We start from the raw sequence: 288,358 nt of genomic DNA, 5'->3' as shown, positions 1-288,358 counted from the left end.
CATCCTGGTCTTTGGTTATCAAACTGAAAGTGAATAGAAGGGAAAGCTAGTGAGACTGGTCAGTTCACCAGCTGGATTATATTACAACTGTTTCTAAAAAGCTGAAATAGGGACAGGCAAGAAAGCAGTGTCAGGGATATTAAGTAGATGCTAAAGAACCAGTTAGGCATATCCAGACTAGATATGCAGAGACTGTGAGACTATCCAATAGCAGGGACAGAAGCAGAGAAGAGGGGAAGACTAGACAGAGATGGGAAAACAGCTGTTTAAATTACTGTTCATTGCCAGTAAGAGGAGACATGTCATCTGGGCTACTGAAACTGCACCACAGTTAACAGCCAGCCAGATAACATGAAGAGATATTGACAGTTCCTGGACAGGTATGCTTGGAGAAAAATCTGTGCATATCTTAAAAAGAAAATTAATAAAACTTATGATGAAAAGATTCACTGGTCTAGTTTCATTAATAAACAGTGAGAAAAAAACATTTTGTGTGAGTGTACAGAATAACAGAACTAAGTGGAACAACAACTTGAACAAGAGAATATGAGAAAACGTAAGTTAAGGCAAATTGCACAAAATCCTTATAGAGAGGGTTATTTCCTCCACTGCTACTGCCCACCTCCCTACATCACTAACCACTACAAATGCCATCATCAAGCTACAAGCACGTGTGTAATATATTACCTACCCCCAGTCTGAGCATGTGTGTCCAGCCAAAGCTATTCTAGAATACATGAGGAGGGCAAATACTGAGAAGGACTACTGTGTAGAAACCAGGATTAAAAACTGTGTGTTCCTGCCTCAGTTGCCATGCTCAGTCCACTCTACTATGCTGCCTCCTTCTGAGTTATTACATCACTCTATGCATCCTTGAGGCAAGTTATATCATTGAATTAACATTTGTATATTTATACCTCTTCTAAAAATACCTGTAAACATATGTGTATAAATACTGTATCCCACCTGCCCATCAGCCCCAGTCACCTCCCACCTCCTGCTCACTAATAGCACAGTCCTGCATCACCTCCCACTCAGCTAAGCAATCCTGTGCTAGCTGCTTTCGACATACCCACAGCTATATATATATTTATGAGCACGATAAAACCCTTGTTCAAAGTAAAGATATCATCTTTTTTGCAAGAGTTACAATGCATTTTAGAGTCACTGTGATGCTCTGGGTTTTTTACACTGTTTTGTGCTACATTTACATATACGTGTAGGTCTTTGCAATTCATCTAGTTTGAAAAAGTATATACAACTCAGACTAAAAAACCCCCACAACCAGCCATGTTTATGTAGGCAAAAGTATTTTTTCTAGCACAACAATTAAATCTTGATAGTGCTGAATTACCAACAGATATTAAAAAAAAAGCAAACACAAGTACATTTTATTGTATAAAGATAGACTTCATAGAACAACTCTATTCTTCTGTAAAAGACAGTTTTTTGATTACTTGTATTCTATACATTCTGTATCCGTGGCTAAATGCAACCCTGGTTAGGAATTCCTAGTGTTACTATGCCATCTATCCATTCTTGGTACAGTGCAGATGATACATTCCAAAATCTATCATAGCATGATTTCCACATGATGGAAATTTTCAGTTTTCTTTTGCTTTTCTTGTGAGACTCTTCAGTTGTGCAGTATTTCATCTCACTGCAAAGAGTATTTCATGTTTCAAGGTGATTTTCATTGCTCAATTTCATCCAACCATTCTAAAATAAAAATTTCCCTATCTTGGTATTTGCCCTTTTCAAATATGCTAACAAATATCATAACCTTTTTGCTCCATTCTTTCTATTTGGCCAAGTTATACATAGCAATTTCTTTTCATGGTCAGTCAATTGCCTTAATCTCTAACTTGTCTCTAGGGGATTGAATTCAGGCTTAATGTGGGGTCTGGGGTATTCCTTCAATTCAGAGATTTAAGCGTTCCTATTCTTGTGGATTTAAAAGGTGGTTCATGGGGTATATCTGCAAATATGAGTTTATAAAACTCTCAATGTGGGTTAGCCTTGAGATGCTCTTAGAAAAGTTTGCAAATGTATGTGGGCTACAACTTTTATTACATGGATTTACTTGGTGCAAAATTGTGCTCTTTATAAGGAGTTTAATGAACTCCCTATGACTGATGGACTGGCAATTGCTGCTAGCCTGACCATGACGTGAATGCTCTGATCAAGAGGTCTTACTCCCACTCGTCTAGACCACCTTTTTAGTGTCCCCACAGTACATGAGAAGTACCCAGAATATTTCTGGAGGGTCAAAATTCAAGCTGAGGACCGAAATTTTCAGAGAATCAGACACTGATGTATACCTGCTAAGTTGCACTTTTTGGGTTTTGACAGGGGCAGGGGGGAACTTCACCGTGAAGTTCCATGGCCTGAAGTGGCCATTCCCCTTTAGCAGTCTTACTGGCAGCGTATGATGTGACATGCAGTATATTCTAGGCAGGAACGACTCCTTACAAGAGCAACTTCTCTTGGCATGCAAAAGAAAAGTATACCTCAACTTTTAACACTCTATACCTAATAACCTTAAAATATCTAAATGTTTGTTTTCTGAGAACAAGACCGGGGTTATACCAGTATCTCTCCACCCCGGAAAAGTCAGCAGGAGTGTTCAGCTGAACATTAGACAGCTAGACATTAAAAACAGCAACTAGTATCATATTACTCACCAAAAACTTGTTTCCAAATAAGGAGTTTCCAATAAATTTCCTGTTTCATTGTGATTTTTAGGTGTCAAGCTTCCAGGTATCAGAAATTGCAGAGAAAGCAAATGAAAATATTATCTGACTCAAACCCCATCATAACTATCTCCAGTAAAAGCAGGAAAAAATATCCATTCAGGTCCTTATTTTAATCTTCTTTCCTGCCTGTCCTTAGAGCTCAACTAATTAACTTCCATAAGTAGGGGTCCAAGTGCAGACCTACAGGATACCACATCTGATAAAACCAATGTATATTCAGAAGATCTGAGCCTGAATTTTAATACAGACTCTTATGAAGTGGCATGAAAACAAAGTACACATTCCAACGTAGGAGGCAAAAAAGTCTAGGAAAGCATTTTAATTATGTTTACGCTTTCAGTGAGCATAATAATAAGTACAGACAAGCAAGTAGGCAGCAACAAAACTCATGGGGATTATTTGTAAACTGCTGTAAAGTTAAACTAATTAATTAAGTGCAATTGATATTCAGTTGCATTATCCTCACTAGGGTAAAAGCAAGTTTTATTTAACATGGATGTTTTATGGAACTATATTTCTGCATCACAGGAACAAGACCTGTCCGAAAAATTAAAAGAAGTAGTTTGTCCAAACAAAGGAATTATTGCAATGTGAAGAGTAAATAATGACCCTTTGGTAATTTTTAGGGAAGAAAATAAAAACCAAATTTGTTCAGTTTTAGGCAGTATTCCCTCAGATTTAAACAAATTTCTGTATCTGGTTCTAACTGTCAAAGGCAGAAACGGTGGGTTTCACAAATTAGAGGCCAAGACAAAGCCAAGGAAGCCATTCTGTTACAGGGGAGACTTCTTTTTGCCACACTGCAAACCAGGCAATTTTCTGTTTACAGCATTTTGCATTTTCTCTTGGCATCACAAAGTTCTCATATGTCCCAGAACATCTTCACTGCTTAGAAACAATCCCAGGAAATGACCAGAAATGCTGATTGCATTGCACAGCAGCCCTTCCCCTAAAACTATTACAGAACGCTGCAGAACACAGTGTACCAGACTACTATGAGAACATACATAACCTTTGTCCATGTTAACATTAACTAATTCCCCTAGTTCAGGAAGAGAACCATAATCACCACCTCAGTTTGCAAGAGACAAAAGTGCCATACTTGTACTCAGGAGTCAGTCACTGGAAATTAATGGAAGCCTATGGGTACCAACTGACAAAACATTTGCAGTCATCCTCATTTCTTTGTTATACCTGCTGCCTGAACGCCATACTATGCCCACTTCTGCATTTCTTGGTTGTCTTCCTTTAAAAGATGCACTGAATGCCAAGCTTAAGCTTAGACATACCAAGAAGTTCTGTCTGTCCGTAAAGGATAGTGGGAGTTCCATCTGTAAGCCTTCGCAGACTACTGTCGTAATCATTGCTAATCACCCATGTTTCCAATGTAGTCAATATAAATAATTCCACAAACAACATTTGCGAAGTTCTGACATGTGGAAAAAGCTCGGTAACTATGTTTAGCACATGCTGGATAATCCAAGCTCTTCATACACACTAAATTAGCAATTTTGACTCATGATAAAAGGGAAATTAAAAAAAAAAAAGTTGGAGACTTTTATAATCTATTTCAACCATAAGAGGAAAAATGTGTGTCATGCAAGAGTGATAAAAACTTACAGGAAGAGGTGCTTCCTTAATATAACAAGCAGTACTAGTTTTGTACTACCAGTGGTATTACTAAAGGTTTTCTGTTGTTGAGCACAGATGAATCCTTGGGTAGAGTATCATTGCTACAGTTGTTCTTACATCATCCTCTCCTCAGCCAATATTCTGAGTACTGAAGCTGTTGATATATAACTGTCAGAATAGTCCCTTGAGGAAAGAGCAGACCTGCTTAATTTTATTCCTTATGAAGACTTCCATACTTTCTCCAAACTTCTGCAGCTTTTATTAGAGAAATTCTGATATTTACTCCCTTTGGGAGGAAATGCTCAGCTGTTTCTCTTAGAGAAAGTATCAAGGTCATATTTACCTTCTTTGGAGAAAGTAGAGTGACTAAAAAATGGAATAAATTCCTACTAAAACCTCATAGGTTTTGTTGCATAAGTATGAATATTTAATTTGCTAATGCTACTACAGTGACTTATGCTTCCCAGCTCAGATGTTCTCTCCTCTTAGACAATACAGACACTCCTAAACATTAGATGAACAGTGTATGAGGAGACTGTTCACCTGCCAAGGATCATGGGAACTGTAGTCCAAGGCAAACTTAGCCACAGGCAGCAGATTAATCTCCTTGGAGGCACTACAGCAGAAGACTCATAGAAACGTAGAAATAGAAGTGCAGAAATGGCCACAACTGAAGTATTTGGCTGAAATGCTGTAGGTATTCAGCCATGATTTTCTTTTGCAAAAGGAAACTAAAAATCACAGATGGAAGTATGGAACTTTCTGTGAAAAGCTAAGAGATGAAAACAGCTTTAGGATTTTAAGATCCAGGTGAATAATAGTCATGTTATTTGACAAAGGAAGAAACTGAGTCACTAAGGAGAGGGTCAGGGTCAGCCACTAAAATGGTGACTAAAAGGAAATCTGAACCAAGCACTCAGAAGTGTTAGTGAGGGACAGAAGGTTGGGGAGAGGAAAGGACTCTACCAGCTGCAATTCTCATCAACCTTAACAGCTATGGAACCACATCATAAACTTTGCCTCTTGAAACAGCCACCTTAACTCTGCTCACCATGGCAACTTCTGCTGCTGTGTTGCCACATCCTCGCCCCTTCCCTAAATACTCTACTTCTACTCAATGAGGAAGAAGCACTATCCCAAAATGGTCTTTGCCTTTCTTCCCCTGACAAGCTTTTGGCTTGATCTTTCGTTTGTTGAGCTTCTAGGCAGCTATTTAGATGAACACAAATGCTCAGGAGAAATGCAAACCACACGAGATTAGCATTCCTCATTAGTATACGCAGACATATTATCACTAGATTCTTACCAGATGGCAACAAGCAAGCAGTATCATGGCTGGGTAACACTTTATCAAGGTAACTTTTTGTTCTGCAGTATGGAAACTTAAATGTTCTATAAAAGATCTGCTTTCATTTGCATGTTTATTTGGACACCCTTTTAGTTCCTTCTGTCTATCAGAAAATGCAGATTCATTCCAGGGGTATTCAGCCATGGCAGAAATTCCACAGATTCCCCTCTCTTGCAGGATCTCAGAGTGTTAGTAAACATAACAGGCAACCAATCAGTCAGGCTACAGGAACACACACATCTCCAGAAGGCAGCGAGAAAGCCTTAAATAAAACATAGTACCAGCCTTCAGTAGAGTGCATTGAGACAAATGCCAGGGCTGTGAAAGGTGTCACTGGGATTACCAATGACGTGCTAATGGCTGTTCAAGCAATCTCTGTGCCTCCTTCTCTCTGACTCACTGCCTCCCTTTGGAGGCTCCTCTCACGTCATTGAGGGACAGAGGGTTATTCACAGATCACTGACTAAACACAAGCTTTAACTTCCCGCCTGCATTACCCTGGTCTTTTGAACAGGACTGAGGTCACTGCCAAGCAGCCTTTGAGCTTTTTATCAACAGACCCAATGAAAAAAACATACAAAACAAACAACAAAACCTTGAGCACCTTCTGCTTTCCTACTTCTATCTCCCATCACCCCGCACTCCGGCAAAATCAGGACTTGCCTTTCTGATTTGTGCTGTTTTCTCCAAAGGGTTAAATATTCCCCTGATCACAGTAGAATTTGTTTTATGGTTTCTGATTCTTTGCAGAGGCTTCTGACTAATAACACAAGATGAAACATATACATATATATAAAGCTCCCAAGTTTCAGATGAGAATCCAGCTTCAGGACAATTACTAGAGAAACCTTTTGTTACTACTAGAAACAAAAGAGCCACAAGTCAACTTATACACCTGTTTCTAATTACATTTTACAGTGTGCTGTGATGCTCTCGCATGCTTTTTATACCAGCACTTTAGTAGGAAGAGCTGCAGGCACTACCAGTGCAAAGTCTTTGACTCAAGCGCCTTCCAAGTCACTATTATCACTCACCCAAGTTCTACACTGTTGTTGATCGTTTAAATTGTATTCCATGAGTTAGTCATCGTTTTTACTGTAACTGTTAGGTTAAGGTATTACATCCCCAAATAATACAGGCACACAGAACTACAGCCCCAGTGGAGATAATGTATTGCTTTCATGGTGCCTTTGACCAATCACAGTGGGTTTCTTCCCCTTTCCATGTGGAAATAATCTGTACTGCAAAAAGTGTATTCGTACTAAGATAGCTGCAACAATACTATGGGAATATAATGAGAACAGTTAGGATCTACACAGCAAAGTAGTATAATATTTTTCTGCAGAAAAAAAAAACAAACCCCAAATAACCTCAATAAGAGAAGATTAGTTAATAAAGGATGACAAAAATAAGACTCAAATCATATGTCTTCAAAGAACACCACATGCCATCAAACTGGCTTCAGCACATATGAGCAAACACTGCAAGTGCATGAGTGTAACCCATCCATAGGGCTTTTACACATCATCTTCGCCACCACCTCATGTGTAGCTGTTGTTTCTGTAGTGCCTTCTCCCCATCTTACTCATTCTCCTTATTGGTTTTATCCAGGTACCAGTTTTTCACCTGTAATCCTCACTACTTGTTGCAATATTCCAACAATCAAGACGGCACTTTTTTCCACCTACAGCCCTCTTAAAGCAAAGCAGCAGATTCACTTCATTATCCCTGGTATTCCCAGATTGCGCAGCCAATTCATCACAAAAGCCTTTTCCATCACACTTAGTATAACAAAACAAGATTATTATTTTTCTTCAGAAATCACATTTTCTGTTGCTTGCCAGGAACCTTTGTTTCGGGAGGCTCAAGCCTCTATTGTGCGTAAGCACTTCGGGTAACAATAGTAAAAGGGGTTGTTATGACACTATATAGACTCAAAGATCAGGGAGAGCCTGGAAAATAGGAAGGGTAAGGATAGTAACAGACTTAATCTGCTTAAGCCTTTTTGTCTCCTAACACTGACATGGAGATGGTAACCTAGAGATGAGAGAGTCAGCAGAAAAAACTCTCAGGACTTTAACATGTTAAATCACTACAGCAAAAAATTTCCAGATTGTATTTCTTAGCACCTCAGCACAGCCCATTAAATGTAGTTGTGGCAATGAAGCAGACTGGGGAGGATTCTATTTTTCATCTCCTCCCAAGCACTCTGCAGAAGGAAAATACCATGCCAAGTTCTCAGTTTACATTTTGTGACAGGGTGATGCTCTTAAAAATTAGTTGTACCCTCCACTGAAAGTATAGTTTTCTACTGTCATGACTAAATCTCCTGAAATAACAAGTCAGTTTATTTTCACACCCTACAGCTCTCTGTGGTAAAGAAATTCCAATTTATTTTTGTCTTTCTTCTTCCTATTTTCAACATTTGTGACACTTCTACTTTATAAGATAAACATTTGAGAAAGAAGACGTCTTAGCACTACAGAAACACACTTTTATCACGCTGCCTTTTAAAAGAAAAGTTCAGTTCTGAAAGGGGGGAGAAATCACATCATCAGAAAATGACTCTGGATAGTCCTGTATATGAATTATTCATGTTCTATTTTATAGTCCCCTTTATTCTCCAAGAAATACCAAATGATTCAGCAAGCCTATGATTTTCTGTGTTAATCAGATGTCTGACACTATACTCAGGCCTGATGATGGGCCAAAACAGAAAGAACTTCTTTATGTGAGCTAACTGCAACGACTTGACAAATCCCACTCAGCTGCATGTCTTCATGTAATAAGATGTTCAAATGCAACTTAATTATGTTAGTAGGAATGGAAAATTCCATCTAATGATTTACAGCCCAACCACTAAGACATCAAGAAAGTAGCCTGACTGATATTTCCATCAGAACTATTACATATAAAATGAACTACAGCTTTCAATGCTTTTTGAAAAAAAATAGAAACTCTCCCTTTTTCTTTATTTCTTTCAAATCCATTACTATGGCACCATAGCCTATGGTTTCTTTTCCCAACACATTTCACACATCACCACCCTTTGTAGTCAAGGACAAGGATATACACACACATGTAACAGATGCATATTTAAACATATGATGTCCAGGTTATCTTTCTAATAATTCAGAAAAACAGTCCAAACAACTATTTTGTTTGATTAGTATCATCTCACCTGCTGAACATCTCGTTATGTGATGTTTTACAAATTCATCAGTTACATAGAAAGACAGAAAAATACAGCATGTTTGTCCAGAACAACACAGAAAATCAGTAGTATGACCTATTGTCGTGGTTTAAACCCAGCCAGACAGCTCGTTCACTCACTCACTCCCTTTTCCTCCCTCTTTCTTTCCTGCCCCCTCTACCCCCCCACTCCCTGAGGGAAGGGGAAGAAAATCAAAAGAAAGCAACTCCCACAGGTTGAGACAAGAACAGTCCAGCAACCAATGTACAACACAAATCACCACCGCTACCACCAATGACAACAATAAGAGAAAATAACAAGGGAAGAGAATATGATACCACCCACCGAAAAACGAGTTCGACCCAGAAGACCCCCGTGTCCTTCCGGGTAACTCCCAGTTACCCCCCGGGGCATGACATGCTGTGGTATGGAATACCTCTTTGGTTAGTTTGGGTCAAGTGTCCTGTCTCTGCTTCCTCCCGGCTTCCCCTCCTCCCTGGCAGAGCATGAGACTCACAAAGTCCTTGGTCAGGGTAAACATTACTTAGCAATAACTAAAAACATCATTGTTATCAGCACTGTTCCCAGGCTGAAAGTCAAAACACAATGCTGCACCAGCTACCAAGAAGGAGAAAAATCGACTGCTACTGCTAAACCCAGGACACCTATATAGAACTGTATATGGTCCGTATAGAATCCGTGAATGGCTTTGGTTGGAAGGGACCTTAAACCTCATCTAATTCCAAACCCCCTGTCATAGGCAGGGACACCTTCCACTAGACCAGGTTGCTCCAAGTCCCATCTGACCTGGCCTTGGACGCTGCCAGGGATGGGTCAGCCACAGCTTCTCTGGGCAACCTGTGCCAGGACCTCATCACCCGCACAGTAAAAACCAACCAAATAGCCAACATGAGTCAGGTTCTTCCAAACCCCCTGTTTTTGGATCATTCCTTCTCTCCCATTTTGCTGGTTAAAAGAACCCTTATTACCACATCTGCCAGTACTTGGTACAAATTCTTTACTTCTGTTAGCATAAGTTATAAGTTAGTACAAGTTGTAAGAAATAGAAGGGCTTAACCACCTGAGGAAGAATTGTTATTCTTACCAATGGAGGCATAAAATCAGCTATAAACTTTATTTTTTTCAATAGATTTTTTTCCCCAAGAGTTTTGAACAACAAAATAAAATAAAAACAGCAACCCCATACCAGAATAAGGAATTTCAAAGGTACAGCTCAGTTAATCTAAAACTCACCCTAGTCAAGGAAGGACCTTCTTCTGCCCCAGCCCAGCTCACACTACACACTTCTGTCTGTATTCCGTGCACCTGATTAAGCAGCAGACAGTTGAACCCAATCACCAGTTTGATAACAGCATGATTTTGCATTGGCTCAGCTATAACACGATGCTGTAAACTCAAGCATGTCTACATAGCAAGTCAGGCTAGTAAACCTGTAAAATCAGCTGAAACTTCATGGTCTAGGTGCTATGAAAAGAAATGGTAAATGCTCCATCCCTGACAGTGTTCAATGCCAGTTTCGACAGAGCCTTGGGCAACATGGTCTAGGGTGAGGTGTCGCTGCCCATGGCAGGGGGTTGGAACTAGATGATCTTAATGTCCTATCCAACACCAACCATTCTATAATTCTATGAAAATAAAAATATGTCCTCAAGAAAGCAGGGTGCTTTTCAAATGCTGATGTTCAAATGAATATTTTGATATGGTATAACTTCTGACATTGGTATGACAGACCACACATACTTTGAAATCTCATTGAAGAAAAACCCAAAAGCTATACCTCCCTTTGATCCTTTGATCTAACTTTAAGCCATGTTACAATATTTGGTATTTCCTGTATCCTATATAAGATAAAACAGTAACATAAGGACCTAGCTATATCTGAAAAATAGTAAAAATGACTACAATGACAGGTTACTGCAAGGAAAAAAAGTGTCCAGTAAGATTCTCAACTAGGGTTTCATTGCTGCTGCAGCATCTTCTGCCTGCTGAAAATAACTGCTTTGATTAGGTAATTTTTTCATGTTAGAATAAAAAAAAAATAGGTTATAAAATACAAGATTAAAAAAAGAAGACTTTTTTTTACATTATTTTTAATAACACAGAGTACTCAGCAATTCAAGGCCCCAGTGCAGATTCAATTCCATTATGGCCTTTATGCACGAGCAACATGCTTAGGAAAATAAAAAAGAATCAAAGTCAGTTAACACTGAATTTCTAACTAACCCTTAAAATCCAACTAACCCACAAAGCAGGCAGGATCATGGGGGCAGCATACGATAGATATATGGACTGACTGAACTAAGCAGATTATACATACACCCACCCACAAGGGCTACAAGAGGAAGACATTGAATGCAAAGTGGAAAGAGTATGCTTCCATACGCTAGACTCAACTGTGCATATCTCAACTGCAGCTTTCTTGTTTTGCATCTGAGGCACTACTCCAGGACTGAGAAGAGCAGAACACAGCACTCTAGTACAAAAGCCAACCCATACATATAATAAATACTGTATGTTCATTTTTTACTCTCTACCATTTTCCCTTTCAGTAGCTGAGCTGCACACAGCAGCTACTCTAGGACCATCCTAAATTGTAAAGCCTTAACTGCAGGCAGGGTAAAAAGTATAAAGAACTAAAATACAGCCTAAAGCAATCAATTCTTGCCTAACTTGCACAGCCGGTACAACAGTTGTGTTTTGTTAGTTACTGATTCATTGTTGGCTGGAGGGCATCATGGTCTTGGATAAAGCTGACTAAACAACAAACAAGTATGATGGAGGGTAAGTTTGCATCTGCACCTCGTAAGTGTGCCTGACAGCACTAATTGCCTTTCACTATCATGTTATAGATTAAGAGGATGCACAGCATATCATCATTACAGCATCAGTTTGGAGCAAAATAAACAAATGATTAAATGAGTTAGTATTGGCAATTATGAAGAACAATAATGAAAACTTAACAGTGTATGAGAAAGAACACTAAATAAACATACAACATGTATTGTCTTTAATCTTTGAAAGCAGTCACTTCAATACTAGCTATATAATGTTAATTAATGATACCAGAGCTCACAGCTATGGCATTTCTTGGCAAATTGTACAAAACAGATGCCTGAGCCTGAAGACTCTGGCTTCTATTTTTCCCCAAAATAGTGAGCTGTTAGCATTCTTTCGGCTGCTAACATATTGAAATCTGCTGCCATTTTCTCTCCTGTTGTCTCAGTGTTAAATCAGAAAATACATTGTTGGTCTGGTGAGAGGGGGAAGATGAATTAGGCCAAACTGAGAAAAGAAAAAAATTAATAGAGACATGAAAAATCTCCCTTTCACAGCATCACTGCCCCCCAGGGAATATTAGACTGGGGGAGAGACTGCTGAAAGTATTTTCAGCAACAGAGGGAAAAGGATAGTCCGTGGAAGGAGCGTGTATTAGCATTATGAATACCTCAGAAGGGACGTTCTATTCCATGTTTTGTTAGTTTCTTTTGTTACTGCTAAAGCTACTTGAAAATTGAAAGCCTCTACTCCGAAATATTGATACAGCAAAGATTTCACTTGGGAATATTCTAAAGAAAACTTCTGACTTCCTTTCAATATAACCACAATATATTTTCCATATAACCAAATAATTCTGGTTTCTTCCTCACATTTTTAATTCTGAAAATACATAAGAAAATTGATTTTCTAGAAATTGATTCTGTTTATTGAGAATTGGTAAATGTGAAAAGGCAAAATATGACAGCTGTAATTTGGTTATCAGATCTAATAATGATAAAGCCTTGATTGTATTCTGAAGATTTAGGTTCCGTGAAAAAGGATTTGCAAAATGCTTTGAAATAAAAGGTAAGAGTAAGTATAGATGAGCTGAAAATTAAAAGATTTGGGTAGTATACAAGAAAACCATCAGTTACCACAAAAAGAGCATGCATAACACTGCCTTTTTGTTACTGAAATGATATTTTAAATGCATTTAAAGCGGAACTTTTCAGGTGTATCTCAAAATCCACTATTAGACAAATGAGATACAAACACGATCGCCAGGAATACATCATCCTGCTAGAAAAGCCTAATAAACAAAATACATCAGCAAAACAAGACTTATCTGTGAGTATTGAAGAGATGCTCTCAAATATGTTGGCCAAAAATAAACAAGTTTGTGTGCTGATTTTGGCTGGGATAGAGTTTATTTCCTTCATAGTAGCTGTTACAGGGCTGTGTTTTGGATTTGCGCAGGAAACAGTGTTAACTGAGGGACGTTTCAGTTCCTGCTGAGCAGTGCTTACACAGAGCCAAGGCCATTTTTGCTTCTCACCCACCCCACCAGCGAGCAGGTGGGGAGTGCACAAGTGGTTGGGAGGGGGCACAGGCAGGACAGTTGATCCCAACTGACCCAAGGGATGTCCCAGACCATATGGTGTCATTCTCAGCATATAGTGCTGGGGGAAGAAGGAGGAAAGTGGGAACATGGGGAGTGATGGCATTTGCCTTCCTAAGAAACAGTTACACATCATGGAGACCTTCTCTCCTGGAAATGGCTGAACACCTGCCTGTTCACGAGAAGCAGGGAATGAAGTCCTTGATTGGCTTTGCTCATAGGTGTGGCTTTTGTTTTACCTATTAAACTGCCTTCATCTCAAGCCATGAGCTTTCTCACTTTTACCCTACTGATTCTCAGCCTCACCCCATCAGGATAGAGTGAGTGAGAGACTGTGTGGGGCTTAGTTGCCATATGGGGTTAGTTTGTTTTTAAAAATCTGCAAAGTTGACATGCCAGCTTTGTAACACAGAGCTGTATAGAACCATGCTGTATTGTTTTAGCTTAGATTTGCCTTACTGATCTTTACAAGGCAGAGAAATATTTGCAAGGAGAAATATTTCCAGTTATAGAATATGCCAGGCAGTGATAATGTGGAAAAAATAATGCCAAATTCTCTGTTTTATAGAACTTCGGCAAAACCGCTTATTGATACTGCATTCAATTCTGGGAATTTTGAATATGAAAGCTAAAGAAAGATATAATGAACTCAGAGAAGAGTAAGAAAGGAACTGGCTGAGAAAGGGGAAAAAAATAAGGACCTCAACAAGATGTCTGGTGAACCATGGAGGGAGTTCTGAAAAAGCAGGGTGTCTGATAAGTTTCTTCAGATGTTTGAGTGGTATTTTTACTGAACAGGGCTATTTAACATTTGAAATTGCACAGTTTTGAGTAATATGGTGAACTTTATAAATCCAAAAAGAGGCAGGAGATTACAGAATTAAAAAGCCATAATATTTAGTAGTCAAATCCTCTAAGAACAGCTGAGTTCAATCGCAAACCTTGCTTCTAGGTGCACGAGGCCAGAGCGCAGCAGCTCTGGACTTGCTTATCAGGTCTGTTATCACATATCATCAGCAAGCCCAGGTGCAGCTCATTTTTTTTTACTGCAGTTGTGCTTTACTAGAATGGGGATGTTGGTATCGCCTCTTCCTCAACCTTTGTTTTATCTATTTAAACTGTAAACCCTTAAGGGGAAAAACTACTCCATGCTCTGTGTTCACGGAGTACCTTGCACAGTGGGATCCTAACGTCAGTTGAGTTCTCCAATTGCTGCCATAATACAAATAATAAATGATAATGTATTAAGACCACCAAAGAACAGCCCTCCACTTTAATAAACATAAATCCTCACTTGAGATAGTTAAATCTACTCTGGACTTAGAAATAGAAAACCTATTTCAGGGAATAATCCTGTACCAGTAGGGGCATAGCTGACCTTTTTTTATCTCTAGTTCCATGAATCACAGAAGTTAAAATGGACACATTACAGTATCAAATGTCTATTTTGAATGATATAATAGGGAGAGAAACCTTTTGAAATCCCTTTTCTTTCAGGCACAGCACTCTACATATTAAGCCCAATGTAAGGTGCTTATCTTTGAAATATGAAATAAAAGCTGTTGACCTTTTAAACACAAAATCTTGGTGAGCTTTGGTATGGCTTGGTCTAATTATATTATAATGGATAGAAGGTAATCTCTTATGTATGCTGTCTAGGCACATCATCTCTTATCAGAAATCTCAGGGAAAGAATTGGCCCTACAGCAAATCAGTGATGTAGCAATCTTTGTTAAAAGACCAGGATACCATGGCTTCACAACAGACAACAAGAGATGCGTGACATTGCTAAGCAACGCTATGAGCTAGTGAGGTTTTCTCTGGCTTCATATGGTGTGGTAGTTAAGGAAGTAAGAGCAAGAAGAGAAAGACAAAAACAATCAAATGAACTGTAGAGTGCAAGAAAGAAAGCAAAAGAAGAAATGGAAAAGCAGGAAAAATAAGTGGAATAAAGCAACTGTAGCATATAAAACCCTCTCTTCTAGGAAAGCCACAATATTATTATTTTCTAAGCAGGAAGTAATAAAAATCAAAATGTTTACCAATGGATTTCTCCAGCTAAACTTTCATCATCTCATTTTTCTTTAAATTGCCTAATCACATATGGATTGGAAAATGCTTCTTAAAGTAAGCTATGCTTTAAAGGAAATCACCATGTATTAAAGCTCTTCTGCAGGTAGCCTAGAGAATGTTTGAAATCTTAAAGAAGTAGGCTTAAATGTGATTGACAGAAGTTTAAGCATTGAAATCGGAGCTGTTAATTTGTCTCCATCTTTTCCCTTGATAAAGTTAATTCTCAGGTGATAACAGGTTTGTGTATGATTAGACACTCCCATGTTTTCTTTTTTTAATATAAATTTTCACTACTGCTCATCTAATGACCATGCAGCCAGTGCTGTTAAAAGTCTTCTCACAAAAAAAAAAAAACAACCAACCAACCAACCAAAGCCAGCCCAGCAGATAACTTTTGAAAGTATGGCTTGAATTGTCCCTCAGTATAACCAAATCCATGCTCATGTGCAAGACAATCTAGTCTAGAACAAAGGTATCATAAAAGCATGCTTTCAATCTAGTTGTAAAAGGGTTGTAAAAGGATTGCACTTTCTAAACAAAGTCCTTTGATTCTTTTCGTCCACTAAGGTTATTCTTCAGTTCTTTCTAAAGTCTCTAACTCTCTGACTCTCTTGTGTAACTTCTGTATTCTGCCAGAGAAATTACATTTGGTGAAAGACTAATGAACAATCCCAATTCATTTCTCATTCAACCCTGAGGAGGTGCATTGTCACCTTGTCTAAGTATACCCTCTGCCAGGGAAATACCTTCTGACCTTATTTTTCCTGGAGTACTTCCCAGACAAAATAAAGCTGTTGCACAGGCTGCAACATAATTGCTATCTCTTAACGCCTTGAGGAGAGTACGAGAGATCTTTTGCAACACCTTGATTATATGATGCAAAAGCTGATATTTGGTATTTATCATTGAGATCTAAAATAGTTAAAAGGACCATCCAAAATAAACCATTTGTCTTTATAACCTTTAGGTGTTCATAATCATTGCACTAGTCAAACAGAACAAGTCTCACTATTGGTCTCCTGGATGACAAATATTTGTCTCAAAATAAACAACTCAGCTATTTAAAAATAAAAATCATTTAGTTTCTAACAATCTGATTAGAAAACAAAGTAGATTACTTGATACAGAATACGAGTCTCTGACTTGGTATGCTATTTTAATTCAAGTAAGTCCAAGTTTCTAGTTTCCTACTGTTTTGTAAACATACAGCAAGAACCACGTGACATCAAGTCCCTCAAGAAAGAGCATCAACTACAAATGAAATAAGCCACAATTTCAGTACCATTACACTGTTTTCCGATTCATTAACAGAAGCAAAGTTATTCTTGGTAAACAAGCAACAATTACAAGCAGACTCTGGGCTGCAGAGCTGTAAAATAGTACTACTGATGAAGTTGTCACTTCCTGAATATTATTTTTGTGTGGGAAGACTGTTTTTCTCCAGTTTTCTAAGAATTTTCAGCCTTTAAGTGCCTACAATGAGCAGCTTATTTGCAGTGTCTGTCAGCCCAGAAGCTGTTTAATTATTCTTTCCATCTTAATGAAAACATGCTTCTTATCTCGATGTTAATAGCTAAAAAATATGTTCTGTTAGACTAAGAACTCTCTAGTTGCATGATTATTCAGGATTTTAAATACAATGTGTTTAGAAAAGCTTTTACTTTCTCATTTAAAATGACTACGAGCCCTATCCTTCTTTGTGCCATGCTTTTAAACTGAGGGACATCAGGGAGTTATCCTTTAATGAGGTCCAGGAATTACACAACAAACTTTGGAAATATTTCAGCCTCTTTGTTAAAGGCACTATTAATTCATTTTGGGGAATGAGAAGCAGTTTTCGACCACAAGAGGGAGCTCATATTGTTCTGTTACATACAACAGCAACATGTGGAGGCACACAGGGTACTTAAATCCATTTGGTATAGAAATGAGAAAGATCATCAAATATACTTTAATAAGCAAGATAAGTACAGATGAAAGTTTGAATTGAAATCAATCTTAATTAAAGACTTTTTCAATTAAACCAGAATTGTTCCATATTTTGTTCATGAAAATAAAATGCCACATTTTTAACTATGCTTTTGATAGATTTAAAATTTTTGCCTGCTACTGTTCTATGAGTAACTGCATAGTTTCAGTGAGAGCATTTATGGGATGACAGGTCTTTACCATGATGATCGATGGCTGCAAAATTCAGCCTAGCTCTATACATAATAACAATATACAAATGGTAAAGGTCCTAGAGCCAATCTCAGATTCCCCATCAAGCTCTGTCAAGTATAAACTGCAGTAGCAGCAACGAAGTTATTTGAAGGTTTAGAATACTCTTGAGCTTGTTAACATCAAAATGGAATAACTAACAAATGAGCAATGTGAAGAAAGGAAATGAGCTTGGTCTGAAGACAGAAAGCATCAGTTGCTGTGTCTGCAGCCAGTGAAGACCTGCTCCAGTGCAGCCCAAAGAAGGATGTTCCAGAGAGCAGTGAAGGATGCTGGAAATACATGGGAAATAAATTACATGACCAAACTGTGCCCTCCTCCATGGTTGAACTGTTTTCTGAAGACTGTTTTCTAATCTTTAGACCTGTAGAGTTCTAAACGTCTTGAACTATAAGGCTTTTATTAGTTTCCATGTTCTCCAAACTCCATAGTTAATAATATTTTAAATATTTTCTGGCACCCAATCTTTTCTTTTTTGCTTCTGTTTTCATCTCACCACTTACAGGCCTACACATCTTGACAAACCAATTCTGCTCCTTCCTTCTTGCTTACCTCTTTGAGATAGTCAGGTCTTGTTCAATAATCCATAACATTCACACACACACACACACATTTGAATGGCCCTGTAGAATGATACAAGCTGGATATTATAACTGTGAAGCACCAAGAAACTGATTCAAGCACAAAATTAAGTAGGGAGGGGTTGGGGATTTTTTTTTTCCCTTTTTCTTTTTTTTTTTATGAAAGTATTTCATGAGCGGTTTGAGATAAGAACTTCAAAATCTTATCTGGGCTCTCAAGCAATATTCCCCCATGCATTCTAACCAACTACATATATGTCCAGAACAAAAGTGCAAATGTGCATCTATTTAGATCAATGTATTTCAGATATTTGCCTGTAAGTGCTCCTTTTCATGGCACTTCAATCATTATTAGAGTTTTCAACAGGGATAATCTGTAAAGAAGAAAAAAGTCTGAGCATTGTTTTCTGTGAAGATGCTTCAATGTTATTTAAGCATTTATATATTGGCATATGATCTAATTTGAAAATCAGAAAAATAACAAGACTGTGGTCTACTGTGCTGAAAGACTTAGCCACAAGTTGTTTCAATATCTCTCTAAAACATAGAAACATAGCATCATAGAATAGTTAGGGTTGGAAAAGACCTTGAGATCATCTAGTTCCAACCTCTCTGCTGTGGGCAGGGACACCTCCCACTAAACCATGTCACCTAAGGCTCTGTCCAACCTGGCCTTGAACACTGCCAGGGATGGAGCATTCACAACCTCCCTGGGCAACCTATTCCAGTGCCTCACCACCCTAACAGGAAAGAATTTCCTCCTTATATCCAATCTAAATTTCCCCTGTTTAAGTTTTAACCCGTTACCCCTTGTCCTATCACTACAGTCCCTAATGAAGAGTCCATCCCCAGCATCCCTATAGGCCCCCTTCAGATACTGGAAGGCTGCTATGTGGTCTCCACGCAGCCTTCTCTTCTCCAGGCTCAACAGCTCCAACTTCCTCAGCCTGTCTTCATACGGGAGGTGCTCCAGTCCCCTGATCATCCTCGTGGCCCCCCCCTTGACTTGTTCCAACAGTTCCATGTCTTTTTCATGTTGAGGACACCAGAACTGCACACAATACTCCAGGTGAGGTCTCAGGAGAGCAGAGTAGAGGGGCAGGATCACCTCCTTCGACCTGCTGGTCACGCTCCTTTTGATGCAGCCCAGGATACGGTTGGCTTTCTGGGCTGCAAGCACACACTGAAGCCGACTCATGTTCATTTTCTCATCAACCAACACCCCCAAGTCCTTCTCTGCAGGGCTGCTCTGAATCTTTTCTCTGCCCAACCTGTAGCTGTGCCTGGGATTGCTCTGACCCAGGTGTAGGACTTTGCACTTGGCATGGTTAAACTTCATAAGGTTGCATCAGCCCAACTCACAAGCATGTCAAGGTCCCCCTGAATGGCATTCCTTCCCTCCAGCGTATGAACTGAACCACACAACTTGGTGTCATCGGCAAACTTGCTGAAGGCGCACTCAATTCCACTGGCCATGTCAGCGATGAAGATGTTAAACAAGACTGGTCCCAACACCGGGACATAACACAAACATAACAAACCTGTAATTCCCCAAACATGTATGTAGATCATTAGTGGTTTAAACTAAGTTTAAGTTTATTGATTCTAAAATAATACTCCTTTCTGCACATAACATTTGGCATGTTGACCTACAATCCATTTTACCCTCGGTAACTACCCTGAAGTAAAGTGTACCACCTCCAAATTCATACTATTATCATTACTAAATTAAAAAAAAATTATAGGTTTGTAGATAAGTAAATCTATGCAGATGGCATTGAATGCATCTTGCTTGTGCAGAATGCTTTGCTACATTGCAAATCTATACATGCTATTTGATTTTATTGTGATAGAAATACCATTAAGCTCCTCAGCATATTTTTCAGTGTTGTGTGCTAATTTATATTTCAATTCTATTCACGTGTCTTCTCAGTAAATCAGATTTGCCTTTTATTACAATGTAAAATACCATTTGTAGCTTCATAAAAGTGACACATACAATTTAAAAAAAAAAGAAAACCCAAAGAATTAAAATAGCATAAAAGTCTCCATTCTCTCCTCGCTGCAAATTAAAATAGCAGTTGAGGAGGAAAAAGAAAAGAGAAAAAATTTATTAAGGGTAACGTTATACACATTTATGCAATAAAAGTATATCTGACCTTTTTGCATTCCCCAAAATTGCCAGCTACTGTAAGGCTTTCCATGAACTGCCTGCCAAACTGACACAAAAATTGGCCACTTTCCTACACCTCACATCTGTGTTCAGTTTGTACACAGCGAGAAAGTAAGACGTCAGGAATATTTGTTTTGTTCCAATCTGTAATGTTACTTCCAATGAGAAAGCCACTTTAGCATGGGAAAGCAATGAAACAGGTGACTGGCACTCTTGATAAGGAAAATAGTTTATTAATAATAGATCACCTGAATACAGAGCTCACTTCTCAATATTCAAGTCAGTTTAGTCACTTCACAATGTCTGACACAAACTTTTCCACTGCAGCTTATAGAGAAAGCACCATCTCTAGTTTTGTATTGTTCAGAGTTTTGAAACCCAGTCCAAATGTGGAAAACACTTGCAAGGCTTGATTTCACTATTAGTGAGTACTTAATGACACCAGCAAACCACAACAGCAGCTGGCAAAAGAAGCCTTTTATAAGAAGCCTTTTCCTTTTATAAGGAAAGGAACAATACTAGACTAGTCTACTTTGGAGCCTGAACTTCACAATTTGTATACGTGCGAGATCTTCATTACATGACACGATTATGGAGAAATCTTGATTGGTTAATGAATGCAATGGTGGTAGCTCACCAGACCTTTTTCTCCAGCTGCATTGCAGTAAAACAGCAGCTCTACTCATCCTCTGCAGCTACCATGATATTCCTCAATTTCTCTGGGACACAGCTGCTTAAAACAACTGCCTTCACAGCCTTCTGTGCCTTCTCAGAGTTCTCAATTCAAATCTAACTATTTGAGCAGTCTCATGACTCCCTAATCCTCAGCACATCTAGCATTAAATGTGAGCTTACGATCTTGTGCAAGTAAAAATGCTTACTGAATTTAGGTAACTGCTGACTCAGAACTAAGAAGTCATGTCATGAGTGTTACAAAGATGTAAACTGCACACAGTCCAAAAACTTCCATATAGTCAAAAGAGCCATTTAAAAATGTTTGAAACATTTCTTTAAAGTTTTACCTCATTACCTTAACCATTGCTATCTCTATAAACACCATATTTAGTCAAAAATCTTTTCCAAATCTAATGCATTGCTCAAAGCTTGACTGGTAATAAACATTTACAGTGCAAAGCTGCACCACAAAGTCCTGGCTCTTGGTTGTTCTGCATAGCAAAATGCTACCTGGTATTTACTAAGGTCAAAGAATTGGCAATTACATTTAACATATAAAGAATTGGCAATTACATTTAACATATAAAAGAATAAATTAGGTAGAAAACCCCCTGGATGTGAACCCTTACCTTCCCTGTTCTAGAGATGCGCCACTCAACCTCCTGCGAGGTCAAGCCTCTACTTCCAGATCTCTTTGGCAAAGCCAAGAAACTTGGATTCCTCCTCTTAGGTCTCTTCTGCCACCCACAGAGGTGAATGTAAACTAAAAAACATATTTGTGATTGTGGTCATTCCACTTGGGCATCCCAAACAAAACTTCCTATTACAATGCAGGAAATCACCGCTTACTGAAAAATGAATGTCTTTTCCCATTTACTAAACTGAGTAACTTACTGCATCCATTTCGAGGCTGGCCACCACGACCAAGGTTAGTATTTAAATACCAATACCAAACTTAAAGGCTTATTGCAAGAATTATTTGTTTCACTTTTAGCAGCGTGTTTGAAATATAGAAGCTGAAACTGTATTAAACATACAAACATGAAATTAAAAGTACACAAGTCTATCTTGAGAGCAGCCTTGAAAACTGAAATCTTGAAAGATTTACTCCAGTGATAATTCCTAGCCCTTTATTCACAAAACTAAAAGATAAAAAAAAAAACAAACACCAAAGCACAGAATTACAAATAAATACCCCCTTGAAAAATGTGGGGTTTCTTCATCAAAAATAAACTAAGGGTAGCTCTTTTCTATGGAAAGCATTTTTCCTAATTTTCACCAGTAAATAATGCAAACCTAAACATGACTATAAACAAAGGCTTTCATTAAATACTATTTTTTAAAAAATCCTATTTCTTTCTATAATATTTTGAGTGTTCTCAAACTTTGGCAGAGAACAAAGGGAATGTCCACATCTATCCTTAATTCAAACAATACCTGTGTATTCTCTTTCTCATTTTATTGATTTCCAGACTACTGTTTTATCTAGGAGAGAGTATCTCATACATGAACATAATCAGGATATCACTAAAAGATATGCAAGGTTTTCTGTGTGTCTTTAATGGAGAAAATATAAGAAACATAGTTAGAATTTACAGTTGAATGATTTTACGCTCAACATGAACACTAGGCCACAAATATTTTCATACCCATTTAAATATTCCAAGGTAGGATTAATTTCCATGCCTTGTTTATTTTCCATATAGTTAGTCTCCAGTGTTACTGTGTTGACAAAAGATTTTTTTTTTCCCTTCCTCTCTGATAGAAGAAAAAACAACAACCAACATCTCCAAAAGAGACACAGGAATATCCATTTGTCTTTGTGGACTCACAATTAGGCAGAGGACAGAACCAAAGCATGTTAGTGACAGCAAACTTACTGCAGCACACCAAGAAGCCAGACATGAAGAATCTGTCATAAACTACAGAAAAGGAAGCGAACAACTACAGATATTCCACCAGTAAAGCAAATACAGATACTTTCCAACCTGTATTTCTCCAATAGAATGGTCTTGTTCCCACAACAGACCTAATGAACTACCTGAGAAATATGAATCAACTCACATTTTCTGTGAGCCTCAAAGAGATTGCAACATGAAACTGAACGTCAACTTTTTTCCTCTTGTGGCGAGTATCTCTATATATCCTCATTCTGTTCCAGTGCTGAAGTACAAGTGGTGTGAAAACAAACCAAACAAGTTCAGTTCTGGCTCTGTAGTTTTGGTCTGCACTTCGGAAAAGTTGGAGGCTTTTTGCTTTGCCTGGTTAAGGGAGCTTACCCTCTATACAGAAAAAGCTGTTGCCAATTAATAGCCAGGGCAAACTTAACAGAAGTCGATGGATCAAAAAAATTCTTTCATTTCATGTCATTTATTCTCATCTCCTTCAGCTAACTGTATGATCTTAGAGGGCACTCGAGACTCAAATATTTGGCATGGAAGGACAAAGAATTGAATTTGACCTACCAATGTTTTCCAAACTCACTCCTGTCCTCACTCTTGACTCATTGTTCTCCCTATATCACAGTATTCTCATCTAGTTTTCACATAAACTGTTGCATATAACTGCACCTGCAAGGTGGTCAGAGAGGAATTTAGGTAGCCACAGAAAAGGAGACTACTGTCAACATTTGTGACGGTTTTTAAATGCCATAGTAATATAAGGCAAGAGGGGCATATTGCCATCTTAGGCAAGAAAGGGAGTAAGTCTCAAGGGAACATTTGACAGAAATTGATCTTGGTGAACTGGGCTACTGAAATGTACTTTTGAAGATGCTATTAGTTGTTTCTTTCACTGGAGATGTGCATGTATAATATGGGTATTATACTTGACTTAGTCCATACCTATAACAGCAAAAAAGAATTAGCAAGATTACAACCAACAAATAAAAATACAAATTAAGATAAAAGTGACTCCTGGCATGTGAAACAAACAATGCAAAAAGAGTAGGCTTTCTAGGCTGGTATAGTAGAAACAGCAGCACTGGCTTCCCAGCCCAGCCAGCAAAGTGCTCTGGAGTTTTATGTTCTTAGTATGGGACAGGATCTGTCTCTGTTTTCGCCAATGCTGTGGTCCTGTCTAGTGACATAAACCTGCAAGGTGAATGTCAGTAGACATTCCTGAACTAAAGAAAAAATAATAAAGATGTTTTGAAAAGGTTTTCCTGCATGAAGTTGGCTCAGTGGCACACACTCGGGGCTCTTCACAAAAGAACCACTTGCAAAAAGTTAATCTGAAATTTCTCTTTTAAATATCTGCCATGTCAGCTAAACTGTCCAAATTTAAGCTTATATTAATGAGAATAACAAGACTTTCTGGCTTAGGCTAATGAACACAGTGCAAACATAAATACTTTCAAAGTGGAAAGTCATCCTTAACTGTAAATAAATAAAATACAGCATTCCCCTCACACATATTCAATTGACAAACTTAGAAGCAATGTCGATTTATGTTCAAGATTACTTTATTAGTAATCACCATGCATACTTGTTAGGATCTGTTATTTTTTGCTGCTTAGTAAACCTCAGCTGAACTTCACATTTCAGATGTTGCCTTATCTGTCCCTTAAAATAACTTCTAAAGAATTAGAGACAGTTGCCATCAGCCTGTCTAGTCTATTGTCCCTAAGCCTGTTTCAGGTCCATACTGACAAACATTACACTCATTTCTCCTGGTCCTCAATTGGTTTATTTTGATCTAATACAAATCAGAGAAAGCTTCACAAAATCCTCTTAATTTTCCAATTTTTCCATTTTCTTGTGTACACTATAGTACACAAAATTTGGATTGCAAAGACATCTGCTCAATGAATGGAATGCTTCTCTTATGATCACTTGAAGGATTGCTTGTAAAGCATCCTCATTTCACCCTCTTCTGCTAGGGATAACTTGATTCTTACATTGGGTAAAATACCTAGCTGCATAAAAATAGCAGTCATCTTGATTTTCTACCTCACATTCATTTCACATTTTGTATTCAACCTCATGTGGGCATAGAATTTTTTTTCTTAGGCATCATTAAAGATATACATATAAAAATACATGCATACAAGAACATATACATATTAAAATAATCACGTGTCAGGAGAACACTATACCAGTAGTTACTTTTCTCTGGTTCAATTTCTTCAAACACATACAAGAAACAGATCCTACTACGCATTAATTAGATCCAGTCTCTTCACCTTTTTTCACATGTTCACAGGCATGTAGCTCTTCAGATTTTTATCCCAAGAAAATGCACTGCACTCAACATGCTGAGATCAAAATGCGATATTCAGAATTTGTATCAAGAGGTGTAACATGGGTATTTTTCCTGTGACCTGTGGTCAGTCCAGTCAGCTACTCCCAATCCACATTCAGCCTACAGCAGGGCAAAATCTTAGTCTCAAAAGGTCATGACTTCAAGGGAAAAAAGACTACTACTGTCTACCTTCTGCCAAATTTGTACTGCCTAAATAAACTAAGAAAGTCTGTTTCTCTAGCACAGAAAAGTTTAATTCCAGAAGAGAGAAGAGGTCATACAGACAGCAAAAAAAAATTTATTGCTCTGCAGAGCCTTGTTTGGTTTTTGTGTTTCGGTTTTTGGTGTTGTTTTTTTTTTGTTTGTTTTTTTTTTTCTCTTAAGAAGAAGATCATTGTTGCCTGATAGGAGAGTCTTTGTGCTGGTGAGATTTAAAAGACATCTCCCAAACTCAGCTCACTCTAGATGTTATACCTGCAGATTCATGCAACATGAACGCTTCAGCTTCTCCATGCCAGGTCTCTGCAACATTGATTATAGGATGGAGCACTAGGCTCTGGAGTAAATTCACTCAGATCAATAGACCTATATAACATGAAAGTAGTGTGGAGATAAGTGACAAAAGGAGCAAATCTCATGCTCTCACTAAGTCAACTTTTGTATTTATTTTAATCTAGGCACATATAGAATATAGCATTTGCTCTGTAAGTATATATGAGGTTTGATGTCAGCTGCCATATTTTTAAGGAAGATGTTTAAATATGATATTAGCGTCAGATGAAGACTAAGAAATTTCATATTCCCACAGTCTTCACCACACCGAACTTGTATCAAATTACTTTACTGCAAAGCTTTCAAAGAGTACTGTGTTCTAATTCATAATTAGTAAAACCCTACACCCACACTTCCTCACCATAATCACCAAGCAAGGTCCAGAAAAATGACCAAAATAAAACAGAACAAAAAGTTTAAAAAATGTAAAATGAAGCCTTGTAACGTTAAAATCTTATGTCTCAATCATCTAAAATACATATAATAAACTATCTAAACATACTGCTTTCAGTGTCTCTCGTGTTTTTCATATAATGGGTTGTTAAATGAGACCTTATATTAGCATTAGTTTAGGAAGAGGAATTATAGTTCAAACGTGTATGTTTGGGAGCAACTAGCTTTCATAGAAAAGCAGTGGGCAGACACTTTGGTCCTTTGGTAAACGGAGACAATTAGGTAGTTTCCATTAGGCTGCATTATAAGCAGATGCAGGTGGTGTTGCTTAGGAGGAAGCCACTGTTGTCATTGGAAGTGTGTATTAATGAAAGTTGTATCCATTTTGGAAGCACTGTGCATCTTCACATAGCCCAAGACTAGACACTGAAAAGACTGCCAGGTAGACTGAGCCTCACTGACTGTGACACAAATCCAAGAATGGGTATAAAACAAATTATTCCATTCACAAAAACTCACTTTAAAAACCTGAATTCTGAATAATTAGGGTAGAAACTGAAGGTTAAAAGTCTCAACACACTTTCTTTGTGCTTCTTTACCCTTCTTGCTAATAAGCTCAAGGAAGAGTACACAGGAGAATAAATACTACGTTAAAGTGAAGTGACTGAATGAAGATTCTGGAGACCTCGAGTCATTTCCCAGGTATGCCACAAAATGCTTGTGTGTACCTAAGTCAGTCACTTTGTTTCCACTGACTTCAGGTAAAAGCTGTTATCTCATTTTGTCTCACTACTTATACATAAAACTGAAGTACACCTGCTTTTATTTCTCTGGGGTTTTTCTCTGGTTTGCTTTATATATATCCATATAAAATTATGGAAAGATCCAATATTGTCCTTTAGGATGCTCTCTAGTAATACAGTATTTTGTCCAATCCTTAGTGGTATCATTGACTATGGGTGTCACAGTATAACCAAAGACCTCAGCTGCCACAAAATCCTGTTACAGTAAGCTCTGTACACACCCGCAAATGGTGTTTAACACCCTGTAAAAAGTCAGCAATACGGCTATAAATAGCTCAAAGGATTGACACAGGTTTCTCATAATAACCACTGATACATTCAAAAAAAGCATTATATGATGCATGTCTTACACAGGGAGTGGCACATCAGGAAGTGACTGCTCATCTTTATCACTTTCAGAGATACTGCTGACAGACTTGGCACTAAGTTGACTAGAATTTTCCTTGGAAAACTAACTATCCATCCTTTCTGGATACATTGTAGAACGTTTCCAAGGCTCTGGTCGTTTCAATCTGTGACTTTACTCCTGTCCATATTCCATAAGCACGTTCATCAGCTGGAGACCATACTTGAAACAAGTCATGTTCTTGTCATGACATCTCATGATCTTTACTCACTTGCATCACATTTATGTTCTTAGCCTTATCCTAACACACCCATTTTAAATCAACTGCAATCTTTTCAAACAATGTTATTCATGTGCATAATCATTTAAAGGATCAGGTGCCTGGAGTCCTCAATATATTTCCCAGCAACTTCCATAGAGTTTGGGTTGCTATTTTGTAAATGATTATATTTTATGCGTACTTAAAAGCACAGAGAACATTTTGGAAGAAATCAAACTTTTAAAAATGAATATTCTTTACTCTTATACTAAATAATGCCTCTTACTGGAGAAATTCTCACTTAGCCAAACTCATTGTATGCCAATTAAATTATCGTAAGAAAGCGCTTCATTTTCTGTGTTTACATACATATTGGTCAGAAAGCTTAGAAAAATGAACAATTCTGTATGTATAAGACTAATACTTAACATATGATTAAATTGGCCTATTTACTATGAATTACCATAGAAGAAATACACAAACACATTTAGATGGACTGAAATCTGTAGTGCTACCAAAATGGATAAATGAATGCCTAGGTCATTATTTTAACAATCTAGCATAAGCATTTATCAGAAAAAGTTCAACAGGTCATTTCATTCTATGAAAGCTTAGTGTAATAGCTACTGACAGAAGGTAAGTGGAAGGTGGCTTAAGGGAAATCATAGTAGGTCCAAGACTAATCTTAGACAAAAGTCTCTGCAAAAGTTATTCTCTATGAATAAATGTGAAGCACTATGAGGTTTCTAGGGGATTACAAACTCTTTCTGTTTGTGGGAATCACCAGCAATTTCAAGCCAGCTGAAACTGGATGTTGCACAGGAGGTCTGGATTGTAACTACCTGCTTTACTTCTCTGTACAAATGATGTGCTACCTGACTTGTGATCCCCTGGTCACCTCAAAGCAATCTATCTCTTTTGGTCACTCTGAAGTTTTATAAAACCTTTTGATGTAAATATTAATGGGAGGCAGGGGAAGTATTTTTGAAGTGTCATATATTTCAGCAGGCCTGTTGGCAATTTCAAAAGGTGTCTGCACTTAAACAGTTTGCTATGTTAGTGCCTGTATCAGAAGCATGCTTCTATTTACTCCACAAACAATTCTGTCACAAAACCAGCAGAGCAAGAATTGCCATCAGTCTATTAATCTACCCGTTACCATAGCATCTTTGTGCAATACTGAGGTAGAATTTATATCTAGAGATGAGTCCGGTCTAGTTCCCTCATCATTTTAAGATTTAGCTTTACAGATACCTGTCAGGAGAGCTGTTGCTTAGACAGCAAGGTATACCCATCCTGCAAAACTATGACATGTATTGCTCAGTGAGGTCTTTGCCAAGACTCATTCTTTTTTCTCTTAATTCAAATAGTTATCACTAGATATGCAGGATGCACCCACATGAGTACAAACAGAAGCCAGACACAGAAGATTATTTTTGTGATAAACCACTGAATGTTTAGCTAGGTCCTTGGTTCCATGTAACCCTAGATGCAGAGCTTGAGCAACTCGTGTAAAACAGAACGATACATCCCTGTCTCAGCACATAGTGCATGCACATTCACTTCAAAGAAGGAACTGTCTTCTGTTCAAAGCTCTCTTCTCCCTGCATTCATACTGAACTAACAGTCTTAAAGAAAGCATGTCAACAACACTCACTTGGTATATTGCATTACACAGCACTACAGTGAGGTTCAAACCTCAATCACTAATGCGTGTATGGCTTTAAATGAGCTTTTCTTTGGTAGGTCAGAATTATTATCCTCATGTCATAAATGGAAAACCAAGAAGAGGAAAAGGAATTTCATCTCCTTTGTAAGGTCACTCAACGTGTCGCTGACAAACTTGGGTGCAAACTTGGGAGCTTTGTGGGTAGCACTCACTATTTTATTGCGGACAGCACTGATTCTGATCTCGTGAAGAACAGCCTTAACAAAACTTACCAAAACCAAGACTCAGTGCTTCCACAACACAGAATTCTAGCTAGGGCCACTTAACGTCACAGAGTAAGTGACTAATAATGAAAATACTGAAATGACAAAAATAGACTTTGTAGTAGTAGAGAAAGTCAATCTATATTTTAACATTCATGCATTCTACTCGAGACATTTCTAAAAATAATCTCCTTACTGTTGTCATTGCTTTTCTTGACTCATGGGATGCCAAGATAAAGATAACTACTGAAGCACCAGCTGTGATGGTGCCTTTAATTATTGACGCATGGTTGTTACTTCTGAAAGCTCACACCCAAAATTAACTACAACAGGATACATCTTTAATGACAGATAAAGTTCAGGAAGGCACTGGCACACTGGTATTGCCTTATACCCAGAAGAGTCAAACTCAAAATGCTTAAAATTACGGACTTCACAGTCACAATATTTGTTTGTTTCCTGATATTCCTCATTCCTCTTACAAAGACACAAACAGATCAGAACACTCAGGATATCCCAATTCTAGCATCAAATGCTTTGCAGAGACCTTTGGTTATAAGCTTGTGTGGGAGTAAACTGAAGAGTTACTTAAATAGCAATACTGAACTTAACAGCTCAGCAACGTGTGAACATTCTTTAATCTTCATCCAATAGTCAAATCATGGCCAAGATAATAGGACCACAGGTTTATTTTGTATTCATTTAAGGTTTTACGCCAGTAGCGGAACAAAGTCACTTACTGTACTCTACCATTCTTTCTTTCTCCCTTAATATCCACCTCTCCCAGCTCTCTAAATTTCCGGTCAGAAAGGCAGAACCTTCATAGGATGCCAAGGATAAAGGACCCACGAATCTATCTTGTCCAATGTGAAAGACAGAATTATGCTGTCATTGTAAATAGCAATGCTAAAGGAGCTGATCCACAGAAAATGATGTATTGGGAAGAAAAGCAAGGAAAAAAGAAAAAAAAAAAGAAGAAAAATGGAAAGCAAAGCCCTCATCTTTACTCAGGTTCATGAGTGCCCACTAGATTGGTATGCAAACAGTAAACACAGCTTTCCTCTGAAGTCAAGGCTGCTGCTTCATGGTGGTGGTCTGTGAACTGTCATTTCATAGCAGGATGCCAGGGACATAGCCATTGAGCACATGCCATGCAGTAAACTAGAAATACATATGCATGGATTTGGAGCACAGCATCATTAAATAAATTCAGCTTAACACTGATAATCTACTTGGGGGAGGCAGGAAAGTAAAAAGGAAAAAAGGAAATTTTAGAGAAGCCCTGAGGAAAACTATTTGCCAAACAGCCTTCATGTTGTCGTGGTTTAAACCCTAGCCAGACAGATTGTTCACTCACTCCCAGTGAGTGGTGCTGGGCTGAGAGCAACAGAGGCCCCACCCCCCCCCCGCCATCCCCCGGGCTCTCCCCTTCCCTGCTCCCAGAGGAACGGGGAGGAGGATCGAAAGAGTGTAACTCCCATAGGTTGAGACAAGAACAGTCCAGCAACCAATGTACAACACAAATCACCACCACTACTACCAACAGCAACGATAAGAGAAAATAACAAGGGAAGAGAATACAATACCACCGGCCAAGAAACGAGTCCCAGCCGGAAGCCCGTGTCCTTCCGGGTAACTCCCAGTTACCCCCCACCCCGGGCATGACGTGCTGTGGTATGGAATACCTCTTTGGCTAGCCTGGGTCAGGCGCCCTGTCTCTGCTTCCTCACGGCTTCCCCTCCCCCCTGGCAGAGCATGAGCCTCACAAAGTCCTTGGTCAGGGTAAACATCACTTAGCAACAACCGAAAACATTGGTATCACCAGCACTGTTCCCAGGCTGGAAGTCAAAACACAGCACTGCACCAGCTACCAAGAAGGAGAAACGTGACTGCTACTGCTGAACCCAGGAGAATGTGAATCAATTATAACATTAGTATGCTTTTTCTCATTCTACTACAGACCTACAGACCTGATGTACAGTAACAAGTTAACTACCTTTCTCATGAGAAAATGGTGAAAATATTAAGCTTTAAAAAATTCAGAATTGTGTTAAGTGTTTTGCACTCATAACTCAGCACATTCACGTACTTTTCTGGTACACAACAGTTTCTTTCAATAACATCTGTGTGTCCAGACTTATGCAAAAGAAAATACCTTCCTTTATAGCACAATGGAATGCCAGTGATTAATTCATAGCATACCCAAAAACTCTATTAGAAAAAACCATCTGTAATTATTTTTGTTATGCATATGCGCAAGAGTGCAACAGAAGTAAAAAAAAATAAAAAAAGGCTTAATTTGTTAAGTGTACTACTCTAGCTGTATTTATTGAATTAAAAATTCAAAATTCTTAGCAAAAGTGTGTTATGTTTTACTGTTTCAGACTGACTAATCAATATTTCAGAGTAATATCACAATATTTCAAAATAATATTACAATGTTTCAGTGTAATTTTACAACACAAACATCTTGAACATATGTGAATATTAAACAGGAAATACATATTCATTTCTACATTATTAGTTCCCATTCATTCACATGCTTGTCTCCCCATTTTGGAATAATATCCGATCAATGTTCAACTTTTTCCTACACAGAAGATATTCATTTATGGGATCACAATTCTTTCCACGGCAACCAACCTTCATGTGGGAGATTCAGGATGTGTGAGCTTAATGACAGGTGAACACGCACAAAAAACGTTAATGGTGTTGAGACGGAGAGGATGATATAGACCTGTGTAGTTCTCTAAGTGAAAACTACTGTGAAATTCCGTAAAATAGCAGCTTTGGTAAACAGAAATAAAAGATACTTCTCTCATGTTTGTTATTCATATAAGAGCAAGTCAAAGCACAAAACATGAAAAAACAAAACATCTCCCGGTTTATACAAAGAATGAAAAGTAACCTGACATCTCATATACTTTTGCGTGGTTTCAGCATTAACAATCAGGCCCCTGTAAAACCACTTTGACACGAGTGGAAGCCACAGGAGCATTTGAGGTGAAGCCACCTCCAGCTGCGCAGCACCCTGGGCAGCACACGACACCCTCACCTCACACAGGGCACACCAACACAGGGAACACTGGGGTATTCCAGCTACTTCCAAAATCCACGCTTCTCATCTGGTCACGTTCGTTTACCCAGACCCTGCTGGGGCATGTAAACACTAGAAGCCAAGAGCAAACCCTGGGCAGCACTGAGGACACTTCCAGTGCAAAGAAGCTCCTCTGGAAAAAAAAGTTATGCTACAAACTAAAATAAACATAGAGAAAAGCTTCTAAACCAGTACCTCTGATGAGACAGATGTGTAAGATCTATCAGTGCTAAAAGAGACAATCCACAGAAAATAATGTATTGAGGGAAAAAAACACACAAAAAATCTATTTTTTTTTCTTTTTTGTTAATGTTGATATTAAGAGTAAATAAATAGAAAGTTAGGTACAAAACTGTTAAATATCTAGAGGAATTCACTTCCCCTTAACACGCCTACCATGGTACAGGACTGTGGCTCCACACAGCACTAACCCTCTCTGAAGAAGAAAAACCAAACCAAACCAAGGAATTAAAATAACTAAAAATCATACCTCGAAGTCTTCTCACCGTGAAGTGCTGTAACTGGTCTTCACCATGAGTCCTCCTCAGGGGCAGCGGCACTGTTTCACTGTGGGCAGCCCAGGACACACAAAATGGCGGCAGCCAGCTGCCCCCTCAGTGCTGAGCATTGCTCTAGCCACAGTCCCGGCAGCACCACTGCTCCTGGACATCCCCTTCCCTGGCACCACCCTCTGTCCTGCAGCTCTCAGGCACCCGGGTGTGTTCCATGCTGCCCCTTTTGACCCATCCCCTCATGCCTAACTAAATCTAACTCTAAGCCTGGAACATGGGGGCTAACACACAGGAAAGTCCCTCACCTCCACCCAGTGTCAACCACTGTGTTTGGGATGGAGTATTCCCCAGAATTCCAGAAAACAGGTGTTAAGTATGCAAATAAGGCAAAACTAAAATCAGCTCAGAAGGTAAATGACTGTTGCCAATTCCTTTGCTTTGGTTTTAGCAGCAACAGAAGTACACATCCAGCACGGGTCAGCGCATCAGAGGAGGGGTGCAGCACCTCAGCAAACCAGCCCATCACAAAACACAACCAACGAGCAGTTAACAGCAGTTTTTAGGTGATACATGTGTCAAGGACTTCAAATCAGGAGATGGAGGAAGAAAAGGGTGCTGTCCAAAAACAATACATGATTTTAAAAATGAGCAAAATGTTTTAGGGGTTTCTTAAGTTTTTGTATCGGTGAAGAGTGTATTTACCTGTAGGAGCCCCTAGCTCTTTAAGAGAAATACTATTTTAACCATTTTTTCATGTCTTCAGAACCAGAAGCCTGGGATAAGCACCACAAAACAGGAAAACTCCTTCAAGGGCTAAATGTTGAACTGAATGATTATACTTTCAATACTCTGTAATGGACTGAAAACCAAACAAACCCAGAAACAAACAGCCTGCGTCTCAGTTCAATTGCTGACAGCACCCTATTACAAGACTAGGTCCTATATACTGAACTGCCTTATGAGAAGCTGAGAGAAGTTGAGCTCAGTTTATAGCACCTTGGTTTAATATAGATTAAGTGTTCAAAAGCCTGGGTTGACATAATCCTTGGTTCAAGCTGAACAGTATCAACTGCTAAGGAAAGTGAAAGTTGTGCCACAAATCTGTTGCCAAATATTCATGTAAGTTTTTCAAGCATACAAACACAATTTATATTCCAGTAGCACAAACCAAAAGCATTCAGTAATACACAAATGTGAAAGAAGTCCTTATAATCATTCCCTTTAAATAAGCAACTGTATTCTAAAACAAAACTGCTGTTTTCCTTCAGCATTTTCCATCCAGCCATAAGCATAGCTACAAATGCATTTGATTAAACAGGAGGTGAAGAGCATAAAGAGGCAGATGAATTGTTTACAGTTTAAAAAAAAATTTTGCTCATCTCATGCCCATAGAAGGTGAAAATAAAATGCAGGAAGAAAGCAGCAGTTCCCAGCAATATGGGGAAATTGCATGTTTCTTCTGGAAGAGGTATTTTAGCACAGTAGGATGTTCTTATGTTGTGACAAGATAATGTGTGTGTAAAGCACTCCTATAATTTAGCTGTCAGAGATGCGCCTACTCAAGTGCATGTGTGTCAATGGAGAATTAGCTTTGATCTGTAAAATACATCAGATGGTTTCCATTCCTTACGCTGAATCAACTCAGTTTGATAAGAAATTAATCTGACCATCTTTCTTATTGCCATTTTCAGAGTGTCTAATCTCTGAAAATTTTAATCTTTTTTAGCACTTCCCCTTTAGAGGATCCTAGGTATTTCAGGGTCATCAGGGTAACACACCATCCATCAAATTTTCCTGGGAAGTAAAAAAAAAAAATAAAGCAGTAATTAATCCTGAATAGACCCTAAACTTTGGAACTCAGAAATACATATTCTCTACTTTTGTAATTTCAGCATTAGCAATACAGATGTGAAAACACAATTATTTTTACAACAGCTTGTCACCCATCCTTCACCCACAGATCAGCTCTTCTCTGGCGTTCCCAAGGCAGCTCACCTCTATTTTCCCAGTGATACCAGCTTCTGCTAACTGCTTATGTGCTTTCCCTCAAGCACCTCTGTACGTTTTTTCTCACTTTGCAGTAGGAACACTTTCCCTTCCTGCAGAAAACAAACTACCACCTCCTAGGCCTTTTTCAAAGTACCCCTTCACCACTGAGTCCCACTTTAAAACCAGTAGTGTCAGCTCATGATGACCACAGCCTTCTCAAATTAGTCTTCTGAGATCTTGAACTTCAGGCACATCCTGTGATTTTACTACAACAGTAGATGGAATTTGATCTTGAATCTGGATCAAATGGACTGCAAAAGATCTAGTAGTAACAGGTGTATGCGGAATTAAAATTGAGTAGGATGAGATTTCTTGTGAGAAAGTACCAAAGTAGAATGCAAACATGAACACAAAGAAGAAAAAAAAAAAAAAAAGAGATGGCCAAAAATGTGTGCATGAGCTGTTGAGTCCATTGAAAATGTAGCATTTATACCACAAAAATTTATCAAGCTATAGGTCTGTTTCTGGCTTGAAAAATAGAAATTTCTGAAGCCAGAACCTGAGTAGGCAGAATAACTTAATACATCTGTGCTCAGAATACATTCAGAAAGAAACCTGTATACCTTGTTGTCTGAAGAGTTTAATGGCTTTCAGATACACAGTGGTGCCCAATAATCAAATGGAATTAAAGTTCAATTAATTACACAGTTTGAAATTAATATATTAGTTACTTGATGGTACCATTTTTCTCCCTCATCGACTTCAAGCTGTATAACCAAAATAGAAATTGTAACCACAGCACAGCACTTTTTATAGACACAGATAACAGGCAGCGGCCATTAACTTCCTTTAAGTTTACACACCAAGAACTCAACAAAGGGTTACCAAAAGCATGCAAATAATACATTATAGTGAAGGTGAAAATAGGCACTCCCTACACCCTGATGGAAAGATAACTGCAGTAGTTGAAAAAGTAACTCCTCATAGGGCAGGAAAACCTGAGCTAGCTACCAAATTATAGAAAACATCAAATAATCAGTGTTTATTTGATGAAGGTTTGAAGTGACCAGACAGAAAAGAGCCAGTCTTTTTTTTTTTTTTGCTCCAGATTGCAAAGACTGTTAATTTATTTTTGTTAAGCAAAGTAACACACACACACGGTCATTTTAGAATCAGTAGTGACTAAAGAATTGTGTTGAAATTTGCAAATGTGTCACAGCATCTGAAGTGTAGAGAAATGATGCAGTGTCACCCTCCAGCTTCCTTCAAGTAACACATACAGACTACACAGAAAAGCTTTGCAGTACAAGTGAAAGGAATAAACTTCTGGCGACCACTTGAGAACCTTTCAATAGGCTGCCACCTCTTCTGTGCAACCAGGAAGCAACCTTCTGTTACTCATCAATCGATTTATTTATAACTGTCATAAACCAGGATTTGACAGGTTTAGAGTTTGATGGAGATACATACCAGAAATCGTTTACAAGCAGAAATGTGGTCTATAAATTTGCTTTTCTTCTACAGCTCTTCTAAAAATAACACAGAAACACCATTTCAATACAACTTTTTGAGCTTGCCACTTGTCTTTGCCTTCAAAATAAGGTTTTGCAGACAGTAAGTGCACTAGAAATACTAATTCACTGTTTAGTAAAAGAGTATCCAGTGAGCAAAATGTGAATCAATTACATCAATGTGTATTTCCAAAATTCACATAGACAACAGTATCACATGTAAATGAGTGACAACACAACCATCCCTCCCCAAATACCTGGAACGATACCTAGAAATGCACAAAAAAATCTTCCATAATCTTCTAGGCAAATTACTGAGGAATCACTTAAGCAGTCTGAAGCCATTCTTCATTAAGCACAATTAACTGCAAACTCTATGGTACTCATAAGCAATATTAACTAGTAAGATAAAACTGCTATGAAAGGAACTTCATTGTCTACTGTTATACTAGACATACCTACAGTGACCTTAATAATCATAACCTGACCTTAAGTCATCACATCATTACAGATGTTAGCTCTAAAAGCTAGAAGCTTCCTTCTGAGATTACCTTAATGAAATTAGTTACATATTCTTTTTATCCACTATATACAAACACTGTATCATACGCGTGGCCTGTACTCATGACTTTAGTTATGGCAGTTATCACTCGTTAAACCTGCTCTTAGATTAAAAAAAAAACAAGCAACAAATCAGTCAACAGTCAAGCTGACGGAAAACACAAGACAGAGACCCAAGGACTGCCATTCTTGCCACTAAGTCTTTGCTTGGCATCAGTGTACACCGTCCTGTTGGAGCTACTGCTTGGAATTTATTATACGAGCAACAAAAATTGCAACTAATTTAGATTTAAGATTTATGATTTTAAGACAGAGGCCCACCTTGGTAAGATCTGCCATTTCTGTGTATGCTTCTCTGCGGCAAATGCAGCTGACTTGCCTCTCCCCCTCAGCATGAAAATAGAGGACTGACTCAGCAGGGCTGCTCTCTGGATAAGAGCAATGCTACTTGCTTCATTATGAAGGGAATTCCTAAATGACCTTTGTGGCAACCTTGGTTTGAAGGCAGACCTATGGAAAGTAAAATGTTGAGGTACTTGAAGGCCCTCTGGTAACTCAACACAAAATACTCTCCATATGGACACAATGAGCTCTTCACATGGCACTTTAGCTCTTAGCTCTTCCCTAGGAGCCTTATCTAAAATTCAGCCATAAATTCAACACTGTTAGCATTTTTCATGCTACAGCTGTGTATTAGCTATTGAGTTAAAAGCTGAAGCAACAAAGTACTTTTGAAACAAATTTTGAAACAACAAAGCATTTTCAATTTCACTTGAAAGCAAAAATTATAATTAGAGTGAAATGTATCTGCATGATCTGTATGTATGTATGCATCCAGAAGAAAACATATGCTTATAGAGGATGATTAAAAGACCCTCTCAATATTACCATAGAATCATGGAAAGGTTTGGGTTGGAAGGGACCTTAAGGCTCATCCAGTTCCAATGAACTGCCATGGCCAGGGACACCTTCCACTAGACCAGGTTGCTCCAAGCTCCATCTAACCTGGCCTTGAACACTTCCAGGGGTAAGCATATAGATTCTAAAGTTCTTAGCCCTGAGAACTAAACTTTGTGTGCAGAATGGTGTGTTGTTGTAAAGCCCTAGTGAATCAATATTGACACATCAATATAATAATTTGAATTTACCACAATTATTCTCTCTAAGGCATAAAATCAGACTGAAAGAAGAAAAGATTCAGTTCAGCCACACACAAACAGGACAGACCTGAAGGGATAAATACAGATTCAAACATAGCAGCAGAATTGTGTTTTAGTAATTTAAAGCTGAAGCCCTAAGAAAGAATGACTTTGAAGCAAAACAGAGGCATGAATAGTCAGTGTCCCCCTTACCACCTTAAGATCTACTGAAGTCAGCCACAGCATGTCCTTGGATTTCAGCTGGCATGAATAGGTTCTTCACAACTTCATGACTTTGTTCCCAGATGGTGAGTCTTCGTTAATTTTTAATAAAACAGTAAGATACAATAAAATGAATCACAGTGACAGTGAGATGCAAGAAATAAGTAGCTCTCCAGTTCAAATGTACGATGAAAGCAATGAAATATAAATTTATAACGAATTCTATTACTGAACTTCTGTTGTCATCAGCAACAGGCTTTAATAGTTGAAAATATTTCTTTTATTCATTGTCTTATTTTAAATTGTTCTTACCTTCCCTGGAGTACCTGGACTTCAGAAGGTTCATATTTTATCAACGTCTTTATTGTGACTCAGTGAATAGCAAGATTCCCAGCTGGGCTCTGGCTTCTGCTCTTCAGCTGGATTTGATCTGACTCTCATGAGCTCAGTCTTACGTCATCCAGAAAAATTATTCAAATAACTCTAGCCTTGAAGTTGTTCACTGAGAAGTTGATTTTTTCCTGCTCTTTACACCAAGAACAAGCTTTGTTCTTATTAGCACAGTGTTCAGTCAGCTTCCCACCCCCCTTTTAGATTCTGGGCCAAGGTCATTTTTACACTATCTGCTACAGACAGACTTTAAACATACCAGACAGATGTTATTTCCATTTTAAAAACATAGCTATGGAAAGTGTTTTGAGTCATAACAAAAGAAATCTGAGGATTCTGAAACAGTTTTAAAATAACTCAAACTAGGAAGGGAGTCCATATGATGTTGCAAAGAAGCAGTAAACTATCGGTCATGTTGAAAGTAGACAGCGCTAGAGAGACCAGTAACCCTGAAAAGTCTGCAAAAGCATATTAAAATCTTGGGAATAAAAGAAATACAATGACTCCTATATTAGCAGTGTTATTAATAACACTCTAAAATGCCTGTCCAAACAATTACTTCAGAAGCAGCACTTGCACTTCTTACTTCCAAGAAAAATTCTACCACAGGTTTGTAGTAAAACCTGTCTCAGGACAGCAAAATTATTCTACTGCTCAAAACGACAGGCTGTAGAATCACAGAATAGTTAGGGTTGGAAAGGACCTTAAGATCATCTAGTTCCAAACCCCCTGCTGTGGGCAGGGACACCTCCCACTAAACCATGTCACCTAAGGCTCTGCCCAACCTGGCCTTGAACACTGCCAGGGATGGAGCATTCACAGCTTCCTTGGGCAACAGTGCCTCACCACCCTAACAGGAAAGAATTTCCTCCTTATATCCAATCTAAACTTCCCCTGTTTAAGTTTTAACCTGTTACCCCTTGTCCTGTCACTACAGTCCCTAATGAAGAGTCCCTCCCCAGCATCCCTATAGGCCCCCTTCAGATACTGGAAGGCTGCTAGGAGGTCTCCACGCAGCCTTCTCTTCTCCAAGCTGAACAGCCCCAACTTTCTCAGCCTGTCTTCATATGGGAGGTGCTCCAGTCCCCTGATCATCCTCATGGCCCTCCTCTGGACTTGTGCCAGAAGTTCCATGTCTTTTTCATGTTGAGGACACCACAACTGTATACAATACTCCAAGTGAGGTCTCACGAGAGCAGAGTAGAGGGGCAGGATCACCTTCTTCGACCTGCTGGTCACGCTCCTTTTGATGCAGCCCAGGATATGGTTGGCTTTCTGGGCTGCGAGCACACACTGAAGCTGGCTCATGTTCATTTTCTCATCGACCAGCACCCCCAAGTCCTTCTCTACAGGGCTGCTCTGAATCTCTTCTCTGCCCAACCTGTAGCTGTGCCTGGGATTGCTCCGACCCAGGTGTAGGACCTTGCACTTGGCATGGTTAAACTTCATGAGGTTGGCATCAGCCCACCTCACAAGCTGCTCAAGGTCCCTCTGGATGGCATTCCTTCCCTCCAGCGTATCAACTGAACCACACAGCTTGGTGTCATTGGCAAACTTGCTGAGGGTACACTCAATCCCACTGTCCATGTCAGCGACAAAGATGGACAAGACTGGTCCCAACACTAATCCCTGAGGGACACCACTCGTTACTGGTCTCCAGCTGGACATTGAGCCGTTGACCACAACTCTTTGCATGCGGCCATCCAGCCAGTTCTTTATCCTCTGAGTGGTCCATCCGTCAAAATGATGCCTCTCCAATTTAGAGACAAGGATGTCATGTGGGACAGTGTCGAACGCTTTGCACAAGTCCAGGTAGATGACGTCAGCTGCTCTAACCCTGTCCATCAGTTCTGTAGCCCCATCATAGAAGGCCACCAAATTGGTCAGGCAGGATTTCTTAGTGAAGCCATGCTGGCTGTCACCAAGCACCTTGTTGTTTTTCATGTGCCTTAGCATGCCTTCCAGGAGAATCTGCTCCAAGATTTTGCCAGGCAGAGGTGAGACTGACTGGTCTGTAGTTCCCTGGGTCATCCATTTTCCCCTTCTTGAAAATGGGGGTTATATTTCCCTTTTTCCAGTCATCGGGAACTTCACCTGACTGCCATGATTTTTCAAATATGATGGACAGCCTATCCCTAACATAAAGGGCAACTCCCCCTCCCCGCCTGCCAGGCCTGTCTTTTCTAAAGAGCCTGCAACCTTCCATTCCAACACTCCAGTCATAGGAGCCATCCCACCATGCCTATTATCATACCCCCGTAGACGTACACACATCTCTAATTCCTCTTGTTTGGTCCGCATGCTATGAACGTTTGTATAGAGGCATCTGAGCCGAGCTCCAACTGAAGCTGGCTCATTGGCTGGAGCAGCTGGAATATCTCTACATTGCTCCAGGCATTTATTATAGGTGCTGGCAACTGACTGGGTGTGTTGGGATGGAATGATGCCCCCCTCCCCCAACACATCCAGGTTAAAGCTTTCTTGACCAGCCTGGCAAGCCGCCTACCAAAACTGCTCTTTCCCTTAGACCAGCTCCACCAGCCCCCAGCAGACCTGGCCTCCCAAATCGAGTCCCGTGTTCTAGATACCTAAACCCCTGACTATGGCACCACTGTTCTAACCATTTATTAACCTGGCCAATCCTCCTAGCCTTTTTGGGGTCCTCCCCTGTATCCTGGAGAATTGATGAAAAGCCAGTCTGAGCTCCAGAGCCCCTAAGCACCTCTCCCAGGGCTCTGTAGTCCTTCTTTATGTTCTCCGGGCTACTGCTATCTATATCCCTAGCACCCACGTGGATCACTAAAAGTGGGTAATAGTCAGTGGGACTTACTAGAGCAGGCAGCCTCCCTGCCACATCCCTGATCCGTGCCCCTGGTAGGCAACAGACCTCTCTTGAGACCGGGTTAGGCTGACAGACGAGTGCTTCTGTGCCTTTCAGAGTCCTCTGCTACTACAACCCACTGCTTTTTCCTGGCAGCACCAGTAGAGATCTTCTTTACCAGTGCATCAGCCGGTTGTTCATGTGGTGAGGTGTGCGTTTCCTCATCAGCCCCCTGCAGGACAACAAAGCGGCTCTGGGTGGGGACAACAGATTTAGGAGGAAACCCCTTGCTTTTGATTGTCCTTTTCCTCCTTTTTTTTTGTTTTTTTTTTGTTTGCTTGTTTGTTTGTTTTGTTTGTTTTGTTGTTGTTGCTGTTTCCCAGCTTCCCGGGTTAACGGCCTCCTTCTTTCCTCCATGAACTACAGGGGACGCTTGAGGCCCCTGCACAGTTTGGGCCAGGAGCAAACACTGCTGCTTCCTCTCAGCTTCCACCTGACAGCTTGCAGCCTATTGACAGCATCCCGCAGCTCAGCCCCTGCTGCAGGAGGACCTCCACCAGGGAGCACCGAGTGCAGCCCTGCCCATTGTGCACCCTCCCCTCACCAGACCAGTGCAGGCACTCTCTACACCCCGAGCTCTGCACTGCAGCCTCCCCTCTCACCGGCTCTGTCTGGGTGCCTACGCTGGCCACCGCCGGGGCAGCCCGAGCAGAGCTCCCGGACCGGGCCCTGGTCATGAGGCGAGTGCTCACCGCCCCGCTCGCCTGCCCGCACAAGTCGCCCCGCCTGGCTCCCGCTCGCCCGCGCTCCCTGGGGCAGATTTTACCCGGTCAGGGCTGGTGCCGCCCCTCCTGGCTGCGCCCCCTTGTGCGTCCCTGCTCGCTCTCGTCAGCTGAGCTGCCGGCTCCTGGGCACGGCCTGGCTAGGGGTTGAGGCTCCCTCGGGGTCTCTCGCCGCTCTGAGTTGAGGCTCCTGGACGCTGAACTTCCCCCGCTCCGGTGTTGAAGGCGCCCTCTCTCGAGATACTCACCTCAGGAACTGACCCACAATTATGTTCACCTGCAAGATCACTAATGAACATTATGTATTGACAGCTTATTTGAACTATCCTAGGGAATTCTGGGAAGCTAATCACATATTCCATGCATCTCATACTTATTTAACCAACTATTTTGTAAGGAATGGAGTTAACTTTTTAATTTTCTGCCATAGGCAGCCCATGTCAGTGGTGCCCTGGTGAAACCATCTACATGTCAGGCCACTGAGTAGGAACGGTTCATGCTTTCCCGTACTATGCAGACTCAGCCTCACATAAATCATTTCTGAATCTCACGTTTTGACTTTAAAAAGCCCACCCCTAAAGAATCAGGCTGTGGTGTGACCTGGTTGTTCAAATTACAAAGGACCTAAGAATTTTTATTCCTTTTTCCTCTGCTGTTTTCAGAGGCTCCAGAATGCTAATAGCTCAGCATCTTGGAAAGCTTTGTTTTTCTCACCAATCTAGAAGGACTGATTTGCTAATTTCTTCCTTCCTACCACTTATCTTCCCTCCCTCGTTGATAAAATCCTGTTGGTTTGGCTTTTTTTTATTTATTTTTCATTTAATCTTAGCATTCTTTCCATGGTATAGTCAGGAAAACTTCAGCTCTTTGTAAATGGTGCCAATTCTAATACTCTTGCATTTCCTATTTGACAGAATTGCCCAATCCTAGGAAGTGCTGAGGGCTTCTAACTCTACTTAAAAAGGGGATTTAAACAAAAGATATCCATAGCTAAAAAAATTATCAGGGTTTATCTGCCACATCACTGCTGAAAAACTCTTTCTGCTTTTCTAAGATTAAATTATCTTTTTCTAAAAAATTGATTGCTTCCAACTGTTGGTTGGGAGAGATCCCTGGCCCATGCCAGCTACTTTGTGTCCAAGAAACTATCAGGGAAAACACTGTCTGACCAGGCCAAACAAAAGAGGCAAGGAGTCTTCTAACAGGAAACAGCATAGACAATTAAGTTTCAGTGCTGGGAAATATTCCCTGTTACTGTTGGACAGGATTTACATCTTGGCACTGCCTATAAAACATAAAACCCTACTTTGTGCAACACTAGCTATACACTAAATATTTGAGGCCCAGATAAAAGCTCTTATAAAAAGGCTTCATGTAATGCTCTCTCCTTTCATTAACATGACAATAAACAAATATACAGGAAAAATATTATTACCTTCTTTTAAATTGACTTTTCTCCGGAGTCCCAAGCTCATAACAGATCTGAAATAACTGCAGTTCTGTTGGCAGCCTTACATGATTCTCTCAGCAGGGCAAGGTGTACCAGCTCATTCTTCAGTTCAAATTCTCTAAGACTAGTAACACTGGATTTCACGATGAAGCCACTGGGGACTGAATGGCAACTCTACCAGATCCTTCAGTACAGGAACAGAGTGTTAGTTTCTTTCACTTAAAGAAATAAGAGACATATATAAAAGATATAAATACACCATGCAAAGTCATATCTTAGCACCAGTAATTTTTTCTTAACACACTGAGCAGGCATGCACCTGGCTGTGGGGCCCACATTGCATGTTCAACATTTGGGATTTCCATTATTCCAGCATACAGCCTAACTCCTATTTCATCTATGAAAGCCCTAATAAAAAGTCATGAGGCTGTTCTTCTGAGTCAGCTGTTCTACCTTTTATCCTTCCATTTTTCCTTTCGCTGTAATCCAAAAAAAGAGCTGTGATTTCATACGTGTCTGTCCCTGGTGAGTTACCACCTGTTTTGCAGCTGGTGAGGCTCTTCCTCTGCATAAAACAGTTTCCGAACAAGACCTTCATTCTGGCACCATGGAGCAAATTGGGGTCCCACTAAAACTTACCGTCCAATTGCCTTCACGCACTCATAGCCACAACCCCAAGCACTGCTGTCATGATTCCAAAAAGAAAAAAAATCTGTAGCAGTTTGAAAACATGCTTCATTCATCCAAGATTTAATAGTCTGTTTGCTTTTTACGGGAGACTACATATTGTGACATTTTGCTCAGTCTAACAGATACTACAAACAACTCTACTTAAAGCTGTGACCCTTATTTTTGTTTGCTGGTTTCACATAATGTGAAAAGACATATTAACAGTCTCTCCAGTAACAGAGAATTACTGCAATGGATTTATTCCTTGCCTAAGTATTGCTTCCACATACATGAATTTCCAATGAATCTCTGCTCTATTTTAATAAAAACTCAGACTTATGCCCTCATATTTCTCCTGATCAGGCTTTGATTTCACTTTTATTTTTATTCCTGTCCTCTAAGAACAAATGTATTTTATTGAAGAACCTGGGAAGGAAACGATGATAAGGGCATTTCAGAGATGATTTTTGTGGAATAACTGTTGTTACCATGATTTAACCTTCTTTTAACAATTAACTGGCATGCCAGCAGGCCAAATTGAGCTACGATGACATATACTGAGACATTAACTTTCATTGTATTAAGGGAATGTGTGCAAAACAGGTTTGGAGGTCTGTTGTCCAGCTAAGTATGGAGGTCATATGTTTCTGTTTTTATACATGATTTCTAAAGTTTCCTTTTAAGATTTTCTTCTTTGAAACAAAACACAGTATTAGTATCTTTTGGATTTCCCCACTAAAGGTATTTTTGCCTAGGATGGCAAATACTGATCCTTGCATGGATGCAATATATTATGAAGTGCAAGTTGTACTTTTTTAAAGTGCTTTGTAACAATGATATATTCTGCCACCTTCACCATATTTCATACTTACCTGTTAAAGCGCTTAAGTTGCCACTTCTTCAGAGTTCCATTGCTACAGCCTGTTGATGAATGAAGAGATGCTCACACAATCTGTGACTGAATGGAGCTGGCCCTCTTCCTCTCCATTGCCTTCCACATGCACCACATAGCAATCACACTAACTGCCTGCGTATTTCTGTGATGAGAAACAGGGGTCTGGATAGATGCACTAAAATGAAAGAAGTTTTAATTCTACATTGAGGGAGCAGAGGAAACAGCAAAACCCAACATCAGTGAGTGCTCTTCCTAAAGATGTGTGTTCTCTCTACAACTATAAATGTATTTCTCCCCCTCTTTATCTCTGAGTTTCTTTTTTCTGATGCTGCTATTTCTAAAAAGCATTGTTTTGGAGTGCAGTCTGTATGAAAAGTCACATTGTGCTAACAGGGACAGATCACTGACCCACAAAAGCTTTTGTACAGTTACCAAGCTGCCTCCTGCGCACACTTATGGATTCTCCAAAGTTATCTAGGCTGAAGAAATCTTATCAAAGTCTTTTGTACTATACCAACTGCAGAAGCTTTGAGGGGAATTTTATGCTAATGATTCTCTTTAATCTCCATATAATTCAGGCCAACTAAAAATAGATCTTTTACAAACAATGAATCATCATGACTTTAAGTGGATGCAGACTGCCACAATAAAGTTGCAATCTGTGTTCCACAGCACCGTTCTTTCCTCTCTCCATGTAACAACCACCCAATGAGCCACTGACAAAAAATTAACACAATCGGTTTTCTTCTCCCCTTTTACTTCAGCTATCAGTAGTATGACCAGAGTCCAATAAAGAAACTATTCCATCTACCATATTTATTTGAAGGACAATTCCAGAGAGAATTAGAATTTAACAATTTTTACTTTTTAATTAAGAAAATTTGACAGGAAATTGTTAAATCTCATGACAGTAGCAAAAGCCAAGGTAATTTCTCTTCTGAAAGAGGAAAAAAAAAAAAAAAAGAGTGCCTAGTCCCAGGGCAGGCTGCAGTCCTGCTTTTACTGCTGTTCCACCCTCCTGGAATGTGTGAGAAACCAGAGATACATGCAGTGATTGAGCTGATTTGTATGATTAATTAGCATCCATGTTACCTTGCAGATCAGATATGTTTCACAAGACTTCACACAGTGGCATTCTACATGTAAAGGTTTCTCCTGGCATGTCACTACCAGGAGACAAATAGCTTTGCAAAAGTATCTCTATGATAAAGCAGGTCTGTGTGCAGCAAGGAGCCAGCTTTGTATCTCTCCTTAGCCCATTTTACTCAAAGCTACCCTCACTGAAGGGAAGCAGAAACAGTCATGTTGAAAACCTAAACAGTAATTCATCTGGCAATTGAAAAACTGCTCATGTCTCAGTGACAGTCTTACTGGTTTCCTAACACAATTCTTGTGGATTCCTTGAATTTTAGCAAACACCCTTCTGGAATTCTCTTAAGACTGGTACGTATGATAAAGGTTTGTATGCATTTTTTTTAGACAGCAGGTGGAATAAATGAACAACTAGAGAGCAAAGGCCAACTATTAATACCATAGAGGTTTATGGATAAGGGAGATCCAGGTGTTGGCTGATGAAAAGTAACCGTAAGACAAGCTGAAAGATTGTTTCCTGGACTTTTAAAAGCCTTCATGCTTGAACTTCTCTGACATTTGCTTTTGGATCTCATTACATTTCATTTTATCCTTTTTCAATGGAAGTTAGCGGTATGGTTCCAGGCTTAAGTAATGCACCTTACAGACTGCGAGACATCTCTCTCAATTTAGCCAACTTTCAACCCATGGAACTTCATGGCTCTGATATGGTAGGGTCCTATAAGTGAATGTGGATGTTAGTACTGGGTAGCACACTGGAAGCAAGTCCCCAGAAGGACCAATACCCCAGCTGCTGTGCAATGCTAGGAGAACTCTTTTACCCAGCACACAATCACCAATTACAGACATTTTTAAGACTACTCCATTTTACAAAGCTCTGTTTAAAATCATTAAAATATATGAACCAATAAAATCAATGGGTAGAGAGGCAAAATGCCAACCAGGAGACAATGAAAAGCCATCATGATGTCTGCAACTAAGCAGACAGCCCAGGCATAGACACACACCCTGCAGGCCACCTGGAAGATGGACCCCTGCCAAAACAGCGGGCTTTGCTGAGTTCTCCATGATTCTTATAGAATCACAGAATGGTTTGGGTTGGAAGGGACCTCAAAACTTATCCAGTTCCAAGCCTCTGCCATGGGCAGGGACACCTTCGACTAGAGCAGGTTGCTCCAAGCCCCGTCCAACCTGGCCTTGAACACTTCCAGGGATGGGGCAGCCATAGCTTCTCTGAGCAACCCATTCCAGTGCCTCACCACCCGCACAGTAAAGAATTTCTTCCTTGCATCTAAGCTAAATTTCCCCTGTTTAAGTTTGAACCCATTACCCCTTGTCCTATCACTGCAGTCCCTGATGAAGTTCCTCTCTGGCATACTTGTAGGCCCCCTTCAAATACTGAAAGGCTCCTGTGAGATCCCCACGCAGCCTTCTCTTCTCCAGGCTGAACAGCCCCAATGTTCTTAGCCTGGGCAGCAGGAGAGGCAGCTGTCTGAGAACAGCCATTCTCTGGTCTGCTGCCTTTCCCAGCACGAAGAGTTTAGTGAGATTGTCGGCACTTTATAAGAGGGTGATGAGTGTTTTTTCAGAGACTGCAGTATTGCTCTAGGATTCTGAATTAGACCTGAGCAATGCTTAAATTTAACATTTTAATATGTACCACTCAAGTGAATGTCTAAATCTCTAGGACTTGGTGATTTTTACAACTATGAGTAAGAAAATTGCTTTCTCCTCTAGAAACATATTTATCAGTTCACAGGTGATCTGAATGCTTGAGGTGTAAGCTAAATTGGAATTGTGCATTTATTAGGATTCAGGTTTTTATATTTTCTGCAGGAAAGCATTGGCTATTCCTTCTGGGCCAGGAGTAAAAAATCAGTACAGTGCTTTTAGATCTGAAGGAACATTTCCTATGAAAGCAAATAGACAGACATTTCCAGGAGAGAGAAATTAAGATATGAATAGTAATACATACTGATACAGTAATTCATTATTGTGGTCACAGATGACAGTGATAAAAGTTGGAGAGAATTCAGCTGCAAGGAGACCGTTAAATTCAAAGTTTCCTACCATCAATAAAAAGAAAGGATAACAAAGAGTTAAGCAAAGTCAGGACTCTGAGAAAGCATTAAATATAAGCCAAAATAACATTCACTGGTATTTGACAGACTGTGGTCAAAATAAGAGGTTGGCAATGAAGCTGAGAGAAATCATCATCAAAAATTCAAATACAAAACATCCTCCAAGAGGTGATAGGACCACACAAGCAGAAATATGTGAAGACGTAATACAGACCTAGGGCCATCTTTTCATGTCTTGAGTACTACCTTGCCCCACAAATAAGCATTTCAAGTTTTCTATTATTTCCACTGTACCTGGGGGAACAGCAAACTCCTAAGAAAGTGTACTGGAATCTACTTATTCTACAGCTCAGAAGACTGGTAACAAGATTTTCTTTAAGTATCTGTTATTTTTCACCTAACTGCTGATTTTTTAATCTCTTCCAGACTACAATCTAGGCTTTGACCTATACTAGGGAAAAAAAGACTTCATGTTCCTTATGCATTCATACTGTTATTCCTTGGAGTTTTCTTTCTCAGCAATATAACAGACAAATTATCCCTTTAAATTACTTAAACTTGCATACAAACTTAAATTTATGCCAGGAAAGTCTTTCCTAAGTCTTTGCTGAAAACTTTCCAGATTTGCATATTTCATCACATTCATACCACAATGTCCATTGTGAATGCCCACAGAGCATGTTTGTAAAGACAAGGGTTGCAAAACTTCAAAATGTTATATTTACTGATCAGTTTCTAAGAAAATGAACACTATCTTCACCATAGCCCTTAAGCAAATGATGTTCCATGGGTTTTTTTTCAGATACTAAACACAAAAGCCATCGATTTGTTTCTCTTCTTGCTTCACTTTTTTCTTCTTTCATAGCCTTTTTACTGTGCTTTAGAAAATAGGATGTATTTTTCAGATTAAAAACTGTTTTTCAAGTTCTGTTTTCACATAATGTCCCATTGTGCAACAAGCTACACACAGTCTTCCTGCTACCCAAAGAAAGAAAAGTGGGGAGGAAATCCTACAGTACCTTTGTCTCCTAACTTGATTATTTACAATCATGAAATCTGAACAAACTCCCTCTAGAAATATTAAAAATTGATCCACTTTGGTAAATTACTATTAATGCTTTCAACTAAACTAAACAGTCGTACATTGCTTGTCTGACAGGCAAGTAATAACAACAACATCATTACCCTTACTTTGTTGTCCTCTTCATTTTGCACTCTGAATCGAAATACACACTGAAAAAAAGACAAGAAAAAGAATTAGCCTGCCCCATAGTTCTCTGATTCTTCTCTGCTTTGCTTTATTGTTCTCTACCATTGCATATACTGGATAAACATTCTTAAATTGAAGAAACAGCAGGTTCCTTTCACTCCCTCTACAGAGGGATAACACAATACCTGTGCAGAATAAGGGACCATCTTATGTGTTCCAGCATTCCCGCACAAGTTGTATTTAACTTTCTTTGAAATGGCTCAGGTACCCACAGGAGTTTCTTGGGCTTTATGTTTTTAAGCAAAAGGCCCTAGCACATAGTATTTTGGGAATTATTTATCAATACATTCCTCAATCCATACATTCTTAGGCTAAAAATGTTACTAAAGTGAAACCAGATTTCCCCATAGAATTTTTTTTGCCAGACACTGGCATTGAATCCAAATTTTGTAGAATACTATGTTGCCAAAATAAATTGTATCAGATCTGCTACTAAGGCATTTTCAGTATGAATGCTGTGAATCAGTCGGCCCATGGGCTTTAAAGAATATGCTCATTTCCTAGGCCTCACCAGAAACGAGGACATAACCTCTTGTGACAAGTCTTCATCAGTACAATTACACCAATACAACAGACACATGAAATCTGTGCTTCTACCGTTATCGCCAGCATGCAAATATTTCTATAGCTGGTATCCTTGTGAGGTTATCAAGTTTAGAGTTTTTTTACTTTTTCCCTCAAAAGCCTAGTCCCAATTTTTTGTTACTGAGGAATAACGCATTATCGAACAATCAGCTATCAATCTTTAAAATGCTAGGCTTTAGAAATCTGTAGTATAAAACCAGCTTAGATGACTTTAATGGAGTTTTAAAGCACTTGACCAAAGCTGAGTAACTCCATTCTCCTTTGGAGATGTCCTTACTACGTCAAAACAGTGCACAAACTAGTATCACCCTTCTGATTAAAAATCAGAATCATTTCTTTTCTGAGAATTCTGATTTTAGCAACCCAGGGTGTGTAGAGCAGTGTATTCCTTGAGAAGACAGTAGAAAAGCTACCTTCTTCCTTCTCTCCACTCCCCCAGATAGTAAATTTATCTTGTCCATTGTCAGTTTATTTTAGTAACAATTATATCAGTGTGGGGATCAGAGGTACACCACTTACTAGTATTATTTCATATCAAGATGCTAACAAGGCCAGGTTGGACAGGGCTTGGAGCAACCTGGTACACTGGAAGGTGTCCCCGCCTGTGGCAGGGGGGTTGGAACCAGGTGATCTTAAGGTCCTTTCTAACTCAACCCATTCTAGGATTCTACGATTCTCTGTTTCAGATGGTCCCATTACAACGAGTTCTAGACATCTCACCGGCCTGCTAGAACAATGGGTTTTCTGGGTAAAAAAAAAAAGCAATCTATTTTTCAAGTAACAGATGGATAAACAGATGGATGGAAAAGTCCATTGAATAGTGTGTTGGCTGCCTGTCACTGCCTGTATGACAGCCAATAAATATCATATGGATTAAACCTGCAAACTAACATGTCCCTATTTAATGAATTCTTTCAGAATGGTACATGTTTGCTTGCCAATACCCATATAAAGGAAATGCCACTTTGGATAAGGTAAGGCAAGGAAACCAAACACCTAAGCACAGCTTGTGCTGGGATTAATAACCAAAAGCAAACAGTGAAGGAAGCTCTATGGTAAAGTGTGGACATTTTTACAGATTGCCTATGAGAAAGCACCTCTTGAACACCTGAAACCAATTCCTGGAAAGGACTTAACCTTTAGTATGGTTACACTTTTAAGCAGTGTGAAAATGCTGTTTTCACCCTGCTTACATCTCTTCTTGAAAGGCTTTAGTATTTCTGGTTTTCAGACTTGCATAAAGGAAAAGTGCTTAATCCAGTAGCCAGTCATGAGATACCTACCCACATCACACCAACAGTATTGATCCTCTTCTCAGAGATTCTATTTCGGGCTAAGGAAAAAAAAAAAACACCAAAAAACTACTGACATGACATGGAATTCCATAATTGCTAAGGCATTTCCTTGTCACCTGCATCCTGCATTACAAATAACCACAATGTGCCTGCCAAAGCCAGAACGGTTGTGAGGAATGGGAGGCTTTAGCTCGCTTCAGGGTGTTCATCAGAACAGAAATCATCCTGTGTAAAAGGGTAGTTCATTTACTTTTCCTGCAGCTTACTGTCTTAATATTCGCTGAGTAATTATTTCTAGCTCTTCTACCGAGACACAGTAGATAGATAGTTCTTCCCTTATTCAGCAAACTGTTACTGGTTTTACAGAGTTGCAAATCTTACAGGCTTGGTTTCACAGGCTGCAAAGTAAGATGGAGAGAGATTAAACAATTTTCCCACACTGCATTGAAAAAAGTCTTCCTCGAAAAAGGAGTTCAGCTCTCCACAGCAATGCTCCAATGCCTTCACCACAAGGGAACCTCATTCCTGAATTCTGAAAGAAATACCAGAGCAAATATTCAGGCTGAATAATGACACATGAATTTAACCATTAAAAATATATCACTTTGAATAATTTTTGGCAGGTAATAGAAACAGATTTGCTGACTTGAAAAAAAAAAATCCTTAAAAAAAGTATTCCTGAAAAGAAAACGCAGCACTTGATGATGCCATAAAGTGTAAAAAATTTAGTTGTGCCAAGATGGAACACAATGGAAAAAGAAAATATGAAATAATTTCATTACAAAATGATAATTTATTAGCTCAATATAAATAGAGGGGTTAATTTCTGAACACATACAGACAGTTTCAAAACTCTTTTCAGACATACAAATACGGGTGTATCCAGCAGATTGGTGTATGACAACAAGGAACTGATTATAATTTGAAAAAGAAATAAAGCTGAGTAGAAAAACCCTGAATTGGTTCAAAAAAAGGTCTGACTATGGAAGACATGGCAAAGACTAACTTTCAAAGTTAGTCTGGCATATGAAAGTATTAGTATGAAGAGATTTTTGGCTTTACATAACACCTTTTCCCTGAGGAGCTCCAAGCCCTGTAAAGAGGTTAACAGCTTCATGACATTAATTAGTTTAATATTATTCCATTTATATCAAATGGGGCCAGTGTAACATAATAGGAAGAAAAACTTCTTTAAGAGCATCACAAAAGCCTGTGAATATCCCTTTTATCTTCAGAGTTCCTCACAAGGCTCTAGTACAGCGAGCAAGACCTTCCTGCTGAGCATCCATCAGTCCATGTCAGCATACCCAGAAACAGGTAACTTCGGGTTTTTAAATAACAGCTGTCATTTTTCAAGCCTCTTTGCACATATGAGGCATGTGTTTGTGAAGACATTACTTGGATCCAGTCTTGCCTAGGGCTGGAGAGTTCCTGCATGGTTGGTTCAATTTTCTTATGCACTACAGCTGCCTCTTGAGTGACTGCACACCTCAAGAGCTGACTGAAGGGGTGAATTAAAGGTGGAATATTCTTTTTTAGTGTAGTATTACATGTCTATGCATCTTGCTGTACACTTAGTCATCCCTCCATGTGTGAATAAGCCCTCCTGTGAAAGAGCTGCTCTACTCTGGGCATATTACTAGGATAGACAGAATCTGTTAGAAACCATAGTGAGGTTTTTGCCCTCTTTTCCTTAACTTACTTATAGCAGAGAGTAAAATTTTTAAAGTACTAGAAAATGTAATAAAACCACTACAAATATAATTGACATGAAGACCAGGCATTTTATTTTTGTCCCTTCAAAACTGAAGTTTCAAATTCTGCCAAGTGAAATCTCGTCCAAACTTTTTCCTCCTTTTTTTTTTTTTTTTTTAAGCAGAGGAGCCTTACATTCCCAAAATAACTAAATAATTCCATGGAAGCTTAGATTAAAATTAAATGAGGCTCAGATGTGTAGCTGAACTAATTTTTACTCCTTGGCTTGTTAGTCTGTGGAGCCTTAGGAATGCCTGTGTCCCAGTTATTTAAGGCAATTCCAAGTCCCCAAATTCTGATAGCATCCAAGATTTCAAAATAACATCAGAGACTACACATTTACTCTACTGAATAAGAGCAATACAAAACAACCAAGTGTTCTCAGCCTTCTGGTTACACACAGATTGGAAGCTACTGATGACTTAGATATTTTCACATCCCAGCAGGGATGGGTTATTCCATGGAACATCAGCCAAAGGAATGCATGAAGTACTTGTTCACAGAACAGCAAGTACAAACAGTGCAGATTATTGCTGGCTATTCCAAACATTTCTCCTCCTGTTCTCCTTTTTGACTGATTTGTTCTCAACATCCCTCTTATAATCAGACTTGGTTTTCTCTAGCATCTAGAGGATTTTAGTCACTACGTACTTGACTACTTCATCCTTGCTTTTTCAACATGCAGTCCACACATAGGTGCATGTTTTCTTCACCTCTTTAGCTTTCAGGCTTACGCACCTACCTCCAGCAAATTAGACCCAGATTCCTAGGAACTCCAGACATATTTCAGTGACAGTTAATATTGGATTATTATACAGGTTGATGCCACCTTCAGCTGACATGACCTTTGAAATGATTTAAGCAGCTACATGGGGAATTCCCCCTGAAACACAGCCATAGAAAACACAGTAAAGACAGTTCCCACCATTCTGCCAACAGAGGATCATCACCAGGAGTTCCAGATACATCATGACTCCTCAGGTGGATACTCTTCATACAAACCTATTGCCCCCAGACTACAGCTGACTAGTTCTGGAAGTAGTCTGGAGGACACAACTTGTCTGTGGAGACAAGTCCAGGCAGGTACAAGGCAGCAGCTAGGTGATGTACAGCCTCATCATAGACATACTGTCACTTCAAAAGTGTACTTACTCATGTTTGACCCTGAAACATCAAAGCTGAGTTACTGCAGAGAAGGGCTTGACAGTAAGCCAGGTGACAAACTCTGGAAAAACAGGAAAATCTGGCTTTTAAGGTCTACTTTAAATACAAGATAGTGCTAGCTATATAACCTCCTTGCAAAGATGCAAGAGGCTCATGATTTGAATAATCATGATAAACCCTTAGTACAAGCATGTTATCATCATTTGGAAATATTAAAACACCACAGACACAGAAGGGTGAGGCTGTGTGCATTTTATTACTGAAGTTGCAACCCTAATGCTGGTTTTAGACCCTGAAGCTTTGAGGTTTTTGAGGGACCACCTCCCGTATGAAGATAGGCTGAGGAAGTTGGGGCTGTTCAGCCTGGAGAAGAGAAGGCTGCGTGGAGACTTCACAGCAGTCCTCCAGTATCTGAAGGGGGCCTATAAGGATGCTGGGGAGGGACTCTTCATTAGGGACTGTAGTGACAGGACAACAGGTAATGGGTTAAAACAAACAGGGGAAGTTTAGATTGGATATAAGGAGGAAATTTTTAACTGTTAGGGTGGTGAGGCACTGGAATGGGTTGCCCAAGGAAGTTGTGAATGCTCCATCCCTGGCAGTGTTCAAGGCCAGGTTGGACAGAGCCTTGGGTGGCATGGTCTAGTGGTAGGTGTCCCTGCTCATGGCAGGGGGGTTGGAACTAGATGATCTTAAGGTCCTTTCCAACCCTAACTATTCTATGATTCTATGACTCTTTAAACAGCAATATTCACACTGAATACAAAAACCTGATCAATATCCTTCTTTGTAAACCCCTAAAGGGTTCAGCATCTAAAGTAACAGTAACCCCCACTACTGCTGGTTTCCTTTCCTTTGTCTTTCTTTTCTTTCCCTCTCCTTATGTTAAGTCATTAAATCCATCTTTTTACGACAAGACAACAAAAAACTGCAGGGAAAGAGTTTGTAGTATATAAGCAATGTAGGCTTATACAAATTTCTACCTCTTATTTAAAAGCCGTGGTAATCTACCTTAAATTACTTACTTTTTTTTTTTCTGATAGAAGAAAAACAAAAGAAATGCCAAACTCTGCTATTCAAGCACCTAAAAATTAAGAGCACATGGGGATCATCAGGGTGTTTAATTCCTACTATTTTTTAACTTATGTAAAGAAATAAATAAGTAAAGCAACATAAAAAATCCAGCTCCTCCTTTTGTTCTCTTCAACTTATTAGTTCTAATTAGAAATGCTGAGAAATCAGGAATGGAAGGCTTAATACATAGTATTTCTGGATTCATTCAAATTAACTAAGAAGAAAAGGACCCCTATAATTCTCAAACTTATTTTGGGGTTCCAAGAGGTTTAATGGAAAATTTGAATTTCGGTATGTTGAGCTGAATCCTTCATGGTTTCCAGATTAACCTTTCCATGTATTAATAACAAAGCTGTTTAAACAAAACTGCCATTTTAAGAATTGAACCTAATATTACAAGTACCGTGCAATCTGGTCTTCCCAAACACCTCCCTTAATAAATCCCCTCCAAGGCTCCAAGCTGTGATTCAGACAGAGAAGAATAGTTCAGGGGTAACAGCACGGTGAAGCCTTGAGTCATGCACACTTTGTAGAAAAAGTTGGTGTATCATTAAGTAATACAGGAGGAAAGAATAATTGATATGAGCCTAGTCAGACAAGAGGGGACAAAGCCTGCATTTGTGATGTGTGACTCAGTGCAGTCTTCAGCCACAGCCTTGCAGACAAACAGCTCTCTGCAGGTTCAAAAGAAGTGGGGTCTTGCAAGATGTGAATCTGGAACTTTTCTTTGTCAATTTGCTGCAGCCCAGAATGTGTCTCTGCAGTATCACTTACATGTAAATATGAGTTATGTGTTATGGGAGAGAATTCAAAACCAACTGAGGCCTCCTTGTTACTTCTGCTATGATATATATACTACAAAGATGACAGACTGGTTTGGGTTGGAAGGGACCTTCAAGCTCATCCAGTTCCAACCCCCTGCCATGGGCAGGGACACCTTCCACTAGACCAAGTTGCTCCAAGCCCTGTCCAACCTGGCCTTAGCACTGTATAAACTAAAACAACCTCACAAAGATGAAAGAAATACATTTTAAGCATCACATATGAAGAAACTGGAGTTCAGTAACATTATTTGCCATCTCAATTGTCATTTTAATTGCAGAAGACCATCTGTTTCTCTACATTCCTGTTCATACACTGGCTGTTTCAACCAATGACCATATCACACAGCAATAGAAAATACTGATATTAGGTAATGTTGTTTTTAGTTAAATATGAACATAGCTGGGAAACACAGTGTAAGTCCTTCAGCAGAAACAAATTCATAGCCTTCGGGAGTAATTTGTCATTGTAGCACTCTTCATACAATCATTAATACCTCTGTAAAATGGAAATTTAATCTAAACCCAAATTTTAAAGAAAAATAAAAATGAGATGAAAAAATGTCCAAAACCTCACTCCCTTGAATCTGTATCTTCATTTTGTGGTCAGAATTTTCTTTGCTTCTATTCTAAAATGGGGGGGGGGAGGAGATGTTTGTTTTCAGAAACAAAAACTATTCAACTTCCTTCAGCATTTTGACTGAAAATGCTTTGCATTTTCCAGTGGTCATCATTTTGAAGAGGTGTCATGTTCTCACTAGGAGTAAAGTGGCTTTCAAGAAGCTGTACATTATTTCAGTAACATGAAGAGAAGAGAGGTATAGGATGCACAAAGGACAAAGAGAACTTGAGAATAAATACTTTGGCTCTTGGTAAACAGCAACTGAAAGGTACTACCACGTGAAAGCTGATCTGTGTAACATGAGGTGTTTATCCCTTCAGTCTACATCTAAAGACTTCAGCATCAATAAAGACCTTAACAGTGGCAATTAGCACTATTTCAAACAAATTACACAAGTTTGCAATTCATTGCTTAATTGATACATCACTCAACAGAAGGTATTTAATACTCACATAAACCAGGGTTTTATTAGAAATGTGGTGGATTTTTTATTTTATAGGCAAAGCAGCATGCTAATAAAGACCGTTAGAACTCTGATCCCATTCTGAGACTACACTGGTGTAATGACAATTTTATAGCAGGAACTATACTGGAATTATACTAATGAAAGCTTTCTTGTCAGTCAGTTCTCTATATGCATGCCATTTATAAATAACTACATAAATATGTAAACCTATACATATTTATGAGCCACTTTTTCCCGATCAGAAATAACTCAAAACTATGACTATCATTTAATTAAGAAGCTGAAGGGCCAACAGAAGCCTTCTCTTCCCCCTGACAAACACTGGGAGGCAAGGGAATTTCAAAATACTGTATGTGCAGTCTCAAATTAGTTGAAGCTTTGTTGTGCAGTATTTCCACAAACCAAGTGGCTTCTGAAATGTAGGCATCTAACTTGTTCCATTCCTAGCAGAACATCCTGGCCTACCCGACTTGCTGCCAACCAGCCAGAGAACAGACCCTGAGCCCTGCCCTGACACTATCCTACCCTCTGACCACTGCAGTCTGGTGAGTACCAACCTTCCTTTCATAGTAATCAATACACAATTTACTAACAACGTCACTGTATTCTACAATACTGTATTCCCAATTTAGGTATTTTGTAATGCCAGATAACCGGTGAACTGAACAGCACAGCAAATAACTTCTCAAACTTCAGCTCCATGGAATAAGCTACTGCTCTGAGTAATGGTTTGCATTCCTCAATTTGGGAACTTAACTTCCCTTTTGATAAGAGGAAAAGCCTTGTTATAGCATATTCTAAACACCTACAGCAGATGGATTGTTATTAATGGGAAGACAAAAAAATGCTTACCTAGGCAGGGGAACCACGACTCTGTTTTTAAATACAAACTTAATTCCTTTGAATAAGGATACCTGGAACTTTACAGAAAGCAGACTACTGAAACAGATGATAACACTGATATTTTTAAGCCGTGGAAAAGCTTAAAGAAAGAAAACAAGATATAATTGATGAAACTCTGCCAAGATTATAAAAGAAACCAATAATATATTTCCGCAAGAACATACTAAACCCACTCATGAACTAATCTTCAAGGAAAGGAATCTTTCCCAAAACAACCACTTAGGTTAAACGGAAGGAAATTATGAAACTGAATCACAAAGCTGTAGGGCTTATGTTCATATTACAAAGAAAAATAATAGGAACCAATCACCCACTGCATCTTTTGTGGTTGCTACTGCTTCTTATTTGTTTATTTTTTAAGAAACTGATCAGGCAAAATGACTCTTCTACTACTGAGTATGTGTTGACTCTTGTGAAAAATCAGTGACAACTTCTCCACAACTGTTCACATTAGCTATTTTGAATTCATTGCACAGGCTTAAACAGCCTGAATGGCCAACGAAAACATTTAGTAGGTAAGTACTGGAAATAAGTTTAAGCTCTCTGGTGTTTTTAATTATTCAGTGGGTGCCACTTGCTGAGAAATAAGCATTCTTCCCTTCTCTAACTTATTGTTCCCCAAATTCTGTGATTTGTGAAGATGGCTGCAGCCAGCTGTGTACTGACAGCAATTTGTTTGTTGCAAACAATTTATTGCATTAAAGCCATCTACATGTTGTCTGCACTTGAACATGAGCCCCTATTGATGGACCCTCCTGGCTCTGAACAGCACCAAATGGAACAAAAACACACCTGGAGATATCAGTGAAGTGTCTGACTTCATTCTAGATGAGCTTCAAGGTCCCTTTCAATATAAAACCCAACACTGTACATGGTAAAATGCATTAAGAATTTGTTAAAATATTTAATAATAAGCTCATTTCTGCATGCAGACATACACTCCCTCCCACTTCATAAACTCCTGGTTGAACATCAGAAAGAATTTCCTATGTGCATTTAATTAGATTCTGAATATTTTTTCATACACATCCTGATGATGTGGAACATTTCCAAAATATGAGGATTATCATTAAAAATATAGATGAAATTTTTGGCATTTTTGTAAATAAGATTTCCATCTTACTTTTTCTGCACAGTGGGTCTTGTCGTGGCCCACTACCCAAACAACTTCTGCTGTGGAGCCATAGTGTTAGCTTCCCATGGCACCCACTGTGACCATAAACCTCCATGGTCACTGGGGGCTTTCAGCCATCCACAACCCCTGCATTTTTTTTAAGCCAGTGGCTAAATCTTTTACTGAGATTTTGGTAGATCTTAAGGATCTGTGCTTTGTCCCTTAGAAACAGCTTTTTAATTAGCTTATTTACTTACTGATGCGTGTAGCTGATAGGAAAGAAAAGAAGAAAGGAGAATAAGGAAAGCATATGTTCCTAACCTATGAACCTCTGCTATTCAATAATGTTCCAAACCCCCCTTAACTTCAATTTTTCCTCTGTAGATGGATAAAGCAACATGTTTTACGTCCAGCATGGAGGAGAAATAAACAACTTTGCCTGCTACATTTCTGCAGAAAATGAGCCGTAGATCAATAGATTTGTGTATTTACATACTTCTGCCACAGATGATGAATCCTCCAGTAGATTAAACTCAGAAGAAATGACAAATAGTTGTTGCCACACTGCTGGAGGTTTGCTACATTGCCATTTCCCATTAAGGAGTATGGGCTTGTAACAGTTTTTAAATTCTTTGGGCAAAACCTCAAACCAACCCAAACTATACTATCTGCCAAAGCTGTCCTTGTGAACCATTTTCTGAATTGATTTAATATTGCTTTACTGGTGGGCTCCACTGCTGCTCATCTTATACTACTTTAAATAGGTCTAGAAAGGACAGCTTTAAAAAAAGCAGAGCTCAGGTGGTCTTTTCATCAATTCTCCAGGATACAGGGGAGGACCTAAAAAAAGCTAGGAGGATTAGACAGGTTAATAACTGGTTAAAAGGGTGGTGTCATAGTCAGAGGTTTGGGTGTCTTGAACATGGGACCCAAGCTTGTAGGCCAGGTCTAGTGGGGGCTGGTGGAGCTGGTCTGATGATAAAGAAGGGAAAGAGCAGTTTTGGTAGGAGGCTTGCCAGGCTGGTCAAGGATGCTTTAAACTAGATGTGTTGGGGGAGGGGGCATCATTCCATCCCAACACACCCAGTCAGTTGCCAGAACCTATAATAAATGCCTGGAGCAATGTAGAGATATCCCAGCTGCTCCAGCCCATGAGCCAGCTTCAGTTGGAGCTCGGCTCAGATGCCTCTATACAAACACCCGTAGCATGGGGAACAAACAAGAGGAATTAGAGATGTGTGCACGTCTATGGGGGTATGATATAATAGGCATCACAGAAACATGGTGGGATGGCTCCTATGACTGGAGTGTTGGAATGGAAGGTTGCAGGCTCTTTAGAAAAGACAGGCCTGGCAGGCAGGGAGGGGGAGTTGCCCTTTATGTTAGGGATAGGCTGGAGAGTATGGAACTCTGTCTGGGGACATGTGAGCAGTCCACAGAAAGTTTGTGGGTCAGGGTTAAAGGGAGAACAGCAATGGGAGACATTACTGTGGGGATCTGTTACAGACTGCCTGATCAAGGAGAACCTGCGGATGAAGCACTCCATAGACAGATAGGAAAAGCCTCACACTCGCAGGCCCTTGTTCTCATGGGAGACTTCAACCACCCTGACATCTGTTGGAATGACGGTACAGCCCGGCACAAGCAATCCAGGAGGTTCCTCGACTGTGTGGAAGACAACTTCCTTCTGCAAGTAATAGAGAAGCCGACAAGGAGAGGTGCCGTGCTTGACCTTGTGCTCACCAACAGGGAAGGGCTCGTTGGAAATGTGACGCTCCAGGGCAGCCTTGGATGCAGCGATCATAAGATGGTTGAGTTTGAGATCCTCAGGACAGTGAGAAGAGTGTGCAGCAAGCTCACTGCCCTGGACTTCAAAAGAGCAGACTTCGGCCTCTTCAGGAACCTGCTTAGTAAGGTTCCATGGGATACAGCCCTAGAGGGCAGAGGGGCCCAAGACTTGGTTGATATTCAAGGATCACCTGCTACAAGCTCAGGAGTGTTGCATCCCAACCAGAAGGAAGTGCAGCAGGAGGGCCAGGAGACCTCCTTGGATGGATAGGGAGCTCCTGAGGAAAATTCAATTGAAAAAAGAGGCTTATAATGAGTGTAAGCAAGGACAGGTGGCATGGGAAGAGTACAGGGATGTTGTCCAGGAAGCTAGGGACCAGGTTAGGAAAGCTAAGGCCCAGTTAGAATTAAATTTGGCTAGAGGTATTAAAGATAACAGGAAGGGATTCTACAGGTACATAGCAAATAAAAAACAGACTAGGGACAATGTAGGCCCCCTCTGGATGCTCTCGTGAGAACTGGCTACACAGGATTTGGAGAAGGCTGAGGTTCTGAATAACTTCTTTGCCTTGGTCTTCACTGGCAAAGGCTCTGACTGCACCACCCAAGTCTTGGAAGGCAGATGTAGGGACTGTGAGAATGAAGACCTTGCGCCCACTGTAGGAGAGGATCTGGTTCAAGACCATCTTAAGAACCTGAACGTGCACAAGTCCATGGGTCCTGATGAGATCCATCCGCGGGTCCTGAAGGAGCTGGGAAATGAAGTTGCGAAGCCGCTGGCCACCATATTACAGTATCACAGTATCACAGTATGCTAGAGATTGGAAGGGACCTCAAAAGATCATCTAGTCCAATCCCTCTACCGGAGCAGGAACACCTAGATAGTGTTACACAGGAATGTGTCCAGGCGAGTTTTGAATGTCTCCAGGGAAGGAGACTCCACAACCTCCCTGGGCAGCCTGTTCCAGTGCTCTGTCACCCTCACTGAGAAGAAGTTTCTTCTCAAGTTTAAGTGGAACCTCTTGTGTTCCAGTTTGTACCCATTACCCCTTGTCCTATCATTGTTTGCCACTGAGTAGAGCCTGGCTCCATCCTCGTGACACTCCCCCTTTATATGTTTATATACACTAATAAGGTCACCCCTCAGTCTCCTCTTCTCTAAACTATAGAGACCCAGCTCCCTCAGTCTTTCCTCATAAGGGAGATGCTCCACTCCCTTAATCATCTTAGTTGCCCTATTTGAGAAATCATGGCAGTCAGGTGAAGCTTCCGATGACTGGAAAAAGGGAAATATAACCCCCATTTTCAAGAAGGGGAAAATGGATGACCCAGGGAACTGCAGACCAGTCAGTCTCACCTCTGTGCCTGGCAAAATCTTGGAGCAGATTCTCCTGGAAGGCATGCTAAGGCACATGAAAAACAACAAGGTGCTTGGTGACAGCCAGCATGGCTTCACTAAGAGGAAATCCTGCCTGACCAATTTGGTGGCCTTCTCTGATGGGGCTACAGAACTGATGGACGGGGGTGGAGCAGTTGATGTCATCTACCTGGACTTGTGCAAAGCATTCGACACTGTCCCACATGACATCCTTGTCTCTAAATTGGAGAGACATCAATTTGACGAATGGACCACTCGGTGGATAAAGAACTGGCTGGATGGCCGCACGCAAAGAGTTGTGGTCAATGGCTCAATGTCCAGCTGGAGACCAGTAACGAGTGGTGTCCCTCAGGGATTGGTGTTGGGATCGGTCTTGTTCAACATCTTCATTGCTGACATGGACAGTGGGATTGAGTGTGCCCTCAGCAAGTTTGCCGATGACACCAAGCTGTGTGGTTCAGTTGATACCCTGGAGGGAAGGAATGCCATCCAGAGGGACCTTGACACCCTTGTGAGGTGGGCTGATGCCAACCTGATGAAGTTTAACCATGCCAAGTGCAAGGTCCTACACCTGGGTCGGAGCAATCCCAGGCACAGCTACAGGTTGGGCAGAGAAGAGATTCAGAGCAGCCCTGCGGAGAAGGACTTGGGGGTGTTGGTTGATGAGAAAATGAACATGAGCCAGCTTTTGTGTGTGCTTGCAGCCCAGAAAGCCAACCGTATCCTGGGCTGCATCAAAAGGAGCGTGACCAGCAGGTCGAAGGAGGTGATCCTGCCCCTCTACTCTGCTCTTGTGAGACCTCACCTGGAGTATTGTGTGCAGTTCTGGTGTCCTCAACATAAAAAGGACATGGAACTGTTGGAACAAGTCCAGGGAAGGGCCACGAGGATGATCAGGGGACTGGAGCACCTCCCGTATGAAGACAGGCTGAGGAAGTTGGAGCTGTTGAGCCTGGAGAAGAGAAGGCTGCGTGGAGACCTCCTAGCAGCCTTCCAGTATCTGAAGGGGGCCTATAGGGATGCTGGAGAGGGACTCTTCATTAGCGACTGTAGTGATAGGACAAGGGGTAACGGGTTAAAACTTAAACAGGAGAAGTTTAGATTGGATATAAGAAGGAAATTCTTTCCTGTTAGGGTGGTGAGGCACTGGAATGGGTTGTCCAGGGAGGTTGTGAATGCTCCATCCCTGGCAGTGTTCAAGGCCAGGTTGGACGAGGCCTTGGGTGGCATGGTTTAGCGTAAGGTGTCCCTGCCCACGGCAGGGGGTTTGGAACTAGATGTTCTTAAGGTCCTTTCTAACCCTAACGATTCTATGATTCTATGAAAAATGCTATAAAGACACTTGCATTGCAAAGAAAAGCGTTAAAGAAGCAGCATGAGTTGGCATGCAATGATAATTTAACATGCTTGCAAGTCAGCTGAGATGCTGTTAAGTAGAATATCGCTGATAAACCCCCAAGCTACTACGGTTAGTATGTTCGAGGATAGTGTGGTAGACATGTTTGCTCTGTCCCAAATGCAGCAAAACCATTTTAACACTGTCAAGCTAATGCATTTTGCTCAACAAGGATTAATAACTCTGATTTAACTAAACTGCTTTCATTTCCAGGACTAACATGTCATCTGCACAGTTATTAAAACAAATTCATCTCGAGTAGTTACAGATTGCATGCATTTAAGTTAATTCATCTTAAGTGAAATCACAGCAAAGTCACAATTCCCTTTCGATGCAAATTATGTGCTTTTCATGAAACATTCAGACACATAACGACTCCTCATGCTGCACAGACCGTCCCCAGGCCCTTTGCCAAGATAAGGAAAATGACATTTTGATGCCCCTTCTTGCCATTACAAGCTGTCAGGGCATGCACTGCCCAGGCAGGCAGGCAGCTACAACTCCCTTCTCCTTGGATTCTGAAAAAAAAGCAGTGGCTGAGGTGAATGCAAATAGCGCTAATAACAACTGTTAAAGGGAGCAAGTGGGTACTAGTCACACATTCTAATGCTTCTCAAGTTTTCTCACAATGACACTTTAAAGCCTTAGAGCATTTCAAGCTGCTGGATTTAACATTGGGTCAGACCCCATATAAATGCTAGCTGCCCACTAGTGTAGCATAATTTGGACAAAAAATGGAAGCGTGACTCAGGTGATCTGAATTATTTCTTGACATTAACCACTGACAGTGATACTCCCAAAGAACTATCTTTCAAATTAAACACTTCTCCCCATTGCAGAAGATACACCCCTCCAATTTAATCTGCCCAAGAAAAGTCATGTGCAGTATTCTTTTTGTGAATGATAAAAATTATTCTCCTTCTCCAGTAATAACCTTCAATCTCTATCATTACCCAAGGGAACTTTGAATTACTCATTCGCCAATAATACCCTGTACTGTCAAAGGTATCCCTCAGTCTCTTCACTGAGTAATCCTTGCAGACTTCAGACAACAGCCAGACCAAGCCACATTCAAACATCCTACTGCTTTGTCACACAGGGTTGCTTTAGGACAGGATGAGGAGCTAGCAAGCCATGGACCCCAAATCTCCTGCCCCCTGAAGCACTGGCAGTCTCCATCCAGCGAGGTACCTCCCACTGCTCAGGAAGCTCTTTTGGAATTCTGTCTGTTGACTCTTACTATCAAGACTAAGGAAATTGCCCACTGGGGAAGTCTGTATTTACAAACCTGTATCTATTAATATTTTCAGTCATTAATTTAAATCAGTAATCTATCCCCTTACAGGGATATAAAGCATATGAAATACTTTTAAAGATCCATTTGTAAATGTTCGATTTTGAGAGGCTTTTATGCTTCAGAGTGTAAAAATTAGTGGGTTAAAGATGACCTGCTCAGCTAATTAATCACACAAGCAGGTAGCAGCAACAAGCCTCCTTTCCTTCCACTTCAAACCCCTGCCATTACATGTTCTTAACTGTATCATGATTGGATCCATAGATACTAAAGATATATGCAAACTAATACAAATGATTTGGCTCAGATTTCAGTTTGTAATACACTTAGGAGAAGCCCTAAAATTATATTATGTTCTCAAATTCTAGGTATTAATTTAAAAACAAAGATATCTGATCCCTATCTATTGTACTCCTGAGACAGTAACTAGAATCGTAGCTTTTCAGCAGGCAGTGCTCAACAAGAGATAATTATGCTAAGAAAATCAAAACCAAGAGCATCTCAAATGGATCACAGGCAGTAATCTATGCAGGGAACGTGAATTCCCACAGCAGCGAGGTGTGCAATGGCATACCTGGATGTGTTCTGTGCATTTATTTCATTATATAGTTCCATAACAATTCCTTGTAAACTGCTAATTCATAGAATCACAGCACAGTTAGGGTTGGAAAGACAGTAATTGAGATGGTACATGTGGGTACCACGAAAGAACGACAGCACCCAAGCAAGGTGACAAGCACAGAGCCTATCCTGGAGGCTCTGCCACGTTCTGCTGGGCATACACCTTCTAGAGTGGCAAATGGAAGGCAGCAGGAGTAGCAAAAGGACTGAAAACATTCAAAAATCAGAAGTAAGATTCCAAAAATGACATGTATTTCCTTAAAAGTACCCACAAACATTACATTTGGTTATCACACAGACTTGTGGAAAAGATAAGGGGCCCCAATTTGTTCTTGGAAGTTGGTTTTGTCTGCAGCCCTGCAGGCTGGAAATCAACTTCGACATTTCAGGAAAGGTGAGACTCTCATGCCCATGGGAAAACATGGAACAACATTAATTACAAAGATGTTGTTAATTACAATGAGTGTTGTCAGTGCTGAATCAGATGCAGTGACTTGAACATGGAAATACTTTTTATATGCAAAACCAAGTAAAATTACAAGAGTGGGTTTCACTTAGAGAAGAGAAAACCTTAAGCAAAGTTATTCTATAGCCTTGTTATTAAATTAAGAAAAACAAAGGGTGAATGTCTGCTGAGAAACATTGCCTATTCTGTAGGATAGAAGAAGGGATTGGGAGTAAGGCCAGTTCAGGTGACACTGTAAATATTCAGTAGCCAATGTTACTTCTGTACCCATAATACATACAGTAAATTACTTCAATAGAAAAATGACGCAGAAGTGACTATATCTGTATTTCCTCATCAAAGTTAAAAACAACAACAAAAAAGGGCAAAAATATCAGTTTTCTTTGCACAAGCATGTATTTGAAGAAAGGAATCCATTGCCTTTCCTCAGGAAAACTTAGTGCTTCATTAACTCTTTGTTATACAAAGGCTTCTGAAACAAAACAGGATCCTGAAAACTAAGCTATGACTTGAATAGGCTGAGTAAAATATTTGCCAACTATAACTTATAACTATGGAAGTGGCTGAACTGCAAAAGAGTATTTTCAATATGTGGCTGTATTACTGAACTACTAGGAAATGTGGTATTTACAGAGGACTGTGCCCCCATTGGGATATAACTGGGTCAATGGTCACTGCAAATAAATTTAGTCATTACTTTTTGTCTCAAAGAAAAATGTTAACTGCTGCTGCAGGATTCCAGGAATATTTCCCTTCATTTTAAAAGAACAATAGTTAGCTTGCCCCAAGAGAAAACCAAAGTTCCCCAGATCAAGCAGCAACCAGAAAACACCCTCTGCACTCAGCCTGTTTTCCAAACAACTAGAGCTCTATCAATAAAGCATTGGCTAATAAATCTAAACCCCAAGATATTGTAACATTTAAGGGGAGGCTCAGATTTTAATCTCCTTGTCAGTCATCACACTATCAGGTACAGCCGTGCTCCCACCCAGGTATGCAGGGTGCAGCGCAGCACTGCACTGGTTACTTAAGACATACACAAGCAAAATTGGCAGGGTCCCGGTCTGAAAGTTATTGTGACACATCCCTAATTGTTCCTTAATTACCTTAGGTCTAGAATACTATTATGTGCAGGACAACTATATGGCAGGGTATTTGCCAAGCTCATTTAATTAATCCACTGTTTTTTAATTTCACATCACCTGCTCATTTTTAATAGACAGGATAATTACAGCATGTGTGAGATTTAGGTCTTGAGCCCATGTTTTTTAAACCGATGGAAGCTTTTTATTACCTTTAATAGGGGCAGCAACATATAAAAATACAAATAATGCCCCATTGCTGGCAGTGTTCAAGGCCAGGTTGGACGGGGCTTGGAGCAACCTGGTCTAGTGAAAAGTGTCCCTGCCTGTGGCAAGGGACTGGAACTGGATGAACTTTAAGGTCCCTTCCAGCTCAAACCAGTCTGGGATTCTATCTATTTATATTACATATAAATAGCTTTTTCTGTCACCCTCGTGCCACCCAAGAGAAGTAGTAAAAAAACATATATCAGCTCCAATTCAAAGGATTTTTTAACTTACTATTATTTTTCTACCTTTGGTATTCTGAAACCCACTGCCATCATGGTTAAGCCACTGGGAAATGCAGTATAACATACACCAGTGGACTTGCCTCCACATCAAGATGTTTGTTAATTCAGCACCATTGTACGTAGTCACTACTGTAGGAGCCTAGGCAGTAAGCCTGGACTGCCCAATCTCAGTGGAGCTTCTTCTGCAGAGTGTTAAAGCTTTTCTGTTTTCCCCTACCAACCTATGGGACTTGCCTCTGTTCCCTCAGCCCTCATTGCCCCCCAAGATTTCAGCTCCCATTTCTATGTCACAACTTTGAGACATATTGGAAGTAAAATGAGAGTGCAACAACACTGTACCTATAAGTAAAGGTTGCAAAATCAGGCTCTCAGGTTGCACATGTACTAACTAACAGGAACGCACACATCATTACTCTTGAGAACAGAAGTTTTGCACAAAACACTTTTTCTGCTATTTTAATTTTCAGATACTTACCACTCAGGACCATCAACACTACTTATTTCAGTTCCTCACAAAGTCTATGAGAAATGTTCTTTAGCATGAAACTACTTCTGATTAAGAAAAAATAAATATACCATTTACAGGAAAGGTGTGTAGAAATGAGCTTAAAATACAGTTTGAATTTAAGAAGATTTTCTAGCCTGAATTGCTGATGACTAAGTTATTACTAAGCTTCCACACATTTTAGTGTACAAGTTACACCACAATGGTTTGAGAGAGGGTTTTTTTTATGCTAACTTGTGATATAACCTTGCTCATGTTATGTTGCTATGTTAATGTTATAAGCATAATTAGAGAAAACACTAAACGCTAATATCATCATTAGCCTAGTAGAGACCTTTTCTGAGCTCTAGTATACACTCAGTGCAAATATAAACCGCGGCCAATCTCAAAGTGAAAAGCAGATTACATTCTACCAGGATCACATCCAGGCTCTGACGTGGCACATGAACAAATGACAATGGAGTACACTAAACTCTACGTTTTTTGTCGGGTATTCTGGCATGTATGAACTCTAAAATGTGACTTATGTAGCATCATTTATTTTCATTGTGTATCTGTTGTATCCACATTACTGTTTATCGACATTTTTCCACCAGCATAAACATTTCTTTTTAATGAATGTAAACAAAATATGAAAAACATTTGCCAATGTTATGCCTGTCAAAATTCCATATGCACTAAATAATAACTAGAACTTTTATACATATATATTTTATTCTAATAAATTACATGTGTGAGAAGCGTACTGTGCAAGTTTGGGGTTGTCGTTTGAATTAGCTATCTTGATTGAAGGGTTTTCAGATAAGAAGATGAATCACTCTTTATTCATCTAAAATTCCAGATAGCATAATTAAAACAACTGCTGACCTGTAAGTTACCCACCTGTTTTTATCTTGTATCTTCGTGTTGACAATAAACACGCTGTTAGTATAATCATTTGCAGGTGCACTACAAATAGAACAAAGCAGAAGTATTCCCAGGACAGATAGAGGGAGCTGTATCTCCAGTTTTACTGTTTAAAGAGACAGATATAACCCAGCTGTCACGTTTAAATTTGCAAACATACATTTCAGAAAACTCCAGCTTGTTTTTTTCAGTGTTACAACCAATCGAAGTAGGTTTTAAAAGCATCAGGAAAGGTGTAATTTGCCTAAAGATCGAGGTACAATGAAAAGGGTTTAGTTTTTATAAACATAGCTATGTCAGCAAGACATTCGGGCAACTGATCACCTGCTCCGTTTTTTTAGCTCAGATTTCACATTAACAAATATTTGCTCCTTTCCCTGTCTTAGTGGTGTGACAGCAGTATTGAAAACCATGGCATTTCATCACTAAAATATATGAAGATGACAAGTATTCAACAGCTTTAATTTTAATAAAGTTGGACGACACGTATTACAGCTTTCTGAAAAAGGAAAGCCCTTCCCTCTCATTCACCCGGGGATAAGCTTACAGAGGACTCAGAAAGATAAACACAATCCTAACTGCAAAGGAGACAGAGGGGAAAAAATATACAGAGATGGATTTAGAACTGTATATACCTTCCCACTAGAAACCCTGCTCTGCATCCATGGACGGAGACTGAACTATTGCACTGCTGCTGCTTAGCCCCAAACAGGTAAAATCAGGCAATGAACAGAAAAGGAACAGAATACTGCATATATGAAAATGTGTTAAAATTGGATGACAACCTCATAACTTTTTTCCTAAGGTGTTCAAATGTTACTGCTTTATTCTTTTTAATTAAACGTGTTTTTCTCTTCTGTCTTCTACAGTGGCTGGGAGAAAGGGGAGGGAAGAAGTTGTTCTACATTCATTTAAATTAGTTGCAAGATTCACTGTAGCACTGCAGTCTTAATTAATCCAGCTTTAATTTCAGCATACTTTAGGCGTAAAACGACCTCCACATTTGGGTATACTTCAGAGAGACTTAGAAATAATAACATTGCATATTATTCTAAATTACAGATTAGTTTTAAGCAACTGCTACAGGAAAATATAAATGTATGGACATAGAGACCACCAGACAGTGCTTGCAATCCAGGTGTAAATGGTCCTAATACTACTGAAGGCCCTTTCCTGGAGAGATTTTGGGGCATAAGTGAAGTAGGCCCCTTCATTACTCTTGCTAGAGGTAAAGATGTTAAATAAGATGGACAGCAACAAATTTGCTTATGAGTTTATTACTTCTGTTTGCTCAAATTTGTCTGTTTTTTCACCTGTACTTTTGTACAGTGATACTCCAATGAGTCAAGACTGATATCTAAGTTATTCAAAATTTAAATTAATCAAATAAAATCCCCAGCAAGCTGTATCTAAGACTGCTTATTGCAATCATCCCACCACTGCAAGTCACCTTTCCTCAGGGCACAGTTCCTCATGTTTTCCCTCGTTGTGCTGTTACACTATTAAGCAGTATAAACTCTCCAATTAATACCATGTCTTCTCCAATACAAAGAGTAATATTAGAGCAATTATATGAATCATTAGCAATCACAGAATTGCAACCCTGGAAAGCAGCATGCAAAAAGTCTTATCCAATACTTGCTACTAGAAGGCTCACTTGCCAACAGCATTTACTGAAGTATTTTCCCTGTTCACACTACGTTAGGAATCTCTCTCCTTCCAACTTCCATTCATCAAATACCAATTCATCTGTACAAAAGTTGATGTTTCAGACTGGGATTTTTCCAAGTCAAGTGGCAATCTCAGCAGGTGTGACTGTAAAAGACTACTGAGAAATTAACCACCTGTAATATTAGAAAAAAAAAATAGATAAAAGAACCTGAAAAGATATTAAACCCTGGTATTACTTGAAAACAGCGTGATTAAGCCCTTGCATTCTGAAACAACGGAACACCCTTTCTCTTTAGGAAGCAATAGGTAAGTAGTAGTTTTTGGTAGGCCCCCGTGGGCTATAAATGTAGCTGATTGTGCTTATACTTTATATTTTTCTAAAGTACTATGTCTTTACTATAAAAACTTTCTTCATAGGTAGCTGAGTCTAGTTGTCAAACAATTACTCTGTGGAAATCCCTACAACAGGTAGGCACTTTCAACAGCATATCAAGTCTTTATGTTAGAATCATAGAATAGTTAGGGCTGGAAAGGACCTTAAGATCATCAAGTTCCAACCCCCCATAGCCATCCACGGGTCCTGAAGGAGCTGGCAAATGAAGTTAAGCCTCTGGTCATCCTATTTGAAAAATCATAGCAGTCAGGTGAAGTTCCCAACGACTGGAAAAAGGGAAATATAACCCCCATTTTCAAGAAGGGGAAAATGGATGACCCAGGGAACTACAGACCAGTCAGTCTCACCTCTGTGCCTGGCAAAATCTTGGAGCAGATTCTCCTGGAAGGCATGCTAAGGCACATGAGAAACAACAAGGTGCTCGGTGACAGCCAGCATGGCTTCACTAAGGGGAAATCCTGCCTGACCAATTTGGTGGCCTTCTATGATGGGGCTACAGAACTGATGGATAGGGATAGAGCAGTTGATGTCATCTACCTGGACTTGGATTAACTAATTAAATCATGTTTTCTAATCATTTTAATGGACAGTATGTTGACAATGCATATGAGTAGGCTCATAGCTGGTTTTTGATCCTTTTGAAAGTTTTCCCACACCCTTTGAAGTACTAACATGAAAAGATACATACTTCAGCAATATGCTCTGCATGCATGTATTGCTTGGCAACACCATTGTCTCTCTACAAATACCACTTGATATTCTCTACAAATATTACCCATATTGTATGTCTCTACTCATTAGATGTTTCTATATTCCTCATAAACATGGTCTACAGTATTTTTTCTTGTTGATAGATAATCTTGCATTCCACTGTATGGAAATGTAGATTGCTCAGGTAGAATAGCAAATTTCAGGAATGATACACAGTTTGTACCTTTACAGCATGACCTGGTTTTCAGCGAGACTAATTCTTCACCAGACACCATCTCCTTCATAAATACCATACTTGATGGTGGTAAAAAAAAAAAAAAAGTTTAGTTTTGCTAACATGTCACATATATTATGCTAGGGTAATTTAAGTTATGCTATGTACACGTGTCCTGGTAAGAACATGAAGACCTAATAGCCTTCACATAACTTCACCTACTAAATTAAATGTTTAAAGATACAAGAATACTTTGACAGATTATTCAGGTAAGCAGAAGTTACAATTCCAGGACTCTCCATACCATAGGTTTAAAGTGAGATGACCCTGAGAAAAACAGATCCACTAAAGAGCTCAGTGACTGATGCAGTGCCATGACCACACAACTCCAACCCAGAGATAACGAAACATCTCTTACTGTCCTTAACCGAGGGAGTATATTTACAAAACCTGACCTACACTAGGTTCAACAATCATAAGAAACTGCTTTTGAAATCAGATCTGAGAGTGGATGGACTTGAATCATTGTTTTAAACAAGGAATTGTAATGTTTTCATATAATTTATGGGCTACTGATACTTCTGTTGTAATTGGATGGTCTTTTCCTGAAGGGTGTTCCAGAAGAATGCACAGCATGGCATTACAACTCTTCCAAGCCTGTGTTGGACATACAATTTTTCCAGCTTACATTTGGAGTACATTTCAGTATTGAATTTTAACTAAAAATAACGTTAGCTGTGTATACTTAATGTTTGCATGAAAAAATGTCTATTTAAGGTACAGTCTCTTGTCTCTAAGATGTCAACAGTAAGTAATATTATTTGAAGTGGAATGTTTTATTTAATATTTAACAGCAGGTAGAATGAAACTAGCTGAAAAATTCTGAAATTTCAGAAAATAATGAAATGCCCATCACCACCCAACTTCATCTCAGATTAGTGACAGATATTATCATGTATACCTAAGAACACATTACATGACCAACGAATTAAACAATACTGAGTCTTTTCTTCCTGAAGAGATGGATCAGGGGTCAAAGAAATTGAAATTTACACTATTTTCCGATCCTTTATAACATGCAAAGACAGCAAAACAATGGTCTTTTATTAAAATATCCAATTCATATTGACTTACTAAAAAAATAAATTGTTACATGTCCTATTACCTAGTATAGCATCCAAATAGGAAAATGGGGGCTACAATGGGCCTTTGATAAAATACTTCAATACTTACCTAAGTAGCACCTCTTCATAAATGATCACCAGCAAAGGAGGACACTTCATAAGACCCACAACACCTTTTCTGGATGGGTTAATTAGAATTTCGTACACACCTAAAGGTTGTACTGGATCTATGCACAGAAGTTAGGGTCACAGGAACAGGCCAAGTACAAATGTGACTGCTTGTTTGTAGTGTTCAATTGCAAACAGTGCTCTTATAAGTATCTTTTCCCCCCAGTATACGTTTATTATTTAGATTCCATAACTAATAAATAACCAAGTGATCACTCCAAAAAGTAAATATTTATTTAGAAGAAAACATAAAGAGTCAATTTACAAATTCCTGGATAGAACATAACATACAGATACCAGTTTATTTTTGTAAGAACTAGCACTTGCCCCACAAGCATCCATGCAAAAAGTCATGTAAGAAACAGAGACTTGAGTATCATGAATTCTTAGGTTAGTTTAAACTTACCCTAGACTAAACCAGCCATCTGACTGAGGTGCGTGAAACCCCATAAAAATGGATCTGTCTCAATCAGCTACTGAGTTGAGATTGTTAATGTCAGGGATTTGAATTAAATCTAAAGGAAACACTATAAATACATCAAACCTGTAATTTCTATAAACTTTTTGTTTGATGCTCTTTTTCAAAAATGTCGTTTTTGCATAATTAGTGACACCCACCTATCTGCATTTAATTTATTTATTTTACCTTCTGATGCTCTGCACTACATCCTAATTTGAAAGAAACACAAAGGTAAGAAAGAAATGTTTTCTAACAGCCTTAAATTTTTTTTTTTTTAGTTTGATACTATCCCAGTTAGCCTTCTGGAAAACAAAATGTAAGGAAATGATACAATTATACAATCATCTGTTTTGTTTTAGAGTTTAACAGCAGCTCTTAGCTTGGCTGACCTTCCTCTTGGGTTTGTTTGAATATCCTTGGCCTGGGGTGTGAGAACTTTTCTCTGTATAGAAATCCACTTTGAATTGGAATTTCCAGGGGATATTTCTTCTGTATCTTCTTCTTTGGAGCAGCTCCTCAGAGCCTGCCTTATCTTCTGTTTTGCACCAAGACTGTACTTCTCTGTCATGTCTATTCCATGAAAAAAACGTTTGATAATACGATCTTCTAGTGAATGAAAGGAGATGGCTACGAGGCGACCTCCAGGTTTTAGAAACTTCTCAGCTGTCTTCAGCCCCATAAGGAGTTCATGGAGTTCATTATTTACAAATATTCGCAGAGCTTGGAAAGTTTTGGTAGCAATATGTGTAGGTCTCTGCAGCAAATCCTTCCGTGCATACAGTGCTGATGCCGGAAAAGCACCTGTTGGAGATTTTGAAAGGTATATGTTAATATCTTGTTATTTCTACTATCCTGACATGAGCCCACGCATATCTGATGACTTTAAGGGAAAGCATACTTACAACTGAACCCTGACTGGTGAGCTTCCTTCTTTATAATGTATCTTTATTTCCTGCTTTGAATTCACATTGCTGAAATTAAAATCTATTGAACTGAGCTGGCTGGTGGTTGAGAGTTGGGGCTTTTTCCTAGAATCTTTCATAGTAATTCCTTCCTCAAACATGTCACAAAGTTAAAATACAAAATGATGGTTTGATGTTTGAAACCAAGATGAGAAAATGAACATGAGCCAGCAGTGTGTGCTTGCAGCCCAGACAGGCAACCATATCCTGGGCTGCATCAAAATGAGCGTGACCAGCAGGTCGAAGGAGGTGATCCTGCCCCTCTACTCTGCTCTTGTGAGACCTCACCTGGAGTATTGTGTGCAGTTCTGGTGTCCTCAGCATAAAAAGGACATGGAACTGTTGGAACAAGTCCAGGGAAGGGCCACGAGGATGATCAGGGGACTGGAGCACCTCCCATATGAAGATGGGCTGAGAAAGTTGGGGCTGTTGAGCCTGGAGAAGAGAAGGCTGCGTGGAGACCCCCTAGCAGCCTTCCAGTATCTGAAGGGGGCCTACAGGGATGCTGGGGAGGGACTCTTCATTAGGGACTGTAGTGATAGGACAAGGGGTAATGGGTTAAAACTTAAACAGGAGAAGTTTAGATTGGATATAAGGAGGAAGTTCTTTCCTGTAAGGGTGGTGAGGCACTGGAATGGGTTGCCCAGGGCGGTTGTGAATGCTCCATCCCTGGCAGTGTTCAAGACCAGGCTGGACGAGGCCTTGGGTGACATGGTTTAGTGTGAGGTGTCCCTGCCCATGGCAGGGGAGTTGGAACTTGATGATCTTAAGGTCCTTTCCAACCCTAACTATTCTATGATTCTATGATTCGAAGATAGGGAAAAAATGAAGATGCGCTAGATAAACTTCACTTTACAGCTCAGTGTAGTCAGTGTCAGTTCAGTATTGATGGTGGTTGGTTCTATGCTCTCAAGGAAATAAAGTAAAAAATAAAATATATGATGGGAACAATTTTAATTGTTGCCTTCTAAATATCTCTATCTGCGAAGAAAGCGTAGTTAAGATGAAAACAGCATCTATCTGGTGATAAGTATCTTTCAATGAATTACTTAAAGTTTAAAAGAGACATCCTTGTTTGGGACTAAAAATTGTTGACCTCTACACCTGTGTGTTCTCAAATGTTCACAAAAATATCTTGACAAATTCAGAAAACACAGCTGATGCTGTCGCTTTTTTAGCTTGAATCTTCAATATCTGAGTATAGATCTGATGCACCAAAAGGACTGAAGTGCAAGAGTCTTACAACATCTCTGAAACCTGAGTAAACTTATAAACTATTATGTGAGTGAGCAAAGGAGCCTGGTAAAGATAAACTGAATGAATAATGCTAGTGCATAACTGAAAAGAACTAATTTTTCAAACAAGAGGGCCCATTAAAGATAAGGCAATACAGCTGGTATGGATGCAGCAGAATGCCTTAATTGCATGCCAGTGCTAAACTAAAACAATGCAATGAGTTTAAAGTTAATGCAGTTCATAATCAAGTAATTGATATTCCACATAGTGGAGTACAAGAACATGATACCTCTTAAACAAGCTGACTGAACTTACATCTACACAGGTGACTGAAAAAAAAGATTGAATAGAGACATCATAATCCAGTACGTTGGCACAAAATATTTTATTAGTGGAACTCTCAAGAGTTCTAAACGTAAGAAAACTTAGAAACTTTTAACTTTAAAAAAAACTTAAACTTTTAAAGGTAAGAAAATAAATACTTAGGTAAGAAAACCTAAGTATTTGGCATCACAAACACAGAAGCAATCACCAGTGTTCAGCTAAGGTAGAGGCCAATAATCCAATAACTATTAACAACGCTGTTATCATGTATGCAATGTATCTAATATGCATTTCTGCATCCTTGATTTTCTCAACTACATTCCCTACCTCTTCTGATTCTAATGCCAACAGTTCCTCAATTCACTGAAGAGACCAATCGTAGCTATGGCTGTTTCCTAGTTCCACACTCTTGCAATAAAGAAAGTGGCAAAAGGATCAACTTCTCCCAGTAGAAACTACTGCACAGGAACTTTAAACTCTGTTTTACAAAATTTACAAATAAATAAATAATATAATGTTTTACAATAAATAAATAGATAAATAAATAAATAAATACTTTTTTACAAATAAATTTAACATGCAGGTGCTACACTCCTCCATCACTTACAAACTCCAAAACCAGGTACACTGGGTAGCTAACAGAATTTCTGACTTTGGGAACACCAAGCTCTATGCTTTTCTATAAAGCATTAAAAGCATCTATGCCCTCATTTTAAGAGTCATGAAGACTGCTTTGATTAAAGAGCTGAACTAAAAGGAGAACTCAGAATCACAGAAGGCAAGATGTCCCAAGAAGCCAACTGACACTAAGCTTCTACTGCCTGGGACAGTATCTGTTTATGTAATTCTTTACATACCTAAAACTTGATTATTTGGAAATGGAATCATTGAAACTGCCACTGATGGCTACTTGTGTGTGAAGAAAACTGTCTCTTGAAGCCTAATATAAGGGAATGTTTTGCTGAGAAAAATAAACAATTTTCTTTAAATGGTCACCTAACAGTTTATCTACACTAGCCGTATGCTCAGAACTTTCGAATAATTATTAAATGAAGCAGCAATGTTTAAAATCATCATGTAATGTATCCAAAACCACCAAAGGATATGCACTACGTGACTAAATAGCTTCAGATTCTCCATAAGACCATAAGCATTTTGCTTCAATGGAATTTGAAGTTGAAACATCAGATACTCAGGTATCTTTTGAATTCAGTTGCAGCATCCTTGAAGAAAATACTTATAGAAGATCCCTCCCAGATCTCTCTCTAACAAATCTCTTTTTCTAAGCCTATTTTAAAAAACATTAAAAGCACACCTCACTCTTCCCCTCCTCCCTTCCAAATCCAAGCTCACTGTTATCATGCTCACTTTAGGAAAACAGTTGTAATTGGAATGAAAAAGCACCACTCCATTAGAAAATATTAGGTATGATAAATTATGTTAGGGTTAGAAAACATGCTACGTTTTTTCAGTTCAACCTCTAATGTTCCTGCCCCTTGCTGAACAATTTACAGCTGTGATGAGAAAAGCATCAGTTTTATACATAATTTTGGGTTGTTACTACCTGCCCAGAGCTGGGGTTGACCCCTCAAAGCAGATCCAGAATTGTTAACTATCATATTTTAGCAGACTAAGGATTTCCTAAAAATACGGCCAGTTTCTGGGGAATGATCCATTTCTGATATTCTAAGAGTATGTCAGCTTCCCAAAGTATCACAGATAAAAATGAAGCCAACCCGCAAGAGTACAGAATGTAATTTACGTACAAAACTGACTGTGCTACTTGACTGGAACCTAACCATAAAAACAGAAGCCTAGGATGAGATCCTTGGTTTCAATTCCCACAGCCAATCTCACTGGAATTTTAGTAAAATATTGCAAGTTTCATCTCCTGCTATTTTCCAGTTGGAATGCTGAATAGGTAAGCAAAAGAAAGGAAATACTCAGGCTAGCAGCATGAATGGGGCACTACCATGTCTTTTGGAAGGATCTCCATTTGTCCTGCCAGGGTTGTTGGGTTCTTCCTACAATAATCCTCTCTGATGATTAACAATTACATGAAGAAAAATAAATTCAAACCCAGCTATATTCTGGATGTATAACAGAACCTTACTGGTCACAGCTGAACGTGTATAAACAGCACTGTGGGTCATACATAATGGTACAGAACACTGATATTCAGGAAACTGGTAAAAAAAAAAATGCAGCCAATTTGCAGCATTCTTCAAATAACCCCTCCAAACTAAAGCCAAAATCTAACCATTTCCAAGTTCAAAGGCTTACGGGTCTGTCTTCAGAGACTGGGATTAACTAATAAATCTGTAGTAGTGATTTCTGTCACACTGGCCTTCACCTTTTTAGTAAAAACAGTAGATGTATGATCAAGAGGTGAAAAATTTTCCTACCCCACTCTTAGTCCTTTGGTATAGTTAAATAAAAACCTACTTGTGCTTTCTGCTAAGGCATAAAATCTCTCACCCAGCCCCCTCCAATTACCATGACACTAGAAGAAAATCCTTCCTGGTAACAGGCTGTACAATGTACAGAAATATAAAAAACTGCATGGGAAGCTTGTAAAATGAATTTCATTCATAAAAACACCACGCTTCTGGCTAGATGACTTGTTTGAAATCCCAGGGAGAAAAATTATCATTCTTAGGTGTAGGATGCCATGATGTTACTCAGACTTGTAAAAACCTAATAGATTCACGTGTTGAAATGTATTGGAATTTTAAAGCTTGTGAATGAAATGAACAATGTGCTGTGCCTGTCAATAGAAATTATTAAAGTCCCCAGAGTGTTTGAGGGTGGGGGAGTTTAAAAATTAATTCAGATCGTGCACTTGTTTGCAGGAATCTGTCTGTTGAATTAGCATGGCGTTTAATAAGTTTCTGTGACGCAAGGAATGTCCTTTTGTCTAGGCTCCCTCAGTACAGTGCTCATCCTCACCCATCTGAAATTCAGGCAACATTACAAATTCCAAACTGATAATTAAAGTCTATAAATGTGAAGCAGTTTGAGACCAACTTTACCCGTTAAAGTTCCTTTTAAACTTTTCAAATGTCTTTAATATCTCCTCATCAATTCTTTTCAAGTCCAAGTGATTACATGACCCTAAAATGATCTGTTAATAGATTACATATGTAAATATCACTGAGAAAAAATGAATTCTGTTACATAATATATTACCCACAAAAAGAGTAAAAATAGCTCATAGGTTGTATAGAAAAAGCATTATTAAAATTACATTCTAAAAGATTCCCTATTTTAACTGGTTTTCCAGCACAGTGAGTTAAACCCACTGTTTCAAAACAACTCCATGAGCTACAGCAAAAGCCATCAGAAGCACTTAATTGACTTCCACACATCTATTCACAGACCTGCAGCTGAGAACTACTGATCTTTAGCATATACAGGGCGTTCACAGCTGCAGATAGCTGTGTAAAAACTATAAACAGCAACTAAAGTCCAGCTGTGATGCAGGAAGAGATGATGCTCGCCTGACTGAACAAAAAACTACTCCTTTTTCCCCATGTGAACTGCAGACTGCATGCTCACAGGCATCTCCTTAGATAAACAGGTCAGAAGCCTTTTTGATAACAAGAAAAAAAACACCACACACACACGCACACACACAAAAAAAAAAAAAGAGCACCAAACTTCCTGTAGATTTCTTTCTTGTAGGACCTTCTTCATTGTCACGGTTTGCAGAGAGAGATCTTTCAGGCTCTATTTTTAGAAGGAATTATTTTCTTGAATTGGAACAAAGGAGAGCAAGAAATCCCTTGGATATCTGAGTTAGCTTCAAGCTGTTGTTGACGATCTTGTCTTAAAATTCTATTTATATATTTTTTCCATCTATACCTTAAAATTACAATTCTTGCTAATACATGCTTTAGACATGGCTGATTGTTCTGTATCTGGTTTGTTTGCTTTGTAAATACATCCTTCACTCTTACCTCCAAATCAGTTAGCAACAGCAGTACACGTTCTAACCTACTGGTAAGAAAGACCAGAAGTCTAGGATTTTATATATAGAAATTATTTTTTCCAGTCCAAATCTAGCTGTCTTGGGAGTCTGGTTATCGGCTGGACCGTAACACCAAACTTTTAAGTTCTAGAAAATCTACATAGTAATCTATAAAGAAATATGGACTATACATAAATTCTCAGATACTGATACTAGCAGAGAAAGAGACAAATACCCAGCCTTATTGGCTAGATTTTTTGCTTGTTTTCTTGCTCCTATACTAGACAAAATAAAATCCTGCTCTGGAGAGATCCTCATGCTTTTATAGAGTCTGCAAAATCTAAAGTACAAGATTTGATTGTTCTAATTAATATTTTATTTTTTAAAGGACTTGACATTTAACTACAGGACATCACAGATTTTACTCTATGACCTGTTAGTGAGGAGCTTTCTTTGTGCTGTGCCACCAAGAGGATCCTGTAGCTGTGGTCTCTGGCACTCAAGCTCTGGCTTACCTCAATAACTTCACAGGTATTTTACATAAGAATACATATTGATGAAAAATTGTAAGTTAAATAAATATAGTTACCAGAAATTTTCTTAAGGTATAATCAGTTCAAAAACTAGTACGATCCATCACTGTGCTCCTTTACTGGAAGATTAAAGATTGGAAATTAAGATTGGAAGAAGTTCTACCCAAACAGATCAGTGTAACAGTCCTAAAATCATCCACTTCAAAAATTTGCATATACTTCAAAAAAAACCCCCACAAAACATACATATTTACTGTGTTGGCTGCTATGTGCTGGATTCATTGACTCTGGCATGTGCACTATCTAATGCATACCTGGTTCATGTATCAAGGTGGTCTTCAAATATAGCACAGTTTAAAGTGAGAACAAAAAACTCTTCTCATTGTCACGGAAAGTAACCCCTAAGTGATGACCCACATGCAACACATTAAACATGAAGGGATCGTCAATCCCTGTATTTGATGCACTAGTATTTTGCTTTTCTTAGTTTAAGCTAGTGCACACCATCATTTCAGAAATTATTGAGTTGCTTGTTCATAGCCTACAACACATGACATGTTTAGCATAGCGATGTCATTACTTCAATCTCAGTAACAGTACTACTATTAATCAGCAGTTTTTCAACTTACATGTTGAGATGTGTCAAAACCCTACATTATTTGTTCATAATGTTGATGACAATGACTACATTAAAAATATAACTCTTCAAGTTTCACAAAAGACTCACAATATTTAATCTCTTTGTTTCAGATTGTTCCTCACATTCACTATATTTACACCAGGAACTTATAACAGCAACCAATGTTTCCAGGTCTTTAACTATATCATCTAAAAATTGGGCCTTGCTTGACTGGACATTTTGCTAAAGCATCATGACTTACACAAATTCAAACCTTTTGATTTGTTTGTTGGTCATTAAACGTAAGTCCTGTGAACTTCCAGTTTAAGTAACACAATTTTTTTAAGAATACAATCTATTTTTAAAAAGTCTTCAGGATAATGATACAACATTTAACACTATTCTTCAGTAAATATTAAATCTGGACAGCCATTTTAAAAGTCTGTACTCAAAGGAATCAGCAGCTTGGACTTGTCTGTGACAAGACCCAGTAATTTTAATTTCTTGGTTATAAAAAGAAATTAACATTACATATTATAATGTTAATGAATAGGGTTTGTGTCTTCAATTTTTTCCTTGAACATTTGCACTTGAGAACACAAACAGGAAGGTTCTTGATGTGAGCACAGTTCCCACGTAACTGCATTTTGTTCAAGTTGTTTACAGTGAAGAGCAAGTAAGATGAAGTGTTTCAATATTCGCTTCAGGCTGATCTAGTTGGCGTTCACAAGATGAAGCAAGCTAGGTATTGCTTTACTTTTTGCTTCCTGGTTCTTTAAGCAGACAGAAAGGAACTGATTTCATTCATAATTGGAAACTTCCTTCAAAATATTAAAATGTAGAAATCTAAAACTGAGAGGTATATGATGCGTTGATATTTGAAAGCTTATCAATAGTGGGGATAAAGGATTCCCTAGGCTGCTGTCAATCTGTGTTTCAACTTGGTTGGCAAAATGATAAATCACTTCATGCAAAATCTATCATTAGGCTAATCATCAAACTATAATACAAAAAGCGGGAGCTGAAAAAAGAAAGACAGAGTGCATGCTGACATCAGAGCAGAATAGGCAGGATTAGATCCTGATTTCAAGTACAAATAGATCCCTCTGGGAGTTTGGGGATTAATATCTTTTTCTTCTCAGCCACTGTGAAGAATTAATGAGGGTACCTGCAACAATGCTTGCAAGCTGCTGAGTCCTGGTGATGGGGTATATGCTGCGTGCCTGAACGATAGCTGAAGCGATTTTCTTGGCGTGTCTCTCCTCCCCATATGTTCTCAGGATGGACGCAAGCGCCTGTTGATCTAAAGCATTCACAACATCAGCAGCAGTGGGCATGTCAGGGTACCTACGCACAAGAAGAGCCAATTAGTTCACTGACGTCAGTTTTCATTGACAAGAGGTGAAGCTTCATAGCATTGAGACATAAAGTCAAACACACACACTGCATACAAGTGCCTTTGAGGTTTTCAAATAAGAGACAGCAACCCTATGAAAACAGAGATAGCTTCCACCTTTTCAATCTTTTCTCTTGCCAGTTTAAATGGGGTTTGCTCCTTAACACCAATTAGAACACCCAAAACTTTCATATCATAAACTATGCTTAATGAGTTGACAAGAAAAAACACATTTCAATACGATGGAAATGCTGTGTGACTTTTTATTTAGCCAGCTTCAAAATATAAACCTGACCCTTACTGGTTCCTTTTAGTCACCTTGCATTACATGTTCGTTTCTAGTCAGAAATGATCTCAAGGATCTTTTCTTTCACATCTACTGCTACAAAAACAATTGCTCATGAAAATTATTTAACTTTACTTTTCAGTAAAAGCCATAAGCATTTATATTCAAATACTGTTTTGAGAGAATAGAAATTACCTAATATTACAAATGACAGGAATTATTACAGTACCAACAGTATAAGCCACACATTTATTGTTTTTTAAACGTCTGCCCCTTTGCTATTGAAAAAGTTCCAGGTGCTTTATGACCATCATATGTTGGTTTACCAATCAGAAAAAAACCTACAACCTACTTAATAAATTCTCTTCTACAAAGACATGAATGTGCAGAATATTTCTCAGGCATTTATTACCCTCCTGCAGTATCTTACAAAAGATAACAAAACTTGGAGGCAAGCAGTATCATAGCAACAACCGTCAGGTAAGGCTTTTGTTATGCCACAGGTATCCTTTGTTCTGATGCTCCTGTTCCATGTACGTATTCTCATGATGCAAATACAAGCCTGGAGTTCAGATTCTTGCAGTCAGAGGGCTGAATCCCAGGAGGAACACGTGAGCTTTTCACACAGAACCAGAGAAAGCAACTATCATGAAATTTGCTGTGTTAAGACTTAACATGAATGTGGTAATTCCTTAGAAGCTGAGGCTTCCCTTCGGCTCTGTGTGAGCAATGAAAGATCAAATGACATTTCTTGAGACTACAGGTTCATCAAAACACAATGCAAGAAATAATGCATTAGGCAATTACTGCATCATCTATACAGCAGAGGTCTCTGGTTGGTCAAGTGAAAAGCAGAGGGCTACAGAAATATATTGGGTTGTCTGAAGATGAAAACTGCTACATAAAGAAGAAATTATCGTTCCATCATTGATTTTCATTCTAGACACCAATTCTAGCAATTTAAATAGAGGTAATTTATTTAGTAACTGTTAATTTGATAAGTAAGCAAGCCTGATGTGACTCCTCCACACAGAATGTGAAAGGAAGCTTATAATATTGCTAAAGAAAGCCTGCAATAAATATAGGGGCATGGAAGACAACAGTAGACTGGTGTGTTAAAAGCAGCGCTGCTATTTGATTTCAATTGGCAGATATCATGGATGGGATTGATTTTATTTATTTTCCATTACCTTCCTTTTAGAGAGCAGTAACTGGGTCAGATGGCCATTGCAGAAAAAGAGGAAGGCTGCTCCTTTCCTGAGGGAGCAACTGAACGTGCTCAAGTGAAGGTTCCACAAATAGTAAGTGTAGCAGAAAAGGAAAGGGACTGCACTAAGGGGTTGTGAGCCTACAGACCACATACAGTCTGAGAAACTGCAGGAATAACAGGGAGAAGACATGGCTCTGAAAGTGAGATCCCCTGTAACTCCAAACACACTGAAACTGTAAAATTTTAATGGCATAGTTAACAAAAATGTTACTGGTTTAAGTACTCATCAACATTCCTCTTATTTCAAAGAAGGGAAAGATGATAACCAGGGTTCTAAGTATTGAGACTGAAAAAAACTCTGTGGCAAAAGAAAGGAGGCATTCTCCTGTTAAATTAAATGTGTTTTGATGATGAAAATTCTTCATTTTAAGTAGAAATTAAATGAATGGGGGATCCTGAGCATACAGTTCTTGAGTTTCAAGGAGAACTATTTTATTAGTGGGTACCTGTCCCAATCCATCCTCATGTCCAAAGGTCCATCCTTCTGCAAGGAAAATCCTCTTTCAGGTGTATCAAATTGCATAGAAGAACAGCCAGCATCCAAGAGAACTCCATCTAGAGTCCCTGGCTCTAATCCAGCAGAGATTAACAAAGCCTCTGACTGGCTAAACTGTCCTAGAAGAGCTCGAATCTGTTTCCTGTGAGAAAGCAACAAATAAATAGGCTTAATTTTAACACTGCAGTGTCCTTTTGTACAGCAGGAATTAGTAGCACTTGCTTGTCTCAGAAGCAACAGGACTATTCCCAAAGTAATAGCTTAAGTACTTTTCGTAAGTCAACACTGAAAACTGGTCCAACCCACCCATCAGCAGCTACTTAAGCTTCTTTAACTCTTTACTCCCTTCCTTCTTGATTTCAAGAAATGGAAACCTGACATCTTTTCAGCACACAGGAACTCTAAGGGATGCCTTTCACATTCATCAGGATTGCCACAACCACCAAGGTGCCTGCTGTGCTGAGCAGGGCCCTCAGTCAAGTGAGGCCATAGTGCAAAAACAAGTAACATTTCTTGGACCTAGAGGAGGAGCAGACAAAATGGAACATGACTGCACAGCCTTGGGGCTAATAGCACCTACCAGGAAAAAAAAAATCCTGGGCTCCTGCGATGGGACAAGCACCTTTGCTTTTAGTGGTATTTGCTGTTTCAAAAATCATCGAGCAGATGAGGCACACTGTATCATAAACAAATACTTTAGTGTAGTTTCAAGTCAGGCACCTAGTCACTGGAGTGAGTAGAGTTTTAGATGCAATTTTCTGCTTAGCATTTTTTTTTTCATAAATTTAAGGTGGTTCTTGCTTAATATTCTCATACTGGCAGGGAAAGTGGCATGGCAAGGATGAAGATGACGTCTCTGAGGTGCCAAATGCTTTCTTGGGCATCTAAACCTGGACTTTAGGTTCTTGCTTATATATGAAGTGACTTACAATTTAATAATTTACTTTATCTACCTCTCAAACTGTCAAGGAATTTCACAGATTTGAAAAGATTAACCATCATGTTGCCACATTTTTAAGCAGTACCTGTAAAATAACATATTTGTGCCCCTAACAAGCAGCCAAGTGCTGATTACAGCTTGGATGACTGCTCTTCAGGCCCACTGACTGGCTTTGAATTATTACAAGCTTCACTAAATTAACTCATAGGATTTTATCTAAATTACATGGGTAGCAGCGAATGGATGGGGAGCAACTCCTTTAACTGTGTCAGCTACAAAAGGACAACTGCCCATATATCCTTTCACACTTCAACTGTAGCAATTTAAACACAATTTTGTCAACTCCAGTGGCTATGGTTTTAAAATAGTGTATGAACCTATTTTGCACCCATCCAATTGGGAGTGAGAAAATGGTACCAAGATTTTATAGGGAACAGAGAGAGAGCACACAAAAAAAAAAAAAAAGGAAGAAGTTATGAACATAAGCATACGGAAGAACATTTAAGCCACACAACAGCATCCTCATTACAGCAGAATGAATCAACCTATTTAGCAGAGCACAAAACCCGGGAAATACCTTGGATGAACAGATTTCATGAGGGATATGACCATCACACATAATGCATTTTTTAATCGATTACTGTCCAGCACATAATTAAATACAACTATTCAGCTTAATGACAACTGACAGTTCCTGAAAAGCACAACGACCCACTTAACATATTTAAACCAATTTAAGCTATTTAGTTATAGCTTTGAGGCTCTATTTCTCCTTAACATAATGAGAGTAATTTTCTTGAAGATCTGTACCACTCTGTCCAACTGGGCAGTGTTTCTGACTTTAAAGTACATTCATTTGCACAAGTTGTAAAATCCAGTATGAGGCAGATCAAAATAAATGAGATCTGGAAAAAAAAATTACTAATTGCAATTGTCCAGTTCCCCCAGCAGACGGTAATGCACGAACTAGTGCAGTATTATGCTACCAACTCAAGTGAAAAATTACTCTGAACTATATTTGCAACTTGCTAGAATTTTTATTAGGTTCCTTTAAACGAGTCATTAAGTAGATGGCTGTTTGGGACAGCACCTTTGATTTTGTGGTCTGCCAACACTTTGTGATTAGAAGATAATTAGCAGAGAAACATATTTAAAGTAGAGTTAAAATTTACTCTTTGGTCAAGAGACACTTCAGCTAGGAAGTGTTTTGGAGTTTGCAACTAAAAAATATATTGAAAAAGAACGAGATGGACATTTTGATACCAGTCTTTCAGTGGTGAAATTCTAGCTTCTGTTTATAACCTGTTTGTTAGACACTGCATTTTTGCATCAGTAGCAAATGTAGGTGTCTCAATGAACCGAGCTCTTTACTAAAACCAGATGCTGCTCATGAGATGATAATGACATTATATTAGAAGGTTCAGGACAGTTCTCTGAATTCCTGTTTCTTTGTGGACTAGAGGAAACAATTTTAACCATCTTTGGTACCTCATGCATTTGAACTAATCAAACCAAGCACACAGCTATGAAAGATTTATTACCTCATGAAAGGATACAAATATCAGCCCCTTTTTGATAGGATAGTAATAAAGATTATAGTGATGGCAAGGACTAATCTATTAAATTATGGGCACAGCACAGTTTTCTATAGAAAAATATTTTACCAAGCAATCAGAAGAATTTATTAGAAAATAATAAAACACTTCCCTGTTTACTATACTTTATGCCTACGTTCAAATAATAACTGTTACACATAATTTTCTCTAAAAATACTTAATTTAGCCTCAATTCCTTTTGCCTTCAGATTTTTGATTTCAACATCTGTAAATCCTGTTTCCAGAATAACCTAAAATAAATAATAAAATCTGTGTACCCTATACTAAAAATGCTTATTTCCTACAGTCACACACCTTCTGCTCTCACTAGGTACATAGAAATGCTTCTTGCTTTCTTTTTCAGTGTTCCAATGTTTCCTTCCTTTGGGCATGACAGGATTTATATTCCATGACCCCACTTAACTATTGGGAAAATCTGCTTATTACCTTCTCTGTCTTAATATATTAGAGAACCAGTGCACAGTAGATAAAGGTGGAAAGGTAAACCAGGAAACATCCTTAAATACCAAATAAACCAGCCAAGCTTATAGTTAGAAAACCCCTGAGAAGAGAGAGCACATTGAAACATTACAGACCGAGACTGAAGAGGGGTGGGTCTATCAAAAGCTGTTAAGATGAAAAAGGGCCACATAGAGACTATTTTAGGTGATCTTTGAAGATTACAATCTAACTAAATCCGATTAACCTACTGAAGAGAAAATAGTTAAACTCAACACTTGAACAGTACTTCACAGATTCAGAATATTCTAGAAACAAAACAACCGTGAAGAGCTTTTAGCCCCTGTCATATATGAGGAAATAAGATTTGCAGGATTTATTACTGAATGACTTGAAGATTCCTATGTAGAAAGCTGTAAAAAAAAAAAAGCAGACAATACCTGTCATATGTTTAGCTCTCATTTGGCTTATGTTTGTGTGCGCAGCAACAGCATGGTCATTTTTTATAAACTCCCAACTGCTACAGTCAAACAAACTCTAACGTTGCAAAATATTCAATGTGCTTACTCTCTCTTTATTAATTGTGACATTCTCCAAGAAAAAATATCTTAAAAACACTGGGACCATGGATTTTAAAAAATAGTAAGTTCTTTCAGCTGCTACATGTTGGGGCCTTAATAGATTTCACTGTGCTACAACCTCTAGAGTTCTTGTACTGTTTGCTACTGTTGGAAAAATAACACAGAAACTTGGGTTCAGAACCCTTTGTTCAGGTCATAACACAGCATATTATATTATACTATGACACACAGCATAGTAATTCTGATAGATGGCACTGGATCCACACTTCTCAATTATATGAAAGAACTGAATGAGAAAAAGTTTGAAGTCTCCTAACGCATTTCAGGCTCTTCTGCTTCCAGTTAACCTCTGGTATTCTACAACACTTTATAAAAATATTTCTTTTTTATTTTACTTGGCTAAGAGGGATGAGCACAGGAACAAAGTAAAGCACGAACACAGCTTCTTCAAAATAAACAGAAAAAGTCTTTCCCCTATCTAGTTGCTCTCTGTTGTCGCAGAGGTTGCTGTGACACCAATCATCCAACTAATTCCCCAGACAAGTACGATTATGCTTTCATGGGTCAGCATTTTTTATGCGTATATACCCATACTCGATCTTTCACCACTGCTCCCCTTACAAAGTCTATGTATGAATACACAGAAAGTCAGAGAGCAACGATCCCTTGTCAACACCTTCCACTCAACCAGAATAAATAGTTTCTTTGAGAGAACTGGGAAAAAGAAGTTTTCCAACTAACTCTGCTAATGCACATCAAACAAGGAGACCAATCTGGTGCTTTGGTTCATTCAGTAAACCCTCTGAGACTGCCATGAGGAGTGCCAATTAGCACCAGACTTAATGGGGACATTGGTACAGACGTGGTGTGATGTCACTGCCTCACTTCACCTTGGTCAATCAGCTGCTGTCAGATAGCTGGGACTATCCTTCATGGCTGCACTGGGCCAGGAACACCAGGAACAAAGTATTTCAGTCATAAATCCCAGAACTTTCAGCATCTTAACTGGAAATTGTTGTGCTTATTACTCTGTAACACCTGTCATCTTACTCTACCTCTAAGAAATGGTTAGGATGGTTCAAAACAGTTTGATCATTATTTTAATGTTCATTTTTACTTTTTATAAAGCATGCATTCCACGATTTCATCCACAAGCGCAATTTCAGAAAAAAAAACTATTGTTCTAAATTGAAGGAACCATAAATACTCTTTCAATTAAAGGAAAATATCATTATTTAATCAAAAGCACAAACAGCAATGATAATTTCCATAGAGTACATCAGAAATCTGACCACATTAGACTTCTTTCATAGTACTTATGTCTAATCCTGACAAAAATATATATGAAAAATTACACATTAAGGAGGCAATTTCTCATTGAGCAAATAAAAGAGTGATAGAATAAAACTTGTGATTATTAAGGCAAATTTCTAAATTATATGCCTCACCAAAATTTGAGAAAATGTATTTTTGAGCTTCCTAAGTAACACAAATTTTTGCTGAGTAATAAGAGCAAATTATATTATTTTATGCAATTTGCAGCTAGTGAGAGCTAAAACTTTTGTTATAAAGCACATAACATAGTTTGGCACCTTTATTACATGATACACGTAAGGTACATAATATTCTGCGCCCGTAAAAACAGGCCATTAGAATGTTTTGCTTTTCACCTTGAGGCCTCACACCTCAAAGGGTAAGAATACCACCCATCAGAAGAACCATAAATATTTCTCTACATTTACATTGCCCCATCTGGGGATTTAGTTTGAGGCATGTGTTAGTTGAGCCTTCGCAGCAATAGGACAGTCTAGTTTGACAAGGTTCAGTGGACATAATGCAAGAACAGGTGAATACCTCTCAGGTCTACCAAACACTCATTGTGACCCTTAGCTTTATTAGCAATGATTTTAACTTTCAAGCCGACCAGCTTTCTTTACACTCCTGGCTCTTCTACTGGTGTGCATTCTCTCCCATGTTCCCACACAATCTCCAAGGAACACAAAGTACTTCCCCATCTAAATAATTACAGAAATACATAAAAATCTGTTCCTAAACAAAGGATTATAAAGAAAGTGCAAAATAATCTTGCAGTCAGCTCCCAAGATTAGAATATAGCTATCCAGCTGCCAAGGGTATTCATTCATTAGCTGAATAAAAGGTTTACTTTCTTGACATATTTATCTGCACATAAAACATGACATTGAGAAAACCTACACTGATGATTTACAAAGCAGGATGCAATGAACTGCCAAAAGGCTACTCTTACCTATAGCACACACATTCCATTGCTTTAAAATTAATCCTATTACAATTTGATTTACACTTTGTAAGACTCGTATAAAAACCCAGACATACAGCATGTAAAAAAGCATCTCTCTTTCCTCCCTGCAGAAGAGTGTAGCAAATGAAGCTATTGTTCAATTTTCTAATTTAGCTAACAACGCAAATTTACACAATACTTTTCCACATCACAAATTCTGGCATTCTTAAGTGGTCTATTCATGCAGAGAGCTCGCTCAAGAGCGCCTTAATTGCTGCTTGGACAGACCTGCTGCTACACATACTAGGAAATATATAAGCATAACCTTTTCCTGATTAACAAAATATGAGCCTGAACCTGAAGGCTTAGAGGCAATACTAGTACATAAGAAATGGACCCACAGAAGGTCTTTTTTCCTTCAGCAGCTGACAGTATTGGAGTGGCCTGATAAAGCCTTAGAGGATTTTTATTTCCTTTGACAAACTATTTCTTTGTTTGACATGGTAGTTAAACCTTAGGACATTAAGGATGAATACACCTGGAATCAGGAATTTATTACAAATGAAACAAGATTTTCTTCCCTCCTGTCATTCTTACCTAAGCTATCTCATAATTGACTCCCATCTTAAGCATTAAGCTGCCTGCCCATCAATTGGACAGTGTCACATCTCCCAGCTATATGCTCCTAATAGCGGGAAGAAGAAATGAGAAGCAGAACACAAAAGGAATGCAAATGAGGTCAGAAGTGGAAGTAGGGACATCACTCAGTTGGAAATTACAGAAGCCACAAAAATCTGCTCTTCAAGGCTCCTTTGCTTCTACTACCCATTCTTGACACAATATGGTTACTTTACCGTGTTAAATTGTACTTGTTACTTTGGAATTTACAAACTCTGAAAATTTGTTCCAAATTACAAAGCACTTGAAAATTAAATCAATATTTGCCTCTCATAACATTGACAGAAATACACGGAAATTCCATTCATAGAAAGAAAATAATGTACTCAATTCTATCAAAGTTTCTAAGTTTTACATGCATGTTTTCATAGAATTGTAGAATGGTTTGGGTTGGAAGGGACTTCAAAGCTCATCCATTTCCAACCCCCTGCCACAGGTAGGGACACCTTCCACTAGGCCAGGTTGCTCCAAGCCCTGTCCAACACTGCCAGGGATGGGTCAGCCCCAGCTTCTCTGGGCAATCTCTGCCAGTGCTTTACCACCCTCACAGGAAAGAAGTTCCTGAAAAGGAGCATTTTACTAGCTCATCAGATTGAAACCTTGAAGTCAGAATTTTCAAATACTGTATCTGAAAATACATTTACTAAAATAACAAATTTTTAGTTACACTGTAAAACATGAAGTTCTGAAAACCTACTAAAGTTAGACAAACAAATGGAATTTAAACAATTAAGAATGCTTTTAACTTAAAAAGCTGTCTTAAAGCAATTCACTTTCCCAGCTACCTTGAACATTTTCTAGTTTCAATTTCAGAGTGCAATCATAAAATTGGTTTGTTTATGAACCATTAATATCTTGATGCTCTGTGGACACCACGTCGTTAGCATCCCTGTAGAAGCCTACAGGCAATTCTGTACTAAATTCTGTTATCTCCTTGATAAAATATCTTGTAATAACATCTGGAAAATATAGCTGCATTTCACCTGTGACAGTCTTTCCTGACAATCAGTGTTTTGTCTATTGACGTTCCTACTTTATATAAGTCATGAGTTGCTGCCTTCAGATGGGACTTTCCTCCTACACAGCAATCATCCAGAATCTATGCAAATTATTTCTTAAATAAATAGGAATAAATAGGAAACAAAAATAGTTACTGGGTTTGGTGAAACACCCTAATTTTAACCACCTTTGTGGGTTTTTATGTACATAGATCACATGCATGGCCTAGTCACTTGCCCCTGCAGGCGACAACAAAGTCTCAAGTTGTAAGTATCTGAAGTAAGAGAATATTTAATAGATTAATGTTTAGTCCTGAAAGTATACACACAATTTTAAATTACTGCTGTTTCTCTCTACTGGGAAAATAAATATATCCAATTGAGATTAAAAAATAAAGTCCCCCCACTTGTGCAACAAGACAACATCCAGACGTAAAACAATAGTGAGTCACCTCCGCCAGGTGTCAAAGGCAACTGAGCAGTTACAGAATCAACACTGATTTTCTTTCAAGCAGCCAAAATGAACAGCTTAAGTTAAAAAGGCACCATATAGATGAAATGACATGGAAGTATACAAATGTGACTGCCAGACTATCAGAACAGAAGCTGCTGCATAAGTCCATTTAAACTACCATGAAGTATGAGCCATAAAAACCCATAGTCAAAAAGCATTTGTAGTCAAGTTTCTATTAACCTAGAAGAGGCAATGTCACAATCTAGTTACATTCATTTTGAATATCCCAGTAAAGGACTACGAAGTTCATAAAGAAATGGCCAAGGAGAAACGTGAGGAGCTGAAAAGCATCACATGTGAAACTATGAAGTGCCAGAAAAAAAAATGTTGCATGAGCTGAAAGCTCATCATCTGGCCTTAGCCGTGAGGAAAAGGAACATGAAGTTTTATTTGGCCATAGAATGAACAGTAAACCGCAGCATGAACACAGCCATATAAAAGGAAACAAAATCCTTGGAAGTACAAGTCAGAAATCTTTTCATCAGGAATAGAAAAGTATTAGTGGTAAGACTTCATCCGGAGTATCATAAGCCATTACGGGAGCCTTACCTAAATAGAGCAACTCAAAGTGGAACTGGCACAGAGAAGCTCTAATAGGATGACTAGAAGAAATGAGAGCTATTCTTATGAGATGAAAGTATAAAAAAAAAAAAAAAAGGCCTAGACTTGTTGTGCATACAAAAAGAAGGTCAAGAATAGATGTTAATATTCTCCACAGAGTATTTTAAATGCCAGGGAGAAAAAAGGGCTAACAGACATTAATCAACTATTAGTTAATTTTATTCAACTAAAATTAAATTAGGTAACTACCCGGAAATTTAAAGAAAGTTTCATATAATGAAAAATGAGACTCTGGAATAGCTGGAGCACTGCATATAGAACTCCTAATTACTTTTAAGATAGAGCACAGTGAATGAGATTAAATTATGCAGTGGCTTCTAATACCAGGCAATTGGATTCAATGATCTACAGGTCTCTTACAGGAGATTTATGTTTGGGCAGCTATTGCAATTCTCCATTGTAAAGCTCACCCCTAAAATGTTTACTTAAAATTATCATGACATATACATATTATACTTGCTACACACGTATAACATGCTACACACGTATAAACATACTCCAACCTAAGAATAACACGCCTTAGGTATAAGCAGGTCATTTTATTTTTAGAAAAACCTAAACTGAATATATAACGTTAGCAGTGAAAAGTCTTCTTGCTCTTCATTTTCCTCAAAGTGATAACCAGAGATTTTTGAATCAAACAGAACACCAGTATTGACTGCAAACTGCTATTTTCTGGTACCAAACTGAAAAAAGACACTGCACTCAGATAAAATGATTTGTACCCTTTTGAAATTCAGAAGAAAAAGCAACTCCCAAACCCAAGGTCGACAACTTTTGATTACTACTGAAGGAGAAGTCCAGTATCTGTTCTTCTATAGAGAGTGACAAGATAGTCTAAAGTCATTAACTTAATGTGAGATAAAAGGAGAGTTCTGCAATATTAAAAAAACAAACCAAACACACACCAAAAAAAGAAAAAAAAAAGGCAAAAAAAACACCAAAACCACCCTCAACAAACCCACAAACAAACAAACAAAAACCCAACAAAAACCTAAACCACCCACCCAACCAACCAAAACCAAAAGAAACCTCCCCACCATACTGGAACTGTCTTTCTTCCCAACCAGAACAAAGGAGAACTGGCTTACCTGAAAAGAACATTTTAACATTCTACTCCATGACTTGGGACTTTGTAGGCTCTATTTCTCTACATTTATGAGCAGTTTTCCATCTGTTTCACATAGTAGCTGATTCCTCAGACTAGTATTTTCTTTTGTCCTATCTAGGTCACTCAAGGCCAGGTCCAGCTGAGCCTTCAACACCTCCAAAGATAAAGATTCAACAAGCTCTCCAGGCAACTTCTCCCAGTACTACCACCCTTATGGCTATTTCCCCTCCCCTAATATCTAATCAAATTTCTTGCCTTTTAACTTGTGTCCCAGAAATTCCAAAGGACTCCAGCTATATGGCAGCCCTTCAGGCAGGTAAAAAGCTTTAGTGTAAATTGCTCATAAAGATGGTAAAGGGTTTTAAACAAGTTAAGTCTTCTAGAACACTACGGATCACTCATCTTGTTTTGTATGTCCCTCCCCCCCCCCCCCCCGAATTATAAAGATAAGTTTGACATTAAGATGAAGCAACTGTGTATTTAGTTCGATCATAGAACCACAGAATGGTTTAAGCTGGAAAGGACCTTAAGATCATGTAGTTCCAACCTCCCTGCATGTACAGGGACACCTCACATTAGACCAGGTTGCTCCAAGCCCATTCAACCTGGCCATGAACGCTGACAGGGATAGAGCATTTACCACTTCTTTGGGCAACCTGTTCCAGGGCCTCACCACCCTCACAGTAAACAATTTCTTCCTTATATCCAACCTAAATCTCTTTGTTTAAGTCTGAACACATAAAGCCAGCACAGTTTAACGCACCTCTGGAACACTGATCCTTGGTTGTGTTTTGTCACACAAAGCGAAACAATTAGTCCTGAACCATTTATGGATTTACTTCATACTTCATACAGATTACTCCATCTTTCACATCAGAGCGCAAATATAAGACTCAAAGTTCTTAAGGTTGGATTCTTGGCAGGATATAAAGTAACCATTCATCATGAAGACTTGAAAAATTAAAGAAGCTGGTTCACAGCTTGGTATTTTTGTACATTCTCAAAATAAATGATTTTTCAGTTCAGATTCAGGTTTCTCTTTGGAAGCGTCAGTAAACAACAATTTCATTGCTCTCTATTTGCTACAATGCTTTTTTAGTAGAAAGAATTTGTTATGGAGTAAAATAACCTTCACTGGAAGAAAGTTTCATTTTTGTTCCTATACAAAAACATTTGCATTCGTTTTCACAAGCTGGACTACTGACATCAGTATAAATACCAAGCACTTCAAGCAAAAAAAAATTACCCTTGTGTTGTTAACAGATTTCTCTTTGCTGTGGCAAAAATATGGAAAATCCTTAAATTCCTCAAAAGTCACTAGATGGCTCCACTGGTGTTCCTACAACTTGCACTGTTAACATTTCAAATCTTTCATAGGAAATACTAAATACCTTACTATTCCGTTTCAACAATATAATGTATTAGCTAGAGTGTATTCTTTCCTATGGTGGCATACTGTAATATTAAGTGCAACTCCATTTGAAAGACTTCTGTAAAAGAAACTTAAAAGACACAACATTTCTAATGAGGAAATATCAACTACAATCAAAGCAGAACTCACTATCATTAGGAGAAGCAAACCTCTAGTTTTACTCTGCAAAACACTGCCATGAACTTGGCACAGCAAATTCCATGCCCACCACATATCTCCTGCAATACAAGTGACTTCTGTGTTATACTCACAGTATGGTTATTAGACTTGCTACAAACTGTGTAGCTGGAGTTGAATTACAAAATTAACCCTCAAGTGATCCCAGAGCTATTGTTCTGTCTTACAAAATAATCCAGAAACTACTGTCCAGAGTAGCTCCTCTGTGAGTCCAACATCCATCCATTTGGACAGACATGTAAAGCATGTAAAGGAGTTTGGACTCCATGTAAAGCAGTTCTGATATCATACTGCTTTTGTCCATAAAACCAGTGAGTTACTTGATAAACAGATCAATGAATAAAGCATGATGGAAGATGCTGTATGCTCAAAAGATAATCAGAGAGTTCTGGTTTTATTAGATGTTAGATATAGATAAGACAATTTATTACAGTTATTTTGCATCATTCTTCTTACAAAGAAGCAGCTAAGCAAAATCATTTCAGGCAAAGGCTTAAATCACGTAAAAAATATTTTGGGGTCTTCTCAATATATGGTCCTAACCATTTATCTTTACTGCTTGTTTATCTGATCCCACCTATGTGTGGATCACTGACAAACACGAAGGTCCTGTCTAAAGTGTAGAGTGACATTCTGTACAATAAAGGCCTAGCACATCTTATACATACATATATATACGTATGTATGTATAGAAGCTATGAGAAGCTTACATACATATATACATATGAGAAGTTATGAGCTTCTCTCATAGATATGAGGCTGGTCTTCCAAGACACAGCCAGAAGCATGTGTGTACACCAGTGATACACAAGCATTTTAGACAAAAGTGGCCCCTCTGATCAATCTTGCTTAGTGCACTTTGGTTTGCATCAGAGTGGCTTCAGTGCACATAATCTGAATTCCTGTCCAAAGAATCTAAATATGAAGCGTTTAATGTACTCAGCATGCTAAGGGGCACTCAGTCCTAAGGATGAGAGTATTCCATTCCAAAACAAAGTGTATATCTCAGGTCAAAAGCACAACTTCTCCTGTTGTCTTACACTACATGTTAATGCAGGCATTGTGGATTTCAGAAATTCAGATGAAAGATTCCATTACAGAAAAGTTTGGGTTGGAAGGGACCTTAAAGCTCATCCAGTTCCAACCCCCTGCCAGGGAAAAGGATACCTTCCACTAGACCAGGTTGCTCCAAGCCCCATCCAACCTGGTATTGAACACTGCCAGGGATGAGGCAGCCACAGCTTCTCTGGGCAACCTGCTCCAGGGTCTCAACACCCTCACAGCAAAGGATTTCTTCGTAACATCTTATCTAAATGTACTTTCATCATATAGGCCCACGTTTCCAGGCAGTACCTGGCTCACTTTACAAAACACCTTGAAAACCAAAGATTGGAAAACCAGAATAGAACAATTTGCAGTTTGAAGGGACCTACAATAACCACCTAAATCGAACAGCCTGACAACTTCAGAGTTGATCAAAAGCTAAAGCATGTTATTAAGGGCATTTTCCAAATGCCTCTTAAACACTGACAGGTTTGGGGCATCAACCCCCTCTTTTTTGAGGCTACTGACAAACCAGTACATAAGGACAAAAAAACCCCCAAACAACAGAACAAAAAACAACAAAAAACCAAACCAAAACCACAAAACCCACAAAAGCATTTGGTTTAAGAAAAATAAAAAATCCAAAGCATAGATTGTGGGTAGTGAATATTGAATGCAGACAGTTATAGATCATGAGTGTTCTACATAACACTGTAGCACACTAGGAAGTCAGAGTGTATATTTATGTAGTTTAAAAGACACCAAACCAGTAATTATAAACAATGTGTAGCCAAGCTGGCAGGTAACCCAACAGGATTTTTACTTGCACTAACGTGGGACTGGTACAAGTCATTCTTTTTATATGCTTATAGAACTGTAAAGCTTCAGAGAACTGGAGAATTACACCTTTCAACAAAATACCTTACATTAGAAGATGCAGGAAAAAAAGCAATATTTCACATTATAACTAATAAAAGTCTGATAAATAAAATTAAGAGTCAAGTATTTTACACAACAGAACTAATTGGGTATCACCTGGAGTACTGGACCAAGTTTTCCAGTCACTGCTTTAAAAATAAGTCCAAAATCTGAAAGAGACCCAGGGACCAATGTAAGAAGTGGCTAAAAAACATGACTCATATGGAAACACTGTCGTGCTCTGTTTTGTTTTTTTTTCTGAATCAAAGAAGGCTGGAGGGGATCTGGATGGTTTTCACTATAAGAAGTTGTGAAAGACATCAGTATTCAGTCATTCTGTATGTCAAGCAAAATCAAGTCAAGGAATACTGGGCTAACGTGGAAGCAAAGCAGCTCTGCGCTAGACATTAGGAAAATTCTTCATGTATAAACCACACGAAATCACCAAGACAGATTATCTATGCAATTCATGTTACTTAAGAAGGTTCTAAGAACAGGGAAGGAAAACACAATGTAGGAATTCAAGAAGCATATTTGATTTCATTTCAGATCAAGAAAAAAAAAAAATCAACCAGGTAATTCCTTAACATCATTTAAACCCCATGCTTCTGACATCCATGATTTTTTTTTTTTTTAATTTCTCTGGAAATCATTCGGGGTTGAAATTATTTCATTCCTATGTTTGATCCAGAATTCTTCAGTAAAATTTCAAGTTCATAACATCTGATCCATTTCTTAGAAAAAGTGACTGATCAGTATTTTGTCTGTGTCGTTCCATTCTCTCTTCCATCTTATTTCCTGAAACTTCTAAGACTACAGCAGGAGGTTCTTTCTTTTATCACAGATTTATTTCTTTGTGCTAGAAATACAGGCAGAATACCCCAGTTCATGCCTTTATCTCCTATCCCTGCAGTCAACAGTCTCCCAGGTATTATTTCTGAAAGGCAGAGAATATAGTACCTACTCTTTTCTGCCTGTTCATTAGTAAGGTGATATTCTACATCAATAAACCAGATTTTGTATATACAGAAAACTTTCTACTTCAGTCTGCAAAAGTAATCTTTGACTCTCCTTCCTTCATATCATGAATGCCAAAGTATCTTTTGGTCCTCCAATAAACTTCAGTTTATCTAAAACCTATCAAAAAAAAAAAACAAAACTCAGAAAAAATACAATATGTAGATAACTACTTGCTTTATCTTTCAAAGGAGTGTAACATACAGAACCCACATTTCTTTTTTTTGCATGTTATACATATTGTTAGACTGCTTCCTGAGAACCAGAAGGCATTACCCACAGGACTTAAATCATCCTTGCTTCCTTTCCTGCATGCACAAAAATTGCATGGATTTTTTTTTCAGATTATCTTGGCTGGCCAAATATGACAAGAAACATTACACAAGTCCCTGTCAATTAAAATCATGGTAAGAAAATATGTAACGTAATTAGACATAGGCAAGTCTTGCCCATTTTACATGAGGAATTGAAAATGTTATCTCCAAGCTGAACGCAGATGTCACAAGAAAAAGAAGAAACCAAAAATCAAATAGTGGGTGATTTCCAGGAGGGTCCATACTGTGCAGAAGAGCTGAGTGTGAAGGGACCAGCGCAGACGTAGAAGTGTTTTCACTGACTGATTTCATGCTTAAGTGGACAGACAAGTGTAAAGCCACAGGACTTCCCATGGCAACTGTAAAAGATGGCATTATATGCTTTTGATGTAAAGCAAAAAATGAAGCAAGACAGCAATGCACAACCATGCATAGTCCAGGGTTTTTCCCTCTAAACAACAAAACCCAATATGTATCTTTTACCCAATACTTCCACCTAGAGCTAGATACCCTGAAGCATACCCTGAGGACTTCTCTAAAGCTTCTTCTTGCCTTCTCTGCAAATTTTAACTACTGCAGTTGAATGGTCAACCAATATTTAACTTCTGTTCTTTGCTATTTTGCCTGTCACATTCCACCTTTACATCTTCTCCACTTATTTCACTGCTGAGTTATTATTCCTCTTAAAAATGTCCTACCCTGAATTATTCAATTCACGTGGCCTTTGGTATTTTTCTGATGCTCCGTTTTTTCTCATAAAAAATTACATATAGTTCTTGTCTTCTAGACTTGCTTTTTATCCTTCTATTGCTATATTTTTTCAATTGTCCTCATGTTCCTGAATTTCCTGCTTTCTTCCATATTCTTCCCCACTGTTTCTCCACAAAGGACCAATGAAAGCCTACAGGTATTCTCAAGACTTAATTTCCATGCTCTCTGAACAATGAGTGGATATTCACCACAGCAAATACCCCTTAAAAAGCTTTTCCTATTTACTAGAGGAAAGAAGTCTTGTCTGTTCTCAGGATGCTTATTTCTTGCTCTTATTTCTCATTTATCAAAGTATAACCAAAAAGTTATAAGGCATGCTTCTTTTTACAGTACATCAATACAGATAGAGATGAAATTAAATATAGCCATGCTCATTACAAACAAATCCCATATAAGTGATAGGAAATCACTGAATTTTCACAGTTCTGAACAAATAAAGATCAACCTCTGAAGCTGTTTATGCTTATGTCATCATTTTCCTACACTGCAACTGAAGTTAGAGAGCTGGAACACTGAGTTGTAGTTATGACTTGCGTCTGCACAAGAAGCATGCCATTACAATACCTCACCAATTGGGCTTCAAGTAAGTACTCACTCGTGTACTTTGCAATTCCTGTTAAATCTCATTCCCAATAAAACAGCGGATGTTAAGAAAATTAAAAAAAATCTGAAATTAATTTGTGGACTTTCACTATTCTTCTGACATACACTGCTCATTTCTGTGACAATGAGAAGAATATTCAGTGTCTGAATTACAGTTATTCAGTTACAAAAGTTAATGTAGCATATTAAAGGTGATAAAAATTCTTGAGCAGATTCTTCTAAAAGGCTAGCATTTGATTTGAGGGGAGGAAATGCTGAGGGGAAAAAAGGAATTAAAACTACAGTGAAACTGTGCAACTATCACCTGTATTATTATTTCAACACATGAGCAAGGAAATCACTGGTTTAAGTCTTTCACAAATACATACTCTACTTCAGGGCAATTCATGCATTGGTAGTTCCTTCATTCAAGAACCTTATCTCAGGATTAACAAGCACTTATAGATATCAGAGTTACAGACATTGTAGGTATCTAGATTTTGCAGGCTGCAACAGCCTAAAAATTAATTCATTTTGAACATTCAGAACTTTTCAAAATGTGACTACTTTCCTTTTTCATAGGAAGTTCGCCAACAGATGATCTTTACCCTGATTCTTGCATGAGCTGTATTGAGAGAAAGCCTACAATCACTGTTCAAATTTCCAAAATGACTGTTCCAAGTATTGCTTAAGTATCTGTAGATCATCAGCACTTAGAAAAGGGCAGGAAAAATACTTTGGTATCATTTTAAAGCTGGATTAACATTATAGTATAATTATTACATTTAAGATTGCAAGTAGCCAGCTTTTTACTCACATTCAGTTAGGTGTATATACGGAAACAACAAGCTAATAACTTCAAAATGTGCATATTCCAATGAGCAGAAGACTGTTAATGACTTCTGTCATGAAGCACAAAAGCATAAACAAGCCATCTGTCCACTAGAAAACTTCTTTAAAAAGAATATTGGAAGGATCATGCAGGAAAACAACCATGGGTTTTGATGTTTCAGACTTCAAAGTGTGTATTTTCTTATGTGATGGCAGTGTGTACGCAGTTCAGACTGAACATTCAGACAGATGCAAACAGAATGTGTGCACAGGATAATCAACAAGGCCACTGTGGCTTTCTGAAAAGCTTGATGTTGCCTTCATACAGTTGCTTAAGCAATAAAATCCTTTCTCCCTCTAATTGCCTACTTGCCTTTCCCAGTATAACTGGAAACATCTCACGCAGTTTGCCGGCTCCTCAAGATAAGTGTAACTATTCTCCTTTGTGTTTTAATGGTCTCCAAATCCTTTCACCTCTTAGGCAGTCTTTCCATTCAGTCCCTTCAGTTCAGCTGGGCAAACCAACTCCTTCTTTGTCAGTCCTCACAACTACTTTTTCTATCCCATATGTTTCAATAACTTTCTCAGTCATTACCCTGCAATAGTCACAGAATGGTGTGGGTTGGAAGAGACCTTCAAAGGTCTGCAATGAGCAGGGACATCTTCTACTAGATCAGGTTGCTCAGAACCAAAAAAGAAAATGTTTGTCTCTATTAACTTTGTTTTTCTCAAGCCCAAGCCCACTCCCACCACCCCATTTTCCTCTACACCTCTTACACCTCCCCAGTTCTCTCTACTTTAAGTCTTCAGCCCCTTTGCAGCCTACTGAAGCTACTGGACTGACCTGTGAGCATGACTCAGCTGTAATGACATTAAATCCTAATAAAGGCTCATGCATTTGACAAGGCAGCCCAAGTTAAACCCTGCTGCTCTGATACATATATACAGCAAACAGTCAACCTGCTTAAAGGTGTGTAGCTAAATAGCAGGTCATGTGAACTCTGAGTGCAGTAATTCATATTTTTGTTCTGCTGCTTTTGGAAAGCTACATTTAGCAAGTTATAAAAAAGATCTCTTCCCTTACTTCTATATCGAGAAAGAATCCTAATTGGCCAAAACCAGTCATAAAAATTTAACCATGTTTCTGAAAACACGAGTGCCAAAGGGTAATGCATTGCTAATGGTTGCCAGTGGAATAAATAGCAGTTCTGACGTCAAAACTTTGTTACACTCCAATAACTGGCTCACTTGGGGTTTCAGGTACAGCAAGTTACATGTGAGTTTTAAATAAAGTTATAAAAATAGAATACATGGTGAACCATATTGTCACTATGCAACCTGAAACCACATGATTTATGTCTAATAAAATGTTAATAAAGGCGAAAGATGGTATAAAAATAGTATTTTCTACCTCCTAATATCCTCTTACTTGTATTTGAGAGGGCAAAACAAGGCAGATATTATTCCTCTTCCATTTTTCAAAACACATGGCCAAAACCAGAGTAAGCAATTCCAGATGAAAGTGACATTTCTTAAACATTTCTAGTACCTTTACCCAAAAGATAGTCTAGTAAAACACAAGTAAAAATCTGCATTACAACAGGTCTTTGATTCCCTCTCTCATGAACACATTGCATTTCCTTGCCTTTCAATTCCCTCTAAAGAGCAACTGTTTCGCAAAATACTCTCTTCACATTCAATTTTGTAAAAGATGCAAACCATGGGCCATGCTTGTTTAACAGCTCACAGGCTCAGTGATGCACACACCCAGACGATGGACAGAACTATGGTGCAAATATGGAGTGTGGAGCTTAACACTTGAATCCTTCCAGTTATGCCTACACACAAATAGAGATTTAGCTGTGCAAGCTGTGGCTGCATCCACAGGGAATGGGCAATGCTATTAAAGTAACACACAAGGCTAGAGATAGAAAGATTGAGAGCAGGTTCCCCAAACTGTTATCTGAGGTCCCACATAAATAAAACTACACTATCATGTAGTGATACCAGCATTAGAAATTAATGGTGACACACCTGCACAGGTTGCCTGAGAAGCTGTGGCTGCTCCATCCCTGAAAGTGTTCAAGGTCAGGTTGAATGAGGCTTGGAGCAACCTGGTCTAGTGGAAGGTGTCCCCGCAGGGGGTTGGAACTGGATAAGCTTTAAGGTCCTTCCAACCCAAACCATTTTATGATTCTATTATACGATTTTATGTTTAAGTATTAGTTATCTTTTCCTTCCTACATCTGATCATACAATCTTGCCAAAATATAAATATAAATGACATTTCCCATTTCGGGACAGCTGAAATCCTGAGGACTTATATAAAAGAGGTCATAGCACATCCAAAAATGAAGCTGAAGAAATACGCAGTTTTACCAAAATTTTACGATCGCTTAATTGAGTACATCCAGCAGCTCACTATTCTAGAGCTGGAACTTGACATGAGATTACAGTGTGAGATACAGCTATGATGATGACTTGGAAGGAGATAAAAGCCATCCAGCAATTAAACCTTCTACCCTGTCACTTGGGTATCAAATGTACATTATCCTGAAGATTGCTAACGAGGAGACTGCAGGTCCCCTAAGCCTCACCCTGAGATTTATCTCTGGAGAGATGCTTTTCAAAGATTGCCACATGGGGTCATCCTTTTTTGGTCAGGTTATAAATCTCTGAAAACTGCTGTCTCCTCATTGCATAGATGGTTTAGTTGGGGCTTACAAAGGGCTTAAACCAGGAGAGGAGGCGAGAGGACTGATCCTCCTTGAGCATACTCTGAATTTGAAGTGGAAAGGGTTTTTCCTGCCATTACTCCTCACAGAGGTCAGGGTCCATGGGGCCACCGACATGGAGCGAGAAGGTTGGTCCTTTTAAGAAGAAACTCCCCTGAGACGGTGGGTGCACCTCCTCTTTCTTCCAGCTTGGGCAGAGCTTGTCAATTGTTCATGTAGTCACTAATAAATCTCTTTCACTTGAACAGCAAGTCTTGTTCATCTCAAATCATTTCTGTCTCAAGCACCTTTTTAAGTATTCCTGGGAGAACAGGCATTATTTCCATTTCAGGGATCAGAATGTGAGCTGATTTAAATATTTGTACCATGTTCTGCCTATCTGAAAATACTCACAAAAATTTCTGTTCACAATTAAAAAATGCACAAGATGTTGGTTCAAAAAAGTATGCAGCCAAAATGAACCCAGTTTGTCTGTGGCCCCTGGTGAATATTTTGTTATCAAGTGTAAGAAACTGAGTTTTAGATGTAGAATATGTGATAATTTAAACACCGGTGATACTAAATAATTAAAAATTGTAATGGTGGTAGCATCTAACATCTGTTCCTTTCAAGAAGCAGCAGGATTAGGACAGCACCAGTCCAAAGGAAAAAAAAAAGTAACTGGGGAAAAAACCTGCCAAAAGAAATTCTTACCTGTTGATTACCATGAGTACCTAATGTGTGGCAAAAACAAAGCTTACTACATATACTTCAACCTTTTCACTGCTGAGTTGACTACTGCATTTTCTGTACTTGATCCTGAGTGCAAGAAAGGTAGTGGCAGCAAAAACTGTCTGCAAGTACCTTTTAAATAGGAAATTATACCCTATTATATATTGCAAGCATTTTTTTTTTGCAGCCACAGAACAACCCTAATTTTCAAGTAGATTTTTCCCTCCAGTGAGCGGCAGCAAATATTAATAAGAAAAAAGGAATAAAAAACAACAAACTGCCCTTTCAAAATACAATTCACTGTGAACTATTAATTTCTTCTCTCGAAATAGGGCAGCTGTTGATCCTTTCAATCAAGGTGAGTGTTTTGCTTGCCATATTCATTTAAATTACAGCACACAACCTTCTAATGTAATTTTGTTTCTGATATTGCAGAAAAAGTTACCTTTTAAACACATTATTGTGTTTAAAAACACAGACCTAGTTTTGTTTGTTTTGCTCTGGTGTCAGGTGCATTGCCTCCCCCCTCACTATGAGCTCGTGGGCTTGTCTAGGCTGGCAGAAATTCATCTCAAGAGGGAACAAGTGTTTCAGCCATAGGTTTTCATGAAGAACAAACAGCTGGACCATTGACAGGACCATCTAGGACTGAGCTTGCCAGGAGCAATAGTGAAGCAATGCGTATTTCCTGCCTTGACTATATCCGTTTTTATCTGCATCTCTAATCTTATGCTGTATTGGGATTTCTATCTTCTGTCTTCCCACTGGGGAAATACAAGTTTAAATCCTTTCTTATATGACAGAAGCAGCAAAGTATCTCATCACTATGAGTAACACTCCAAAATCTTCATTTGTTTATAAGCCATTAAACAATTACCATTAAGAGGGGAGAGGAAAGAGCTCCAGGGCAGAATGTGGGCAGGAACAGCACTGATCCCTGCAGCCTTGGTGGCACCCCTCCTTGCCAAGGACTGAGTGGGCAGGTCTACATGGTACACATCCTTCCACTGCCTAACTACTTGCATCTTCTATGTCATCGTGTGATGTCCTCTTGCCATCACCTGATGTAGCCCAGCAAAGCACCTATACTTTCACTGCTTGCAAACAACATGTGGTTCCAGAGTCCAAGTTTGGCAAGTACAATTAATTCTTTCAAATGTGCCAGAGTACTTTCCAATAATACCCAACAAAAGTCTGTAACAACCCAGGACAATCCATAGAAACATAGAATCATAGAATAGTTAGGTTTGGAAAGGACCTTAAGGTCATCTAGTTCCAACCACTCTTCCATGGGCAGGGATTCATTAGTGTAAGGCAAACACAGATCATCCAAAAAATGTATCTAGGTGACTCCATGAATCACACTATAAAACAAAATAAGCATTAGAAAAGTTGACACAACACCAACTTTCCTCTCTCAGCTGCTCCACTTTGGTCCAAGTTCAAGCAAAGACCTTAGGCAATTAGTCCATTTTCAGGTCAACACATAAACTTCTTCAAAATAAGGCAGGTTTATTTTAAATATATTAAATAAGAAAATCTTCCCAGTGCTGTCTGCAGGTGGTGGCAAAATTCTGCCTACAGCCTGAAGACTTTTTCAACTTTTCCACATGATACAGTCACAGGCCGTGGTCGTCGTGGGGGATTTTAACTTCCCTGATGTTTGCTGGAAGGACCACTCGGCAACCCAGCCGCAGTCCAGGAGGTTCCTCCAGTGTATGGATGATAACTTCCTCCTGCAAATGGTGGATGAGCCGACCAGGAGAGGAGCGCTGCTGGATCTCATCCTCACTAACAAGGAGGATCTGGTTGAAGCAGTAAGGGTTGAGGGCTGCCTTGGTTGCAGCGACCACGAGATGGTGGAGTTCAGGATCTTGTGTGGCAGGACTAGTAGAATACCAAGTAGAATTGCAACCCTGGACTTTAGCAGGGCAAACTTTGGCCTTTTCAAGCAATTGCTAGGGGAAATCCCATGGGCAGGGCTGCTTGAAGGTAAAGGGGCCCAAGATAGTTGGTTGACATTCAAGGACTACTTTTTCCGTGCTCAAGATCGGAGCATCCCGACACGTAGGAAGTCAAGGAAGAGGGCCAAGAGACCTGCGTGGCTAAATAGGGAATTGCTGGGTATGCTCAAGTGGAAGAGGAGAGTTTACAGGTCATGGAAGGAGGGGCTGGCCACTTGGGAGGAATATAAGGCTGCTGCTAGAGGATGTAGGAAGGCAGCTAGGAGGACTAAGGCATCCTTAGAATTAAACCTGGCAAGAAGGGTCAAGGACAGCAAAAAGAGCTTTTTTAAATACATGGCAGACAAAACTAACACCAGAGGCAATGTAGGCCCACTGATGAACGGGATGGGTGCCCTGGTGACAGAAGATAAAGAGATGGCAGAGTTACTGAATGCCTTCTTTGTCTCTGTCTACTCTGCTGCGGGCAGTCCTGAAGAGCCCTGTACCCCTGAGACCTTAGATGAAGTCAGGTCGACGGAGCGGTTTGCCTTAGTCGATGAGGAATGGGTTAGAGACCAGTTGAGCAATCTGGACATCCATAAATCCATGGGTCCAGATGGGATGCACCCGCGGGTGCTGAGGGAACTGGCGGAAGTCATTGCTAGACCACTCTCCATCATCTTTACCAAGTCTTGGGAAACGGGACAGGTGCCTGAGGACTGGAGGAAAGCAAATGTCACTCCAGTCTTCAAAAAGGGCAAGAAGGAGGACCCGGGTAACTATAGGCCGGTCAGCCTCACCTCCATCCCTGGGAAAGTGATGGAACACCTTATCCTTGGTACCATCTTAAGGCATATCAAGGATAAGAAGGTTATGAGGGGCAGTCAACATGGCTTCACCAGGGGGAAATCATGTTTGACCAATCTCTTAGCCTTTTATGAGGAAATAACACAGTGGATGGATGATGGCAGAGCGGTGGATGTGGTCTACCTTGACTTCAGCAAAGCATTTGACACAGTCTCCCACAGCATCCTCACGGCTAAAATGAGGAAGTGTGGACTGGATGATCAGGTAGTGAGGTGGACTGCGAACTGGCTGAAGGAGAGAAGCCAGAGAGTTGTAGTCTATGGGGCTGAGTCTAGTTGGAGGCCTGTAACTAGTGGAGTGCCTCAAGGGTCAGTACTGGGACCGGTATTATTTAATATATTCATCAATGATTTAGATGAGGGAATTGAGTGTACTATCAGCAAGTTTGCTGATGACACTAAGCTGGGAGGAGTGGCTGACACGCCAGAAGGCTGTGCTGCCATCCAGCGAGACCTGGATAGGCTGGAGAGTTGGGCAGGGAGTAACTTGATGAAATATAACAAGGGAAAGTGTAGAGTCCTGCATCTGGGCAGGAACAACCCCAGGTTCCAGTATAGGTTGGGGAATGACCTGTTAGAGAGCAGTGTAGGGGAGAGGGACCTGGGGGTCCTAGTGGACGACAGGATGACCATGAGCCAACACTGTGCCCTTGTGGCTAAGAAGGCCAATGGCATCCTGGGGTGTATTAGAAGGGCGGTGGTTAGTAGGTCGAGAGAGGTCCTCCTTCCCCTCTACTCTGCCCTGGTGAGACCGCATCTGGAGTATTGTGTCCAGTTCTGGGCCCCTCAGTTCAAGAAGGACAGGGAGCTGCTGGAGAGAGTCCAGCGCAGGGCAACTAAGATGATTAAGGGAGTGGAGCATCTCCCTTATGAGGAAAGACTGAGGGAGCTGGGTCTCTATAGTTTGGAGAAGAGGAGACTGAGGGGTGACCTTATCAGTGTCTATAAATATATAAAGGGGGAGTGTCACGAGGACGGAGCCAGGCTCTACTCAGTGGCAAACAATGATAGGACAAGGGGTAATGGGTACAAACTGGAACACAAGAGGTTCCACTTAAACTTGAGAAGAAACTTCTTCTCAGTGAGGGTGACGGAACACTGGAACAGGCTGCCCAGGGAGGTTGTGGAGTCTCCTTCCCTGGAGACATTCAAAACCCGCCTGGACGCATTCCTGTGTAACATTATCTAGGTGTTCCTGCTCGGCAGGGGGATTGGACTAGATGATCTTTCGAGGTCCCTTCCAATCTCTAACATACTGTGATACTGTGATACTGTGATACATGCTTAGCCTTCTACCAGAACCATGAGAGTTCTTTCACTTAGGAGACTGGGCTGTCCCACCTATATAACCTGTTTTAAATACAATTAGCAACTATGGTACCATTTGTATGGATGGGAGGCATTCTTCTTATCATTTCCTTTCTATTTAATGGAAGTCAAAATTTAAGTGAACATCATAGGTGCCAATGAAACAAAAAATGCCATCTCTCAGTTCTGAGACCTTCATTTTGCTTTTGAAGTTCTTTACTTTTGTTGATCCCTACAATTATTAGGAATTTTGATTATATCTAAGCAAATTTTCCCTAAATAAGGAAAAAACATATATAAAACGCCTTTTTAATAAGGCACAGATACTTCACTATGCTATTTTATCACATTATCTTTAAGACAAAAGTCCTTATATCTTACCAAGTACATCCTCCATCAAAAACTCTCTTCTTGGTTCCAGTGTTATTTTTTTTAGGCAAAAGAAAATACCCTTTAAAGAAAAGACTGACCAAGTTTTTGATGCATCAACCCATTCTCTCTATTAATGCAGACATTTAATTATCAATGTATTCTAACCTTGCAAGTGAAACAGAATGGATATGTACAAACCCTCAGATGCATTCTGGAGCCCCAACTTTCAGGGTGGAATAAGAAAAAACACAGTTGTATACTCACAAATATCAGAGCTCTGACAATATATGAAGACAGCAATATATACCAAGCTTATATGCTTGATACCAGCAGCTTGCTGAAGTGGGCTTTTTTTTTTCAAATAAGGGGGAAAAAAAATAAAAATAGAACCTTTTTGTCTTTAACGACTTCTAATGCTATACAGAGGAAGGGAGAAAGAGATCTGACCCAATTATAAGTAGGATACAGGCAAGACAGTACCAAACCTGAAGGGTAATTTCCCTGATCTCTTGCTTCCTCAACAGGGAGGAAACATTTAAGGAGATGAGATGTAAAAAGATAATACGAAGAGTTTTATAAGATTGCTTCCAAAATTAACCATCCAAGCCAATCCTTGGCTGTCCAGACATCCTATTCCATGTTTTGATGCTTCAGTTTTTATTTCGATTGATCTTTATGTGATGCTCTGAGCAAAAAACATCATTATAATCTTATTTAAATGGTTATAAGGTAATTTATAGTTTTAGCACTTCAGAAGACTTTAAAGGGGGGCAAGGGAGAATGAAGACAGTATCTACAGCAAGCAAAGTGTTCTTAAAATCTAGAAACTTCAGGGAAAACAGTTACTTTTTTCTGCTTTACGGCTTAATGCCAGTACCCAGGCACAAAGAATAATGAACAATTTCTTATAATGTAAACTAGAGGAGAGATCAGATCAGAACTTGGTGAAGAAATGGAGATCCAGTAGCACCTTCTCTCTTTGCACTGTTTTCATGGCTTATACAAAAAGGACAGAAAACTTGGAGCAACAAATTGAAAGATCAAGTTTAAAGAAAACTGAGAAAGGTTAATTCAGATTCAGGTGAAGGAATGAAGTAGCCAGATTCAAAAGACAGAGGTAAGTACTCAGGCAATGAAGGAAAATCTTGATTAGTAAGCTTAATATAAAATTCATCAGTTTTCCACATCCTGCTTTTCTTCTGTAATTGCTTGTGTTGTTGGAAATCTTGATTATACCCTCATTTTCTCAGGAGTAATTTTCTGCTACAGGTGAAGAACTCTAGCCGTTCCACCTCTCAGTGGCAACCCTTGGTGTCTTGTGGTTATTGTCAAAGCAACACACACTCCCCAGATAAGTCAAGGACCTCAAGGTCTGAAAGTCTGATTCAAGTCTGCTAATCTGAGCACTGGGTTTGTGGATAGAATGCTTTCTTAGCAGGCAAGAGGAAAATAAGGAAGATGTTCTTGATTTCTTGAACTTAAGACTCTTGAACAAAAAACGTTTGACAACAGTATTTATCTTTGGCAAAACAGGCTAAAAAAAGGTATGATTCTGTTTGTGCTGAAAATCAGTTCCTGATCATAGTGTAAATTCATTCAGGTTCACTAAAACCATATAAATACACAATAATCACCCCACATTTAGTACTCCTTTCCTAACATACAATAAACATGAAGCGCAAGAGTATACGCTTACACAAGTTGATCTCTCAGGGATAAAAACAATGCAACAATGAAAGCTCCTAGAGCCAACTGTTGGAAAGCATTCATTTCATAATTATAAGCTATAGCATAAGAAAAGGCTAGAACAAACCATACGATCAAAACTCCTGTTGACTTCTCTCAAACAGAAACAGGGAGAGCTTATACAGCCAAGAGAAACCCTTTTTACTTCTAGCAGCATTTTGCATAACACTAGGAGAACATAGCTTTATTTTGCTACACATTCATTTCATAAAAATTATTAAACATATTGAAAATAGTATTTAAATGTATTTTTACCAATCACATCACATATCATAATGATCTTTCAGAAGATGGTGTGACATCATTATATAAACTGCATATTCTTAGCTCCTAACTGTAGCATGTAAACTTTAATAGACATTTCCAATTTATTTAGTAAACTGCATAACATGTCACATTAACAATTTATTTACCTTCTGTCTGAGACACAAGAACAATTTCAGAAAAAACAATGACTGCAATCAGAGGACATTTAACTGCTGTAGTTTCAACTTCTTTCCTTCCGTAACTAAAAATGAAACCAAAATGCCTACTGTTTTAACATTCAAATCATACAGTATTGCAGTAAATGTACAATCTTCAAGGTCCTTTAAAATCAAACAGGAAAAAATGTGAAGAAATCACACTAACTTCAGTTTAGTTTAGGGATAACAATAGCTGTCATTTTGACCCATAGATTCTTCAATGTTTAGTTCAAGAATATTAATACATACATATCATTACATTTATCTCCCAAAACTAAGGAAATGCAGCTAGCTTGCAGCACTGTGGATCAAAGCTCACATACATGAAATCCCACCCTTATTAAAGGCTGGTAATGGACTTACAAGTTACCTACACTAAGTCTAAACTTTCAGCAGAAAAGACTTAAAGCTTGTAAGAACCTGGAGAAGCAGGGAAGTGAACTCAGAACTGGTTTTGCTGCTTTTCTAGTTCTGTAATATTTGAAGACATAACTTTCTGCTGCAATGACAACCTCCAGAGACTTAAGAATAACAGAAAATAAATATATATATACACATGTATTAAGACTGATATCCACTTGAGAGAATGCACTTGAGAAAAAGCCCGATGGCAACATATGATAAATTTAATAATCACTCCTTTAAAGGATAAAATTTAGGTACAATTACAGCAGAAAAAAATATCATTTGAATTGGTTCTTTGTATTCCTAACAATAAACCAAATTGTTATAGTATCAAGTGCAACCAATAAAATAATACTTATTTTGACTTCTATAATTTATTTTCTTTGTTCATCAGAATCAATTGCACCACAGGCTCCTGCTGTTTACTGTCCTGGTCGATTTTAAGCCCTTAGGTGACTTGTTAGCAAATGACTTGGAAATAAAAAGTGACGCAATAAGCTGCGTAAATCCTTATTAATTGTTAACTCACTCTACCTCCAAGCCACCTGCAGTACCTCTTAAAGTTGATTATGGGACAGAAAGACGTCAGAAAGCCAAAGCACTGAGAACATTCTGGTTCTAGTTAAAAGGTCCATTTTTTTTTCATATATAGCTCTATTGAGATTGTGATTCAAGCTTAGAACAGTCCAAGAGTTTGACTAAAGCACTTTAGCGACGTGTTAAACCTGTAACAGGTAGTGACTGGATTGAGCATTGCAGCAGGAAAGAAGAAACAAATTATCTTACAGAAGTTTTTTTTCATCAAAAACTGAAGAAAACACCACAAGAACTGCGTCCCTGTTGACTTAGGATATGACCTAAACTGATCAAGATATACTTCACTTTTTTCTCTCAGTCATGCAATTCTAAAATCAAGTGTCAATATCCAGTCGCCCTCTTACCTGGCACAGAAAACCTTCCAAGATCACATGCTGCTTGAGAGAGTGGCTTCACTTCTGAATACAGCAGCACTTAATAAGAAGCACTGAACCTTGAATCACAATTCTTTTTCTCCTAATTTTACCATAGGTAGTAAAGAAACAAAGAACCAAGCTGTCATTCACTTGCAATTTTATTTGTACATAGGAACCTTAAAAAATTCGCCCCAAAACCCAAAGAAAAACACCTCTCTGAATTTGCTGTATGAAAAAATAAGTCAGTCATAATGATTTGAGGATTTGCTGGCATTTAAGATCACAATACCGCTGATAGTTTTTGAAGAACTAGAAGAATGCAGCTGAGTGCAGCTCCACCTCTGACAAGTATAATGCTCTCTGCTGAGTCAGCAAAGTTGTCAATGACACTCCTGAGGTAACCTAATCTTAAGGGTTCTTTTCAGTAAGTGATGTGTTACGATGTGTTATGCATAGTGTTTATCCTCTGCAATGGCTTTCAAAGGTAAAAATATAATCCTATTTCTCAAAGGCAATTTAAACTTTTCAGTACTAAGAGTATTAGAAACCACATTCATTATATAAATAGAAAATGGAATTGAACTCTTCATGAAATTTAGCAGAAATGGCCTTCCAGATTTTTAGTATCATACAATCTCCATTCTCACATATTACTGCTTTCCAGGAATCAATAAACTTTCCTGTAAGGAAGAAAAAAAAAAAAAAAAATAGACTACAACAAACGTGGAAGCACATGAAAACTGACAAAGGCTGTATGGCTATGAAGGAAGAAGGTTCTAAGCCAGTTTCATACAGTGTCAAGGGGAATACTTGTAGTAAACTACACAATACCCATACTAACAAAGATAGGGAATTGGTAAAAACCTTTTGGTATCAAAAGAAAGCATCCCAACAATATTTGACTTATGTTTCTCAGCTCCTGAGATGGCCTCAAAGAGGTTTTGGAGGAATGACAGTAAATATTGCAATAACAGCTTGTTCTTCACAGAAGGAATAAATCTTTTTAACATTGACACCCTAGATCCTGGGATCCCTGGCTGCATTCAAGGCCAGGCTGGATGAGGCTTGGAGCAACCTGGTCTAGTAGGAGGTGTCCCTGCTCATGGCAGGGGGTTGGAACTAGATGAGCTTTAAGGTCCCTTCCAAACCAAACCATTTTGTAACTGTGTGATTCTGCAGGCTAAGGCTTCAGGCAAAATTGCTGATGATCCTGCTGGTAAGTGAGGATAACAAGCAGCAGACGAGAACTCCCAGGATTCAGGAACACCTCAGCCTTTTTAGGCAATGGGTAAACAGGAGGCCTTGGGAGGCTCTCCTGATACACAAAGGAACTAAAACTGGGAAGGGATATGTCATGAAGACATGGCAGACTGGAGAACGGCACAGGTTATACTTAGGAATAAATTTCACTGAAAAGGCTGAGTTAATAAAAGACTTTGCCTAAGTATTTACTGGACAAAATCTGCTACGTGCCCACTATCAAAGACGAGGGGGAAACATGCTAAAACCACAGTATAGGGGGACTAAGCAAGATGGTCACATAGAGCAGCTGGACATGTACAAGCTAAGGAATCAGATGACACAGTCAAAAGTGTCAAGAGAGATGCCTGACACTATCATGAAGCCACTCCATCAGCTTTCATGGCATCATGGTGAGCAGGTTCCTGATGACTGGAGAAAGGTCAGTGCCATGATAGCTTCAAAACACTGTCAGGAAGGATTGCCCAGAGAACCACAGGATGGGAGAGCTCACCTTAATCAGTGTGGAAATCATACATTAAGTCCTTGTGGAAGCTACTACCCAGCACATGAAGAGCAAGAGAACAGCCAACACAGATGTACTGAAGGCAAAACACTCCTGACCAACCTAGTTCCTTTCTAAGACTAACTGGCTCTGTGGCTAACAGGTAAACAGTAGATGTCATTTGATTTCAACACAGCTTTGGATTTTTTTTTTCTCCTCTATTACTCTGGTAACCAACATGAAAGGCACAAACTGCATGTATGGGCGAAAAGCTGGATTCAAAGGCTATCTGTACAATGGATCAATGTGGGACTTGTACCTGGAAGCCTAACAGGAGAGAAGAGCTTTCTTCCAGAGCAAAAACCCTGCCAGACCTCCCAGGGGAAATGTAATTTTGAGTTGAAAGCTTAAGTAAAGTTCAGTAGTAAAGTGTGAACACTACCTATGTGGCTGCAGAATAAAGGGATAAATGCATGTTTGTATGCCATAACTTTATTACGTATTAGTCTAGTTCTAGTAGTCTTGCTACACTGACTCACTGAGAAGCTTCCAGACTGGCACCCAAATACTGACTTTTCTTTCTGTAGTAAAGAGAGGAGAGGACAATACATTTTTAGTTCTGCATGCTTCTATACCTCCATAATCAATATCTTATTAACCGTGAGAATTAAAATGGAAACGCATCCCTTTGAAAACAAGGAATTCCCCTGATTATATAAAGAGATTGAGTTGTTGTTTCTAACCTTGGTAATATAAAGGTTTTTGAGCCATGAAACTATTGCACAGAAAAGGACTACAAAATATTAAAGTTTTTAAAATTCTGTAGAATTTAATTTTATTGATATTTCTTACTGCAATATATCTGAATTTATAATAAACTACTGTCTCAAGAAAACAGCTATTAAAAAGGACATCAAATTAATATCAAAAGCCTACAGCAGCTCCCTTTTCAGTCCATTTGTTACCTGAAAAATATCCAGAGAAACAGAATTCAAGGTTTACTTCAGACACAATTTTGATGCCCAGTCCATCAGGTATGGCACCATATAAAACAATGGAACAGATGAGACCAAGAATATCAGCATCTTCCATGCCTGCTCCTTATTCTGATAAATTTCTCTCAAACATCAAATATTCTAAATATTTGGGACCAGCAATATGGAAAATCTCTATCATAAGAATGATGTGAGAGGTCTTATCTGGTTTATAGTATGAAGCAAATATTAATAACTCAAAGACTTGTCAAAAGTTTCATGATTGCTCATATAATTTCTCATTATTGCCAGCCACTTTAGTTAATAATATTGCTAATCCATTTGAATGTTGATAGAAAGATTATTTTGAAGGCAAAAAAAAATTGGAATGATCCATTTCATTATCAGAAATCAATTTTTTTCACAGCACAGTGTGCCAAAAGGTTGCATTTTAACATTGAGATCATCAAGTGCCAACATCCAATTATTTTGACAAAGGCAGACTGTGGGAAGAGTCGAATTCAGGCAAGTGCACTCTTTGTTCCGCACTTGGGTACTCACATGTTGCTCCACCTTAACCTAGACTATATTGCAGGGAATCAAAATTATTCTGATGCTCCATCAACTGAATGACATTTTTGCCTTGTCTTTTGTGGTAAATCACTCTGTTCTTCAAGAACAGCCAGTAGTCATGAATGAGATGAAAGAGGACGAAACACCACCCTAAACTGATGGAAAATATGATGCAGCACATCTCTTTGGAAAGGGTGGGAAGAATCCAGAAGTGGATTAAGCTGCTCCTGGTAATAGAAAAGCTGGGGGTTTTAACAGGTCTTTGCCCAGTTTCATGGGAAATTATTCCTAGAGTTTCTTTTGAGGGGCAAAGGTACAGGTTTTCAGGTCCCCATAAAATAACTGGAATAAAAAAAAAATAATGGTGCTTTCCCAGAGATAAAGATGCAATGGCTTGGGGGCACTTGTTCATGTCCTCCATTTTCCTTTCACAGCCTAGCTGGTGGCACAGATCACCTCGAAGATGAATGGCCAATCTAGATATTATCAGGAAGAATTTGGTGCTGTTTTCCCGACTTATATTTAAAAATTTAAGTTTCAGCAGCAACCTCTAACTTCCCATGATCAGTGCGAGACTACAGTAAGCAATACCAGCATTACAGATTGTTTCTGCTGTTGAGACATGGCATATGTGTTATTTCTTATAATGTTGCGTGTCAAGACACACACATTAAGACCGCTTACTTTCAACATTTATCAAACATTTGTGCCATTCTGTAGTGACAAGGCAACAGGTAACTTCCATTCCAAGTTACAAGTCAAAGGTTTGACACAGAAGTTCTCTGAAATCTCCTAACCTCTTTGCTAATTGAGCAAAGTAAGTTACTGTATTTTTCAGGCATCCAAATACAAAGCCAGCAATTAACTGATTTTTACTTTCAGTTTTTTAAGTAACCTGCACAACACTTGGCACAGCTGAGTCACAAAGGTCAAAATCAAATTAAAATGCAATTAATGTTTATTATTATGACAAGAAAAAAAATAGAATTATGTAGTCAAACTCCAAATAATTAATTTTTATGGTCTATGTCAACCACATGCATAATCCTAATGTATCTAAGATAAGTATTTGAAGTACAATAACTCAATCAGAAAAATAACCTGAACTCCAAACAACTTACATTTACATTTGTGTCTTTCATACTTGAGCGTAAAGCTCAATACTGACATAAACATGTGTTAACATATTTTTGTTTAGTTTCCTGTTTCCTTTTTATCAAATTTGAAGAAATAAAATTAAGAATCCAAAGCCATAAGGTTCTGGTTTAGCTACTTAGTAAACTATATGCTTAGCTTAAATACCACCAAGTCATATACCAACAACTTCTCCTAGTGACAAGCACCTTTTTGACCACATATTTTTATCAGCTCCATCCTCCTATGAAATGCTGGAATCTTCTACTCAAAAATTATGACCTATGTACTGATAAAATGAATTTTTGCCTTCATGGTCTGAAACAGGGAGGAGTATTCAACACAGTTTATGTCCTCTCATTTTGCACAGAGCTCCTCAATGCCTCCTGTTGTATATGTGAACAAAAATGAGCTAAATATACAGCTCTTGACAGATAGCAAGCTAAAATACTAATTGTTGCTGAGGAATATGGACATACCATCTCCACAACAGGACAAAAAGATTTGTAGACAACTAGCTACCAGGTGCAAAAAACTTCAGATGAGAATCTATGTTCACTTCCCCTTCTCTCTCTCATTGAAAAAGCAGAACCTTGAGTTTCACTGTCATGAAAAAATAAAACAAACAAAAAACTGAAAGGACTACTCCATCAGTTTGATAGAAAACGGTAACTAAATGGTTATAAAACTAATACAAAAGTACCCAAGTTACCTAAACAGCTATAAGAAACTTTCTTATCAGAACCGAGATTGAAAACTGGCTGAAAAGGCAATGTCTCCTCTCTGGATCATGTAAGTTCAAAAATTATTTCAGCATCCTGGTTATTTACTTTAAAAAATGACATTTGTTCCTTTTAGAAAAAGCCTACAACCCAAATTAAGCTTCACAGAAGTGTCCTCAGAAACACTGCATTTAAGAGCTAAAGCATTAAACTTTAAAATGTTCTGCTTATACCACACTGATACAGATGAATTTAAAAAATCCAAAACATGGACATGTCTGAAAATGTCAAATAACCCACATTCAGCTCCACTTCCTCAATTTACACCTAGAGGTTTTTTGTCCATTTTAAATTATTTTAGAGGCTTCTCATTCATCTTCATCTACTTAAGTAATAAAGGTCCTCTCATTCTGCAAGGACAGTTCGCATTTCATAGTTTTCCTAGAAATACTGATGAAAACCTGCGATGGAAGAAAACATACATTCAACAGAATGTTTCTTTGTTTCTTGATCACTATCTGTGGTCTAAAATGTGTAGTTTCTCAAGCTAGAAAGTAATTAAACTTCTTGGCCTGTATTGGTGTTATCTAAAGTCGTCTGAGTCAGATACAGGTGTAGATGATCATACTGATTGCCCTGATCTAGCAGCATCTCAAACAGAAAGTAAGAAAAGGAACAGAGGGAAGTAGGAACAACTCGGAGAAGCAGAATCACTTCCTGCGCACTTTGCGTGATGATTCACTCAACAGAAAGTCTGAAGGAAATGACAATGTGATACATGTCTCAATTTAAATTCTATGGACAATATGAACAAATCCAAAACACTATCACATGGCATATAACTCCAGGGGCCACCTTCAGATGCTCACTACCGCCTGCTAGAGACCAGCACTGCACAAATGTACCACCTGCGCACAGTAAGATCAGAAAGTAAATGTATTTAGAATCCTACTGTGCCTTGGAAAAATCCTAGGCCACCCTCTCATAACAGGTTACTACCTACAGCCTAAAACTGTTCCTATTGAACCTGCCTGAAGCATGAGGCTGGAGTAGATGACATCCTAAGATTTCTTCCCGTGGGAATGATTTTGATGGTGGGAGAAATTGCCTCAGCCAAAACTCCCATCCAAATTGATAAATACCAATTATTCACAAAACTCTAATTTCCACATAATACTGAAATGTAAAATGACTCTCTAATGGTAAAGAAAAAAATCTGGAAGTAGAACGGTTCATTGTTTTAAACCTGATGCTTGCAAACCTTCCTTCAGAGCTTCAAATTGGCCAACACCTAAGATTTTCCTATTAAAATAACATGACATTGCAGGTTCTCTCAAGACCACTCAGATAAAAATGGCAGCAATTTGTTTTGCTAAACCACTAACATAAAACTGACTCATTTGACTGAAAATTACATTAAATCCAGCATTGGCACATGAGATGTTATGTACGAAAACAGACAAAACCCCAGATTTATGACATGAAATTGAAAATAATTTTAATAATTATTCTAACTATCAGATCATTTTGCCAAAATAAATATATATAGCATTAAAACGACTAACTGAACCTTGTAAACAGAATGAGTTGATAGACTGATTAGTATTTAATCAGTCTCCAAATGTTTCTATTACTAAATAAAAGCTTTATTGGGAATATCAACATAACCACACACCTTGAAACTAGAGCCATTGTATATACAGAGGCAATATTTAGGCATAGCTATGTTCTTAAGACACCTTATTTCTTTAATATGTAAATAAGGTGCAGATAAGGACTTCTCTTATGTAAAGAGTATATGAAATTTAAACTTGGAAATAGTCTGTAGCCATCCCACCTCAATGCAAGAGCCAGACATATCTTGCTAGTTAAGCAAGAGTCAGGTCAGGACAGCATTTGGCTGCAACTGAGGCAGAAAAAATTAGAGCTCTGAAGTGATTTGATAAATTTATGTATTTAAATTCAGCAGATAGAGTGCTTTTCCTTGTCATTCAGCCTTAAAATTCTGCTATGATACAGTGCTAAAAGAATCCTGTGATGGAGAGATAAGAGATGTTGATACTGCATTCATCAATTCATCAATCCTTAACATCCTATGCCTTAAGCATAAAAAAGCTCTGCTCCAGCTTTCCAAATACACATTTTAACATGCTCCAGTGAATATAAATGCAATCTTTCTTGCCCTTACTGACTACAATGTAAGTAAGAGCTGTATTCTGGCTTGCCAAGCATACAACAGTTAACAACTCCTGCCACTGGAAGTAAACACTAGTTTTAAGACCCACTGCATGGACAAGATTGGCACTGAGTTTAGGACCCCATTCAGCCTTTCCCATACATAAGGATGCAGTGGCAACTCACACTTTCACACACATGCCCACCCTGCGAGGTGCAGTGTATGAGCTTTTTCATATCTACCTCTGAGGAAAAGAATAAACATGCTGGAAACTGAACCCTATCAAAGGGACACAGTCAAATACCACCATGTCAAACGTGGGCTCAGTACAGCCTGCGGGACAATTTCTTCTAGAAACATTTCTCCCTTACTCCAGGTAACTCACAAACTTGCTTTCCTGCAGACTTCCCCACCCCTCATTAAAAAGTAGCATAGGACTCTATATCTGAAAGATATAAATAAACTTTCAGCTGAGTAACAGACTACTGAAATTGCAAGGGTAAAATCTTAAGATATTTAGACTAACTGTTGCATTCAATCTCTTCAAGTTTCAGGTTGACACCTGGCTGTCTGCTCAACCACAACAGCCAGATTTGTCATCCTTTTTGGCTTTCTACTAGCAATGTCTTCCCAAACTTACTTCTATTACTGAGTTACACACTGTTTTAAAGAAACATTTGGATTTGTGCACCATTTCTCTTCTATCTCCTATTCTAAGAAGGTACAGGTTTAGTCTACCTCATCTTAGATTATGCTACATTTTGAAGATGCTTAGGTTTTCATGTATCTATGACTAGTTCTGAATGAAATGTGCTCTGTTTAAGCCAAACAAAAGCATTCTGCCCATATGAACAGACATACAGATTGAACAGATGTAAGGTACATGTAAGTCACTCCATTGCAGCTCGCTGATCTAAAATCCCTAATGAAAACAATAACTGGTCTTTCCCAACTGCTTGGCAGAGATGTGTTATTGGTAACTGGGAGTAAATGACTGAAATAACAATTCAGAGTACTAGCATAGGACTGTTAAGAAAATTAAGAAAACAGTCCAGAAACATTTAGTTCAGCTAATGAACATGGTCAGTTATTTAAGAATGATGCTGAGCTGTATTGGGATCGCATGGCCTAAGAAGGGGGGCTTCTGTGAGACAGGAGGGGTGAGGGGAAGGTGGCTTAAGATTTGGGTTTGTTTCTCACTGTTCTACACTGGTTTAGTTTGGTAATAAATTAAACTAATTTCCCAGAGTTGAGTCTTGTTTGCCCATGACAGTAACTGGTGAATGATCTCTCCCAGTCCTTATCTTAATGTACAAGCCTCTTGTTGAATCTCCTGTCCTCATCCTACTGTGAATGAGAGTGATAGCGCAGCTTTGGTGGGCACCTGGCACACAGAAACATAGATGGTGAAGAACATTTTAAACAAAGAAACAAAAGCATCTACATATATAACACACGCAGCTAGAATTCACAAGCACTTCAAATAAGCTTACTGCAACTGAAAGTAGTTCTGTTTCTCCTAGAACTGGACAAAATGCATTCGTTATATTTTCCCTATAACATACAACACAGAGCTGACGGTTCTATCCCACTTTTCTTGTAAACTTAGTGCAACACTAAAAGCTAAACCCACAAGCACCATTACACCTCAAAATCACTTTAGAACTACAATAAAAAGGTAGTTAAATCACATAAGAAATTTTAGACTATTCATCCTTATTTTTAGGGCTCACTTTCTTATTCTGCTCAGAGAATTACAAAGAACATACTGTCTCCTCTGTGTAGGCTTTGCATAGGTTTCTCATACTTAAAAGCCTGTAGTGATATTGGTTAATTGCCATATTTCAGCCACATCTCTAACCTTTCCCTTTCAGTGGGCGTGAAAAGGTTTACTTGTAATATATCTTGCTGCTGACTGAATTTTATCTTGTTCTCCTGGATTCTCAGCAGCAATTCCCAAGTTAAAGGCTTCCCCAGAAAGCACGTCAAAGGATTCCCACCCACACACTGAATATCTAACAAGCCCTGACCCATTTTCTCCTTATTAAAGCAGCACTACATAGTTTAAAAAAATAATAAACAGAGAGCCTAAATGAATGTGAGATTTGCAGTTGGAACTCTGCCCTCTTCAGATTTCAGTTCTGACAAAATCACTACCGAGAAGCAGAGACATTTAAAATACAAACATCAAATGTATTTTCCCTCAGTATTCTCCTTCAGTGACTTATTACTCCAGCTGTCTTTCAGCTAAGCACAAGGAGGACTTAATTTATTAGTTCTGGATATAGAAAAATTCCCTAATTTAGCCATACTTATCTCACCTTCCAACCATATCTTTGGGCATATTTCTACAACTTGAGCTTTAATAATCTTGTAACTCAGTGCCTTGTGATATAGGAGTCTTAAAAAAATGAAGTCTCACAGTGAGTAACAGTTGGAGCTGCAAGATTTTACTACTATTAAAAATGCTACCTAACCAGAAGAAATAATAGCAATTAACACTGAATATTTTGAAGTTTTTTATGTAGGATGGACTACTTCAAATACTACTGCAAAACTCAAAACCTATCATGAAGTTGGTATGCTGAAATTTACTAAGATCCCCAATTAAATGGGTATGATATCCTGTTTTAAGTAGAAACAAAATGGGAACAGAAGATTCAGCTTATGTATGACTTCCAATTTGCCCACTGCATTCACAATTTCAGACATAGCGGGAATCAGATTTTACTGGTTACAATTGCAGAACAGCCTTTCCCAGCTCTTGTGCCATCAGCTCCAAAGGAAGCGAAGCCCTTCAGCCAGTCAAATAACCTCTCCCAAAACAGGAATGTTGAACAGAAGAGGTAAAAAAAAAATAAATAATCAACTGGATGAATTCCCTGAGCTTTCAATGCCGATACAAATTTAAATTAAACTGATAAAATCATGATAAAAGATTTATTTCACACAGTGCAGAAAATAGACAATAAACCCCATAATATTAGATCAACCATCTTTAATGAGTACTGAAAGAAAAAAATCCATTTAGAAAAGCTACATGTCTCTTAACAAGTAAATCCCTTATGCTTAAAACTGATTTGTAAGCAAACCCCAGCTTCACGTGTTAAGTTATAAATGATACACTTTTTCTTTCCCCCTTTTAATTAAACCATGTTTTATACAACTGACTTTCCAGGTAAAGCAGATTGATAATAAGCACATATACCACATATGAACATTCTTTTACCTTAACTTTCAACAGAAGCTATTATGAAAAAGATACATTTTTCTTCTGAAAAAAGGCCCACTAGTTCTTTTCAATAGGAAAGTTGGGAGATGAGTGAAACCACCGAAACAAGACAGACTACTGTTTATCTTACAATAGTACTCAAGTGATATGTGTTCATCTTTCAGTGATGAAGACTTTTCACTAACAACACTATGTTATCTAATAATCTGCTTCATTCTAACGATAACTTGTGACTGGAGAGGCAGACAACACAAAATCTGGAGTCCAAGTAACCAAGTTTATATGATTTTACAACCAAAAAGAGGAACCACGAGACCTCCTTTGTTTATAAAGCCATAGTAACTTACATCAACTGTAATACTATATTGACTAAAGCTCATCTTTTCCCAAACATACGCAAGCAGAAAATTAACAATGGCAGTCACTGCAGAACAGTATCAAGCCTGTAAAATCTCTTCATCTACTTAGAAAACAAACTTGCTTAACACCCAGGTTTGCATAGGATACTTTAAAGATAAATACATGTTGAGTTAGAGGACTCTTCACAGTCTTACATTGTGTGAATGGTTCTGAAAAATTCCGTTAAGTATAAGATTAGCTTCAATTTGAACAACAGTTTTTTGGTTTGGTTTTGGGGTGTTTTGTTTTTTTTTGCTATGACACAAGAACAGAAGACTCTACAACTCCCATGACATCGAGTAGAATGTGTTTGCAGGCTTAGTTTAAAATAAAATGGATTTTCCTTGACAATTATTCTCTCAACAAGATCATTCCCTGGAGAAATAACAGTTGAGATTGGAATTCCAAAAATTTACAAGCATACACTGCATGCCACTTCAGCCCGCAGAGAACTGGAAATTTTGAGAAATATATTTAAGTGGTCTTACTGAGTTGGATAACTAGAAACTGAGCCTGATTTCTTCTCACATGCTTACATTTTTCCCACTGGGCCTCTGACACTGGCACTTGAAGAAGGGAATGCACACTTTAGAGTTTTCTTTTAGGAAGGGTAAGAAATACCTTCTGCATTGCTTGAAGAGTACTGCTATCTCAGAATTTCTTTTTACGTGGGGAAAAAAAAAAGGATTAAAGAATCATGTGTTTCTCTATCCACCTCTACAAGTTTTATTCTTACTGGAAAGATTTGTTTTTCCTCATGTAAATGCTCTTTGAAATAAATAATCATAGAACCAGACACTGTTTTGGGTTGGAAGGGACCTTAAAGCTCATCCAGTTCCAACACCTTCCACTAGACCAGGTTGCTTCAAGCCCCGTCCAACCTGGCCTTGAACACTGCCAGGGATGAGGCAGCCATGGCTTCTCCGGGCAACAATGTTTTTCTGGGCAATGTTTTCAACCTGACAGTTTAAATTTCTTTAAGTATTATTTCATATTATTTAATTTTATATCTATATATTTCTACTTTCTGGTCAAATCTGAAGAAGCAGTTTCTCAAAGTTCATATTCTATTTTACATATTGCACATTTCTGCATGAATGTTCTCTGACTGGGCTGTTTCTTGAATAAAGGAACTTGTTTGACTAGAGAAAACTAAAAATTTGCGTTTAGCAATTGTTCATTTAGCAATTGTTCATTTAGCAAATTCAGCACTCTACTTTAAAAGAAAGTTGAAGCATGAGCTTTACACAAAAACAGTAGCTTATTCAAATGTTTAGCAGTTTCTGAAGCCAGTGGCAAAATATTTAGAAAGCCTAAGACTGAATTAAAATTTGTTTTTAAAAAATTAAAATATTCATAAGCAATATTTAAATAACCTTATTATTTAAAAGTATATTATTTCATCCTTTTTGATGAAATATTTACCACAAAGTGTATGTTTTGTACAATCCCATCATCAGATTAATATCAAAGGAAACATAAAACATGAAACTTTCTTAAAACAATTGTTAAATATGAAATTGGTCACTCGGCACATACTCAACTGTTTAGACAAAAAAAATGCATTTAACTCCAAAAACCTCAGAAGGACTTGCATCCAAATATTCCTAAAACGAACTGGATGTCCTATTTAATGGGGTATATACAGCATACAGTACTATTCTACAATAAGCCATTAAAAACTATTTATCAAAACCATAAAGATATATTCAATTGTGGATATAATACCAAAGTATCAATCTTATCTTGACCCTATTTAAGACAGGAGAAGACAACTTACGGGTACAATTCTGAAAGCTGCTGAGCTATGTTATAAGCTGTGGGGTCCCTGTCCAGTGCATATATCGTGATGTTGCTTGCTTTCTCTAGAAGAGCTGTAGTGTGACCGCCGGCTCCAAACGTCATGTCAAGGAAATGCTGCTGAATGAAAGAGACAACACCTTTACCTTTCAACCACAATAATAATAATAAAAAATGTTTGTTGATTTAAAGCTTCTTTTGCTGATTTCCTCACATGGAAGAAAATATACCATTCAATATAGTCACACTGCAGGAAGTCTCAACAGAAGGAAAGGATAAGCAGAAGGAAAGCTGAGATAAAAACTCTGGAAAGGTGAACACTACTCTTCTGGCTATGTGCTTTCTGTAGGTTCATTCTAAGGGTTTCTGTGGTCAGAGTCCATATGACCAAGAGGCTTTGTTCCTGAAACTTTCCTAAGAAACAATGACTTGGGAAACAGTCATCCCCCTTGAACCAAGGCACTTTGACTCCATAAACAGGAGAAACAAGAAAATTAGGTAGAACTTAATGCTGGTTTAAGTCTTTATCTGCAAAACAGCAGGACTGTTTCTAGAAGCTGTCCCATGCACCTTTCTCCTTTGGCCTTTGTTAAGTATGACAACACTCAACAGCTTAAAAGGCAAGAACTATATTGTTAACAGAAATAACGGGCTCTTCACTTAGCAATGAAGAGGTTGCATGACTGCAGTTCCACTTATAAAATATTTCCTTTCAAATTACTAAAAAAGTATCTATAATTCTATACCACAGGGAAAACATACTGAAGTTTAGAAAGCGACAGAATTTTACTGGTTTATAACTGCATTTAAAACCAAAGTAGGAATGTGACTAAACAGCATTTTCTCTAGTTTCTGCATCTCTGAATTGCCATAAATCTTTCCTCTAGGTTCATTTAACTGACCTCCCTTGATTAGGGGAAACAGCAGACACCATGCAAGCTAGACTGGAACAACAAAATTCTCCACACCCTTCAGTACCCATTTCTGGTTGGGCTTTTTCCAAATCCTCAAATTACTTTTTGTGTGTGAAACAGTTTTTGAAGACCACTTAACAAGTGCAATCATATTAGATAGAAATTAATGTGAACTAAACTTACTGACAAAGTCTACACACCCTAAGTTAAGCACCTACACACCTAAAGGTAAGCACCTTTTAAGGGAAATTTTGTTACTTATCTCTTGAAAGAATTAAGACTCAACCATAAAATCCCTTTGGATAAAAACAGAAATTCAAAGGCAGTGAAGACAGACACAAACATTATTCAAGAAACAGGTTTTAGGATTTCCATTAAAAAGCCTTTATTTATGTTCTCTATCATAAAAAACCTGAATATTTATGAAAAGAATAATAATACAACTCTAATGTGGTTATGAGTGCAAGTTATGATCCTAAACCTATGCTCTAAAAGCAGACCTCTCCTATAATATTTCACAAAGAAAAAAAACTGAGTTGGCTCATCATCCAATATTAAATTGTACCACTCATAGAAAGAAATAAAGAATGACACATTATTTTTTTTAAGCAGAAGACAAAATTACATTACAGAGGATATGATATTCATATTATATAAATGCTCCCACTATTTAATTAAGGATTCTGATTTATCTTCTGCCATAAACCCAAAGTATATTCACAGAAACCAATTTATAAGCACAAAACTGAAACAGTCAAAAAAGTATGGGTATTTTTAAAAGACAACTAACCACAAGAATGTAACTAGGTTCTGAAAATACATACATTAAAAATTCCAAGTACTGATAACATACTTTGTCTGTAAGCTCTGACATTATCACTGTTGATCAGATTCAGAGAACCTCTCTCATGACAGAGGCTCCATTCAGTACGGGATTTTTCTGCACTGTACTGTTACTTCCGATAACCTTGTAAAAATCCAGTACTGGCTATTAAGTGGGCTATTAATTACAAAAATTTGTATTCTCTCTCCTAAATGAAAATTACTAACATAAAAGTGTAGTTGTTAACTCTGAAACTAGCAAAAATTAACATAAAATCTACAAAACATGCAAATCCTCTTAAATTACTCTTAAAATTTCCAAGAAATGTCTGATATTCTATGATTTCTACTCAAGTTATTTCCACTTTATCCTTACTAGAAGTAAAGTACGTGAGCCATAAACAGACATTTCACTTTAATCTGCCATTTCTGTAGATAAAGCCCTTCAGGAAAATGTGAAACAACAGCAGAAAATTAAAACAACCTTTTTGTTTCTTGCATAGGATTAACCCACTTGGAAATGTGGTCACACCAGTCTCAAGTGTCAATTAGGATTGCACTTATTCTGCAACAACATGAAACAATCAAAACCAAAATTACATCATAATTCCTCTTGCAAAAAGTGAGTTTAATCAATGTGAGTAACATCTTCTTTGTTGGGTTTGGTTGTCTCACCTGTCCTCACACACATCTATCTGCCTCTACTTCCACTAATTTCAACTTTGATAAATTTTAAGCTTGGTAAACCCCTTATAAATAATGGATATTAATGAACCATATAGCAGATCTTAAAAATAAATGCTAGTAGTGCAATAAGTGCTAGTAGAAAGAAGAATAGAAAGGATAAAGCTCACTGTACTATGATATAGTTACAAGCTCTCAATATTGTGACAGCATCAAAAAGTTTCAGTTAAGAATTAATGCAAGCATTCACTGTGAATAATCACATGCTCATCAAATTATTCTGCCCTTTCTGGAAGAACCAACACAAACCAACCAAACTTTTAAGCAACAGTAGAAAATTGTAATGTGATCTTTAAACTGGAAGCACTACACAGAAGAGGATACAGCTTTGATTTGAGCACAAGTGGCTGAAGGAGTGAATACATAGCACTGGATCAAATACTGTATCACCAGCATTAACAGAATAGGCTGAAGCGGTTTTGGCCTCCTAGCAAACCTAATTAAGGCTACATTAAGTATATTTTGATATATTCCTGTAAGGTAGTCCTTCCATGGAAAATCTCTGAACTGAACAGATATACATGCCTGAACTAGCAAGCAAGTACTCATACAGATGCCTCACAATCTACCTGTTCCACTCAAAAGCAACACTTTGCACCAAGAACCTAAATAAATAAATAAATAAATAAATAAATAAATAAATAAAAACACCTTAAGCTATCAAATAATTTTATTATTAACAACTATTTTGGAGCATTGATCACATTTTCAATAACCCACTTTACTATACTGTTTCGTAATACGGTTTTTATACATTCCATTCGTCTTTCATGTCTTAAATAAAAGATGCTTCAGTTTTTCTTCCTTTTTCTCTTTTGTCTAGTAGTTTTCAATCAAATAAAATTAAATGACATTTTATCCTCCTGGTCCTATAAATACCGGAAAAGATTATTACATGAATTCCTCCTGCAGTGACTCACTGTTCCATTGTTAAGTTATGATAGCCCCAGCAGAGTTCCCCTTGAGAATTTTCTAATCAGTTTGTGACTCTGCATTTTAGAACCATTTCACTCCTTCACGACATATAGATAGAAACAAACAAAAACTTTATAGTCTTCATTTACAACTAGCTCTAAGATCAAGATACAAAAGTTCATCTTCCTCATTTTTGTATATGAGACTTTTCACTGACAAGCTGCTAATAAATACCTTTTAGGCACTTCATTTTTCTATGACTTAAGTAATCTGTAATTCTGCCTGTGATTATGTTCCACAGCTAAAAAGGTTACTCCACCATACCTGGTAGCCTTTGCAATTATTTTTCCTTTACTATGTAGCAAAAAGAGATTGCAGAACTTATACAAAATCGTAACTCAAACATGACACAAACTGAAACTACAGGAGACTTACTTTAAAAACATGTAAATCACCAGTTTGTCATTAGCTCCAGTAATTTCTAGTCTCTGCTTGCTTTCTTTATTAAATACAAGAACTTTGCCATGTTCTTGAAGTAATTTGATCCTTTAATGCGCAACTTTATTTTCTGCTACTAATCGTAATTCTTTCAAGCACTTGATGGTAGTCAGCTGATCTGTCACTAAACATTTTTTCTTTCTCTTGCAACCCTGACATAGCCTCAAACAGGTCCGTGACAAACTGTACAAAACTCTCAATATTCAAGACATACTGAGTTGGAATATAGTACATGAAGGAGCATGCAAAACAGTCTTCTATCACAGGCCTTTTCCACCATTGCCCATATGACAGACTTCTGTTCACCTTTTGGTCTAGGCAACCTTTGTCTCAGCTTCTTCATGCTTATACAACATCCAAAGATCATTATTATGCTGTGATTAACTAATACACACAAAGCATTCCCCATGGCTCTTTCCAACAGACAACATTAATTCCTTCTAAAAACCAAGAGCCTGTTCTGCCCTAAAAATGACCTTGGACTGCATTATTTTTAACTCAACCTCCACTTCTTCTATTAAAAACCCCCAAACTATATTGTTAATGACCATCCTCTTGGCCTTCAGCAAGTACTATCACCTGAAACACCTTAACCCCAAATTCACTAAAGGAGAAAAAAAAAAAAACAAACCAAAAAACCACCAAAACTTATCAATCCCAAATCAATCTTCCTGGGAAAATGCAGTTCCTTTCTCCAGCCCCATTTCCCACTTCCTCCAAATACTTAACAGACACTCACAGAAGGGACAACTGTACAGTTATTCCCCTCGGATGCTCCTGAATCACATTGTTGGTGGTTTTCTCTTCTTGTGTAAAGAAATCTGTCTTTAAGTGGCAATCATTCAAGTACAGCAGGATAAGGTACTGAGCACATTTTGCAGTACCCTTCAGAGTGCATTTGTTGGAGTATCCTCTTCACAAATTAAATGTTCATCAGACCCATCAAACACACCATGAGGTAATCACTTAGAATGCAACGAAGACAGCTATCATGCCAGTCAAACAGAACAGCAAGCGGCCATGGGAAGAAAAACTGGTGCTACATATATTACAATGCATGATCTCTATACAATATAGAAGCAACTCACCTTCTAATTTGCAATATATGTATCAAAAATTGTTCAAATTTACTTTTAAGAGGAAAATGTTACTCAATAGTAACCCAAAATAAGGGAGAATCGTACTTAGTCACCTCTTTCAGCTATCAGAAGGACATACTCACTGACTTGCAAAAAAGCAAGTCAAGAGTTGTGCTGATCCTGGAATAGAAAACAATGTGAATGTAAATTTTAAAATATGAGCAGAAGAAAAAATTAGCTTGGAGAAACCACAAACTTGGACAGTACCTTACCAATACTATACATGAATACTATTTTAAGTGATACATGCCCAATGGAGGGCTTCCCACACAAAACTGAGCTTCACAAATGATAAACTAGAATCACAGAACTTTCCCGTGGGAGTTAAACGAAAGAAATATATCCAAAATCCCTGCTGCCATGGCAGAGAACACAACTTGTCCCAACAGCTCCTCACCCTCCATGTTCAGTCTTCCGGAATAAAAGTCAGGAGTTAGAAAGAATAACAATTATGAAATCAGCACCTTTTCAGTGCCATCATAATATATTTGCTTTGAAAGTAAATGGTACTCTCCGCAATTTTTTACAGGCTTGAAAAAAAAAAATCACCAGAATGCCAGTTTATTTGAAACAAACTTTGTAAAGAAAAAAGGGAAGAACAACTATCCAGCACCCAAACTATGCTTTCTACCTTTTCAACTCATTAGAAGAGCAGAAAATGCCTGGTATCTACTGATGAAGACAGATAAATAATACAGAGAAAGACTCATGCAACTGAGGCATCAAACATCAAAATAACAATCCTTCTTGACCTACTGTTATACTGGATATTCTAACAATAAGTTCACAGAAATAAATGGCTATGGAATTAGAGCAATAGCATATTTTGACGTTACTAAAGCCACCATCCACAAGCGTATTCCAAGCCAATCACGACTAGGTCATGGCACTTCTCTTTGCTTTCACTGATCTTTCTTAGTGGGATGACAAGCCAGTATTTGTCACAATAATGTAGTTTCTATATTTGAAATACGTGCTAGTGTTTTCTTGTAAATGCAGAGAAGGTCAAACTACTAGTACGCTTTTATTTTGAGCAGAGATGTTTGTTAAGGCTAACAATATTTCATCACTGCATCACCAGGCACTGTTGGTAGGTATCAAAGTACTTTTATTTCTATCTATTCCATTGCTTGGTGGGAAAAAAAAATCCCAAGAGCAAAAAAGCAGTATCATAAACAAAATAATCAACACATTGCTAGATGCTTTTTGTTTCTTCATCCTCCTGGTGTTTCTATGATGATTCATGCTCTTTAAACTTGTCTGAATTTCCTTATCACACAACTTATCTTCCACTCTGCTGTATTTTTAAAATATCAGCTCTAAGTGCATTGAAGCATAAATATACCTGACCTCTTGTTCAAACATCTTGACTTTGCCACAGCTTACCATTTGAATACACTATAATACAACTATTTCATATACATGTAAGGAGAATAACAAACTGAGCTGAAGTGAGGAGCAGTGACAAGGAATTCTATAGGAATCATTTGCTAGCAATGTTTTTTGTTTGTTTTTTTTTTTTTAAAGGAATAGTTTATCTGCTGTGTGCTTTTATTTCCACATTTTTCACAACTAATCACTGCAAAGCTAGGAATTAATATATACATTTAAAAAATAACTACTGGAGTACATACAGGCTATTTTTTGGGTACATATTTTAAGGTCCACAATTCTTTAGACTTTTCTTTCCCTTCTGCAAAGCTCAAAACTCACCAGCTCAAAACTGAAAATTAATGCTGACTGATGGCCTTTATTAATACCAACCTCACTGAAGCTATAGTTTCAATAAACAAACAGAAAATTAATCAGAAGTACAAAAGAGATGCTAAGGAGGAAAACTATATATGTATTTCCTTCCAGCTTCTAAATGTATTTCCTTCCAGCTTCTAAAAGTAGGGACTCTGTTCTACCACAATACAACACAGAACTTAAACTTCCTACAGAAGAGGATGGTGATTCACCGCAGAGACTGCAAATCCTATTCCAGCCAATAGGCTTAACCAGGAATGCCCAAAATCCTAAATGGGCTTCTCTTAGGAGACAGCAAGAAACACGAGGAGGCAACCTTCCCAAAACCACGTCCATCCTCTATAGAGAATTACAACACGTTAAGGTTGGTATGCATGGAATGAATGGAAACCTCAGGTGCAAATAGATCTATTCTGACCCCCACAGACTATCACTAAGAACACCACCAGTAAATACTGATATATATATATATACATTTCTAGCTGCATGAAGAACTATGATTTGAAAAATTTAACAAAACTTACTAATTTTAGAACTGTTCTGCTTTGCAGTCTCCTTCCCAGATAGTAGTAGTAATTGATGAGAACAAATAAATATGGTTCATCATCTTCCAACTCATTTTCTGAATTTCAATAAAAGACCAATTACTACTTCAGTGTATGAACAAGTATTTTTCCTCCAAAAATACATTTGATCAATATGACACAAGACAGGAGAAAAGGTTCTTTTGCTCTCAAATCTGTGATACTCACCAGAATTAAATTACAAACATTTCATACAGGCCTTTCTAACAGCAGTTCTGACATTCTTTGGTACACAGTAAAAAACTATCAGCACAGTAAAAAAGTATCAGTACATTGTTGAGGTTTCTCTTCAATTACACTTTTTAATTCAACAAAATGTTTTACAGTAAGAGATTACTGTGATGGTCCTCATAAACCCCAGAAATTTATGGTCATATTCAAGTGCCTTAATTTTAAGGTAATTGTAAAAGTGTCAAGAAACAGAAATCTATTCAGAAAAGAAAAAACAATTCTATCCTACTTGAAATAAGCTTCCCGTGTTGCAACATGCAGCAACATAGTACATACTATTTTTCTGTTCCTAAATTATAATTAATTTCTTTTTGAATACTCTTTTTAATGCACAGGAGAAACAGAGAGCCTTTATAGATTACCCTTCCCAGTAGTACATGAATACCAATGAACAGTAAAAAATACATATATATTCAGTAATTTTACATAATGCATAGTCCTAGCTTTCTGATCAATAAAGATTACACTAATCCATTTTGTCCAAATTAATTTAAAACTTACGTTAAACCCCTTTTGTTCTGCAAATATTAAACTATGTATGTACATGCATTTCTGCATAACGAAAATTAACTCAGGTGGCAGAAGCTGGACAAGCACCTGCCATGGAGTTCTAAAGGTCAGCTTGCCCTCGTACCTTAACGTGGCAAGGAGATAGTTCCCTATAAATCAGTTAAGCTATTACTGGGACCAACACAGTGTATTCCCACACTACCAAAACCTCATTATATATATATACCCCATGTTATGGAATGTAATTTTTAATTAAAGAAAAGATAATTATCCTGAGATAAAATTATGTTCCAACTCTGATGCTCTCATAAGAAACTGAATGGATGGAAACAAAATCTGTTCTGTGCAGCTATTCTAGATGAATATAGAAAAGTCTTGGTTTGGCTGTTTTTCTTCACACCAGTATCTGATCCAAACCTTATTTGCTGCTGAAATTGTTCACCAAAAGAAGGACATAAACAGTACATTTCTCCTACCTTCCTCCTCCATGTCACCTTCTTATCATGCATAACTCAAGCCTATGAGCATCATTTCGACAAACTGCTGATTTTTAATCAAATTATGGTAGTGCAGATATTATCCCATACAATTCTCAAAACACAATGATGTTAAAAATACTGGTTTGGTATGCCAAATACAGTAATGGAAAAGGCAAACTTACCATATTTTTGTATTTCTTTGGAATTTTTACATTACAGGAAAAAAAAACCAAACAACCAAAACAAACCATTTCATCTGAACACTTACATATTTAACATTTGTACTTCTCATAGCACTTGCTTTAATCCACTAAATATATTCTGTCAATATTTTTTTATGCTAAAGCAAACAACCATTGTGTCATCTTCCTTCACACATGGACTGTGACCCTTCTCAAAGAAATTTTAAGATAAGCATCTGCAAAGAACAGCAAAACTTCTAATATGAGCCTACAAGATATTATTTGAGGTACACACAGAAAACTGTTCTGCAGCTCATCATGTTCAAAGCCACATGTCAACATCTCCTCGAGTTGTTTTGACAGATCATGTTTATGATCAAGTATAATGAAAAAATTAAATTTAGGACTGTCTTTCCTAAACACATGTGCTGAACAACACAGTCCAGAAAATGGTAACAACCAGCAGGAAGCAAAACTTTCATTTTGTAAGAATTCAGAAGGCACGGTTGAGGTATAACTTTGCCAGAGTCAAAAAGGAAGTAATTTCACATCTCTTACATAGAGTTCATTTCAATTTCAGGTATTACTTTGCATTTTAACCTATTCTTACAATTACTTATGAACAAATTACAATGATCACTGCATGCAGTAAATAAAAGAATATAGTTTAAAAGGAGCTTTGAACTGTTTGCCTTAGGTTACTGTGAACATATTTACATAATAAAAAAATGAAAAGTGTTTCTTTAAAAACTTATTTACAAAGAAACAAAGTTATTAATTGCAATGCCATTGTAAATTCGCAGAAGGATAAAGTCAGTTACACCATCTCAGTTCCACAGAACAATCCAAAATGTCGGCATTGACTTTGGAACTTCTTATTATGGTAACAAACAATCTATTCAAAAGACACTAATGGAAGTGGGATCACTTTTCATCTGAAAGACATATGGAGTGTTTTTCCTGTCAAATGAAGTTCATGGCTGCACTCAGTTTACAACTCTGATCAGACTAACATGCTTAAAGTCCTACAACGTGTAATAATCTCACAAATGCTCTCCCATCATTAGATAATAATTATGTAGCTTTGTAACATTACAAATAATAATCTCATAACTGTTTTTCTGTAATTGCGCCATTATATGAAAATAACCCCATGCGAATATATGCTCAATTTTGTTTTGAGCTTAACACAGGGAAAAAAAATTTAAAAGAGAAAACACGCAAACAAACTCTAATAAAACCGCATGGAATTCTCCAGCAGAAAACAAAATCTCCTTGAAAAATTATGTATTTTTATTATTCACCTTTGGTTGAAGTGTAACCACAAGACCATAAGTTACGTGTAGCTAGTAATTCAACTGCATTATGAATGGAAGTTGTTGCTGTTAAGAAGAGTAACTTACCTTCAACATCAAAAAATATACTCATCCAAACTCTATCTCTACTTTTCTCTTTGTAGTATTTTTCCATATAATATTCCCTACTGGTTAATTCATGGAGTTACATGTTATCCAATACATTATTATTCTAGAAAAGAAGGTCAAAAGATAGTGATCTGAGAAGAATCTCCCATTTGGTTTTGACATTATTCATACAATAAGCTTATTAACATTTTTTCCAGTAACTAACTCAGCAAGTTCTCTCCTTCTCTGAGCTAGTCCTTAATTTCACTCTTCATCACTCAGATCTGAACACATTAAAATAAGGTTTCTGAAACTCACCATCCAAAGGTTAACGTTTTAATTATACATGCAGAAACCCGAAGTAACATGGCATTTGTGATCTGTTAGGAAACATTAGCTTCCAAACATCATGAAGCATGACATTTTCTACAAACTATGTAAACAGAAGTTCAATTTCATAAGAAAGGTATGAGAAAAGAAAAACAAAGCAAAAAAAAACCCAACCATAAAACCCCAACCATAATTTTTTGCATGCTCCCTCCCAAGACAAATCCACACTATTATCCTATTGGATAGAACTGGAAACACATGATGCTTATTTACATAATCTGAACAATTTACAGAATCATAGAGTGGTTTGGGTAGGAAGGGACCCTTCCAACTAGACCACACTGCTCTTAGCCCCATCCATCCTGGCCTTGAACACTCACAGAATTGAAGTCTTCATCATAGTATGCAAAGGCCACAGTGTCATCCTTTGGTCCCTTCATCTGTCATTACCAGTTATTTCAATTGTTTGAAACTGACGTGTGCTCTGGGGTGTTTTTTTTTTTTTTAGCACTCCCCATGGAACTGGGCAGAAGCAAGTCAATATGATTAACAGAACTGATTTTGTTCTTTAGGACACTGAAGCTCAGCTGACTTGCAAATTAAACATATTCTATAGCTATTTCTCTAGAAGTTTCAAGTCTCAAGAAAAAAGTTTATAAAGCAAAATCAGGTTATTTATATTTCCATATTTCACCAGGATTAATAGACAACATTGTCCTCCACCTGCACTATGCTACATGTTTTTTCTCAAAGACAGCAGTACTTAAGAACTGTGGGCTCGGGGCATGTTCAGTAAAACATGACATATTACCAGCTTTCCTTCTAATACTAGTGAACCCAGGCTCTGTTACTTCAGCTCTAGGATCAGCATATTTCTTTGAAAAGGTCATGCCTGCCAACTATCTGCTTCCTGCTCAGGATATGAACAGTTCAGGACAAAGCTCGAAAGGAATGCAATGCAGAGTTGCCAAAAGTACCCTGCAATTTAGATTCTTTTCTATTGGCAGATTGTTGGGTTGATGAGCAGAATAAATCATTAGAAGCAGAGTTTGAACAACTGTGCAAAGGTATATACCCTTATCACACCAGTTCACCTTAACCTATGAAGCACCATTTGCTTCCATAACACAGGCAAGTCAAACACCATGCTGATAATGCCTCATTTAGATACTGCAAGAATGTAGGCTAAGTGTTATCAAAAGGTATGTTCCACTTAAAGCACAGACCGCTGCAGAGGATGCACTGTCAAGGGACTGTCTGTAGCAACAAACCACTGTGCTGAAGGCTAGCATACCCTGAAAGGCACATGAATCCAGGCATCTCCAGACCTTGGCTGATGCTATATACCTTGACCGGACACTAATTAGGTAGGCTACTATTACGATGTATTAAAAGATTTTGCATGCCATGATATAATACTATTTTTGCATATGTCATTTTTGTATTGTGTTGATCAACCAAACCTTGTTCCAGTCATTTCAAGATTTACTAGTATCCAAACAAATCACATAAAAGGCTATATGAATAGAGACTCACCAGAAATCAGGTTCAGGGATTAGACCATCAGCCTTGTTTACAATGCTTTTTAGAAAGAGAAATGTGCTGGCTCAAATTCCTACTTTATATTACAGCAATACTGCAGTATGGCAACAACAATATTAGTAAAGTTTATCCTTGCAATTCATGAAAACAGTCATTGCTAAACAGACGTAAGCTTCTGCTCGCTTCAGTCTTACAACTGACAGCCTAAAGCCAATATAAATATTTTCTGTAAATCACTTGGTTCCAACACATTTCAGTGTCCTTTCTAGAAATCTTACATTACTTTTTAGCAGAAATAATTTCGGCCTGAAGAGGGAAAAGGTCAAATGTGAAGTGGCAAGGGAAGATGAGACACTGCTACTGAGAATGCAGGTTACATTAGTCATCTTTTCATGAAATTAGTACAGTATTTTGGGAACAGGGTAAAATTCAGCCATGTTTTTATGAAATGCTAAAAAATATTCACAAATAGTTGATTCAGTTTTTTATTTTACATTCAAATATCTCAGAGTTACTTACAATAAGAGATTTCTTTAAAAATACTTTTGTAATTTTGTAGCATGTTTTACAGCAATTGTTTTCCATACTGTGAAAAATCCCTATGGAGTTACTTACCAAGTGAGTGACTATCTTACTGTAGCTAAACACAGCTACTCTAAACCAAGCAACAAACACCGAACATTTTTCAGTAATTAGAAACACAGTGCTACTAAACTTTATAGAGCAGAGAAGATTTAATGACCTCCAACACACTGTAACTGGAGATGCTCATATTCTCATTTAGTATGCAGGTACAATACACTAATACATAATTAAAGAACAGGCAGTTACTGATTTATATTTATGTGAGATCAGCTTTACAAAAAGGAACATCTGAAGTAGACTCACAGGCAATTAAAACCAGATTAATTTCCTAACACATATATAAGTGCAAACTCCTAGTGAGAACAATAAGACTTATCATTTACTTTAATACTCTTTATTACATTAATACAGCAATCAAAACAAAATACAGAAAAATCCTGTCACTCACCACCAGCAAAAATAATTAGCATAAAAACCTTGTAGAACTATACAGTTTTCACATAATTCATTTATTACAGAAGGCACCCACTCTGCCCTTCAAAGCATATAATCAAACATCAGGAACTTCCAACCACCTGTAGAAGCTCTTCATGCACCTGATTCAATAGTAGTGCAAGAAATCTTAATCAGCAACATATAATTATAGTAATAAAACATTTTTCAAGTGTTGACATAAGTGACTGAAAAAACATGTATCCACAATGTAGTCTGAACAAGTGTCTCTTTACTTCCTTTTTAAGGCAAAAAACATTCTCAATTGTGTATTTTAATATAACATGCCATGCTGGAAATGACTGAATACAATGTCATGACTAAATAAAGCAAATTCTCTTTTTGGGGAGGTATTATTTTTAAAGACAAGATGTTCAACTGTCAATTCCAAAAAGAATAGAGGAGTGCTAAGAACATAATAAACTATATTTTACATTGAAGTTGTTAAACTAACTGTGTGCATTTCAACATAACAGTGTAGCCAGACAAAAGCTGGAAGATGCAACACACCAAATTCTTCCCTTTCTGACAACACTCTCTGTTTACAAAGTAAGTACTACCTGTGGCAGCCTATTACAAAATGAAGAGCTGGTTTGGCTTACCTCTCAGCTCTCACTGGCTAAAAAAAAGAAGCACAGATAGATCACGTTTAACTTTACCTAGATTACTGTATGTAACAGTAGCCACTTCTAATACAGCATTAGTTTGAAACACAAACGGGAGCAATGCTACTCAAAATGCTACTCTCCATGTAAAAAAAAATGTTTTATGAATCCCTGCAAATACACAGAAAATAAGAGAGCTTTTATCACGAGAAGACAGACTGTAAATACAGGAAGCTTTCTTGCTCCCCTTTGTCTATTATTTATTGCCTGCAAACAATTTGGTTTACTCACTTTTGCTATAATCACGCTTGCATGCCATGATCATTTATTAGAGGCCAAAGGAATTACCATTAGCACAGCTCATTTGCTTTATGAACTGTACACACATACAATACAGTTCCTTTGAAAAGAACTTCTTATCTAACAAGACAAGATCAAATGAGTGTGACAACAGTAAGAAAGGCCATACAGATAACAGTAACAATTCCATGTAATTACATAGATTAGTAGTCATCTCCCTCTGAGCAAAGCAATTAAACACATGTTTATCTTGAGACATAGTTTCATTTACCTCCAAGGGACTATTTATGGATTTAATGTTATGAGCATTGCCTAGAGTGCTTAACTGGCTCCACATCAACATGCACAACTAGATGGGGCTGTTAGTTTCACAATTGCTAGCTTCATCCTGCATTTCCATCCAAAAGTTAGTTGCACAAGAAAAAAGAAGCTTAAAAAGCAAGTATAACTTTGAATCCTCTCTTTCCCAAGCAGAACCTAAGCCACCAAAACTCTCCTTGGATCTAGCTCTCTACACATTCCAGCCTGTTGAGCTCCTCAAGACATCATCATCATGGCTCGACTTCGTGAATGAAGATTTGGGAAGGGCTTTACCCACACTTACTACAAGCACACTGATGACTAAAAAGGGCAATGTGGGATAGGCAAATCCGGTTGCAAAAGCACAGCAAAAGGTCTCCTTGGGTGGTATAGGCGGGGCGCAATTCTTTCTACGTTGTCCTTTCTCCTCGAGACTAGTTCTGTGTGAGTTCTCAAAGGAGACAATGGCATTATGTATGGTGTGTCTCCAAGTCTCCCGATTTGAGGCCAAGGTGGACCACTGATGGCAGTCAGTATGACCAAGGCTAAGGTATTGTTTCAGGGAGTCCTTATATCTCTTCTTTGGGGCACTTCTCTTGCGGCAACCAGTGGCAAGTTCACCGTAAAACACAATCTTAGGGAAGCGATGATCCTTCATCCTAGAGACGTGCCCTGCCCAGCACAGCTGCAATTTCAGCAATATGGCCTTGATACTGGTGACCCCTGCCTGTTCAAGGACAGTAACACTTGACACATAGTCAGTCCAATGAATGTTTAGAATTGTACAGAGGCAGCGCTGATGAAAGCGTTCAAGGAGTCGCAGGTAATGGCGGTAGATAACCCATGATTCAGACCCATATAAGAGTAGACAGCACAATGGCTCTATAGACACTAATCTTTGTACTTTTCTTCAGGTGTTTATTGCACCAGACTCTTTTATAGAGTTTTCCGAAGGCTCTATATGCCTTTGCTACTCTGTTGTCTATCTCTTTGTCAATCATGGCATCCAAGGAAACAATGCTTCCCAGGTAGCTGAACTGCTGAACTGACTTAAGCTCTGACTCACCAGTGGTAATGTGGAGATGATGATAATCTTCTTGTGGTGCAGGTTGGTAGAGAGCTACTGTCTTCTTCAAGCTGACTTCCAGCCCAAAAAGCTCAGCCACCTCTGCAAAGCAAGATGTTAAATGCTGCAGAGCTGCTTCTGTGTGGGCAACAAGGGTGGCATTGTCAGCAAAAAGCAGTTCATGGACAAGATGATTTAGGGTCTTGTGTGGGCCTTCAGTCACCTTAGATTGAATAGGCTCCCATAAGTACAATATCGAATATAAATGCAGTTTTGTTCGTCAAGGTCTACAGTAGCCCTTTGGAGCATCACACTGAAGAAGACTGTGAATAAAGTTGGTGTGAGAACACAACCTTGTTTCAAACCACTGGTTGTTGGGAAGGGCTCAGAGAGTGCATCGCCATACCTGACTTGCCCTTGCTGATCCTCAGGTAACAGAATAATCATTTGAGGGGACAACCTAATTGTTCCAAGATCAGCCACAGGCCTTTTCTGCTCACAGTGTCAAAAACTTTGGTGAGGTCAGCAAAAGTTACATAGAGCCCCTTATTCTGTTCTCTACACTTTTCTTGCAGTTGTCTGAGAACAAATACCATGTCTGTGGTAATTCTATTAGCTCTGAAACTACACTGACTTTCAGGTAAAAGTTCTTCTGTGGTAGTGGGTACTAGTCTGTTCAACAGTATTCTGGCAAGAATTTTTCCAGCAATGGAGAGCAGAGTTATACCTCAGTAGCTTGAGCAGTCTGACTTTACACCTTTTTTCTTATATAGAGTGATGATGACTGCATCATGAAAATCTGATGGTAATTTACCTTGTCCCCAACAGCACACAACTAGCTCATGAAATTTAGCATGAAGTGCTTGGCCTCCGTGCTTCCAGATTTTGGGTGGGATTCCGTCGACGCCAGCTGCCTTGCCAGTTTTCACCTGCTGTACAGCCTTAAGAGTCTCTCCCGTGGTAGGGGCTAAATCCAATTCATTTTTCACCGGATGTTGTAAAATGTGCTGGATTCCTTCACCTTGGATTATACCGTTAGCACTAAAGAGTGTTTGAAAATGTTCAGACCAATGATTCAGGATGGAGATTTTACCTGTAAGAAGCATTTGGCCACCTACACTAAGTAAGGGGCTTTGAACCTGAAATGTGGGTCCATACACTGCTTTGAGAGCCTCATAGAATCATCTGTGGTCACCCAAATCTGCCCATAATTGAGTCTTTTCTGCTAGGCTGAGTCACCACTTGTTCTGGATGTCTCAAAGCTTCTGTTGGAGTTTGCTACATGCAAGACGAAAGGCTGCTTTTCTTACATGGCAAGGTGGCTGAGCGAGGTGTGCTTGATAGCAGATCTCTTCTTTGTCAGCAATTCCTGGACTTCCTGGTTGTTATTGTCAAACCAGTCTTTGTTTTTCTTTAAGGAAAACCCAAAGGATTCTACGGAGGACTGCAGGATGCTATTTTTAATATGTTGCCAAAGCGCTTCAGGAGAAGAAGCTATAAGATAGTCTCCAAGCCTAGTTTGAAGGCTAGCCTGACAGCTGTCCCTCACTGCAGCTACTTGGAGATTATTAACATTGAGCCTTCTCCTTGGAAGGCCATCTCTCTTAGGTTTGGGCTTGAAGCAGAAGTTAAGTTTGCAATGCACAAGGCAGTGGTCTGTCTGACATTCTGCACTAGGCATCACTCAGGTGTGACAGACATCACAAACATTTCTCTGGCGCACTAAGACATAATCAATAAGGTGCCAATGTTTAGATCAAGGATGCATCCAGGTTGTCTTCCAACTGTCTTTCTGCTGAAAAATAGTGTTGGTGATGGTAAGCTGCTGCTCTGCACAAAACTCTAGCAAGAGGCGACCGTTATCATTGCAGCTACCAACACCGTGCTTGCCTAGTAACAACACACAGTTAACTAACCTTTTCCTACTGCTGGCTGTTGCATACACACACTTGCACTGTCCTGTATATAGCCAATCTGACAATAAGGTGCCAATACACCAGAGCAGCAGAGTTACAGAGGAGGGTGGCAGCACAAATTGGAACTACCAACATCTCAGAAATTGCACCAAAATTCACCAAAAAAAAAGGCAAATTCAAGTACTATTGGTAAAATAGGAATGGGTCACAAAAGTCACACAGGTACAGTTGAACAACAGTAAAGTCAGATTAGAACTTTAATGAAGATTTATTAAACCCCATCCAACTCCTAATATCTCAGCTGTTTGAGTTTTTCTAAGAGCAATGAAAAAGACAGACATGTTTGTCACTACAGCACACAATCATGACTGCCAATTTATATATGAAACTCATTTCCATAAGAAGAATGCATAGGTCCACTTTTCCTAGCAGGATAATATTTTATACCCATTTTGGGGAATAGTTCCTTTAAGGAAGCTGGAAAATAATCTCATCCTGAAACACTGAGGAGTGGTATTACATCCACAAGAATCTGAAGTATACACTTCACTGAGTCCATTTTGACAAAGTCTTACATTTCTGACACTTCAGATAACCCTATTAATCAGCATTTTCTGTTATAAGTAAAAATTTGACAAAAATGTCTCTGCAGGATTTTAAAATACCACTAACCTATTTCAATAGGTTAATTTTAAAAATAACCTATTTCAAAAAAGAAAGCAAGGTGGTTTTTTTTCTATTCTCCAATCCCATTCTGCTTCCTACAAGAAATCTGAAGTATCCATTTCACAACAGAAAACAGTTTTAAGGTTGATTTTAATATGATGCCTGCCTTATTGACATTTTCTGCAGAAAACATTAAAATGTTTAATTTATAATGTGGAATAAAGACTGGAGGACCTACTTCCTGTTGCTATATTAAGGAGTCCTCAAGTTTCGAATGGCATCAACTGGTGAATAACAGGTAAGAAAACTGGACCAAGTCTCATTATCAGCATTCTTTACAGGACACATCATGGAAGGGAGGCAGTCAGTCAGTGTCACAGGTATGTCTACACTACAAAGAATTATTGGTAATTCTGCTCAAGAAGTCATGTCACACTATCAAAAAATTCTTACCCCATATCACCCCAAACTCTTAAGGCTACTTTCTACAGCATTAGTGATCAGAAATTTCATTCTTAAGTAGCTGCACAATAGCTGCTCAAGTGAGAAAAGAACAGACAGATTTCATCCTACTTTATCTATCTGCTATACTCTATCTGCTTCTATTCTATCTGGTAAAAAAAGCGTGTCACAACACAGGATAAGAAACTACAAATTTCCTCTAGAAAATCCAATCAATTTGGTACACCTTCTATTGAAAACAAACAAACAAAAAAAAACAGGGAAAATAACTAATTTTGAAACTTCTGTAAGAGTAAAGACTGTAAATCTCCACACTCCAGTAACACAGAAAAAGTGCCTCACTTAGATGAAGAGAAGGCACTTACAGACACTGCAAACTGAAGTATCCTGTGTGGGACATGAAGTAAGAGGTAAGCACAAATACATTCTCCCAGCTAAGAATATAAAAGGTCAAAACACGACACTCTAAACATGACTATAACGTAAGCCTGTTGAACTCCTAAAATATCACTGGATACAGAATCTTCACACAAACAGGTTAACACACATACAAAAAAAACCCTCACACCAGACAACTTGCAATTGCCACCAAAGTAAAATATTAACAAAATTGAGATACTGAAAGCAGTGAATGCTGTCCTGGGTTCAACAGTAGCAGTTGTTTTCCTCCTTCTTAGTAGCTGGTGCACTGCTGTGGTTTTGACTTTCAGCCTGAGAACAACGCTGGTAACACCAGTGTTTTCAGTTGCTGCCCAGTAATGTTTACTCTGACCAAGGACTTTTCTGTCTCATGCTCTGCCAGGGAGGAGGGGAAGCCAGGAGGAAGCAGAGACAGGACACCTGACCCAAACTAACCAAAGGGGTATTCCATACCACAGCACATCATGCCCACTATATAAACTGGAGGCAGCTACACAGAGGGGCTGGACTGCTGCTCAGGTCAGGCTGGGTATCGGTCAGCGGGTGGCAAGGGGTTGCATTCTCTTCCCTTGTTATTTCCTTTATCATTATTATTATTGGTGGTAGCAGTAGTGGTTTTGTGTTATACCTTAGTTACTGGACAGCTCTTATCTCAACCCATGGGATTTACATTCTTTCCATTCTCCCCTCAGTCCCTTCGGGAGGGGCAGGGAGGAAGAACAGGGGAGCAACTGAGCGGCTGCGTGGTTCTGAGTTACCGGCTAGGCTTAAACCACGACAAATGCAATGGGTATTTACATCAAAAGTTGTCAACAGAGGAATGTTGTGTTGAATGTCACCAAGAAAAGTAAGAAACAAAAGACAAAGACATTTACCACGTAAATCTCTTCGAAAAGTAACATAATTTTTAGCCTTCCTGCTCTTTCAGCACTATGAAATTCATCATGACCCAGCAGCGTGCACTTGCAGGCCAAAAATGAACCATGTGCTCGACTGCATCCCCAGAGCATGAGTGGCAGGTTGAGGGAGAGGATCTGCCCCTCTACTGTGCTCTGGGGAGACTCCCCCTGCAGTCCTGCATCCAGCTCTGGGGCAACAACACAAGAGGGACATGGAGCTGTTGGAGCGAGTCCAGAGGAGGGCACGGAGATGCCCCAAGGGCTGGAGCAGCTCTGCTCTGGATACAAGCTAAGAGAGCTGGGCTTGTTCAGCCTGGAGAAGGCTCCAGGGAGACCTTAGAGCAGCTTCCAGTGACTAAAGGGGCTACAAGAAACCTGGAGAGGGATTTTTACAAGGGCCTGTAGGGATAGGAAAAGGGGCAACGGCTTTAATCTGACAGAGAGGAGATTTAAATTAAGACATTAGGAAGAAGTTCTTTACTGTCAGGGTCATGAGGCTCTGTCACAGGTTGCACAGAGAAGCACTATTCAAGGCCAGGTTGGATGGGGCTTGGAGCAACCTGGTCTAGTGCAAGGTATCCCTGCCCATGCCAGGCGGTTGGGATTAGATGAGCTTTTAGGTCCCTTCCAATCCAAGCCATTCTATGCTTCTATGAACATTTGCTCCAATTTAACCACAGCCATGAAAACCTAGGTTTCAAAACTGTGATTTAGTGACTGCTTCCAGAAAGAACAGGAAAGGACAACGGGTTCCACCTTCCACATAGGCCAGCAGTACTGCAAACAAACAAACAAACAAACAAGTAACCCACTACACATAACACTCCATTTTCATGTTCACTGATGTAGACAGAAGAATATGAACCCATGACAGGAGGTGATCAGCAATTTTCTAGAACATACATTATACGAATCCAGTAGCAACGGAAAAAACTGAGTGACATTTATCCCCAGCTGCTCTGATTAAAGCAGAGGGAAACAAAAAACAGAAGAGCTGATGAAAACTTATTCAGTATGAAAGTCAATGCACAACATAATTCAGCCTGTCACATCAACTGAGTGTATTCACTACTGTGATCCTTCAACCCTACAACCTCCTTAACCAGTGTCGTGGTTTAAACCCAGTCAGGTAACTTGTTCACTCACTCCCAGTGAGTGGTGCCGAGCTGACAACAATTGAGGTCCGTGTCCCCCCCCCACCAGGGTTCTCCCCCACTCCCGGAGGAACGGGGAGGAGGATCGAAAGAGTGCAACTCCCACGGGTTGAGACAAGAACAGTCCAGCAACCAATGTACACAAATCACCACCGCTACGATCAACTACAACAATGATAAGGGAAAATAACAAGGGAAGAGAATACGATACCACCGGCCAAGAAGACGAGTTCCATCCGGAAGCCCTTGTCCTTCCGGGTAACTCCCAGTCACCCCCCACCCCGGCCATGACGTGCTGTGGTATGGAATGGCTAGCCCGAGTCAGGCGCCCCATCTCTGCTTCCTCCCGGCTTCCCCTCCTCCCTGGCAGAGCATGAGCCTCACAAAGTCCTTGGCCAGGGTAAACATCACTTAGCAACAACTGAAAACATCAACTTCACCAACACTGTTCTCAGGCTGGAAGTCAAAACACAGCACTGCACCAGCTACCACAAAGGAAAAAAAAAAAAAACAAAAAAAACATGACTGCTACTGCTGAACCCAGGACATTATCCACCCCTTATTCCATACCATTCACGTCGTGCTCAGATCCCACATTTTCAATACACCATCGCTCTCCCATATATATACATCCATATACATACAGACCAAGAGGAAAAGATCATTTTCTTAGTGCATGGACCAATCCCTATAATGCTGCCGAGTCCATTCGGTCCATGATGTTCAAAGTTCATTCTCTGTTGGGATGATGGCTGGAGGGAAGTCAGGGCCAGTCGCTGGTGACCTGGAGACATCTAGTTGATGGGCTATAAAAGCATTACACAGCAGGCAACAGCATACAATTGAGTTCACTGGCTGTTTTCCCCTAAAATCAAATCCCCTTAAGGTATACATCGGACTTCCCCATCTTCCCGCATTACCCACCAAGTATATCCAGGTCCCTGAGCAAAAGCAATCCCACGAGTGGGTTTGCCTTTACCTGAAGCAGGAATAACCCAGACTGTCTTCCCCAGCAAATTCTTCATATGCACCACGGGAACTTTGTCCCCCTCTACAATATGTAAAGGTTCTGACTGGGCTGGGCCAGCCCTGTTAGCAGATCCTCTGGTGTTGACCAACCAGGTGGCCTTTGGTAAGTGTGTATCCCAATGCTTGAAAGTTCCCCCACCCATTGCTCTCAATGTAGTTTTAAACAGCCCATTGTACCGTTCAATTTTCCCAGAGGCTGGTGCATGGTAGGGGATGTGATATACCCACTCAATGCCATGCTCTTTGGCCCAAATATCTATAAGGTTATTCCGGAAATGAGTCCCGTTGTCTGACTCAATTCTCTCTGGGGTGCCGTGTCGCCACAAAATCTGTTTCTCAAGGCCCAGGATGGTGTTCCGGGCAGTGGCATGGGGCACAGCGTATGTTTCCAGCCACCCGGTGGTTGCTTCCACCATGGTAAGCACATGGCGCTTGCCTTGGCGGGTTGGTGGCAGTGTGATATAGTCAATCTGCCAGGCCTCCCCATATTTATACTTCAACCATCGTCCTCCATACCAAAGAGGCTTTAACCGCTTGGCTTGTTTAATTGCAGCACATGTTTCACACTCATGAATAACCTGGGCAATAGTGTCCATTGTTAAGTCCACCCCTCGGTCACGGGCCCATCTATATGTTGCATCTCTGCCCTGATGGCCTGAAGTGTCATGGGCCCACCGGGCCAAAAATTATTCACCTTTATGTTGCCAATCTAAGTCCATCTGAGCCACTTCAATCTTAGCCGCTTTATCCACTTGTTGCTTGTTCTGGTGTTCCTCAGTGGCCCGACTCTTGGGTACATGGCCATCTACATGACGTACCTTCACCACCAGGTTCTGCACCCTGGCAGCAATATCTTTCCACAGTGCAGCAGCCCAGATGGGTTTACCTCTGCGTTGCCAGTTGCTCTGCTTCCATTGCTTCAACCACCCCCACAGGGCATTTGCCACCATCCATGAGTCAGTATAGAGATAAAGTACTGGCCACTTTTCTCGTTCAGCAATGTCCAGGGCCAGCTGGATGGCTTTCACCTCGGCAAACTGACTTGATTCACCCTCTCCTTCAGCAGTTTCTGCAACCTGTCGTCCAGGACTCCATACAGCTGCCTTCCATCTCCGATGCTTTCCCACAATACAGCAAGAGCCATCAGTAAACAAGGCATACTGCTTTTCACTTTCTGACAGTTTATTATATGGTGGGGCCTCTTCAGCGCGCACCACCTCCTCCTCTGCTGACATTCCAAAATCTTTGCCCTCTGGCCAGTCCATGATGACTTCTAGAATGCCTGGACGACTGGGATTTCCTATTCGAGTTCGTTGTGTTAATTAGTGCAGCCCATTTACTCCATGTAGCATCAGTTGCATGATGTGTAGAGGAGACCCTGCCTTTGAACATCCAGCCCAGCACGGGCAGCCGGGGTGCCAGGAGGAGCTGTGCTTCAGTGCCAATCACTTCCGAAGCAGCTCGAACCCCTTCATAGGCTGCCAGTATCTCTTTCTCAGTTGGGGTATAGCTGGCCTCAGATCCTTTATATCCCCGACTCCAGAAGCCGAGGGGTCGACCTCGAGTCTCCCCTGGAGCTTTCTGCCAGAGGCTCCAGGTAGGACCGTTCTCCCCAGCTGCAGTGTACAGTACATTTTTTACATCTGGTCCGGTCCGGACTGGTCCAAGGGCTACTGCATGAACTATCTCACGTTTAATTTGCTCAAAGGCTTGTTTCTGCTCAGGGCCCCATTTAAAATCATTTTTCTTCCAGGTCACATGATAGAGAGGGCTTACAATCAAACTGTAATTCGGGATGTGCATTCTCCAGAACCCCACTGCACCCAAGAAAGCTTGCGTTTCTTTCTTATTAGTTGGTGGAGACACTGCTGTTATCTTGTTGATCACATCTGTGGGGATCTGTCTACGTCCATCTTGCCATTTTATTCCCAAAAATTGAATCTCCTGTGCAGGTCCCTTGACCTTACTCCGTTTTATGGCAAAACCGGCTTTCAGCAGGATTTGGATTATTTTCCTCCCTTTCTCAAAGACTTCTTCCGCTGTATCGCCCCACACAATAATGTCATCAATGTATTGCAGGTGTTCTGGAGCTTGCCCCTGTTCCAGTGCAGTCTGGATCAGTCCGTGGCAAATGGTAGGGCTGTGTTTCCACCCCTGGGGCAGTCGGTTCCAAGTGAACTGGACACCTCTCCAAGTAAAAGCAAACTGTGGCCTGCACTCTGCTGCCAAAGGAATGGAGAAAAATGCATTGGCAATATCAATCGTGGCATACCACTTGGCTGCCTTTGACTCTAGTTCATACTGAAGTTCTAGCATGTCCGGTACGGCAGCACTCAATGGTGGTGTGACTTCATTCAGGCCACGATAGTCTACTGTTAGTCTCCATTCTCCATTAGACTTTCGCACTGGCCATATGGGGCTATTAAAGGGTGAGCGGGTCCTGCTGATCACCCCCTGACTCTCCAGTCTACGGATCAACTGATGGATGGGAATCAGGGAGTCTCGGTCGGTGCGATATTGCCGCCGGTGCACTGTTGTGGTCGCAATTGGCACTTGTTGTTCTTCAACTTTCAGCAACCCCACAGCAGAGGGATCTTCTGAGAGACCACGCAAGGTGGACAGCTGCTCAATTTCCTCAGTCTCCAAAGCAGCAATACCAAAAGCCCACCGGTACCCTTTTGGGTCTTTGAAGTACCCTCTCTTGAGGTAGTCTATGCCGAGGATGCATGGAGCCTCTGGACCAGTCACAATAGGGTGCTTTTGCCACTCCCTCCCAGTCAGGCTGATTTCAGCCTCAGGCACAGTCAACTCTTGGGATCCTCCTGTTACTCCAGAAATATAGATGCGTTCCACCCCTTGACAGCTTGATGGCATCAGGGTACACTGTGCACCGGTATCTACTAGAGCCTTATACTTCTGTGGGACTGATGTGCCAGGCCATCTGATCCACACAGTCCAGTAAATCCGATTGTCCCCTACCTCCACCTGGCTGGAGGCAGGGCCCCTCTAATGGTCGTCACAGCTTTGGACACTTAAGTCGTGGTGAAAGGGATTATTCTTCGTTATCACAGGAGCTGGAGTAAAATCAGCTCTTCCACTCCATCTGGGAAACTGCTCACCAGAGACTGAAGCCGTAGCTCTCATGGGATGATCAGTCTTGGCCCTTGCTCCCCTCTTCAGTTCACTCACCCGTTCCTCCAAAGCTGAAGTAGGTTTTCCATCCCACTTTGTCATGTCTTCTCCGTGATCCAGCAGGTAAAACCATAGGGTACCCTGTGGCGTATACCTCCTGTATCTCCTCTCTTGAACAACAGGACGCCTTTTGTTAATAGCTGAGACGTGTGTTGGTACACGTGAGGAGCTGGATAAATCAGATAGATCATCCCTCAATTGTTTGAGGTCCTGGGACAGTTTTTCCACAGCTGAGATGATGGAAGGGGTGAGGTTGTCTCCGAACTCTCGGAATGGTTTATGAACCATTTCATCCACTGTTAGTGGTACTATGTCATTCCAGGTTACTGTTGCCAATGAATGGGCACATGATGACGGTGCATTCCATGTAAGTTTTCGCCACATGGGTTGTGTACATTCAACTTCATCTGGATCTATAGGTGTATCCCCGTTATTCGGCTTGATGTGATAGAGCATCTCTACGATGGCCGATTCCCTCAGAGACTGGATGCCTTTGTCTATAGTAGTCCACTTGGCCGAACGACTCGTAACATCGTCCTTGTATGGAAACCTTTCTTTCACAGCTGCCAAGAGCCTCCTCCAAAGGCTGAGGGACGTTTTCTCTCTTGCGATTGCTTTGTCAATTCCCCCTTCTCTAGCAAGTGATCCCAGCTGCTTGGCTTCTGTACCTTCTAGTTCGTGACCATCGGCCCCATTGTCCCAGCATCGGAGTAACCAGGTGATGATGTGCTCCCCTGGTTGACAGGTAAAATCTTTTCGCATATTCCGCAGCTCGGTTGAGGTCCGAGGTCGAGAAGTTACCTCTTCTTCTTCTTCTTCGTCGTGTGATGATGACTCCTGATCAGATTCTGGACCGGGTGGTGAATTCATTGGTTCTTCATCTTGCTTCACCCTTTTTGCCTCCTTTTTGCTTGTTCTCTTGCGTACAGGGGCAACCGATATTGGTACGAATTGGTCCTCTGGTTTGGCTGCAGTAATTATCACTGTGGTTTGAGTAGCAACTGTACTTGTTGCTGGGGGTGGTGCAGCTGCTGTGCTTGGAGCTGGGGTAACCGCGCTGTCTGTTGCAGTTGAAGTTTGAGCAGCTGCTGTACTTGCCGCTGGGGTAGCTGCGCAGTTCATTGTAGCCAAAGTTTGAGTAGCAACTGTTGCTTTGCCCTCAGATCCGCCGACATTCTTTTCCTTTTGAAGGTGCTGGATAGTGTTGAACAAGGCCCTGTAAGCATAGGCCAAGCCCCAGCACGTTGCTGTGATTTGTCCATCTCTGGTATGGCCAGAATGACCACACACCTCATTTAAGTGTTTTACTAATTCTTCTGGATTTTGCAGTTGTTCGGTAGAGAAATTCCAAAGTACTGGAGGGGCCCACTGACCTAGATACTTGCCCATACTATCCCACACACCCTGCCACTCATGGCTGTCCAGCCTCAGGGAAAATCTCTCGGTCCTCCTACGTTGTCGTTTGACCCCAGACAAGACCCAAACCTGACTCTGCTTAACTCTTGAAATCAGTCGTGGGCAAAACACACTCTGTATGCGTGTTAGCATGGTGATTCCCATCACCATCAGCAAACAAGTCTCAACAGCATTAAAATGCCATTCAAAAAATTCAAAACTCTCAAATGTAAATGGTCTGGGGGGACGACTGGGAGGGTAAAAGAATGTCTCCTTCACAGGTTGAGCAACTGAGAAGGAGAAAAAAGATGTGTAATTGCTAAGCACCTCCATCATATACCTCCCAAAGTATAAAGGTGGTGACCACACTGGGAACATAAGCCAGATCAGTTTCATGATCAATGATTCTATTGTATTACAAGTCATTACCATAAAGTACAATGGGACAAAAACCTTAGCCCAAGCCCCACACTTGAAAAACACTAATACAGCAAATACTGGATGGACGTAAGATACGATATACTGAAACTGTGAGATCAAGAGGAACAACCTTGAGAGCCAATAAATCAGCATTGTGACGAGTGACTACCAATCCAGTCAGATCTGTTCTTATCTCAACCCCTCGTGCCCCATGTTGGGCGCCAAAAAGAACTGTCGTGGTTTAAACCCAGTCAGGTAACTTGTTCACTCACTCCCAGTGAGTGGTGCCGAGCTGACAACAATCGAGGTCCGTGTCCCCCCCCCACCGGGGTTCTCCCCCACTCCCGGAGGAACGGGGAGGAGGATCGAAAGAGTGCAACTCCCACAGGTTGAGACAAGAACAGTCCAGCAACCAATGTACACAAATCACCGCCACTACTATCAACTACAACAATGATAAGGGAAAATAACAAGGGAAGAGAATACGATACCACCGGCCAAGAAGACGAGTTCCACCCGGAAGCCCGTGTCCTTCCGGGTAACTCCCAGTCACCCCCCACCCCGGCCATGACGTGCTGTGGTATGGAATACCTCCCCGGCTAGCCCGAGTCAGGCGCCCCATCTCTGCTTCCTCCCGGCTTCCCCTCCTCCCTGGCAGAGCATGAGCCTCACAAAGTCCTTGGCCAGGGTAAACATCACTTAGCAACAACTGAAAACATAGACTTCACCAACACTGTTCTCAGGCTGGAAGTCAAAACACAGCACTGCACCAGCTACCACAAAGGAAAAAAAAAAAAAAAAAACAAACATGACTGCTACTGCTGAACCCAGGACAACCAGTATATGACTGTATATGCAACCATCTCTATAATAAAAAAGGGTTGTGAAGCATGACCGGTACATAGATAGGTACATCTTTGTCGCTGACATGGACAGTAGGATTGAGTGCGCCCTCATCTAGTTTGCCGATGACACCAAGCTGCGTGGTTCGGTTGATACCCTGGAGGGAAGGGATGCCATCCAGAGGGACCTTGACACACTTGTGAGGAGGGCTGATGCCAACCTCATGAGGTTTAACCATGACAAGTGCAAGGTGCTACACCTGCGTCAGAGCAATCCCAGGCACAGCTACAGGCTGGGCAGAGAAAAGATTCAGAGCAGCCCTGTGGAGAAGGACTTGGGGGTGTTGGTTGATGAGAAAATGAACATGAGCCAGCAGTGTGCACCTGCAGCCCAGAAAGCCAACCGTATCCTGGGCTGCATCAAAAGGAGCGTGACCAGCAGGTCGAAGGAGGTGATCCTGCCCCTCTACTCTGCTCCTGTGAGACCTTACCTGGAGTATTGTGTGCAGTTCTGGTGTCCTCAACATGAAAAGGACATGGAACTGTTGGAACAAGTCCAGAGAAGGGCCACGAGGATGATCAGGGGACTGGAGCACCTCCCGTATGAAGACAGGCTGAGGAAGTTGGGGCTGTTCAGCCTGGAGAAGAGAAGGCTGCGTGGAGACCTCCTAGCAGCCTTCCAGTATCTGAAGGGGGCCTATAGGGATGCTGGAGAGGGACTCTTCATTAGCGACATTAGTGACATGACAAGGGGTAACGGGTTAAAACTTAAACAGGTTGGATATAAGAAGGAAATTCTTTCCTGTTAGGGTGGTGAGGCACTGGAATAGGTTGCCCAGGAAGGTTGTGAATGCTCCAACCCTGGCAGTGTTCAAGGCCAGATTGGACGAGGCCTTGGGTGATACGATTTAGTGTGAGGTGTCCCTGCCCATGGCAGGGGAGTTGGAACTAGATGATCTTAAGATCCTTTCCAACCCTAACGATTCTATGGTTTTATGATTCTATAGACATGGCATGTTCTTACCAGTGTTTGCTGATAGGCATGGCTGGCCATGACGTTCAAGGCTCAGGCGCTTTACTGAGCATTAGTAATGCAGAATGCCCGACCAAAAATAATGGCATTACCATTATTTGTAATTATTTACATCCTTTCACTTATAGTGTATTTCATCAAAATTATCATTCAGACATTTCTAAACATAGTTTGATAAGGTAACTAGCAACTATGAGCTCTATCTCCTAAAACAATTGTATGGATACATTTTCTTCTGATTAAGAACCACTGTTCTACACAGCTTTTAGGACTTGCTTAGAATAATTGCATGTGCCCCTTGTATTCCACTCTTTTGATTTTAATATTTATATATTTTCATATACAACTGAAATGGAAAAACCCTAATGTAAGCAACCTGACTTGCTGAGAAAAAATACTTATCCTAAACCATGCAAGAAAATTCTTTACAAAACCATAAAAAAAACCCACACATGGCTAAGAGTAACATTCCAAGTGTCCTTCTTGCACTGTTTGTGAATTTAATTATTATAGCCTCCAAAATTATTCTAAAATTTGGTATCTTAATTGTTTCATGCCCACTAGGTGTCAAAATTTATCTTCTGGATTTTTTAAATGCCAGCTCCATCAGGTTCTAAGCACTTACTCTTGCCCGCTCAGAGTCAAGTCAACAAGACAGAATTTTTGCATAACATTTGCTGAAATCAAGTCTTAAAACCATTATGCTCTCTACCAGCAGCCAAGAGACTAACAAATGCTTCCAAGACTGGTGTTTCTGACACCACTGGCTTTGGGTTGTTTTTTTTTAACCTTACCTGCCTGGAAGAATGACCTACTCTGATAGAAATTTTGTACAACATTTGTAAAAATAGTCCATGTACCAGAGCAAAGCAAAACTATTGGCTGTAACATGCAATATGTCAATGCTCACAGAAAACAACCTCTAAATATTTTAATGAGATGTCCGATGAAATCAGAGGAAAAATAACAGATACCACAATTAATTGTTTGCTTGTTATAAAGAAAGCGTTGTCCCACACAACTAGAAAAGGCATGACTTCTTAGTATCATATTTCCTCTACCTAAATATTTCCTCTACCTAATGCAAATGAAAATCCTCCTACTTGTGGGATATTCCAGACTTCTGTACCGAGATGCAGAAATCCCATTAAGAGGTCAGAAATTTCACTGCTGCTTCTTCAGTACTCCAACTTACAACTGACCAATTCTGCCCAGCAATAACCTAAGCAAAATAAGTTTGAAGTGTTAAAAACCAAAAAATGTAGGTACAAATGGTGTGGGGGAAACAGGATGAGAGCAAATAGGAATCTATCACCACTTCTAACTCTGTAACCAAGATTACATGAGCAACAATGTACTTGTTGGTCATGCGATCTTCCTCTTCCAAGGAAAAGCCGTTAATACTTTACAAAGGAATCACTTCACACGACTTTATCATTGAAGATACTACTACTACTGTTACTGTACAAACCACAATATGACAATTTCCATATTACTGAGTTCAAAATCCAAGCTACAAGTCTCCACCACAGAAAACTTCACTTAAATCTTCTGCAAAGAAAAAGAAATGTTTAGCTGAAACAGAAGATTTTTATATGACTTCATTGTACCTAGAAATTAGATACCTCCAAGTAGAGTTTTTTTTCTCCTCAGCGACTATTTAGGCAGGTGGAAGCTTTGCTTTAAATCTTTATTGCTTTTTTTTCAAATGGAAAAGATGCTCTGAAATATGCTGAATTAATGATTATATTGCTTGTTGCTAAGACAAATATTTTGGGGACCATAGTCAAAATATCTAAACATATCTAAATATGTTCACAAAGCAAAGTAATAGAATAAATACCTACATGAAAAAGTTAGAACCATAAACCTATTTTAAAATGGAGGCTTTTAAAACACTTGACATTATATGCAAAACCAAATTAATAGGTATCTTGACAGAGAGTAAGTACAATTTGGGAAAAAGGAAGAACAGCTAGAAAAGTAACTGGATAAAATCAGGGTAAAGATGACAGGAAAACTACATGTAGAAAATCTCACAGAAAGGAAGAAGGTTCAGTAAGTCTTGCATCCTAACAGAAAGTTGGTATAAGGGAAACCAACAATCCAGAAAACCAAGAAAGTCACATTCAAAGAACAAATTTCAGAGATAAGTCAATGATTGTTTCAGGAGAGAAGAGAAACCCTTCCGTCATCGCTGCTTTACATGAAACTGGGCTTAGAAGAAGGCAAGAACAGAAGAAATGAGGAAATGTGGAAAAGGAGTCCCTTAGGACACATCCCTCTGGTCCAATACAACATCTGAAGGCTCCAGCAGTTTTCTGCGGAGGACGATTAACATTGCTTTTATACAGCTGTAGCAGATGGTATGATTCACTTATCTCAAAATACAAGAGGTCAGGGAACTTGATGATATTATCAGGCATCAAGTTAGAACAAATAAAAAAAAAGTCCCTTTCATGCAAATATTAAATCTATGGATATCACTTTGAAGGGAGAGGGGTAATATTTAACATCTTTCTTAGAGATATTAAACTGGGAAAAAAGACTATGCTAGTGAGATCACACAAATACAACCCTTTTTCCTTACAGGTTGCTCCAAGTCCCATCCAACTCAGCCTTGAACACTTCCAAGGACGGGGCAGCCACAGCTTTCTCTGGCAACCTGTGCCAGTGTCTCATCACTCTCATAACGAAGAATTCCTTCCCAATGTCTAATCTAAACTTCCCCTCTTTCAGTTTAAAGCCATTCCCCCATGTTGTGGCACTACAGACCCTCGTCAAAAGTCCTTCCCCAGACTTTCTGTGGACTTCTGATGTGAACCAGACGTGTATTATGATGGTCTCGTGATTTAGCAACATCTTTGTTGCTTATGATGGTCTCTTGATTTAGCAACATCTGTAGATGTTGCTAAAGAGTTTACAAGAGAAGAAAAACTGTTCAACAGAAAAAGCATACATAATCAGAACATCTTGCCTCTCCTTAAGTCTCTAGGAAGACATTTCTTCACCATCCCAGCTTCAGTACTTATCACGTACAGAAGTAGCAGACACAAATTCTGAAAGTTCGAAAATATTGTCTCAAAGGTTTTAAAAATAAAAAACTGACTTGACAAGACAGCCACCATCCACCCAAGTTTTCCCTCCTCAATTCTCAGCTGTAGCAAGTAAGAGTCCTACAAAAAGCCAGCAAGGGTTTTTTACCCAATGCAAATGATTTAAAAAAAAAAAATAAAATTAAATAAAGCCCTGGAGGGTTGGTTCCCCCCCCCCCCACAATGAAAGGCAGATCACTTCAAGACATGTCCTGTTCCTTCCTGCCCCATATAGCTCTTTGCCTCCTCAAGCTGCATCATGCAAACAAGCACACACACAAAGGCACTGAAGAAGAGGAAGGAGAAAGGCTCCAATGATATTGGAAACCACTGCCATCATCTGGGGATGCCATGCAGGCACTGGGACAAAGAAAAGCCACTTGTTATTATAAAACAGGGAACAACCCAAGAGGAACACTGGAAATTAAAACTAACAAAACTGAAGATGTAATCTGTAAATCAACACACAAAATACCAATTCTTTAAATTTTCATTTTTAATACTGCATTATACTTTAAAAAGTTGAGGATAAGTGCAAAACTATTCATCAGTGCTAACAGGACAGTTCTTAATGAAGAAAACTTAAAAAAAAAAAAATCCTCAAAGGAATCTAAACATCTGTAAATCCAGAGGCATGGTAAAGAGCATAATTACCGAATATTTAACCTAACATGGGAAAAAAAAAAAAGATTCAAAGTACTATAAAAAAATATCACAAAGAGGATAGATAGTAAAAGATAATGGCAATGGCAAGTCTACTCAACAGAAAGAAAATCTTAAACCACACAAATTTTAACAGCAACAAACAATTAATGCAAGTTGCTAAAACAAAAATACTTCAGTGGGATGTCAATCAGTAACACTGAGCTGACAACTGTGCTTTAATTAAATTTGAGACTGTTACCAATTAGTTAGTCTAGAGCACTACAGGCTTCATGCTGTGTATGACTCAGTGCACTGACTCATCCAGTCAAACTTTTCTTACAGAAGAACTAGCCAGGCACCCACAAGGATGCGAGATCAAAAAGGAAAGTAGTTTCATTGACCTTCTTAGCAAAAATCTTGTTTTAAATTTAGATGACCAAAAGTACATACTGACACAACTGCTCAAACAGTTTTATGAAGGACAGAATTTCAGGAGCACTGTTTTAACTCCATTTCAGGTAAACATCTCAAAAAATCAAATACAAATAATGCTTTGTATAATTTGAAGCTGAAGCAGCAGATTTTAAGTCTGCTTTTTTATAAGCTGCTCAAGTAGCACTAATTATTATTTATCTATCATATCTATCATACTATATATCTATCATATCTATCATTTTTCATTGAAAGATCCTGTCTTGTGCCACTTGAAAGTCCTGAGTAATTTTAACAATTGGCAGCTGAAATTTTTTTATGCCAGCAGTCAGGTCTTCAGCTGATTGGGGGAGGATTGGAAAGAGTGACAAAAAGCCTTCAGCCATTTTCCTGTTCAGGTTAAAAAAACATGTTTGCTTAGATTTTACAATCATCATCATGCTAAGCATTAATAGCATTTTCAAGTTCTGAAAGACAAATAACGGGAGGATAAGCCCGGGTGAAAAACTCTTCTATTGATATTCTCATGGACCTCCAGACTTCTCTCCCAGTTGTTTGTGATGGATGCTCAGGCTATGATGTCTAAGCTGCCAAGCTCAGGATCTTGGGAAAGAAAAGCTGTCTCTCTTGCTCTCCCAGATTCCACTGATAGTCCCAATACAGAGGGAACCATTAGAGGGGGTGAGAGGTGTCCAGGCCCAAGATGAGCAACCTGTTGAGGAGAATCCCTACAGTCCCTATGTACAAATGGATGGAAACAAATCACTGTTTCTCCAAACAACTGGCTGCTCACTACCATCTTCAGCTCTAGATGCACACAGGCCCTGTTGTCACAGGTTGGATCAGCTTCCTTATTGATCTGAAGACAATTACAAGTAAACTGACAGTTCTGTGAGCTCACTCCATGTCTGCACCATCAGCAGAGCAAGGGAGGAAGAAAAAAATGTACATCCAAATAGCAGCATGGGCAGTGCATCTGAGATATCTTGAGCCCTATGGCAAGACAGCAACAGACAAACTTGAAATAGAACTTAGAATTGTATTTTTGGCTTAGAGCAAAGAGTGGAACAAGTAACGGTCCTGAGAGTTAAAATGAGCATGAATGTTGCAATTAAGAGAGATTCTTAAATTAATGCATGTTTTTCGCAGAACCTACAATAGGATCTACAAATCTCAGTAACATTAATTTTTACCCATTGAAAAAGCTGTAACTTCACTGGGAACAGGTGTATTTCATCTCCTTCTCACAGCAGTTGGAGAACAACCTGCCACTGAACTAAAGCTACAGTTTCACAAGTACTGGGGGGAGGATATGAACAAAAAGGGAGTAATTCTGAAGTATATTCTCATGTGCAAGTCTTCCCTCTTCTAGTTAATTTCTCCAAGCACTGGTGCTTACTAGGTTCTTAGAATCACAGAATCATATAATAGTTAGGGTTGGAAAGGACCTTAAGATCATCTAGTTCCAACCCCCCTGCCATGGACGGGGCAATCACACACTAAGCTTCCAATTTAACTTAGCAGCATGGCATAGAAAACTCAAACAGAAGGAAAAAGCTGTATTGTTTTCGCCCATATTAGCATGTTTAGTTGATTTGCAGAATAGTCAGGGAGGGACAGGAGCATAAGGCACAGGTAACATACAGCTTGGGGCACAGGTAAACTGGACTTGACACGTCAGTGGCAGCAGGACATCTCCCTGGCTTAGCTGTTCAGCCTGGCTCTTTGAGCAAACCTTGCAGGAATGAATCAACCACTTAAATCCAAATTTCTTTTGAAAAGAGAAGCAACATCAGAAATTGCAATATACAACATAGTAATTAAAAAATGCATTCAGCTGATAGATGAACACAGGGAACCTCCACCACATGGTTCTCATGTGATTCTCAGGAGCTCACTAAATCAAGCAGGTAGGTCACATTACTGGTTCTCATTTTTCTGGCTGCAAAGCTCAGGAACTCAGATCTGCTTCGCTATGACCTCAGCAACTGCGAGTGGATGTCACTCCAGTGTGTGCTTTCGATCAAGTATTTAACTCAAAACATTAACCTCTTAGGAAAAGGGGCATTTCCACTTGGGCACCTAAAGCATTATTTTCGTATACCTCTAAGTTCTCCAAAAGAGAGACCCTACATGCATGCCAGTGGGATTGAATTCACTCAATTTCTACTTTGGTTCTTCAGGCTGAATATTTATCAACAGTTGGAGCTCAAGGTGCATTCTCAGAATCCATCTCCTGGCTCAGTCTGAAGAAATCCAGTTTGTGCACTGCAATGTGAACCATCTGCTTCAAGCACGGACAATCACTACATTTTCTCAAAAGCAGATTCTTTACTCAAGAACAGAAATCCTAATGCAGATGAACCCTATATTGTGTTAAAAGCAAAGTGGTTTGGGATTTTTAATGTATTTTTTTAAATATAACTTTAAAATGCAATCATGCTGTAAAAAGTATTTTTTAAATATTATCTAAAAGCATTTGCCAAAGGAAGCTCACAAAACACAGAAACAATTAATGCAATCTGGGAAACCTTTCAGTGCCAGAACTGTAAGTGACAATTAAACCATTCAGCTGTCTTCTACTGCATTATTAACCCCCTACAAATACCACAAATACAAACTGGAAAACAGAGGATATAAATGTGCCTGTCAAGCCAAGATGCATGCTTTGTGTGTTTAATTTAGTCTTTTGCAATACTTTTATTACAAAATACTCCAGTCTACTTTCTTGTGGCAGAATTAAGACTGAATATAAAATACAGACCACTGTGATGGTTAGACTGGTAGTTGTGTAAATACAGTCTGGAGTTGAACCGCAAAAAGAAAAGAAAAGCAAATGTTCCTCAAGTGCTACCTTACATTCCATAGGCCAGGAAAGCTGTTAAATGTATGTTATAAAAATCTACTGTCTAAGTGCTTCTTCATGTTTTTACTGTACCAGATGAAAATTCTAAGCCATGCTCAGATCATCTGCAGAAATTCATATACCAGATTATTTACAAAAAATGAAGGTAAACTTTTTAATGCTTCACCAAGAATTCAAGAAGTACAGCAAATCTTATTACTTAACAGTGTCTGCAACATTCTTCACAAAGGAAACCCAACCAGATCATATCACCATAATAAAACAATCGAGATAAGGCTGCAAATATAACTCCTTAAAACACAACAATGAATCATATCTTGGATATTGTCCCAAATGATGCAATTCGTAGGATTCCTATTAGAGTTATAAAATCTGTGTATACTAGAAAGCTTTCTAAAGACAAAAGTACTACAATATTGCAGGAAAAAGAACCCCAATTAAGTGCTAGTTCTGGCTAAATAAGAGGTTACTACTACAGAAGCGCTTTACATTCTACCAATAATAGCTTTTCAACAGGATACAATTTCCCAAGATCATTTTGTCATTTTTATACCTCATAAATTCAAGGCCTTGATCAAAAGATTTATCAGAGTCCTTGGTTCCTCCATGACATCAGCATTTCAATCACCAAAACACTAGCACATAATTATCCATGAGATGACAAAGGTTTTGTGAATCTTTCTCCTCTTCTGCTCTGTCATAGGGTGCACCTACTGCGCTCTGCTACAAGTAAGAGCATGTACCTCATTAAGCTGAAAGATGCTCAGCTTCTCAAAGCCATTTAACAAGGACTAATCTTGAAAAGCGAAGTCTAACTACCTACTCTAGGTTATTTGCAAAGCATGTATCTATAAGTTTTAATGAAATTTCTCAGTTCTAAGCACTGCTTCCTTAGTTGACTCAAGATGTGGCTTACGATGGATAAGGCTCCTGCATCCTTTGCACTTATGCCAAATCCGTTTATCGCAGCTACCACTATACCCTATCTAACGCACATGTAGGTCAACCATGTACCATGTAGAGAAAAGGTATCTCTGTTTTCACACTTACCTAAGAATTTGTCTTTGATCGCTGTTAAATATACAGGCATTAACAAGGCATACTTCTTGTGTGTGCCTGCCAAAAGGCAGGGGTTTTGAAACGATTTTAAATAAACCGGATTGTTAAACATTTTGGCACAGTGAGACAGGCTATAAAAGTTGGTTACTCACGGGATTGCAACAAAGATTTGTTAGTACAGAAACCTACTTTTAGAGAAATGCTGGAAGGGTTTTAGTATTTATCTAAATAAATTATGACCGTACACGGTCATAGCTGAAAAAAGAATACTAAAACATACATTTTGCTGTTATTCACACGCAAATAAGAAAAATTACCCTCAAACCAACAAAGACGATCCAAGATATTCTTGCATTTTTATCAGGATATATTTATACCATTGCAATTTAGCAAAAAACATTATTTAGCCTTTACCATACTAACCACCTTTCCTCCCTTTTATGATAATTTAAAATATTTTGCAAAGATGTTGTTTCATAAGGTAAGTCAGACATATCTGTTTTTAAACTAGAGAGATTTTTTACAACAAAAAATAGTGCCATGTTATAAAATTAATTAACAATGAAAAAGGAATAAAAAAAAAAGGAACTTCTGGAAAGTTCCTTTTACGGAAAAATAAAAGCATTTGTAGCGAAAAAGTGGTCAAGGTTCCCCTGCAGAGCAATCATTCCAAGCTTCCTTAGAGCAAACTCCAAAGTGTTGAAAACATACGCATTTCCAAAACCTACCTATCTGCACCCACCACCAAAAAGGTGATGGTGGTGATACTACAATGAAATGCATGAGCAGGTACATAGTACAGATTATATATTATATTAGTCACAATTCCCATCCAAACCTTTATCAAGCATACAAGAGCTGAACTTGACAGTGAAAATAACATGAAGAATTAAAAGGTCTTATGCCTTATGTCATCACCTGCCAGAAAATAAAGATGACCAAAAAAGAATACAAATCTTAACACTTCTCTATTTTTGCCAATTGCAATATACTACACCATACAAGCCATTTATTCTGGTATCTACTAGAGAAGAGAAAGCAGCATATAAAGGACACAGCAAAAAAGAATTTTAGTTGCAAGCAAAAAATACTTCCTACCAGCTCTATAGAGTACGTGTTGTTCATCTACATGAAAGATTATAATTTAAGAAAACAAGGATTGATAAGTGGAACACAACTGTACTGTAATTTTTTCCAAAAGCACCTTTCAGAGAATATGAAATGATGAAAAAGTTATTTACACTCCAAGTCTAACAATCTACGTTACAAAGACAACTAGATAAACATTTGGCATCTGGGAAACAACCTTGTCACATAATGCATTTAATACAATATAAAATTATTTTCCAGTACTGGGCTACTCAACAACCATTATTACCCATTTTTCACATTCATGTCATCAGCACTCTAACAGAGGAAGCTACTAAATTATACTAGGATTCAGCTGAAACATCTGTAACATCACTGACTAGGTCTGCACATTCAAATATTTCAACCACCTCTACATCATTCCACACAGAGGGGAAATAAGGTTATGAATATATTTTGAAGCACCCATCAATCCTAATCACTCAACAGCCTCAAAATTAATTTCAAAAGTATCTCTTCACAAGGGTTCTATTTTCTGATTACAGCTGAAGATGAAATAGGGAAGATACCCCCATCTTCACTTCTGAAGATTTTTTTCTATAAAGACATGAAAAAAACAAAAGGCATTTTACCTCTTCTCTGTTATTGTTTTTCCGCCTTCACTTATTTTCTAATACTTCATACCTTAATGCTTACTCCACACTGTAAGCGTGAGCAATTTATCTTTAAATACATGACAGCTTTCTCAGTCATCAAGTGTAGGTCCATTGTAGGTCCAAAAAGTCTATTTGCTGGTAAACCACATCATTCCTCACACATCCAGAAGCAAAGCGAGCTGCATCCCGGACACTCTAATGTATACCCAAGTGGCATTCCTTGCATAGTGTGAAACCTGCCAGCCAAACACTGCTTTTCAGGCGAGTGAAAAGTTCACAAATACGACCAAGAGTAAATTACTTCAAAGCAATGGAACACATGAGCCCTTTCTCCCTTTCCTCTCAGATCAGAGGTAAGAGAAGCAAACAAAAACCACCACCACCTGCCTTTGTCACCTTTCTTCAGACAGCTCTGGCAGACCTCACTTCAGTATGCATTATTTACTTTACTCATTTCCCTACGAGTAATGTTGTCTGGAATTAGATTTAATGACATTATGACTCAAGCACGACATTAGTAAGATCTCCATAGGAAATTAAAATTTCAATGTCTGAATGACTTCAGCTATCACCAGACTTAGCAAGACAGAGCCGATTTGCTCAACTACCTCAGAAGAAACTTTGTTCCCCAATTATAACTGAGGAAATACTTAAGATGCAATAAAAATTTTACAAAGGCTCAACTGAACATATAATCCAATCCTTAATATTTATGGTTAGCAAACCCCAAAAAGCCATGGACACGTTTTTGATAAGTCTTAGCTGCCAGGTGTCTGCAGCAATTTGACATTAGATAATACAACTTTCTATAAAGTGGGAGCTGGGAACAATATTAGTTCATTTCAGTGTTTAAAACTGAAACTATGATTACAGCAGTATTTTTCCAAGCTGCTGACTATCAACACACACCACTGGAATGAAGATGTGCTCAGAAACTCTGGGAAGAAGTAAAAAATATTAAAATAAAATCAGACCACACATTTGGATGATTTTAGATACCTGTTAATTTTAAACATCAAATTTGGTAGTTCAACCTTTTAATTATCTTTATGCAGAACAAACCTGTTCAAAGTTACTCACTACATGATTATCTTAAACTGAAAGACAAGAAAGTAAGAAAAAAACCCTGCAGATATTTCCATATTCCAATTGTGATCTTAAACTCCCGGTAATATTTTGTGTGGTAGAAAAAGTCTGTATTCCTGTTTGCAAACTTGAATTCAAATATTTAACAAGAAAGCTTAGCCAAAAGGCTGACTAAATAAGACACACAGTACTAGATGGGGAGGAAATGAGTAGCTACATATATTAATTATCACCCTTTCTGCAATCACAGGCTCACTCAAGTTAAAATTTAAAGGGCTTACTTTCTGGTGAATTTTATTAGTTTTCCCCAAGAGGTGCAAAGACTAATGCTGTCACAACAGAAGAGCATATACAGCGTCAATACAAGCTGAGTCACCCAAAAGCACTGAATCTTGCTTTATTATCACACAGCATCTTAAATAGTCTCCTGAAGCACCATCATTTGTTATGCGATAGAGTGGTAACGGCGAGCTAACCCAGTATTACAATAAAGTGAAATCTGGCGCATCTGTGGAGCTGCTCTCAGTAGGCAGACCAAGTCCCTTGCTGATCTCTTTGGAGAGAGCAGCTGCAGGCTTCCCTTCCTTTACTGCAATCAAGAAAGATGCAGAACAAACTTGGTGAGTGCTGTCGTCTTCTTGTTGCTGATGGTAACATTTAGCTATGCCTGCTGAAAGACATGCTGCAGGTGGGAAGAAGAGGTGGTTAGGCACATGTCCAAAAATTACAACCAAAAAGATGCTTCCCTGTGCAGTTGTTGCCATCAACTTATTCTTCCTACTTGCACAGACTTTTTAGTTACTTTCTCTCTAAAGAACAAAATCTTGGAAGTATTAAAGAAGTAAAATTGGAACAGACTTCTTCACCATATTCGTATCTTACCACCGTTCAGATCCAGTATGTCACAGTTTTTATTTCCTGATATTTCAATCTAATCACATAGCAGTACCGGGTCCAAAACAGAAAACAATTGTGCAGTACTCTCAAATATATAGTGTATGTTTCATCTGTTATTAAAGAATTCGCAATCCCTGTATTTTTGGGGAACCCCCTACAGAAGACAGCAAAGCAAGAGACTTCTGACAACTAAACAGCATGACTGGACCTGAGAAACCTAAGGTAGTGGAAGGTGTCCCTGCCCATAGCAAGGGGGTTGAAACTAAATGAGTTTTAAGGTCCCTTTCAAACCAAACCATTCTGTGATTCTACGGCTTTCTCCATCCCCTGAACTGACATTCATGAAAACCATCTCCTGTCTTGTTTTTTTTTTCCTGTCCCCTTCTCTCCTATCTTGTGATGGAACTCACCCAGATGCAGATACTGCAAAACTTGTATGACATTTGCTGGCATTACACAGTTACATAATACTCCTCTTTTGTTACTTTTGATGAAACACCACAGCAAAGAGCCATTGGTTATACATCAAGGAATTCACGCAAAACAGGTCTGGTTTTCCAAATCCCCATGGAGACACTACAATCATAAAAACAGGTATTTGAGGGACTATTTTGTGCATATTAATCAAAACCTTTTTGAAAAGGTTTTCTATTTTCATGCACTGCCTTCGAATGCTAACTTGACCCCAAAAAATCCCTTCTGAAATACAATTTTAGCAAACAGTTTAAACAGTGCTCGCTATCACGAGATTCAATTTAACAAGTTTCCTATTACACACTGCAGGAACTGAATACACTTTGCATACATATGCATGCTACACACATTTCATTACAGATCTCCATACAAAGCTGTGATCTGAAACCTGGCTCATCCCTTTCCCAAATTCACAATATATACAACCAGAAAAAAAGGCAAGAGAATAGTGACTAAAAGGCTACACAGGAACTACATCATCAGCTGAAATAACTCTCAATACCTCCCAGAAACACTAATGTATCATGAATAAAAGTGTGCTCTGTAAATCCCAGATTATCTTCAGAATTTCTCTATATTAATTTATTGCCTCTTGCACATTCCAGTATATTTTCTTCTACTTTTACAACAGCTTATCTTTATCAATCACCACATAAATCACTGTGGTGCTGACACAGAAAGATTGACCATACAATTTGCATAGGGAAAGACATTTTCAGCATGCTTCCCACAAGAAAAAAAACAAACACAGAGTTATCTCTACAACAAAGAATACTACATAAACCATTTGCTTTATACCACCTACTTGAATTTTACAAATCCAGTGGAAAACAGGCTAAAATGATAAAACTAATTATTATGTCCGTGGAATGCCGTGTTTTTCCAAAACAACTATTTCAGCATTTATCTCATGACGTAATCAATACTCCATGCCAACCCTGGCATTTCGGTTGCACTCTACAAAATACCTTGTACAAGTTGGGAACTCAGAATTAATTTTTCCAGGTCCTTTTTCAATTCCTGTTTATCTTGGACACCCTGCAGAAAACTTCAATTCTGCTAGCCTTTAGTGTAAATGGGCTGTTCCAATTACAAATTATTTGCAGATGGCTTTGGAAGTACTACAATAAGTACACTGGTCACCAGCACAGCCATGTAACTATTTATACATCATGATATTTGGAAACCCTTCTCACAAAACAGAAGTCCACTCTGCGGGGTGCTACACAGAAAAAGGTTATTTTTGTCCTTAAGAGCTTACACTCAGTGTAAAGCAGAAAAAGAAAAGGAATACTGACATACAGACATGGGTACAAAGAAACTAACATGACAATTTCAAAACAACAGACTTGGCTTTAGCACACCAGCAGTCTACCTCACCTTCCTCTGAGTGTCATCTAACTAACATCCTGACATCTTGACTAACTAGCTCTGTGGAATAGGAAGGAGACAATTATGCTCCAGATCAACAACATCCAACAGTGGCAACAGAATTTCAGGAGGCGAAAGGCTACTGTCTTCAAAATAATTGCACAGCTCAAGCAGCACTTCAGTAACAAAAGACCAGTATCTGACTGTCAGCAATGTCTTATGCTTCCTCTTGTTATTTGGGAAGTCCATGCTCATAGTCTTCATCAGCTGAAAAAGAATCATTTGACATTTAGATGCATGAAAACAGTAGCTGTTCTGAGAACTACAAAATACGTACCTGGAAGACTGGAAAGCTCATAGCAAAACTTGATGATTTTAAGAAATACATGTCTCTTTCTAGAAGATTATTTCCAAGACAAAGAGGATATCCCATTCAATGAAAGCTGGGTAGTAAAAATAATCTGAATAATTTTATAAAGAATCTAAGACAATACTTCTGCAAGAAGTCCTAGCTAACTCAAGATGATGCCAGCCAAAATCTGGGGAAAATTAACTGCCTTATTTTTCTAGACACAAGTTCACATAATGAGATAAAAAGATCATATGATATTAACTCTGTTTCTGATGAATCACTGTAACACTGGAGAAAAGGGAATGGTTCCATTCTTTGTTTCTCATCTCAAGTTTGACCACCTACCATTTAATTTACAGGTATTGAAAAACACTTCCAGAACTACCATAAACCATATAGTACTCCTAGAGCTGAATGCATCTCCATTTTAGTCTATTCTAGATTATATTCGAAGCAAAACCACAGATACATCAGATTACAGGCTTCCCCATACAATCTGAGTAGGGTATAACATTTATCATAGAATAGTTAGGGTTGGAAAGGACCTTAAGATCATCTATTTCCACCCCCCTCCCATGGGCAGGGATATCTCACACTAAGCCATGTCACCCAAGGTTCTGTCCAATCTGGCCTTGAACACCGCCAGGTAAGTTTCTTCTTGTTCTAGTTGGAATTTAAATATTATACCCAGAAGTGTCCTGTTTGTGCTTGAGCACTATTAAAATAGTTTCCTAGAGCTCTGCAACCTGTAAGAAGCTTTGTTATTAGACCCCCATAAGAATAATTAAAATCACAAAGTTTCATCCTCTCTTACTCATACTAGAATACACAGTTAACAAAATTTTTTTTCATATGACTATAGTCATATGAAGTGGAAGAGATCCACACCTCTAGTTAAAAAAAAAAAGTGACTATTGCAAAGGAAAAAATACGAAAAAGCAGGGTGAAAATTGGGATAACATGCTTCTGGTTGTGCAGACATTCACTCAGAAAATATGCTCGGTTCTTTAAGAGAACAGAGAAAACTCAAGCTGCCCTGACAACTGCAGAAACACTGGTCAAGTACACATAAAGAACACTAGTGGACTGATAAGACTGAAGTGTTGTTTAGTCAATACAGTAAACTTAAAGAGAAAATTACTTGTGCATGGATTTATTGCAAAAGACTTTCCATTGAGGAGTGAGGTACACTGGTAAAAAACAATTTGTACACATGCTTCAAAGACAGGACTTCTACAGGGACTGTGCAGCAACAAGCTCCAAAGCAGTAAAAGATTCAAAGATAAGTGGAAATGCTATTGCTTAAATCCCTGACAAACATATTCCACAAAGGAAAAGACAGTCAACAAGAATATTCATTAGGAGGGTATTAACATCTTCATCTCAGCTGTGTCTCATTCTGAATTAACATTTATTTTCTTAGGGCCCCCTATATGTAAAATGAAAACCCCATCGACTGACAAAAACCAAAGGGAGAATATTGTCCATATAATTTGATTTTCTTTATATTGGCAATTCTTTGTCTTAGGACACAAAAGAAGAGAGGCCAAAATCAGCTTTTTTACAACAAAGAATATAACTGTGTTAAAACCAAGTAAAGGAAACCTTGGTGTGCATAGAAGAAAGCCGACAAAATCCACGATCAGAATATTACCTTCCCTGCCCACAAAATAAAGTGCTCACAGACTTCCAAGTTATGACTATAACCTCAAAAATGTGAACTGATACAACAGTCCCTGTTGATATGCATTTTAACAGAAACTGGTATCACCACTGTCAGGGAGAAACAGTCTTAACTTTTGTTCAAAATTTCACTGGTGCTTACTCTATCAAAACTCAGTTAACACACCGCACCCTTAGGTAGACTACTTATTTTCAAAACTTGAAGCTTCAGAAAGTGCTTCTAATAGACAATTTACTCTGCCTTTAAAAAAAAAAATGGAAGTGCTGCTTCAGTTAAGCTGAACAGGTTAGCGATATTATAAACACTTCTGTTCAAGGTAACAAACTTGTGCTGTCTTGTATGCATCATTAGTGGTTCACCACTACCTCAGGAATCTGTAAAACCATGTATACAGAGAACTGAAAAAACCTTACCCCAACAGTAAGCTATTTTACATTCATAAATATTTAAATTATCAAAAAGCCTTCAGGGACAACAACAGTTACTCTCCACAGTTTACAATCATAAATAGTTTCTTTTGGAAATTCTGTTGCCAAACAAGTTAGCAGTTTTTTAGGTCAACAGTTTATTAAAAGAGTCAGCTTCTTAATTCCTATTTAAGTAGAAACTTAGGCTGCAAAAATAGCTTCAAATACAGCATCACAACTTGTATGTTCATTTAATGTGTGAAAATTTCATCATAGTTGTAAGATTTGTGAACTCAAAGTTCCTAGGATATTTCACTAGTTCAGGTATTTTCAGCAGTAGGACACATGCTAGAGCAATGTCTATGTGTCAATATTTACACTATTATGATTCTCTTTCATTTTCAAAACACTTAAAATGATCCAATCTTCCAAACGGAAGTTCTCACAAAGCAACACACAAGATCTGACCACAATTTTTTGCTCACTGAATGCACTTCAGACTTGCTATATCCCTTTGCCACTGTTGGACAATGCTGATTTTGAGTAAAAACAGACACATACTTTGAACTTTCTACTTCTTTATGGATCATTTCAGTCTTTATAGTGAAACTATTTATTGATAAGCCTAAATAAGATTCTATGAAGTTAACATATAAAGTGACAAAATCAGAGTAAAGCATCTGAAATGTGAAAATTATTTAAGCATTTAAGTTGTGTAAGAAATCCTTTCTATTTACTATTGTATTTAAGATACCTCAGATGAAAAACATTTCACTGTGTATCATTTTTGCAAAGGCAATGTGTAACAGTATACTTACCTTACACCAGTAGAACACAGATATATCAAAACTGCAGTGTAGGGAGACTTGAGTTAACCCAAATACCAAAAGGAATTTACAGACAGTACCATAGTGAAATAAGATGACTTGTAGTACTCCCACATTACTGATGCTAAACCGTTTCTCGTACCATACACAGTCATTTTCTAACTACTACACCTCTACTGTGTACCATATTATGCAGTGTAAGCAGATGCTACGGAAACGCAGTGCCTCAAACCCGGTAAAACCATAGAAGTAACTATCTCCAAACAAAGTATGATGATGATTATGATGATTTTAAAAACCTATATAGTTATTACCTCTTATACAAAAGAGAAGAGCATGTCACAAACTGATGACGCCACACAAGAGAACTCCCTCCTACTATTACTAATTAACACAACCCTAGAAATACACAAGAGCAATCCAGAAAGACAAGCACAAAAGCAAGACATTATTCAAATACTTACTACAGCTTTAACAAATACTGCTTATTTGGGGATTCAGGAATACAGACACCAGATTTCTATTATTATGAATACAGAACCTTGATTTGAAGTGCAAAAAAAAATTAGAACTTTTAAAACATGCAACTGATTCTTAAAGAGCACCTCTTCATTACTCTAAACAAAAGTTATCCCTATACTGTACTAATTTTTCTGCTGGACTGTTACTGAATCACAAATGTTAATTAATCATTTAACTCACCTGGCCTGGCTTGGGGGATAAACAATTAACAACCTCCTCCAGCATCACTGGTATGTGCAATCTTCCACAGTCATTGTTTTCCATACTTTGAGGCAACTCTTCAGTTTCACATTTCTGGATGGTTTGTTCCTTTAACTCACAGTCCAACAGCTTTTTTGCTGAAGAATGAATCCTCCTGGCCAAAACAGCCACATCTGTTGAAGTCAGCCTTAAGCTGCGCAAAACCAAAGATTTGTAAACTTGGCACAGACACTGAGATAACATTTTGGAGTTGATCAACCTAGAGAAACAGTAGATGTCAGGAATTACTCCAAAACAGATACTTAAAAACTAGTAGGTTTGTTTAAAAAAAAAAGTGGATATGTAAGTAAAGCATTACACAGTCCTATATGGGCAGTTCTAAACGAGAATGTCTTACTTTAACTTATTTCATAATTTTCTGTTATTCTACCAATAAATCATATTCAAGTAAAAATGGTTTTTCTTACATAAGGAACGCCTTCTTTTCCTTTACACTGGCAGGACTCTATCCATGTCCCAGAGACTTCAACATTAAATGACTAACAGCATCTGAGCAAACCAGAATAGTAACTTCACTTTCAGGTTGCACCCCTCCATTTTGCCAAAACGAGATATTTGCTCTGAACAGTAGCACTCTGGTTGCCAAGTTCTCCATATTTCTAGTCTACAGTGGGAATGAATAAATCAAATACTACAATCATTTTAGGTTACACATATAGTAAATATGTGGGTTTTGTTATCATAGAATGGTTTGGGTTGGAAAGGACCTTAAGATCATCTAGTTCCAACCTCCCTGCCATGGGCAGGGACACCTCACAGTAGACTATGTCACCCAAGGCTCTGTCCAACCTGGCACTGAACACTGCCAGAGATGGAGCATTCACCATTTCTCTGGGCAACCTGTGCCAGGGCCTCACCACCCTCACTGTAAAGAACTTCTTCCTTATATCTAACCTGAACTTTCCCTGTTTAAGTTTGAACCCATTACCCCTTGTCTTACTGCTACAATCCCTGTATTACGCCTCAATATTTTAAAGACAGCCAGAGCTAAGAATGCTCCAGAGTAAAACTAACTGAAATAATACTCAAAACCCTGGGAAAACTCAAGTGTTTAGCTACAGCTTACCTACACAGAGAACTGCAGATTTTTTTCACTCTGTCTTAACCACCCCAGAACCAAGCCAGTAACCAACCAGTAGAAGGCTGCATAATTTCATTTCCATTAAAAAAAAAAAAAAAGGTAAGTTTAACACAGGTGACTACATAGTCATGGAGCTGAGACCTATAATACTGCATTGCATACCCTCTCCCACCAGACAGCAAACTTGCAAAACTTTGACATAAAAGCATCTGAAGAAGTGCCATCCTACATTTATACTATTAGCCAAAGGGCAATCTTATGTTAACTAACAGATGGTTATTATGTGCTTTGATTTACCAAACCAGAGGCTTCACGTTATTTTGCCTGTGTAAATAAGATCACGGAAAGTTACATCAATTTAAGTCCCAGCTTTTAGATTCAGGAGAAAACACTAAGGTGAGGAAAACCCTGACCCTTCACCTTAAATCTGAAAGCATGTGTCACTCTACATAACCTCTCACAGACGTAACACAGGTCCAAGGTTCTGCAAGGAACTGCAATACCTCCACAGAAAATATGAGCAGAGTGAACACCAACAACCACCCAACTCCCACTGCCCTACATTGCTGGTTAGGAGCACCTAAGAAGCGGTGTTAACACGAGGGGGACACTGCTTTCAACCAACCTATCTACACAACCGAGGGATTTGTTTCTCCTGACAAGTTAGGAAAACCGTGTTACTTTCTTACAGCACTTAAGTTACTTTCTTAAGGGGCATTCGGGCAGTTTGAGGCAGGACTTGCATCGAGCGTGACTAACAAAAACTGGACTCTGCAGGGATTCTTCCTCAGAGAAGACTGAAGAAGCGGCAGTCCGCCCGCACCCCGGCCAGCGCACGCCGGGTCCCCGGCACCACACGGCGGGAACAAGCCAGGACACAAAAGGGAACTTGCGTACGGCACAAGAACCGCCCGCCCTACCGGGGCTGGAAAAACTCCCTCACAGCGCGCTGGGCCGCTGCCCCTCCACACTCCTCGCAGCAGCCCTCTCCGTTCCTCACAGAGCTCTCGCCCTCCCTTAAGGCTCAAAAAGGCGGGAAACTGAGCAATTTCACTTCGCCTTCACGCCACTGCCAACAGTAACCACCCGCAGCCCCTACGGGAAAGCGCTGAGCCCCCAGGGTCCGCACACCCACGAGGAGCCACCGCGCCACAAACAACTAGGCCCCAACACAGACCAACCAACTGGCTTACCATCAACGCCGTCGCGCTGCGAGCGTCACGAGAGCGACGGCCAATGAGAAGGCGGAGGGGGCGGGGCGCTTGTGTTTGAATTAGGCGGGCGCCGGGAGCGGCGGTTGCTGCGCTGCGGACTTGAGGTGAGTGGTGGCCCAGTGCGGGGGTCAGGGACCATCCGCTCCGTCTTTGGCTAAGATGTGGGGCTGATCTGGTGGCGTGGTCCACGGGAGGGCTGTTGGCGGTGGGTTGAGAGCCTCTGGTGGGGCTGTGTCGCGCTTGCCTGTTTCTGGGTATTCTGTCCGGTTTATGGCTTTGCTTTGCTGCTGTGTTCCAGTTAACCCAGTGCTTGTGAGGTGACTCGTCTGAGGGGGGGGGGGTGTCTTGTTCTGAAGCTGTAAAACCGTTACCAAGACTCTACTACAGAGTCGCTATATGGTGTTAGGAGTGACTAACTTTCAGCTGTCAGTTATGATGGCCCGTTAAAAAGAAGCTCTAATTTGACTTATGTGAATAAGTGGTTTTGTACCCTTTGTGAATTATGTTAACATGAATCCCACTTTAACTGTCCCTTTAAACCCACATCCAACTCGATTAAACCAATAGCCTAGAGAAAGTAGCTAGGCAGCTACTGACATTTATTAAAGGACCAAAAAAAAAAAAAAAACCAAAAACAAAACAGCACAACACTTCCTTTAGCGTATGGAAACCTGATGGTATATCTGCAACCTTGCTCTCAAGTGAAGGAAAGCCAGTAGATGTTTTATGAGTTCAGACTGTTGAAATAAGCTTAAGAATTTGGACAGAGCCTTGGGTGACATAGTTTAGTGTGAGGTGTCCCTGCCCATGGCAGGGAGGTTGGAACTAGATGATCTTAAGGTCCTTTCCCATCCTAGCCTAAAATGATAATTCATTTTCTTAAAGCGGTGCTGAATTGGGTCATCTTTTCAGGCCAGTTACGGTGCTTACCAAAGGGCTAGCTAACAGAGGGAAGGGGAGATGTAGCACAAGTGCAAGATGCTAGTCCTACTTAAAAGCATGAGCCATTCAAAAGATTATATTTGAAATATAAGGTCTTTCAAGCTTTGTTTTTTTGTGTTTTTTTTCTTTTGTTTGTGGTGGTTTTTTTTCGGGGGGGTGGGGTGGGTGTTTTTTCTTGTTTATTGCAGGAAAGATTCAGCTGCTTGAATCTGAAAGAGTCCTGGAAACAAAGAAGGGGGACTAAGGGGATGTTATGTCTGCTACTAAGGAAGAAGATGTCTGTAATCATATCAAAGTGGTGGTCCGTGTCCGTCCAGAGTCTCAAAAGGAAAAAGACAGCAGCTTTACCAAGGTTGTTCATGTTGTTGACCAGCATATATTGGTCTTTGATCCAAAGGAAGAAGAAGTTAGTTTTTTTCACAGAAAGAAAATGACTCATAGGGATATTAATAAAAGACAAAACAAAGACCTGAAATTTGTATTTGATACTGTTTTTGCTGAAAGCTCAACCCAGCTGGAAGTTTTTGAGCATACTACCAAAAGCGTGATCGATGGCTTCTTAAATGGATATAACTGCACAGGTAACTTTACTATTTATCATCTGCAGTTCAAAGAACTTTACAGAATCCCTCCAAGTTTCTACCATTGTATCCGATGGCTGCAGGGGCCTTAAGAGAAGCTGAGATGTAAATAATAGAAAGTTTTTCATTTTAATTTATGGGTATGAGAGGCTGACTTTTTTGCCTGTGGAAGCTCTATTTGGAAAATTACTTCATGTTAGGGCTGTAATACACTTTAGAATTTTATTGGATATATGCATGCTTATGAAGGGAGCTCTCTAAAAAGAGTTACTCAACCAGAAGCAGCTGTGTCACTGCCTGCTTTCTTAATTCTCTTAAAGAGCTTGGTTCTTTTAATTGGCAAATGGAGTGTGGTGGGGAAATGAAATAACCTACCTGCAATAAGTTGATGAATTAGGATTCAGGGAGAAAGCAAAGTTTCATGGTAAATTGACAGTGAGTAAATTTTGAACTGAAAGTTGAAAAGTAAATGCAATTTTATTATTTTTTTAATAGCTTTCTAATTATATCTGTGAAAGGTAAAGCCTAAGTAAGAAACTTGATCAGTTTATGCAGACAGCTCTGCAGAATAACAGAGGTCTGAGGATGTCCATTTGGTTTGTGTTCCTGAGTAGCTTACTGATATAAAGTGTGTCTCTTTGTATCGTTCTCTGAAACTTCAGTGCTTGCATATGGTGCAACGGGAGCTGGAAAGACTCATACAATGCTGGGTTCCCCTGAAGATCCTGGTGTGATGTATTTAACTATGATGGCACTTTATAATTCCATCGATGAAATAAAAGAAGATAAAATATGCAATATTGCTGTCTCGTATTTAGAGGTGAGTTCTTGTACTTGGTATGTTTCTTTTAAGAAGGCATATTTTAAGGAAAAAAGCTGGTTTTGCCTTTCTTCAGCCCTTTCTGGGACTTCACAAAATGTGTCCCTGATGGGAATGAAACTAAACTGTGCTCCACCAAATTTGGTGTTACTCCTGGGCACCTGTTGCTGGTTTACAGAAGGCTGTCCAAAAAGGACTATCTCTTCTGATGTCTTCACTGAGCATTCTAATGACTTTTGTTTTTTGCTGATCAGTTACATCCCTCTGAACTTCTGTTGATGTGTAAAAGAAGAATCTTTTCAGGGTTATAGTTAACAATATAACTTAACAGTAAAATCCTGTAAGCCTTGTGAGATCACACAACAAAGTATCTAATCCCTTTTTGATGATGTTTTTCAAAGTTTTTTGTTTATTCATCCGAGATACAGAGCAACTGCTTGGATTAGAGCTGATATGTCAATGGTTAGCTCTTTACAAATATTCTGCTTGTTCTTTGTCATCTCTCCTCTCTCCACTTTTTTGCATCACAGTTCTCTTTTTACAAGTAGCTTTCTTGGCACTGCTGTCAAGTAGTAGTAGTGAAATTGTACTTCTAGCCCCCTCAAAGGCTTAATGGGCAGGTGGGGAGGGAGAGAAGGAGGGAACAGTTTGCTTTGCCATGTGCTATTTCAAGTGGTTCCACAGACCAAGTAATAAAGTATTTAAGAAGTTTAACAGATTTATGTAGGTATTAGGTTTCTGCACAAGTTGGGGGCATTTGTAAGTTAAAATTTCTTTTATTTTTTTTTTTTAATAAAGATCAATTATTTACTAGGAAAGAATGGCTCCCACTTCAATGGCTAAAAAAAAAATCACACCATTTAAATTAATTGACTATTTCAAGCTCAGTATAGGAGAGCTCTTTGGCAAAATTGCTAGAGAATGAATTTGTTATTTTGTCTTAAAGAAGTGTTAAAAAGACTGTGTTGATTTCTGGTTAGTTAAATTTAATCCTTTCAAGTAGGACAGGACAATTATATTAAAAGATTTTCAATTCCCTGTCAAAGGTCTACAATGAACAGATCCGTGATCTGCTGGTGAACTCAGGACCTCTGGCTGTTTGTGAAGATGCCCAGAAAGGGGTGGTAGTTCAAGGGCTAACGCTACATCAGGTATGTAAATAGGTGTTGAAATTCAGGATGCTTCACAGTGCATTTCAGAAAATGGGTAGGATCCCATTGCTCTGTGGAAGTTGTCCAACTAAGTGATTTCCTTCCTGGCCATAATTGCCAATACCTTAGTAACTTGCAAACATAAATAATGATTCAAAAGCATGTTGTGGGGAAAAAAAAGTGCTGATATTGAATACAGATAGATAAAAGTATTCATTACTCATTATCAAATGGGTACCATTGGTTGGATGCTTACTTTCAAGATATGGGTTTTTTGCTAAAACATCTTGGCATTTGTTCAATAAATTCATGGCCTTCAGTGCCATCTTCAAGTGTTCTACACCCTTACAATGTCTTACTGTTGGTTTTGTTTTTAAATAGCCTTGTTTGAGAAGTTTCATGTTAAATTGCCTTTCCAGGCCAGTGTAGCAATTCTTTGGCTAAGTCAGTGACAGAACCTGAAAATAACTCTGATGGACCTATTTTCCTGCAGCCTTTTAGCGTGTGTTACATGCTCTGTAGCTTCCAGCTTTTGTGTACAGGGAATAATGATTCAAGAGGAAACTGTTATTAGGTTGTCTCACTCTGTAAACACGGTCCTTCTCAAAACTTGCGTCTCCTGGGGAAAAATTGAGTATACTGGTTTTTAATACATTAGTACAATAAAAATTAAGTCAATCATTCATAAGTAAGGCTTCTTATAACGATGGAGAACTTTAGCAGATTTGTTTAAATTCTTCACTAAAAAAATTCTCTGATTTTAAAGTGCTTGCTTTTCTCAGTTAAATAGCAGTAAGGTACAAATGGTGAAGTACTTCAAATTCAAAACAGGAAATTTTTCTTAGTTTTTAGATAACCAAAATTTGAAGTTCTTCTATTTTTCTGTAGGTGAATATTAATGTCTTTTAGATCAGTGTAGAATTTCCTACAGTTGACTAAAAGTGCATTTATCTTGTACTCTACCCATAAAGCCTAAATCAGCAGAGGAAATCCTTCAAATGCTGGATTATGGAAATAATAATAGAACACAGCACCCCACAGATGTAAATGCCTCCTCTTCCCGGTCCCATGCTGTCTTTCAGGTAAGATGAGACAGTAGATGTACAGTGGTCATTACTGTGAGTTGTAGCTTTTAATTAAAGCTGAATGCAATGGAAGCATTTTGGTCTTAGTTAGGGCTAGAGAATAAAGTTTTCCAGTATCTTGTTCTTTTTGACTTATTCCTTGTAAATATGTAAAGATTCATAGTGATTTCACTGAATTAATCTGTTCTAGTGTAAATATCTCTAGTTCCAATCATTTGAACTAATATTGCTTGGAAGAAATAGCTTTTCTGAAAAGCTGTAATCTTGAACTTTGAATGTACTTCCATATTGCAATCTTATAAACTGAAAGTTGATGGAGTTTTGGTCTTAGTTTGGGGTTTTTTTTTTAATGCTTTCTGGTTAATGAAACCATGAATGCTTATTAGTTTCATTCCATTGCTCAGCATTTTTCTAGGAAAAATATTTTACAGACTGAAGTTATATGTCTGACTATGAAATGAGAATCTCAAGTAGTACTTTCTCATTCCACTTACTTTGGAGAATGTTGATTTTTATACTAAAATAATTTCTTACTGTTCCTGTATGTACCAAATTTTAGAACTATTAAAGCAGTATATGTTCTCTGAAAATATCTCCATATACATGCTTGTGTCATCAAAATGAAATGCTGATTTTTAGTTTCCGTTTTTAAACCTGTTGCAGCAATCTGCTAAAACTTAAGACTTCTCCAGAGCTAACCACCATCTTATCCGACTCCTCTTACATGCAACCTGTGATGCTTTCCAAAAATAATATTTAAAAAGCAGTTTTGTTAATTAAAATTCCTTTATTTCTGTTTCTAGTGCATACTGCAAAGCACATGATCTTGAATAATTAAATGTTACCATTCTGGGTTGCAAAATAATAAAATAAATTTGTATTCCTTTAATTACAGGTAAACTGTTTCACTTTTAGGCAGTTTTTAACTGTACCTGCAGACTTAGACAATGCTTAATAACTATGGGCAAAAGTTTGTATTTTGACATAGATGATGGCAGTGCAATTAGCTGTAAAGTTACCATGCCAGAGCTCTACTGTCAAGATTAATGAGAAATGGTTAATAACAGGCAGTATATGTCTTGAATTGATATCATGGTAGATACATCTACTTGTTAGCAAATGTTACACGTGCACCAAAAAAACCATACTGACAAAATTACTATACCTATTATCTTACTACAATTTTGTTTGAATGTTTGACAAAATAAAATGCATGGTATTTATGCTTTTTTTTTTTAATTATCATTTGAAACTATTTCCAGCTTGCAGACAAGAAAATTAAACCAAATATGAATGCTTGCAGGTGAAAGGATTGTTTTCTTTCTGGCAATATAAGTAAAAACGCAATGAAAAGAAACATCCTATTGTATTTACATATTGTAGGAATAGCAAATACGTAATCTGTGTGTGTATAGATATATATGAATATATTTGGGATGCAGCCTTGTTTGCCATGCACTGAATGGAAGTTGTTATGCTCAATGGTTTTGTAAATTCTTTTCATTTTATGTTCTAAAATGAACAAGCTTTCGGTTTTTTATTTGTGTGCATATTATATACACACTGTGAACTGGTGTGTTGCATGACAACGTACTAATAACAATCATTTGGTAATGAAATACTGTTACAGTAAGCGTCTGACTTTAAAGAGCAAGAAGGATATGCTTTTGTAGATCATAATATTAAGTCCTGAATGATTTTTTTCTGGTTTCATTGTTGTTGATACTAGAATTTTTAAGATTATTTACGCTAGTGTGAACATTTCTGTATTTGAGCTTGAGATGAGAGACAAAGTTATTCTTGGACTAATCTCTTCATGTTCTTTGTTATTCTGTGCCCCTGTAACAGTAGTGGCCAGCAAAGTACCCTTGAGTGTGTAAAGAGCACTGGCTGCCTTTTAGGCAATCTCCATACACAGCTGCAGTCAGTTAAATGGCATGCTTGACTGAACTTGATTTTATGGACAAATATCTAATGTTTACAACCTGCTCATGAAGCAAAGGACCTTTCAATGTAAAGGACAGGCATTGCCATGTCATGGTTAGAAACATGTTCTTCTCTGTACTCAGCATTCAGTCTCAGTGTTCATTCACCAAAACTGTCAGACTGATTCTGTTGAAGGATACTGGAGTTGGTAAAACCTTTCTCTGGTGTGCTTTGGAGTATTCCTAATTCAGTTATTCCTGTCATCAAGTAATCCTGAATGTCTGTTGTGTTCATCTTTTGAGATGGTCTAGCTGTCAATCAAGATATTTAATTGCTTTTGCTTAAGTTGCATTTTCTGCCAAGTGCACAAAGTATTAGTAAAAGTAATGATTAGTTTTGTTAAACAGTTGTATTTTGAACATGTGATTTGTCCAAATATCTACTAATATGTTGTGTTCTCAGAGATAAACAAGTGCAGCCCTTGAATAATAGCACACTTCAGAGGGAATGGGTTTTAAGCCTTTTTCACAAAAGTGACTTTATGCTTGAGAGGAGGAGAGGATTAATCATTTATCTAGAAAAATGTACATAAATGTTTAATAGAAATGCTGCATCTGCATGTGGCACTTGAAAGGAATATTACTGTTGCTAACTAGGTAGGTCCCTTGAATGCACTGGAAGCTTAACAGATGTTAATTAGTGTGTACTCATTTAAGCAAATTCACAACCATACACTTTTAAAGTGGGTTCTTAAATACTTCATCTGCAATTAGTGGTGGCATCTGTAAGAAGTAATTACAAACTAGTCAATTAGTGTTAAAAATGACCACTTGTGTCAGTTTCTATTTCCACGAATTTGTGGCATTTAGCAAAACATGTCTTACCTGCTTATTATTTATTTTATTGCCTCTTTGCTTCCACAGGTACAAGTTATGAGAAATACCTATTGCTGTCTTGATTCCTCTTCATTTTTAAGTTTTCTCTTATTTTCAGAGTTGCTTTTTGTAGAGGTGTGTTCATTTGTTTTATGCTGGAGATGATTTTTGTTGCTCACTTTATTGGAGCAGGGTTTTTTTCTGGGACTGACTCAAAATAGTAAAAGTCTGTCCCAGGACATTCTGAGCTGATTTTTGCCTTACTGTACCATCTGTCTTAGGCTTGAAACATCTATCTAGGTCAGGCAATTACTGCATTCGACAGTAAAATCCCAATTGCCACACTGTTTTATTGAAAATGTTTTGCTGACGGACAGAGAAGTAGGAAAGATCCTGCTTTGGGGCATCTCCTGTATCTTTTGAATTTTTATAAAAGATGTGTTGTACAGCATAGTTTGGCTGTCACTTCACTTTTCCCTACTTCACTAATGATAATTACTGGGTTCTGGTAGAATGTTACTTAGCTTGAAATAGGTACCATACCAAGGTAAGTACTGGGGAATGGTGTGTTTTGTGTGTGTGTGTGTGTGTTGTACTAGAAATAGAACCTACTTGTACTGTTTGATAGAGAAACATATCTATTTGATATAGGTATTTAGTGGCAAGGTATGATAATTTTATTCACTCCCACTATTTGTAAATTTTTTGGATGTTATAAATTCCTGTGAAGATTTCGCTGCTCATGTGCAATGCTTAAAACTGCAGAACTGGTGAGACGTTGTCTTTATTTGTCAATTCCTTTACATGTGAGGCAACTCTTTCCCAATTCACTGTCTTAAAGTGCGTTCATGAAACTGTCAGTAACCATTAGCCTTGCAAATGGCAAGGCAGTCAATACTGAAGGGGGAATTTCTAGAGAATCCTGAACAAGTAAAAGCCATCTAAGGATAACAGTAATTCTTCTTATTGACTATGTTATCATGCTTTGCCTACTTGTTCATAAACGCAAGGAAAGAATATCTTCACTAGCAGAAGGAAGCAAAAGCATTTACTTTATATATGTCCTGTACCATGAAAATTTCAGGAAAGAAGGAAGGGGGAACAGCTTTCCAGAAGAACCTGGAGTAATATATCTGTTCACAGCAGTAAAGGAGTATTGTTTCCTTATTAGTGGTAGTTACAGTTAAGTCTAAATCACTGAAAGTTCAGCCTTTTTCCTGGACTGTCCCTACGTATATAGTTACGGTATACTCTTAAAGGTGCTTTGAAGAAATTAAGACCTTTTTCAGTTTGAAGTGAAATAGTGTGTTATACATCTTGACTGCTGAGGAATTTAGGGCTATTTTAGCTATGAAATTCATTTGAAACCCTCCAGTCTTTGCTAGTTTGGTAAGACCTGGCCTAGTTGCTTGCTTAATCCTCTGCAGCTAAAGAGAGGAAAGAGAAATAACCTGTTTTACTTAAGTGAAGGGGCTAGAGGGGGAAGCAATTACTTGCCACTGGCAGACTGATATCCAGCCAGTCCTCAAGCAATGAATACTGTGGAGAAACCAAAAAAGCTAGAGCAAAAGCTAAACACTGATGTGCCACCAGCACTGTTGGGTTCACAAATATGGAAGCACTATACAGGCTGCTATGCTGAAAATTAACCAAATCCAGTGCAGCCACAACCACCTTCTTTTTCCTTACTAATAGCTGAAGCTGGCAAGTTCTAAGGGGTCAGTGTCAGAAAGATTCAGTATTTCCCATTAGGCCAAACTGCCTATTGGTGTTAGAGGCATACTGAAAGGATTCTGAGAAGGATGCCAGTATTTCTGAAAACAGTTATTACACCATGAAATAAAGTTATTACTTAGAGTAACAAGACTCATTAGTTGTTACTTTTTAAATATGTTCTTTTTTTTTATTGTAGATTTATCTAAGGCAGCAAGATAAACCAGCCAGTATCAATCAAAATGTTCGCATCGCCAAAATGACTCTCATTGACCTGGCAGGATCTGAACGTGCCAGTGTGACAAATGCCAAGGGGGCCCGTTTTAGAGAAGGAGCAAATATTAACCGCTCCCTGCTAGCTCTGGGAAATGTCATTAATGCCTTGGCAGATCCAAAGGTATGTGCTTCTTTTCCATGCAGTTCTCACCTCATCGTGTTCTGAAAATACTTTGAAAAATGGTAAGCTTTCATTGACTTTAGTTCACAGTCCCAATGGGAAAGTTCTCAAAAGTAACGTAAGCCACCTAAGGATAGTGTCAAAGGTAAACGTACCTCCTTTTCTTAACCACATTTTTCAAAATCAAGCATGTGTAGAGAAAATCTCATGAGTGAATATATAGCCTTGTTAAGACAAAGACTTTTCTGGACGCTTATGCCCTTTAATCTTAGGGGAGGAAGCTCTTATAAGAGAAAACGCCTATCCAAACTTGGATAGGTGGTGCACGCATCCATACGCCCACACTCACAGCCTTTTAGCCCCCATTCCATTCACAGTAGTGAATTAGTCTTGTCAACTAGCTCACTAACTTAAGGGAAGGAGTGGGGACAGTTGTGCGGAAGAAGGACAAAACCTCCTGAACTTTAGCCAAGGACAAGTCCATTGCCTTACAGCTACACTGTTTTTGGTCTATCATCGTCATCTTGAAGTGGGAGGCAGAATTTGAAATCTGTACATGGACCAAAAGTGAGATTCTTGATGTTGACTTACTTGGTGGAGGACTGGGGTAGTAGTGATCTAACTGGGGTACTGTGAGATGAAGATTCTGTATACAGGATTGGAGGAAAAAAAAAAACCAACCTTTACAAACCCTGCTTTGGATTGCCTGGAAAAATTGTGTTATCTCTATCCTTTAAAATAGCTGAAACCTGAGCTGTCATAGACCTTGGCAGCTTACAGTAGGTAACCATGCTTTGAGCAGAGGGATTGGGCTAAATGGATCTTGAGAGGTCCTTCCCAACCTCTGTTATTCTGTGAACTGTAAGTGGTTTAATGTAGTCTGCCATTCCTGTTAGTTGCCCACGTCACAAAAATAGTTACATACCTGGGCATCAGAAAGAAACCTGGCTAACACAGCTGACTAACCCAGAAATTGCATATCAACTTTCTTTCTAGAGTAAGAAACAGCACATTCCTTATCGAAACAGCAAGCTCACTCGCTTATTGAAAGATTCTCTTGGAGGAAACTGCCGAACAATAATGATAGCTGCCATTAGTCCATCATCTATGTTCTATGATGATACATATAATACTCTTAAGTATGCAAACAGAGCAAAGGATATCAAGTCTTCGGTGAGTATGTTGGTATTTATTGATCTATCAAAGTACAACAAAAGAGTATTGAGAGAGTTATTTTAGAAGACTGTAATTACCTTCATTTCTGCCCTAAAATTTTGTTCAGTTAGCTCGTGTTTCTTAACTTACTCAGATAAGTGAAAAATGGAGGTACTAGTTCTGGCCTAAAAGCAACATAGCTTCATTAGTGGGATGATGCTACCAGTTTGGAAGTTTGTTTTGTGAGCATCAATTTTAGAAATAATTCTTAGCTGGTAGAATGTGCACTCAGTTTTAGTATCTTACTACTTTATCAGAGTGTTTCTCCTAATTTTTTCCATGTAATACAGGTTGACTGTAGTTTCCACATGTTGCAAATGTAAAGATAGCCTTTATAAGAAAAGGCAGAAGATAGACATAAAATAGTAAAACTAATCTGAACAAGTGCAAAATGTGTGTACATATATAAATAATTTTTTATTGTTCTGTTGAGGGAAATGGTTATAGGAGTGCAACGGGTGACTCCAGAAGTTGGGGGTCAGTTTTGTTGTGCAAGTCGGGATTTTATTCACCCCTTTCTTCATAATACAGTACAAGTATAGATAGGTAGTACTTACAGACAATGTATTTATTATGCAGGAAACCATGAAGGAGTCCTCTTAAATTCTAACTTGTTCCTTTTCTTTAGCAGTTGAAGAGCAATGTTGTTAGCTTGGACAGTCACATAAGCCAGTATGTTAAAATTTGCAATGAACAAAAGAAAGAGGTATGTTTAAAAAAAAAACAACCAAACCCTATTGTTAAAAGTCTGAGAGATTAATTGTTACAACTTTGAATAAAAAACATGAATATGTATTTATGGGATTAAACCTGTATGTCAGTATTGTCCTAATTCTGCCTTATAGTCTGCAGAAGCAAGATGTTTTGTCCTCTAAGAATATCGCTTACTGACGTTTGTGAAGTTTTTCAAGATGTAAGCTCAGAACAATAGGTTTAAAAAAAACATAACCATTATATTCCAACTAAAAGGTATCTTTTTTGGTTTAGATCCTAATGTTAAAAGAGAAACTGAGAGAATATGAAGAAAAGCAAGGAAGCATTCCTGGAAATCCTGATGCTGCAGTACTTTCAAACAACCAACAAGTGATAACACAAAGGTAAGTGAATCAGATAACAATCTTGCTTCAAAATTGGGGTTTGCATAACTTGTAAAAGCTTTCATAAAACAACTCTTTCTAATATAAGTTTCCTCATTTTTAGCATTGCTTTACTTAGGCTAGGTGTGGCTTTGCATAATTTATCACTTCTTTACAGAACAGCTTGGTGGTGGATTTAAAACAAAGCAAATAATATATACTTGAAATATCCTGATATTAACCTTCTAGGAAAATGCAGTAAAACACTGCAGGGTAACTGTAGTCCTCAAGAAGCTGACATAACTCGTTCTGACATCACAATTGAGATCAGTGTTGAAGGGTCTTGTATCAATTAGGTACTTTCTTATGAAGTATTTCCTAGATAGATTTTTTTTTTTAAGCTTATCAATAGCCTTGTTATTGTAATGAAGAAATCTCATGTCAGATTGGGGTATTTTTTTAAGGCTACCGATATTATTCTGTATTAAAATGCAGATGGAATTCTACCGCTAATAATACAAAAGATGTTGGAAAAAGTGTTTTCATAGGAAGCGCTAGATCTTTGTAGGGCTAAGAAGTTCTTTTCTACCACAAAAGCTAACAATTTTGGAGAAAACTGACAATATTCTTTAATCTTGGTTGTGTAAAGTACTTTTTTTCAGAATAACATCAAATATAAATTTTATCAATTTCTTATCCTATTTTGAGCAAAAAAATATAGTAAAGAACGCAAAGCAAACAAACCAAACTACTAAATAGCCATGACACTGGTCTGTATATATGGGCTGAGCCATAACCTAACAACAGAAATGGAATGATCAATGTAGCAAAAGTTGAGTTCTATGTAATACAGAAGTACAATGCATTTAAGAAAGGGGAAAATGAGTTGAACTTAATAGCAATAAAAGCTTCCTGATAGATCTGTCTATAGAGCAATCTTACTTAGGGGATAATAAGTCTATCTCACAGTTTTTTTTAAAACCAGGCAAAGTCCTCTAATAACAGGAAAAAATCCTTTTTCTGGTAAGAAGCTTATCTTCATGACACAAAAAATGTGCAAATGTCTCACAAGTAAGAGTAATTTATTATAGTTTTGAAGGTATTAATAAAGTGGTCAATCTAGACTTCTAAAATCAATGTAATAGGTTTTGAGGAGAGGCACAGTATTATTTACAAGGCTCTTTATCAATAACTCTAGGAACATGTTACCAAATGGAACTTAATTTGAAATTCCAAAACTATACTTTAAGTTCTAATGGTGGTGTTTCTCCTCACAGTCTACTTTAGTTTAAGTAATTGGGCAGACAACACATATAAGCAGCAGGAAAGAGCATATGAATGCTAGCTTTCAGCAAAGCTACTTAGCAGGTCTTTTTTGTGGGTGGGCAGAATGTAGTTTGCATAAATGATAGCTGCTGCTGCCAGATAGTATTTTGGTAATAAGTTTTGTGCTAGGTTTAAGAGAGGCAAGAACTTAAAGCTCTTCTTTCCACACAGTTAATTTATGTTTGTAGGTTCCTCACTTTCTATTGCTTTTAGATTTCTTGGTCTCTTTTTATTCTTGGTGATGTTCCTGTCAATCTTTTCTGATGTGACAGTCTCTCATGAGTGCACACAAAAAATAACAGACTAAGACATGATATATGAATTTGTTGCAGAAGTCAATCTATTCCATAAGAAGGTTAGGTTTTTGTGTGAAAGTCTTTCTGGATCTATCTCTGCATATTTCACCACGTATTTCTGAGAATTACTTAGATTTATTCAGTTAACTTCTTATTGGCCTTTTGAATGTGGTATTTTTTAACCTGAAAAACTTTGGTAAAAGCCCATTCAAAGCAAAATTCTATCTGAGCTTCGTCCAGAGGTTTCAATAAACCTCTCATTCAGGTTTATTTTTATTTAAGTTTCAAAAGAAGTGTAGGCTTCCAAGCCATATTGAGAGTTCTGACAGTTTTCCTGCATATTTTTGCACTGTAAATCTTTAAGGTTAATTTAATTTCTTGTGATTTGCCCTTTATTTCATTCTGTGTGTGGGAAGAGTCAGTCAAAGGCAAGGTCTCCAAAATGTCTTTTCAAAATTCTGGACACATTCCATGCCAAGATTTCTTGGTTAGAGAATGTTAGGGTGTTAATCTTCCGAAATATCTGTACACACACACATGTAAGCTTATCCAAATCCCTCTAGATACAGGCAATGAAGTGGATGTTTCATTGTGTTCTTCCTCACAAGGATCCTGTCAGGTTCATCCTACTGATGGTATGGGTGATGAGTTCATTTCCCCCATGTTTGTTTACAGGTTTTGAAGATATTCTTCTGTCCTTTCCCTTCCATTTGGGACAGGGTAGAGAGCCTTATTCAGAGTCTTATATTTCAGTCCAACTACCTATTATTTTTGCTTTACTTTTACCTGGAAGAGACTTTCTGATTACACCACTTGCTTCTTCAAAACCATAGGTTATTCCTGCTCCCTCTGTCTAAAGCTTGGTCATACACTGCCTGCCAATCCGTAGTCTTGAGCCTGTTGAGGTAGCAGTGGACACTGGAACTGCCACTGAGAGGTCCACAAGCTCTTTGAGACTAGGCAGCACAGAGTTCATAGCCTGGATATGCCTACAGGATCACTGTCATTTTTAAGTGAAGAAGAGAGGGTGGAGATAAGAATAGAAGTGTGCTTACTCAAGGAATGAATCCAGTTCAAGGCAAGAGCTTTGCAACGGCTTCTTGATGCTATATCTGGGACACTGATCATTATATGTACACAGAGTTGTTTTACCTGTAATGGTTCCTCACACTGACTGTACACAGAATCTTACCTTATGACCAGGGTTTTACTGTGAAGTAAATTGAGGGAGAGGATTCACCTTCATTCTGTATTGCTGTGTTTCCCAGACAGCTGGGAGGAACCACGTTTCTATGGATACTATAGTAGTGCAGACTGTATAGATAGTAACAGTGTAGGGTAAGAAATCTGATATTCTGCAGCTGACTATGTTATACCTTAAAGAAATATTATGTCTAAATTCTGTGTGGGTTTTAGTACATAATTTACCTAGATATGTGGACGCTTAAGTAAAACCCTAAAACTGTAGAATTTCTAAAACTGTACATAAGAATTCATTTGTTAATTCTGTTCACTTTTAAAATGACAGTAATAAAACACTAAAATGAAAGACTTGCCATTATCCAGTCTTAGACTATGTAATGGAATTGCTACTTCTGAAACAGTGGTAAGAAGTCAACTACATGGCAAGAATGTCTTTTCAACTTGCTCTCTGGTTGCACCTATGTGTTAATTTATAATATTTGTGTGGTATTTAATATTGTTACTGTTTATACTCAACACTGTATAGTAACTTCAAACATTGCATGTCTTTAGAACGTTTGCATGCTACCGGCTCAGTTTAAACCACTACAGCATGTTAGACTGTGCCTTGATTCTTATGGCAAGTTCTAACATGTCAGTAGGATGTTGTGACATGGCTTGTGTACAAGGTTGGTCATTATTGAAATATGCAGTATCTTTTTGGGCTCTTCTGTACTGCATTTTGAGTATTTGGGAGTTGAAGTGAGAAAGTACCATCACTGAAACTTATATTGCAATATGGTAATACTTCTAGGCTTTCTTCTTATTCTCATTTACATCGCAGACTAGGAATAAGCAGATTTTGAGGCTACTTAAACATTGGTCTCCTTAGAATAAGTTTTAAGTACCTTCTATCATTAGTTTGTGTTTTTCCCCACCTGTTAGTATGTGTTAAAACATGATGCATGTTCTGATTTGTCATCCATTGGTGATTCAAATTCTACAGCAAAACTTCAGAGAAAGGGAGCAATTGAAGACTTCTGGTTTTTGAAGGAGACCTTGTGTGTCTGTGGCTACAGTAGTCGGATATGTTTAATAAATTAGTATAAGGAGAAAACATGGCTATTTAGTTTGTTTTGAAGGTAGAGATAAGGCCTGTGTGAATAAGTTAGATATCTTTTCTTTGAATCCCAGTGTCATCTTCATAAATACAACAAGGCTTATTTCTAGTGTCCCCCTTCAAAATTCACATCCCATTTCTAGTTCAAGTACATAAAATCATTACTGATGTGCTGACACTTTATTTAGTCCTCATCTAGAACAGGCTTTATACGTTTTTTCCCTCTAAATTTTTGTATGTTTATTTCATTAACCTCAAATTGAAAGTTCCCCTTTCAAAGGAGATGGTCATTAAAAAAGTCTTCAATAAGTAATCCATTATTTATTATTATCTTTTGGTTCTAATAGATACAAAGAAATCCTTAAAAGTGTGTTTGCCAACCGTGAAGAAATCAGAAAAGAATACCTCAAGTTAGAAATGCAAATAAAGGAAAATGCACTGAAGACACATTACCAGAAACAATGTCATGAACAAATTCAGCTGATGTGCTCTGAAGAAAGAATAGAAAAGGTGAGTTTTCTGTAACGTATTACAAGGTATCATCTTAGTTTTGCTGTACTAATGTATGTTTTTTTGCTCAAGTAATTATATAATCACTTAATGCTTAGAGATCAAAATGAGACCATTTGTCACTTCTCTATGACAAACTGTGTTAGTGTCCTAATTTTTAGAATGTATTGCAAAATACATGTCCTCTGAAAAGGAGTCTCTTTTGCCTTGCTAGGATACTGCCTCATTCCACTTGCTGGTGCTGGTTTTGTGCCTTTTTCCTTGTCAAATTTCAGAGAAGCATCAGAATTTTGATGCTTGAACATAGAGGGTTTTCCTTTTGTGAGATATTTTATCCTTTAGTGAGTTAGGACATATTGCTTTAGGAAAACAAAGCAGGTTAAATTCCTTCTTCATATTCATGCTTGAGTAGAAATCATTAGGTTATTGTATCCAGAAGTGTGCCTGTCTGTATGCACACAAGTAGTTTTTCAGTCTTTCCAACTTAAGATAATTGTGTCCTGGAACAGAAATTGATCAAATCAAAGGTATTATTCTTCAAAGGTATAACAAAATGACACTGCTGTCTGTTATAAGGGTTTCCAGGAAAAGGACGCGGGTGGGGGTGTGGAATGAGGAAGGGAGGAATGAAAACGTTTTAAAGTAATGTCTGTGAAGAGACTGTGCTACTAACTTTTAATTAAACTGAAAAGAAATGCAGAAAGTTTGTTATTCCCAGTTAAGTATAACAGTATGGAAAAAGATTTTTATATATATATATAAATAAAAGTATTTGTGAACATCATTTGAAAGTTTTCACTTTAAATGCTGATTTTTAGGCCACTTGCAAGAGGGACCAAAAGCTTGCAATGCTTAGAACTCACTGTGTGCACATACAGCAGAAAAGAGGGGAGGAGGCTGAACGTTTTGAGGAAAATACCAGTTGGCTGCATCGTGTTGAGAATGAAATGCGTCTACTGGGTCAAGATGGGTGCATTCCAAAGGTAAAATGCCTTTCATTTCAAGTACAGGTTTCATGCATTATAGGCAACATCTGACTATAGTTAAGAATAGATTTTAATTACTGCCCCCCCATCTCTGTCTCACTTCTGTTCATGGCTTCTGCCATTCTTTCAGTGTGATTTCCAATTCCAGCGTTAATTGTTTCTGTTCTTTTGTCCTAAAATGTTTCCTTATTTGTGCAAGTGTTCCTTGGTCATGAAAGTAGATGGTGATGTGCAAAACTGCATGCTAAAGGGGAGTAAGTATGCTATTGCTGGGCAGTTCAGATAAATGCCAGTATTGATGCTGCTCCTGGGCATTCACTTCTTGTCTTGCCTTTACAGTAGCTCCTGATGCTTGTCAAACCATGTAACAACCTAATTCTTAGCCTGGCCAAAAAAGCATTTGAGGGTGCTAGGAGAAGAGTGGGAAGGGGAAAAGAAGTGGAAAGTTAAGTTCTCTGCCAAGTTTTAGCAAGTAGAGTCAGCTCTGTGTGGCCTCAGGCAAGCACCAGAGCTGGGAGAAGAGATGACAGTCTGTACAGGAACAAGAAGACAAGACAGCTGGGGTGTTGCTCCTCTGTGCCTTTCGGTTTCAGCCAGCAAGTGGAGTGGCTTAAATGATACTGCAGTGAGCACTGATCTGACTCATATATTGGAATATATTTCAATACCTGTATTCTTATTGGGATGACTAAAATGTGTTGATACCTTAAAATAAATTATCTTTAGGATATTTCAAACAGGATACTGGTATCTCAAGAAACTGGAACCTCAGAAAGATGGCTAAGTACAATAAGGTTTTGTCCCAGATAATGTCACTGAAAAACTCTGATATGGAGCAAGAGCACAGGAAAAGACAAGTGTATTTTTGGGCATGCATAGATGTGTGCCTCTTGGATTCTTAATGCTAATTACAGCACATTCACTGTTGGTCAAATGACTCTAGAAAGCATTATTTATGCATGTAAATTAAAATTGAAAAAATCATACTACTTCACCATAAAACTTGAACAATATAGATTTATTTCCATCTTTACTTTTCAAGGTAGGATCAATTAATATTACTTTCAGTTTAAATTTTAGTTTCTCACTGTCAGTCTGATGTGCAGTACTTTGGTTTTGGGTTATTTTGGGCTTTTTTCCTCCTTTTGCCTAAGGAACTCTGTGAAGATCTGCGGCATTGCCATTTAAACCTAGAAGTTAAGGACCTGAAAGCTCAGATTAAGCATATGTTATCTCTGGCGTCCCTTCAAGATCAGCATTATAAGCAGACAGAAAAGTAAGTATGGTTTGCATATCAGGTCTGATAAGATTTATATGCTGGTATTGGTAACTTCAGAAGACATACCTATAGAACTTAGTTTTACTTGAAACTGAAGCAAAATGTTTATCAAGCTTCAATGTTACAATTGTGTTTCAGGTAGGATGGAAAATAATAATAACTTATTAAATCTTGGCTTGTATCCACAGTTGTTTAACAGAAACTGCAGGTATACTCTAGTGCTTCTTATTTTTATTTAATTTTCTTATTTTCATAGATTTTCCAAATTGTTCACTAGGTCCAGGTGTCTTTCTTCTGTGTTGAACAGCAATACTGATGTTTTTTTTTAAGTGTTTGTGTTCTCCTTTAATTTCTTGCATTGTAGATGTTAATAAATTTACCTGTATAAAAAATAGTAACTATTAAACTGTAATATAGCTGGTCAGAACAGGTCGGGGGGGGGTGGAAGCTGAATTTGCAGGTAAGCCCCAGTTCTTTATTAGCAGTCTCTTGAAAATGTTACTTTTCCTCCCTTGGAGAAGAGGGTGTTACCATAAACATGATAAAAAGTAATACATAAGCAAGCTTTTTTAAGCTACATAGCTAATAATTACAAAGTTGCCTCTTTGGCTGGGGCTTTTTTTTATGTATATACGTGTATATAATATACTCCTTCCCATATTGCATGAACCTACTGTTTAGTCTTGCAACTGAATCCACAGCTAATGAATTCCTGTGTTCACAAGGAATTCCTAAGCTTTTGTCACTTCAATTTGACTTGCAGGTATGTGTGGATCTTAATGTATTCCATTCTTTAATTAAAGATTGTCGTATCTTAATTTGAGCTAGGCTTCTAATAAGGTTCTATGCACATATAATTAAGATCTCATTGGTTTAATCCACATTATTTGTTTTATACTCTTTTTCAATTACCTGATACTTAATTTTAGAAAGTCATAATTCATTTGAGAGATGCTGACTTTCTGTTGTGTATAAGGGACTGCAGATCTTAGGCACACTTCATAAATGCTTAGAGTGTACTACAAGACTTTTCCAAAGTGAAAAATCGCTCTACTTAGTAATGAATATTTCCTATTAGTGTCATGGTATTCCCTTAAAACAAAAATTAAATACATAGCAGAACCTGCAGGGAGGGAGGGGGGTAAGTGTGTGGAGAAGGGCAAAACCTTGTTGCGTTTGTAATAGTAGCAGTGCTAGTAAAGAATGAATTAGTTACGATGTAGTTATATTTGTCTTTGTCTTGCCTGTTATTTTACAGAGTGCTAAATACTTTGCTTCCAGTTCTTCGCAAGCAGTACCTGACTTTGAAAGAAGCTGGCTTGACAGATAATGTATCTGAGACTGAATTTGGAGAGGTTGAGCAGCTGATACAAAGACAAAAATCAGTAGTTTGGGCTGACCAGGCTGAAGAAAAGGAACAAAATCAAAACCATGAACTAGCATTGTCTTCTATCTTTACATTCCCACAGCTTGTGAACAGACCAAACACTCCATGCCGTAAGTATATCATTTATTTATTCTCTCTTAGAAATAGATTATGTCTCTTGCAAAAGCTATGTCACCCACAAACACAGTGAATGCACACTTCTAGAAACACCAAAGCCAAAGGTAAAACTGAGCCTTGGACCCACTTTGTATAAATTATGTACCATTCTCAATTACATATAGAAAAGTTTACTTCTTCAATGGCTAGACACTCTGCCAACAGATAACTCCCTCTTTATTTTGTTGTAACTTATCCCATGTATCAATATTCCTAGATTCTGTGTTTTTAATTTCATTTGAATCTTTCGTGTGACATTGATGAAAAAAGAATCTTAGTAACAAGAAGTATAATAATTCTGTTATTGATTGGAAATCTTAAGCAGCTAGTACAGTTTGCACAGTATAGTAATAGCCTTGAGGGAGTTGAGATTTCCTATTAATTACAGGATGAATTGGAATCAATTTGGAACAATATTTTATAGGCTTATATTTCCAAAAATCAAAGGATTCACCATTTCTACCATGGAATTGACTGCTTTACTGTATTACGATGGCCCCATTTTTTCACCATAACTCTATGTAGGTGGCTTTTCTTCAGCTGTAAAGTGAGTTGCTCCTGAGTGTAGCCGGGGTAAAAAGGGATGAAGAATCCTTGCAGAAGGTGCTGTTACAAGAGATGACAAGCAAAAATCTCTGCCTGATAGTGCAGCTGCTGGGGGCCAGTGCTTGTATCTTGTGCTCATAGCCAATGCTTAGTATACAGTGGCTTTGGAAGACATCTGTAGGTAACAGGGGAACATAAACAGTAGCAGCTCTGCTCAGAAAAAAATATTCAGAGTATTTGTAGAGTACAATTTTAATCTTAATGTATCCTTACCTACCACTACTGGTGTTGACATGGTCATTTCCATACATCTTGGGTGGTGAGGTGGGAAAAAGTACTCGTTTACCAGTATTTTAGAAAAATTTCTGAGCACGAAATAAATAAAATAACTCCTGAATTGTTTGAAATCACATTTAAAATATTTTGAACTATTGGCTGACACTATGGTGTGGAAATATACAGAATGCACATAACAAACTATTCAGGGGAAAAAAAATTGAAAATTAAAAAAAACCCACCAAACAAATGAGGAAAAAAAAAAAACAAAAAAAAAACCCAAAAAAAACCCGCAGAAACTGGGAAAAAAACCTCTGCATGAGAACATGTGAAATAGTATAAGACCAACATACTGATCAGAAATAGGAAGGTTGTAGTAATTTCTTTTTTCATTTAAAGATGAAGAAAATTATTCAAGAATCCAATTCCTTCTCCCTGAAGTCACCTTTGAAATATGCTTTGCAAATGTTAGCAGGAGCTGACCTAAGAACTTGGTGAACCAGTACAAAAGAAGATTTATACATATTTCCTTACGTGTTGTGAAGCTTTGATATTTTATTCTTTATAATTTGTCCAAGAGGTTGGGAAGCAAGTAGTGTTTGAAGAAAGAAAAAGTAAAGTGAAATTAATTAATGTTCTACACAGTGGTCATTATTGCTTATATAGAAATCCATATTTTACCTATAACATAATTGTGTGGACTTCAACTTAACAGCAGGAAAGAGAAATGCACTTCATTTCTTGTGATTTGATTCTTACTTCTCCTGCTATCATTTAAAAGCAGTAATATTTTTAAAATCTCATTTAATAGAAATATATGTAGCTTTGTATTAGTGACTCAGAAGTTTCTTTCTGAAATTATCTGGAGGAAAGGATAGAAAAGTTAACTGGTGGCGATGCAATGTTTCATATGAAACCTGAATCTAGAGCATCTTTGAGGAGGAGTATTGAATCTGCTGGTATCAAATGTGATGTATTGCTTTTGAACCTATGTTAACACATACTGGAAAGAATTAGTATTTTTTTTTTAATACAAATCCCTCTATAAAAACAAGATGCTGCTCATTTAGAACACAGTAAGACCTATGATAAAATATAAATTCCTCCTCATTGTAAGCTTATGAAGTTAATAATTATGTATGTTTTGTTGAACTCAAAAGTATCTAAGTATGTATGCAATATCCATGCATTATCTGTATTTAGAAATTCCAAATTAATGAAAGAACAACTCACTGTGTTTAAAATGGTAGTGATGCAGAGAAACATCTGTACTTAAAGAAATCATTGATTTCTGCATGTCATAAAACATGAGACACTAATCATTGCAGATTGCAATTTCTTTCATGACAAGTAACCTTTTGCCAGCAGTGTTTTTAGAGAGACTCGTGACATGGTTCAGTTGCAAATTAATTGTTATTGTGTGTGTATATAATTCTATGATATTACAAAAATGAAAATATGTTAAGCCACTTTTCTGATTATAAGCACTGTTCCCAAAAGGCCAAAGCAGCTAGATCATTTCTGTAGAACAGGAAAAACTGTGAAAGCAGGACCTTGACTTCTCATGGGTTTCTTTGGAATTAACTACATTCTACTAGTTGATTCTGAAGAGGGAAGTCAAACTAGTAATTGATGTGGGGGAAAAAGAACTTTAAAAGTGTGAAGAGAAGGATAGCAAAAGTGAAAGGGTAGGGATTTTTATCCCAGGTTTTCTTAAAAGTCTCTCACAGAAAGTAGCTTTCAAATATCTATTCCTAATGGGCTTTACTTTATTGTATGAATTGGTTTTGGTATTACCTTGTTTTAAGATGTCTATGAGGAGTTTCAAAATGCTAAAGAATTTCACCTGAGTTCCAGGAATGAATAAACCTTTTTTTCTAATTAAGGTTTCTCCCTTGGAAAGTTTTTTTTGTGTTAAATGATATCAAGTCATAGTGGGAGGGGAAAAGATCAGAAGGGAGATTAAGATTAGGTATTAAGAAAAAAATCCAAACTTGGCTATGAGGGTGGTGAGGCCCTGGCACAGGTTGCCCAGAGAAGCAGTGGCAGCCCCATCCCTGGCAGTGTTCCAGGACAAGTTGGATGGGGCTTGGAGCAATCTGGTCTAGTGGAAGGTGTCTCTGCCTGTGACCGGGGGTTAGAAGAGTATGAGCTCTGAGGTTCCTTCCAACCCAAACCATTTTATGATACTCCAGGTGTGTATTCAACATGTGTTTCTGTGGTCAAGTTAACAAGTTTGTCAGTTCTTGTGCTTAGAAACTGATCTTTAGCAAAAGTTGATTAAAGCTCATCAGCTTTGCCAGAGCATATGTAGCACTTAACTACAGTAATTAACATCTTTCTATCTTGTTCTTTTCTTTAACCTTTGAAACTTTTAAACACCTTCTGTAAAGTATCTTGCTCTGAGAATCATATATGTGCTACTACCTGACTGTTATTCAGCAATCTTGTCCAACCAACTAATGTTGCTTAGTCATCTGTATCTGCATGCTGTAGCACTACCATGGGTCATAGAAATAACTCTCAGAAAATTCACTATTTGTCTTAAGCAAATGCTCCTTGCTCTCTTGGTTTGCTTGCACTGTGCCATGCAAGTAACTTCCTCTAACAAATTGGCTTGCAGTGTATGCTAACTCACTCTACGTGTACTGATTGAAGGAGTGTTTAGTAAAGAGCTTAAATTTCTGATTGCACTTAGTTGAGGTGAGCTTTCTTCTGCCAGTTCAGGAATTTTTAAAATGAAGCTCAAAATACCCTCAAATACCTGTCCTGTGAGGAAAAGCTGAGAGAGCTGGGATTTTTCAGCCTGGAGAAGAGAAGGCTCTAGGATGACCTTATTGTGGCCTTTAAGTCCTTAAAAAGGGCCTATAAGAAAGATGGGGAGAGACTTTTTGGCAGGGCCTGCTGTGATAGGAAAAAGAGTGATGGTTTTAAACTAAAAGAGGGAGATGCAAGCGGGAAAAGAAATCTTTACAACGAGGGTGGTAAAACACTGACACAGGTTGCCCAGAGAGGTGGTGAATGCATCATCCCTGGAGATGTTCAAGTCCAGGCTGGATGTGGTTCTGGGCAATCTGATCTGGTTGAAGATGTCCCTGCTCATTGCAGGGGGGTTGGACTAGATGTCTTTAGAAGGTTCCTTCCAACCCAAACTATTCTAGCATTCCATTAAATTTAAAATGCAGCATTTGAATTGTCTTATAATTTCAAGTAAAAATAATGTTACAGTATTTGCACAACATTAGTTTATCCCACTGTGTTCATATTATACTTAATACTGATTTTTCTTGGTAATTTAATTTTGATTTCTTAAAACAAGACTGAAAACACATTTTCAGAACTTCTACTCTCGCTGTCTTCTGCTATGAAGCCTTAAGGTGGGGTTTCTGTGACATGTCTTAACCATCTTTCTACTCTGTCTTGATATGGCTGATTTTTTTTTTTTTTAACAGCTTTCATCAACGTATACTCCTATTTTTAAATGTCCACCCATACTATTCATTCTGACCTTAATCATAAGTTCAAGTTGTAGTTTTGTATAGGACACGCTGATTTTTCCACTACCCTTTTGGTTTTCAAATACACAAAAATTTGATTGTTTGTGTTTGCTTCATGAAACTATAAATGCGATCTCTCCGTATCAAGGTATTGCGCAAGCAATGAAAACAATGTTAAATTCATTTTAAAATATATTTGGGCCCCCATTCTTGAGTGCTGGTTAATGGAGGCCATACAGTATTCATAGACTATGGACTGATGGGTGGAGAGCTCTGACTGGTATTTGCAAGTATTTCTGTGAATAGGAAAGTTGTTGGCATTGTTTCAGGCATCCCATTTCCGGAAGCCTTACTGTACATTACCATTGAGAGAATGGAATTGATTTACAGGAAAAAAAAAAAAAAAAAAGGCAGGCATCCATTACCTCCCCTTGTCACAAACATCCAAAAGGAAAGTCTATTTATTGTTTTGCATGGCAGGAAAAATTGGGGTATAGTTGTATGCAGTAGAAAATTGATTAAAAGTAGGAAAAGCGTGTGTCTTGTATATAGGAAAGATTTGTCTTATGTTGACCAGCTTTTTCTCATTATCTTATAACTTTTTTTTTTTGTCATGCTGTGTAAAATAGTGCACCTGAACACAAGGACTCACAAGGATGCAGCCAGGATTTTAGCTTTTTACAGTTCCCAGCTGCTGTTTTCAAAGCAGTTTGTGACCAAACAAACCATTGGTGGTCACAAAGATGCATTTGGGTTACATGAATACTCAAGAATTGAAATGTATTCACTAGATCTCACTTGTAATTTGGAATTCTGTGAGTCAGTTGTTAAAACGATGAAAATGAATGATTAGTATTGTAATTGGATCAATCATTGGTAGCCCAGAAATATTTATTGAAATGAATACATTAATATTTTATTTCACTTAAGCAGAACTACCTGGTAGACTTGATTTAGCACAATTTCCAGAAATAATCCTCATGCATGTATTAACATGAGTTTCAGAAGAGAAGTTTAGGCCATTATTTTGTCTCAAATGTCAATTAAAAATAATCCAATTCATCAGAGTTGTTTGTCATGAACTCTACTCACTTTTGCTGTGACTCATGTTTCACAAATACTGTCTTCTGCTTTTCATTTTAACTCACAGGGCTGTAAATATCTACTATCACTGTGTTTCTCTCCTGATAAATCAGTTCTTAGTAGTCTTTTGGGACAGATAATGCAACAAGCTTTATGACCAAAACCACCTTGTACTGTTTGGAGGGTGGTTAGTCAGTGGAGTGTGACTTTGGTTTTTAATTTGTGAGACTCAAGAAAAATAATATTTAGAAACTCCAACAACTACGTTTCATAATCCTCAGCCTGAAGCGAAAGATCAGCAAATACATGATCTATTCTTTGAAATACATTTGGAATAATACTTATTTTTAAAAAGAAGTGTTGCAGCTGAAAGCACTAGCTAAGGAAATACACCTTCTAAACTTTTCTTTCAAGCTCCTCCATCAGGATGTAGGTTAACTGCAGATGTTTTGGTAAAGTACAAAGGGATTCATTTTTGTATATAAAATAAAAAGTAAACTTACCATCACTGAGTCATGGTGGTCATTCTGATGCAAATGATTGAACTGGCCACAAAACATGAAGCAAATACAAACTGTAAACACTATAATTTCCCTACCTTTTTATGGAACAGGTTTGGCGATTTTTTTCAGAGTTGGAAAGTGTTTATGTCTTTCAGTAGATGAGTAATGACGATTAATGGTGAGCATTAAACATCCATTCTAGAACTATTTACAGTTGTTCCAGAAAATAGGCTGTCTTCAGTGCACTGTCTTCACTTCTTGCCAGTAACACTCCTAAGACAGTGATAACAGATTGGATCTAGATTCGGCTGACTTGCAGTTTCCAGTTCCAATACAAGGGAAAATCCCATTGAACCAATCACATGTAATACTTGCCAGTAGACACCTTTAAGTTTCTGGAATCCTGTATTTTTGTAACCTATTTATGGGATTTGACATAGCGTGCTGCATTGAGTTCAGTGTATTTGTTCTGTGAGAGGTAGGTATTGCTCTTTGAGTTAAACTTACTAGATACCCCATGCACATCACATCCTATTAATGCAAGAAATCTTTATTAATCTTATCTATGGTACTTTATTACTGGTTTATATATTTATTCAGTTCATAATTAAGAATCTATTGTTGTCTTAATTTACTGTGTTTAGGCAGTAAGATAAAGCATATGTTAAAACATATATACATACATCCCCCCTGCAAGCATTCAACAATATCACATTAAAATGGAGTATCCTGGGAGAAAACATTGCCTGAGATTGTCATGTGAATAGTTTGGTTTTAGTAGACACGACCTGCTATGAAATGAATGTCTCTTCATTTATTAATGTGTTGCTTTAATAATGGGAATTTATATTTGCCACTTAGAACACTGAAGTCCTTTGATTTGGAGCTTTTTCTTTTTCCCTGCTTGACTAGGATTTAGGGGAACTGGCTGTCCTTAGCTTTCATTGTCCCACTGAGATATGAGCCGCATTGTGACAGATGACCACATGACTGCCTGAAATATTCAGTGCTTGTTCAGACAAAGTTACGCTAAAATTGTTGAATTTTAAATATTCTCATATACTTTTCAATATTTTTCTGTATTTTTAAATAGTAAAAATAATATTTAGGAAAGATAAGGGTATGGTGTTTTAGTCTAAGGCAAATTGCTTCAGTGACAGGTTGTGGTACTAAATTCTGTTTAAATAAGGTTTTTTAATATATATTAATCTTAAAGTATGCTTCTCCATATTAGTGCTTTTAATAACATTGTGTAGCCTTTTAAATATTTGAAAATAAGTTTTTGCAAGAAAATTCATGTTTGGGGTGGGTTTTTTTAGGAGAAACACTTATGACCACATGAAGTTACCTGAAATCTACAGGAGTCATGGGGTTTTTTTAGCGATTGTCATAACCATTTTATTTCGACTTCTCAATGGCAGCTATTAAAAGCACCTGCAAAAAATGAGCAACTATCTTCAGTATGTTGCTTCCTTACTAAGACAGAAATAAAATTGCTTTCTTTTAGGGGTTTAAATGCTTTTTTTGGTGTACTTGTTTACTTTTTGGATCATGACTGTTTGGAGCTGTATGCTGTATAACAGCAACATGGAATAACTGAGATGGAATTGGGGTGTTGGGGTTGCTAACGTGGTTTATGCTGTGTTTAGTGAAACCAGTTAATGATGTTGCTAGTGGTGGTTTTGGTTTCTTTGCTGTTTACTGTGTTAGAGCAACTTGATGCTTTCACAAAAGGTTATGATAAGGGACACTTCTTGAATATTTTACATTATTTCCAATACTTAACTGGCAAGAAAAGCTAGTTTTGTTTTAGCTTTGTTTTAAAATGCGTTTGATTCCATAAATAAATAGATTTTAAAAATGGATCAGGGTTTTAACTAGTGGCTTATATTTCCCCTATATAGAATTGCTGCATCTGTCTTTTTATTAATGCACTTGTATTACAGTATGAAATACTGTTCATTATGATGAAATTCAACAAATTATTAATGTTGGCAATAATTTTGTGTTCTCTACCTATTTAGTTCATGGTTTCAATGCTGCATTTACAGTTAATTTAAAAATGTTTCCAGTATTTAGTCCTGGAGAAGCTTCTAAAACTTGGCACTCACCAAAACGTTTCTCCATCAGACTTCCTTTCTAGTAACTTTAGGGCATTAGCAAAACCTCAGTGTCTTACAGTAAACCAACTTTCTGCAACTGGAACCTCCCTGTCCTAGTGTAACAACAGACAAATAGAACTCTAACCATTATTTTTCCCTGAAACACACACTTTCAGGTTTGTATAAGCAGGAGAAAACGTAATAAATGAATGTTTTAAAATTTGTCATGAGATGTTTAGCAGCTAGTTAGTTACTTCAAATGCTAGACTGGAATCCTTAGATAAAGCTTATTCTTGTATTTAAGGGTGTCCAAAAACCTTTAAAACCAAGTTTTGTCCTTAATTTTGTTTGTAATAACTAAAAAATGTGTGGGTTGTTTGTTGTTTTGTTTTTCTTGGGCGGGGGGGGGTGTCTTGGGGGATTTTTGGTTTAAGCAGGTTTGTGGGGTTTTTTTGGGTTTTTTTTTGCTTTGGGTTTTTGTTGTTTTTTTTTTTTAAAGAAATAAATGTTAGTCTTCTACATAGAACAATAATAATCATAGAACCAAAATTAAAGAGCAGACACATTAAGTCACAGCTTTGGTGGTAGTGTTACAGAGTTCATATTGAAAAGGGTTCATAAATAACTTTCTTGCTTGTCAGTGACAAAATTCTACCAAGTCTTGAAGAAAAATGCCTTCATCAGAGTAGGCCTATATTTATATTATTTCTAAGGGAGGTAAAAATTACTTGGGGAACACACAGGACCTGTTCTACTACCCTTGCCATTTCATTGATCAGGGAGAATATTCTGAATTAGCTTAATGTTTAGATTACAATCAAGCTACTGGATCTCAGTAGCCTACTGCACTTCACCTGGTGACTGGTGACCATGAATAAGACTAAGATTAGGTATGGGAATATAATGTATTTTGCTTTGATTTATCAAAGAAAAAAAAATCTTATTTGTAGTGAACTGTGCATGGGCACATACACAAACTCACAATTTCATGTCAAGTAGTCCTCTCAGGCCTGAGTTTACTGTGCTTATGTTTCTTCAAATCTGAAAAGAGCATAATAGAACTGTTATTGTTCATGTCCAAGCATCTTTTTCCATAAGCACTTAAGCTAAAATTAACCTGCTTTTACTGTTTTTTGCATTGTTGGATATTTGTCGAACCATAGTAGTTTAAACATTGTGCTTTCTGAAACTGAGCTGTTGAGTGAGGTATAAATGTTTTTGTTTTTTCAATGGTTTCATGATTTGAATTAAGGTCTGTCAACAAAGAATAGGTTTGTGGCCTATTTATTAGCATCTAATTTACTTGATGTAAATGTGCACATTTTGATACTATCCATTCCATCCTTCCAGAACAGGTCATGGTCTTTAAATCCTTTCTTGTCTCCTCACAGCTCTAATTTGTATCTTGTAATTGGGCATCATCTTGTGTAGCTGGGCATGAGGAATCCATCATATGGTATGTCTAGTTCCGAAGTGTGAACAAAAATAAAACATGGTGCTGAGACCATCCTTCATCCTTTGACAGCTTTCTTTCAAGGAGGCTCTTATTTGGGCCTTTTCCCCAAGACATGTGATTTCTTGAGGGTACTTGAGGAATTGGCATTCTTAAAGCTTTCTGCCTATGGCAAATGTGGAATACAACTGGGCAATGAGACCAAAATTAAATGGGGCTGAGAAGAGGCAAACAGACAGAAGATTTGTAATAATTTAAGCTTTGCTTTTTGTAAAAAATCAAACTCAGGGTGGAATAATGTAGTACATACGTGTTTCTAATCAATTTTTCTTCTAAGAATTTTTATGGAGCAGCTAAAATGGCTAAAGTGTTAACACATGAGAGCGAAGTAAAGAAACATTCAGACTGAAGAGCTCAAACTAACTTTCTTAGTCTTAGGCAAAAGTAGAATGGAATTTTAGAAGAAATAAATATTTATCAACACAGTTAATTCTTGAGTAACTTACAGCAATTTAAAAAGCAGGAACTTTTTTTACAGTGTAGTTGCTCTCAGGAATGCAGTAGTCAATGCAGAAAGAGCATGTATGATGCCGTGGCTAGCAGCTCAAGTGGGACCAATTCATACTTTTTTAGGATAGTAGCTTTAATTTTTGAAATTTGCACTAGAAGTGAAATCTAGAAGCACTTGGGGTTTTGACAGCCCTCTTCCACTCTTGGTTTGTTGATTAAAAAAATGAACTGTTACATCTTATTTAACTACTGAAGTCACCATTATCCTAGCCATTTGAGCAGTGGTCTGTTTAAATGATTCTCCTTTACTGAAAACTTTAAGAGATCAAAGGTCTTTTCTCTCTTTGGAGATTGCTCTCATAACTGCCTGCTTGCACATGACATTATTATGCTACTTCAAGAAAAATTGTATCGATCAGGGTGATTAGGAATGGTCAATTACTGCTGTATTGCCTGCTTTGTTAATTTTAAGGGTGGGAGTTTTAGTAAAGTGCTTTTATTTCCGGAGTTGATATATTAGATGTCAGGATCCAAGTAACTTCATTCTCCTTTTCTAAAACACTGCTTTAGCATTTGCAATGTCCAAGAATTTTGTCTCCAAGTGATTCTATATCCTTCCTTTTACAACGGTCTCATTCTAATGCATGGTACTTGCTAGGGAAAAAAAGGCTGTGACCATGAGGCAGCTGTGATAGTACCATCTTAATATTTTAAGATGGTTGTCATGATAATGTGATTTTTTTTTTTTTTCATTGTTCTTACTCTTCCATTCCCTGTTGTCGTGTGTCATATCTTACTTGTGATTACTTGTAATATCTCTGGGATTAACTATATCAGTCTATGCATATTTATGATATTTTGAGTTCCACAGAACAAATGCTACCATCTGGACTATGCTGCAATAAAAATTTCAGCTAAATGATCAAATTAATATGTAAATAAAATAAACAGGTTTTGCCATAATTTCTGTGAATGCATGTATTTCAGCTGGGAAGAGGAGAAAACGGGCAGGATTTTTGGTAGCAAATGCAGGTAAATGTGCTAACCACTTTGCCTGTGTTGCACAGGTACAACATTTGGTACACCGTCACAAGAAATGAGTAAAAATACACAGCAAACAGTAGAATTTGCAGTACCACCGCAGAAAAGAGCCAGGCGGAAGCTAATGGACTCTCCGGTCACAGCTGAAAGTCCTGCTGCATCCAAGCAACCCAGTCTGTGTCATCTGGAGGATTCCCTTACCAAGGAGGTCCACCCTATTGTGTATACCCCAGAATTTTGCAGGAAGCCAGTAGAGAGCTTGTCTACAGAGACTGTGGTAAAGAAAGCTTTATACCTTGCTGGCCTTCAGGAAGCCAAGGTGCATGATATAGATATGCCAGTGAAAAAGGAGAGTGTTTTGGACACTACATGTAACATAATTCCAGAGTGCACCGTAGCTGACATGAACTCAACAGTGATTCTCTATGAAGGGACAGGTGAAACAACAGAAATGTCTACTGAGTCACCTGTGAAGGAGTCACAGCCATGCATCAATAGCATTCTGCACAGGTATTTTCCATTTATAAGAGCAAGGAATATTACCCAAACAATTTAATTCTGTTTGCCTTTACAACTGTATTTTTCCATTTAAGTCAATTTTATTTGTAAACCAAATATTTTGAAAATCAAGCCCTCAATTTTAACTGGCATCAGAATAAATTCTGCTATTTATTTGAAGCAAGTGGTATGTCGGTGACAACAGATGAAGCTAAAGGCTTATTCTCTCTTACAAGATAGATACCAAAAAGAAAATACAGTATTTGTGATATGGTTTGTGACACCTCAGGCAAGTTTCTTTCTCTAAGATTTAATTTTCCTGTCTGTAAAATGGATGCTTTAGCCTCTTTGACATTGAGAAATACCGTTGTTAAAGTTGCCATATATCTGTGAGGTTCTGTAAATCTGCCTCAAGTAATATTGAAATGAATTTCCCATATTGTTTTTCAACTTAACATATGCTTACTTACAATTGAGAACAATTTCACTTGACTTCTACCCAGAACAGGTTTTACAAAAATATAATTCTTTGATTTCAGACTTGAACTCTCTTCCTTAAAAAACAAAAATCCTACGTCAGTACTTGAGAAGCCCTCCTATATGGCAATGACTTCTGCTGCTGAGAGAAAAAGAAAAATATTAAGGTAAAATTAAACTCAATCTTCTATACAAATGAATTTGCATTGCTTTGTTATGTTTTCACACAAGCTTTGGTATTATATTTCAAATCTGAAAACCTCTTACACCAGTCATATGGACCTACTAAGGAGACGTTCTGGCTCAAATACTTTGAATGATTCAATTTATGGATTTTACCTGGTAAATTCTGAGGAATCGGCTTTTTTCTTTTTATCTTTATCCAAAAGCCAAAATTGAGACAACCTTTTTTTAAGTCATATTATTAGTTGCTTGTTGCTAGACAGTGAGTGGAGCTGCCACCTCATGGGTATTCTAAAGAATGTTTCAAGACCCTTGAAACATGTTCTATAGATAGATCACAGGGCATGGAAGAAACTTCTTTGGTTTATTAGCATCTTTGAGATAGCAAATCTTCCTAGTAGATTATCAGATTTGCCTGATCTAATTTCATGTTCCTGTTCTAGTTGTTACTAATTCTTGTTGTAAGCTATTTTCTAGGATTGCTCCTATGATGAGAAAACAGGCAAATCTCACATTTTAATTTCTTCAAATAAATGATTATTAATTTAGCAAAATAAATCACCTGATCCCTGAAACTGAGCTAGTTTTCTAGATTCTCTTTAGGCACAGGTGTGGGAACTATTGGAGCCTGATTTACCTGAAGGTAAATGTTCTATGACAGACTTAAGAAGTACTTTTTTCTAATAACTGTGTATTGATTTCCAAATTTATGTATGCTTAGATCTTCCTTAGAGATAAAAATACTAGCTCTTTCTGCTCTTTTTATCTCATTCCTACTGTATCTCAAACACGTATTTCGCTGTTTCCAAGTTAGAATAACACTACAGGAAAATCCCCCAACTTTTATTCTTTTTGTGGAGATTATTTCCTCGCCCTCAGAGTACAAACTGTCTGTAAAGCAAAGTTCTTTGGTTTTCACTAGCAGCTTATGATGAAGAGAACGAATGAAAGCTTGTTTATGAAGGAGGAAAGGAATATGCTTTTCAGATATTGTCTTTCCTTTCTCTTCTTTTTTCCCCTCTTTTTTCTCATGCTTTCCATGTTCATTCCAGTCATTCATCTCATACTAACATTAGAATAAAATATAAATCTGGCATATTCTCTAAATCAGAAATATAATTTGAAACAGTCTGTTGCTAGGACAAGGGATAAGAAGCAAGTCAGTCATCATACAGAGGCTGCTTTTACTAAACAGCATTACGTTCTTATTGGCATGTAGTTCTCTTCCAAGAAGCATGCACGAATAGTACTTAGGCCTGGGACAAAGCAAGTCTTTGTATTTACTGCTTGCTATATATTTTCATTTGGGCAGAAAATCATGATAAAGAAAAACAGTGTAAGTTAGAGCACTATGAAGTCAGAATAATACAATATCATTAGGGGAATAGGAAAAGCATAGAAACTTGGTACGTAAGTATAACTAGCTTGCTTATGAGGCTGTCTTACAGAGTGGAACTGGGGAGGTTAGTGAGGCAAGTGTGAAATGGTGAGATTAGATAGGTTCATAATTTTCACTGTAAATCTGAAGTTCATCACATAAAAGGCTATAAAATATGGATGTTTTGTCTTAATGAATTTGAAGCTTTAGCAACTTTCTTCTAGTTTAGCTAAAAAGTATTGCCTGCTATGAAGCCACCCCCTCCAGCTGTGTTGGAGAATATAGAAAAGCTATTGTAGCAATGAAAAGTGTTATTTGTTCAATAAATGCAGCTTGACCATTTCAAGTATTTCATACATGTGTTAAGATTATTTCTTAGTATAATTTGCATGCAGTGACCATCAAGCTGGCTTCTGGGGTTTCCAAAAAGCTGTAGCATATTGGTCTTCATTTTAAGTAGTAACAGTAGTTCTTATGTTCACAGCTGAAATGGTCTTGTAGGCTTTTAAAAAGGAAAAAGGGGGATAATATAGGCATCATAAATTATTAGTTTATTCTTTGCATTCTGTTACATTGCTTAATATATTTCTACATTGCAAAGCCTAAAATACTGGGACTGTAGCTTAATCCTTTTGCTGAAAGCAAACTCTTTCCTGTCTTCTCTTTCCAGTTCCGCATCAAACGCTGGGCTAGGCAGCCTGCGAGATACTGTTTCTGCAAAACGCATTCGACAGGAGGTCTTCTTAAGCCACACAGCTTTGCGAGTACCCAAAATGGCAGGTAAGTGTCAAAACTCAAATATATGATGCTGTACTGTAACTGTGTTGGTACAGGAGGCCCAGAGTTAAGGTGGATACTCAAGGTTTTGTCAATTTAACAGCATAGGCTGCTGTCATCCATACACTAAGCTGTCAGCTTGAGTAGTACATCCGTTCATTAAAAACAAATCTGAATGTCTAACCAGTTATCTAGATGATATCTAATCAAAAGTCAGTGTTACTACATGCATGCTGGGAAAACCCTTTCTGAAGACTTAAGGTCTTCCACCAAAAACTTTTTTGTGTACTTGTTGAGAAATTAGTGAACCCATTTTATCTTTTGCCAAGAGGGGTTTACAGCAAAATATCCTCTAATCATTTCCATACCTGTTTTTAACAACTTGCTTTGTTTTATCGTACTGCGCTAATTTTTTTTTACAGATACAGGGTGAGGATATTTTCCCCCAGAGTTTTATTACTTTAATTTTGGAGCTAGTTTTTGACTAACGCAATGGCAGAGGAAAAATTATTTTAAAGCAATATTTAGGAATTATTTTGCTTCTAACAGATTGCTGATAATGCTATCAGGTGACATTCTGTCAAAGTCTGCTACAATTCCATGGCTTCTCACTGAGGTATATCTTTACTATAACAAAACCAGTTGCAAATAATTTTTTTCAATTGATGTGTACGGAGGTATTCTGTTCACAGCTACCCAAAAACCTGTGTCTTTCTTAGTGCATGGCACACTACATTGCTTGGCACCTGCAGTACATTTTAATGCACTAAATCCTTACAATTTTCCTTTTCTCTCTCCCCACTTGTCTCCTTTTCTATCTTCAGAAATACACCTAATGATCTTCATTAGTGCGGTTTAGAGGAGATCAAAGATAGTTTAAAGTTTTGATCTGCTGCTGTTATGAAACAGTCTGATCGTGCAGCTTTGCGCAATGGCATAGGCAATATGCACTTTTACAGCACATAAGTGTTTTTCTGTAAGAACTGATGTGAAGGAGCAAGTACATATGAATGCGTTGTTCTCCATTCATGGGAAATGTTGAGTCTCTATTAAAATAAACTTCCTGAACAGTGTAAACCTGAGGCAAAGTATTATCTGACAGATAATTACTTACTTGGCAAAGTGCATGCATAGTTACATCAATTTCTACTACTCAAGACTGGGTTATGAAGTTGCCAAATTCAACTGCTACTCTGGTATTATTGAGAAACTCTGTAATGAAGGACCACATTGTGAAATAGAGAATAATTTTTTTGATTCTTCAAAGTTTAACTGAACGTAAAATACATCTTGCTTTCAATAGCATGCATTCCAGCAGAAGAATGAAATATGATCAAATCCCTTAAAGGAAGAGCTGCTTTTTGATTAAATAGCCAAAAATTTTCTAATGATTGTTCATTTTTCAATACTGTTCTATAATAATATGGATTAATAAAACTTATACCTATTTCTACATTTTATATAGACCACTGTGCCCTTTTAATAACATCTCATGCCAATTGAGGATTAATTATTGGACTTTCTAGGCAGTTAGCAAACTGGATTGCTGAGCTGAGTTATTAAGTTTTTGCATGTCAAAATTAGGCTCTCGAGGACAAGAAATAGCTGTAAAAATTCTCAACACGCTCTGGAAGCAAGATATTCAGGTAGGCCAGATTCTGCTTATGTTTATTGAATGAGTGTCTCTGATTTGTAATAAATGCTCTTTCTTCACTAGGAATGAAAACAAGGAGCTGGAAGCAAGAACAAGATGTGCCAAGAAACCTACTTAGAAGCTTTTCTGAAGGAAACGTAGCGTTTGGTGTCAAATCAAGGACATCAAAAAATCTTTTACTTCGTGTTTGTAAGAAAAAAATATAGGGTTGACTTCTGAGTTCATCCATATTTCAAGCAGACTGGATGGACAGCACATGAGGACAGGCAGACTTTTGTTTTACTTCTGTGAATTCTTTTGTATTAAAGATGTCTCAGTATTGCACTATTTCAGTAAGAACCACTTCTTGGAAATAAAAGGATTTTGTTAAATTCTAAATTAAAGTAAGTTATTTTTTTTGTCTCCTTTTAGTTCGCAAATGTCTTTGTCATATTAACAAATGAATAAGCAATTTCATTTCAGTATACCTTTTGACATAATATTTGTGAGCGTTTCTCTGTGTTTGACTAGCAGTTTAATACTTCAGATGATGCAAGTCTTTAAGGGGATCAGTCATACTGTAATTTTTAGATGCTACCTTAAATTGCTACCTGCAGTCAGTCTTAATTTTCAATGGGAATTTTGTGATACAAAAGTTAAATTTGTTTTGACCTGCTAAGTCACTTTGACTGTAACTTCTTAATGTTAAAATTGTTTTTTCATTTGGAAGCAAGTCAAACAGATGCTAATACTAAAACGCATTCCTGCTTAGCATTAGGATGCCAGTTTATTCTTAGATATCTTCTGGTAGATACAACCAGTGTGGTACCAAGAGACACAAATACTTACAAAAAGTTTTTTTTAATTATTATATGTAGATGCTTTTAGCCTTTCTTTTTTTTGTCTGTTGGTTGTAAATGTTCCTGATTTGTTGTTAATGTTTTTAATTCAGTTGTAAATAGGGTAATTGTCAATTATTTTAAATAAATGTTTAATTTTAATAAGCAATATAATGTCAATTGAACTTCTAGGAAAAAAATACCTTTTTGCCTCTTCTATCATGAAAAATGCCTACATTAATCTTGACAGGTATTGCTAGAAGTATACATAGTTTATATTTTATCTTGTGATCGGTGATTAATATTCAGAGACAAGGTAGTTTATATATAGCTGTATTGAAGCCTTGACAGCCTGCCGATCCTGAGGAGTGTGGTTCTAATGTGTTTGGTCTGTGCAAATAGAAGTGTAGATATGAATTGCCCCAGACTAAGGAGAACTAGTGGAAGAAGTCCAGTTGCTAGTACAGAGGTTTTAATTGCCTGCCTGAAGCAATGAGCTTTCAACCCCAGTCAGTTAAGCAGCACCAAGTATGCGGCAGAAAAATATTCTGGCTTGCAGCAGTAATAATGGGTTTAAAAGAGTTTCACAGGTGATGGTGTTTGTTCGTCACAAGCTCTCATGTGACAGAAAACTGGACTCTGTGATCTAACAGCTTTTATAAAATTAATTCTTAAAATTGTTTCGGTATTCCAAATGTTCGTAGTTTGGTTTTTTTTTTGCTGTCTGTAGTCTGTGATTTTAGACAAACTAATATAAACCTTCTTCCCAGTTATATCTCCCCCTAGCTATCGAATGTTGACATGTTGATTCTGGACACATTGGACTGCATTTTTCAGAAGGCTTCTGAAGGAAATGGTCACTGTCTGTATAAAATTTCAGGACCACTTGTTGGGACAAGCAGACAGTGTTGCAGAGGTTGACTTCATCAGGGAAGTTCAAAGAGCAAGGAATGATTCCTTGAGAAGTAGACGTTACTAGTGAAAAATGAGATCAGGAAAAATTTAATCCTCCTACTAGCATTCTAAATAGAATATAGGTAATATAGTTGTGGTAAGCGTGAGGGCATGCTGATAGCATAATGAGGACTGAGAAATTATTGGCTGTGGGAAAGGCTTTCACGAATAAAGTTCTAAACCTCAGAAAAGCCTAAAAGCTGTAATTGGGGACGTGACCACATTTCAGTAGAAAGGGTGGGGGAGTCATTTAATATTTCTCTGTCATGATGAAAACCAAGAATTAGTACTTATTAATTTTAACTTGGGATTTTGGCAGCTGGTACAGCTAAAATTGTAGAGGCCACACATTTTTTTATTTATGTGATGTCTTCCGAATTCTGCGTTTAATACAAAGTGTGCACAGGGAGCTGTTTTTGTTCATACTACTACATGTCTGCAAGAGGCATGTTGAGCTTTGCTTATGAACATATTTGTAATGTGCATTGCTTTTGTGGCATGTAAGACTTGCACATTAATGTTCCTAGCAGTTTTGACAGGTTTTCAGACAAGCTTGTGCATGCAACATTTTGGTACTCGGTCAAAACAGAACTGATAAGATCTCATCCTTTCTTAATGTGTTTGGCATAGCCCTGAGTAGAACTGCTTCAATTGACTTGCAACAATTTCAGGGACTAAAAGAAAAAAAAAAATCAAAAAAAAAAAGTGCTGAGAAAATTAGCACACTGAGCTGAGAAGTGACTCCTGTTCCTAACTGCTAACCAGATGCTGATCACAAGTTTGTTAGCTAGGTATGTATATAACATTTATAACTCACATAAATGCTTCCAGAAATTATAACAAATTGAAGCAGGATTTCCATACTTTAGATTGCTATTGATTAATATACTGCTCTATTGTACATTTATTTATGTACATTGTGACATACTATGAACACATCTAGACTTCGTAAACAGAAGTGTACATACATACTGCTTCAGAGTACATTTCACAGATGGTGCTGGTAGAGATCTTGTTAGTGTCTAGTAAGTTTTTTGTCACATTGCCAGTTTCTTCTTAGAAAACAAAGAATATTTGGGAAGCAGAGGAGGTAGGATATAACTGCATTTGCCAATTTTCATTGCCTGTTACCTGTTGGCCTGCCATGTACAAGCTAATTTAAGTGATAGCATTTATCAGAAGTATATATTTAATTGATTTCACTTTGCTGTACCATGCAGTGTTAAATCATGCTAGATAGGATGTAACAGAGTATTACACAACATAACATGACTCAGGTTGAACCAAGAATTCAAATGATTTTAGTCAGTTTAATTTTCTTTATCTTAAAAAAAAAAAATTTAAAAATAACACAAACCAGTAGTTTAAAAATAAGTTTCCTTGAAGAAAATGTCGTGCTCCTTAACTATCCTAGACATCCCTGATAGCTAATACTTTATAGTTACTAAGTGAATCATATTTGCTATGTGATACACATGACAACTGTTGTATGCTTGAGCATAAACATAGAAATGAAAGTACTGATCTTGGCTTATCTTGCTTTCTTATTCAATGCAGAAAACTAATTTCTTTAAAACAAATGCTAGCCTGAGTCAAAAATGTAGGTCTAATATTTGTGTCTCTAATTGAACATTCATGAGTTCAGTGCTGCATATCAGCATTGTGCAAAGCTGTCCTTCTTATGCAGATGTCTTATTTTAGTGTTTTGGAAAGTTCATATGCTAAATTATTGGAGTATAAAACTCTCAGAAAATCTGTGGATAGATAAATTGCAATGATGTGCTATGTAGTGTATTTTGGAGAAGGGCAAGAAAAAATATTTTGTAAGAATTAATTTTTTGTAATGTTTCTTCGGAATATTTCTGAGTATGTTTTGCAGTATAAATCTTAAGCACCTTTTTAAACTAAGATACATTGTTGCCATAATAGCTTGTGTAACTGGATGTGAAGAGTAGTATTTGCTTTAATATGGTAGTCTTCATGTTGGAGTAGTAAAAGCCCTTGCATCGCTCAAAGGGGGGTGTGAAGTATTCAGTATTAAAATTATCATTGCTCTTCCATCAAACAAAAGCAGTCATGAAAACTTCAAAATCTAAAAATATTAGCATCCTAGAGGGATGCTGTCTAGGCTTCCTTTAGCCAGAAGAAAGTTTCCTTGTTCTATGGTCTGCATCAGAAATATGTCGTGCTCCAGTATGTCTTATTTTTCCTTCTGAAAGTATTGCTATCAACAGGAATTCCTATGGCTTATGTCTAGCTGCTGCATTTATATAGCTGAACCAAGATTCTGCCCCACTGAGAAATTCTTAGCAAAGCATTATAAAAGCTGTAGGGTATAGTTGGTACTATGATTTATTTACTTGCTTATTTTCATTGCAGGAAGTGAATTTGTAGGAGTTATCTGAAGCATAGGTTTGGGAAGCAATGAATATTTGTTGCTAGGGATAGAGTTGAAGAGCAATATTGTTATTAGTGAAGCTATAGACACTGAAGCATTAATGGACAGCTTCATGCCCATTTTGCAAAACACTTTTCATGACTAAGTCCACAAAGCAGCAGATATTTCAGTCATTTCTTTGGAGCAACAGCTTTTCACCACACACATGGGCCTACATGGCTGTGCTCCAGCATATTTGTACCAAATGCCTGGGCGTGCTAAAAGCCTGTTGTGTCCATTGATTTTGGTAGAATTGTAGCAAGCTTTGTTTCCCCGATAGTAAACAAAGACCTGTGCAAACTTATATCCAGACACACCTGTAGATTTCTGTAGGTTATATAAAACTTTAAGATAGCAGGCCCAAGAAATCATATCTGCTGTCCTGTCTGTCTGGCAAAGCACAAGAACTTGATTGGGTTATTAGGAAAAGTCATTTTTGGTGCTGGGAGAAGTTTTCTTAGCAGACAAATTTTTTTATATCCTCTACTGAGGCAGCTGAGCCTTTTGCACCTGCAAGTTTGGGTACTCTGCTGCAGAAGATAGCAGGTATGATTTGGAAGCCTGACAACATAATGAAAAAATGAGGATTTATTAGCTAAGTGGTCCACTTTGAAAATAATTTGGACTCCTGAGTAATTTGTTTCACTTTGGCTTTTTTACAATTTGTCTCTGTAAATAAACATAAAGAAACTAGAGAGAGTAAATGTTCTTAGAAAATTCATCCACTACAAGTGTGAAAATATGTAGTCTTTCCTGTAGGAAATTCTAAGAGCTGCCTTAATAGAGAGTAGATGTGTAATGGTAAATGGCCTGTTTTATTTCTCTACTATGTAGTGCTCTTGGGAAAATTATTTTGGATTTCCCCGTTGCTTTAGGTTCAATTGTGCTATACACACTAGGGCTTAAGGGTTTATGTAGCATGACTGTTGTACATCTAAATTCTGCAGGGGAGTGATTGAATCTAACATTTATTAGAAGCTACAGTAGAGTAAATCAAGCTTTAAAACTGTTTAACAAAAACAGTTTTCATTTTATGGTTTGAATTCTAACCTTCTTGATTACTGGCATTATTTATATTTCAGAGGGTTACAGCAAGATGTTGAAAACAGTTTTCACAGTTGGCTCTTTAATGTCTTTAAAAAGAAAAGCTATATAGATAAACTAACTTTGGATACTGCAGTGATTTTGTATTCTGAAGGAGACTGGAAATGGTTGAATTAGTTAACCATATGATTAATATATGGAACATGTTTGCACTGAAATCCAGTAGCTAAATTCCTGTTGCTCATCCCAACCTGCATCCGGTCAATGACGTAAGGGAAAATGGTCTTTAAAAAGCAGAAAACGCTGTAGTCATTAGAGACTTAACTTTATGTAGATAAAATAGTGTCAGGAGGCACTGTGGTGCAAATTACACTTCCATGCACCTAAAGCAATGCTTGACCTGCCTAAGTCTGAGCTAGCATAGGTGGTGCCCTGAAGTTATCCATCCCTCACCTTTGACAGCTTTTGTAAGAAGAAAAAAAAGCCCAGAATAGTCACTAGAATATTTGACTGGGGAAGGGAGAACTAAACCTGAAGTAAATGTTTAAAAAAGTGGAAAGGGTAGTTAAATTCTGAAGCTGTTCACCTGAGGTATCTATCTAGTGTTTATCCCCACATCTCTAGTGGGGAACGGAGGTAAAAACCAAATACTTAAAGCCAAATAAAGGAGTTTTAGATTGGATATTAGGAAAAACTTCTTCACAGAGAGGGTGTTCAGTCATTGAAACAGACTGTCCAGGGAAGTGGTGGAATCACTATCTCTGAAAGTGTTCAAAAACTGGATGAGGCCCTCAGCAACATGGTTTAGTGGTGGTCTAGGCAATGCTGGGGTAACGGTTGGACTTAATGATCTTAAAAGAACTCTTCCAACCTAATTGATTCTGTGATTCTAATCATAGAAGTCAAAACATGTACCTTTGAATATTGGAAATTTTTCTTGACAAGAAATAGATACGTTAACATTTGAGTTTGAAGAGATGGAAAGCACCTTTATCAAGCTTGCAGGGCCACCAAGCTGGTGGTGTGCATCTGCCATGGTCAAGGGCAGGGCTGTCATTCAGAGCTAAAGGAAATGACCAACAGGAACCTCTGTACTCAGTGTGGTGCCCAGGGTTGAGTACAAGACAGGCTGAAAGAGTAGGTTTTGGGTTTAGCTTGGCAAAGAGCCTAATAGTGACCTGCATACATCAGAGGAGGTTGAGAAGACAGGGCAAGACTGCTTTGGGGCATGGCTGGAAGAACACAGTGATCCTAAATTGAACTAGAGGTGTTTTTAATGGGGAGCATAACAAGGTGCTAGAATGTGGGGGATGGAATCTCTGTGCTTGGAGGTTTCAAGAAAATTGGACAAAGCCCTGAGTTACTTGGTCTGAAATCAGTGTTGACCCTGAACTGAGCAGGAGGCTGAATTTGATGACCTTTCAAGTTCTCTTCCAATCTGAATGATCCTACAATTCAAAGGAATGGGATGAATTGTCTCAAACTGAAGAGCCAATATAAACTACTTTATAACAGGGTATTTAACGGAGTACTTATAGATCTCTCACTAGTCAAAAATACTAAAGGTCAAATATAGAACAGCTAAATAAGTGTGATGAGATCTACTGCTTCAGTTGTCCCTAATATTAGTGACTTGCAAAGAGGCAAAATTGACAGGTTTTGTTAGTTTGTTTAAACTAGGGTTCTATAGTAAAACTTAAAGAATTCAATAGGCAATCTGATACGAAATATTGACAAGATGTGATAAATAAACCTTAGGGCAGGTGCAGTTGTTCAGTAGAGGGAATTCATGTTTCACAAATCTGTTATATTACAGTCTCTGAGATTATAGTTAAAATAAGACTGCTTAATGTAGTCCACTTAAATTTCCAGAAAGCTGTCAGAAGTTGCCTCTGGGCAAAGGTGGTGGTGTGGGAATCTGTAACAGTTAATAAGTGCTTCCAAGGTCAAAACCAAAAGGTGGGAATAAATGGTCAGTTTTGAGAATAGAAGAGGTTTTCAGTGTAGCACAAGTTTGCTAGATCCATAGGGTTTAATATATCACAGATTATTTCAAAAAGGGGTCCTAAAGTAAGCTGATGAAATTATTGATCCAGAATTACTCGGGTAGTTGAAACAAAAGCCAACTCTGAAGAGCTGTAGGAGCATCTCAGCTACTGAGTGACTGGACATAAAATAACAGATGAAATTGAATGTCAATGAATGCAAAATAATGCACAATAAGGAAAACAACCCAAACTATATATGCATGACGAGGGGTTCTCAAATAGATATTATGACTCAGGAAAGAGACCTTGGAGTTATTGTAAAAATACCATGAAAACATCAGCTGTGGCCAAAATAGCAAGAAAATGAATAGAGAACAAATTATTGTGTAAATCCTTGGCATGTCTTCATCTTAGTGTTGTCCTACACGTTTCAAACAAATGTAGTGGAACTACATAAGGTGTAAAGAAGGATGAGAGGAGTGATTAAAGTACTGAACAGCCTGAATACAAGGAATGATTAAATAGATTGGTACACTTCAGCCTGGAAAGTAGGTGATTGAGGAGTTATCACAAAGGCGTATGAAATAATGAGTCATGGAAAAGGGACTAGGCAATAATTATTCACTGTTTCTTACTGTACAAGAGCTAAAGGGCAGGTTCAAAACTCATGAAAATTCTTCCCTGCACAGCATATTTTATGACAGTGAGCTCTGTAATTTAAAATGTGATGGGTGCCAAAAAGCTTTGAGTTCAAAAGTGATTAGGCAAACCTGTGAAAGAAATGGTTATGGGGAGCTGCTGAACACAGATAGGTTCAGCCTCGGCTCAAAGCAATGAGCAAATAGGAAGGTGGGAAAGTTCAGTGTCATTATTATGTTTGGCTCTGCTATTTCCATTAGTATCTGCTGAGGGGTGCAACAGAGATAGAGTCTAGAAGAGACTCCTTTCCAGAAAGCAGTTCAGAATAGAAACCTGGCTTGAATTGCTTTGGCAATATGCTTGTCTGGCAGGTTCTTTGAGGAGCTTCAAGTTTGGCCCTATGGATATCTCCTCCCAAGCAGTTTATATTTACTTTTCAGATACTGTGTAAAATTATAAGGTTGCACACTAATGAAGAGCAGATTAAAGTTTCTGAACTTTTACCTTAGATTTTAGCTTATCTCTGAGAGTTGAAATCCTACATGAAAGTATACCTTAATTGAGGTAAAGGGGTCCAGAAACCGTAAGTAGGGGCCACCAAGTGAGCTAGCTTCTGATCTCAGTGCTGTAATGACTTCATGTAAAAAAAATTTCCCACTTTGGAGAGAATTAAAACAGACAAAAAAATTTAATTGCCAAATGGTAAACAAAAAACACTACCTACAAATACCCTGATGTTGCTCCAAAACTTGAAAGAAGTGATTTTTGCATACTCTGGCTCTGCTTTTTCGTCTGGTTCAAGGAGTTCTTATTCCTTCCTGGTGACCTTTAAATCATGCATTTCTTAGCCCTTCTAACATTCTGTGACACTCTTCTGCTCTTATTCACATATTAGAGAAAATGAAAAGTAAATGTGTGTGTTGGTCATTCTGAAAGATACAGGAAGATTAATTTTGTGATTGCTTTAGGGTATTTAATCTGAGATTCACGGAGTAATTAAAGAACAAGAAATTAAGAATGAGTTACACAATAAATATTTTTAAGCACTGAAGATTCCACTGGAAAGCTCTAAGAGCTGCATTGCCTTGACACAATTCTTAAATCCATAAAACAAGGGTGCTATGGAAATTCACTGAAATATATACTGGATATGCCACAATACACTGAAATGATAAAACATTTCCTAAATAAACAGACTCCCATGTGCCAGGAAAGAAAGAGGTTCATAGGTTCGGGAAGTTTTTGTCTTTGAAATACGTCTGAAATATGTTAAAGAATACTTTATCTGAATACTCTCCCACAGCTTCATATGGTTTATACTTTTTTCTCCCTCTTCAAAAGGATAATTTCTATCAGGTATTATATTTGCCTGCAAATCCATTTAAAAACATTTCAGTCACCTTGGCTCAGTTCAGGTTAATGAGCTATTTTTTTTTTTTTTGCTTTCTGCTATTTCATTAATTTTCTTTTTCTCTCCCATTCCTCTCTTAATAATAGCCCCACACCACCATGCCTGTTCATTTGGAATTGCAAAAGCTTGAGAAATCAGCACAGGATGCAAGGTTTTACCATTTCAAATTAATACAGTGCTGGTACTAAGTTTTACAATAAGCAAAATACATTGTGATAATAGAAGTTAGACAAGCTGAGTTTGTCAACATAACGCGGTATTGTGACTGGTTAAAAGGTTTTCAGTGGCTTCCTACTTTACTGTATGCTGTACATTAATTTCTCTTAAAATACAGAATATTCTCACTTCATACTTTTAATTTCCCTGTTGTGTTTACCTATCTTACAAACTGTGACTCCGTGTATTCTAGGATTGCTCTGAAAAGTAGATCATAATAGTTTCTAATTTTTTGTATTAAGATAGCTTTGGGGGAAAAAAATGTTCTTTTTAAAATAAAACCATATTTGTATCAGCATTGATAGTTTCTGTATTGGACATAGTGGTCACAGGACTTTATACAAAGCAGAAAATAAACTTTGATGGGTGGATAAAATGGTGTACAAAAGAAATGGTCATTGTGAAAGCTACTCCCCTAATCATTGCTTTGACCTCAGATTCCCTAGTTCATCTCTTCTGATAGTAGGAACTGGGCTAGTTTAACATACCCTTGGTTTTTTTTCTTTTTGTTAGGAATTGTCTAAAAATAACAAACCATCCAAGAATTAAAGTATCTAATCTGATTGCTACTACTGTACACATCACAGCTCCTCTTATCTATTATGTTAACACTTTGCATGCACGTTGTGTTACTTAGATGGTTCTTGTTGGTTCCTTGTGTATAGTCATGATACACCTATGCGGAATACTTTGCTGCCTTATCAGATTTGTTTTTCTTCCCTCACCATGTTCAGAGGTGTAAGGTGGGGCATGGCTGTCAGTGTGAGTCCTCTTGATGATATGCTTTGTTACTGTGATGAAATTACAGCGCAGTATTTCTTGCAGTATCAAGTTTATTGGCAAATATACTCTGGGGCCGCTTGAGACAACTAATCGTGGGCTTGGATTTGATGGTGACAGCAAGAGTACAGAGTAACAACTTTTTCTATGACTGAATGAATGTGTCTATTGCTTATTGCTGATTGCTATGATAAGCCTTAGGGATCTATGCCAAAATAGTGTTTTCAGTTGTGCCTGGCAGAGGTGTTTTGCTCTGTATGTTATCTATGTATGTGGCATGAGCCCCAAGAGAGTAGTGTCATTTTTTGCTTCCTCTTCTTTTCTCTCTTAACATCAGTTTAGTCTCTTCCAGTGAGGCCTCTGTAGGCATTGGTGGCAAAAGGCTGAAATAGCAGCTGAAAACAGACCTTGAAAGTTAGCTTGTAGAAAGATGAGCTTCACTTTATGTATTTTCAAATACATGTTGTTTAGCAATTGAGCTGTAATAGATTGTCTAAAAATGTAGCCTGATTTTCTGAGGTTCTTCTTTATAAAATCAGTTATTTACAATTAAATCTGATTCTGTCTCACAGCACCTCTTTGCCACTGACCTGTCTATATTTTCCTCAGGTCTTGGTCTAAGACTTCAGTGATGATCAGGACACTCATGCTTGATAATTTGTGTCCCTGGAACTTTTACCCTTTGCACACAAGCATCTTCTATAGTCTTTAGTGTTAATAAACGATATGTATAACCCTTTCTTCAATATGTATATTCTTTTTTCAATTTTATTTTTCTGGTGCACAGACTGGAGTAATTTTAGTCATGGCTGGAGTAATCCAGTGAAGAGGGTAGAAAGCTACAGGAAATCTCATTTAATGTGTAAGATGGAAGTAGTCTTGTGAATGACACAAGAGAAAGGGCACATTTTTTGACTTTTAGCCCAAGTTAAAAGTTTAATAATTTTAAAAGTTTATAAAGTAAAAAGTTTAAAAGTTTGCAAGTTTAGCTTATCTCTAAGCTTCACCCTAAGGCAATGGGCAGGTCATTCAAAACAAACTTTCTCAAGTCTTTTCATTTTCTGAGTGCTCATTTTGAGACAACTGAGGCTTGATCTTGAAAAATGTTGAACATGTGCAGTATTTTGCATTCACAGCAGTAACTGATGTAATCGAGCTCTTTGCTCTCAACATTTAAAAAGGCTTTAAAAAACCTTAGCTTTTGGAAAACTCAGGTCCTTAGACTTTCAAAATTGGCAAACAAAATCAGCTGACGCTTCTGAATGCTTTGGCTTTTATCTTAAATATTCCGTTCCCCTTGTGTAAAATAGTGGTAAAAATATCCTCTTACTTCAAAAGGGTGTTGAGAGGATCAGCTCATTAACGTTTTCAAAGCATTCAGATGCTGTAGTGAAAGCACCATACAAAATCCCATAAGGAAGTTGTTAATTCTGTATTCATTGCAGGCTATGGGTGACAGTAAGTCAATAAGACATAAGATTATATACTGCATGTGAAGGGTATTGCAGGACTTTGCAGCAGTCTTGACTTCAAGGAATGCTGTCCACCCGAGGCACTAGGTGTGCCAGGAGCTGTGCAGAAAACTGTGTTGAAGCTGTGGGGAAAAGGCATCTGAACTGTGGGGAATGGGTGCTCTGAGGCAAATTCATGTTGCATGGGCAGCCTTAAAAATGTGATTTTGAGTTGGCCTTCAGTCAGTCATTTTTTAGTCAATGCTGTTAATGCATATTTGCCAAGCAGTTGAAATAGAAATGTATGTGTTGAATGACTGACACAGGATCCTGTTGACCTGGTCTTAAGAGCAGCCCTATGCTTTCTGAACCTAACACACTGCATTTCAATTATCTGGCAGAGAGCTTTGCACAACAACTGTGCAGAAAAATTAAGTAAAAATCAACATGGCAAATCCTTTCTAATTGCCATTCTCAACCTGAGGATCCTGTTAAATCAGGTAATCCGGGGATTTAGTGACTTGGAAAAAACAAACTTGGCCTTGTGGAGTTAAAAAAAAAAAAAAAAAAGCTTCTCAGAATTATTTAAACTATATGAAACTTTAAGACGTGTAAGTGTTTAAGCAGGAACTCTAGTTAACAGTTGAACTGAAATCAGAAAGTTCTTAAAATGGAAAGTGAAATCAGAAGGCAAATAGAAATCTAAAGATGGATGTAACAAAGCTGCACAGTTTCTGTAACCTTATTCAACATTTCTGAAGGTGTAAATTTCAGTAGTGAAGAATGAAAGAAGTTACTAAAATGAGTGGAATGGTAGATGTTACCGGCCAGTATGTTTCCCAGCTAAAGGAGCAGAGGTGCAGGAGCTGATGTCATAGGAGTTCAGTCTGGCACACAGTAGAGGCAGGATGAGCCTGTGGGACACAGGACAACACTCTGTGGGAAGCATGGCATATTCCAGCCAATGGTGAAAACTACACAGCAAGATAAGAGTGATTAAGAAAGTACATGTTCTAGTGGCAGGTCAGATGATATGTGTACCACAATAACTGGCACTTCAGGGCAACCTTCTGGAATATGGGTGTGTAAAGACAGAATAAGACAGTACAGGGATTGAAAATAACTCTCAAAAAAATAAAGAAAAAAGGGGGAGCAAAACAAAAAAAACCACCACCCCTCATTTGGCAGTGAAATGAAGATACCAGAACATCATTCATGCAGAAGTTTAAGGTTAACTTCTGGAACTATTACATTTCAGTGATCCAACTAAATAGATGCTCAAAATTTCCTTGAAAATTTAGGAAATATGCATTTACTTGGCACATTCTGAAAGGATCAAGTACTGCTGTGTGTTCATTCACACTGGGAGCCATCAGAAGAAGGAAGAGATGATCTTGGGTGACTAGTGCAATGCTGTGGGCAGAACAAATGGATTTTTTTTTATCTGTGGGGCAGGCACTAATGATTCTGACGAATATTTGTATCTCTCAGCTTCCAGATGTCAAAAGAGAAAAAGGAGAAACTTGAAACCAAGGGGAGCTTTTCGTTGTGATATGCATTTTTAACAGATTCGAGCTTTTTCTTGTAAAGACAAAGTGTGTGTTCTTGTAAAGACAAAGTATACTTTTTTCTAAATTGTACACTCAACAACAGCTATGTAGTGCATCCCAGCCAAAAATCAGCACCATGTAAAGGATTAAATGACTAAAATTGAGAGTCAAAGTGAGTTCTTCATTTAAGTTCCTCATTGAGGGCTTATATTTTTATTTAAGTTAATTTTTACTAAAGTGTTTTATAAAAAGCCTAGCCAAGAGTAAAGCTCTTAACTTTTTTAATTACTAAGAGGAACCTGGAGCAGGAAAGGGAACATGCTTTCTAGACGCTGTCCACTTTTACAAAGAGAGTTAGAGCATGTGAGACTCTGCCCCTGTAGACTCACATGCAAGCAGTATTTTTGTTCTCATCATCATAATTATTTCTAAAAGTTTTTTAGTGTTTTTTCCATATCAGACAATCATAGTTACTCAGAGACTATTTTTAAGATAGCCTTTACATAATTCACATTATGTCCCATTAACTAACAAATAAGCACCTAAATATAGCATCCAATAAATTCACTAGAAAGATTAATGAAATTGGTAGTAAAAGATAAAAATTAGAGAATGAAATTGTATTGTTTAAAGCTATGTGCAGTAAATTAGTGGTTATCCATATCTAGGCATGACTGAATATGTTTGGGTATAACATTAAGAGTAGTCCTGAAACAATGACAATCTGCATTTGAAATTTCAAGGGGAAAAAGTGAAGGTATCATTGCTTGATTCAGTTCTATCCACAAGGTTACAAAGCAAGAGATTCAAGACTATCACTGTAGGGGTTTATTTTCAACACATAATTTTTAAAAGGCATGGGTGATAAAACAAAGAAATAATGCAAACAGTTGGATGGGGCATTTGGGAAGAATGGAGGTGATAAACTGCACAACTGTTCCTACAGCTGCACAGTGTACCCTAGCACTAACAATGTTACTGCTATTGACAGATACTACTCTGAGAAGGTGTTAATGCTTTCGGGCATATGCTAAGCTATTAACCCATGCTTCTTCCTCTTAATCCCTTAGAAATTCAGAAGAAACTCTGACTTATTATGGCAGCAGAATCTGCTTTCTTTATTGTGTTGGGTTTTTTTTTTTGGGGGGGGGAGGGGGTTGTTTGTTTGAAACATATTAACTGTTACTGGGAGAAAACGTCTTAAATTCTTGTTCTTGTTTAATAAATCCAAGGCATACTGTTAAATCTTCATTTCAGTCTCTAGAAGGAAGCTTCTTCATACAAGCAAGTAGTAATCCTCTGCTGCTTGCTCGGTTTTCTCTGTCGACACAAGCTGACAAAGGTTAGTTAAGGCCACTGTGTGGCTTTTTGCTCGCTGCTGTCACAGTGTGTGTTTGACTGTGAGTGATGCTGTATTCTGATCTCTCTTACGTCTAGACAGATATTCATAATGAAATAGATGTCTGGATACTGAAGTAGACTTTCACAGGCCTAATGGGATTGAAGCCTACAGAGGCTGGAAAAAGAGCAACTTGCGTTGCACCCTCCAGGACTGCTGAATTTCACAAGTAAGATGAGCACAAGCAGTCAGACTGGTTTTGTCTTATAACCTCACCTTCTCTGCACACAGTCAAGCCCTGCTTGACTTGACTTGCCTTCCAAGATTCAGCCTTATGGAGGACTGCACAAGCATGTTGACTGAGACAACTGAGAGGAGCTTATCTAATATTTAATCTCATCAAAATTTCCCAAAATACAGGGCTTTTTTTCAGAATCAAATATAAGTCTTTAAATTTTGTGCACAGCCATGCTCTTGTAATGAATGACGGAACATATGTTTACTTACATGTTTTTATGCTGCTTGGCATGTGGAAATCCTTCCTAACTAAAATAAGAGTAACTGTAGCTCCCAAAGGCATCCTCTTATGCTTCAAAGGTTCTTGAAATAGTAAATCACGTTTGGAAGATGCTCATGTGAGCGCTAGCAGTGGCAAGAAGCAGTGGAGAGATTAAGGGCACAGGCAATCACTTTTTGTTCTTAACAAAGTTGGGCCAACTAAAGAGACCCATCATTAATGTCAGAAACAAGCTATAAGGTATCTTCTGTCTTTTGAGCTTCTTGTAGCCAGAGTATGATAAAATCACTGCAGAAGTCTTGTGCTTTCATCCTCATTTATATGTAAAATTGTTGGGGTTTTTTCTCTGTATTTTAAGAAAACCTGAAATCCTTAGGAGTTGAGAAATGGGTATTTCCCTAGCAGTCTTTTTAGGATCTGGTGTCACAGAGGCAGGGTTTATTTTCATCAGGTCTTCTTAAGCAGATCCCAGATACACGCTGTGGCTAACCCTGCCTGTGCTGAATACAGCCTCCAAGTCAACAGATCTCCAAGTAACTCCTCAGTTAACTAATGCTTGTAGGTCACTTATGTTCAATGTTTCACTGCTTAGTGTTGCCCAAGTAGCTACTCTGTATGAGTGTAGAAAACTTGCAAATGTATTCAGCAAACATACATTATGCATTTTCTCTTGTAACTGATGACCTTTCATAACATACCTGTGTGTTGGGCATTCATCAGTTGTAATGTGATCTATAACTCTTGTAAATGTATCTCTACAAAACCCATTAAATAATATATGGACCTACTGAAAAAGAAGTACAACAAAAGCAAGGGGTACAGATTAATGGCTGCCTTTCTCTTCCTTTTTAGGAAGGTAAAATTCTAATCTGTCAATATTTCAAATTTTAATTTCTGAAATTCTTTTTCAAATGAAAAATATTTTAAAAATTAATTTGCTAGAAAGTACATTTTCAAAATGTCAAAGTTTATGAAAACATTTAATATTCACTTTAATATGGCTTTAAAACTAAATGTAAAATTAAGGCAATGATGACATAGAATACAAAAATTTCAGGTGCTTTGAATTTAAAAGCCTTTCAGAAATTGCTTTGGGGGTTATTTGATCGGCAAGTAATGTATGTATAGAAAAGAATATACATCGTTCACTGCCTATAGCTTTTACCATAAGCATGTGTATTAAGACAAGGAACCTTTTGAAATCTTCAGCTTTACTAATAGCATTTCAGTCAATAGAACTGTTTACACTAGCTGAATTATTCCCTATGATTAATAGGGCATACAGTGACATTTTCTGATAAGATAGATCATAAAAAAAAACTTGAAATATTTATATTTTGGGCTACTTTGAGAGGGAAGAAGATATTTCATCTTGGGCAGGTAGGTATGAACGGCATGCATTCAGCTCGAGGAAATAATGGATCAGTGAAACTTAGGTATTTGTATTAACAGCAGCTTAACCCTGTACTCTGAATTGTCTTGCTCTTCAGTACACATAGAGTAACTGTTATGGGCTTTTATGGTCTGATTTCTCTGAAACTGTACATTTGTGGTTAGGGTGTACTTGTACAGTAAACTCAATTTCTGTATTTAGGCTTTAGCAGTGTATAATTAGTTTGCAGATATCGCACACCTGCAGAATAATATACTAACATTCTTGGCAGAACATTAATTCATAAGACTTACTAAAAGCCAGAATGCATTTTGTTCATTTTGTGGAGAATAGAAGAACCACGAAGGAAGTCCATAACTTAAAACTTGCAATTTTTTTAAAGTCAGAACTGTGCTTTGTATGTGCAACAGGAGGATGATGATAATCCAAGCAGAAATCATAACCTCTGGAAAAACAGCAAATATTAACTGCTGCACAGTGGTACAGATGGAAACCATGGCAAAACAAATGGGGGTAAACTCAGCTGTAGCTGGACTGATGTTCCCAGGTGCCATAATGGTAAAAGTGAATGCGTTGGTGTGCTAACAATATCTGTACATATACTACAGCGTGCACAGGCTTAACTTCTTGTAAATTAACTGTATTTAATAGCATTAATTTGTGACTCTGTAGTTTGTCTTACTCCACAGAAACTTCCATGGCCTTATTTGTTATATTGTTTTAACTAGAGAAAATAATATTCAGACTCAACTGGGATGGTTATTTTAATTGTGTGGTGTAGCTTCCATGAGCAGAGTTGAAAGGAGCATGGAAAGATTTTCTCAAGTGCAACAAGTGATTGGTTCCCTCTTGTGTTTTTTTTACCTCCGGGATTTCTTCTAAAGATATCATTTCTCATCGTCATTAAGCAAAGCCATTGTAAAACAGCGAGTAAACATAGGTCTATTTTCCGAAGTCTTCAGTGTCAAAATCTAATTTTGCATTAGTATGTCTTTATTTGACCATAATGAGAAAGTAAAAAATAATAAATTAAGTAATAAATAAAAACACAAGACAGCTAAATCTTCACTGATTTTTTGACTAATCTTTTTCATGAGGACTGCTTAACTTCTGCTTTGTCGTCTTGTCTGGTACTGGGAGGTTTTTCACAGAGTGCCACAGTTTTCTAATCTGTATGCCTACCAGTCACCTGTCTCCCAGCAGCAGGAAAAGCTCTGTAGGAAGAAGCTCTTCACAAATGGCCAAGTATATGTTGGGTTTTTTATTACCTTTTATAAGGCCAAGGTAGGATTATGCAATATATTAGAGGGGAAAAAATACTTGATAGACGCACCAAAATGTGCAGCAAGGATTCCTGTTGTTTCAAAATGTGTAATGGATCCCAGCAGGGAGGTAAAGGCTTTCTAGACAATGTATTTATTGTGCCTTTCACCACCATAATCTTTTCACTTTTACTCAACTTCAGGGCACATTCCAGATTAGCAGATGTATAAATCTGGTGTTTTAAACAATCTTTCATCTGTAAATAGTGCCAGTGGTAGTGGACAGATACCTTAACTAGCTTAAAATCAACTATAATGGCCTTCTTTGCAATTTGGTGCTTATCAGAATTCAATTTACTCTGCTTAGCTGTTGTAGGCTTATTTTTCTTTTTCTGAATTAGTCTAATATTCCACCTGAATATTAATTGCCTATATCACTTTTCAGAGTAAAAACAAAATTAGGGCAATTGTCTCCTAATTGAGAAACATCTCATTGGAGGAAAACTTGCTTATTTCTCCTTACAATGCCTTCTTAATGCTGGGAAAGGTAGCTTGGCCTGTTGCAGCACCTGAAGTTCTTTAGTTGACAGCAGAATAGCCAACAGAGATTAAAAAACTAATTCACATTGTGCCAATTGAAACCATGCAAGATTAATTAACATAGTCTATCAAATAAAGAACACTAAATATCTAATGACTAGTAAAATATATCCTTGCGGCTTCCAATTACTGTATACAGTAATATTATTCCTTAATAATTATTATTAATTATTCCAAATAAAATTTAATCAACGCAAACCATCCCAGTTAACATTCCTATCAATAAGTGGCATCTTACTTTCTTGCTTTCTTTGTAAGATGACGTTGTTCTGTAATAAATAGCCACCTCTAAAGATTATTATTATTATTAGCATTACTAAAATTAGTGGTCATGGTGTTTTTAATTTGCATTTTAAATTCTTAGAATGGCCATGCGCTATTGCAAAAATAGCTGCTACTTTTCTGGAATTTGACATTTCATATGGCCTGAGGACATCTATTTCTCATTGCTTCAGGAGTGCAGGTTGTCATAGTTTTTCTGGGTGATGTCTTCCACATTTTATTATTCAAGCTTCCTCACAAGTTCAGATTTTTAATGTTACATGAACAATGTATCAGGGTCACTATTTATACCTAAATGTCTGGCCATAATGATTTTAGTTGGCATTAACAATTTCAGTGCCTTTTCACTATGTCTTAAGATGGAAATCTAATCCTTCCACAAATCACAACTTGATGCTGTTAGATGACATAATATTATGACTAAATGATGACAGTGATATGGTATATGCAAAAAGACTTTCCAGTCTTTATCTAACATCCTTCGGGGACTCAGCGCCTACCTTGACTTGCTCCTTCTTCCCCTGCCAGGATAGTGATGGCTGACCCATTCTGCTGTTATCCAGAGAAGGACTGAAGAAAAAACTTGTGATTGCTGATTTGGCAGACATCTGCATAGCTCTGAATCAAAACTTTCACCTAAACTATAAAATCCACCCACTTTATGATGATTGCAAGTGAATTTGCTAACACTTTATCTGTGAACAGGAGTTCTGGCTTGTAGGGACATTCTTTTCAGAAAGCTATGAAGATGGGAGAGGGCCAAATGATTTCCACCAAGGGCCTAACAGCTAGACTTCTGGGGACAGCTTAGGACATTTAAGATAGAGTAAGATTTAGTGGGTTTTGTTGTGTACAGAAAACCTCCTTCTCAGTTTGGCTTTGGAAGTTTTGGTTTTTTTGTTGCAGTTTTGTTTGTTTAGTTGTTTGGGTTTTTTTTTGCCAGCGAAAAATGGGGTGTGTGTAGATTATGATGTTTTTCACTTTGATCGAAAGTGATTTGGTGTCTCTCAGCTTGAATCTGTTTTGAACCTCAAAGAAACCTCTTCTTCATACTTTTCCCCAAAGTATGAAGAAGAACACTGTATCATTCTCATGTATTATTAGTCTTTTAAAGATGCAAAAACTGATGCACAGTGAGAAGCTTAAGTATCAGATGCCTTGGTTAAAATCTCAAAGTGAATCTAGCAACAGCCAAAATATAACTAAAATATTTCACGTTGAAAACACATTTCGTTGTTTCTCACACTGCATCATCTTTCTTTTTTCTAGTGCTCTGGCATATATAATGAAAGCATGCTCCTTGAAGATGGGGGTTGTTTGTACAGGCTTGCTAGAATTAATGAAGAGTATGTGTATATATATGGGATCCAAGCTTTTGCCTTACTTTATAAATAGGACTATTTTACAAAACCATTATTCTGAGAGTAATTGTTGTTTAGCTGTTGTTCAAACCTTTTGAAGTTGGCTTTTTGTTAATTCATATTGAAAAATAATTGATCAGATTCAGGCTAGTGGATTTAGTTTCACTCTCATCAAATGACAGGTATTGGTTGCTAGTTACAACACCTTAGCATCTGATACTCTCAAGGCAGCTAAAGAGGCACTATCTCATTTCTTTTAGGCTTAGTATTCAACAGCAAATTCACTTTCTATTTTAATGTAGACAAGGTGAAGATATGCTAACTAGCAATATTTAATAAGATACTAGAGCCAGAACTGTATCTTTGAAAAGTGATGGGCAAAATAATATTTAAATTATGCTATTGTGAAGATTGTGCACTAAATCTCTCAGATAAACACTAGGTGACTACCCTTCGCCAGTGTAGACACCCTTAACCTGCGAAGACCAGTTTTGCGGTGTGAACAGACTAGATCTCTGCTGATGTTGGACCAGTGTCTGATGGTACCTATTGCATGGTTGGTCGGCCTCAGGAAAATGATCTTCCTGGTGGCCTGGGGGAAGGTATCTGTTCCTAATTTTCATGAAGCACAAGTGCTTCTGCCCAAGTTATCCTTATTCCCATGAAGGAAGACCATGAAGAGCAGCACTGGGGGAGCCTTGATTCGGTATGGGGGGTGAGGGACAGTGTGAGCTTTTTGTAGCTTGAAGCATGGGTATAGTCCTACCCCTGCAGACTGGAGAGCTCCCACAGAGACAAGAGAAGTATCAGGGAATTTTAGCCATTGACACTAAACTCCAGTTCAACAATGTGTTTTAAAAATGTGTTTTTCTTATTTTCATGGTGACATACCTGACTTTCTGACAAGGATTCTGCTTTCAACACTGATCAAAAATAGCAGAGCATCACTGTTGTGAGTCTGATGGTAAAACATTTTTTTACAAATGTAGAGAAGAGAAATATTTCTCAACACTAGACTCATGTTTATATGAGAAGTTCAGTTCATGAAATACTTTCAGGTGACCTATAACCTGTCTGTCTGCTCCACACTCTGAAAATCCCCTTCTCCCCCCTGCCTCCCATTTCTGAGCTCAGATGTGTCTGTAACCAGAGCCTGGAGTCACCAGGACACAAGTGTTTCCAGGCTGTGTTGACCTTGATGGTGGGTGGAAGCTGCATGTTTGGTTGTGTGATACCTTTGCTTACCAGCTTTCAGATGTCACCCTTGTGCAGTATGGGGAACGTGAGCCAAGATCCCCATTATTGGGAAGAGGCTCCTGCCATCTGTACAATGGCAGGCATGCCCACTTCTTGGTGTACTGTTTCCAAACAGCAAATGCTCTTTTGCTGCTCTCAGGCACAATGCAGCTCAGCGATCGGAGTGCTCCAAATGCTCGCGTGATCCTTTTTCTTTGCACAATATCCTAAGACAATAAATCTGTCAAACAGGAGGTATGTGTTTATACTGCACCTGCTGCTATCCCTGCTGGACTGATACTGAGACAGCATACCACTGTATTAACGTATCTGTGCTACCCTTTCCCATGTTACCAAGAAAAATCCTGCCTAGAGTGTAATGGGCTGCAGTTCTGCTGTTGGACCATTTGCAGTGGTATACTTAATTACAGAACATCAAAGCAATAATGAAATGTTATCTATGTTCTGCTAGAATCTCTCTGGCTGTCTCCTAGAGTACTTTGTCTATGAGTCTGAAGGGACACTGAGATGAGGTGGGCCTCAGAGTAGGTACTGCTGTTAATGCCCTCTTTCATATTCAGGCCTTGGATCCCTCAAAAAATGTTATGGGGTTTTTTCCCTGTAGGTTGCACCTTTGTAAATAATGAAAATGTGAGAAACACAATCTGGTAAACTAATAATAAGTTAGGTAATACAACATGAAAGAAGCAGTACAGAACAAGATTCCTTGTGTACTGCTCAATTATTATGTGATTGTCTAGGGCAAATTTTGTGTATGCAAGTGTGTTTCAAAGTAGGTTTGTGCTTTTGAAACTGTCTTAACAGGCTGTGGGATGGTCTTGAGCCATGATTTGACATGTGGCCAGTGACCTGAGGTACTAAATAACTTGTTTTCAAAGTATTTCATCCTCTGATGAATCTCTAAACCCATGATATGGTAAATGAGGAAATATGATGGCACTAAAGCTTATTCTAGGAAAATATAGTGTCTTGTAAGTCGTGTGTGTGGAGGAAAAGGTCTCAGTGCAAGCAGAACTAAGGCTTTTGGGAGGAACGAGTATTTGACAGAGGAGAAAAGAAACAGTTGTGGTTGAATGCTTTTAACAGTGCCAATGAAGTATCTCTGGAAATGGAGATAAGATGTGGTTTGATTAAAATAGCCTGCTCTTGCCATTTAGAGGTGTGATATTATAGATAAGAGTAGGAATATAATTGCGTGTAAATGTAGGGGCTGAGTACCTGTGCACACAGGCTGTCCTGGGTTCAGCAGTAGCAGTCATTTTTTCTCCTTCTTAGTAGCTGGTGCAGCGCTGTGGTTTTGACTTTCGGCCTGGGAACAGCGCTGATAACACCAATGTTTTTAGTTACTGCTCAAATGTTTAGTCTGGCCAAGGACTTTGTGAGCCTCATGCTCTGCCAGGGAGGAGGGGAAGCCGGGAGGAAGCAGAGACAGGGCACTTGACCCAAACTAGCCAAAGAGGTATTCCATACCACAGCACGTCATGCCCAAGATGTAGAACCGGGAGCAGTTACCCAGAAGGGCTAGTTCACTGTGGGGTTGGACTAGGTATCGGTCGGCACTCAGTCGGACTGGGTATTATTGGTCGGCGGGTGGTATTATATTCTCTTCCCTTGTTATTTCCTTTATCATTTATTATCATTGGTGGCAGCAGTAGAGATTTGTGTTATACCTTAGTTACTGGACTGTTCTTATCTCAACCCACAGGAGTTACATTCTTTCAATTCTCCTTCCCATCCCTCTGGGAGCAGGGGAAAGAAAAGGGGGGGAGTGAGAGAGAGACTGCATGGCTGATTTATGGCTGACTGGGTTTAAACCACGACACAGGGAAAGAGAGGAATATAAAGAAAAGACACAAGGAACTAAATTGATTGCCGGTCTTTTTTTCATTTCTGCTAAGTTACTTAATGCACTGTTTTACATAGAGTATTAATTTTAAGAAGCACTCTTAGTTAATGACAACTGTAGACCCAGGAATTGTAGCTATGGTCTGCTACATGTCTGTTGGTTTTATGATTTATAAATTTGATGTTCTCTTAGTGATAAAATTCTGCAGTTTATTTCCTGGCATGGGATTAATTTTTGTTCCTCAGCTGTAGGGGAGCGTGGCTACACATTGGCTGCCTTTGCCTGAAACACTTTTGACTCTTGTTCATCAGGAGCTGTGGTCTTCCTCTGGCTTTCTGCCTAGTGTGTGCCTGGTAGAGCTTGAAGCTGCCAGTCAGGATTGTGTTTTGTCTGCTGCATAATAGGCAGGCAGACAAAACAGACACTGCAGAACTTATTCACAGGGTGTCTCCCTGCGATATCTGCATCCTCTCCATCTCAAGCAGCCAGGATTTCCACAATACCCTATACTTCATGATTTTGTTGCCTTGCAGAGAAGGTAAAGACTCCAAGCTCTCCTGTCTTATACACAGAGATTTCAAACATCTTTTCTGACATGAGCTCTAATGACTAGGAGAAAATGGTTTACTACAGACAAGTATGTGCAGTGACAATAATTCTGCTCCATGAAATGAGTAAAAGCTATGGTTCTCACACCCTCAGCACAGCATGCTGCTTTACCTGAGAATGCTTTACCAGTGGAGAATGTAATGGCCCATCAATGAAGACCAATCGAAGATTAGCACACACCCTTTCTTAACAGGTGCTTCATTTAGTTGCTCAGTGCCTTGAGCAAATTACTTGGCTCAGCACCCTACAGCTCTCTCCTTTCAAATTTCATTTGCTGTAACTGGATTTAAACGAAGCATCATCTCAGTATCATCACTACGGCATTGCTTGAGTTCTGCTTGCACAGACATTTTTACCTTCACACACATGACTTACAAGACACTATATTTTGGCATGGCTGAAGAAAGCAGCTCAAAAAAACGTCCTGTCCTAGGAGAAATTACACTCCAAGGTAAATGAGATTCAAAAGAAAATCATTGTCATCCTTAGACCCTGCAGGTTCTTAACTTATGCTATGATCCCAGAGTTCAAATATCTGGCAAATATGGTAAATGCTTAAAACCTAAAATGTAAGCTAAAAAGCTGAAGATGAGCTTGAGTGCTTAGACTCTTAGGAACTTCATAACTTTAGCCTCTGCTATCTGTAGCTTTGTGCTGTGTGTTTTCTTTTTTCTTGTGTTTTTGTTTTGGATTTAATTCAAATGAACACTCAAAGTAATGGGGTCAACTTTGTAAGTATCAGAGTATCAAAAAAAAGGTAAACTGTTAAAGCAATATAAGCTTATTTTCATCCCCTAGAAAGAAAAGTAAATTCAAGACCAAAGGGTTTTGCTGCAATTAAAACATTTAAAGCTTTGATCCTTATAGCTTTGTTTAGTCACAAAAACATGCACTTCTCCACCCATGTGATTTTTTTTCTTTTTTTTTTTTTTTTTTCTTAATAACACTTATGAAAAATCCTGTGAGGAAGAAGTATCAGGCATGACAGGCATACTGTAGGCATTAGAGGATAAGCACTAAATACACACTTCGAAAATAATCGATGTCAAAACCTCCTTGTGGATTTGTAGGCACCATTGAGATGTTTTAAGTACCGTGTTTATTCATTTTGGCAAATTAGTATGTGCTGGACAGAAACTACAGCTGTGCAGACTTTGGCTATGTTTCAGGTGCTTGCATTTCTCAGAAAGAATGCAGCCCAATGTACCCTGATCTGGCATTCAGAATGAGTGGGTATTTCTAGACATAAAACAAGAGGTGCAAAGCTAGTAACTTCCAACTGCTACCTGTTCTAATAAGCACCAGTTTTGTGTTCTTAGAGAACACTCTACAAGGATTTTAAAAGATTTACAAGTATTACTGCATAAAGTTGCTCTGTGTTAGAGTGATGGTATCAGAGTTGCATTCTGCACTAGTCTCCAGTAAATGATAGAGCATTACCTATTATCACATTACTGCATCAATTTGTATTCTGGAAGTCTCCAGTTACCTAACAATAGACTCCCTTAAATTATTTATTATTATTACATATATTTTCTATGATTGTAGTACCTAGAAGCTTTAAACATGGAACAGGACCCAAAACCAGAAAAACTATACAATGGAGAGAAAGCCCATGCCCCAAAATGCTAGCAAGGTAGCAGGGCATGATAACATATACCAAGAAAAAAGAGAGTACTGGCCAGCATAGCAGGCAGGGGTTAAGCACATCAGTAGTCTGCCTTTTGGTTTTATAGGTATTATGAAAAAGAATATACCTAGTAGTAAATGGCAGCAGATATATCTTCTGTGAATGAAAGCTGGTAGGCAAATAGAGGGTCCTTAGAAGTGTGGAAGTGAGTAGTTTAGGTTTGCAATGGCTGGAGGTAAGAGGAGTAGCCAGCTCAGTCAATGCAAAGGTGAAGTTACATGGGCAGACGGGTCAGAAAATATATCTTGGTAGAGCATTCAGGGTAGAGATCAGTGGGGCAAGGCTACATTTTGTCAGGGTAGAATGTTGCAATATTTAAGGTGGTAAGAGTTTGGATAAAAGCTCTGCCTGTGTGAATAAAGCTCCAATTTCAGAGGTCTTAGGCAAAAAGAAACGAGAGATATTAGGATATGATCTAGGCATCAGAAGTTAGAAAAAGGCTGCCTTTCCCATGTCGGGGGGAACCATTAACTTTGTTTTCCCCTGTGCTGCCAAGCTAAGGTTTTTCTTTTCCAGCCTCAGGCTATAAAAGCAGAAGTCCACAGTGTTAACATACATCAGCTGGGCTGACAAGAGTCAGTTTTATGGCAAGTCTCAGAAAACTTTTGTCTAAATTTTCAAATGAGGTACCAGAATCATGGAACTCCATCAGAATATCAGTGTTTGGTTTGTTTTTTTGGTTTTTTTTTTTTTTGTTTAGTTGATTGGTTGGGGCTTTTGTGGGGTTTTGATTTTTTTTTCGTTTGTTTGTTATAAGTTCTGATATTCGGGGTTTCAGTAAATGTTAAAAACAATACTAAAATATGTAGCAAATCAAGTGAATTAGATGGAACTGGACATTTATTACTTGATAAAACTTACACATTTTTGTGTGACTTCTGTAATTTCTTTTGCTGTCTGATTAGGGATTTCTGAATACTTGAGACTAGCAGTGTATCATATTGTGCATACCTACTTATATAGCTCTGCTAGCTGCATTTCTGGAGATAATACACCTTGTTGTGATGACACAGTTCTTAGTTTTTCACAGCTCAGCATAGCAGTGTCAGTGCTTTCTAGGAAAGTATTTCACCATTACTTTATACTTCTTGTTGTAGATACAAATTCCCAAAACAATCTTTGGCATCCTCATGGTTGTGCTAGATGGCTGCAGATGGTAATAAGAACATCTTCTGTTTCTGTGCTTACTAAATGCAGTCTGTTTCCCATTTTAGCTACTTTACGTCTGAAGAAATTACTGGAAGTCAGGGCACCTAAATCTCTGGTGAAAAGTCAAGCTGTAAATGGTTTGACAATCTCACAATGACTTGACAACCAAAACTAAAGCCTAGGTCTTTCCAGAGGAAGCTTTATGCAAAACTCATGCACTTACATGGCCATTTGCATCTGGTTAAGAGTATCTGGTTCAATCTCCAGAATTTAAAAATGAGAATGATTAATACTCATACAGATGCTTGCAGAAGCTACTTCCTTGTCTTCTGCATGAGCATTGCCTTCACTTTGGGAAAAGCTGTGGTTTCTAACTTTAGGTAGACAATGTACTGACAATGAAGCATGATGTTAGTTTTTGTGTGATTTCCCAAGTCAAGTCAAAACCTTACAACATGGGAAACTTTACTGCAGCCAGATGATTCACAGAGAAACTATGGACTGCCTTGTCTTTGTCAGGATATTTACTCAACTAACTCCGGTTAAGAGGTCACCTTTGTTGGAGAGTGTAGACATGGCTTGAGCTCTGTAAGCTAACTTCTTGACCTCTGGAAGATGCTTGTGATTGTTTCATACCTTCAGAGTTTACAAGTTTACTTTATTAAACCTTAACCACTTTTATACATTTCACATCTTTTGTTTTAACCTCCTTCTAAACAAATTTAGCACATTCTTAATTGAGTACCATTTTTACCTTTGATACTGTGTCTCCATCTGTCTCTGGCTTTAGCATGTGCTCCCTAACCTCCATGACAGGGACTGAAATTGCAGTCCATTGGTATAACTTTTAAATTGCATTGTTGAACAACTTGACCCCATCATGCTCATGGCATTTGACACTTCAGAGTGCCCATAATTATGGAGGTCCCCCTGCTGCACTGTCTTAACTGTGTTGTGTGTCAAAAGCTGTGAACACAGCCTTCCACTCTATAACAAATACACCCTTTTGCCTTGAGAAAGGGCTTGTAGAGGCCATTTTATTTGGCATGGTCAGCAAATGAAGGGGTAGCAGAGGTACAGGAATTTTCTGTTTCCAGCAGGGCTGAATAGGGACAATGTAGTTTTCTTCTCTTTCTCATGGGGTTTGCTTTGGCTTTCTCTGGCCATGCTCATGTTTAATTATGTGTGCTCTTCTAATTCAAAATCAAGTAAGAAAATTGACTGTGTATAAGCTAAAACCTGCCGAAGAGAGATCAGTTTAGTTGTTCAGACAGTTCTCACACATAAACAGTGGTGATTTATCTCTTGAACTAGTGGGAACTAATTTAGCCAAACAGAGAATGCCTCTGTGCTGAGCCTCATTCAGCACGTAAGCAATAAAGCTGTTGTGCTTGTCCAGCACTGTTCAGCAGTAGAGCTGCCAAGTTTTACAACCATTAAACTGAGAGGTTAATCAGGTTCTTATCCATAAAGCAGAAATAAACTTGATCTGCTCACCCTGCTTCAGGTAACTGACAAAGAATGAGCTAATTAAGAGGTGACACACATCAAATCATAGAATCAATTGGGTTGGAAAAGACCTGTAAGATCAAGTAAAACCATTCCCCCAGCGCTGATTACAAGAGCACCACTAAACAATATCACCAAAGACCTCATCCACATGGATTTTGAACACTTCCAAGAATGGTGATTACACCACTTCCCTGGCCACCCTGTTCCAATAACCTGATCACCCTCTCTGTGACGAAATTTTTCCTAATATCCAATCTAAACATCCCCTGGCGCAGCTTGAGGCCATTTCCTCTTGTCCTATCAAGAGCTAACAGGTATGTAATGGGCTAAACTCTGATGCTTGAAGACCACAAGTGAACTTCAGTGCCCTACTAATGTTGAGTGAGGCAAATTATGCCTGGGCAAGAAATACATCTGTCATCAAGTTGAAACTGGACTAGTGATTCTCACTACACCTTTTTTGGAAGATGCTTCACCAGAATCATTCTGAATGGTCTGATTAGGCCAAAAGTATTATCCAGTTAATGGGAGACTTGTATTTCTCTGTACTCCCAAGCCACCAAGGACTTTGGAAGAGGATGAAGTCCAGCAATCTGTGTTTGGGAAGGGTTTCTTGTTGGTGCTGGGGTTTGATTCTTTGCTGGTGCTGGGGGTGAACATGTGGATTTGAAACCCAATTTGTTGGTTACATCCAGGAGCTCTTATACAAATAAAAGCCTTACTGGGTGCTTATGCAAAGGAGGGGCTGGGCTAAGCATGGATGAGCAAAAGAGGAGATGCAGAAGCAAAACGGCCAAACATGGAATTTGTTTTCCTGGTTTATCCTCATAGGTCAATAGCAGTTACTTTTTTCCTCACAAGACAGTTTGAGCCTGTTGCTGTAAAAGCTTATTGTTTGCTTTTGAGCATGTAGGTAGTAAGAGGAAACTACCTGCATAGATTGTCCCAACCCAAACTATTCTATGATTCTACATAGATGTCCGTTTTATCCATTTGTGTTTAGTGCTGTTGAGCAGTAACCTGTAGGTAAAATGGGGAGAAAGGGCTCCATAGCTGCAGGTGCACTAAGAGTTACCAGTGGAAGTCACTATTCTATGCTAACCCCTGCCTGGGCATTGTCTGGAAGGGTGACACCTTTCAGGTCAAAACACTGCTAACCACTATGGTTTGGTAACAATTTGACAGTATCAAGCCCAGGGCTATCCTGTGTTTGCTAGTATGTATAATCAAAAATAATACTAACAGCAATAATGTACACTTCAAAGTTCATCAGAAGTGATGAAAAAAGTTCCTTTTTGATTATGGCATGAATAGGTAATTAGTCTCCTAATGGTAATCTGTTGCAGTGTATCAATTTTATGCTGTAGTCCATTACTAGTGGATTTCTTTTTTTAACAATACGTCTAGGTAAGCATTTTTCTGGCAAGTCTGTCCGTGCAAATGGGCTGACAGCATTCCATACCCAGTCACGGAAGGGAAGCATCTCTCCTGTAAGTGCTACTGCACCTGAAATAATTAATGTGTTAGAAATGACACACAGATGGAAGAACCTGAATACATCTTGTATGGTTTCTTTAGGCTCAGAAATCTAATTGCTTATGCTATTGCCCAACCCCATGTAACACATAGCTGTCAGGAAACCTTTCTCATGCAGAGCTGCAGAATACCAGTATTTTATTTGGAAGAAGGAGTTACAGATGGAGTAACATTAAGCAAATACACTGTATTTGAAGTAAAATGTTTAATGTTTAGGTTGGTTTTGCATTAAGACAAATATAATGTTCCAATGTAAACATCCATTCTCTCTTTAACAAGGAAGATCCTGCTACCTATAACATCAAGAGCTCCTCCTAGGAGGATTTCAAAAGACGTTTTGTTGTTATTAAAAATTTTAGTCTTGCTCTGTGGTTCAGCCATGCAGCGGGAGAGAACAAAATGCAAGCAGTGTAGAAAGTGAACACAAGATCTGAAAGGCAAAGGAAACCGGTCATTTAATATATAATCTTTATTTTTTAAATTGTTGCATTTGAGTTTCCTGAATCTTAATTTAAGGAGTCTCTTCATATTATTTTGGTTGTAAATTATTTATATGTTTCCTCATCTTTTATGGTACTCTGTTTCTGAGCTTCCTGCGAGACCTCATCAGCTTCTAGCAACATGCTGAGACAGTGCTGTAATCCGTCAAAAAGGAGGGGAGATGGGTCTAACAAAGTCATGCTCTGTGACTTGTACTAACATGAATTGTCAAAAATGAATAAATAATGGTATGTTTTCTCATTTCTGAAAAGCTGTAGGAAATCCCTGTAATTTTGTTAGAATAATTCATTAACCAGCATTTTTATCCTTCATTGTTAAATCTTATGTACCTCTCTTGTTTTCATCAATCTTAGGGAAGAATTTTAGCATTTGTACACCTTCCTTTTCAAAGAAGGCTTTTTCCCAGAGCATCTTTGCTGGTATTTTGTTCCATTTGATTTAAATTACCTCAAGAAGGAGAAATGCTTCTGTATCCTTAAGAGATGAGGATACAGTCCAGGACATCTCACAGTCAGGTGCATTTATTCTGTGAAATTAGCCACGATAGTCCTGTCTTCCTTGCATCCTATTACTGTCAGGGCTCTGCATATCTCAATTCTTCTTCCTGCACTGTATTTCTTTTTTTCAGACACTTAGAAACTATTATTTGGCACCTGTAATTTTGCCAAACTGTGGCCAAGATGAGATTGTGCAGCAGCATTGTCAGTGAGCACAGGCTGACCAAACCTTCACAGGTTTTTGTGCCCAAAAACTGTGTGGAGCCTGCGGTCCCCTCCAGGATGCCTTGACAGTAGCCAGTACAAGCATAGTTTCTTCATTCTCCTAGCCGTGTTTGATAGACTCCCATTTCATTAGCTCTCCATGTTTCCCTCTGGTTTGGACCCATTCATATTCATAAAATCTACTTAGATTCTCCTTTAGTTTCTGGAGATTGTGATTTTTAAATTGAGATAACTGAGGCACAAAACCACTTTTTCTTTTACAACCAAGAATGATATAAGATATCACTGATGGAGCTGGAAAGCCTGTTGCTTTAGGACAGTTGGGATTTGTTCTCCTGTGCAAGATATTTCTAGAACCACATGGAAGTGAGCAACCTTATGGAAATACTTGGGTGTGGCTACCTATTAGATGGAAATTGCTCTTCTCATGGACTTCTTCAGGCCGCCTGTGTTCTTCACTGTGGTGGGAGTTCTCAAGCTGACTCAGATTTTCTGTGGCTGACTTGCAATCAGATTTATTGACTAGGGTAGGCTGACTTGCAGAAAGTGTGAAAGACAGAACAGTAACTGTGGGAATAAAAAAAACGAACCTTTTTTTTTCTTCATTGCTGGCAACTTCCTTGATCTGACTTTTTGACCTCATCCCAAGGTCAGTTAAATGCCTCAAAGGAACTGAAGTGATTACAAATCAACTTTGTCATCATCCAGTAGGTGGATGGAGACCACTTCATAAAAAAAAAAAGAAAAAAGTTACCAAGGAGGCCTTCTTAGTAAGTGACTTCTTCATGAATTGAGGATGAGACCTTTTCACGAGGCAATTTACTGGTTGGTTCAAGTGTTCTCAAACAGACTTGGTGTCCCTAGACGATGTTGTCCTAGTACAGTGGTGTCAAGTCAACCATCAACACACTCAGCTGGAGTCCTTCTCCTCCTTCTTTGGTTTCCCATCCTCTGGTCCAGTACATTATCTGTTAAGTGTCTTCCTCACTCCAGACTGAAGAGGTAAGTCATTATCGAGGCATAATACTTTCTGACTGTGGTTGATAGGGAAAGGAAAAAGCAATAAAAAATGGGCACTAAATGAAGATGATCCCTTTGACTATAACAACTGTCTTTGAAGACTTCCAAACAATCAGAAACTTCAGTTTGTTTTCAGCATATGCTCCCAGGGGAAGGTCATCTGATTCATATCTGTCAAATGTTGAAGGGATGAGTCACAGTCAAACAAATCACACTTTCCTAACTTGTCTTTACACATACCGGAAGGAATAATCTCTCTCCATTTAAAAGAACTTTTCCTTTTTTTTAGTAGACAACACTCAATAACTTAGGCCCATATTATCTCTTTTTCTTGAATTATGAATATTTATTCCTCTCCGTATCCATAAATAATACATAATCTACACTTGCCTCATTTTTTTCTTAGGACCTTTATACACATCTTGTACTTTAAATCAAACTCATAGTTACAAAAAGCTTTAATTTCCAGTTGAAACTTAATTCAACAGCCACAAAGAAGAAAGTCTTCAAATAATAGCTAATATCAAATCATATATTCTTGACTGCCAGTCAGCCAACACTGGACATGAGCAGAAATATACTACTCCAGAAGTCCTCAGTTTACACCATAGTATTTAAGATAGGATATGTATGTTCCTGTGCCCTGTAATACTAATCCTGTGGCTGCAGTATTATTGTGGAGGTGTGAAAAGTTACCCCTGTATGTAGTACTCCTAAAAAGCTGATGGGATGCTGTGCAGATGCAGCAGCTGCTTTTCTGTTCCAAGGAAATCTCAGGAGGAGTTATGATTAGCCTTTTGGCAATTCCACAGGGGCCTTCTCCTCATGTGCCACCCACTCCAGGCTTCATAGCCCCTTGGGCAAATTTTTAGTTGAGCATTCATGTTTCCTTTGCAAGTTCTAAGGGTTGAATACATTTCAAGAATGGCATTTGCTATAGCTGCTCATTTTTCTGACAGTAATCGTATGTTTCAACTGCTCATTCTTATTCTGTGCTACCTTCCAAAATGTGTTGGCACAAGAGCTGAGATCATGGGATCATGGAATCATAGAATGGTTAGGATTGGAAAGGACCTTAAGATCATCCAGTTCTAACCCCTTGCCACAGTCAGGGACACCTTCCACTAGACCAGGTTGCTCCAAACCCCGTCCGACCTGGCCTTGAACACTGCCAGGGATGGGGCTGCCACAGCTTCTCTGGGCAACTTTTGCCAGGGCCTCACCACCCTTACAGTGGGGAATTTCCTCTTAATATCCAACCTGAACAGCCCCTATTTAAGCTTTAATCCATTACCCTTTGTCCTATTGCTACAGTCCCTGATGAAGAGTCTCTCTCTGGCATCCAAATGCTTCCCTTTGGATCAGATTGCTCTGTGAAATGGAACCCAGCAAATACCTATCTTCATGCAAATCCGCTTCTACCTGGAGTTCAGTTTGCAGCCACCTGCATGCTTTGCACCCCCACAGGAGAGGGTGCATCTTACCCCAGGGTACCTGTGTGTGAAAGTAGAGGTCCAGGGGTGCCTGTTATGCAGTGATAGCTTGAGCCAGATGAAAAGCTATTAAAGAAAAGCTCTCAGAAAGGTGTGCTCTGAACTGTGACCTGAATGTAAAATAAATGTGTTTACAACACATGTTCAGGAAATTAACAACTTTCTTTGCAGGGAACCGAAACTCTTTCCCTGATTCTCCCACAATGTATACTAAAACATCTAAGGAGTAAATCTGAATGTGAGAACTATTTTAACCACAACCACCTGACCCTATTTAACAAGATGCATTAATTCAGACTGAACACCCAAACAATGCTTAGCAAACATGTACAGGTGTTGTCTCAGCTACTACATTGTGAAAATCTGAACTGCTGATGAAGCTGGGGCCAGAGCCGCATCTTCTGACTCACAGCACTTCCTTTTTGTTAAGAAAAAAAAAAACCAACAAACTTATTTTTCATAATTATGTCATACAATTAATGTTTAAAAGACGATTTTAAAAAATATGAACTTTAATCCTGTTTATTAGTTCCATTATGATGAGCATGGTTTTTGAAATACCAATTCTACTATCACCTGTTTGTGCATAAAACAAATACATACCTTTAATCTTTTATTTTGGACACCTATATGAAATATTTCTAAATTCTCTTTACAAGAACTTTGAAACCTAACTGATAGGAAATACCAAAATTTCAGATTTTATGCAGAATTCTAAGCTTTGATATTTCTAGGAGATTGGACCTGCCTGTGAAGGGATGCCAATCTCTTTCCAGCTCCTCTGATTTCAAATAGCCATTTGCCAAGACAAAGTAGTTAGTAGAACTATCGAATGTTGAAATGTAACTTATAGTAATATAAAATATAAAGGGAAAAAAGGAACCCTCTCAAAGCTGCATTTGACCATGAGGCTACTTTTTCAGATAAGTAAAAACTTTGAGGCCCTTTAATGCATATAGACAAGCTGTATCTTTTCCAGGTTATTATAGAGCAGTTTTTCTGACTGCTGTCATTTAGATCCCTCGGTCAATTCATGTGAAATAAATGATACAACTTAGCTGCATAAATGATATTGAAATGTCATTTTTTCCTAGAGAAAAAGAAAAAAAAATCTTTGCATATCTTAACTCATTCTGGTTTATCTTGTATCTCATATATCCCCAAACAGCTTCAATTTTGTATTTTCTGTCATAAAAATATCTGTGCTTGTAGGTCTCAGACTTTATTTTGTTTCTTATCCCATGTTTACGTCTTCAACCTCAGAACTGAGATGTGTATGATTTCCTACTTACAAATAATTAGCTAGACACAGCTTTATTCAACTTAGCCGTCAGCCCAACCTGATCTTTTTTCACAATACTTGGGTTCAAAAGTGTTTGTTAGTGGGCATCATGCTCTTGAGTACTCAGTATCCAAGATACATACCAAAAGCTCAGTTCCAAGGGCCAGGATTTTAAAACCTGCCTGCAAAAGGAGGGACGGTAAAAAAGAAAGTGTGATCTATGCATCCAAAGGGAGAAGAGAGTTATTCTGAGAATTTAACCCCAGCTGTAGATGCTGTGCTCTTGACAATATAACTTTGTTGGTTATATGATATATCATAGTATCATAAAACCATAAAACCTTCTTTGGTTGCGATAAACCACGTGAATATAAATTTCTCTGAACCAGTTCTATTTACATTTTAGGCTTAAACAAATGAGACTTCATCCAAAAATGTTAATAAACCCCACTGCAGGATCACCGTAAAACTGGAGTGTAATATAAGAACATACAGAGGACCTTTGAGATGCAGTATATTCAATCCAAATTGCTGGAACGGTAGACACCATTCAGAGAACAGTAGACATTCAGAGAACAGTAGAATGGTGGACAACATTCAGAGAACAGGATCTTGTCCTAAGTTTTCTATCTGACGGCAAAAGTGATCTTGATGCAGTGAATCAATATCTCATTATGTGAAAAAGATCTTCAAGATAAATTCTAGAGCACAGAGAAATTAGTATTAAAAATAATATTTCTTCTTTTTTCTTTTATTAAGTTTCATTTAGAGTTAGGTGTTGAAACAAGGTGGTGTAATAAGCAGACTGAATAGGATGTCACATTGCTTTAGAACAATGGAACAGTTAGAACATTGCTTTAGAACAAGCCTTAGTGTCTTGTTACTGCTGTATCTGTAATGAACACTTCTGGAACCCCACTTGAGAGCTGCTTTAATATCAAGTTAATTCATGTTGATGGCTACTGCCTATTAGTCACCACTTCCAAAAGGATGACAACTGGATACTTGAAAAGAAATACTGCAGTTGATGATTTGCATTATGAAAAATGCCAGTATTGGGTCTATTTTGGTGTCCTTGAGATGCTAAGCTTTGAGAAAATGGCGGGGAGTTCAGGACTGTGGAGGCACGCCCTGTTTGGAATGAAAGCTGTGAACTAGTCCCTCTGACATGGCTGAAGTTACAACATCATGTGGGATTTTGCTTCATGCTGTTTCTGTGCCCCTTATTTCCCAGGTAATCTTTGTTATTTAAGAGAAAGCTTCGGTGGAAGGGCTGGATGGCAGATGCCTGTTTCAGGAGGAGGCTGTAGGCTAATGCAAGGTGCCTAGCAGATTGAATTCACAGGCTGAAATCTCTTATACACACTCCATTCTACCCAGTGATTTCTCTGGGAATCAGGATTCATAGGAAAGGATGGCAGGTCTCCCACCCATCTCGTTCTCAACTGTGCTGCTAAGCTCCAGACAGAAGAGGGTCTGGGGGAAAGGCAGAAGCACAGCTGTGGATCACATACAAATTGAAAAGACAACAGCTTAATGGGCAAAGATTGACAGGATAAAATGAGACCTTTGAGAATTGTCATCTTGGGTTTAGCAACTGCAATATTAAATAGGAGTAAGATCATAGAGTCAGAACAGTCTGAGTTGGAAGGAACTTTCAAAGGTCCAGCTCCTCTGCAATGAGCAGGGACATCTTCAACTAGATCAGGTTGCCCACAACTACATCCAGCCTCACCTTGAATGTCTCTAAGGATGGTGAATCCACCACCTCTCTGGGCAACCTCTGCCATTATTTTACTCCCCTCATTGTAAAGAATTTCTTCTTCACATCCAGGCCTGAATCTCCCCTCTTTTAGTTTAAAACCATCACCCCACGTCCTGTAGCAACAGTCCCTGCTAAAAAGTCTTTCCCCATCTTTCTTATAAGTCCCTTTTAAGTACTGAAAGGTCACAATAAAGTCTCACCTGAGTCTTCTCAAGGCGGAACAAGCCCAGCTCTCTTAGACTTTCCTCATAGGAGATGTGCTCCAGCCTTCTGATCATTTTGTGGCCCTTCTCTGGCCTCTCTCCAACAGGTCCATGTCTTTCCTGTACTGAGAACTCCACAGTTGGACACAGGATTCCAGGTGGGGTCTTACCAGAGTAGAGTAAAGGGACAAAATCCCCTCCCTTGACCTGATGTCCATGATCCTTTGGATGCAGGCCAAGGTATGACTGGCCTTCTGGGCTGCAAACACACATTGCTAACTCATGTCCAGTCTTTCATCCACCAGTACCCCTAAGTCCTTCTCCTCAGATGTCCAAGTCAAGATATTTTCTTCTTTATTTTGATTGTCACCCCATAGCACTATTACTGACCTTACTCTTTGCGTTAGGCATAGGGCATGAATTATCCTAGGCAACTATTTTTTCTTGAGTACTTACTTGAGCTTACTAAAAACCATAGATTACCAGTTCTTCTAATGCATATGCATATGTAAAATATTTCAAGATAGAAAATATCTAGCAATGTCTGAATGTTAAAATATTATTTTCTTTCATCCTTTGGTCTTTAGATAAGGTTTCTACTTCATTTTATTGAAACTTTTTTCATACGGCTTATTAGCAGCAATGTATTGAAATAATCTGTTTAAGAACTCTTTTATGGTGATTGAATACATATTGCAGTGGAATGGGGTGTAAGGATGACTGACGGCCTATGTATGTGAGTACCACTTGATTAGGAGATGACATTTCATCAGAGAAGTTGAATGGAGAGATGTCAAGCACTATAGAGGGTTAATTTAGGAAGTTCCTCAGGAGCTGAATCAAAAAAAAAAAGTTTTAAGTACGTTTTTAAGTAGCTAAACATCCAGAACACTTTGTAGACTCCACAGTTTGCTAAATTTAAAATTAGTTCAAACTTATATTCGTGCTATGATTCTACTAAAGTCTGAGAAGATCAATAAGGGAGGCAAATATCTTTCAGGAGATAAGTGCTCTTTCATGGAATTTTGGACATTAAAAAGTTCTCTACGTTCCAAAGACATCCCTTAAAACATGTTACAGAAGGAAATGAGTCATCCTTCTGTCTCAGGCAAATGGTTGCTTAGACTTACAACATGGGAAAGTTAAGTGCAGGAACAAGGTTTGTGGAGGAAGAAGTTTGAATTAACCCTGGAAAACAGTAAACAAAACCTTTACCTCCTCCTTTCTCACAGCCGTCTTTTTGCACAGGTGACAATTGTAGAAATGTGGTTTCAATATGCAAAGTTCATTTTGATTAGAGAAATTACAGTATTTTAGAAAATTATTTTGGTATTAGTGCTCAGATATGAGCATCACACTATTTTAAATATGACACTTCCAGGTAAATAACTTGAGCTGGTCTTGCAAGATGCTGAATGCTGCTGTGGAGGTCTCCTTCCCCCTTTCCTCCCCACAGACACACAAAGCATTGCCATGCACATTGTGGATGTGTGTTGATAAGGGATTCTATAAGCTGCTGTAACATAAACAATGACAGCAAGATAATTGTTTCCTTTCTGGCTTTCACACTGATAATGAGATGTGGTTACTACTTTGCTGCTATTGTAGTTTATCTGACACTTTCTTAGAGAACTCCCTTTAGAGAATTTCCCCCAGGCAAAAAAAAATAGTGTTTTGTTTCTGCCCTCTGTGCATCAGTTGTCAAATTCAAGGATGCCTGCCAACACAGCTCAGCCTTTTGTAGTCAGAAATTCATTTCAAACAATGCTGCCCAATTCCAAGCTAATCTGTTGTATGTTATTCAGACCTTCAATGTATGTAATTTCGCAAGGATCGACATAGCCAAGTACACAGAAGCCTTGAGCTGGCATGTCAAACAGAATGTTCTCTGTTGGAAGTGAACATGATTTCATAGTCATTGAATAATTAGTGTTTTGAGTGTTTGTGTCTGAGGTTTTGCAGTGTATTCCAAAGCCGAATTTTACAAGTGTGTCCTAATGCTTCCTGATTATGACCATAGAACAGCTGTTTTGTGTAAATTAACTGCAAGAGGAAAAGCCTAGCCCTGGTGCAACTCAGCTGCATAAATCTCTTGAGTTTCTTTGATTTGGGAATTTCTTGCCTCTCCTCCAGTATACTTTACTTTTATTCCCACCAATTCCAATCACAAATTAGGTTTTAAACTTGCAGTGAGGTTGGTGGCTATGCAGCGACTCTTGACATTTCCTTCTTTGCTAAACTTGGGCCAAGGTCACACAGACATTTTCTGGTTTGCCTGTGTCCTGTAACATCAGTGCAATCCAGCAGTCTTTCAAGAAAGTCTCCTAATAAAAGCCCATGACAGAGTTGGCTGGGGAGCCAGTAACCTTCCTCTTTCAGTAGCTGGTGAGTCAAAAGAAGGTCAGATAAGTTAGAGTGTTATTCATTACCTGCTCTTGGAGCTTAAATTCAGAACTGCCTACTCATCACGCAGACATTTTGTTTCAGGATGCTTAGCTGCTCCTGGGACAAGGCTAACAACTAAATCCCTTACGTGCTAGACAGCCAAAACTCTCACAAAGAAAGGATAAAACTGAGTAAGAGCAGGCTGTTGTCCCAAACTCTGCTTCCTTTGCTCAGTAAAGAATTACTATGCTATGTGCTATAAGATCTGTTTTCTACACAAATCCTTCTCAGACAAGCAACCCTTACATGAAAAAGTAAATGAAGGCTGCAGAAAAGGACTCCTTTAATGAGCTCTAATATTAGTATTTTATCTTCTCTGCATTTCAGTCAGTAACCTGCAAAAGCAACATTCCCTCATCAAGCTTAGCTGGTAATGTGTCGTGCCTAGGTTCATCTCATTTCAGATGGTGGGGCTTCTCAGGTGATGCAGGGAAGCAGGATTTGGTGTTGAGTTTATGATCATTATAAATGGATTATGCACCTTGGGCTAGTCTGAAAATTCATAAAAAGGATTTAGAAGCTCCTATTATATACCAACCACTTTTTTTCCTTTACCTCTTTAAAGATATTATTTTGTTAATACATACATTAATAAATGGGTTGGTGTCAAAAGTTAACATTTCCTCCACTGATAAGGCAAATTTCTAGGGGAACAAGTGAAATTATTTGTACCATGAAAAGGCTGGGCTTACACTTGAAAGAAACTTTCCAGACCTTTCTTCAGCTATATGATATTTTAATAAACACTCACTAAATACTGCAATCCATGCAATCAAGTTTCAACACTTCGAAACTTGTGCAATACATTGAAGTTCATAATGTTGGGTATTTCATCGGGAGAAAAACCTGTGCATCAAACTCAGTAGGTCCTATATTCCAGCACAGATCTTCCTTGGCTAGAGTGCGCTGAGGTTTGGTCCCTGGTGCTCCATGCTGATGCTGCAATCATCAACACTGCTGGGATTGAGGTGGCACAAAGCCCTCTTTGTGCCCAGACACATCCCTTCAAGGGCTGCTGTGAGACAGAGGTCCCTGCTTCTCTCCAGATGCATCCTCAGTGTGATAGCACATGGGGCATAACTCAGTTTCTCTTTTTGTTATAAAAGCCCTCTCCTTTGATAATTTGTGTTACAGTAGCACCTAGAGGAATTGGGCATGGAGGTGCCCCATTAGCCAACTTTGCGCTTCCTATGGCTAAGCTGTAATGCAACGCAATCCCTTGGGCATGAGAACCATTTTTAATTAAGTAGTTAGAATACTGCGTTATTTGAGGATCATTCAGCTTCTTCTAATCCTTATTTGATTTAGCTTTATTTCTCTAATGTACATTTCACTGCTTGTTGTTATCTTTCTCTTTGAATCTGCTTAGAAATCCATTTAGTCTGGGTAATTGCTCCTTCACAAGGCACTTCTCAGTAATATTCAGCTCAACGATCTCATGTCAAAAGATGATGTTAAAATAAAGCAACTGTCATAGCAAAGTTAGGGGGGTTTCTTTATGGAAAAAAAAAAAAAAAAGGAATTAAAACATGCTGTTTGTTCCTGTTTCTGATTATCCTCCATTACAGGTAATGAAATAATGTGAATAAAAGTTGTAAGTATCATATACTAAAGGGAACTCAGACAGTCATCAATAATACCAAGAATGACAAACATAATCTGATTTAGTTGCACATATTGCTACAGTCGGAACTCAGTTGTCTGTTTGCAAGAAAGAAACAGAAGCATCAATATTTCTAATGAAGTCTTAGAGTCAGTCCCAAATTGTTGATGCACCTGCATATAGAGTGTACACTTTCTTTATCAAAAGAATCCTCTGCAGTGAATAGAAGGAATTTGAAGGTACTGCCTCAGACTTTTTGTCTCTGAATGGCTTTTATGGTGTTGAAAAATAAATATTAAAGTTAAAAAAACTCAAAGCAAGAAAGAAAAAAACTCTTATTAGGCTGATAGCTTCTCCACTTCTCATTTGGGTCCAAAAAATGGAACCTTGATTTGCAGACTTACATGCCAATAGCTAGCAAAAGCAGTGGCAGGTACTGCAGGATTGTTCCCGCTCATGGTAAATGAATGGGCAGCTCCTGACTCAGCTGGACTCTGAGATTTAGGGCTGAGAATGCCAGCCTGTGCCATGCCTTCATCAGCATGTTAACTTCTAATTTTAGAGGGGAGATGCTGGTCTTGAACAAAGGTGTGCAAGAAAAGGGACCACAATCTGGTTTACGTAGTTTGTGTTCAGTGGCATTCATTTCATCCTGTGTTTCTGCACGGTTCTGTAGAAGCTTATGTTAGAGGAAAAAAAACTAAAGCCATTAATAGTATCATTTGCTTTACCAGATTTTGTAAACTAGTAGCTTAAGCTATGTTTTAACAAAACATGTGAGTCCTGATTTAGCAAATAATTATTTCTTTTAAGCTCATTCACAGATCTAGGTTTTTGTGATTGAAATAGGAGGGTCTTACTGTTATTTTAAAGGAATCAGTATAGATCGCGACTAGCAGATTAATTTATTATGTCATTTGTTGAGTTACCCTAGTTTGAAGATGTTTGTGATTTCTTTACAGTAAACATGACAATGCAGTGAGTCATTGGTAATCTCCAGGAATGACAGCAAGGATGAATACTAGAGATGGGTGCCTGTTACCAAAGGTGGCAGCTCCCTGCAACTCCTATCAGTTGCATCTGCGATACTGTATGTATTTGTTGCTTTTAAAAATCTTTTAGCTGTCACTATGGGTCAATAAAGATTCACAGTATTTCAAGTTGACCATAAAGACGTGCACAGGGAGAGCTCAGGGGGGGAATAATGACATGTCCAACAGCCATCCACGTGGAAAACTTTTCTTCTTGCTGCCCTCCAGATACAACTCTGTCTCTGCTCTTGTATACAAAGGGTAAATAAAACCAAAATTAATAGTCCCCAAAAATTTAACTTTAAACAGTACTGGCATTAATTTTTGGCCTTTGCATGTGACAGTATAGCATGGGGTGGTCAGGATTTTTTTCTGTTTCTCCTTTTTTTGTTTATTTTTGCTTCTTTCTTTGTTTGTGTTTTTTGCTATGGTATTACTCATGCCTTGCTCTGGAAGAAGTAGCAGCCAGCTACCCTTAAATAAGAGAGATTTGTTAATATAGCCATCATCTGATGCTAACAAGCCTGACAGGAACCTGTTTTTTATGTGTTCCTAGCTAGGAAAAATGATGGCGAAGGTGGTGTGATTCAGACCTGGGTTGAATTTCTTAGGTCGTTATCAGCTTAGCTTCAGGACATTTTACAATCAGAGCAAGGTAGATATTAATGCTTGTGGTCAGTGATCTGCTAGTAATAGACAAAGTGCTACATGATAGTTTCATGGGAAGATTGATGCTGCCGTCTCTGAGATGTTGCTGACTCATCCATGGCATCTAATGGATGCACTTCCCTGAATTAATTCCTGCTTCCAGTTCTATAAATATGGCTAAACTAAAAGATACCTCTTAGGAAACATCCTGTCTTCATCTTAATGTCACTTACTCCGATGGTTAATTACTCTTACTGTTCAACATTTGCATCTTACTTCTAGCTGAAATGTGTCTAGCATCAGATTCCAGTTACAGCTTATTATGCTTGTGCTGTTTTTTCAAAAAAAGGTGTTTTTTACATTAGAAGTTTTGAAATTAAACAAGCTTTTGGGTTGTTTTTTTTCCCAGTAAGATTTTCAAGATAACACCCTAGTCTTTTCACCAAAACATTTTTTCCCACTTTTTTTTTTTTCAGTAAAGAAGCACTTTGGAATTGATAAAGCTTGTTTTAAATTATAGTACTTTTAAAAATAGTGGCAATGCTTTAGCTTTGACATTCCAAAGCTATAAGGGAGACAAGGATTGCAGGGTATGGTCATACGTTTTATAGACTGATACAGACTTGGGACGGGGATATATAAAAAATTGGACACATAAACATTCCCTGAGATGTTGAGAGCTTTTTGTGGCCAACTATATACCTGTGTCTCAGTCAGTTTAATAGAGATTACTTCATATAATTCTTCCTTTTCTGTAATATTTTACAAAACTAGGGAAGGAAATGTTGTATAAAGAACATTTAGGTATCTTCTATTAAAAATAAGATTTTTGAGAAAAATAATCTGCACAAAAGTTATGAGCAATGTTGTTCAGTTCAAAAATAAATAAATCAAAAATGTGCTATATTTTCTGTCAGGCTAAAAGTGTCAAGCCAGAGAAACTTCTGTTACAGTTGTCTTTCTTGTCTTTCATCACCTCAAGGTTTATTAAAGGAAATAAGTACCACTAAATGTATTCAGCAATGAAGTATTATATAAAGGCATATAAAAATTCAATGACGGGAAAAAAATGAGTAGCCAATCATTATAGTTTTCTCTAACCATTTTGAGAAGCACTTCGCCCCCCTCCCCTGTCACCACCTCTGTCAATGCTGGAGGAGGCAGGAAATTGCACTGGGGGATCAAATAACGCAATTACTAAAAAAAAAATACTAACTGTTTTTGTTTAAAAGAAGGCAAAGAGGTGTTGATTCTTCCTCATTCACAACATTTACTACGTATTTGACATTTGAGCTGCTATAACTGGGAAGAGATGACTCCATCCTGAGGGGAAGGATGTAATTTCTGCAGCTAATTGGCTGGCTGATACCTTAATTCATAAATCTGTGTGCCTGTTCTCATTTACCATGGCTGAAGATCCCAGCCATTTATAACTGGTGGTGAGGACAAGAATACTTAATTTTCCTGCTTTCTTTGAAGTCCATTCTTAAAAATCACTGAGATGTAAAATTCCTTTTCAACAGGTCTTTCTTTCTAAACCTAAGCACCATTAAAAATATATAGAATGTCAAACCTTCCCTAAGAAATGTGTCACACAGTTGACTGAGAACAACTTCAACTAAATCTTCTTATTAAGTGAAGTAATTTACACTCAGATTTCACCAGATGAGTTTAATGTAATTATACTAGAGATGTTCCAACAATTGACAGCTCCCAATAGCCTTATGATCACCTGCAAATTAGAAGTGAAAAATCTTCCCATTACTCCCATGCATGGTGCATATGGAAAGCTAGATAGGGACTTTTCCAGAGGAGGCCACACCTTCTTTCTGAATTGGTTTTTATTTCAATTTTTTTTCATGGTAATAGATGTCCTAATTTTTATTTTTTCAAATGTACCTTCTCTGCTCAGTTTGACCTCATTGAGTGTTAACTTTTAATGTTAGATTTAAAAGAAGATTTAAATAATAATAAAAAGAAATCCAAATGGATGGTACTAAAACTATAAATTGCAGAATAGTAGATTACATTACCAATGCACTGTAAGATTTACCTCAGAGTGCATATTTCTTCTAGATAAAAGAGCCTCTAATTTCTTTCAATTAGAAGATCTCTTCAGGATTGGTCCCCCCACATCTAATTCAGTAACTTTATGTTTCAAACTTCTACAGGTTTCCTGAGATCTACGTATAAGAAGACATGCAAAACTTCAAAAAAAACTATTGGCTTATGATAATTGAAAAAGCCTCTCCCTAGTGGGAGAAAAAAAGTTTGACAATAGCAATTCACAGTTTAGATGTCTAAAATGAGCAAATTGTTGTACCCTTTCATGTTTAGAGTAAACCTATTGTATCCAAGACTGTCTCAAGGAGCAAGCTATATGGAAAATTTAAGTCTGGTGTATTCAAGGCCTTTAAGATTTTGCCCACTGCACTATCTAAAATGTTCTGGGACATATATGCACTAATGATGCTCATACAGATCAGATAATTAGTTATGTGTTAAAATAGGCAGGCAAGTGTACAACCCACCAAATATTCTCTCCAGTCAATCAGCTGGCAATGGTGCATGAATATTTTAATATTATATATTCCATTCATGAAAGTGGAAGAGAGAGAGAAAATGCAAGAAGGTATTTTGAAGTCTTCAGATATGAATCTTAGAATAATTAAATATTGTTTTTATATTTACATTTTATACTAAAAGTCATTTACTACTAATCTGCCGGTTACTTGATATGTATTTGATAGGAAAAATCTAGGCTAAAAAAGAGGTCTTTGAGGTACTGGTCTTCTTGATTTCCCTGATGCACCACAGCAGGAATTTTCTTAGTGATATTTTATTAATTTCTCCCCTTCTAATTATCTTTGATTTTTCTTTTCCCATCCTTCCTTCTATGCTGTATCACAGAAAGTGCCTTTGTGGTGAGCAGAGGGGAATTCCTTCAACATATTTCAGGGAGCATGAAATTCAACCTGGGATTTTGCTGCAAAGGCTGGAGATGAAAAGTGCTAACTAACAAAATCTGCTCAAGGGGAAAGCGCATTCTCACTTTCATAATGAAATATTCATAGCGTAACGCTTTCCCCCGCCCCGTGACAACCACAGGTGAATCCCAGACTGAACTCCTGCAGTCTCTAGAAGTGGGACCTTGGCAATACCCCTTCTGTCAGGCTTATCTCAGTGCTGGGTGCAAAATGTACTCAACCAGCTATGTGGCTACAAGCTCCTACATGTATACTTTCTGTATTGCATGGCTCAGAGCGACATGCTAAAATCTTTCTGCCACAGGCCTAATTGTCTAAGAAAATCGCCTGGAAGAGATCTGAACCTCAGCTCTTCAGCCTGTGCATGACTTTGTCCTGCTGAGACCATGGGCTGAACTTCTCAGGGCATCACTGAGCAGTGCAGACAGCTGTGTGCTGAGCGCTGCACTTCCTTTGCTGCTATAGTCACCAGTGAGGCCTGCTTTAAAAAACAGTCTCCCTGCAAAGTTAGGTGCCAGGAAGTTACAAGTGGCTTTTATTTATTTTTCCATTTGTTTGTTTTGGTTTTGCTTTGTAAAGGCAACTGGTGGAGAAAAGCAACTTTTCTTTTGAACTGGTGTTAGCTCAAAACCAACCAACCAAAAATGAATCTCACATTTTCATGCGATGATGCTGCGACAAAAAGTGGTTTGGTTTTGTTTGAGCGATTTCAGTTATGGTTTGGGTATATCTTTTTTTTGTAAAGCCTGAATTTTTCTGTCAGATGCACTGACCATTTTACTAACTTCTTATAGTCAATATGTAGGCTGTACAGAGGTCCCACACAACATGCCTTCAAGGTGCTTCAGCCCAGCAGAGCAGAAGGTAAGCCTAAAATACTGTAAGATCTGCCTTAATCTAATTTTCTCCAACTGAGAGACAATGAAATAAAGCTACAGGGTTTGAAAACAGACACATAAGCAGAAAGAGGCAAATCGTATTCTGAAGGTTAAAAAATTATTAGTCTCATGCAGTAGTAAGGTTTATTGGATTACTATGCAGTATATAATGTGTGATACATATTTCATAAAATTAACAAATGGTCAGAATTTCAAAGCTATCCCAAAGGGGCAACATGAATATATTCATTAGCAACCATCAAATACATAATAAATACGTTCATCATAAAAAATAATTTGTTCCATTTATAAATTACATTTTATATGTATTTGTGTATACGTATAAAATAAAGCCGAACACACAAAAATTATTTCAATTTCCTAGGTGATATAAGACACTCCTGTATTTCTGAATAGAATATTATCCTATGTGCATAATCTCAGGCTTTGAACAAGAAATGGGAAAATATAAAACTAAATTCTTCATCTGATCAATAGTTCATTGAATTCCACTTAAGCAATGAAAATTAAATGCTCCACGCTACACTTCGAAAGACTCTTCCTATCTGACCTCAAGGGACAAGTTAACTAATTTTTTGTGGCTTAATTTACATGAATGAAATTCCACCTCTGTTGATATCAATGAAAAAGCCCCTGTGCTTTCAGTGGGGCTGTAATTCCACATCCATGGGTACACCGTGACTGATGATGTCTGCCACATGTAGCTCCAGGAAATGTCATTTAGGTATATTTGTGCAGTGCCCCGTGCAGTAAAGGTTGGGCTTGGCTGAAGTGAGCCAATGAGCTGGGAATGTAATATAACTAATAAATGATACCTGCTACCCAACTTTGTATAGTGAATTATGATTGTGTGGAAAGGAAATTCATGCAGTATGAAAAAATATTATTTAATGACTTTCCTGTCCATTTTTATTCACCTGCCTGCAGGTTAAATGGACAGTTTAACATACAACATCACTAATTTTCTTGATTGCTCAAGGACCTTACAAGAGCAAAGCATAAATGTTTTTTCTTTGGATGTTATCAGCTTAACTGGCCAAAAGTATTGACTTAAACCTCCCAGATTGCTGGGATTTCTTTTCCAGAAAACACTGCTATGGCCTTGGGTTGTATTTGCTTCTTGATCCTGTAGATGTGTCGCCATTCATCTTTCCTAGAAGCGGCAGGTAAACTGTCTTTAGAAAACATAACCTGGCCAAAGGAGGGGGTGAAATATCTTAGTCTCGTCTCTCAACCTTCTGACCCATCAGTGGAACAAAAACTCCAATACAGTTGTGGTGACCACCAAAGGAAGCATTTTTATTGGGTAACTGTCATACTAGCATGGCATAGCAAGAAAGAGCTTCCTGTTCTCAGCTTTGCTTCTTGAATCAAACTGCCAAGCTCAAAAGCAAATTGTAGAAATAAGAAAATCAATGTATAAACATTAAAAAACTGAAAAAAAAAAAGAAGAAAAAAACCCACAAAAAAGCAAGCCAAAGAAACAAAAAACAGAACAAAAAAATGCACCAAACCCAGAAAAATCAACCCAACCAAAGCAAAGAAACACCCAGCCAAAACAAAAAGTCTAGATCTGTCTCTGTCCAATCCAGACAGGCTACATTCAAGGGCAAAAGTCCAGTGTGTTCACTCCTAGATCGTTTTACAATTTTTTTACCCTTTAAGATTTAAATACTCATTGGTAAGTCAGATGGAGGTGAATTTATATTAGTATATATAAATATATAAAGGGGGAGTGTCACGAGGATGGAGCCAGGCTCTACTCAGTGGCAAACAATGATAGCACAAGGGGTAATGGGTACAAACTGGAACACAAGAGGTTCCACTTAAACTTGAGAAGAAACTTCTTCTCAGTGAGGGTGATGGAACACTGGAACAGGCTGCCCAGGGAGGTTGTGGAGTCTCCTTCCCTGGAGACATTCAAAACTCGCCTGGACACATTCCTGTGTAACATTATCTAGGTGTTTGTGATCCGGCAGGGGGATTGGACTAGATGATCTTTTGAGGTCCCTTCCAATCTCTAGCATACTGTGATACTGTGATAGCAAGAAAAGAGCCCCACATTGCAATGTAGTAAAATCATTATTTGAAATCCAAGGCACTGCAGTGAGCATCTTCTTGATGGTCAGATATAAAGAGATAACATCTGGGTATATTTTCTTTGGTTTATAGGGAATTTAGTTTACCTGCAGCAATTTATCCCTAAAGTGTTTATTATCTAGCTGGGACACTGTTGTGAAAGCTTGCAGAAATAGACACGGAAGCTGACTCTCAGAGTTCCCTGTGCCTTGTAAAGAACTAAAATGCTTGTTACTGTTCATTGCTTTTGACTAATAGAGGGAAAAGTATTCTCTGAGCAGACTTGTATGCTTAATGTTATGATCATAGAGAAGGATATACAGTGTTGTTGCTTCTCCAGACTAACTAGCTATGTGCCACCAGTGTCTTATCCTACATAGCAGTTACATATGAGATAAAAACTTCTCTTGGCAAGGTAATTTCAGTCAGGTGATAGGACCCTTGGAACTTTTTTGTACAGAGGAGAGGCTGCATATGCAAAACTCACATAATAATGGTGATTATAATGAATACTGTAAAAAAATACTGGTTTGAGAGCTCTTGCCTTCATGCCTTGTTTTGCTTTGAGATTTGTATAAACCATACTGAGAAAATGCAAAATTTCTCTTTGGTACTGTAAGCTGCATGTCTACCTGGATAGCTGGCACTATAGGTGCCATAAATGAGCATTTCCCACAGCAGGTAAAGTCCATACATCAATGGTACCCTTCAAATATATTGCATTACATTCAAATTCTCAAGTAGAAATAGGAAACTACTTCTGTGTAGGTAAAAAGAGTTCCAGTGCCTTTCTCCTCTGCAGACTGAAGATCTGACATTGGCATTTGCAAAAAAATATTAAGGACTCAGGAGCATGACTTGGAAATTAGATGAGAACATAAGGAGCTGGGGGGAGAACTTTAGACACCTGAAAAAAAATATACTGGCAGTATACTAATGTCCTTCCTCAAGGTACGCTCTTGTTTTACCAAGCACCCCCATTAGCTGCTTCCAGCCTCTCATTGTCATCCGTGGCAGCTTTAACCTTATTCTCTAAAACGATAATGTGCTAAAATCAGACTGCCTATTAATGCGCCTAAAAACTTACGCTGCCTTGCTTCTATCCAATTTAGTCACGCTTCAAGATTTGTCAGTTAAAACAACATCTCAAAAAGATAGTATTTGCTTCCGGAAATTTAATATTGTAACCATGTGGAGAGCTATTAGTGGCTAACTTGTGGCACCCTTCATCTCTCATTCCTGTCAGGACTGTGTTTTCCATCTGCACTTCCCCTTGGTGTCTGCCTAGGAATATTACTATTACCAGAGCAGCAGATTGCAGCTGCTCTATCCCCCCAGTTGAGAGCATCCTTCAGACTGCTCTAACCAGACTATAATGAAGAATAAATGCCTCATGCCCCAATTTGGGAAATTAGATTAAACAATTGAACATATCCAAATAAATTAAATGTAGCCCAGTAACTCTGAATGGCTTGGAAAACTCGGGGTGGGGGGGGGGCGGAACTATAGGTCCTAGGGTAAAAATGGGGTATACTCATTCAGAAATGAGTACTACATTAACCTGCTTACCTTCAGAGAAATTTTAAGAAACCAGAATGTCAGAATCTGCCTAACAGAGCATCACCTACCCCTGCATTGTAATGAGTGTTGTCTGTGTTGATATCAGTCACCTCAATTGTTCCCGAGATATTTATCCCCACCTTCCTTGATATTCATAGCAAAACCAGCTCAGAGAAAAAAGAAGACCTGAGTACAGGTCACTGACAGAGGGTCACCACCAGGTTTTGGCTCAGCTTTTAACTCAAGTCTCACAATGCAAGTCGGAGCCCCAACATGCTGCCATGGGCACAGGCCACCCCCCCGTGGTACCCCATGGCTTTGCTGGGAAAGGTAAGGAGAAGGGGTGGTTGCTGGCTCAGTGTACATGAGTGTGTACTGGGTGGGAGGCCACTATGTTTCTCTTCAAAATCATTAAGCCTCTTCATGCTTGAGCTTACAAGAAGATATTTAGAGTTGAAAAGTGCCCTCCTCCTTAACTTCCTTCTTTCCATGCTTACTGGGGGCTTTTGGATGGTGTTTGCATATCTTTCATCCCCTCTGCTCCTGAGGGGTTATTTAGTCCTAACTGCATGACATTTACTTGGCTTCAGGTCTTTGAATGAACGTGAAGCCAAACAGGGAAAAATCTTCTGGCACAATTTCATTATAGACATAGTGGTGTTATAGATTATCCTATTTATTTTCTTTTTCATGTGAGTAACAGAGCAGCAAGAATTTAGAAAAACAGTCCTGGCAAGAAAAATTTCTTTATTTTAAATAATTTTTAAAATTTAAAAAAAACAAAGTAAAACAGAAGCCAAAAAAAAAAAAAAAAGAAAACCAAATAAACCACTACCAAAGAACCCCAATAGCTTTGGGAGCAGGGTTGTTACTCATTTACCAGTTGTCACACCTCCTAGGCCAGCTGCTAAGCAATGAAGTAGGAAGTAGAAATAGCCCCTCCTCAGGAGTGGAAGCAGCTAGCAAAAACCCCATGGGTCCTTTACCATTTTGACAATGAAAAGAAAGAATAATTGCAATTCTGTAACACTACAATTTTTCTTTTACTTCCTCACAGCCACCTGGGTGCATCACGTTTTTCCACTCACAGCTAAGCCACCAGACTTATAAGAATTTATTACAATGATGCAACATAAAGCTGTTCCTCAACCTGATATGTTAGTATCGAGCCTGTAGTGAAGACAGTAGGATTTGAGCTGATTCAATGGTAAGTTTTCCATAGCCATGACTGTATATGCACATTACAAATGCTTATAATACTAGGGTCTGGGCTCTCCTAGGGAGCATCTATTTGGCCCAATATGGCTTAGTGTAGAAGCTCCCCAAATTAGCTCCAAGTGCCTATAAAGTCTTATTCATATCCTGGACACTAAGTGCATAGGGTATTAAGTACTTTGCCCAGACTAATTCTCATTCCATTGTTAGTTTATGGATCTGTATTCTGATTTCAATTGGCTGAAGCAGATATGTAGTTGACTTCTGCCCAGAAATAGAAGGTACTGGAAATTTCAGAACAGTCTTATTTTCTTTGAGGAAAATAAAAATAAAATGTAGCCTACATTTGCAGGTGTAAGTACTTTCACCTACTTTTCAGCTGATGATTTGAATATTAAGCCTTATTTGTCCAATTTACAGTATCACAGTATCACAGTATGCTAGAGATTGGAAGGGACCTCAAAAGATCATCTAGTCCAATCCCCCTGCCGGATCACAAACACCTAGATAATGTTACACAGGAATGTGTCCAGGCGAGTTTTGAATGTCTCCAGGGAAGGAGACTCCACAACCTCCCTGGGCAGCCTGTTCCAGTGTTCCGTCACCCTCACTGAGAAGAAGTTTCTTCTCAAGTTTAAGTGGAACCTCTTGTGTTCCAGTTTGTACCCATTACCCCTTGTCCTATCATTGTTTGCCACTCAGTAGAGCCTGGCTCCATCCTCGTGACACTCCCCCTTTATATATTTATAGACACTAATAAGGTCACCCCTCAGTCTCCTCTTCTCCAAACTATAGAGACCCAGCTCCCTCAGTCTTTCCTCATAAGGGAGATGCTCCACTCCCTTAATCATCTTCGTTGCCCTGCGCTGGACTCTCTCCAGCAGGTCCCTGTCCTTCTTGAACTGAGGGGCCCAGAACTGGACACAATATTCCAGATGGGGTCTCACCAGGGCAGAGTAGAGGGGAAGCAGGACCTCTCTCGACCTACTAACCACCCCCCTTCTAATACATCCCAGGATGCCATTGGCCTTCTTGGCCACAAGGGCACAGTGTTGGCTCATGGTCATCCTGTCGTCCACTAGGACCCCCAGGTCCCTCTCCCCTACACTGCTCTCTAACAGGTCGTTCCCCAACCTATACTGGAACCTGGGGTTGTTCCTGCCCAGATGCAGGACTCTACACTTTCCCTTGTTATATTTCATCAAGTTATTCCCTGCCCAACTCTCCAGCCTGTCCAGGTCTCGCTGGATGGCAGCACAGCCTTCTGGCATGTCAGCCACTCCTCCCAGCTTAGTGTCATCAGCAAACTTGCTGATAGTACACTCAATTCCCTCATCTAAATCATTGATGAATATATTAAATAATACTGGTCCCAGTACTGACCCTTGAGGCACTCCACTAGTTACAGGCCTCCAACTAGACTCCGCCCCATAGACTACAACTCTCTGGCTTCTCTCCTTCAGCCAGTTCACAGTCCACCTCACTACCTGATCATCCAGACCACACTTCCTCAATTTAGCTGTGAGGATGCTGTAGGAGACTGTGTCAAACGCTTTGCTGAAGTCAAGGTAGACCACATCCACAGCTCTGCCACCATCCATCCACCGTGTTATTTCCTCATAAAAGGCTATGAGATTGGTCAAGCATGATTTCCCCTTGGTGAAGCCATGTTGACTGCCCCTCATAACTCTCTTATCCTTGATATGCCTTAAGATGGCACCGAGGATAAGGTGTTCCATCACTTTCCCAGGGATGGAGGTGAGGCTGACCGGTCTGTAGTTACCCAGGTCCTCCTTCTTGCCCTTTTTGAAGACTGGAGTGACATTTGCTTTCCTCCAGTCCTCAGGCACCTCTCCCGTTTCCCAAGACTTGGTAAAGATGATGGAGAGTGGTCTAGCAATGACTTCCGCCAGTTCCCTCAGCACCCGCGGGTGCATCCCATCTGGACCCATGGATTTATGGATGTCCAGATTGCTCAACTGGTCTCTAACCCATTCCTCATCGACTAAGGCAAACCGCTCCGTTGACCTCACTTCATCTAAGGTCTCAGGGGTACAGGGCTCTTCAGGACTGCCTGCAGCACAGTAGACAGAGACAAAGAAGGCATTCAGTAACTCTGCCATCTCTGTATCTTCTGTCACCAGGGCACCCATCCCGTTCATCAGTGGGCCTACATTGCCTCTGGTGTTAGTTTTATCTGCCATGTATTTGAAAAAGCTCTTTTTGCTGTCCTTGACCCTTCTCGCCAGGTTTAATTCTAAGGAGGCCTTAGTCATCCTAGCTGCCTTCCTACATCCTCTAGCAGCAGCCTTATATTCCTCCCAAGTGGCCAGCCCCTCCTTCCATGACCTGTAAACTCTCCTCTTCCACTTGAGCATACCCAGCAATTCCCTATTTAGCCACGCAGGTCTCCTGGCCCTCTTCCTTGACTTCCTACATGTCGGGATGCTCCGATCCTGAGCTTGGAAAAAGCAGTCCTTAAATGCCAACCAACTATCTTGGGCCCCTTTACCTTCAAACAGCCTTGCCCATGGGATTTCCCCTAGCAATTGCTTGAAAAGGCCAAAGTTTGCCCTGCTAAAGCCCAGGGTTGCAATTCTACTTGCTATTCTACTAGTCCTACCACACAAGATCCTGAATTCCACCATCTCGTGGTCGCTGCAACCAAGGCAGCCCTCAACCCTTCCTGCTTCGACCAGATCCTCCTTGTTAGTGAGGATGAGATCCAGCAGCGCTCCTCTCCTGGTCGGCTCATCCACCATTTGCATGAGGAAGTTATCATCCATACACTGGAGGAACCTCCTGGACTGTGGCTGGGTTGCTGAGTGGTCCTTCCAGCAAACATCAGGGAAGTTAAAATCCCCCACGACGACCACGGCCTGTGACTGTGAGGCCGCTCTCAGCTGCCTGTAGAAGGCCTCGTCAACTTCTTCACCCTGATCCGGCGGTCTGTAACAGACACCCACAACAGTATCCCCCCTGCCAGCCTGCCCCTTAATTCTCACCCACAGACTCTCAACTCGCTCGTCATCTGTCCCTGGACAGAACTCTGTGCATTGTAGTTGCTCCCATACATAAAGAGCAACCCCACCACCTCTCCTGGCTGGCCTGTCTTTCCTGAAAGGGACATAGCCCTTCATGACTATATTCCAGTCATGTGAGCTGTCCCACCACGTCTCTGTAATTGCCACCAGATCATAGTCTCCTGACTTAACACAGGTTTCTGACGCCTCCTGCTTATTTCCCATGCTGCGCGCATTGGTATACAGACATTCTGGGGAGCGAGCTGAGCACACCGATTTCACCCTAGGATTATAGGAGGCCTCCCAGTCTTCATCAATTCTGGAGTGCTGCCCTACTGGGGCAAGCCCAGCTACAACCCCATCCCCCTTTCGAATCTAGTTTAAAGCTCTCCAAATGAGCCCTGCTAATTCGTGCCCCAGCATCCTTTTGCCTCTGTGAGACAAACCTTTCCCACTTGTCATTGTCCAGACTGGTGCCCTATAAAACCAGCCGTTATCAAAGAATCCAAAGCCCTGCCTGTAGCACCAGTCTCGAAGCCAATCGTTTACGAACTGAATCTTCCCATTCCTTCCCACATCATCAGTGGAAGATGGAAGGAGTGAGGAGAAGATCACTTGAGCCCCAGACTCTTTCACCATCCGCCCCAAGGCCCTGTAGTCTCTCTTCATCCCCCTCAGACTGCGGGAAGCAGCTTCCCCCTCACCTGTCTGGAAGACCAGCAGCGGGTAGCAGTCTGTCGGGTGCACCATGTTGCGGAGCGCCCTGGTGATATCCCTGATCCAAGCTCCAGGCAGACTACACACTTCCCTATGATGAGGGTCAACTCTGCATCTCGGGCCCTCTGTTCCTCTCAGAAGGGAATCGCCTACTATGATGACCCTTCTTTCTTTCTTATCAGAGGCAGTCTTGAGGTGCAAAGTCGACCGCCTTTTCCTATGTGGCCTTGTGGGCTGGCCTTGCCCCACATCCTCACCTACCTCTCCTTCAAGATCCAGGGCCTCGAACCTATTACAGAGGGAGAATTTATTTGCTTTTAAAAGTTTGTCCCTTTGACTGTGATCAGAACAAATAAGACATGTGCAAAGAACTCTTATAAATGTACTTTACTGCTAAAAATGTTGCAGTAACAGTTTTACCTTCAACCAGATAACCCAGAACTGTCTTACCCAGCACATCTGCCTCTGTTTCTTTTGTGCAAATCTAATAGTTACATATGAGCTTCAGTAGATTTCTTTGACATAGCACTAATGAAATGAAGAATGTGGTGATTGTAATTATCTTTTTTGGCAACAAATATATCATAAATACTGAAGGATCCAAGTTTGATTAACTACAAATTCTTCCTTTTTAAAAATTTTTCTTGATCTTTTGGCTGATCTAAGAAGGTAGAAATCTTTAGAGCCACTGTACTGATGTGCTGTCTAAACCAGGTATCCCCTGGGAAGTTATACTAATTGATGATATAATCAGCATTTTAAAGTTCATAGTGGGCTACCATGACTGAAACTTCTTTATTTTGTTAATGTTTCCAACAAATTATTTTAGGTATGAAGCTAAAAGTTTGCTAATGTTAAGATTCTGTAAGTTTTCTTTCTTCAGAAACACTAGGAATCTATTACTTGGAGAACTCAGCTGCTCACCCAATTGCTCTGTTTCAGAGTAATTCTCTTTAGCTAGCACTCACAGTTTAGAGGCTTTGTTCACCTCTGGAAGTATGAAAGGGTGTTGTTTGGGACCACACGGCAAAAGAACAGGGTCCTCGGAGCCTGGAGTAAGCTAAATCCTCCAATAGGTCAGAGGCATTTATGGCTTATTATATAAACAGTGACAAGGATCAAATAATTTGCACTGTGGGCTTTCACACGCTCTAGGGAAATTGCTGAAATTATTAAAAAAGAGGAAAAATCCTAGCAAGTAATCCGTCACCTTCACAAATATTTTTCTCTTTGCATCTAATTCCATGCAGATGTGGGAGAGACGTGGCAAAGATGATTTGTTTGAATCTCTGCTAAAAGGGGAGTTCAGTTTTTTTATCTTGTTTTTAATATTCTGCCACCTATTGGTAGCTGTAGGTGCTTTAGGTGTTGTACACAGCACAGTGCTGCAGACTGCATCCAACATAATTCATGTCCCTGTCTCTTTTATTAACATATTCATTTACTCTTCTTCCTATCTAATTTACTTTGCAAAAGTTCCTATGGATCCAATTATGTCAGGGGAAACCACCAAAGCATTTAAATGATCCCACTGTTTTTTGGTTGGCCTGATGACAAAACAAACTTGCAGATTTTGGACTGTCTTTAGCCCTAGCAATGCATCTTAAATTCTGGGGCTTCTCTTACCAGGTCTAATATGAACACTCCTGTAAATCCTGTGTGCTAAAAACATTTAGGAAATCGACAGCATTTCTGCCTACATGTAACGAGAAACATTGATTTCTTTTGTTTATAATGCACATTGAATAAAATTGGATATTCATTGTGCCTGGAACGTATTTTGAGAACTCTCTAATTCTTTGGAAAGCATATCAGTCTTGATTATCTATTTATGTTCAGAAGCAGAGCAAGGTTTACTTCATCTTGAGGGAACTCTGGATGAGTTTAGTATTTGCTTGTGTGTTTTGAAGATGAATGGGAAAACCTGTGATTTTGATTTTTGTGTAATATACCCCATATGTCTACTCTTTGTTCAGTAAGCCACTCAATGAAGACATACACAATGTTATCTTTATCTCATTTTTAACTCCTAATAGTTAGCATCACTTTAAAGATTCCATTACTATGGAGGGGGGAGGGATCAAAGGCCAGGACTGCTCAGTCCCTCAGAGTTTGTTATTTGGGATTAATCTCCCTAAAGATTCTTATCTGTGGGTGTGAAACTTGAATCTCTAACACAGCAGATGTGCAAGGGATTGATCTATCTATTTTATGTTGGATATTGAGTATCATTGGAAAACAGGAAGGGAAGGATCAGTGTGAGAAGAAACAGAATATTGGGGCAAGTAAAAATGGGTCAAATTTTCCATTTTTGGGTGTGAACCAGAACTTCCAGTCTAGGATTGAGTTGAAGATATCAGAAATAGAGTCACAAATAATGGGAAAGATAAAAATAGTCAGAAAACTTGGGAGAGTAAACCAGAGTGCCCAACGCAAAGGTTTACCCACTAACTGACCCTCAAATGTATTTGGGCACATAAAACAGAAATGCGGAAAATCTTCTCAGTGGTGCTTTGCTTATGCAAAGGTGCTTTAGCCAAACTGTAGAGCCAAAAAAATGAGTCCAAACTCTGACTAATAAGGGGAAATGTGAAAAGCAGAAGGCCAAATTGTAAAAACAAACAAGAAGCTCTTTAAGTATCTTGGAGAAAAAAAAAAAAAAAGGTTATAGTGTGACAAGTGAGTTACTAGAAAATAAAGGTGAGAGGTAATTAAAGAATAGTGCTGAAGAGCTCATGGATGTACTTCTGTCAGTCTTCTCTGAGAGGCTGCTGGGAGGCACAGGTTTTCCTCGGGCAACAGAGATGACACCATCTGGGACTGAGGTGCTGCTTTAATACATTTTGTAAGAAACAGATCACCTGAGGCATAACAGGACACCAAAGCCAGATGATGAAATAGCTCAGGGCTTGCGCTTTTACTCCAGAGGAGCTTAAGTATAAAGCTTTAAAACATTCCCATGTAAGTAGCCAATATGTATTAGATACAGTGCCTATAGCAGATACATTTATAATGGAAATAAAAGTGGTGTTTTTCAGTATCCTCTATGAGGAATGATGGCCCCAAAAAGTACAAGTTTGTGTTCATTACTTCTAGGAAAACCTGTAAAAACAATCATAAGTGATGCTTGTTTAAAATGCTTGGCAGCAGACATGAACTGAAAGAGGAAACCCAGCCTCTCTGAAGGAACAGTACCTCTTTAATCTTGATTTTTATTTTGTATTTACAAGTGACTGTTAAGAAGTAAAGAAAGCATAAAATGAGAGGTAAAATGCTATTAAGTTTAAAGAGATTAGTGGCCAGAAAATAGAAGCTGCTCTAAATATAAACTTGGCAAGGCATCAGTAGTGGAATGACCCTTGAAGTGGTTGATGGGGATATTTGTTGGGCTCCTGCCTGTGTCCAGCCTTTCTGAGCGAGCCAGTGAACCAGCACAGTGAACCACCATTCCTGGGAGGGCAAGTTCTGTGGCATCTTAAGCTCCCAGACTACATTCCCTACTGACCCTTCCAGCTAGCTGCACTCACAAGGAGGACTTGATTTCCGTGGAAAGGTTTTATTTCCATATTATGTGATGGCCTTTGGCTCATGTGGCCAAGAGAGACTGCAAGAAACAGCAAATTCCAGTGTACATAGAATGACAGAATCACAGAATAGTTATGATTGGAAAGGACCTTAAGATCATCAAGTTCCAACCCCTCTGCCATGGGCAGGGACACCTCACACTAAACCGTGTCACCCAAGGCTCTGTCCAACCTGGTCTTGAACACCAGCAGGAATGTGGTGTTCACAACTTCCTCGGGCAACCCATTCCAGGGCCTCACCACCCTCACAGTAAAGAACTTTCTCCTTACATCCAATCTAAACTTCCCCTGTTTAAGTTTTAACCCATTACCCCTTGTCCTATCACTAGAGTCCCCAGTGAAGATACCCTCTCCAGCATCCCTATAGCACCCCTTCAGATACTGGAAGGCTGCTATGAGGTCTCCACGCAGCCTTCCCTTCTCCAGCCTGAACAGCCCCAACTTTCTCAGTCTATCTTCATACAGGAGGTGCTCCAGTCCCCTGATCATCCTCGTGGCCCTCCTCTGCACTTGTTCCAACAGTTCCATGTCCTTTTTATGTTGAGGACACCAGAACTGCACACAATACTCCAGGTGAGGTCTCACAAGAGCAGAGTAGAGGGGCAGGATCACCTCCTTCGACCTGCTGGTCACGCTCCTTTTGATGCAGCCCAGGATACAGTTGGCTTTCTGGGCTGCGAGCACACACTGAAGCTGGCTCATGTTCATTTTCTTATCAACCAACACCCCCAAGTCCTTCTCCACAGGGCTGCTCTGAATCTCTTCTTTGCCCAGCCTGTAGCTGTGCCTGGGTTTGCTCCAGCCCAATAAACTTTGGTTTCTGTTGTAGGCAATACTCCTAAACCTATTATTTTGCTCAGTTGCAATCAAACTTACTGCACTGATCTTTGATCCAGGACTGTAGTTACCTATAGGTGCCAGGACTTGGTGTTTGGTGCTTAGGCTTCCTATATATTAATTCAGGTGCCCTTTTCCAGGTGGCCAGAATCATCTTCATGGAGTATTTCCTTATAGGTTTGTATAAAACCAGAGGTGAACAGCTTGCTCATAAGGATCTATGGGAACTATGCACTCCTGACAGACCCACAGCTCCCTAGCAAGCTAGAAGAAGGTAAAGCAGAAGTACAAGACCTCCACAAGACAAAAGAATGGGCAGACACAGCATTGGGAATGTGGTGTTGGTAAATGCACACCACTGTGCACAGGAAGTGGCTTCTTAATTAATGAGTTGTTACTACTCCAAAGGAAGACTTGTGTGTCAGTGTAGTATCAATTGACATATCAACGTAGTCTCAGTTCAGTGAAATTCTGTTCAGTATCGAATTCCAAAAGGAATGAGAGCAACACAGGGTATAAATCATGTGGGGAAAAAGTATAAATATATGATTCTATTTTAGAAATCAGTCATTCCTTTTTTTGAAGGTGCCATTTTTATTTCTTGTCACCAAATGTGACAGGAGACAGCCAAGGCAGAAGTGATTTAGGAATGAAGGAGGAAAACTATGGACTTTCACACAGAAACAAATTCATCTAGAGCTGACACAGCAACAGCTTTGGGTTAGAAAGGCACTGAGCTATCTTGGTGGTATGCAATTCTTCAGTTAGAAGAAGAGGTAGCTAACAAAAAAAGGTGTGACAAAATTCTTTTCTACTTTCTATGAATTAGAACCTAAAAATTAGAGGAAAATATTGAGGGAAACAAGCCCTTCCAGAGCATACACGTTGAGAAATAAACAGAACACAGACAAGCAAAATCGCCTCCATCTGCACTAGCTGTGACAAAATGGGGTATGGGTTTTTAGATTTCAGTCCTACTCAGCACATTCAGGTTTATAGGTTTGTAATGAAAAAGAGAACGATGTCATCAGCTGGTACTTTCTCGGTCAGCTGCCATTGTGCTCTTTGGTGGCTTCACTACATCCTTTAAGAAGCTACTAGACACATTCCATCCTGTGAACTACTAGACACGCCATCCTGTGAACAAGGTATCTGTGATACTCTGAAAATCACTAAAAACCTGGTCTTGGCTTGTTACGTGGATGAGACTTGCAGGATCTACAAAACTCTCTCAATCTGCTGGCTATTGGCAACTAAAAATGTAAGCACAGTTACAGCTTTGACACTGGTATTCAGTCTGCTGTGACAAAAGTTTCCTTACTGTTGCTAGTTTTAGTACTTTAAGTGAACTAGTTTGTGAGCCCACTTCAAATTGTGGGTTCACTTGCAGTAAATGTAAACTCGTGCCCTGTTTTACACAGAACATCCAAGACAGAAAGTGTCTCTGCTGACCCATCTGCTGAGCAGACCACACAGTAACTCATTTATTTCCCTAGGGAGGGTGAGCAAGATCATGGAAATTAAAGGCTGCAGCATATGTTTTCCTTCTTTCTGCTTTGCTTTTATCCATTTTCTCCTGTAATTCAAAAGAGTTTGTCGTGGGAGTAATTGACATAGCCTATAATACAGATTACCAAGGCCAGTACAGAGTTCGTTTAGTGACGGTAGAGGGACTTACGTATTACCATTTTGGTGGAGAAACAGCAAGTAATATTGTGAAAAAACTAATTTCCTTATAGAAAAACTATCATGGGAATTGATGCATTTAATAGGGAGTGAGGTTGTTGAGGCAGGCCCTTGATGGGCAGTGCAACAGGGCCAGGCTGTGGCTATAACTCACCAGCTAAGAGCTGCTCAGGGAGGAGCGGCCAAAAGGCCCATGTTGGCTGTTGTACCAGTCAGTCCTCAATGTGGGTGGTAGGTGGAAAGCTGGGAGAATAAAAGCATGTGTAGGAGCAAACACCCTCAGGGATGGCCCTCAGCAGATATAAATCAGACTCCAACATCTCTGATTGCAGCAAAGACCAAGGAAGCTGAGGAAAAGGACTGGGTAAATCTGTCCTCATAGACTTTCTAATACGCCCATGAAAGGAGACATAAAGAAAGAAGAAAATCAAATAGTCTCTACTGAATTTCAAAGCCCTCCTATGCAACAGGGTTGCACAGAGAAGAGCTAATTGCTGGCACCTGAGTGAAATGAATGAACTTGTAAAAGCCTGCGGCAGAGTTGCTTCCCATGCCAGGTGGTTCTCCTGTACACTGTGCCATATGCAACCTTCTGCATATCATCATGGGCTGTGGGCCACCACTAATCTCAGCAAATGGGATGAAGATAGGCACAGGCGTGAGCTCTAGCACTTGCAAACCCACCTTCTAACATCCCTTCTGGTGCCCTCCTCAGATGTGCCAGGGCACAGCTGGAGGGACAGCAAGACCCAGAGGCCGCCTCTGACTGGCAGTATGATTTGGCCCTCTCTTCTGGGGTATGAGTTAGCACCTAAGTGTACAGGTAAAAATGACACCCTACTGTTTATTCTTGGCATCCTCAATAGCCTCTTTTACCACTGATCATAGGTGCTGCTCTGGTGACTGAGTGGGAAGCGCATCAGTGCTGGCTTGGAGAATAAGCCTGTGATGAGAGCAAACCTCTTCTCATGTCCAATCCATGCAGCTGGGAGAAAAAATGTGATTTTGTGGTTCAGCTACATAAAATGTCACGTAGTTTGGGGTTTCAGTGAAGTTTGTCTTATGAGCAAGTTCCTTGCTGTTGTGTTTTGCTGTAGTGTGTGTACTGATGCTGAATCAAAGCCCACAGGTTTCTGCTGCTTCTGAAATAAGCATGGACATGACTGCTGAAGTTATATTTTCCTTATGTGATAATCTACCAGACCTTAACTTTGTAACTGTCTTTCGACAAATAATTGAAATAGCAATGTATAGCACTTCAACATATTTGGGTTATCTACATAAACAGTTTGCACACAAAGTAGTAACCTATTTTCAGTTAGATGAGGCAGGCAGCACAGGCACAGAAGCTACTTAGAAATAACCTGTATCACAAAAGACTCCAAAAGGGATGCTTAAAATTGTGTTCATTCCAGAGAAGTTAACTCATAAGAAGAAGCATATCACAGTATCACAGTATCACACAGTGATATGGATAAAAAAAAAATAATAATAAAAGAAAGGTATAATTATACCAAACATCATTCACCCCACACCTTACTTTTCAGAGCCAGAGCTCTTTGCAATCCTTTTTGCTCAAATCTTACCTGCATACTTGTCTCAGATACGTTTCTCCTGCTAGTTGTCTCTTTTACATTCTTTAAATGTACAAATATTTTGGCTCAGCTTGGAGCACCACCATGAAAGCTGCCTGGCATGGCCCAGTAAAGACCATCTTTATCTGTTTTTTAACTTTGGTAGAGTTTCATTACTGGGAATGTAATTTTCTCAGACTGCACCAAGCTGATATGTGTATGTGTGTGAGCGAAACACAGGGTAATCTGTGGAGTAAGGCTAGCGGGGGAAGTATTGGTTTAGTACTTTATTTTTGCTCTACAAAGTTTCACTTAAAGTGTCTTCATGCTAGAAAACAGGAATTTAAAAACTGGCTAAGCGTTATTTGGGTGAAGTAAGCAGGTCTGTCAGCCTGATGCTGGCAATGTGCTTTTAGCCATCCTTATGAAAATCTGCTGAAACTTGGCCAACTTGTAAATCCCAGTTAAATAAAAAAAAAAAAAACAAAAAAAAACAAACAGAAAGAAAGAAAGGAAGAAGGAAGTCTGTGCGCCTGTGCTCAGCAGCATGTGTGAGCAGTGGTGAAGCACCAGGCTGGAGAGGCTGGGGTGGACTCTGCTCCAGTTGTCTCTTCAGGCTGCTGGGCAATACATCCCTATCAAGCTCTCCTCCTCCTGCTGCTTATCCTGTTATAGGTTCAGAATGAGAGAGTTGTAGTCACCTTTTATACTTCCTGTACCGCAGTTCCCACAGCAGTGTCTGAACCTTGAATCATAGAATAGTTTGGGTTGGAAGGGACCTTCAAAGTCCAACCGCCTCTGCAATGACCAGGGATGTCTTCATCTCTATCAGGTTGCCCAGAACCACATCTAGCCTCACCTTGAATGTCTCCAGGGATGGTGCATTCACTACCTCTCTGGGCAACCTGTGCCAGTGTTTTACCCCCCTCATTGTAAAGAATTTCTTCCTCACCTCAAGCCTGATTTCTCCCTCTTTTAATTTAAAACCATCACCCCTTGTCCTGTCACAACAGGCCCTGCTAAGAAGTCTTTCCCCATCTTTCTTATCGGCCCCTTTTAATACTGAAAGCTCACAATAAGGACTTCCGGGAGCCTTCTCTCCTCAAGGCTGAACAACCCCAGCTCTCTCAGACTTTCCTCATAGGAGAGGTGCTCCATTCCTCTGATAACTTTTATGGCCCTTCTCTGGACCCTCTCCAACAGGTCCATGTCTTTCCTGTACTGAGGACTCCACAGCTGTATGCAGTACTCCAGGTGGGGCCTTACCGGAGCAGAGGGGCAAAATCTCCCTTGACCTTCATTCTTTGGAGGCAGGACAAGGCCTTGGGTGAGATGGTTTAGTGTGAGGTGTCCCTGCCCATGGAACTAGATGATCTTAAGGTCCTTTCCAACCCAAACTATTCTATGATTCTATGATTGGCCTTCTGGGCTGCAAACGCACATTGCTGGCTCATGTCCAGTCTTTCATCCACCAGTACCCCCAAGTCCTTCTCCTCAGGGTGCTTTCAATTCCTTTATCCCCCAGACCGTATTGATAGTGGGGGTTGCCCCGACCCATGTGCAGGACCCTGTGCTTGGCCCCATTAAACCTCATTAGGTTTGTATGGGCCCACCTGCTGAAAAGTTGCTATGCAATACTAATACTAATAGAATCCTGGAATGGTTTGGGTTGAAAGAGACCTTAAAGCTCATCCAGTTCCAACCCCCTGCCACAGACAGGGACACCTTTCGCTAGACCAGGTTGCTCCAAGCCCCTTCCATCCTGGCCTTGAACACTGCCAGGGATGGAGCGTTCACCACTTCTCTGGGTACCCTGTGTCAGCGCCTCAGCACCTTCACAGGGAAGAATTTCTTACTTATATCTAATCTAAATCTCTCCTCTGTCAGTTTAAAGACATTCCCCCTTGTCCTATCACTACATGACCTTGTAAAAGGTCCCTTTCCAGCTTTCCTGTAATACTGATGATACTATCATTACTACTACTCCTACTACTACTACTCCTACTACTACTACGAATAATAATAATTTTGAGCTAGGCTTTGACAGTATGGCAGCTAATATATCATCAGGAGACCATAATGTCAGTGGCAAATATATGGTACAAGTCCTTGCCTGAACCATTTTGACTTGCTGCAGGTTTAATGAGTTGAGTTCTGGATTTTGAGCTCCCATTCTCTAATTGTCTGTGAGAAAATATTCCGAATTCCTATTTCTTTCTGCCCACTTACCACACAGGTTATTTTTGTAAGGCAGTTGAATATGCCAATGGATGTTTTCCACCGAGAAGGGCAGTTTGAGATGTATTGCCCTTACTGTAATTTTGTAGTGGGACTAATTTTCTCAATAAACCTGAGGAATTAAAGTCAAAATTCATCACCAAAATCTAAGTATTGGACTAATATCTTACTTGTATCAACTATCAATATGAAAAGTCAACATTATGATCAGTTCAAATGCAGAAGAGGTCACACTCACTATAAAAAAATCACTGTATAGAAGAGCTGTTATTGTTTTCCACTACTAACAGCTAGTGCAGTTTGCAGGAGTTTGCAGTTATGGGGACTTGCAGGCCCATGCAGTTTGCAAGTCAGCTGAACATTACAGGGCTTCTAATTGATATGAAAAATGTCATCAGAAATGTTCTCTGCCCTATATTTTACGTATAAACAGTGTAGACCAGCACACAACTTCAGGAGAGGAAGATTTGAAAGTAAGTATCAGAAGAAACTGTAGCAATAGCACTCATTCTGTAATGCCATGCAATAATCTGCCAAGTATGTAATATAAATATACTACTGTATTAAATGCAAATAAAGTCTGGCTAGATTTTTCACCTGCATAGTAAAAGATGGAGAGCCAAGACCAAGTTCTGGACCTTGGACCCAGCCTCACAGGTAAGCCAGAGTTATAGCACTGACATCTCAGTTACCAGTAAATAGTGTTTTTCTTTTGTGGATACAATAAAGTACACTGAAGAGGCCTGGAGAGTGTAATCATGAGTTAAACCAGGCAGGTTGTTTTTTGGATGTGAAACCATTGACTTTTACAGTTCTAGCAAGGATGCCTCTTAGATGCAGAAGTGACAGTTACAGCTTTCTGACATGCCCCTTGCACTAGTATTTCCACTGCTGCCCACTGTGTGACTGATGCTCGGCTGTGTGTAATCTCCCCACGCTTCAATTATCCCTTGTACAATAGGGATGAGAACAATCCTTGCCTGATGTCAGCTCCGTGTCCCTATCTGTACCGGCCCTCACTGTAGGATCCCAAGCCAGACTGAGCTTCTAAGCAATTTGACAACACAAAAAAAAAAGAAGCCATCATTTACGAAAGATGACAGGGGCACAGCCACCTTGCAGACATTTTAAATCCTCTTAATATTTGCATTTATTTGTCTTTAATCCCCAGTGCCATAGAATTCATGAAATGGACGAGGAATGTAAAAAACAGGGAGTTTCAGTCCTTTCAAATGACTGGGAGAAATCCAGAAAACCAGGCTTGCTGCTTGGATTCCAAAGTCCTTCCCTGTTGTACAGTTTCAGAGCACATACACTCTCCCTTAAATCAAGGCTACTGTTTACTTGCTGATTGGTGTCCAATAACAGGTTAATATGGAGAAATCTAGGGACATCTTTTGCTGCTCATATATCTTCTAGCCATCCTTAGCGTTTGAGAAATGACAAAAAGCGAGCTGATGGTTGAGTCAGTGGGATAAAATAGAATTCTGTGATCTGGTCATTCCCTTGTCGAATGGCTGTTGCTGTCAGCGCTGAGAGCTGTCTGTTTGTTCCAGCTGATCCTGGAGGCTTTGAGGTCCTTTTTGAGTCATTTACTTTCAGGCATCTCTGCTGAAAAGCAACACTTCTTTTTAGTTTTATTTTCTCAATTCTTAACAGTCATAGAATGTTTTGGGCTAGAAGGGACCTTAAAAATCATGCTCCAGTCCTGTCAAAAAGAGGTATTACCCTTTTTTGATGTAAAATACAGAATATGAAACAAAACTGACCTGGTATCTTGAGTGAATGCATAACTGCACAGTACCTGAAAGTGTGAAGATTCCCAAGCCCCATTATTGCTGTTATGCTATTTCTTATATAGGGCTACATCCTGCCTTCCTCATTAATTGAACACAACTGCTAAAACATCCTTTACAATAAGTACTTCTTCATATCAGACATATTTCCTGGATCTATAAAACAGCTTTTAGAAAGGGAGAACTGTATTTAAGACATTAATATAGTTCCACAAAATGATGCTTGCTGACATATGGAGCACTTTTTGAATAATTCACTTTGAAATTAACACTATAATACCATTTACCTTCTAAGTCCTATTTACTGGAGCTGCAAAGAATTGCTCTCTGGAGATGAGGATAACAGCAAACACCAGACTTTCAGACCTTCTTTGGTTTAATAAAAATGGTCAGATGATTTCATGCAAAGAAAACCAGTAAGCAGTGAACACAGTAAAAATTAAAGGGGACAAATGCCAACCTGTCCCCCTCCTCAGGTCCAGGTTGCTGGTTTCAGCAGCAGAGGAGGCTTGTGGAGGTCCTGCCTTTAGGCACTTGCTCCCATGCCAGAGTTTGCTCCCCCCTCAGCTGCAGTGACATGACTGCATGGGGGACTGAGCCATAAACCGGCTACTGGAGTGATCTGGGTTAAATTTAATCCTTAAGAAAACAGGGATTATTTCAAATGCAGATAAAATGCTCACCGTGATTTGCAGGGCCATCTCACAGACAGCCAGCAAAGCCCCATTGCAGCTTGGAGGTGGCCACTAGGCTCCCTGGACCCGGTGTGGCTTGGCAGGCATCCTCCACTCCCACCATGGGTGCCACAGTGCGGAGCATCCTGGACCTCCTTCAACAAGTCCAGCAAACAGACTCAATTTGAAACTTCAGGTTTAGCTTTCTTTTCTCTCTTTCCTCTCCACCTTTCTGCCATGGCAAGAGTTGGTGACAAATTTTAGGCAGAAGGAAAGAAAGAGGTGATGGAACTTCTGGCCATTAAAATTGTTTGTAAATTTCTCAGTCAGATGTTCACAGCAATGTGTGCTCATAACAGCATAGCTGCAATTTTATTTTCATACAGTTCATTAATTACTTGCTCTTTAGTCCGTTTTGGCTGTAACTAACGAGGGAAAAAAAAGGGATCTTGGTGAAGTGCTTTTCTAATGATTTCAAAATCACCTTTCATAGTAGTTATTTCTGACAACAATTTACTATGGATGTTGATTTTTGGAGGTAGAGTGCTAAATTTTTTATTCACTCAACACCTGTTTAGCACTATTAGCAAAAATGTTTTCAGTACAGTCATTTCATGTTGTTCTTTGACTGAGATGACTGCCAATGAGGATAGCCTGAGCTGCAGCTGATTTTTTTGCTGAGGTAATAGTACAGAGCAGATGTGTATACCCATTTCCCACCACAGTTCGCGCTGACATTTTTTTTTTCCCCATTATTTTATTTCCCATTATTTTGTTTCCCATTTTGAACCTTCGGTATTGCAAACCTGAAACATTCAAAAACTTGAGTCAGCTGATGAAAATATTGAGATATCCATGTTATTTACCTGTGGGGGTTATTTTCTTTGGTAAGCCCTAAGATATAAAAGCCTAAGGTGTAAAAGCATGTTGGCTGAGCTGTTTGCCTAGTCAGAAGATTGCAGGAACTGAGACCTTACTCTTCCCTCCCACTGTTATCTGAGGTTGCTGACAGCCTGGTAAAGCTGGCACCACTGCCACGCTCAGCCCGGAATGACCTGTACAGAGTGTCTTCTCTTTTCATTTAGCTGAAACTTAAAGCCACTTAGCTGTGCTCCCTTCGAGGTATACCAGTCACAGCGTACCTTGGCAAGAGTAAGAAACTGTCTGGCTCAGACCACTAATGGGCTTTTCTTTTAGAAACTCTGTCTTCAGTGGGAATCACAAATTCTGCATCCCTGTATGACTGGAGGAATGGATAATAACATCTAGATTTGCCTGAATTCTATGTATCCCAGAGGGATCAAGTTTGATTCCCTCCCTTATTTACAACAATACAAGGAAAGCATTTCAATTCTCCAAATGCTCCCTCATGTGGCTTCTTAGTACTAATACTGAAACATTTATGTGTTCTCGGAGATTACAACTCTATGCCAGGAAATAGGCTGAGGCAACGTAAGAGGTATTTCATGTGACCTTTGACACTAGAAAATGATGGTTCCGGATCCTACATATAAAATATTTCACTTTTATGTTGTTAAATTAGCTGGAACACGGTTACATGTGCTTGTGCCCCTGTGTTGGGGGAAGGGAGAAACCTGCTCTTTGATTGGGTTTTCCCACTAGATTAGCTCATCAGATGTCATGACAATAGGTAAGGGATAAAAACCTGAAAATACCAGAACTTCTTTGGTGCAAAGCCTGAAGTGGAAGTCCAGTGTACTCATCATCCAAGGTGAAGTGTGTTTGCTTAATGCACAGCCTCACTTCCACAGCATTTGCAAGGAGATAAATATAGAAGGTGAAGAGAGAAAAGGAGACGGAGGGAAGCAAATGTGCTGTTGCTTTGAAACTGCAGTGGAGAAGAGGATGTCCTTCTCCTTCAGCATAGTTTAGGAGATGCTCCTTTGAGCTCTGACACTTCCCGCTTGGTTATGACGTGGGAAGCCACTGCTGAACCTCGGTAAGCAGGTGACAAAGCAATCTGTGTAAGAAATATGCTGTTCCCTTCATCTTAATGGCCTAGTCATCTAATGACCTGGGACACCGTTGCTTCTTTTCTTTAATGCTTGGCCTGTGTCAGCACCATTCCTGGCTCTGCCATTTCTGGTGCTACTGCTGGCACTGAATGTTGAGTAGGGAGTCCACTTTTGGGCGGCTTAACTCTGGGAGGTGGTTATGGATGGACGCCCCATGGGTGAGAGCTTCTCTTCTTCACTGTTATTGCCACGCTGAGCTGCAGCATTAATGTAGGAGTGATTAAGGCCTGGCAGTCTTCTCTTATATGAAAAACTCTGGAATAAGAAGCAATCTTTTTTCCCCTTGAACACTGGAGGGACATGGCAATGTATCTCGTAGATATGCTTAAAGAATAGCTTGCCCAAGAATCATAAAATCATAAAATAGTTAAGGTTGGAAAGAACCTTAAGATCATCAAGTTCCAACCCCCCTGCCATGGGCAGGGATGCCTCACATTACACTGTGTTGCCCAAGGCTCTGTCCAAACTGGCTTTGAGCACTGTCAGCGATGGAACATTCACCACTTCTTTGGGAAACCTGTTCCAGTGCCTCAGTCTGTCACAGTAAAGAACTTCCTCCTTACATCCAATCTAAATTTCCCCTGTTTAAGTTTTAACCCATTACCCCTTGTCCTATCACTACAGTCCCTAATGAAGAGCTCCTCCCCAGCATCCCTATAGCCCCCCTTCAGATACTGGAAGGCTGCTGCTATGAGGTCTCCACGCAGCCTTCTCTTCTCCAGGCTGAACAGCCCCAACTTTCTCAGCCTGTCTTCATACGGGAGGTGCTCCAGTCCCCTGATCATCCTCGTGGCCCTCCTCTGGACTTGTTTCAACAGTTCCATGTCCTTTTCATGTTGAGGACACCAGAACTGCACACAATACTCCAGGTGAGGTCTCACGAGAGCAGAGGAGCAGGATCACCTCCTTCGACCTGCTGGTCACATTCTTTTTGAAGAGGACTTCAAGTTCAGCAGGCACCGCTTGCCAGTGGTTTAGGCCGAATACAGGTAAGGGAGCAGAAAGATATGGGTGAGGCAGAAAGCCCAACTGTGCCAAAGAGAAGACACACTTAGAGAAGACGTGGTGTTCATCTTCAGAGCTCTCACCTGATGCCAAAGCATTTCCATGGTATGCACAGACACATATGCAGGTGTTTTGGTGCCGGAGGTCGAGAAGACTAATATTGTCACTCAGACAATCCAGGAAAACTTGCTTTGTATCTCTGCCTCGCACATCCTCTAGGAAAAGAGTTTTAGCTTAAGGAAGTTCTTGAGTTGCTGGCTCCCTAAAAAAAAATAAATATAAAAATCAAAGGACTGCAAAGTTAATATGTTTTATACTGGACAAAAGGTTTCAGGGAAGACATTATACACAGAGGAGACCTTATAACAGTATTCCAGTACATAAAAGGGGCCTTCAAGAAAGATGGAGAGGGACTTTCCATAAGAGTGTGTAGAGGAATGGCTTTAAATTGACAGAGGGGAGATTTTGATTAGATACTGGGAGGAAGTTCTTCCCCGTGAGGTTAGTGAAGCACCGGCACAGGTTGCCCAGAGAAGCTGCAGCTACTCCATCCCTGGCAGTGTTCAAGGCCAGGTTGGACAGGGCTTGGAGCAACCTGGTCTAGTGAAAGGTGTCCCTGCCTGTGGCAGGAGGTTGGAACTGGATGAGCTTTAGAGATCCCTTCCAACCCAAACCAGTCTAGGATTCTGTGAAAATATTTCACTCAACAAGAAACTTTTCCTTTCAATTTTGAGCTTTTTAAAGGCTCTACAAATAAAATTTTCTGACCCTGCAATACTTTCTTTTGACCTTTGATGAAAAATCTGGCAAAAGTGAGAGTCGTGTATGACCATTTGGGGAACACAGCTCTGCAGTTTTTACTGACAGAAGTTTTAACCAGCCTTTCTCAGGAAGATGTAGTAGGTGGCCATGTGGTCCATATCCAGATGTTGCCATTGAAAATGTTGCAGAAACATAGAGTGTTGAAACCTGCCCAGCAAAACTCTTCACGAGATGATGCTGTGCTTGTAGGCACCTAGTCAAATGTGTCCCACATGGACTCACACTGTTTGATATCACTTCTAGCTCTTTGGGAAAGTAAGACAATGCCTAAAAAAATGCAACTGAGGAAGAGGAAAAAGTTTTACATGTTGGAGGGGTGAGGAATCAGTTACTAACCAAAATCTCCATGTTATTTAATATACACTACATGGAAAGCTTGATTTTGACCAAAACAAGAAAATATCACAGCATTGTTCATTTCCTCAGGGAGTCTCAATGGCATTGTTTTTATCCAGTTTTTGACCTGTCCTTCAGGTAACTGAAGTTTTGCATATGTTGAGGCAGATATCCAGCATATTCAGGGGAATCTATAAACCAAGGAAGACTGTTTTCTTTCGCAGGACCACGTCAGACTTCACGATTTACGCAAATGGAGCCTTTCTGATGGAGCAAGTATGAAGTTGTTACATTTTTGTTTGCAGGTGTGTCCTACTTGTTGTGACAAAATGTTTGTAATATGTTGAAGCTGAGAAAAAGTGTTGAGCGTGCCCTATCTTATGAGAAACTGCAGGCCAAGACCTAACAGAGAATCTGTTCCTAAAATCACAAGGCAAAAGGTTTCAACCCTACCTCAGCTCACATGACACTCCTCACTTTTGTACAGTAAGATATAAACAAGTCAAGGACTAATAACTTGGACTGACCTTTACCAGAGGTAGCTGCAACTACTGGGCCTTTTTTGGTGAAATCACAATAATGTATAGGGGTCCAGGACAAAAGACAGAAGTTTGTCTGCTGTAGACATTTCAGACACTTGCCAAGTAAAATGTGAGGGAAACGGAAATTAAATACCATAAATCAGAAAGACTCTTCCACTTGTGCTAATTAACAATGATATCTAATTTGGACTCGGTGTGAAGTATAGCTGGATATGTAATGGCAGTATATACAATGTTCTTGTTCCTCCTCCTTTCTAGCCTATTCAAATATCCTCCTTTCAGTAACACTGTAAGGTTTTGTTGTTATGTCAGTTTGCAATCTAGAAATTATATTAAATATAGCATCCAATGTAGTTACCACCAAGCCACAAACATTAAGGCTCTTCCCTAGGGTATCGTTCAAGTCACAGGAGAATTAGGAGAAAAACTGCACCCCAGCCTTGCTCTTGGATTACATGGGCAGTTTGGTGCATAGACAGTTTAGCAAGGTGAGAGGGTGTAAGAACCTATACCAGATACATTGGTATTTACATTATTCACCTCTTCAGTTAGTCATTTCAGTTATGACCTTATCCAGCTTTCAGAGACTGCAATAGCTGCTGCATGCAGGTACTGCTTTGCAGTGGAGCAGGTGACAGGCTCAGCCCGTTACTATCTCTGGCAGTACTGAGTTTTGCACTAGGAGCTCCTGGTAAACAAAATGGAAATGAAATGTTTTCTTTTTTTTGCAAAACAGCTAAAGCAATCTACTTTACTTTTTTGTTTAATTTGACTTACAAGCCAGGAAAGCATCTTTATAAATTCACTGTGCTCCATGACCTGAATTCATACTACTTACATGTGAAACATCCAGAAATGATATGTTTTACTGTTTTGTGTTTATTTCGGTATTATTCACACAAGGTCCTTATAGCAATGTGAAAAATGTATTTACGTGGCAGGAATATTAAAAATAGGCAACGGGGATTCTAACACTGGGAATTAAGAGGGCTCAGGGACTCCTAATAAAGATATCAAATACAACAGAAATTTTAATTACTAAAAAGGCATATGTAATTCTCCTTTCCTATAATCTCACATCCAGTGATGCCAGCATGTGTATATGTGATTTAGACTACTTAGGCACCAATCCAAAATAGCAAATACCACCAAATCCACTATTATTCACTGACCTAATCATGTTTGGAGTGCTACTTACACAGAAAAGACAACAATGTGATTAAAAAAATAACAAAACCAGAACTACTTATAAAATATCTGTTGTCAAAAATCCCAAAGACTGTGCCTTTTGAAAAGCTTTCACCTGAATGTTTATTCACAGTAAAACTCATTTCACCTCTTTCGCAAATTAAAGGGGCTTTACAATAGCCATAATTTCTATTTATACAAGAAGTCCTCTAGGTATGGCCAAGTCTGTGTAAAAAGATTACAGTTTAAATAACAACTAAGATCCAAAGGGCTGTGATTGATGAGCAAGCATGACTTAGTCTATAATGAATAGGGCTGCCCTCCTCTGCCAGGGTGTCACAGTACGTAGTTTACACTGGAGTAAACCTGTACCAAGTATACATTTCTTTCCTACCCTGAATTGCAAACTGGCAACTCAGCAGCTATGCTGTGAAGATCTGAGGCATTTCTACTGAGGGGTGCTTGAAGGACGACTGGAAGCAGCAGCCACAAAAGAATCACAAGATATATACTTCCCTCTTGTCATTCAGACCTGTAAGTGTATTTTAGGGAATATTTGCTGTGTGGACAAACAAGGCCACAAATACATTACAGTGCTTTAAGTTCCAACCCAAACATGTGAAAAGGGTTTTTTGTTGCTTAGGACCATTAAAATGGGTAGAAGCTATGTAGCTGGAATCTTGCTTACAGAAAAACTTTAAAAAGTAGCAACCACAGCCTGTTTCATTGTGATTTTTCTTTCTATTTTTCCTTTTCTTTTTCTTTTTGACCAGCCTGGTGGATGGCCATCACCAATATCACAGTGCAATGCTGCATGATTTACTCCATTAATATCAGAACACTGCAAAAGGGCTTCAAAATAAATATGTGTGAAAAAAGCCAGACTAATGAAATTACAAAGCATTCAAATATTGTAACAGTTGTTGGGATTGATCTGAAGCCATCGCTAGTCTGGTAAAGAGCATTTATTCAAACGTCTTTGTAAAGCACTGGGAGTGTGAAGTTCATGGCAGTAAAACAGTTGATGTTTCAGTTCAATTTAGCTCATTATTAACAGTTAGTACTGAGTACAAGTGCAGAGGTCTCCCTCAAAAGAATTCTGTCACTGTGCCCAAGCTGCACTGGAAGAGGAAGCTCCCTGTGGGATGGAACATCCAGCTCTCCATCCTGATAAACAAGAAATGGCCCCTTTCACCCACAGAAGTGCTGTGGTCTCGCTCCTCCATGAGAGTGGCCAGCTGGTAGTTTTGCTCCAACCAGCAAATTGAAATGAAGAAGCACAAACAGAGATTCTTCTTACTAAGCAAGTACAAAATACAGGGCTTGTGAAACAGAAGTGGAGCCTTGGCCAGAGTGCTAGCTGGTGTAAGTTACACCACTCTCTGGGGTCAGCAGAATGCCCTCTGGCAAGCTCTTCAAACTTTTGCATTTATTTTTTGGTGGAGGAATTTCAAACAGAGCTAGAACCGTAACCTTGGGATCTCAGCTCCTTGTTCCTTGCTGTAATCATTACACAAGTTCTTCTGAAGGTGAAGTGCTGTGGTGGGATCAGTCCTGTACATGGTGTACACACAGAATGATGAAGTGTTTGATCTGAGGTGCATCAAGCTGAATATTTCCTGCTCTGTTGGTTTTAATTTCAAAATAAACAAAAACCTGTGAATGTGTTTTGAGTTCCCCCTGGTGTGTGATGCTCCATGACTCCTGAACCTCTGGCTGAGCTGCATTGCCATCAGAGGGTTCTGCCTCTCCCTGATCTCCTGCAGAAGTGGAACAATCAGAAACTGCTGGGGTTGCAGTTGCCCTTATTTTCTCCTTATGTGCATTTTATGGGTCTGTGGAAGAAAAAGCTAACTCTGAGGTTAGAGGCCGTTGTGAAAATCAGAGACACGTGTTTTTATAAGGGATGCTATAGTACATGCAAATAACAATAAAATCTGTGGCACAGACATCACTCTGGGGCTTTGAGTCCAGACTTTGCTCTATTACTGTGATGTAAATCTGGAATAATTGGGAGCTACTTGGTACCTTTGAACCTTCCACCTTACACTGAACTTCAGGACAAGAACATTAAACAGAAGAGAAATTTGATCCCCAGAACAGGTGAAAAAAAAAAAAAAAAAGCTGCTGAAATGGTTGTTTAAAGGTAAAGCTTAAAAATGAGAAAAGAAAACCTGTATTCTTTATCTGGCTTGGACAGAAATGCTGAGTTTGAAAAAAACGCTTATCTTTAATACTGGGATTACTCTGCTGATTGGATGGAGGGGAAGAAGGGGTGGAGAATGGATAAAAGGAGAGAAAGACGTATATTTTAAGGTAAACTATTGCTGCAGACTGAGTTGGGCTGTTCAAAAGGAACATGCTATGGGAGACAAAAAGAGCTGTTATGTGGATGATGCAGAGAGAAAAGATGCTGAAATCCCACCACTGGCTACAAAAACAGAGGGTGAGTGAGTCAGGTCTGTTTAAGAGAGGATTTGAATCAAGAAGGAAACAATTATGCTCTTAAAAAAATACAACAACCTAGTGATGGAAGACTGGAAGAAAGTGGGGTGTTTGTTAAGAACATCTTCTTTTGGCAAGGGTGAGCTTGTTCTGCAAAAATCAGTCCTGAGTATGGATCCTCAAGAAAGTGATGCTGACTGAAGTTCACTGACAGCTCTGATTATTACTGCCTGGAACTGCAGCTGAAAGTATAACACGGAGATGAAAGAGTGTGTATTTTATGGTCAGTCTTCCGAGCTGCCTGCGATATGTATTTGTAGGAGTTAATTGAAAAATAGCCAATCTGGAAGAGATTTTTTTCTTTTAGACTCCTCTGAAGTTCATTCCTGAAACCTGTTAGTCACCAGGAGAGAAAGAACGCGGGAGGGAGAGAGTGGCTTAGACAAGTCTGAGGAAGGAGAAATTATGACTAAAAGAAAAAAAGGAGGAGAATATTTTCAAGGTGGAAAAGTCAACAGCTTTCAGTAAGATATTTTTGTTCTTTTAAAAGATTCTATTTGATTTCCATTTACCAAAAAAAGTCAATGTGTGCATGTGTGGTTGTGTACAGTGATGATAACAACATGCTCTTAAAAATCCTGAATTATTTGTGGTTTCCACTTCTCCAGTTGTGAATCTGGATCCCTACAGGCCCTGGTCCCTGTCTTTAATCAGTGGCTCACTTACCAAGCGGAAGACAGGTATATATATATATAACTTCACAAGATTTATAGTATATGCATTTCACATTAGCTTAATAGGCAGGCATGTTTTGCTTGGGTTTGCCCTGTAAGAGCCATACCTAACACAGCTTGTAGGCGTATCAGCAAGCAGCTCCCACTAGCATTTGTTCCCAGACATTGCTATTATTTTTCATCATCATTCTACAAAGTCATTTATAAGGAATGGTCTCATATACAGCAATATTTTGGAAAGCACCTTTCCAAGGATTCCCACAATGTGAGCTCAGCATGCTCCACTTTATACCACACTTCATATATCAGCACTGTCTGGGGAAGGAGATTAAAGGGGTCTTTCATGTGCCTGTCAGTCTCTTCTGTCTGGAGATGGTTGTTTTTAAGCAGGATAAATAGAAACACATTAAAACTTGAACATGGGTGTGTATATGAATGGCTGCATGGTTCA

At 38.7% G+C, this 288,358-nt stretch overlaps 2 protein-coding genes and 1 long non-coding RNA gene across 6 annotated transcripts; 2 read left to right on the top strand and 1 right to left on the bottom strand.

Annotated features, from left to right (window-relative positions):
- Positions 1-74,296: 74,296 nt before the first annotated feature.
- METTL15 (methyltransferase 15, mitochondrial 12S rRNA N4-cytidine) lies at positions 74,297-175,592 on the bottom strand. 3 transcript variants are annotated; one of them, XM_061479201.1, is made up of 6 exons: positions 175,555-175,592; positions 173,200-173,479; positions 126,720-126,859; positions 85,587-85,778; positions 83,357-83,535; positions 74,297-75,345 (listed from the first exon to the last, which is right to left on the bottom strand). In XM_061479201.1, the coding sequence occupies exons 2-6, from the start codon at positions 173,461-173,463 to the stop codon at positions 74,900-74,902; spliced, it is 1,221 nt and encodes a 406-aa protein (XP_061335185.1). In that variant the 5' UTR covers positions 173,464-173,479; positions 175,555-175,592; the 3' UTR covers positions 74,297-74,899. The 3 variants fall into 3 exon arrangements, with proteins under 3 accessions (XP_061335185.1, XP_061335186.1, XP_061335187.1); XM_061479202.1 differs by having other exon boundaries at positions 126,720-126,856; XM_061479203.1 differs by lacking the exon at positions 85,587-85,778.
- A 1,117-nt stretch (positions 175,593-176,709) lies between these two features.
- Positions 176,710-212,411, top strand: KIF18A (kinesin family member 18A). Of its 2 annotated transcripts, XM_061479177.1 has the most exons (16): positions 176,710-177,098; positions 177,761-177,918; positions 178,965-179,069; positions 180,041-180,151; positions 184,868-185,065; positions 186,062-186,238; positions 186,912-186,986; positions 187,268-187,377; positions 191,628-191,790; positions 192,609-192,773; positions 193,931-194,052; positions 195,314-195,552; positions 206,636-207,119; positions 207,647-207,751; positions 209,816-209,925; positions 211,640-212,411. In XM_061479177.1, the coding sequence occupies exons 1-16, from the start codon at positions 176,771-176,773 to the stop codon at positions 211,780-211,782; spliced, it is 2,793 nt and encodes a 930-aa protein (XP_061335161.1). In that variant the 5' UTR covers positions 176,710-176,770; the 3' UTR covers positions 211,783-212,411. The 2 variants fall into 2 exon arrangements, with proteins under 2 accessions (XP_061335161.1, XP_061335162.1); XM_061479178.1 differs by lacking the exon at positions 207,647-207,751.
- LOC133282839 (uncharacterized) lies at positions 202,829-206,605 on the top strand. The gene is made up of 3 exons (XR_009747720.1): positions 202,829-202,963; positions 204,997-205,061; positions 206,556-206,605. It is a non-coding gene; the product is annotated as an uncharacterized LOC133282839 (long non-coding RNA).
- Positions 212,412-288,358: the final 75,947 nt, after the last annotated feature.

Source organism: Pezoporus flaviventris, unplaced genomic scaffold (assembly GCF_033815535.1).
Source record: "Pezoporus flaviventris isolate CSIRO_AGI_PZ_B2104156 unplaced genomic scaffold, CSIRO_AGI_Pfla_v1 ptg000143l, whole genome shotgun sequence".
NCBI classification, from domain to species: domain Eukaryota; kingdom Metazoa; phylum Chordata; class Aves; order Psittaciformes; family Psittacidae; genus Pezoporus; species Pezoporus flaviventris.
Note: the sequence above shows the minus strand (reverse complement) of the source record. Positions and strands in the feature narration are given on the sequence as shown.

Excerpts from the sequence above, each read along its gene's own strand:
- METTL15 (XM_061479201.1), bottom strand. The coding sequence starts at position 173,463 with ATGTTATCTCAGTGTCTGTGCCAAGTTTACAAATCTTTGGTTTTGCGC. Across the intron at positions 83,536-85,586 it reads ATGAGGATGGATTGGGACAG|GTACCCTGACATGCCCACTG; the intron begins GTACCCACTAAT and ends TCTTGTGCGTAG. Across the intron at positions 75,346-83,356 it reads GCTTGCAAGCATTGTTGCAG|GTGCTTTTCCGGCATCAGCA; the intron begins GTACCCTCATTA and ends AATCTCCAACAG.
- KIF18A (XM_061479177.1), top strand. The coding sequence starts at position 176,771 with ATGTCTGCTACTAAGGAAGAAGATGTCTGTAATCATATCAAAGTGGTG. Across the intron at positions 186,239-186,911 it reads CAAAGGATATCAAGTCTTCG|TTGAAGAGCAATGTTGTTAG; the intron begins GTGAGTATGTTG and ends TTTCTTTAGCAG. Across the intron at positions 192,774-193,930 it reads AAGATGGGTGCATTCCAAAG|GAACTCTGTGAAGATCTGCG; the intron begins GTAAAATGCCTT and ends CTTTTGCCTAAG.